Genomic DNA, 274,833 nt, shown 5'->3' on the forward strand with positions numbered 1-274,833 from the left:
TTCTAGCTCCACCCAGAATTCCGAAGCTCGGGTCACAGGTGACACACATCACCTGGCCACCCCTCTCCTTTGTTTTTGGGTCCTATCAAGGTTAATACTGATTCAGACATTCTTCTGATTCTGGCTCTCCTCTCCCATCCAGCATGCTCAAGAGTCACCAAAGCTGCCTCTGAACCTTCCTTCAGTGGGGGGCTACCTTAGGGGATCTTATGGTTCAGGGAGATAACCGAGGCATTTGAAGTTTAGGATCCCTGGGGAACAAGTCTCTCAGCTGGCCAGAAAGGATGAGATTAGAAGAGAATGGGGTCTGGATTATTGTTGGGCCAAACTGGGATCCACCATCTTCCAGTCATGAACTTTCATGTTTTCTGACAGGAAGTCCCTGGATGGGGACAGATCCTCCTTTGTGATGTTTTGTCAGTTCCTCAAAAACTTGAAAGTAGAGGACTGGAGAAATTGCTCAGTGGCTGAAGACCACTGACATAACTCCATTCCTAAGATAATTCCAAGATAGGCAGGCAGTGTTTTCCCACAATTTGATCCCAGCACTCAGGAGGCAGAGGCAGGCAGACCTCTGAGTTCCAGGACAGCCTGGTCTACAGAGTGAGTTCCAGGGCAGCCAGGGCTGTACAGAGAAACCCCATCTTGAAAAGCAAAAACAGGCTGGAGAGGTGACTCAGTGGTTAAGAGTACTGCTTGCTCTTCCAGAGGTCCTGAGTTCAAATCTCAGCAACCAAATGGTGGCTCACAACCATCTGTTGATGAGATCTTAATCAGATCTCTTCTGGTGTGGCTGAAGACAGCTACAGTGTACTTAATATATAATGAATAAAGTAAAATAAAGAAATCTCTTTAAAAAACAAACAAATCTCCCCAAGGTAAATGAAAACATGTATGCAAACAAATGCTTGTACGCAAACCTTTAGAGCAACATTATTTGACGATGGCTGGAAAGAAGGAAATGACTCAGATGTCTGTCATCAGTGAACAAGTAAAATGAGGTCCATGCATACAACAGGATACTGTTTAGCCATGGGAGGGAATAACATAGTGACCCACAGTAAGGAATGGCACTGAATGACCCTTGAAAACACAACACTGAGTAGAGAAACAAGATACAGAAGGCTGTAAATTTGTGATTCCATTGATATAAATGCCCAGCAGAGGCCAGTACACAGAGGCTGGAAGATTAATGGCTTCTATGATATGGGCTGGGGAAGGAGGCTGGGGAATATCTGCCTGGTCTCTTGGGAAGGCTGGAAACATCTGGTAGCTACATGGAGGTAGTAGTTGCACGGTGTTGGTGCACTAAGGGTTGCTTTGCCAGTGAATTGATTTGTTTTAAAAATACTAGATCCCATTATGAAGCCAAGTAATGCTGGCCTTGAACTCCTAATTCTCCTGATTCAGCTTCCCAAGTGCCATGATTACAAATGTGACATATTGAATACAATTTTTACTCTGTTTTTATTTGTATTTCTGAACTGGCCCAGAATGTCTCAGTCAGGTTCTGTACTACTGATTTGTATCTCTGTACTGACCTGTTCAATTTGAATGGCCAGTTTGGGGACTGAAGGGATGGCTCATCAGTTATGAGCAAATCCTGATTTTGTAGAGGACCTGAGTTCAGTTCCCAGCACCCGTATCAGGAAGCTCAGAAGCATCTGTAATGCCCAGCAGTAGGGAATCATATACCATTTCCTGGCTCTGAAAGTACTTTCATGCATGTATACATGCTAACATGGACACACACATACCTGTAAATAAAAACAAACCTTTAGTAAAGGGGTAATCTTATGCTGTGTTGAGTTTTTCATATGAAACAGTGCAGAGTCCCACAAAGAACACATTCGTAAAATCAAATGAAAGATGCTAAAAGCCAAGAGCCAGGTAGAAGAAGAGATGGAGGGAGGAACATTCTAAGCACACGCTTAGATCTAAGTATGGCCATGGTTGGGCTGGAGAGATGGCTCAGTGGTTAAGAGCCCTGACTGCTCTTCCAGAGGTCCTGAGTTCAAATCCCAGCAACCACATGGTGGCTCACAACTATCTGTAATGGGATCTGATACCCTCTTCTGGTGTGTCTGAAGACAGCGACAGTGTACTCATGTGCATAAAATAGATAAATAAATAAATCTTAAAAAAAAAAAAGTATGGCCGTGGTGAGGTGAGAGACCTCTGCTGAGCCAGTGACTTGTTGGCAGTCAGGCAGAGGCAAGGGCTAGACCCGGAAGGTTTCTGGGATCCCTGAAGGCTCTTGTGTGTTTATAAGGCCAGAGTTTCGTTTGTAAAAGGCCATACAAGCACATCTGTGATTCCAGCACTTGAGAGGAGAGGGTCAAGGTCATTTTAGCTTATGGAGCAAGTTCCAACCAGCCTAGATGAAGTTATGTGAAGAAGAGGAGAGGAAGGGGAGTGTGGCAAGTGGGTTGACTTGAGCAGGACTGAAAAAGGAAGCCAGACATAGTGGCACAGGAGGGAGAGGCAGATGGTCTGGGTTTGAGACCAGCCTGGTCTGCAAATTCAGTCCAGAACAGCAAGAGTTCTACAAAGAAACCTTGTCTTGAAAAACCAACCAACCAAACAAACAAACAAACAAAAAAAAAAAAACCACATGAAGAGGTGGGGGGTGAAATTGGGAAATTGGTGGTTGAGAAGGACAAGGACGAGGGACATCCATGATTATAGCTATAACCTATAGTCAGGCACTGCTCACAGAGAGGCAACTGGTCATGGCGGAGTTATGGTAGGCATGGAAGGTGGTGTCCTCTTTGTGACATTTGTGTAACAAATGTAACAGAAGGCTGGATGTGCTTTTGTGAGCCCGGGAGCTGGAGATGAGGATGGCAGGACACCAGGGTAAAGATGACACAGGAAGCCACAGAGCCTCTAGGGCAAGGTCAAGAAAAAAAAAGAGGCAGAGTGTCTAGAGGGGGATGGGGAGAGGAAGAGAGACTACTGAGGTAGATCCTGTGCCAGGGCACATGGGGGAGATTTTCTGTGAATCACAGAACACAAAAGGTCAAGAGGTAGAAAGAAAGTATCAACCAAGTTTGACAGATTAAGCTGCACAGTAGCCTTGAGGAATTTCCCCAGAGTGTTGAGGGGGAGGTGGGGAGTGAAGCCATCTGAAGGAGAGTTTTAGTTGTAAGGAGAGTATTGAAATTGTTGTGTGTGTGTGTGTGTGTGTGTGTGTGTGTGTGTGTGGTGTTTAAAACACTGTGGGGGAAGCTGGAGCTAGCACTGAAACTTGGATGGTAGAAATACATGTGTAAAACCCTCTGTTAGATCCTCAACACTGTATAAAACTGGGTGTGGTGACAGCCACTTGTAATCTCCGTCCTGGGGAGATAGAGAGGGAACCTGAAGTTCAAGGTCATTCTTGGCTACATTGTAAATCTGAAGTCACTGTAGGTTACCAGTGAAATCCCGAATTGGGGGGGGGGGGCAAACAAAAACACTCCAAGGAGGGAGGTAGTGCCCATGACTTTAATTCTAGTACTTGGGAAATAGAGGTAGCCAGGTCTCCGAGTTCAAGGTCAGCCTGGTCTACAGAGCAAGCAAACCAAAGATCCATTCTAAAAACACACTAAGGAGGTAAAAGAGGAACTAGGAGAAGGTATAGGAAGAGAAGCGTCTATGACCAGGAACCTGGGTGCATGAAGAGGGGAACTGGCCTTGGACAAGGAGCTGGACTCACCCTCTCTGGGGCTAGAGGAAAGGAGGTTGCAGCCCCATCTATAGGTGCAGTGGGAAGAGATCATGGGAAAGCATGTTCAGAGTCAGGTAATAAAAATGGAGGCATGATAGCAGAATCACCACCAAGAGACCAGAGAGACTTTACCCAGCAGCTGATGGGAGCAGATGCAGAGTCCCACAGCCAAACATTAGGCGGAGCCCGGAGGCCTGCAGAGGAAGTGGAGAAAGGATTAGAAGAACCAGAGAGGTCAGGGACACCCCAAAAACAGAGCCCACTGACAGGGACTCAGGGGGGCTCGTAGATCAGGGAGCTTATAGAGGTCTGACCTAGGTCCTCGGTATATAAGGTACAGCTGAGTAGCTTGCTGCTCTTCTGGGATCCTAACAGTGAAGGCAGGGGCTTGCAGCTTTGACGTGATAGTGTGTGCCTGGTCTTACTGTAGTTTGTTGTTCTGTCTTTGGTTGATGTCCCTGGGAGGCCTGCTCTTTCATGACGGGAGGTGGATGGGAGGGGGTGTGAATCTGGGAGAGAGAGGAGATGGGAGGAAAGACTTGGGGGAGGGAAGGGGGGAACTTGTTGGGAGGTAATATGTGAGAGAATAATATTTCACAGGAATAGATGTGCCCATGGGTCAAATAGTGGCAGGGATGGTACAGAAGTAGCCAACTGCCTTCTGATTGTATTTAAGGCTAGAGGAAATACATGCTTGGTATTGTTAAACCAGCCAAGAACCCATGGTAGGGGAGCCCATAGGCTCCAGGGGCTAACTTGCTAATGTTTTTCTACTAAATGGATAGAGTATCAAGCCAATACCCATAAACTAGCTAGACTCTCAGACTCCTCAGAGAAGTTTCTTTGTGTAGTGGATGATGATTGACAGAAACTCAGGACTGGTCCAAGTGAAGAGACTTGGGTGCTCAGCCACAAGGGGCCCATCTATACCACAACACACCTCAAGACTCCTGGACCTCCACAGAGGAGGCTGCAGAAGGGCTACAAGGAGATTAGGAAGTGGGAGGTAACCTGGAAGGAGCTGGGGGGTGGGGTGAAGTATGAACGCATATGATCAAAACATGTTATATAAAATTCTCAGTTAGGGCCTAGAGAGATGGTTAAGAGCCCTGGTTGTTCTTTCAAAGGACCCGGGTTCAATTCCCAGGGACCCGGGTTCAATTCCCAGCACCCGCATGACAGCTCACAACTGCTTGTAACTCCAGTTCCAGGGGATCTGACACCCTCACACTAATGCTCATAAAATAAAATGAATTATATAAAAAAATTACCAATTGATAAAAAATGTTTAAAAATCATTAGACTGTATAAGATCAAATACATTAGTGTTGTCTTTTAAGACACAAAGCAAACTTATAATCCACTGATACAATGAAATATAATCTGCTGTTCTTGAATCCAATGTTCTACACCTGCTCTGGTCAATCTGTTATTCAGTTGACACATAGTGGTTGAGTGCTTGCAGTGTATCTAGTTAAATTGAAACTTCTCACAAGAACATGATGCATGTTATATTTCAAAGTTGAAAATAAAAAAAAAGCACAAAATATTTAGGTTGAATGTGTTAAAATATTTTTTGTATATTGGGTTAAATAAAAAGTATTATTAAAAAAAATAAAAAAAATTAAAAATAGAGGCATGAGAGTTTGCAGTTTTGAATGGATTTCTGGGCTGACTTGTGTGCCCTAAGGATCAGGCTGGAGCTGGACAGGTCTAAAAGGGCCTAAACTAGGTTACTAGATAAAGCATATAGAAGTACAGAATGCCCAGTTGCATTTGAACGTCTTGTAAGAAAGTAATTCTTTTAGTACAATGTTAGAGATATGCTTATAGTAAAAAAAATAAAAATAAAAAAAAGAGGAGGAAGAAAGAAAAAAAAGAAATAAAATGAAAAATGTTTTTCATCTGAAAGTTTGCATTCACCAGAAATTCTACCTTGGTTGGTAAGGGTAGGGGATTGTGTATGTCTGCGGGGGGGGGGGTGGAGGGACAACGACAGTGTAATTCCTTCTGGGAGCCAAGCCTGGAAAATAGGCAGCAGCCCCATGGCTGTAATTCCCAGTGAGTTCAAGGCTGGGGTCGCGGCTGATGGCCACTCCGCGCAGGATCACTTCTGGAGTTCTTCATCTCCGAACTCTGCTATCCCAGTCAACTCCCCCACTCCCTGGACCCATGGTCTCTCCCGGAGTTACTATCGATAACTCTACACTCAGCCCGGCTCCTATCGACTCGCTCCTTCTCGCCTCGCCGTCCTGGACTAAGGCAGAGTGCAGAGCGTGTGTTAAGGTACGGGGCCCGCGGGACGAGGGCTGCGTACCGACGGCTGGGTGGCTAGGAGAGTGCGGTCGGGGTAATCAGGCCGGTAAGACAGAGCCTGGGCGGTGTGCAGAGCACTGGGGAGCGCGGGGGTCCTGCCAGACAGCGCCCCCACCCTTCCGATCCCAATGCCGGTCGGCTACGCATGCTCAGCAGCAGCAGTGCCCGGCTTTTCCTAGTCGCCCTGCGCATGCGTTGCCTAACCTTGCGGCAGACGGCGCCCCGGTGATTGCCCTCTGCGTGTGACTGCCTCCTGCTGGCTGCTGGCGAGGCGGCGTCTGCAAGTATGCGGGGAGCAAAGGAGTCTCATCTCTTGTGACTGTCAGCGTTCAGTGACCCTGAACACTCATTTTTCTTATCTTTAAAGTGATGATACCGGTATACTGTAGTGTGCAGATCGTTATACATACATCTTTTCTCTCCAGATGTTTTGACCTTTGGACTTTATCAGCTTTTGGCCCAGTGCAGGACTCATCCCCCCCACCCCCCCAGCCATCAAACAATGAATACCACCCCAGGCACAGTGGGCAGTGACCCTGTCATCTTAGCAACTGCAGGCTATGACCACACGGTGCGCTTTTGGCAGGCTCACAGTGGAATCTGCACACGAACGGTGCAGCATCAGGACTCTGTATCCTCCACTGGGGAGCAGGGTGGTGCTGGCCAGGTTTAAGTATGAACGACGTGCTTGGGGAAACTCAGACCAGGCTGTGGAGGTCTTGATGGCTTTGTGACTCCAAGGCTTCCCTCTCTGGGGTTCCCTTCCTATTATCCTTAACAAGCTCAGCAGGTGAATGCGTTGGAGATCACTCCAGACCGGAGCATGATTGCTGCTGCAGGTACCTGAGATTCTTGACCTCTGACCCTTTACTGGCGGCAGCTCTGCCTGGCGCGCATGCTTCAATTCACCCTGTGTCCCTAGGTTACCAACATATCCGCATGTATGATCTCAACTCCAATAACCCCAACCCCATCATCAGCTATGACGGAGTCAATAAGAATATTGCATCGGTGGGCTTTCATGAGGATGGTCGCTGGATGTATACAGGCGGAGAGGACTGCACGGCGCGCATCTGGGACCTCAGGTGGTGTTGTGTGCTGGGCCGGCCGGAGAGCATGGCTGCCTGGAGAGGGGGCAAGCCAGGGGATTGTCTTTGGGCAGGTTATTCTACAAACAGACTTAAGCAAGGGGGATTTGAGTGGGTGAATTAGATCAAAGAGCCAGTCTTGGACAGCGCACTAAACTTCACAAGCTTTTCTCCTAAGGTAGCAGCAACCCTGATGAGCAGAGAATGGGGGCTTTTGATGGGGGCACAGATAGCATCCATTAGAAACCATGTGTAAACTTAACTCCCCACAGGTCCAGGAACCTGCAGTGTCAGCGTATCTTCCAGGTGAATGCACCCATTAATTGTGTGTGTCTGCATCCCAACCAGGTGAGGAGCACTCGGGGCCAAGTACCGGGGTACCGAGGGCTGTGAAGGGCAGGGGCACTGCTACATCTGACCTCCACTAACTACATCCCAGGCAGAACTCATTGTGGGTGACCAGAGCGGTGCTATCCACATCTGGGACCTGAAGACGGACCACAACGAGCAGCTGATTCCCGAGCCTGAGTTTTCCATTACGTCCGCCCACATCGACCCGGATGCCAGTTACATGGCAGCAGTCAATAGCGCCGTGAGTGTTGGGGGTGGCTACAGGGCCATTTCAGCACCTAGCCCCTCATCTTCTACAGACGAGTTGATTCTCTGCTTCTCTCTCAGGTCTTGCTGAGCTTCACTTAGCTCCCAAAGTCAGGCACCTGGGTACCACTCCTGTTGGTCATCAGACTAGGCCATTATTTCTCACGGCCAGCTATTTCTCCTTTCATGTTCCAGTTGCTTTGATCTCCTTTGACACTGATAAGCTCTGTGGCTTTTCCAGGATGCCTGACCTGTTCCCCTTCAACCATAGAACTATCCTTTAGTCCTCCTGCACTGTTCTGAGACCTTAAGAAGCTCCTCCTCATGGCCTGCAGATGCTTCAGTTTGGTCCCTGCTCTAAGCTCCTGTCTCTTACTCTCCTTTTAAATCCCAGAATATCACTTGTTTCACATACCTGGTACATCTGTTGGCCAGCAGTACCTCTGACTTGGCTAGTGTGGGTGGTCTCCTGCTTTTGGCTGGCTGGGCACGGTTCCTTGTTGGGGCTACATTTCCTATAAACATGACCCAGGATACCATTGGCCTTTTTGCCTTGGCCCAGGTGTCCCAAATCCATTATCTGAGGGTCTGGGTTTTGAATGACTGTCCTCCTATCCTATAGGGAAACTGCTTTGTCTGGAACCTGACGGGGGGCATTGGTGACGAGGTGACTCAGCTCATCCCCAAGACCAAGATCCCAGCCCACACACGCTATGCCCTGCAATGCCGCTTCAGCCCTGACTCTACGTGCGTGTAGGGCCCTGGGGGAAGGGAATCTACAAGCTGGGGGCGTGACCTGGTGCATGGTAAGTAGACAGGGCGGTAGTAGCTACTGAGATACCCCATGTTCAACTCCAGGCTTCTTGCCACCTGTTCAGCTGACCAGACATGTAAAATCTGGAGGACATCCAACTTTTCCCTGATGACGGAGCTCAGCATCAAGAGCAGTAACCCTGGAGAGTCATCCCGTGGCTGGATGTGGGGCTGTGCCTTCTCAGGGGATTCCCAGTACATCGTCACAGGTGAGCCCTGCCCTCTTCTTTCCCCCATATTGCCAAGGCTGCTAGAGAGGCCACTATCTCACTTCTGCCTTATCTCGCCTTGCAGCCTCTTCTGACAACCTGGCCCGGCTCTGGTGTGTAGAGACTGGAGAAATCAAGAGAGAGTATGGTGGCCATCAGAAAGCTGTTGTCTGCTTGGCCTTCAATGACAGTGTGCTGGGCTAGCCTCTGCCCCTTGAGGCTGCATTGGGCAGTCAGGACTGCCTGGTATAGTGGCTCAAAGAGGATATACCTGAACAATACCCTGGTCCAAGTGAGACTCTCAGGTCAGCCTCTGCATGTCAGGCCCTTTGGACCTGACCAGACTACCCTTGCCCCTCTTGGCCAACCTAGATTTTTTGGCTACTCTACCCTGGGACTCTCTTCATGCCCAATTTGTTGTGAGAAAGCTCACTAAGCCAGGCTACAGTGTCTGGATTGGGAGTCTTTTCTCCCTTTAGGGAGACTAGACCTAGAGGGCTTAGAACTGTTGAGGAGGTTGATGCCTATGTCCCAGGTACCCCAACTTCAGAAATTACCATTACGGCCAGGCTATCTGGGTTTATTCATTCCTACTGTCAGCTGCCTTCCATAGGTACTGGTGACCTGGCCAGCTTGCTGACCTGTGGAGACAGGACTGGCCTGTGGGACCATAGGCCGGGAGAGCTTGGTAGGGAGGGTCTTAGTCTGGGAGGTAATAAAAGCAGACAGACACACAGATGTTGCTCGGGAAGCAGATGTCAATGCAGAGGTAGATCAGCCGCTGTCTCTGGGGCCCTGGGGAAAAGGGAACTTTATGAATCCCAAGGGTCCCCTACCCAGCACTGTTCTGCAGGAGCCATAGGCCTCTTCACCCAACCTACTCCAACTTACCCTCTGCCCACCGGGCCCAGTAGATGGGAGTATCTGCACAAAGGTGTTGTACTGAAGCTCCCACTTGGGTAGGGTCCACAGTATGGCCCCCCAAAACTGCCAGCAGTTCCTGGGCATAGTGGGTGTCCTGGCCAGGTACATGTGACTCTTGGGCCTGCAGAGAGACTCTGGTGGGCCACTGTATAGCACTTCCTTGCTCCTGGCTGGGTAGGTCATTCGTACCCACCCCAGCCTGATGGCCCTTCCACCTGCCCTTGTCAACAGCCTTAGTCGGGAAGATAGAGCTTTCTGTTCCGCTGAAACCAGAGCCCTGGCTGGCCCAGCTGGACTGTACAGAGGACCTTTTGTTTATCCCCTGGCCTTGGGGGTTTGTGGGTGGCAAGCCAAGTAGAACTGCTCACCCTGGAAGTGTTCAGCAGCAGCTGCAGGGTCTCCCAATCCCGGGCTTCCATCAGACGGAGGAAGCAGGCCTGGTGCTCTGCAGGGCGGTAACAGATGTAGCCCTGGGGGAGCAGATAGGTAAGTCGAGGCCACTCCTAACACCTTCACTCCCCCCCCCCCCCCAGCCCACTCACACTTTCCCCGTCGAACAGCACGGCCCAGCTGTGGTTGCTCTGAAACGGAGTCACCATGATGGTCGCCATGTTCTGAGCCACATCCACTAGAGTGGTTTGGTTGGGCCAGGGTACCCTGGAGCTCGGGGAGGTCTTTCGGAGCATCTGCAGCAATGGCTAAGAGGTATTTGGGATTCAGCCTTAACCAATGTTTCCATATCCTTCTGGTTCTCTCACTATCTGCTCAAGGCTGGTGTTCATACTGGCCTCACCCTCTTCCCACTCTATACTCTGAGGCTTGAAGAGGTGCTTACCTTGGGAGGACTGTACATGAAGCCAAGAAGTCCTCCAGCCATGGCCCCTGCAGTGAGCAGAGTCAGCAGCAGCAGCAAGCCTGCTGCTTTCCAGCCCCTATGGCAGGGTTTGGTCTTCACCTGAGGGCACAGTACTGGCTATGGGGCTTCCGTCTTTGAGACTCGGAGCCGACTTGCACAGGGAAGGGGCTGAGGATGGTACATGGGGACATTCCTGTCTCCTGACATCCCTGAGTTCTTGTCTTGGGGGTAGTAGAGACACTTACCTCAACAGGCTTGGACCTGAGGCTCTCAGTGTGGATGTGCCCTTGCTTCATGCTGCAGCCCCTGCTGACAATGCACTGATTGTCTGCAGCCCCTTGGAGGAGTCAGCCAGGGAAACCTCAGGATGCCTTTGATGAATCAAACTGTATCCTCCCCTCCCAACCCCACTGTTTCCTTCCCAGCCAGTATCTGATATCCTGCCTCAGAGCCAGGACAATCCTCTCCCCCACTTGTGATTCCTGGTCACCCCGTTTGTCTGTGGACTCTTGGCCTGTGCAGAACATGGGGTCTTGGAGTGAGAGCCAGCTTCAAAGTCAGAATTGGCTAGGTGTTGGCCAGGATTTTTGTCTGGTTAGGCAGATCTTTTCCTTGATGTCTGTTACCTACAGACTCCTGAGCTAAGACACAGGAACCGTCAATAAATGTATATGAACCACCAGTATGAGGCTAATTGCTTTCTTACCTTCCCTCACAAACTTCTTCCAAGACCCCATTAGCATCAGATGGGGCTGTTGATAAATTTCCTGTGCATGACTGTGTGCTTCAGGCTGAACCACGGACAAGTAGCTTGGCTCCACATTAAGTATGGTTAAGCCAGACTCTGTTCCTAACATGTTTTTTTCTAACCTAGCTGTACATACAGTACTTTACCCAGTAGCTTTATTCTACTTTGGCTTCATGCCATGTACTTCCTGTTTCTTAGGACCTATTCCTTACAGGCAGGGTGGGGCTGCAGTGGTCATGCCCACTGTGAATGATTTTGGAGTTGGAATCCCAGCCTGCCTTAAAACCTTCTGCCTTGTTCCCACCCATAGCTAGACAGCTGCTACTCAAAGAAATTAGAGGAAGGCAGACCTAATCATTGTGGGTTGAGAGTTTAATGTGCATTTGAGATCACACAGTGAGACAAGCTGGAAATATAACAGACTCTCCAGCATCTGCGCAGGAGGGCATCCCTGGCTGTACATCTGCCAAGCTTGGTAATTATTCAGACTCACAGGATCAGCACCACCAATGTCACAGGCACTACTGCTGTCTTGTTCATCCATGACACCACTTCACTGTCGCGGCTGACCTGTGAGCAGCTTCAGGCATGGGATACCTTTTACTGCTCTGAGAACTTGAACAGGTGAAGTGCTGTGACCATGAGTAGCCACTTGGTACAGGGCAAGGTGCCAGAAAGGAGTCAGCCAAAAGGAACAACCTCCCGGGTGTGCCCCATGAATGCTTCCCAGTCTGCTCAGCAGATTGCTAAAGGTCAGGGACTTGAAGAACAGAGGAAAAGGCCAGAGATGGTGAGAAGCCAACTGGTTGATAGGCCTTATGGCTGGCCACCAACAAGGAAGTCCAAGATAGAGATAGGTGGTTTCAAGGAGCACCGACTCAACCCATCCACAACCAAAAGTCACCTGGACAAGGGGGTTGGATGCTTTCTTATAAGACTCAACTATCCTCAGGACTCATTTCTTCCTACCCAGAGGGCATTCTGGGAATCCTTGGCTTGCACACTGGCTATGCTGCTGACTTTTCTTCAGCAGGGTTTACCCTTGAGACAGAGCACAGACATTCATTCACACACTTAAGATCCAACTCCTCACTAGTGACAATGTCATTCACTAGTTTGAAAAAAAAAAAAAAGGAACACTGTTCAGAGCCCCCTGTAAAGCAGCACAGAGTTCAGGGTAGGCATCCCATACCCACTTGGCTGCTGAGCAGGCCACACTTAAGACACCTGGGTTTAAATTCACACAAGACAACCAAAGTTTAGCTGACTGTGCATGAGGGTCTCAGTGCTGGGCATCTGAAACAGAACAGACAATTGTGATGTCAGAGAGGTTTTCAAAGAAGCAAAGTGAGTGGAGGCTGTTAAAAGGCAGCATCCGAACCCCAATGATGGAGCGCTCCCACCTGGCAGGTGAGATACTGGGATACAGTAGCAGGCACCTCTACTGCATGATCACATTAGAGGAAGTCCCAGTTTTTGGTCTGCATGTCACTTTTTACTCTCTGCCCACCGTAGGGCCTGATTCCTGATTACATTTCAGTAAAAAGCACGACATACAACCCTTGATCCATTTCAGTCTCTCAGCAACTGAGCCTGAGGTTACCTGAATGATGGGCATGTGCTATGCCCACCCCATAATGCCTTCCAAGTTTAAAAGTGCATCTTAAAATAGAATTCTCTGTAAATAACACCCCCACCCCACGTTTACTTACAAGATTAACTACTGCCTTTGCTTACTTAACTTCAGTTAACCGGCAGCCACCTAACAGCAATTCCTAAGCCCCACCTATTAATTTAGGTAGCTGATTTTCTTTTTCTTTTTTTTTTATTCCAGAGATTAAAGACACTAGATCTTTAACCTTGAAGGGCAGGCAAGAGGTCGGCTATGCTGTCAACATAGAAGTCAGGGACCATTTTCTTCTTGAACATGCAGTCACTTTCCTGATTGCTCTTCACATCCTCAAGACTGGAGACTCCGGTGAGGGTCAGGATAGTCTTCAGACTACAGGTGGAGCCCAGGAGGATGTCTGTGTCCAGGCGGTCTCCCACCATGACGGTACGCTCCGGGTTGATACCATACTCCTGGGACACGCAGTCGAAGATGAATCGGCTAGGCTTCCCGATGATGTCCGCCTGGCGCTGGGCGGCCATCTCCACGGCCCGCACCAGACAACCGGTACCTGCAGAGCGAGGGAGGGAAGGGGACGCTGGGGTCAGAGGACACGGAAGGGCTGGGCCCGCCCTCCAACCTCCAGCCCCTGGGCGCACGGACCCGCAATGAAACGGCCGTTCTCTAGCGGGAGCCTGTTGTCCATGTTGGTGCCCACCAGCAGACAGTCGGGCTGCTGCAGGTACCGCACGGCCTTGGTGAGCTTCATGTAGCTGAAGTGTGGGTCGAAGCCCACCACTACCGCGCGCACGTCGGGTTCGAGCGGCACGGCTAGCCAGTCGCTTGGACCATCGCCGTGAAGCACGTCCGGGCCCACGCCCACGCTAGTGACACCCACGGCCTCCAGCTCGGCCGCTAAGGCCGGGCTGCCCAGCACGTAGGCCTTGGGGTCCGGCACGCCGGCCAGGCGTTGGCGCAGATAGAGCGCGCTGCAGTAGGCCGTGCCGAAGACCTCGAGGCCCGCTTCGGGCCCCACCGGGCCACCGAAACCCAAGCGCCTTAGCTTCTCCGCGTAGGCCGTGCGAGTCTTGCTGCTGTTGTTGGTGATGAAGCCCAGTCGCTTGCCGCGGGCCCGCAGCGCCCGCAGAGTCTCCGGCGCGCCCGGCACGGCCGTCTCGCCGCGCCACAGCACGCCATCGCAGTCGAACAGCAGCGTGTCCACGTCGGCCAGCAGCAACTTGGCACGCTCGGCGCTCAGCCGCACGCAGCGGGCTTCGTCGCCGCCGGCCTCCGCCTCCGCCATGGCCGACCGCTGACCGTCGCCGCGACCCGCCGCGGCCGCCACCACCGGCCTCTCCTCGCAGCCGCCCGCCGCGGCGCCCGCCCCGCCTCCGGGACGCTCATTGGCCCCGCTCCCCATGCGCACCGCCCATTGGCCCCTGCTTGCGCCAATCCACCTTCGTTTCCCGCGAGCAGCGAGGCGCACAGCGGCAACCGACGCGGGCAGGCGCACGAAGGCGAGCAGCCATTGGCTGCTTGGTCCAGCGCCACCAATCATTGGCTGGCAGAGCGCCAACCCGCAAGGGTAAAGCATAAGCCGCGGAAAAGCTGCGGGGCGCGAATGGCACTGGACGTAAGGCGGCTGATCGTGTATGGCCGCGGGACAGCTCGCTCATTGGAAACTGGTAGTCAGCTTAGGTGACGGAGACTCCAGGTCAGTGACCCCGGGCCTGGCCGGCTGGTGATTGGCTACTTCTTCAGGAGGTCTTGGTTGGGCGGGGCAATCTCGGGAAGAAGGCGGAAGGGGATGCCTACACCGCGGTCACGTAAGCGCCTTAGACTTGCAGTCGGTTGACTAACTTTCCGTCCTGCAGCCAGCCTAGAACTTCCTTTCCCTGGGCTACTCGGATCCTCACCTTCGGTTCTTCGGTTCCTAGTATCTCGAAATGACGGGAACCGGTGATGGCAAAGCAGTGGGATTGGGATCCAGGGGGACATTGCCCACTGTATGATATTATTCATCAATCGGTCACTATTATCGTCCTCATCAACTCTTAATACTTTTGTTGAGGCATATTATACAATGACGCGTACAGATCAATGCGATTTCATATGAATATGTTCATTTATATTCAAGTACCAGATATAGAATAATTACATTTCGCAAAAGTCTCTTATATTACTCTCCGGTCAATAACATATTCCTCTCCAACCACATTTCTGACTTGGGATATACATAAAAAGATGTTCTAGTGTATCTTTTTAAAAGTCTCACTTTTGGACTAGAGGAGTGACAATTAAAGATGCCCTCTTCTGGTGTGTCTGAAAACAGTGTACTCACATACATTAAATAAATAAATAAGATAATACTTTGTTAATCCCATAGATGAGAGGAGAAAGACCACTGACCCAAATCATCTTTGCCAAACTAATTAAAGCAAGCGTTTAGTTAAAGCAAGCTATTTTATTATTGGTGTACAAGGGCTGCCTTCCTCTAAGATGGGGCGGGGTGGGGTGGGGGTTGAGAGGTCAGCATTGAATGTGAGGAAAACAAGGGTTTTTATAAAGCTCAGGAGTAGGGGGTTTGCAAATGGGGAGGGGGATGGTAGGCAAAATAGGCGGGGTTACAGGAGCAGAACATGAGCATGCTTGTTTTGTCTTCAAGACCCCCCTGCAACAAAGACATGGTTGCAAGGTAAGCATAATAAGGTGACAGTAATGACAAGGTAGTTATAAGTCGTCCTATAACCCCTTGTCACTCTTGGAACCATTGTATGGTACAGTACGGAATCCTTTGTAATGAAGGTTATAGGTCGGGCATAAGCTAGTTCTTGAGAAACAAGTTTAATCAGTAACAGGAGAATCACCTAGTTTTTCTTTACTATAAGATGGTTTTTAAGGCTACGATGGAGGCAGAGTGGTTCTTCACTCCTTGCAGACCACCCTGAGTTCAGAGTTCAAGCACCCTGAACAACTTAACAACTGCCTGTAACTCCAGCTGCAAAGATTGTGAATGGTGACCTCTGCCCTCTGTGGACACTTTTGTACACATACACATACCCACACATAATTAAAGACATTTTGAGGAATTTTAAAAAATTTTTATGCATTTGAGTGTTTGCCTGTATGTGTGGTGACCTCAGAGGCTAGGAGACAGATCGCCTGAAACTGTTACAGGTTACTGTTGGAGCTCCCGTGCAAGTGCTATGAACTGAATGGCCAGGCACGGTGGTGCACATCCTTAATCCCAGGTCTCAGAGGCAGGTGGATCTCTGTGGGTTTGAGACCCTCCTGGTCTACAACGCAAGTTTCGGAACAGCCAGGGCTATTACACAGAGAAACCCTGTTTCAAAAACCAACGATGATAGTTTGCGTAATACATTCTCGGTTTCTTATTTTTACTGTTTTGATTTTTATTGAATTGTCACCTGGACCATGGTAGAAACATAGGTTTTCCTGTCGACGAACACTGGGTTATTTCTAGTTTAAAACTGTCGTAATGTCCCTGTGAACATTCTTGTCCTTATGTATGAATGTGAGGCTATATGTTCCCGTGTCCGGGTGTACCATTCGGAGCCATGTATTTATCAGCGTCACTTTGACTAGAGCCAGGGGTCAGAGTAACAATAGATCCCATTGTCTTGTAGACTCCCAATCCCCAATATGTCAACCTCCTGCTTTGTTCTTGAACCCCAGTTTTTTCCATAAGGTTTTTTTTTTTTTTCTTTTAAATCACTTCTACCTTTAAACTCATCAGATAAACCCAGTGACCTCAATACTCCTAAGGGCCCTATTTATGGAACATCCTATTTCTGCTGGCCTGGAAAACCTGAAGGAAAGGACCAGAGCCTTGGAGGGCAGGGACTTCAGGGTTCCTTCATGGGGTATAGACGCCCAGAAGAACTCCTTCATCCCCCTCTTCATGCTTAGTCTGGGGAGCTGAGCTGTCCCTGGGAAGAGCTGGATTTGACAGAACACTACAAAAACTGATTTTATCACTTAGAAACCCCAAGTTGAGGGCTGGAGAGATGGCTCAGTGGTTAAGAACACTGACTGTTCTTCCAGAGGTCCTGAGTTCAATTCCCAGCAACCACATGGTGGCTCACAACCATCTGTGATGGGAGCTGATGTTCTCTTCTGGTGTGTCTGAAGACAGCTACAGTGTACTCATAAAAATGAATTTAAAAAGAAAGAAACTCCAAGTTGGTTTGGTGTACAGTCCACAGTGGAGAATGGCAATTGTGTATAGAGGTGACTGGATTCTGAAACTTACCTGACTGCCTTGATTTATACTTGGACACCCAGTAAGTTTGCAGACAAAAAAAAAAAAAAAAAAAAAAAATACCACTCCTGCTGCACATCTGTACATCTCTCTTACAGTGAGGAGACTGAGCCACAGGAGCCATCAGCTAGACCACGTACATGGGGATGAAACTCACTTGGGTCCAACCTCGTCTGCTCAGTGCAGGCGTGTCTGTCGGCAGAAGGGCCTGAGCCTGCATAGTGGAAAAAATGCAACAGAGAGAAGAAGGTGGCTGTGGAGAGGTCCTGGCAGAGTCTGGAGGAGACGGTGGCCTTCATGGTGGAGTGGCCCTGTGGATGGTCAGAAGCCCATCTCGATGGGTTCCTCACACACAGTTGGTACTCAGTACAAATCTTATAGTAGATGGCACCAGTGTCATGGCCTCCCAAGTGAGGAACATGCCACAGGTAAACTACACAGTGGTGCAGGGTAGACCGTGGTGCAGGGTAGACCATGGTGCAAGGTAGACTGTAGTACAGGGTAGACCGTGGTGCAGGGTAGACCGTGGTGCAGGGTAGACCGTGGTACAGGGTAGACTGTAGTACAGGGTAGACTGTGGTGCAGGGTAGACCATGGTGCAGGGTAGACCATAGTACAGGGTAGACTGTGGTGCAGGGTAGACCGTGGTGCAGGGTAGACTGTAGTACAGGGTAGACCGTGGTGCAGGGTAGACCATAGTACAGGGTAGACTGTGGTGCACGGTAGAAGTGGTACAGGATAGACCGTGGGATACTGACTGAGATATTTGCTCTTCATTGTTTCTGAGACAGAATCTCCTGTATCCTCAGCTGTCTTAGAGCTGGCTATATGACTGAGTATAATCTTCAGTTTCTGATCCTCTTCCCCTCCTGCCTCCATGTCCCCAAGGCTGAGATTACAGGTCTGTGACATCATACCTGGTTCATGCAATGATGTACATTGAACCCAGGGCTTCCGGCATTCTAGCACAGCACTCTACCAACTGAGCTACGCCACCAACCATTTCTGCTGCTATTATGGTGTGTTCCTTCAAATTAGGAGCCATAGGAGACCCTCCCTTTTATTAGTTAATTAATTAATTAATTAAATGTGTGTGGGTACACTGTCGCTGTCTTCACACACACCAGGAGAAGGCATCAGATCTCATTACAGATGGCTGTGAGCCACCATGTGGTTGCTGGGAATTGAACTCAGGACCCCTGGAAGAGCAGTCAGTGCTCTTAACGGCTGAGTCATCTCTCCAGCCCCATGAGGACAACTTTTTACACCTGTACCCATACACATAAACACTCATACCATGAATTCTAGGGCTCAAACTCAGGTCAAGTTTGTGTGGCAAGGGCTTTTACCTGCTTAGCCATCTTGCTGAGGGAAGGATTTCTATGAACTCCAGGCCAGAATTCAGCTACAAAGTAAAACCTTGTCTCAAAATGCCATCAGAGGCTAAGGAGATCTCAGTGCCAGAGCTCTTATCTAGCACCACAGGACTCTGTGTTCCATCCCAGCTGAATTCTGGGCAGATACTACATACCTGTAATACCTGAGCTCGCAGAAAGGAGGAAGGAAGCTCAGAAGGGCTGATAAGGTGGCTGAGTTGTTAAAAGCAGTTAGCTGCTGCTCTTCTGGAGGACTAAAGTTCAGTTCCCAGCAACTACATGGTGGTTCATAGCTGTAAATCCAGTTCCAGGGGAGTTAATGCCTTCTGCCCTCTGAGGGCATGCACTAGGCACACAAATGGTGCATTCACACATACATGCAGCAGAACATGCATACACATAAAGAAATCTAAAAAAAAAAAGCCTAAAAATTCATGGTCATCATTGACTACATAGGGAGATCAAAACCAACTTTAGATACATAAGACCTTCAGAGAGCGAGAAGGGGTGGGGGATGGTGGGCAACCTCATTTTGTTCTGAAGCCAGGCCAAATCTTAGGGTGTTGAGGACAGCCAGAGCAGTTTATCAAAATTTAAAGATCATGTACGCCTTTTTTGTAAGCCCCGCCCACTCTTAGTTTCCTTAATTTTTTTTCCTTAACAAATTTATGTACTCTCTGGAAAGAAAAAAAACTTTCAATTTAAAAAATTAAAAAGGAGTTCCTGTCCACGATGACTATGGGACATTAACACTTGGTGTCCAGCTAGAGTCCAGGGAAGGAGGCCATCTTCCTTCCAGACTTCATGAGGGAGTCTGTTTCGCTGCCTGCAGTGATCTGCCCCTGTGCTTGGTGATCTCCACGGACCCAGGGCATTCTAGTCACCCCCCTTCTGACCTCTAGGGGGTGACTGGGCAGGAGTCCCGACCTGACCCTGACAATTGTACCCCTCAGGTTCTGTCTATCTTGGGCTAGCTTCTCTCTTTTTTTACTTTAGTGCCCTTCCCCCTACCCCCAGTTGCTCCTTTTGCAAGATAGTGGCTTCCTGTACTTGAGTAACTCTCCCCACCCCACCCCTTTGAAAACTGAACAAAATGGAGATAAGGGATTACCTTTTGAACAAAAACTTCCTTAGCTGATAGGATAATTTATCTAATTTATTTGTAATTCATTTTTAGCCAGGGTCTCACTAGGAAGTCTTGACTGGCCTGAAACTCTCTGTGTAGCCCAGGCTTGGTGCTAGAGAGATGGTTTAGTGGTTAAGAACACTGCTGGTTCTTCCAGAGGAAGGGGTGATGGTTGAATTCCAGAGCCCACGTGGCAGCTGATAACCTTCTGTAACTCCAGTTCCGTGAGGTTGGACACCATCTTGTGGTCATTGTGGGAACTGCATAAATGTATAAACATACATGTATGCAAAACGCCATACACATAAAATAAAACCTTTCGGGGCTGGAGAGTTGGCTCAGTGGTTAAAAGCTCTTGTGCTTGCAAAGGTCCATGTTTGGTTCCCAGTACTCCCATGGAAGCTCACTACCTTCTTGGACATCGGGCATGCATGTCGTGTGGAATACTACACACAAAATAATAATAAAATAAATCTAAATAAATAAATGCTTCTGAAACTTTAGTTACATTTGTTTACTTTCTTATTTGTGTGTGTGTGTGTGTGTGTGTGTGTGTGTGTGTGTGTGTGTGTGTGGCTTGTGAGCGCCATGGCATGTGTGTGCAGGTTGGAGTACAATTTGTGCAAGTTGGTTCTCTCCTTCCATCACGTGGATCTTAGGTCGTCAAGCCCAGGAGGGAAGTGCTGAGCCGTCTGATGCCTGGTGTCTTCAAACAAAAGACTTACATTTTAATGTGTGTGTGTGTGTGTGTGTGTGTTTGCATGCACACACGTACTTACATATATGCAAGTGAGTGTTTCAATTGTGTATGGATGCTTGTCACAGGGTGCATGTGAAGTTTAGAGGCCATCTTCCTCTTTGTGGGTCCTGGAGATCAAACTTAGGTTGTTAGGCTTGGTGGCAGGTGACAGGCAGCAGACAGCTCATGAACCCCCATGATTGCTATCTAAAGAGATTAATCCAGCAAAGTAGTTTCAAGAAACTTCTTAAAAATAAGGACTGGAGAGATGGCTCAGCAGTTAAGAGCACTGATTGCTCTTCCAGAGGTCCTGAGTTCAATTCCCAGCAACCACATGGTGGCTCACAACCATCTGTAATGGGATCTGATGCCCTCTTCTGGTGTGTCTGAAGACAGGGACAGTGTGCTCACATGCATAAAATAAATAAATGATTCTTTAAAAAAAAAAATAAAAGGGAGTTGGAAATGATACAAAATTACAAACGCAGATTATACAAGGATGTTCAGAGCAGCACTTCATAATAGCCAAAATGATAGATGCAAGTTGGATGTGAATGGAATGTAAATGTGTTGTTTATACAATGTAATATTCAATAATTCTTTGTTTCTTTCTCCACGGCTCCCCCCCCCCCACTTCTCCTTCTCGATGATCTTGAACTTCTGATCCCCTTGCCTCTACTTTCCCCAAATGCTGGAATTATAGACTTGAGATACTCTGTTCATTTTTTTAAAAAAAGTTATTCATTTTGTGCTTGGTAGATGAACCATCTACCAGACAGCTACAATGTTTACAGGTTTTGAAGATGAAAACTAAACTAAATCAGGCATATTCCCAACCACTGGGAGCTACAAAGCGAGACAGACCCTGTCTCAAATCAACCAACAAACCAATCGATTAACCAGTTTTGGAACTAAATTTTGTTGATGGGCACTCAACACTGACAGTGTACTAAATGTCAGAAATGGCTATTTTTATGTATACTTTTCAAAAACTTAAAAACTGTATGAAAAATAAGTGTTTGGAAAGGGGCATGCAAACTGTCTCCAACTGGAGGGTTTTTTCTCATGTCCAGGGAATTCTGACATTGCAATCCTGCCTGAATCTAGGATTCTGTATTGGGTAGCGGCACTAAAGAGTTCAGATTCTCCGGGCGGCTAAGAACACACTGGCTGTTATTCCAGTATCTAGGTTCAACTCCCAACACCTACATGTAACTTCACCTGTAATTCCAGTTTCAGATCAGATAGCTTTTTCTGGGCCCCGCAGGCGCCAGGCATACACATGGTGCACAGACATGTATGCAGACAAAATATCCATACACATTTTTTAAAAAGCGTAAGTGTTCAGATCTTCACTAAAGAGTTCAACCCCAGCCAAGTCCCGCCAGTTTAAGACGACAACCCACGCCCACTTCCGCTCTGGAGGCTCTCGAGGAGCCAAGCTCCACCTCTGACGCTCAGACCACAACCCGTCGCCCCGCCCCCTGCCTGTCTGTCAAACTCGTCCTTGTCCCGCCCCCTGCCTGTCGGACACGCAGACCTCGGTGCGGCCCGTTGTTATGACGACACGGTCGTAAATCCGCCATCTTCCTGTGGCGCGTTGCGACATGGAGGGCGCGATGGCAGTGCGGGTGACGGCCGCTCATACGGCAGAAGCCCGGGCCGAAGCCGGGCGTGAAGCGGGCGAGGGCGGGGTTGCGGCGGCGGCGGCCTTGTCCTCTGGCGGCTTTCTTGGGCTCCCAGCGCCCTTCAGCGAGGAAGGTAAAGAGGCTACAGAAGCCTGGTGTGGCTAGGGTGCGGGCGGCTCTGCCCGGGCTGCGGTGTACAGTCTCGCCCGGATCCAGGCTCCTCGAGTGTCTGCAAACCTTCACAACTCTCACAGGTTTCTCTCAGACCACCTCCAACTCGCTGGGCCAGATGCAGAGGCTCACAGGGAGCCCATTTCTCCAGCCCCTTGGGGTAGATCTGGCCAAACAAACATCGCTCCCCCACTTGAACGCTCACCCGCCCTAGCTCCTGTGTCCCCTCTGCCACTGGGGCCTTAGTCCGGGCGGAGCTGGAGGCGGGGCCGCCCTGCCAGAAAGGGATTAGGGACCTGACCTGGGGACACAACACCGCCCCACTGACGACCTGGGTCTTCCCTGTGGGGTGGAGCAACGACTCCAGCAATGTGCGGAACAGCCCCGCTCAATCCGACTTTTACCATTCCTTAAACCAACCTCGAAAGGTGAACTATTATTACTAGTCTTCACTTCGGAGATGGAGTTAATTGAGGTTCAAGGGTTGTAAAGTTGTTAGGTTGTCCATCTGGTTCCTTTCAAGAATCAGATTGGAGCCGGGGCTGTAACTCTTCTCCTAAACCCTTTAATTTTTCCTAGGAGGATGGGAAAGAGTTAAAATCGTGTCTGTATGCCGAGGGCTGTGTTGGCCACACTAAGGATTACTTCTCTAGGTACTCCTGTGCATTAGTTCCACGGAGCTGTAGATTTGATCAGACAGGAAGTGGTTTTAAACTCACAGAGATCCTCCTGTCTCAGTAGGAGGGATAAAGGCATGTGCTTGTAGATTCCTGGGTTTACTTATGACAGTGGTTCTCAACCTCCCAAACTCTTCCATCCCTTAACTCCCAAACATGTAACTCCCAAACAGGAAAATTGTTTCGTTGCTACTTTATAACTGCAAGTTTGCCGCTGTTATGAGTTGGAATCTCATAGTGACCCTAAGGGGTAGGGACCTAAGGGGTAGGGACCCACTTGTTAAGAACCACTGGTTTAGTCTTTACTCCGCGTGAAATGGATAGGTGTGTCCTTTTCTGGGTCAGGGGCTCTTTCAGTATCTTGGTGCTGAGTCAGACTCTAAATGGGTGGGGTGGGAGGGGTAAGGCTCTTCAGTGATTGGTTTGTGGAGCCTCATGGGGGGCACCACCCTCTTTCAGGTGGCCTGTGGGCCAGCCATAGCTTGGGTTTGGCCTTTTATTTGATCATTAATTTGTCATTGACTCCTCCTTGTTGCAGGCTGGGTTTGACTTTGATGTGGGACTGAGTGTAAGACAATGGAGGCTGGCAGACTGTGTTAGAAGCTGAGTCTGGCTGGCTCAGCTTAGTGACCTTGAACCTTAGTTGTTTTTTTTTTTTTTTTTTTTTTCACTAGGATGAACTAAGTCATCCCTTTCCCTAAGGTGCTGGCATGATTTGGTTAAATTCTTAGGTGCTGAGCTGGAAGAATGGCTCAGTGGTTAAGAGTACTCATGGCAGCTGGGCCATGGTGACACAAGCCTTTAATCCCATGGCTCGGGAGGCAGAGGCAGGCAGAGGCAGGCAGATCTCTGAGTTCTAGGCCAGCCTGGTCTACAGAGTGAGTTCCAGGACAGTCAGGGCTACGTAGAGAAACCCTGTCTTGGGAAGAAAAAAAGGACTTGTTGCTCTTGTGGAGGACCTGGGTTCGATTCCTACTTACACAGTAGCTAATAAACGTTTGAAACTCCAATTCCATGTGATCTGATACCATCTTCTGGTCTCTGTGGGCACCAGCCACACATATAGGGCACCGACATAGATGTAGGCAAGACACCTACACAAGAAGTAAAAATAGACAAATGTTAAAGCAGGAAGGGGGAGGGGCAGGAGTGGTGGCACACAACAGCACTGGGGAGGCAGAGGCAGGTGATTCTCTTGAGTTCAAAGGGATGGTTCTAAATAGTTTCAGGACATCTGCGGCTATGTAGAAAGACCCTGTCTTTTTTTTTTTTTAATTAATTAATTAATTTATTTATTTATTTTTTTGACCCTGTCTTAAAGCAAAACAAAAATCAGAGAAAATTTTATTCCATGTGCATTGGTGTTAGACCCCCTGGAACAGGAGTTACAGAGATGAGCCACCATGTGGGTGCTGGGGATTGAACCTGGGTCCTCTGGGAGGGCGGTCAGCACTCTTAACCACTGAGCCATCTCTCCAGCTCCCCAAAACCAAATCTTATGTGGTCATTATACATTAGGGCCTACCCTGTGGGGACAGTGTAGCATCAGGAGAGAAAGGAGTGGGCAGGGTTTGGGTGTATCCCAGTGGTAGAATGCTTGCTTAGCATGTTCAAAGCTCATTTTCAGCACCCGTACGCACACATATCCACAATAGTAAGATTGGTTGGTCAGAGAGGAGGGCTCCTGCTGTTCTGTGTTTTTAAAAGGCTGGCCTTTCAGCTAGAGCTTTGTGGATATCAACCTTCTAAGTCCCTGTTGTGCACCAGATATACTAAGTACCCCACTTCATTCTTCTTAAGATGTGGAAATAATTTCAGGATGGCAAGTGAGAGGCTTACACATTCAGTCACCAGCAGTCCTAAATTTTTTTAAATTTCGGGGATCCAAACTCAAAGGTTTTATGCATACTAGGCAGGAGCTCTACCATTGAGCTACATTCCCAACTCCCTAATAATTTTAAATTTGGGTCCTTGGCTATTTCCAGACTTGCTTGGGTGAGTTCCTCTGTCTCCCTGGGCTGGAGGATGGGGACTTTGGACACGACAGCTTCAGTATGCCCTTGCAGGATAAATGTCTGGTCAGAGTAACCCTGTACAGAATGCTGGTCTCTCTGGGAGGCCTTGCTTCTATACACCTGTAAAGGATGGGGTTAGACCCTACAGTTCCCCAGCCTTGGATGTACTCCTCCAGTGTGTTCCCAACAGCTCCTGGGTGAGCAGGCATACCAGCTCTGGTTTGAGGCCATCCTTGGGTATCTCTTGTCTCTGCCTTGAAGGGAAGCTGGATGAGGCCCTGATTGCCCCCAGTCCCCTTGACATCAGGCTTATTGCAGATGAGGATGATGTGCACAGATGTGGCCGCTGCCAAGTGGAATTCACTGCCTTGGAGGACTTTGTCCAGCACAAGATTCAGAAGACCTGCCATCGGGCCCCTCAAGAGACCCTGCCCACCACCCCTGCTGCCACTGCATTGCTGGGCCAAGAGGTGAGCCTGTGCTAGCTGCTACCATCCTCACTCTTCTGGTTTGGCTCATCTGTGAGACAGGGTGTTTTGACCAGCCTGTACAGCTGGTTTATGATGTGGCAGATATGCATGGCCATGAGTGAAGGAAGACCAGGCTGTACTAGTAAGAGGGTTGTGGTGCTTGGAATGGCGTGGGGTCACTCAACGTCTCTGCAGCCTACATAGTTGTGTGTGTGTGTGTGTGTTTCCTTTCTTGTGTGTAGGTCTCTTAGCTTAAGAGATCATGGGAACTTTTGTCTTTTTCCTTATCTCCTGTCCTCTACATATGGTTCCCAGGGATCTCTTGAAGTAGGTCCTATTGGGTCCTGGTACCTACAGAAAGATGAGCCACTTGATTGGATCCCAGTGATGTGTTTGGGAATGTACTCACTGTCTCACTAAATTAGACAGCATCCCTTTAAGATGGATGCTCTCTCATCAGTCTTATTGGGTGGAATTAAAAAGAGGCTTTGGCCAGGCCTGGTGGTATAGGTCTGTGATCCCAGCTACAGAGGAGACTAGGCAAAAGGATTTCAAGTTTAAGGCCAACTTAGGCTACAATGTAAATTTGAGGCTTAGATAGCTTAGATTCAAAATAACAATTTAAAGGAGGTTTGAGAAATGACTCAGTGGTTAAGAGCACTGTTGCTGTGGTAGAGAACTCGGGTTCAGTCCCAGCACTTGTGTGGTAGCTCACAACTGTTACTCCAATTCTATGGATTCTGATCCCTTTCTGGCCTTTGTAGGTACTAGGTACACATGTGATATACATACGTACAAGCAAAATACTTATATATGTAAAATAAAAATAAATACGTCTTTTTTATTTTTATAAGTGAAAAGAGGCCTAGCATATAGCTCTGTGATGAATGTTTATCAACCTGCACAAGCCTACAGGCTCAGTCTCTAGTACCCTTGCTCCAAGAGAAGGAGCCTTTAGGACCCTGGTTCTCAAGCTATGCGTTGTGACCCTTTTGGAGTTGTCAAACAACCTTTTCACAGGGTCACCCAAGGCCATCAGAAAACAAATATTTCATTACGATTCATGACAGTAGTAAGATTACAGTTATAAAGTAGCAACAAAAATAATTTTATGGTTGGGGGTCACCATGGGGTGAGGAACTGTATTATAGGGTGTGGCATTAGGAAGGTTGAAGACCTTTGCTAGGAAATGCCAGTGGCCTCAGGCTATGAGTTCTGACTGCATTAGAAAAGGAGTAACTCTCCAATTCTGCCCTTATTACTTGCTCCCTCACTGTGTGCCTTCCTAGATGGTCTGTCCCACAGCCATGGGTCCTTTCTTCTGACCGGCTGGGGCAGTGGGGCGGGGCACTGCACTGCTGCGGCTCGGTGCCCATCTTGGTGCCCGTTATGAGCCCCTCACTATTTATGCTCTCTGGTCTGTCCAGGCCATGGTCAGAGGCGTTAGACTGATGGGCTGGCCCTGACTCTGGGGCCAGGCTGTGAGTCAGGCTTGGAGCCGTGCTCCTTCAAGAGCCCACCCTACAGCCTTCCTGTAGGACATGGACTGGACTAGAAGGAGTCCCCTTCCTCCACAGAGGGAGCCGAGGTTCTTCTCTGACTTCTGGACCCCACAGGTGCAGCTTATCTGTTTGTGACCGAATTGACAGGTGGTTCCAACAGCAGCAGAGGGCGGTCCAGAGGAACCTATCACTGTGGCCCACATCGTGGTGGAGGCCACTTCTCTGGCAGAAGATATCAGCCATGCTCCTGACCTTGTTGGTAAGCCAGCCAGCTGTCCATGGGTCCCCCTTAATTCTGAGGGATTGAATGATGGCTGATTAATTATAGTCAGGGCTGGAGGATCTCCACTGCTCATATCCTTCGCTCTCCCAAGAGCCAGGCTTGTCCACAGAGGGGCCCAGTGTGAGCCTTCCCTGGAGCAGTCCCTTCAGGAGGAGGATCAGTAACCACTGTGCTCTTTTAGGAAGGGAGCCCAGGACATTTCTTACTGCCCAGAGTACTTGTAGGCACTGGGAATCTTGCATCAGCATGAACTTGTTTCTCTCCTGTGTTTTTGTAGGTCACCTCTGTCCTGGTCCTCCTTAGCATTTTCTGCACTTCTCTAGCACCCCTATCCTTCCTTCTGGTCCCTAGGCAGTGTCATCATTGTCCCCTAACAGGGTCCTGTGCCCCTGCATTTGCCTTTGTCAAGTCAGTGGAGTGCACAGGGTGTTGCTGCTGCTTTAGCTGGCCCGGACTTGCTGCTTGACCTTGGTTTTCATCCCTTTGCTTGTTTACCCCGAGGACTGGTGCCCTGGTTCTTGTTGGGCTTTTATGAGCATATAACGCTGAGCCACTTTGATGGCTAATGCTTTCAACTGAAGTGCCGACTGACTGCAGTGGAAAGGGGCTCCTGAGAGGCCTGGCTGGGTCAGTGCTCTCTAATTGGAGACTATGCTGAGGAGGTAGGGAGCATTCAAAGGGCATTCTGGGCTTGGACAGGTGAAGGGAGTCAGAGACTAAGTTCAGGAAAGGAATGAGTGTTAAAAGCCATCGAAGGATAATGGGGTTGGATGTTGGGAAGACAGTGATCAGTGCTCTGCTGGGACCAACGCAGGTGGATGAACGGACAGGTGGGCAGGAAGCGATCGAGACAGGATAGAACTTGACCTTGAGAAGCTCTGAGAGTCAGCTGGGGCAGGAAGTGGAAGGCTCTACCAAGGAAGCCAACCTTGGAAAGGGGGCCTCTGAGCACATTACCTTTCCCAAGGAGGCACCTGCTCACCTGTGAGTTTCCACTGCCTTTCTCAATGTTCCTGCAACCGGGACACTCACCCCTTGCCACTCAGACTTAGGAATGTTGTCACATGGGGGGTGGGGCCCTGGTACAGGTTAGTTTCTGTGGTGGGTGGTGGTGTTTGGGAAAACAAGTTCACTGGGTTCTGATGTATAACCAGGCTTTCCCAGCTGGGTCCTTTCCCACCCACTCCCAACCTCTAGTAGTTTCAAGCTTTGGCATAGTACAGCATTCCTGAGGGACCCTCTGCTTCTGTACTTTGCAGGTGTCCCCAGGGGAGGGGAGCCAGGGACCACCAGCCTTTCTGATGGCTCGGGTAAAGCAAAATCAGTGAGAGGGTGGGCCGGCCAGCAGGGGCTTCGTGGGGTGGCTGAGTATCAGCTCTCGGTTCTCTGAGTCCTGTCTAGTGCAAAGGAATTTCCTATTGGGCTGGTGCACCTGTGTACCTCACCCATCAGGTCTCTCCTTTGGGAAGGGACTTTTGGAGTACTGGGCTGGAGCATGGGCGGGAGATGCCCTTAATTGTTCTGAGTCATGGTGCTCACTCATTCTGTTTTGAGAGAATGGCTTGTTCAAAACACAGCCAGCGGATGAACATGGCTTCTAAGAAGCAGTCACGCAGCTTCTGCACTCGTCTCCTTTGAGTAGAGAACGTGAATATGTTTATGGTCCAGCTCCTCAGCAACCTGACATTCTTTTCTAAAGATTTATTTATTTATGTATGTGAGCACACTGTCTGCTGTCCTCAGACACACCAGAAAAGGGCATCGGATCCCATTACAGATGGCTGTGAGCCTCCATGTGGTTGCTGGGAATTGAACTCAGGACCTCTGGAAGAGCAGTCAGTGCTCATAACCACTGAGACATCACTCCAGCCTCCTGACATTCTTTTCTCTTGTCATCTCAGTGTCCAGTTTCTCAGTTCTGCACATGGACCTGGCTAGGCCTGCCTGTCTACCCTCTGGTAGCCAAGGCCAACAGACAGCCCTCAGAACTCTCTCCAGCAGAAAAAAACCGCAGGAACTGAACTAGAATGTCCACTGCCTACTTACCTGGGTGTCCTGTTGTAGGACCAACCATATCTCCATGGAGAATGGCCATATTGAGCAGTCAGGGGGGTCTGAGCTTCTCTGCTGAGTTGGAGGTGGTCTCTCGATTGTGTTAGGTTGCCTGTAATTGCTGCTGCATGGATTTCCCTCAGTGAAGATTGGATCTAGGTTCTGAACCCAGGGCTGGGGTGGTGTATGATGGAGATGGTGCTTCTGGTGGTCTCCTGTGGAGGGACCCTATGGGCAGGGCTGTGATAGGTCTTGAGGCTTATGTTAACTTGCCTCTCCCTCAGGAAATGGGCACATCAAAGAGGTCATTGTGGCTGCTGAGGCAGAGCCAGGGGATGGCGAGATGGCAGAGGCTCCAGGCAGTCCTAACCATCAGGAACTTGGGCTTATTGGGGAGGGCGAGCAGGCCCAAGTCAAGCTGCTGGTGAACAAGGAAGGCCGCTACGTGTGCGTGCTATGTCACAAGACCTTCAAAACGGTGAGCCCCTGGGGCCAAGGGCCCACTGGCTCCCCTGCCTGTTCCTATCCAGTGAAGTGCTTTGAGCCTTACTGCCCCTCCCCACAGGGCAGCATCCTCAAGGCCCACATGGTAACACACAGCAGCCGCAAGGACCACGAGTGCAAGCTCTGTGGGGCCTCCTTTCGGACCAAGGGCTCTCTCATCCGGCACCACCGACGGCACACTGGTATGTGAAGTCGGGGTTAGAGCTACACTAAGTTACCTACTGGTTGGTTCTAGGGGACCCTACAGCTTGCCTGTGTCCTAGATGAAAAGACCTGGTGTCCCCTCAACACAGGACATTGCCCATCTCCCACTGGGGGCTGACTGTTCTCTCCACAGATGAGCGCCCCTACAAATGTGCCAAGTGTGGAAAGAGTTTCCGAGAGTCAGGCGCACTGACTCGGCACCTCAAATCTCTTACTCCATGCACAGAAAAGATCCGTTTCAGCATAAGCAAGGACGCAGCTCTGGGCAAAGAGGAAGTACCTGCAGGTCAGCCTGGCGGGGAGGCTCCTGCCTGCCTGGGGCTGGGGTTCCCCAAATTGTCTGTCAGGCTCTTCAAGGACTTCAAGGACTCATTGAACTCTGCTTTAAAGGGTCCAGTGCCTCCACTGTGGGGACAGTGACATCATCAGGGGCAGGAGAGCCCATGGAGACATCTCCTGTGATTCACCTGGTGACAGATGCCAAGGGCACTGTCATTCATGAAGTCCATGTCCAGATGCAGGAGCTTCCCCTGGGCATGAACGCCCTGACCCCAGAGGTAGGTGCTGCTTCTGTGCTTTGATCACAGTACCACGTTGTGTTCAGGTACTGCTTTCGGCAGGAACAGGACAGGGTTATCTCCCACCCCTACCCCCACCCCCACCCCAAGAAAGCAGTCAGGTTGCGGGGAGAATTTAGTAGATGGCATGTCACGGCAGGGAAGCGGCGAGGGAGTGTGAGTTCAAGTGTAGGGAGAACGGGATGGGGTTATAAATGAGAACAGAGGCAGCCGGCTGTGCAGCAGGGGACTCCAGAGATTGGCCTGTCATCAGTCTGCCACGTGGGGTGCAGAGGGATGGCTGCCCTATGCTGGGCTGCCTGGCAGGTTTCCCTCCTTCTTTCCCTCTACCTCCCTTACAGTCCCCAGACTCTGAGGAGCTTCCCTGTTCCAGTGAGAACAGCCGTGAGAACCTGCTGCATCAGGCTATGCAGAATTCTGGCATCGTCCTTGAGAGGGTTGCTGGGGAGGAGAGTACTCTGGAGCCAGCCCCTCCCTCTGGGTCCAGTCCCCAGTCCCTGGGAGATGGACCCCCAGAACTACCACTGCTGGAGGTGGAGCAGATAGAGACAGTAGGTTTCTGTTCCTGGCATGCTCCTGACGGGGCTGACCCAATGTCTGCTTCTCATGCTGGGTGGGGGGTGAGGGGAAGGTGGGGGACTAAGTGGGCTTCTAGCTGCCTCATTCATTTTTATTTAGTTTTTTTATGTCTTTTGAGAAATAGACTAGTGTAATCTGGGTAGCCTCAAATTTATGGTGTAGCCAGTGTTGGCCACAATTCTTGATTCTCCTGCTTCTACTGGGTACTGGAATTACAGGCATGCACCACTGTGCTTGGCTTGAAAAGTAGCATTGCTTTATGCTTAACTGTTCTCTAAACTTTAACTTCCTTACCTAAGGCTAGAAGGGAAGAGGGCTGGCTCTTGTTTTTGGTGCCATTGAAACATAGCTTATAGTAGGTACTAGAGGTTGGTGTGTGGTCTCCCAGCAGGTAGCTAGCGAGGCCGCCACTGTGCCCAGGACCCACCCGTGCTCTCAGTGCAGTGAGACTTTCCCATCAGCAGCCACCTTGGAGGCCCACCAGAGAGGTCATATAGGTGGGTAGCAGTGAGGTCAGGGGTCCATGGGTGGATGGTCTGTGGGCTGGCAGCTGGTGGGCTTGTGGGTGGTGAAAATACCCTGACATTGGGTATGGCTTCAGGGCCGAGGCCATTCACCTGCACACAGTGTGGCAAGGCCTTCCCCAAAGCCTACCTGCTCAAGAAGCACCAGGAGGTGCATGTGCACGAGCGCCGCTTCCGTTGTGGAGACTGTGGGAAGCTTTATAAGACCATTGCTCATGTGCGGGGCCACCGACGTGTCCACTCAGATGAGAGGCCTTTCCCTTGTCCCCAGTGTGGCAAGCGTTACAAAACCAAGGTAGGCCTTTGGTCCTGAGATCCTATGCCTGAACCCACCCTCCATTGTCTTACTGGACACATTGTCTGGTTGTGTCCCCAGTCCCCCACACCCTCTTCCTAGCCTAGTCTGTTCACTCTTAGCCTCTCAGACCTGGGGGTAGGGAATACAGTGAACAGGATGTCACAGAAAGGTCTCCCTAGAATGCCCAGCAAGTGCACTTCCGGACACACCTGGAAGAAAAGCCCCACGTGTGCCAGTTCTGCAGCCGAGGCTTCCGGGAGAAGGGCTCTCTAGTGCGGCATGTGAGGCACCACACAGGCGAGAAACCCTTCAAGTGCTACAAGTGTGGCCGTGGCTTCGCTGAGCACGGCACGCTCAACCGGCACCTGCGCACTAAAGGTTCGGGTCACACATGGCAGGAGAGGGTGAGGGTTGGGGTCAACCGGCCCAGACTGAGCTGAGCGTTCCTGTTGGCAGGGGGCTGCCTGCTGGAAGTGGAGGAGCTGCTGGTATCTGAGGAGAGCCCCTCTGCAGCTGCCACTGTGCTTGCAGAAGACCCCCACACTGTGCTGGTGGAGTTCTCATCAGTGGTAGCTGATACTCAAGAGTACATTATTGAGGTAGGTATGGAGCTGGTGGGGCAGGTTTGGACTCGGGACAGCCCATAATGACCTCCAGTCAACTGTCCAGGCTACTGCAGATGACACAGAGACCAGTGAAGCCACCGAGATCATTGAGGGCACGCAGACAGAGGTAGGGGCCGGGTGAAGGATGGGAGGATCATCAGGCTGCTGAGCAGCCTCTCAGGCTGAACCATGGTCTCTGCAGGTGGACAGTCACATCATGAAGGTGGTACAGCAGATCGTACACCAGGCCGGTGCTGGGCACCAGATCATTGTGCAAAATGTGACCATGGACCAGGAGGCAGCACTGGGCTCAGAGGCAGCTGCTGCGGACACGATCACCATTGCCACTCCTGAGAGTCTGACTGAGCAGGTGGCCATGACGCTGGCTTCAGCGATCAGTGAAGGCACCATGCTCACAGCCCGGGCAGGGCCAAACAGTACTGAACAGGCCACTGTGACAATGGTGTCATCAGAAGACATAGAGATCCTTGAGCACGGAGGAGAGCTGGTCATTGCTTCACCAGAGGGCCAGCTTGAGGTGCAGACAGTCATCGTATAGTCTGAGGGCCTCTGCTGTGGAAGAGAGAGGACCCGAGTGTCTCCTGACACCTGCCCTGTCAGAAGACATCCGAGTTCAGGCAGCCAAAGGAGAGAGTAGACACGCAGTTTTGTTTTTTGTTTGTTTGTTTTCTGCTTTACAATAAAACACAAAAAAACCTGCAGCTTGTTGTGTTGGGGTAGAGGCAGCCTCTGGGGCTGGCACAACTGCCTTCATAGGTACCCTCTGGACACACTTGCCTGCTTAGGCCACCCTCTAGCCACACACTTGGCTTCCAGCCCTGGTGGCGCCTGAAGGCGCGTGGGTGTCTCTGGCATGTTGATAGACAGCCTCCTACCCTACCTAGCTGGATCTGTGACTGCAGTGTTCCCAGGCCTGCTAGGGTGTGAGGCGTTCCTTCTCAGCTTCCAAATCTGCCAGGGGTTATGTATGGGGTTGGTCTAGAGACCTAGGACCTTGGGTCAGTCTGAGCAGCCAGTGCCGTTTTCCTCTGTGACGGGCAGGTGTTCGAGAAGCAGCAGGAGATGGCAGGCTAGGGCTGGTCTTGATCTCAGCCTGTTTCCCTGAGGGAATGCAGCTCACGGAAGAATGAGAAATTGGCCATGGGCATGGCTGTCCCTTTCATTGTAATGTTGAGGTGGCTAGGGGCTTTTGCCCCGAGTCTCACAGAAGTGGCTTAGTGTGTGCTCTGTCCCTTGCCCTCTTGGGTCTCTGGAATGGGAACCAGTTCTGGAATCCACTCCTTGGAAGGGGTGGTTCCCATTGTAGCCCAGCCCCTTCCTGGTCCAGGGCCTCAAATACCTGTGTGCTTTGAAATTAGAGCTATTGTAGGTCCCAGACTGCAGTCTGGACTGACTTGGGAACTTTGAATTTTTAACACCACTTTATTCACGACCCAGGTAAGTCCAAGGGGCTGGGCTGGGCTAGAGGCTACACAGGAATAGACTCTTTCCATCCTTGCAATGACCTCACTGCCTCCGTACACACCGGAGAAGGATGGAGTGTGTCGGGATGACAAGCCAATCCTGGGTGCCAGGTCTAGTTGGCTCTAGACATGCTGTGACCTGGTATGTGTTGGCGTTACTCTGGGACATTCCTGTCTCCAGGTTTTCTGCTTTGTCATGGGTTGGCCCTGGGCCCCGCTGGCAGCAGTTTGGGCTCTGGGGATCGTGGGGGCCTCAGCACTGCGCATCGGAGCCTTCAATGTTCAGAGCTTTGGCGACAACAAAGTGTCAGATCCAGACTGTGTCAGTGTCATAGCACAGGTGAGGCCCAGCAGGGGTAGGGATGGGCTGGGGACAGTGGAGGGTGAGTGGAAGAGGGAGGGCTTGGGAAACTGGGAGCAGATGGGGACCAGGAACTAGGCTCTGGGCAATTAGGCTGATTGGGACAGTGGGTTCTTCTTCCAGATCCTGGCTGGCTATGACATCGCTCTGGTGCAAGAAGTGCGAGACCCAGACCTAAGCGCAGTGTCCTTGCTCATGGAGCAAATTAACAGGTGTGGCAGGGCCGGGCACAACCCCAGCCAAGATCACAAGCTTGGTTCAGTGTCCTGACGCAGGGACTGACGTCTCTCCACAGGGTGTCCAAGCACGAGTACGGTTTTGTGAGCAGCGAGCCACTTGGACGTGAACAGTATAAGGAAATGTATCTGTTTGTCTACAGGTGAGAGGTGGGCTGCAGGGAGGGGACACAGGCAGAGGCGACCAGCTGCACAGACACCTTGTTCTCTGCTGTTCCCAGGAAAGACGCAGTGTCAGTGGTGGGCACGTACCAGTATCCAGACAGGGAGGATGTTTTCAGCCGGGAGCCCTTTGTGGTCAGATTCTCAGCTCCTAGCTGTGGTGAGCAGATACTGCCCCTCCCAGACAGACCTACCTCTTCCAGGCTTTCCTTGACTCTCACATCCCCACCTTCCACAGCCGCCAAGGAGCTAGTGCTGGTCCCCCTCCACGCAGCGCCACACCAGGCGGTGGCAGAGATTGATGCGCTCTACGATGTGTACCTTGATGTGATTGACAAGTGGAACACCGATGTAGGCAACCCTCCCCTTGCCCTCCAACCTCCCGTCCCAGACTACCACAAGTGTCCTCAGAGGTCTGGACACCGCTAAGATGTTCCCGCTGTGTTTGCCCACAGAACATGCTATTTCTGGGTGACTTTAATGCTGACTGCAAGTACGTCAAGGCTCATGACTGGCCATCAATCCGCCTTCGCAGCAGTGAGGTGTTTAAGTGGCTCATCCCAGACAGTGCGGACACCACAGTGGGCAACTCAGACTGTGCCTATGACCGGATTGTAGTGAGCGGCACCCACCTGCGCAGGAGCCTGAAGCCCCAGTCGGCCTCAGTTCACAATTTTCAGGAGGAGTTTGACCTAGATCAGACCCAGGTGAGTGTGGCTAGGGCTTCAGTAGACACACTAGCCAGCTCCCTCAGGAGAGGGCTCACAGAAATGCTCATGTGCTGTGAGTTTACACTGGTGTTTGCTCTAGCAAAAACAATGGTAGCCAAGGATCCTTGGAGTGCCAAGCCCCCAGGGAAGGGACTGTTGGCACAATTCTGTTCTCTGCCACATGGGGGCAGTATGAGGCCCAAGGTTGGCTACCAGGTTTTCACTGCCTTCTTGGGGTCTGGGGGCAGCTAGAGGACATCCTGCCCTGCTGAATTGCTGAGGCTCTCCCTCTCTTCTTCCAGGCTCTTGCCATCAGCGACCATTTTCCTGTGGAAGTGACTTTCAAGCCTCACTGACAGCCAAGGAAGGCCTCATCAGGACATGCCACCTGCAGATTGTTGCCACAAGGAATGGCACCATAGTGAATCATTCAGGGTGGCAGGCCATCCACCCACTGAGGATACAGGATAGGACCAGCTAGTGTGGACAATGGCTAAGAACACACTACAGGATTCCTTAAAGCTCCCGTTTCCTCATCTGCAAGGTGGACTAACATCACCTATCTCATCAGGCTGCTACGAGAACCCAGGAAAGGCACCAGAGCAGAGCTGAGCACATAGCCACCTGCTTAATAAACACACCGTTCTTGGCCAGGACTACGCGCAGGTCAGATGAGGCCTCTGTGCTTTCTGAGACCTCTGTGCCGAGGCTGCAGAGCTTGGTCTTAATGCCCATTAGTTGTGTTTCTGTTGCTCTCAGGGAAGTGGACGGCTTAGCTTGTTCACTTTCCAGCCTGGAGGACACTGGCTCCTCTACCCCATGGCTCCCTAGCCTTATTTCCTTGTGCAAACTTCAAATGCTTCCATGGGCCATCACCCCAGTGGCAGCTCAGGTGGTTATGTCTTTCTGGACCCTGGATTTGAGAGCAGGCCCATGATCTCTCTGCCCCCAGGGATCCTAAGACCTTCCGCTGAGGCAGAGGCAGATTCTCACGTAGCACTGTCGGAGGTGAGGGAGGCTGCACCCACCCCGTAGGTAACTCTTCTGGTACCTTCTGAAAAGGAACCAACAGCAAAGCCAACTGCTCGGCACTGAGTCCTGCCCAGTGCATTCTGCTTAGGCTGCTTCATTCAAAGGTATCTTATGGAGTATCTTCCTTAAAATCCTGGGCTGGGCAAGGCCTGGGAGGATGGAGGCTTTATGTTCAGGTGGGCCATCACTTTAGGAGCAGGAAATAGCTCTGTAGACAAAGGCTCTCATGAGGTTTCTAGTTGTTAAAACTTGTGTGTGTGTGTTCACGCGTGCATGCACGCTCACTACTATGGAGGCCCAAGGTCATAAACCTCTTCAGTGAGATTGGAGAACAGGCATAAAGGCATGAATTACAGGAAGAAAAAAAAACCTTGGGATGGATTAGAAAAGTTTCATTGTTTTGGCATTTCTGGGAATTGAACCAAGGATTTAGTGCAAACCTATCTGGGTTCTGCAGACTCTAATGTAAGGTTCAGAACCGTAAGCAGTACTGGGCTGGGACAGGAAGGTGCTTGCAGTGGCAGCCACAGGGCCCCGGGCTTCGAGGAACAGCTTCTCTGTATGGATGTGTATAAGCCAGGGGTGAGCAAGTTTCTACCTTGTTTTGAGATTCCCATCCACCACACGACTTGCTTTGTATCAAGCTTTCATAATAGCATGGTAAGCACCGTACTGCCAGACCTACCCCCACCCAGCTAATAGGTCTCTCACACACATCACTCACTCACACACACACACACACACACACACACACACACACACACACACGGGTGTTTTGCCTGCATGTATGTATGTACCCTACATGCTTCTTATGAAGTGCCTTTGGAGGTGGGGAGGGGGGCATTGGATCCCCTGGAACTGTAGTTGCAAAGGGCTCTGAGCCACCGTGTGGTTGCTGGGAATTGAACCTGCATCCTCTGCAACAGCAGCCAGTGCTCTTAACCACTGAGCCACCTCTCCCGGATATTTTAAGGTCAGGAACACAAAAGCTAAGAGAGTTTTTAAGTTGAAAAATACCTTGTTTATAATCCTGGGGACCAGTGGGTCCCTAGAAGGCACATGTAACATGAACACGTGTGGCAACCTTAGGTCAGCCCTTCCTTTGCTTGAGCTTCTCCAAGTACATGTGCAGGGACTTCTGGATGGAGTCCTTGGAGATGAAACTGGTGAAGTGCTGGATGTCAGCCTCTCGCTGCTTGATGAGGTTGTCTGCTGTGGCCTTGCGCATCATGTTCTTCGTCAGCTGCCGAGAATGGTCTGAAGAAAACGGGGTTCTTATGAGGCTCACCTGTGCAGTGTGGGGGGGCCCTTCCTGGCTCTTCTACACTTCAAGTATCGAAACATGGTCTCTCCTAGAGAGTTCAGAAAACCAGAGAAAGCTAGGTGTTCAGAAAGCATTTGGGCAGCTAAGGTGAGCCAGGGAGTCCAGGGTCAGCCTAAAAGAACATGAATATCCCATCTAAACAAACCAACATAAATAAAAGGAACAGAATACGGCAAGAGAGCTTTTATCATTGGGGCCAAGACAGTCTCTGTGGCTCAGAGTGGCCTTGAGCATGGGGCACGACTCTTAGTCTCCTGAGTCTTTGGATCAGAGGCACATGCCTCTATACCTGGCTCTTAAAATTCGCTTTTTATATGTCACATTTTTAGGGCTTGGCACACAAGTCATTATTAGAGCACACGCATGGGGCCCTGAGTTCCATCTCCAGCCCCACAAATAAGTCCTTTTCATTGGATTCTATTATTAACCACATTTTCTAAATCACATTTTCTAAATCAGTAAATACTTGCTAGTGCATGGAAGAACCAGCAACTGGCCCCACAGGAGAAGAGGGCTCCAAGGACGCCCACCCAGACACTTTATGATTTGGGAAATATATGACATTAAAAGCTCAGTGTCTGAGCTGGTGGCACATGCCTGTATTCCAACACTAAGATTCCAAATCTGAAGACACAGGGTTAAGTAGGTTGCTTCAGGAAAGCCTCAGCTACACAGTGAGACCCTGTCTCAAAAAAGTCAAACAGCAAAACGTCTTGGTGTTCTAGCGGTGTGGCCAACTGTCGTGTTTCTTCTTCTGTAAGGCTTCCCTCCTTCCGTGAGGGTCCTACCCAACAGCAGTCTCATGACAAAGCTCACTCCTGTGCCGCAGCGTCACAGAAACAGACCAATAGCACAGCCTGCTTTCCCAGAACCCAACTTGTGAGGACTTGAGGTTTCACCAGAGTGGGTCACCAGAATGAGAAACGGCTTCCCTTTAACCACCTGCCCCAAAGCTGCCCACTGCTTGCTCCTCACCTGGAATAGCCAACCACTTGGCCATCACTGAGAGAGCCTTGCTGTATACTTGATCCTCAGGTACCACTTCATCCACCAAACCCACCTTGAGGGCCTCTGCTGGGGTGAAAAGTGTCCCCAGCTGAAGAGCACGTTCTGCCGCTCGGTGCCCGATGGTGTTCACATAGTTGTCTTTGAACCTGCAAAGAAGATAATCCTTCACCTCTGAGCTAAGGAGGGGATATCCTACCAGAATGCAAATATAAGGTATGGGTGTAGTCCCCTGTATTACCAGAAGGGGGCAACAATGCCCAGCAGGCTCTCATTCAATCCTATGGTATACTTGGGGTTGTCAGCCATAATCCTGTAGTCAGAGGTGATAGCTATGAGGCAGCCTCCAGCTGGAGAGGCTCCCTGCAGAGAGAAGCAAGAGAGCCAGTCAAGAGGTGTTCGAGTTCCCAGTAATATTCTCTGAACAGTGCAGAGGGTGCCCACGCTTCTGAGGGCTGAGGATAGGTCAGAGCTCTTGGCACTAAACTGGCATCTGGGTCAATTATGTCTGATAGGTATGTAAACTGTGACTGGCATTTCAGGGATGAGCAGCTGAGTTCTGAAGAGGCTCAAAGGCTTTGGCGTATGACTCTTTAGCTTTTGGGGCCAAAAAAACCTACTCTTAGAACAGCAAGTTGCTTCTCCTTTTGCAGCTTTTACCTGATGATGCTAAGTATTTACTCAGCTGTCAGGCTGTGGAATGGGTATCAATGCGACCAGGATGCTTGGGAACCCCAAAATGGCAGTGTCCTCCTTGTGATGCCCCATCAGTGTCTTCTTCAGGCCCTTACATTCTCTAAGACCTGACTTTATCTCTTCAGTCTTTCCTTTCTGCTCCCATGGCTCTGGTCCTAAGAGCTATAGCACTCAGAGAACCCTGGGTTGCTTGTTTGTCTTTTCTTGGTTGTTATTTTTTATCTTTGGGTTTGTTTTCAAGACTAGGTTTCTCCGTGTATCCCTGTCTGTCTGTCTGTCCTGGAACTTGCTCTGTAGACTAAGCTACCTCTGCTGCTAGAACTAAAGGTGTGTGTCGCCCCCACCTGGCAAGAAGTTTCCTTTCTGAAGTTGAGCCCCAATTCTTTCTCTACTGCTCTACTTTCCCAAGGTCAAATAGAATATCATTTGCTCAGTGTAGATCTGCTTAGGGCTCATCCCAGCTCTCCAGGCCCTGGTCCCCACCAGTGGTCTTTTCTCTGCTGTCTGTCTGACCCAGGAAGGTCAGAGTATCCTCTGCTCCTGGGCAGGCCCCTGAGAACTGTGGGGGTGTGCATGGGGGAGGGGCACTCACATTGATGGCTGACACTAAGTTCAGGTTGGACAAGTAGAGCCTCAGCCAGAGCTCCTGCACAGCCTTCCAGAACTCAGCGTAGTGGGCTGGGTTCCGGCCACACATCTCCATCAAGTCCAGGCCAGCTGAGAAGATACCGGGGCGTTCCTGCAGGGAAAAGCGGGGTTGGGGCATGGGGTGGAGGTCATGTTTGGCTGGTAAGATGGTACTTCCAAGGAGTCCAGACTTGAGGGTGTCAAGGACATATCCTGGGCTGCTTTCTGGAATGTTTGCCCTTTCCTAGTTTCAGAGTGGAGCAGGTGACAGTGGGCACTGCTCAGACACAGTTACCAAGCTGTTTGACACCCCAGCTCACCTGTGCTCACTTCTGCCAGCCCTCATGTTTAGGGACACAAGTTCTGATCTAACTCCCAAGGTCAAGCAAGGGCAGAAACAAAGTGCTAGGGCAGAAGAAAGCTCTAGAATGACATAGCGACACGTATGGGCCCTCAGTTGGATGTTTCAGGGCGGACACAGCTACCAAAGCAGGTGTGGGGGAACACAGCAGGAGAAAGCGCAGCAGGCTGCAGGAATGTGGCCAGGGCAGAGCCATGTGTCGGGGTCAGCACAAATCCTGGGACATGGCTCGGGGGCTTCCAGGTAAAAATCCTGCCCTGGGATCTCCCCTCTGCATGGTTTCTTAGCCAGGGCTTGAGTTCACTGGCAGATCTGTTAAAGGGAAGTACCAGTGTAGCAACTAGATGTTTGCACCTTCTGTCTGGTGAAGGAGTGGACAGACAGACGGACGTCCTCTGTGACTCTGGAGTCAAAAGTACAGTTGAGTTTATTTTTCGTGGGCATGAACTGACACACAATACTTGTGGGCTGATCTCAGTGTTTTCATGAAATGCTTTCCTGTTCTGTCTCTCTGTGTAGCCCCGGCTGTTCTGGAATTCATTATGTAGACCAGGCTGGCCGTGAACTCAGAGATCTGCATGAGTCTGCCTCCTAAGTGCTGGGATTAAAGGTGTTTCTAATGAGACTGGGCACAATGGACCTGTGGGTCATCTCTACCGATGGCAGAAGGGACAAAAGGGCCAAGGCTGACAGGAATATGACCACAAAAAATAGCAAAAAATTGGTCTTGGTAGCAATATCTGTAATCTCAGCACTTGGAAGGCAGCAACAGATTTAGGTTTTATTTATTTTTAATCTACTTATTACTTATCTTATGTATGTGATACACTGTAGCCGTCTTCAGACACCAGAAGAGGGCATCAGATCCCATTACAGATGGCTGTGAGCCACCATGTGGTTGCTGGGAATTGAACTCAGGACCTCTGGAAGAGCAGTCAGTGCTCTAACCACTGAGCCATCTCTCCAGCCCTAAGTTTTTTAATTTTTAATTTATGTGTATGAGTGTTTTGTCTGCATGTGCCTGGTGCCTGCAGAAGCCAGAAGATAGTGTCCGATCCCCTGGGGCTGGAGTTCTAAATGGTTGTGAGTCACCTTGTGGGTTCTGGGAAGTGGACCTAGGTCTTCCAAAGCAGCCAGTGCTGTAACCACTGAGCCATGTCTCCATACCCCAGAGGCAGATTTCATGAGAAGAAAAATAAAGCACTACAGGTTACGCCCAAAGATTCGAAGGGCTCTGAGTCTTCTAAGTCACATTCAAATTCTTACCTCTGCTGTCTATCAATAGAGCCTATGCAGAAAGCCTGGTGCTTATTCCCACCAACAGTATAAACTGTTCATTTCCTCCTGGCATTGGTGATAGTAGACGCAGGAGCAGGAACTGGCTGAACTGTTCCCATTAGCTGGAAATCTAGCTTGCCCAGGAGCATCCGTAGATTAATTATTTTCTCCCTTCAATTAGCAGATGCTGTCTCCTCTATCCTGGGGCAATTACCTTTATTGCTACCATCATTCCTATGAAACCAGCAGTCATAACACAAACACCAAACCCCATTATTCCTGTGATCTGTCCTAATTACAGCACCTTTTTCCTTTCCCTCTGCTTGGTTTTTGTTTTTGTTTTGAGGCAAGGTTTCCTCATATAGTCCTGAACTCGATCTGTAGGCCAGGCTGGCCTCAAACTCAGAGATCTTCCTGCCTCTGTCCTTCCTGTACTCTTCCTAAATCTGAGTGTCAGGATTTAAGACACGAGGCACAGCCACTGGATATATAGAAATAGTCCTGGTATTAGTTTCCAAGGATTTATCACATGGGCTCGTTACATCTCCACAGTAGGCCCTGACGTAGACACTCAGCTCACTTCCCGCCCACTACAGTAATTATTGCTGTTCCGACTGCTCAAGTCCCCAGCTGAGAAAACATTACTGCCACCCAGGGAGCCCGAGACGCTGTGTCCTGCTTACGTGGGAGCCTGCCTGGAACTGCTCTGTCCAGCTCTCACTAGAGCTTGCCCATCATGGCACCTAGCAGCTCACTTCTCCTGTGCCTTCTTTGCAGCAACTACTTCTGTCCACCAATTCCCACTTTCCTCAGAGTATGTTCTACATGACACATAAGCAAAAGCTCATTTTAAAATTACATTTGTCAGAGTAGACACGATATTTTCTTTTCCTCAATGTTTTCTAGGGCTCTCAGGAATATTCACACCACTCTGATTGTCTAGACCCCTACACCACATCAAGTACAGCATCCTCCCCAGGACCGTTCACCTCACTGATGGTTCTCGTTATAAGCTCTACAATATGAATCCCCTCCAAATAAGACATCCTCTCAGTAGAATATTCATCAATGCTTCATGGGAACGCCCTATCCGGTGCTCCAGTTACTCATGGGACTAACCAATTCCCAAAGTCTCCAACTGTTATAGAAAGAAAACGCATGGGCGGTAAGGACAGGAGATGTTTCCAAATGTTCTGAGGCTTGGAGAATGGTTAAGTATAAACTTAATGCACTTGTAACTAGTAAGGCTTGGCTTATGTGATTTTACTTCCCTTCTATTAGCTGTGGTGAGCTCATGACTGAAAGCCCTGATGCTAAAATGACTGATGTATTAAGAACTGACGTATTGGAGCTGGAGAGGTGGCTCAGTGGTAAAGAGCACTGACTGCTCTTCCAGAGGTCCTGAGTTCAATTCCCAGCAACCACATGGTGGCTCACAACCATCTGTAATGGGATCGGATGCCCTCTTTTGGTGTGTCTGAAGACAGCTACAGTGGACTTATATATAATAAATAACTCTTTAAATTAAAAAAAAGAAAAGAGAGAAAAACCCAGAACTGCTGCATCCTGCAGGGGCTTCAAGTGAGTTACGTGAACAGTTCCTGAAGGTGGCAACATCTCCACCTAGTTCATGTGTAGGGACAATGCTGGGTGATAGAAAGCTCAGAAAAAGACCAGATACAGTAAGACAACACAGGCCTTTCTGTTCTGTAGGATGTGATTGCCTTGGGATGCTCACTCCTGAATAATGTCACATCATCATTGTCACATGCTGTACTCGCTGGTTTCTCGTCAACTAGACACAGCTTATCACAGAGAAAGAAGCCTCAGCTGAGGAAATGCCTCCACGAGATCCAGCTGTAAGGCATTTTCTCAACTAGTGATCAAGGGGGGAGGGCCCAGCCCATTGTGGGTGGTGCCATCCCTGGGCTGGTAGACCTGGTTCTATAAGCAAGCAAGCTGAGCAAGCCAGGGGAGCAAGTCAGTGTATGACATCCCTCCATGGCCTCTGCATCAGCTCCTGCTTGGGTTCCAGTCCTGACTTCCTCTGGTGATGAACAGCGATATGGAAGTGTAAGCTGAATAAACCCTTTCCTCCCCAACTTGTTTCTTTGTCTTGACGTTTGTGCAGAAATAGAAACCCTGACTAAGACACATGCTAAGATAAGAGTATTTGGTATAAGGCCCGAGGACGGTGAGATAAAAGAGCTGAAATGAAATCACATTCCTAGGCTGATTTGAATATTTTTGGCCCAAGAATGTATGGCACTATTAGGAGGTGTGGCTGACTTGGAGGAAGTATGTCACCATAGGGGTGGGACTTTGAGACCCTCCTCCTGGCTGCCTGTCTTTTCCTGTTTGCCTTTGGAACGAGATATAAAACTCCCAGTTTCTGCAGTGTCATGCCTGCCTAGATGCTGCCCTGCTCCAGCCTTGATGATAATGGACTGAAGCTCTGAACCTGTGAGCCAGCCCCAATTAAATGTTGTCCTTGGAAGAGTTGCCTTGGTCATGGCGCCTCTTCTCAGCAAAGGAAACCATGAGACACTAGATCAGAGGTCAGAAGGCTCAAGAGGACTCCAGTTAGTGGTACTGGGCTTGGGTTACATGCTCACATTTGGTGAAGACGGTAAAAACACAGAAGGGCCACAGCAAATTCTGGGACAGTTAATGGGATAAGAATAATTAATGTAATCGTGGCAGTTTTCGGACTAATACTTACTAATACTAATGCAGCCCCACCAATTAGATGCATCAAAGGTGGTCTGCAGTGATTTCAGCTGTGAGATGAACTGCTAAGGATCAATAAATAAACCAATATTTCCAGGGTAATAAGCGCAGGAATGAATGGTCCAGGGTAGTGATTGCTCCTCTGCTAGGGGTGTCATGATGTTAGCTTCAGACTCATTAGTCTGGTCTCTGTATTACTGTAGCACACAGCACCCGGAGACACCTGTGCTTTGAGCCTCCTTTGAGAGGTGGTGGCACTGTCCCCCCACCTTTGTAGGGGCCAAGGAAAGCGCTATAGCGGTGGACACTTGCCCAGGATTCAGAGGGCCCTGGCTTCAGTCTCTGCATCATTCCAAAAAGACAGTAAACCCAGAAAGAGATGTAGCTCCGTGGGCAGAGCACTTGCCTAGCAACCACGCAGACCCAGGTTGGGTTCTCAGCACCTCACACACTGGCACAGTGGCATTCTGGCCTTGACCACATAACAAGTTGGGAGGCTAGTTTGGGATACAAGAACCTGACTCCAAACAATGACAAGACCAAAGGGACTGAAATAATCTGGCTCCACATCTGATTTCGTGTCTTCACACTCAGAAGAGAGGGGATGGGATGCCCAGTTTGTCCAGAGACCAAAACTCTGAGGATTTCCTTATCCATTGCACAACCTCGCCTTGGTGGGGACATCAGCTCTGCTTTCATCAGCACTGTGGGAAATGCCAGGCTCCCCTCAAGCATTCAGATGGCAGAATTTGCCCTCTGACACCTCTCTTAGGATACCCCAAAGAGCAGACTCATGCTCTTGAGGCATATGTCCTGCTGAGACTGGCTCAGACACCTGCAGCCACTGGGGGAAGGTAGTCTGGGACCTCAGGTGGCTCCTGGGAAGACTTTGCTCCCAGCGAAGTTGCCATGGAGATTGTCCAGCAGGTTCCAGAGGATAGCCCAGGCCTGGTAAATGGGGCAGAATATCTGGTCATGTAGTGAACCCCAAGATATGTTATTTACTGTAAAAAATTTGTTTCTAGTTGTGGTGTGGCTCACTTAGCACACAACCTTAACACACACCTTTAATCCCAACGACGGTAACAACTACTGTAGAAGGAAGCGTTCATATTTAAAAGTGATGTCTAATTGAGTGGCAGGCGAAGTGACAAATCAGAGAACGATTTGACAGAATAGGATACGCCCAACTCTCACCAGAGAGAGGAAAGGGAGGTCATTTGATGGGCAATGCAAAGACTGAGAGGCAGTTTTCCTGGGACAGCTATAGAGAGCGGGTGGGGGAGGGGGAGAGGGAGGGGGGGAGAGAGAGGCAGTTTTACAAGAAGTGTTTTACAGACGCAGGTTGAAGAAAGAATAAGGTAGACACAGGTGAAAACAGAACAAGCCAGAGAATGAGAAGGAGCCAGATTAGGACAGATTGCCAGAGTTAGTCTGAGGCCAAGCAGAGCAGTCCAGAAGCTGAGAGAAGCCAGATTTGAAATTTCAGAGACAACAATTACAACAGGAGAATAAAAATTACTTTTACAGGTAAATGCTCGGAAAATGCTCAGAAACCTGTTTCCAGGAAACTGCTCTAGAGGTCCCTAGTGATGATTAGGGTTTCCTGGGGACCCAGTCCCGTATGAGAGAGGGCTCCAGATCTTCCACAGCCAAGGCTAAGGGTGTGTGTGGCTTAAACGGGCACCACGTACCGAAGTGAGGATGACACCTCGGATACTCTTGTCGTTTTCCAGCTTCTCCAGGCTGATGACGAACTCTGTCAGAAACTCCAAGCTGAGGGAATTCACTGGAGGGTTCCTGAACTTCATCACTGCAATCCCTAGTTTAGAAAAGAGGGGATCCTCGAAAAGGGTTTACTCCAAGCCACACCTGCCCAACCCCCGGTCCTCAGTCTGGCTACAGGAACTGCAGAATTTGGAGTTTAGGCAGGGGCTGGTGGGATGGCTCAGTGGTTAAGAGCACTGACTGCTCTTCCAGAGGTCCTGAGTTCAATTCCCAGCAACCATATGATGGCTCACAACCATCTATAATAGAACCTGATGCCCTCTTCTGGTGTCTCTAAGGACAATGTACTCATATAAATAAAATCCTAATTAAAAAAAAAAAAGTCTAGGTAGGCCAGGTGTGGCGGTGATGGCACACGCCTTTAATCACGCCATTCAGCAGGCAGAGACAGGTAGAGCTCTGAGCTTGAGGCCAGCTTGGTCTTCAGGGCTAGTTCTAGAATAGTCAGGACTACACAAAGGAACCCTGTCTTACACCCCCCCCCCAAAAAAAACCCAAAAAACTCAGACAGGAGCTGGGTATGGAGGTGCACACCTTTGACCCCAGCATTTGCACAGATCTCTGAGTGGGGGCTGGACTCACATTCATTTTGCCAGTGCAGCTGAAAACGCCAGAGTCAGGTGGTCTACCACTGTCCTGGGCTCCTCTTGCAAAAAGCAAGGGCCAATCACCAGGGGTACTGGCAGCCACTGAGCACCACTGAAAGGGCTCCCTAAAATCACGAGGGGCATGTCCAGTTGAGTGCGTAGGTGCCAAGTGGGTTCTTTTAAGACCTTTGATTTAAGTGAAGAGGTAACTGTGGCCCAGTTACAGGCCTGCACAGGACTAACACCTTAAGTTTAGCTGGAAGGAAAATATCAGAAAAGTCTGGCAGGGCAGTAGAAACTAGGGGAAAGGTAATGAGGCAAAAGGTGAACATGAGCTAACAGAAGAGAGCAGAGATGAACTTGGTCATGGTTGGAGAGGTAACCAACCTTCTGGAGCAAGGTGCACAGCAGACAAAATCTTCTTGAATGGTAAGTTGAGCAGAATCTAAAACCAAACAGAAACGCCCCTGGCATTTGGCACAACTGATCTGAGGAGTATGCCAACTGGAAGGCCCTGCTAAACTACACTGGAGAAACGGTGAACAGGCCAAAAAGCCTGTCTTCAGAAACAAGATGAACCCCTGCCAAAAAGACCGTGTATCGACTGGGAAAAAGACTATTTCTGTGCTAGCAATGTCCAGTCTTTGGGGCATTTATGGGCTGGGGATTTCTAGGTGTGAGCTAGAGGGAGCTGGAGAGATGGCTTGGTGGTTAAGAATACCGGTTGCTTTTCCAGAGGACCCAGGTTCAATTCCCAGCACTTACAAGACAGCTTTTAACTGTCTGTAGCTCCAGCTCAAGGGGATTTGACACCCTCTTTTTGGCCTCAACAGGCAGAAACATACAGGCAGGCAAAACAAATAAACAACCCCCCCCAAACCTATGTATATAAATAAAATAAATTTTAAAAAAAAACAGTTGCCAAACACTTGGGAGGTAGACGCAGGCGGGTTAAGTTCAAAAGTCAATTACAATAAAATAAAATCCTGCCTCAAACAAACAAGGCCAACAAAAACCCCATAAGCTAAAGGGACATATGGACCTTTTCATTTTGCCTTTGAAATATAGGTACCATTGGATCTACAAAACCAAAATAAATAAAACCAGTTCCTTTGCTTTTTTACTGGAGACACACACACACACACACACACACACGTGCTATTTATTACTTAAAATTATATATAAAACATATAGGTAAATATATACACATATAAGTATGTCACTTATTACACTAAATTGTGATGACATGGTCACCTTTAATCCACTGTCTTTCTTTCCCATGGTAGGTTATTACCTCTACCCATTCTAGTATTTTTATTTATTTACGTTTGTGGTACTGGGCTCAAACCCAGGGCCTGGCACATACTAGACAAAGTTTCCACTATTAAGGGGCCTCTCTCCAGCGCACTAAGAGTCCAGCGGTGCTAGTACACTGGGCATCCAGACTTTGACCTCCAAGTCTAGGTGGGATGGGTGCCAAGACTTATTGTTGAGAGAACAGGGTTAGGGTCAGAATGTGATTCTAAGCTCTAGGCCCAGATGTGTTCTCTCCCAAGTTTTTCTTCTATAAGTGCATTATCATTTGTCCTGGAAAATTCCACTCTCCTCCCCCAAGCCCCCAGTATGGCCACTTTAAACAACAAAACAGAGCACAGGAAAAACAGGTTCAGTATGTAGTCTAGGCTGGCTTCAACTTCACCATCTCTCTGCCTCTGCCTTGTGAGGGGAGGTGCTTCCTGTGCGTTCTGTTGGGGGCAGGAAGCGTCCCTACTTACAGCTCCCAACATTAACTAGGAAAATAGTTTGTGGGGTCCGTGCCACACCCTCGCATTAGGAAAATATTCAAAAGTTTTTTCAATGATTTTCGTGTTGGATTTTTGAGACACTGTCCTAGGTGTCTGTACCCCCGCAGCAAGCCATTATCATTCTTAATGGTTTAGGTGACACACCGTAACTTTAGAAACTTTAACCAAAGTGTTAAAAAAAACTCAGTCGCTGAAACCACCCGGTATGAACTGAAGTTTTAAACAGAATCGGAGTTTATGCTCACTGCTTTTGGAAATTCAAAGCGCTCACTGTCGGCCGGACCTCACCCCCGAACTCGTGAGCTCGGAGCTTGGGGACCTTAGTCAAACCTTCCCACTCACCTGCCGCACCCTCCTTCTCCACCAGCACCAGCTTGTTAGCAAAGCGCCGTGCGCCGTCCGTGGCCTCCCTGCGCCCGAGGCGGGATCCTACGGACGGCCCGGAACACGTTAGCAACACGCCCAAACTCTCGCCACAGCCACCCGCCGACCCAGCCCCGTGAGGCCGTGCACCAGCTCTCCCGCCCTGGCCACGCACCCGCGTGCAGCAGTACGCGTCTCGCAGCAGCCAGCGCCATCTTGGATATCGGTGGGGACTGCAGAGCCGCGGAGGCTGGGCTTTCAGACTCCTCCTCCCAGGCTGGCCCCGCCCCCAAGGTCAAGGTCAGCCGGCCCGGGCAGGCAGCCTCCAGAGGACGGGGCTGACCCACTGAGCCAGTTATTTGGGCTTGAGACCTCCCAACTCCGAGCTGTGGGTATCTGACTGGGAATCAATGAGCTGTGCGGGTGTGTGTGTGTCACAGAGCTTTCATTAGTTCCTGCAGGCAGTGGCAGAGCTGGGATTAGGAACACACACTGGGCGAGCCCGGGAGGCCTTCTACCTGGGTCACTTGCCCTTAACTGTATTTTTATTTGTTTCAATACCGAAGGGGCACAGTACAAGCATCGGCCTGTGTGGCATAGGTACTGCAGTGAGGGGCAGTTAAATGTTTCCAAGTCTTCCTTCTTGAAGACTTTTCTTCTCCGGTGCACCAGCAGGAAATCAGAAACCCGACATCACCAACGCAGAACCGGTATGAGACAGAAGCAAGAATTGTCCCTCCCATCTTCCCAGCAGTGGCAGTCTCAGTCAGCTTCTCAGCTACCAGGACGCAGGCACTGATCCTTTCGGAGAGCTTTCAGAAATGCCGCTCTGGGAGTTAAACTCAAAGTGAGTTTAGCACAGTGGTCGCAAGAGTGTTTGGACTTAAGACAGTGAAAACAGTACTCAGTTTGCATTCTAACCCTAAGTTTATTCAACAGTCCTCTCACGCTACACAAGTACAAACACAACCTTGTCTAAAATGCTACAAAGTTATAAAACTCAAAACAAATTTTATAAGTACTGACTGTACAATAAAAGCAAAAAGAGGCAATGTGCACACATTGCCAAGGTTAACCTGCAACATCCCCATGAATGGCAGGCGACAATGGGGTTTCACGAGGACCCTGGAGAACTGGCTCACCAATTTTAAAGTAACTGAGACGCAGGACAGAAAAGACAACCATTTATGGAGGAATCCTTCAAAAGTTTTAACCCTAGAAGTTGAAGGGCACTCAGCAGGGGGCGTGGTCAGGCCTAACAGAACAGCAGCTTGGTCCTTTCCACAGGTGTGACACAGAGACAGAGGGCTTGACCAGGTTGTCTGACTGGTCCTAGGTCACCTGTGGAAAACGGTGTGCTGCCATGTTCCAGTTGGTTCTGCTACCAAACAGACATCAAGAAACTGAAGGGGTGAACTTTCTAGCCAGAAAACTACAGGGTACCTCTCTGGGCACCATCCTTAATCAACAGTATCTCTACAAGCCAGAACCCTCCTGCAGAGGAAATCTCTCAACTGCTGTCTCCAAAGCCTACCCTGGGGTAGGGGATCCTTCCTTACAGATCCTCACTTGGCTAGAGAAAAGGACAAAACTGAGTCTGGGGAACATAAGTTACAGAGGTACAAATTGATGTTCCTGTTTATCGGGAGGAGTTGGAGCTGGATCGGCTCCTGTGGCGGCGGCGGCCGGGAGATCGAGACCTCCTACGTACAGGAGACCTTCGTCTTGGGGATCGAGACCTGTGTGTGGGAAGAGAAGCCCAGTCAGCCAAAAGTGCAATCTTTCAAGCAGCATAGCTATGGGACAGACTGGCCTAAGACAATCCTGTTTCTGTTCACAACCCTAAACTGTGGCTCTGCTATGTGTGACCCCAAAAATCTTCCCAGTTCCCCCGTTTGGTTTTGAGATACGGATCTCTCTGTATACAGCAGGCTATTCTGGAACTAGATCCACAGACCAGACTGGCCTCAAACTCCCAAAGATCTGCCTGTCTCTGCCTCCTGGGTGCAAGGTCCCTTATTATGAAGGACAGAGGGTCTCTTGGGACCCACAAAAGCCCAGACTCTAGAGGTGGTTCCTTTGAAGGGACTCGTTTGCCTGTCGATAACATAAAGACCATTCCAAGTTGACTCACCTTCTCCTCATCCGTGGGGGTGACCTACGCCACATGGGAGGTGGTGGAAGCATTCTCCTGGGGGGGCTGAATCGCCGAGGCGGTGGCCGAGGCCAGGGTGCCAACACAGCAGTAGCCGTGATCTCTTGGCCATCAATTTGTCCTGTAGAAAACAGGAACAAAACCATAAAATTTATAATTAACATATCATACCTGCATGGCAGTACCTGCTTGAAACCCCAGCATTCAGCAGGTAGAAGTAGGGGCTCACCCTTAATTAGTTCAGGCAACATATACTATCTCAAAGTGGAACAGGATGGGGTGGTTGCCCACACCTTTAATCTCAGCATCTAAGAAGCAGAAACAGAACAGATGGATCCCTGAGACTTAGTAGCCAGTTTGGTCTACAAATTAAGGTCAGACCAGCTAGGAGTATGTAGTTTTGAGACCCCGTTTCAAAATCAAGAACTCATCTACCCCAGGGAAGTACCAAGCCAGGTGCTCAGCACACTAAGGTAAACAATCTCAGGAACACACAGGAAAGGGACCTGAGATCTAAGAGACACTAATTGAGGCATTGGAACAACTTCCCAGAAGAGAGAAACCCCACAGAATTCTGAAGAATGTGTTGAAACCTGCTAGACAGAAGGCACAGAACACCAGCCAACAGTAACAAATTAGCAAAGGGTTGTTTTGCAGAGTGAGGGCTCTTAAGGGTTAGGAAGGTGCCACTAGAAGCTGAGCTTCCTTCTGTTTTTGGAAACAGGGTTTCCCACATAGCTCTGGCTGATCTGGAACTCATTATGCAGACCAGACCAACCTGCAACTCAACAAATCCATCTGCCCCTGCTTCTGAACTGCTGGATCAAAGATGTGTGCTACCAAACCTGGCCTTGAATTTCCTTAAAGACAGTGGGAAGCTCAGGCAGAGCTAAAGAAAAGGAACACCCGCTTGAAAACTTCTGCAGTGTTCTACATAAACTAATTTCTACACAGAGGGAAGGAAACGCTTAGAAATGATCTTAAAGGTAGAGGGAAAAGAACTGCAGGACACAAATCCCAGGAACTTAAAGAGTGTCAGAGAGAAATAAAAGCAAACACCAAGGTACAGGAACACCTAATAGCTACAGTCTATAGGTTGGTCCTGAGAGCCCAAACCAAGCTCAGTGTCAACAAAGGGCACAGCTCCTACCTTTCCCGTAACCAGAGGCTCATTCAAGTACACTCATTTACACTCCAAAGGCTTAACAGAACCAATCCAAGCCTAAGATAGCCATGGCTCTCAGCCAAACCAGCTCCAACTGAACAAGACACTGAATCTAGCCAGTTGCCAGTGAAGACCACTCAAGCTGTCTCTAGTTTCCTGAATTTTTAACTCATTAGTAAATGCTCACTAGGCCAATACCAGATAGGCATATTAGAAAAGTGATTCACCAGACATGAGTAGATAAGAATGGAGTAAATAGCTTAAGCTGAGCTCCTCAAACACTTGAGGGAGCCTGAAGTAGTAGCCAAGTATCAAAGAAAACCCATACTCAAAGGCAATCATTAAAAAACAAAACCCCCTGAAGCTGTTAAGCTATTCGTAAAGCTTAGCAGGCACCTGAGGATTCTTCATTTCCCCAACATACTGATGGTCCAGACTGTAAGCTGCCAGTTCTCAGCCCCAGCAGCCTACTTCCTAGAGCTAGAAACATCTGCATTCCCTAAGATGCTGGTTTGTAGAAAACGTGGAAATTGGCCAACAAACATTATTCCTAAGTGCTTGTGCTTTAAAAAGCACTCCACTAACACAAACTTATGAATATGTCTGAAGACACAGACACACTGTATGAAGCCAGTACATGCATCATGCAGCAAAGCAATCCTAAAAATGCTGAAATGTTGGCAAAATAAAAAAAGAATATTTGAAAATACTCCCATGTTAAAGCCAAATATATTCTTTGTGAGAAAAGCTTCATTCAATCCACAGGCTTTTAACAGATTGAAGATTCCTTAAAATGCTAATATATTCATATTTGCTGGGTTTTTCAAGAATAGCAAGTGCTTCATAAAACATGTTTTGGTACATACACCCCTACTAAGTAAGATCCACCTGGTTTGGAAATCTACTTCAGGGTCCCATAAGCAATGAGGTGATAGGGCTGAAGGCAGACACAGAATCACTGACTGACCTCCATCCATGTGTTTCAGTGCCTTCTCTGCTTCATCTGGATTCTCAAATTCCACATATGCATAGCCTTTGGAGAGATGAGGATGCATCCTTTCTACAGGCATGTCAATCATTTTAATTTTCCCGTAAGTAGAAAATATTTCCATGATATGATCCTAGAGAGAGAAAGGTTATATCTCTGTTTATCAATCCATTACTCAATGGTCAAAGGGAATCAATCCACTAAATGCTGAGTAAGTAAATCTCCAGTAGTGTAAATTCTGCCACTTGATATGTCACCAGGGCTAAAATCTCTTGGGCATAAGCTTAATAAGACCATTTATTTAGTAAATAATAAATGTAACAGAGTCTAATCAAGTCATGGACTGCACATTCTCCAAAAGGACTACATTCTAAGTACACCTGCTGCCAACACCAGCTTGTCCAGCCACGCCCCCACCAATCCTTGTAGATCTTTGGTTCTTACCTTGGTCACATTCCTAGTGAGCCTCCCAATGTGAACTTTGGTGGGTTTAGGTGACGGGCTTCGCCTTTTCCTCTCTTTTTCATCTCTTTTAGGTGGTTTGGATCTAGAGAAAAACAAAAAACCAGAAAATTTCAACATACCCCAAAAGTACAGTGGGTTTGGGGGGATAGAGTTCAGGGTAAACTCCCAGATTTGCCCTCAGCACTAAAAAAGAAAAAAGATCTGCTGTGTGTTGGTATATACCTAACATCCCATTACCCAGGAGGCCAGGGCAGGAGGAATACTAGAGTTTAAGCCAGCCCGCACTGCCCATGAGACCCTTCCTCAGCAACAAACACAGTGAGGTTTCTTCTTAGCTTCAACTGCTTCTAGAAGAGCTTCTTACCAATTCAACCATATTATCTATGGTTTGAATGAAAATAGCCCCAGAAGCATATATTTGCTTAGGTATCATGGGAGTGGCACTATTTGAAAAACATTAAGAGGTATGGTCTTGTTGGAGAAACTGTGTCACTGGAAGTGAACTTAGAGTTAAAAAACCCAGGACAGGCCATTTCTCAAGTTCCCTGCCACCTTTGGATCTGGATATACAACTCTCAGTTACCATGTTTGCCTCTGTGCTACCATGCTCTCAGCCATAAGGACAACGGACTAAACTCAACTGTAAGCCACCCCCAATTAAATGCCTGCCTTTATGAGAAGTGCCTTGGCCATGATGTCTCTTCACAGCAACAGAACACTAAGACTATCCCTGATTCAGAAACCAAACTAAGAACCCTTCAAATTTGTGTGTCTAATTTACTTTTACTCTGTGTGGGTATGTACCAGGGCAACACACATGAAGTTAGAGAATCAGCTTCTACCTTGTATATTCCGGGACGGCTGATAGGCTTGGCAGTGAGCACGCTCACTGATTCGCACACAACCTGCCCACTCTCTGCTTCTATTCACTTTCTTTCATGTCTTTTGAGACAGGCTCACATGCAGCCCACCATGAACTCAAACTTTGGACCATCCTGCTACAAATACTGCATGTACCACCACACTTCACCCTGATATTTATCTACATACATCCCTGTGTGTTATGTGCATATGTGGTGGTCAGAGGATTAAACTCAGGCTACTAAGCTCGGCAGAAGACCTTCACCTGCTGAGCCATCTTGTCAGCCCAAACTACTTTTGTGGAAACTATAGCGGGCTAGCCATTCTGGACTCACTTGGAGCGGGAACGCCGCCTGTTGTCATGCCTGCGCCGCGAAGGGCTTGGGGAGCCGGAAGAGCTGCTAGAACTGGAACTTCGGGATGTGCTGGAGCTTCCTGAGCGGCTGGATGCAGAGGAAGAGCTAGAGCCACTGCTTGAGCCTGTGCTGGTGCTGGAGCCCGAGCTGGAGGTTGAGCTGGACCTAGATCTAAGGACAAGGTGGGGAGTGTCACACAGTGAGCAAGAGTCATATATCTGCACAGAAGACTGACTGCTCAGTAGAGGATCTATTTCTCCTGGTTCTCTAATAGAATCTCTTTCTTAACCAACGAGGAAAAAGTAGCAGTCTAGCAAAAGTAAGATCAACAGAGCTGAAGACCAACTCAGGCAGGTGGTTCAGCACCATCTACTCTTCCAGAGGTCCTGAGTTCAATTCCCAGCAACTACATGGTGGCTCACAACCATCTGTAATAAGAGCTGATGCCCGCTTCTGGAGTCTGAAGACAGTGTACATATAAAAATAAATACATCTTTTAAAAAAGAGCTCTAGGGACTGAAGAAACGGCTCAGTAGGTAAGAGGTTTAATTTCCAGTACCCACATGGCAGCTCACAACTGCCCGTGACTCCAGTTTCAGGGGGACCCAACACACCCTTCTAGCCTCTGTGGGAACCACCCACATAAATGGTACACATGCATACCAAAACTCATTAAAAAAACCAAAACAAACAAACAAAAAACCCCCAAAATAACAACAACAAAACCAACTCTAGACTGAAGCCACTCAATCTCAATTCAGGATGAATGCATACTTGCAAGAGAAACAATTCATAATTACCCAAACATCACACTTCTTAGTGTCATAGAAGAGTTCATATCTATAAACATAATTTACACAGCAAGACCATGTAACATATACAATGAAACAAAACTCACAATCAGCATGCTATATTAAGGTCTTTGAAAACCCTAGGGTCTGACTGTTTTCAAAGTAGTTAAGACAAGGTAATCTTCCTTGGTTGACCAGCTCAATTCCATTGGCAAGCTGCAGGTACCAATGAAACCCTGTATCAAAAAGCAAGGGCTCCTGGGGGCCACACCTGTTGTACAGGACTATCTTCCCAGCAAAGTTGCTGTCATTCTCAGTTCAGCTGGGCTTGCTCACCACAGATCATCACAACTGGGCTTGTTGTCTCTTAGAAGGGTTCAAGGGACCCTCACGGAATATCCAGCTACCCCTCCAAACCAGTTGCAATTCTGCTCTAACTGCACAGGTCCTCAGGTTTTAAGTAGGGGACTATAAGAAGGAACACAACCACAGGGTACTGGAAGCTTAACAAACGCTCACTGGCTCCGTAGAATGAACGTTGGTGAACTGGACCTAGGCTTGTTTTGAGGAAACATAGGAAGGGCAGATGTTCTTTACATCTCCCCAAAGGAAGGAATCAGTCCAAGGCTGATCCTGGCCTACACACACACACACACACACACACACACACACACACACACACACACACACACGTCACCCTCCTTCCCCAAAGAAAAGTCCTTGGAGGGCTTCACAGTGAAGGAAGACATGGTCCCCTCTGCCCCACCTGGTGCTGCTGCTTCCGCTTGAAGCACTTCGTCTCTTCCGAGTCTTATCTCTGCCACGATCCTTCTCACTTGACTCTTTAGTGGCCCCTTTATCTTTAGATCGATCCTTGGACTTCTCATCAGAGCGGTCCTTGCGCTTGGTAGGAGAAGGAGCCCTGCATGGTAAGAGAGGATATGAGGCTGCAAGCTCCCCTGACCAAACCCTGAGACAGCACAACCCATTAGTGGGATCCATTAGCACTACTAAGATCCCAGGTGATCACAGAGCAAAATCATCTGTGAATTAGGATACTCACTGTAGAACAAAATCTCCCCTTTCCAAGGGTCCTTAACCAGCAAGCACCCCCAAAATAGCACTAGAAAAATCTTACAGAGGATTACCTAGTGCTGGACTTTTTATTATTCTCTTTGACTCCTAGCAAGCTCTTCTTTTTCACTCCTGATAAATCCATTCTCCCCTTCTTCAAGGCAGCAATGTCGGCCTCACTTATCTGAACTCACGTCTAACTTGAGTCTGAGCAACGATCCCTAATCGACTGCAATTTACGCCAAAGAGCAGCCTAGTAACAAGATAAAAGGATTTAAGTAGAGTAAACGAATTGACAAAGCATCAAATCTACTTTGCATCAAAAGTTGAGCACACAGAAGGAAGCACAGCAAACAGCAAGTGTCCACACAGCCAGAACACTCATTTCTTCATGGAGGCCCTTTCTACCCCCACAAGGGTCCACCTTAGCTTTTTTTTTTTATTGGAAAAAAATGTGTAACATGTCTAAGGCACAGCCCTATTAAGATTGTTTTCCTTAATGAGATGGGAGAGGAAGTGGTATCCATCATTGGTCTTTTTAGGGCCTGTCCCACACTAGAGCTCACTAGTGCTGAGCCACCTGTAGATGGCTTTCAAAATACTAGACATCACAATGGCCTCAGAGGGATAAGCCCAGATTTGTCTCATTGGCATAGTTTTCTTTAGAGATACAATCAGCATATGTTACTTTGAGTGACAAGCACCAAAACATTGCTCAACACAATGCACAAAACACCACAGAAGAGCATTAAAATGGGACCGGAAGCAGGCGGGAGTATCAGTGCACACCTTTAATCACAGCACTTGGGAGGCAGAGGCAGGCTGATTCAGACCTAGTTCAGCTAAAGCAACACAAACAAACCCTGTCTGGAAGAAAAAAAAAGTAAGAAAAAGAAAGACTGTCAGGTAAATAAGGGGAAAATGTGACTTGTTGGATCTAGGCAGCAGCCAGGTAGGCACAGCTGTTTAAACTTTTGGAATGGGTTAAGATCTTATAGGCAGTGTTAAGGGCTTACCAATAATAATGCTAAGTATCAATAAGTACTCAAATAGAGACCTCTAACTCTCCCTGTGCCTTCTTCGCAGAGAGCAAAGTACAAAAAGAGATCTCAGGATATATCTTAATGCTTCTTTCTCACCTTCCTCAACTGTAAGGAGAGAACACTCCATTTCAGAGACAGGGCACTACTAAATGCTGCTGAATAAGTCTAGCCCAAAAGAACAGTTCCCCTCTCCTGCTTTGACAAATAAAGATGGCAAATGATTACCTATTCAGCCTCTTTCCAGGGCTATAACACCTTTTAAGCTGTCTTTTTGTGGTCTGGAGTAAGCCTGTGTTTCAGGCTCCACTAGCGCCATCTTGGCTGTGGCAATAATTAAAGACAATAATTGTGTAGCTCTGGCTGTCCCAGAACTCAGGAGATTCCCCTCTTACTTCCCAAGTGCTGGAATTTAAGTTGTGTGCTACAGCACTCTGCTGGGACTCTTCATATTAAACTTTTCCTTTTTCTGAAACAGGCTCTATTATGTAGCTCTGGCTGTCCTGGAACAGAGTCCTGTCTCCTGTCTCCCGAGTACAGGAACCAAAGACTTATCCTATTAAAGACAAGTCTCTAGTCCAGGCTGGCTTCAAATGTTCTTTGTAGGACAACCTGAATCTCCTGCCTCCACCAGGGATTATATAGGCTTTCTACATGGGGCTGGAGACAGAAACCTGGGCTTCGTGAATAATGGGCCTACCAAGCATTTCCAGTGCCTCAAAGCTTTGCTTGGCTAAATCAATCTATCAGTCTGCCAAGGTAGCCAGCTAAAACCTCCATGATAAATGATACTTAATTTCTGAATGCTTAATAAACTATGTCACAGTTCAGCTTACTTTTGGGTGAGATCACTTACAGCAGCAGTGTCCATGAGTGTGAACCATGAACATCCTTAAATTTCCTTTCAGCCAAATCACAAAAATTAGTGAAACCCTTTTTTCAACAACTGGGGAATGAGGCTTCCAGCCTGGTCTATAGAGCTAGTTCCAGGACAGGCAAGGCTACACAAAGTAACCCTGAGCCCAGTGCACTCAACAATGTCTCTACCATTGACATAGACTGACAGTCCAAAATCAAACTTTCCCCCCCCTCGAGACATAGTCTCTTTAGGTAGCCCAGTCAAGCTAGTCTCAAACCCAGACTTGCTGGGATTAAAGGCAGTGAATTAGTTTTTTACAAGACAATGAGCATTCCCTTTCTAACATATAACCAATATAAAACTACTAAATTTTTTTGTGGGTTTTTCTATACTAAGTCATTTAAATATGGTATCTACTTTTACATTTCAGTTTGGGTTGCTATCCAAGTTCTTCACACCAGCGGCAAAGAGTAGAGATTACGCTTGAGCACCCCACCCCAACCTGCCAGAATGCACTTTATAAAACAAGCAGAATCCATTTTTAAGTAGTCTACAAATTATGAACCATGGAGTAAGCGAACACTTCGCTGGGTGTGGCCGAGTGCTAGAAAGCAAAGGTGAGGGTTCTCTGTTCACACAAGCTCAGGACCTTGGTCACCTCTCCCATCCTCCGGAAAGATGTGCGTCCAACAGCCAGAGAGAGGAGAAAACAAATAGTTAAATCTCGAACAGAGGACGTTTTAGCAATCTTCAAAGCACTCTCTACATATAAAAGCACATTTGAGACACAGTGCGTACGAAGTAACACAAGGTAGAGAAAGCAAGCCTACACTCTACCTCCCTACCATCAACCATAACCTTCCCACTCTCTCCCTCTGAGCTCCGTAACCGTGCTCAGTTCATCCTAGGACGGATCCTCAAGGCCCAGAACTGAGAACTGCACATTGGAATCCGACAAACACTCGTGGAAAGAGATCTAAAAGGAAACCAACCTTTTAGGCCGGCTCGTAATCAGCACCGTCCGCTCCGGCCACATACATCGACCTCGCCTCCCACCCTTTCTCCACTCACTACTCAGGTCGGGCCCGGCGCGGCGAGCCTAGGTCTCCAGCCTGACAAGAAAACAAGAGAAGCGGCGGCGCTCGCGGCTGCTGGAGTCCTGCAGGCTAAACTGGTCGCCGCCGAGCAAACGGTGCGGGATCACCCTTCCGTCGGCGACCGCCTCGACCACTTCCGGGCCGCGGCCTCGACGCCTCCCACTCCGCCCGACCTGACCCACACTCTCTCTTCGGGCTCTGCGCCTTGCCGCCGGGCCTCTGCCGCACTGCGGAGCTACGGAACACAACCGGCCCCACGATGCGCCCCGCCAAGCCTGGCAGAAGGTCCCCAAAGGTCGGATGCGGCCGGATTCCTACCACGACTTACATCTTCCCAAGGCCGCCACTTCCTCCCGCTCTTCTCAGGCCCGGACGCCGGCGCAACTCTGTCGTCAGAGTTGAGAAGCGGGAAGGAGCAGTCGTAGTCGCGCGGCGATGGCGTAAGCACGCTCAAGCAATGCCCGCTAGCGGCGGAGGACTAAAGGACCGCAACTGTTTGTGGGCGGAGCGTCGCAGCGCTTACGTCTTTTCTGCTTGCAGGAACTTGTATTGCGCCTCCAGGGGCGCGCGGGTGATTGGCTGATCCGTACTGAACGCTTCTCTTCCTTGGCTCTACCGGATCTATGTGGTTGGAGCTACTCTAGTAATAACTCGGGTTATTACCTCTGATGTCCTTAGGGTCTAAGTCTAATGGCCGGGCTGAGGCCGCGCTGTTGTAAAGGGACAGGCTGGTACGGATGGTGAGTTCGTACTGTCCACGCTTTCTGGTAGTGGTGATTGCATAGACATGGTGTCTGTGCTGGTGGAATGCTGCAGGAGGCCGGTGGGGCCAGAAACAAAAAAAAAAAAAAAAAAAAAAAAAGGAGTTGAAGAAATGTTGAAGACACGGTGCAGTAGAGGAGGTTTCTCCAAGGTGACATTTCTGACAAGTATACTTGGAGCAGAAGGAACAACAAAGGCTTTTAGGCACGCTGGGAGAAGGTAGTCACCGTCAGAACCTTCATTGCAAGGATATGGGGGGCCTGATCTTTGCACAGGGCTAAAGAGTATCGCCCACCTTTGTGCCCCAACTTTGTCTAACACATTTCTTGCTCTGTGATTATTTGCGGAAAAAATGGACATGCACACAGTCCCTGCGGTTATCTAAGTAGGTTTGAGGCAGGAACAAAGGAAGAGGAACAGATCTAAGGTAGGCTTCGGAGGAAGGAATAAAAGTGACTTTCCAAGGAGCTGGGGACAGGACAGCCAGGAAGAGGCACCTGCTTCTGAAGTGTGTTTTCCTGAGGCACCAGTTTATTTTTGTGAGTGGGGTTAGCAGATCTAGACAGTTTGGCCTTGTAGCCTTGTTGGGTTTAAGGTTATTTGATGTGTATATTTAGAATAAGCTGATTTTCCTGCATTGCTGTTGTGCCTGCTGTGGTAAGTGGCTGTTCTTGGGAGGAACATAACTCATAGAATGAAAACAAACAAACAATGATGCCCTCTGGCTTAGATCATTCAGTCTGGGTTATCCACACTAGAAAAGTTGAGAAACAGTAGCTTTCTAAGAACCCTTGTAGTCTTTATATTTTTATGAGTACGCTGTAGCTGTTTTCAGACATGCCATCGGATCTCATCACAAATGGTCGTGAGCCACCATGTGGTTGCTGGGAATTGAACTCAGGACCTCTGGAAGAGCAGTCAGTGCTCATAACCACCGAGTCATCTCTCCAGCCCACCTTTGTAGTCATAATCTGGTGCCGAAATCATGGAGGATTCCTGGTCTTCAGTACTAGTCAGAGATCTGAAGAAGCTGGGTTCTGATGTCAGTCAGTAAAAGATGGCAGCAAAAAGAGAAGTAACAAAAGCAAATCTTGGACCAACGAAGATGCTGGCAAGTGCTGCTCAGGTTTAGGGTGGGTCTTCCCACTGAACATAATCACAAAAATCCCTCTCCGATGATCCAGAGGCATGGCCCTTGAGTACTTATATATTCAATCAAAGTTGACAACCAAGATTAACCATCTCTGTTTCAGAAGAGCAGTGTCTCCGGGGCTTCAGCTGGCTCTTGTACAGTAAGGGCCCTTGAGGCTCTGTGATGAGGTGGTAATGGTCATACAGGCAGTGTGTGCAGTTCTCTGAAGATTTAGTGGAGTCTGATTAAAAAGGTTAATAGAGCAGCATGGACACCCTAGAAACCTAGTGACCCCACATGGCTGGTAGGGTGAGGACAAAAGAAGCTGGGCTAACAGCCCTCCCCTGCTTTCCCCCTAATGTTCAAAGTGATTTAATTTAGCATGTATGTAAGCTTGAACACATTAAATCTAAAAGCATGGTTTACTCAGATGTACTGATAAAATTTGTTACTATTATGGGCTTTATAATCAAGTGTACAGTCACGCTATGGAGCGCTGCAAGCTGAGCATCCTGGCTTTCACCATTTTGAGGATTAGCAGAAAGATTGTGAGAACTGGATCTCTGGACCCTTTTTTCTTCCCAAGAGTCTGAGCATTGTTTTTCCCAACCTGTTAACCTACTGAGGCCAAGATGGCCAAGAGCCACCGAGCTAGGATTTCCAGGGACCCAGAACATCTGTAGCCCTGGTTTGCTGCAAGAAACATGAGTAGCTGGGCACCACTGAGGGGTGATGTGAGCCTTGGCAAGGATTCTAAGCTCCCTTCCTTTCGTTTTCAAGGTTGAAAGCCAACCTGATCCACAGAGTGAGTTCCAGACAGCCAGGGCTGCTATACAGAGAAACCCTGTCCTATAAAACAGAATAGGGATTGGAGAGATGGCTCAGTGTTAAGAGCACTGACTGCTTTTCCAGAGATCCTGAGTTCAATTCTCAGCAACCACATGGTAGCTCACAACCATCTGTAATGGGATCTGATGCCCTCTTCTGGCATGAAGATGTACATACAAATAGAACACTCATATACATAAAATAAGTAAGTCTTTTTTTTAAAATGCCATGACACATAATAGAGAGACCAAGTTTCAAACAATACAAAACAAAAAAATACGAAAACAAACAAAACCAAAAAAACCAAGCAAGGGCTTAGTGGCGGCTCACACCTTTAATCCCAGCACAGTTCGAGCACTTGGGAAGCAGGAGCAGGTGGATCTGCTTGTTTTTGAGATAGGGTGTTCAGGTATCCCTGGGTGTTCCTGTAGCTCACATAGAGCTTCACCTGGCTCTGCTTCCTGAGTGCACCACCACATCTAGGTTTAAGACTTTTTAAAGGGATGAGTGCTGTGATAACTCTTTGAAGTTCCTATAACTGTTTCAGAGACTGGCTAAAAACATGGTTGCTTAGTGTGGTAGCCCATGCCTTTAATTCCAGTATTTGGGAGGCAGAAACGGAGATCTCTGAGTTTGAAAGTAGCCTAGTCTCCAGAGTTCCAGGCTAATCAGGGCTACATAGTAAGGGTCTTCTCTCAAAACAACAGAGGAACTGGAGCGGTGACTGGTTAAGAATGCTTAGGCACACAATGAGATTCATAGACATCCATGTGGGCAAAAAGCATGCACATAAATAAATACTGAAAAAATTAAAACAAGAAAACCGTCTCAAAGCAATGGGACAGCATGGTTAATCTCAATTGTCAACTTGATGAGATTTAATCACCTAGGAGATGAGTCTCTGGGCACATCTAGGGAGGGTTATCTTAATTAGGTTAACAGGTGGGAAGGCCTACCCACTATAGGTGGCCCCATTCCCTAAGGTTGTGTTGACACCTGCCCCCTAGCATAGTGTATTCTAGAGAACTGAGTTCTCTAGAGTCAGAGCTTATGGAATGTCTCTATGTATTAAAGGAATTTATTGTAATCACAGTTTGCAGTTTGACTAACCTAACAATGGGCAGCTGTGAATAGGAAGTCCAAAAATCTAGTAGTTGCTCAGTCCCATGAGGCTAGTTGCTTCAGCTGAATTCTGTATTAGCTGGAATCCTGAAGTGGGTTCCAACAGATGTGCTGGCAAGTAAGTGTGAGCAGGGAAAGGTGAGTGTGTGGCCCAGGATCTGGAACTTGCTTTGTCCCAGGCTGACCTTCACCCCAGAGATCTGCTTGCCTCAGTCTCTGGGGATTAAAGGTGTGTACTACCTTGCCTGGGCCTAAGCTTTTCATGGCCACTATGCCTCAAGATCTCCAGGTCAGGATCTAAGTCAGAAGCCTGTGGCCTCAAGATCTGGATCACAGGTATGCCCTACATTTTTGGATTGTAGTTCATTCCAGATACAGTCAAGCTGACTACCAGGAAGAGCCATCACACATAGCTGTAGCCATTTTGTTCATGCCCGCCAGCTACTTCATATTGTTGCTGTAACATGCCTGCCAGTCACTGATGTAGAAAAATAACTTGACTCAGAGCAGGGTCATGATGACCACATCCCCTGTTATGTTCTGAGCTTGTTAATTCCACAACTTAAGCTTCACTTAGGACTCATCAAATTAAAGGTCAATTTGAACCATTATGTCTAAAACATTGAGTCAGGGCCCACCACCAGGTGGCGCTTTCTACACCTGTGTATGAGCTCATTGTGGTTTTTGCCTTTAAAAGCTGGCCCTGAGAAATGCACAGACCCACCCACAGCTTTCAGCTGGTAGATCAGTCTTTAAGTGTGTGTCCAATAAACCATTCCTGTCTGACTGAGATTGGTGTTGGTGTGGTTTGTGGGGTGACTCCTGCACGCCAACAGTTGGATCCTGGACTGATTTTCTAAAAAGAAGACAAAGGTGAGCTGAGCACAAGCCCAGTTGCTCTCCACTTTTACTTCAGTGATGATTCACCATGACCAACTCCTCCAAACTGCTGTGCCTTCCTTGAGTCGAAAGATAACCTGAGCTGAAGTGAATGGTTTCTCCTTTAACACATTGTCATCAGGGGTTTATACCAGCAATAAGAAAACTCACTAAGACAGGCAGTGACCAAACCCTGTAACTCCCTGTTGCCTGTGTCACTGACTGATCATGTCCTTCAGCTTTTTTCTGGATAACTAAGAGATGGCCATTCGGCTTTACGGAGGTTCCTGACTGTCCTGTGGCCATGACTTCTGAAAAGCAGTTTTTCTGGAACTAACCAATTCTAGAAGGATGTAAAATGCAGACATGTTGACCCACTTTTCATTTGCCCTTGGGTGTTGTGATGATTCCCAACTTGATGGGATTTAGAATCACCACGGTAACAGATGTTTGGGCGTGTGAGAAGTCTGACCTACAATCTAACCTTCTCTTCTAGTCCCGGTGTCTGCCTTGGCAGACTGAGCCACAAGAAATGTGGGAGACAGCATTCCACAGTCGAGGTTCCTCAACTGAAAAGGGAGCAAATGGCGAGGCCCAGCATCCTTGCCTGCAGATGCAGTAAGCACCAGGACTTTGTACCCTTGAATCAGGAGCCAAAACACAGCCTTCCTTAAGTTGCTTTGGTCAAGTATTTTGTCACAAGGAAAATAATCCATGCCTAATTCTTCATTCCATAGCAGTGAATCCTATAAGCTTCCTCTCTTACAAAAAGCCAAGTGCTTTTGAAATTTGGTATGAAAGCCATATTTGGGTATGGGATTTGTGGGGTAGTGATCTAGTCCCATGACGCTTCCTCATATAGATATGACTCAAAGACTGGTCATGTCCCCTTAGCTTTTATTTTCTATAGAATCACAATATGTTTAAGTGCATCCTCAAGAGATGACACTACTCAGCCCTGTAGTGGTCCCTGACTGCCTGTGGCCATAACTTGAAGGCACAGAGCTGGGAACATAGGACTGTGCTTCAAGTCTGGCCACATCTCTCTTGTGCTGCCGATGCTCTGAGGGATGACATCTGGCTCAGGATCAGATCAGCCCGGTGCAGTGTCCATACCGGAAGAACACTGACATCCAAGGATGCCTCTGTAGTTGCATTGGGAGCCAAAGGTCTCAGCACCTAGTCATAGCCAGTTATCTTCCCTTCATGAAGTTATTTGCAACTTTGCTGCTCATCCCTGGCAGCCTGGAAGTCCTTGTTGCTGCTCAACCCTGCTGGCTTTTCTTTTTTCCCCCCTAGGGGAGCTTAGTGTCATATGTAAACACAGACAGGTCCCTGGGGGATCTCTGGATAAGCACTGGAAAGAAACTCAGCCCCCAGGTCAGCTGCAGTACCAGCTGGGACAGTTCCCCATCCAAAGACCAAGGCCTGTCTGCATGCACAGCGGAATGGGGTCTGGGACTGGTGGTCCCAGAGACCTGACTTAAGGAGTGGAAACCTGCATGCTGACTCCTGCCTGCAGGCACTGACAGACACACGTGGTCCACTTTGTGCATATCACCTTGATTTTTTTTCATGTCCATCGTAGAAAAGTGATTAAAAATGAAAGAGGAACTGGGAGGGGGAGGATGCATGGCTAAGCACTGACTCGCCCCTTCCACACCTGGCGCTCTGGAGGCAGCAGAGCACCTCATCGGCCATCCTCAGTAGTGGGGGGCTGCAGGTGGGCAAAGCTCAGAAAGACCTGCTCCAGCGAGATCTGGCTCACAGAGTAATCATCCACTCCATACTTCTCCTTGGCCTTCTCCAGGATACCAAATACCTTTTTGAAACAGAAAAGCTGTTGGTAAGAGAACCCAGGTCCCAGAGGGCGAGTCCTGATAACAGGAGGCTGGGCCTCACCCTACCATTGCCCCTGTTGTCCTAGAGCCCCTGGGTGAGGTCAGCTATGCTGCTGGCTTGCAGGGGCAGCAAGGTGGAAGCCAAGGCTTTACCTTTATCTTGAAAGCATGACCGTGAGTAAACTGTGTCCCATCTCTGGGCCAGTTTCCTTGCATGCAAACTTTTAGTTTCTTCCACCTCAGACATACAAAAACTCAAACCCAGCCAATATTAGGGTGAGTGGCAGAGGAAAATTAGAATGTGATTCTAGCCTGAAAAGAACCTGGAGTCACCATAGAAGGGTGAATCCTAGAAGTTCCTTCTTGGTCCCTGTTAGCACCCTGTGGGATTCTGGGGCCTGCACTCACCTTGGCCCAGCTGAGGTCACAGCCAGGAAGATGATAATGGACCATGTCTTGGTGCTCATCTTCCAGGACGCTGCCTGCAGAGAAGAGACCAGGTGGGTCAAGCTGGGGAGGACGACACAGGGTCCTTGTGGGGTCAGGAGTGTGGGATAAGTTCTGTACAGCAGCTAACAGACCCAGACAGCACCGTCACACACCTGGAAAGGTCAGGTCCACAAATGCCTTGAACTCCTCTAGTACTTCTTGCTTCCCCTCACTCCGGACCTTGGCCTGCAGGGAGTAGCCGCTGCCAAACTTGCTCTTGAGGTGCTGTGGGCTGCCCAGGCACTTGAACTGGCCCTGTACCATGATGGCCAGCCGGGTGCATAAGGCTTCACACTCCTCCATACTGGGGAAAGGGTGGAGGCCTGAGACAGTGCCGGAGGAGGCTGATGCCCGCCCCCAGTCAAAGCCTTGTGCAGACAGGAGGGGCTTTGTACCCAGACCAGGACATTCCAGACTGCCCACACTGAGAGTATCACATGCAGAGCCTGAGAAATGTCCTACCTTTAATAGCTGTTGCCGTATCTTCTGCTCTCCTGGTCCCACCCCAGCCCCCATTCTGGCACTCCCACTGACCCACAGATGCCCAAGCTCTCTACCTGTGGGAGGTGATGACAATGGCTTTGCCAGACTCTCGGGCCCGGGCTACAGTGTCCCAGAGCAGACGCCGGGCCACGGGGTCCATGCCGGTGGATGGCTCATCCAGGAAGATGACAGCTGGCTCTCCAATGAGGGCAATGCCAGTGCTTAGCTTGCGTTTGTTACCACCACTGGGGTGGGTGGGTGACAGGTGGGAGGCAAGGTCAGTAATTAACACGAATACCCTCATTCCCAGCCAAATCCCACACCCAAGGACTCTAGAGTACCCCAGCTGAGAGAAAAGAGGTGAATAGTACTGGAAAGCCCACTGAATGGGGAGGCCCTAGAGAGAACTGTGCCCAGGGGTCCTTGCCATGGCCAGTCAGCTTGTCTTAGCCCAAAATGATAGGAAAGTCCTCTCATATGGTAAGGTCTGAGACATGCTCTCACATCTAGGCTGGTTCTGGAGCCACTGACCTTGAGCTCTATGATAAGGGGACCCTAAACTATTTTGAGAAGGCCAGGGCTCATCTCAGGAACAGAGGGTGAGTATAGGTTGCACCTGTAAGTCTTGACTAGTTTGTTGGCATGTGGCTCCAGGAGCAGACCCCGCAGAGTATTCTCCACACAGGCATCGATGAGACGCTCTGGGATGCCTCGGAGCCGTGCATACATGACCAGCATCTCCCTGCCAGTCATGTGATCAAGCAGTGCATCAAACTGGGGGCAGTAGCCCATCCGCTGCCGTACCTAGATTAGAATATGGTATGGGAGGGAATGGGTTAGAGAGGTCATCTGTCAGGACCATAGCAACCCCCTGGCCATTGTGCCTGCCCACAGAGGCAGTCCTCAATGCGTCTCTTCAATCTGCACCCCATGAGTCTGTCCAGGGTTGTCTAAAGGGTTAGTAATTAGGTCTGGTGGTTGACCACAGCTGAAACTCTCTAAGTAATACCCAAGTAGGGACACAGGAAGGACTTGGCTGCCAAAGGGACAGATGGGCCAGCAAGAGGTCTAGCTGGGAGCCTATGACAGACAGCTGTGAGGTTAGCCAGCATAAGAATGGTTTCATTAGGTTCGGAGGTGCATGCTTTTAAACCAAGCACTCTGGAGGCAAGGGCAGACAGGGACCTATGTGTCTTCAAGGCCAGCCTGGCCTACAAAGTGAGTTCCAAGACAGCCTGGGCTGAAATATAGAGAAAACCTGTCTTGAAAAGCCAACCAACCAAAACAAACCTAAACAAAAAACCCCCACCACTACCACCAAAAACCAAAACACCAAAAAGAACAAGACCAATAACCCAAAAAAAAAAAAAAAAAATGTTTCCTTATTATACAAGTGGTCACCACATGAAACTTTACAGCTGACATGTGATCACACGCTCCATTATGTATTTAACAACCATCTGGTCGGGCTAGAGAGATGGCTCAGTGGTTAAGAGCACTGACTGCTCTTCCAGAGGTCCTGAGTTCAACTCCCAGCAACCACATGGTGGCTCACACCCATCTGTAATGGGATCTGATGCCCTCTTCTGGTGTGTCTGAAGAGTGACAGTGTACTCATACATAAAATAAATAAATCTCTTAAAAAAAAAAAAACAACCATCTAATGTACAAGGGCCTTTCTTCTCCTAATAAGAGGTGCTCATTGGTAATAGCCTTGTAGTGGGCATCACTATTCAGAGATGTCTCAGCAAGTGTCTATGTGCAGTAAAGCCAAGATGCACCAAAGCAGGATTCTTCTGGTTCTGGTGTGAGTTGTGGATCATTTGCCCTATACCTTCTGCTGGCTGGGGCAGGTATGCCTAGGTTCTAAAGATTCCAGAGACTCTCCTCCTTGGAGATCTAGAGTCTGCTTTTAATTGATTTGGGACAATTCTTAGCTTTGGCTTGGCTCCCCCACAACATCTCCTTTCCTTCTGGACCTCAGATTAAGTGTGCTTAGTACCACCTGTTCCCTTCCTGCACTTTCATATCAGGTATGGGTCACTGCAAGATCACCTGTGCATACACTTCTAATGCTTCTTAAATTCTTTTTCGTTTATTGGAGACGGTTTCTCTCTACAGTTGTGGCTGTCTTGGATCTTGCTATGTAGACCGTGCTGGCCTTAAAGCTGTGTGTCGCCATGCCCATCAATCTCTGAGCCTTAAAATATTAAGTTATTTTTATAATCTTAGCCAGACACTCTTCAATTTGAGCTTGTGAGCTGGAGAGATAGCCCAGTGGTTATAAGAGCCCTCACTGCCCATGTAGAGGACTGGGTTTGATTCCCAGCACTAACATAGTGGTGCATAATCATCTGTATCTCCAATTCCGGGAACCTAACATCCCCTGCTGACCTCCATGGGGCCAGGCATGCACAGACACAGGCAAAACCACTCATCTACATAAAATAAATAAACCTAGGAAAAAACCCGAGTTTGCTCATCACTTGAGAGCTGTGTCTGCAGATCCTGGTGATGGTACTTCCTTCGTTGCTTGTGATGCTCATACATCTGGACATGGTATTCCCATCTCAGAGCCGAGCATCAGAGCATCGAGCCCTTCCTCCAGAGGACTTCCTGGCACTCTGGCATGTGGGGATGCCTCAGTCCAGCGCTCCCTGTCACCAGCTCAGGGGAGGTGTCCACTCCAGGCTTACATTCCTTCCCTTTCCTTTCTCAGCTCTGCCTGGCACACAGGAGCCTCCTCTACTGTTCTCGGCCATTGGGGAACACGTGGGCTGTGCTTGGTCCACCACTGTGGTTTCAGCCTAGTGTGTGAGAACCTGTGGATGGGCTATGCGCCTTCCTTTCCCTCCTTTTATCTTTCTAGGTCTTCAAATCCATATTTATTTATTTTCATCTATATTTAGATACAGAACAGTCTTGGGTGGACAGAGACAGCTGAGTTATGTTTCTTTGTCTAGCATTTCTTTCCTTTCTACCACACGCTTACCACATGTCCCCGTCCTGTCCTGATGTCCACAAATACCTACCTGTGCCTAAGGTGAACCAGAAACAAGTCTGTCTTGCCTCCATGGTAGCCCTTCACACCAATAAGGAATCTCTGTTGCACCCACCTTCCCGATATCAGAACTGATGCTGTAACCGCCGACAAAGGCATCCCCTGAGGTGATTGTCTCCTCCCCAGTCAGCATTTTAAACGTTGTGGTTTTCCCAGCTCCATTGAAACCCAATAGGCCGAAGCACTCCCCTTTCTGGACCGCAAGGGAGATCCTGTCCACAGCAAGGAGCGGTGCTCGCTGGTCATACACCTGTAAAATGCCAGCCAGAAAGCCCCAGGTGAGGAGGTCCGGAGACAATCCAGGCCCTCTGGCCTGTAGCCCTCTGGGGCACTAGGGCCAGCAGGGTGGCCAGTGGAAGGCAGAACTTGCCTTCTTACCTTGGAGAGTTCATTGATGATCAGCGGTGTGTCAAGCATGGAGTCCAAGCTAGGGACCAGGATTCGGCCCCTCTCATCAGCTACATCCTGGTCTTCGGGAAGCACTGATGTCCGGTTCTGCAATTCTGCCTGATTAGTTAAGATAAAGACTACACATGTGAATTCCAGTCTCATGGAAGTAGGACAGGAGCCCATGTTGACATGGAAAATTTGATGGGCCTTCTTATCCCTCTCAAACACCCCCAGTCTTTTACAAGGGGTAGGTGGGCTTAGGGGCTGAACTCAGCAGGAAGAGAGGAAGTAGCAAGAGAACGGTGTGGAAATCAAGCTGAAAATCATAATCACTGAGCGATGTGAAGAAAGAGGTTTTTAAATTTATTTTTATATGTATGGTTGTTTTGTTTACATATATGTCTGTACCATGTACATGCCTTATGTCTGTGGAGAAGAGGGCATGGAATTGAGTTACAGGCAATTTTTTAAAAAGATTTACTTAGATTTGAACTCAGGACCTCTGGAAGAGCAGTCAGTGCTCTAACCACTGAGCCATCTCTCCAGCCCCTACAGGCAAATTTTTTTTTGAAAATAGTTTTTTTAAATGTATTTTATATGCATGGGTTTTGTTTTGCTTGCCTGTGTATCCATACATGAGCGCATTGTCTGTGAAGGCCAAAGTAGGGTGATGAGTCCCTTTGAAAGGAAGTTACAGTCAGTTGTGAGCTACTGTATACATGCTGATAGTGCTGGGACTAAAAGTGTGCACCACCACTGCTCAGCTTTTTTGTGTGTTTGTTTTTAAGATTTATTTATTTTATGCATCAGCACAGTGTCGCTGTCTTTGGACTCACCAGAAAAGGGCATCGGATCCCATTACAGATGGTTTTGAGCCACCGTGTGGTTGCTGGGATTTGAACTCAGGACCTCTGGAAAAGCAGCCAGTGTTCTTAACCACTGAGCCATCTCTCCAGCCCTCTGCTTCTTTTCTTTAAGTTAAAATTTTATTGTGTGTGCCCACACATGAGTGAAGAGCCCACAGAGGTCTGAGGTGTCAGATCCCCCGCCCGCCCCCCCGCAGCTAACATTATGGGTAGTTAGTTGTTAGACATCTAAGGTGGGGGCAGAAATTGAGCAGGGGGTTCGTTGCAAAAGCAGTAAGCTTTCTTAACTGCCGAGTCATTTTCCAAGCTCTTAGGACTTGGCTCCGTCTTTCAGCATGAGTTCAGGGATCAGGTTCAGGTTGTCAGGCTTCTGCGGCAGGCGCCTTAGCCTCCGAGACATTAGCCCACTCCTTATTTCATTCTCGTTAAAGAGATGTGCTGCTGTGACCCCAGCAGTCTCACTGCTGAGCACGAATAGCCCCCCTGCTTTGTCTTCCTGACTAGCCGAGACTAGAGATACATATACCCCTGTCTGTCTGGGAAGACTGACATGTGGAGAGAACTTGTTTGGGAGAAGGTGAAATGTCTCTGAGGAGTTCGTTCAATTCAGATTAATCTGGATACCCAGGATGATTCTAACAGCCTTTGCTCTTGTTTATGTGAGGGAGGAAATGAAGCCATGGAGTACGTATGAGAAGATGAACGTGTGTGGTAATGAGGTGGCTCGGTGAAGACCGCTGCTGCCAAGCCTATCAACCAGGTCCATTTCTGGGGGCTACATGGTGGAACAGAGTCAGTTCCCACAAACTGCCTTCTGGCCTCCACATTCACGCATGTACACGCTAATTAAGTAAAAATGGATACATGTGTATATGTGGAGCCGACGCCTGTCCAGACTCAGGAACTGCCTCTGCACACGGCCTCAGGCTGCCACGGCACCGGATCGCAGGCTTTATGGAAGGCCTTGAAAATAATGAATGTCGCGACTCCTCCCGTGCCGTGGCAGTGTACCTGGCTCTGGCCATGCTGGAGCAACACTTTGTGTCAGCCATGAGGCAGTGTGACAAATGGAAGGGGTGGCCGAGCTTCAAGGCTGGGCTCACAGGGAGGCGGTCCCTCACTGTCTCTGGCCCCTGGAGGATATGGGGTGCACCTTCCAGCATTTCTGAGCTTCCAGAAGCCACTCACCAGGGTCCATCTCCTCCGGAAGGCACAGACGAAGGTTCTCAGTCTCCACAGCAGGTTGGTCTCAATGAGGAAGAGCAGGGTGAGGTAGATGCCCCCTGAGGCAGCCATGGAAGTCACAAACTTGCCAACTCCTGGGGTGCTCCAGGAATAGAAGTTCTCCTGGTACTGGATGTCTGTGCAGGGCAAGGATCAAGGCTGGGCCTCTAGCTGAGGACCATTTCCCTTCCCAGACCCCAGTTCTGTCTTAACTCCCTAGGCTACACAAATACCCAGGCCCTGCACTAAGGCCACGTGTCCTAATTCTTTAACCGTGCCTGTGTTAGGCGACGTCAAGTGTCTAGGTGTTTCCCAGCTCTGGAAGAATTTTTGCCATGTAAGGTGTCTCTTGCACACCTGTGACAAGGAACTGCTCACAAGTTACACCCTTGTCTGCTACCTTGAGTTGGGACTGTGTATTAATGTGAAGATGCCCAAATCACATCCCCAATTCCAGGCACTCAAATTTAGAGCTGGAACAGGCATTCACAAGCTCCATCCTAATAAAATGCTCAGCAACAATGGGGAGACTCACTTTTGCCTGAGGGTGTGCAGGGCTCTGTAGAAATGACTGCCTAGCTCCCTTCCGATGCACAGAAGAGACCATTCCAGGTACAAAAAGCTCCCCACACCCAATAAATCTAACTCTTCATCTACGGATGTGAGTTTAAGACATGAGACATTTGATGATGTCACTGCTTAAAAACCTAAGGAGAGGGAGTACCCTTCTAGAAGCTGCAGGGCACCAGGACAGGTGGGAAAGCCAGATGCCCAGGTGCAGGTCCAGAACGTGTAAGCAGGAGTAAGGGGCATGAGTGGAACTGGATGATGTGGACCAAGCGTCTGATGACTCGGAACACTGGAGCCCTGACATGGAGTTAAAATGCCATCCCTATTGTGGGGTATTAAAAAGATGGAAATCCAGGGCTGGAGGGAAGGTAGAGCAGTTAAGACAACTAACTGGCTTCTCTTCCAGAGGAGGAGTCAATTCCCAGCACCCACACAGTGCCTCACAAGCACCTGTGACTGGTTTCAGAGGCTCTGAGTACCAAGCATGAAAGTGGTTCGTCTTGGCAACACACCCATACACAGGCATTATTTAAAAGCGGAAGTTTGATCCAACTGTGGCATTCAAAGGTGGGGCCTCTGAAAGGTTATTAATTACGTTCTACAGGGCAACGCCTCTTGACTGAACCCTGGTGGCTTTATAGGAGGCTCAACATGTCTCAGGTCACAGGAAGCCTTGCACATCTTTGGGATTTGCTGAGCAAGATGACCATTGCCAGAAGTCAGCCTTTGCCCTCTTTGGTCTATAACTTACTCAGCCACTGATATTGTGTTCTAGGGAACAGGGCACAGATTAATATAAGCCCCTTGGCTGGGGAGCCCTGGGGAGAGCTGAAGAAGACCCCATGTGGACACTCACTGTACTTCTTGCAGTAGTGGGCAGCAACCTCTGAGGACGTGCAGTACCGCCGAGTCTCATAGTTCTCATAGAAGCTGCTGACCGCCATCCCCAGGCAGTGGTTTGGCAGCACCAAGAACACATGATCTAAGGTTCTGGACAGTTCTTCTAGCTTCACAGCTGTGAAGAGGTACGGACTAGTTAGCGCCGGCTGACACACTACACTCGCCCGACGACAGATCCAGGCAGGGAAGATCAGATCCCTCCCCTGGGAGAACGCTGTGGATACCCTCCCACCTTGTGACTGGCTGAGCAGGGTCCCCTTGGACAAAACGGTTAAGTGAGTGGCCAGTGACTAAGGGTGGTGGCCAGCCTCCCACCTGGGATGCGCAGGATAGTGACCATGATGAAGGTGGCAATGCCCGACAGGATGTTGAATATGGTCAGCCTGGTATAAGCCGTGGACGCAGACGAGAAGAAGAAGCTCATGAGGTACATGAGGGGGATGATGGCCCAGCCGTACAACATGAGCAGCAGCAGCAGGTCAGCCATGTGGCCGTCCATCGTGAAGGCGTGCACATCGAAGGCTCGGAACACCACCTGCAGCACATGTGAGGCAGGTCAGTGCACAGGCCCGTGGGAGGCTCCCCAGGTCAGGAAAAGGACGGTCCTTAGGCTCCACGTTAGCTGTCACCCTGGGTCCTCTCTGAGAAGCAGTCTCTTGGTCATGAGACTTATCGAAGGGCAGGAAAGAAAACACCTAGTGTTTCCGAAGGGCCTTCTGGGTCAGACTCGGCTGCTAGATGGTCTTCCCTGCTGGTCCAGGTTTCGTAAGGGGACCCCAGGTGTGCCCCCTGGGTGTGCAGAGCAGGGTCCAGCACACACAGCACTCACCAGAAGTAGCAGACTGGGAACGAGGAAAGAGATGAGGTCCCACAGCAGAGCGGAGAGCCAGAAAGTAGCCACATGGACACCGCTCACAAACTGAACGTGCTTGGCCTGGACGGCCCTCTCACTGACTGCCACGATGGAAAACGTGCTGGCCAGAAATGCCATGGCGATGAGCAAATTGAGGGCAATGTCAAATCCCTTCCGGCCCCTGGGGAGGGCAGAGCACAGTGCGTCTGGGTAGTGGGAAAGATTGAGCCCTTGGTCATGACCATCCAAATCCATGGACAGTAGCCAAAGCACTCAAGGGGGAGAGAGAAGAACCACAGGATGGTAAAATCCCCACTCCCTGAGGACGGCTCCCCATAGCATCCTGCACGAACAAGGGCAGCATTCTCTCCTAGGCTTCTAGATGATTCTAAGCCACCTGTCCCTGAGCATTCAGCTGGACAGTTGCACTTCTGTTTGTCACAGTGACCTCTGGGAACTTCTGCACTGCACTCTGGTCATCTCCAGTCACACCTCACTGTTAAGTTCCTGGACCTTTGGGGTAGATAAATCCTCTTCTGTCATATCCTGTGTTCTACAAGTAGTTGACAGAAACAGCCTCTAGAAACAGGCCACGAAGGCTTTATGTACTCTGGGGCTTAAAAATCTTCATTTTTTAACAAATGGTACTGAGGTAAAGAGTAGTATTAAGCTGGGCATGGTGGAGCACACTTTTAATCCCAGCACTGGGGAGGCAGAAACAGGTGGATCTCTGAGTTCTAGGCCAGCCTGGTTCACACAGTGATCTTCAGGACAGCCAGACCCACACAGTAAGATGCTGTCTCAAAGCCAAACCAAAGTATTTGGCAAGGGAAAGAAAGGAGAGTCAGGGGAAGGAGGGAGAAGTGAGGACATGGGCCTGGGAACACCTCACTGAAAGGTCATGTGCTCGATAACAGGAAATTCCCCACAGAGGCAGAATGGGTGAGCAGTTTTGAGGCCTAAGAGTTCTGTAACCATTAGAGGATTCAGAACTGTTTGGGCGGGGGGACGGGAAAGGGGCCATGTCTGGCTGCACAAGCATCTGACTGTATGTTTTCTCTGTGAGTGACATTTTCATGAATGACGGGTGTCTGTCAGATCAGCACCCTGCCTGGATGACTGTCCTCACGGTACCCTGCCTGCTCTGAGAGCCTTCCAGTCTGCAGCCTGCAGGGTAGGATTGCCTTTCCTGAGTTCTAAGCCCAGCCCTGCCCTACTGCTGAGGACTCTGCTGGGAAGAGAAGGCAAAGATGGCCACCAGATCCTCAGGCCACAGCCACCCTGGGATTGGGGTTTCAGTTCTGATTTGTAGACACAGAATGGTTGACTGGAAAGGCCTAAAGTGACCTTGGCTAAGAAGCAGCAGCACCTAAGAGAGATTACCTCACTGCCATCTACAAAGCCTTACTTAAGATGCTGTCTCAGTGGCAGTCCTGCTGAGGGACACCCGAGTTGGTGTGTGGGCTGTATACGTACTCGTTGAACTGGTCCTTGGCGACTTGCAGAGTGTTTCGGGGCTGGGGATAGTTGGAGATCTCAATGGAGGCCTGAGGGCCACACAGTAGCTTGAACAAAAGATTGTCCACAATGGCCAGGGCAGTGGCTGGGGAGTGGTATGCCTGGTTGTTGAACAGGGCAGTGACCACTGTCCGCTCTCCTCTGTCTTTGAAGGATGTTGCTACCAGGCACCGCTCATTAAAGCCGCCCCCTTCCACCGAGGCCCTGAAAACCAGGAACTCCTCTAGGTCACCTGTGGAGTAACTCGGTGTCAGGGTGCCAGGTGGGACAGACAGGAGCACCATCACCACCCCATTGACTCTCGTCAGGGACTCAGTACAGACACAGCTGTGATGGGACGTCTGCCAGGCCAGCAGTGTCCATCATGGTGTGGACGGCCTCACGGCCTCACGGCCTCACCACTGCTCATAGGATCACCCATTTGCCAAAGAAGGAACTCGGTTATTTTGTCATTGATCTTTAGAGCCTCAGGGTTGCTGGTCACAATGTGGGAGGGAGCAGTACACTTTATTTAACCAGAACGTGGCAGTTCTAAGCCAGAGGTAATGTTGATCAATGGCTACTAGAGACTTGAGGCAGTTTTAAGCTCAAGGTGTTGGATGATCAAGGGACTATAAGCACCTCGCCTGTAAACAAAGACAAGACACTGGGCTTCTGCTTCTGTTTAGCAAAGGTCCGGGAGAATGGGTATGTCCGAGTCCTAATAGTGAGCCTGCGTCTCTGGTGTCCCAGGAACATTTCCTCTGACTCAGTACCATTAAGTCTGGCCCAAAGGACATTGGTGCTGTCCAAAGGCAAAGTTGATTGCCATGATATGAAGAGGACCGAGCCAGGGATGCTAAGTATATGATGAAGGCAAAGGACAGCACTGACAGTCAGTGTGAGCACCTGGGCCCCAAGCCCCAGCTACCCCTTACCTAGCACTTCTCGGGGCTCCTGCCTCTCAGCCTGCAGCATGTCTTTCAGATGCTCAGACAACTGCTGACCCAGCCTGGATGTGCCTGGGACCGAGAAGGGCACAACCGTTCTACCGTACTCGCTCAGGCTTAGCTTCAGGAGAGGGTCATCAAAGATCTCCGAGGTGTAGTTGATAGCCAGCAGGGCCAGGGTGAGGCAGGTCAGGGGGACCAGGACCTGAGCCGCCACCATCTTCCATTCCCGCCAGCTGTATGCAGCCTTCTTCAGGAACATGGCCCAGAACTGCTGGCAGTGGAGGGCAAACTGCAGGAGACAGGAGGCAGGTGACATGGCTGTACACGGGGCATGCACACATACGACCTCAGCAGCGCCAACTTTAGCTGACATTCTCCCTAGGCTTCTGGCTATAAAATGGTCCTTCCTGCCCTCCTTACTTCATTAGGTGGCTATCACGGCAGATTAGGACAGAGCTCGGCATAAGGCAGGCTCCCCAACAAGGCCATTTCATAAGTAAACATACAGTTCTCTGTGACTGCCCAAAACACTTCAGCTGGGTGTGGCAGAGCACAGGTATTCTTCCATCACCTGGAAAGAGCCAGGATGGTCACAAATTTGAGACCAGCCTGGTTTACATGCTGAGTTCTAGGCCAACCTGGGTAACAGAGTGAGCTCTTTTAGAAAAAAAGAAAGAAAGAAAGAAAAGAAAGAAAGAAAGAAAGAAAGAAAGAGAAAGAAAAAGAAAGGAAGGAGGGAGGGAAGGAAGGAAGAAAGAAACCATCTGAATGCTTCCTCTCCCTGCTGGCCCCTGCAGCATAGCTCTGATCTGCCCTCTGTTTCCTACTGAGACACCAGGGAAGCTCAGAGAACGGCAACTTTCCCCAGCAGCCCTCGTGTGGTCCCAGCTTGAGGTGCTCACCCCGGTGTTGAGCTTGACCAAAACATCTTCTTCCTCTATGAGGGCTCCAATGCCGTTGGTTGGGTCCATCACCCCACATAAGTTACTATCCAACGCCCAGTCGCTTGCCCGCCTCTCGTGCTGGTACTGCAGAGCAGGAAGCTGGATGGCTTGGATGTCCATGCTGGTGTCCACCAGCTTACCAACCCTGCACCCGAACACAGGCACCAGTCATGATCCAGCTTGTGGGGCGGGAACAGACCCAGAAAGAGGACAAAGCCGTCAGCTTCCACCCTCTCTTCTCATTCATTCATCAACACATATCTCCAGAACATCATCTCTAGGTAGCCAGACATAACATCCGTGGGAGAGAAAGCACCAGTTGGGGCTCCAGTGCACAGAGCCCTGTTCCCCAAGGGAACTGCCCAGAGTCATCATTTATAACCAGGGTGCTCTCGGGAGAAAGAAGAGATGTACAGCACCATGGCTTCCCTGTGTATAAAAAGGGCCCATCACACAACCTGTGCTGTGCCCCAAGAAGACAAAGGTCGGGGTACTGCCTGCCGAGGTAAGACTAGGAGGCACACAGCTTTAGGAAGGTCTGACAGGGACAGACACAGTAGAGGGAGGGTGGGGGTGGGGTGGCAAGTCCTGCAGGTGGTGCTCGGGGTCAGAATGTGCTGTGGTGGCACTGCAGCCTGCTCTAGGCTGTCAGGATCCAAGGAGTTAATATCATTCTCTTCAGGCTCTGGTTATGAATAGGAGCTTTAGTCAGCCTCCCTGTGCACCTAGAGAGCTCTCAAAGGCAGCGCCCTGTTTGCTTCTTTCTCTCCCATGATGTCCCTGGCGAATTACCGAGACACAATAGGATCAATCAATGGCTTAGTAAACGTGAGCAAAAGTGAGCAAGAGACCAGATGGACAAGAAGGAAGCTAATGACAACCTTATCTACGCTAGTGCTTCTTCTGACAAAAGCCTCTAAATGAAGGAAGGGCATTTGTCACAGATGGAGTGGCAAAAGCTGTATGACCCACCCGAGGCATTCATCCAATAGGACTAAATGCAGGTAGTCACACAAAAACTTGTTACACAACGTTCACAGCAACACAATCCATAGAAGATAAAAAGAAAAGTGTAAAAGGAGAAACAGCACACATGTCCTTCAACTGAAACAAGCAGACCACGAGAGGGCTCCCCAGACGATGCATGTGGTCGGGCATGACAAGGAAGGATACTCTCCCAGCATGCTCTGCAGCATGAATGAACCGAAGGCCTTGTGCTAAGCTGAGGATGAGACGTAAACGCCATTTGTCGTATGATTCATTTTCTGTCAAATGTTCATGACAGGCGAAGCTTTGGTCACAGAAGCAGACACACAGTTGGAACGGTGACTGCCAGTGAGAGGGTTCTTTTCAGGGTGGGGTGGAGAACGGTTAAAACACTGTACATTTAGTATGGTGAGGACCGAAAAACAGCAAGATCCCCAAAGCCACCTAACTGTACACATCACAAAGGCCCTGGGTGTGATCCTCAGCCCTGCAGAAACCAAACTCTCAAGCAGCTCCTTGATCAGGGTGACAGCTGAAGCCACTGAGCAGCTGAGGGGCTTTCTGATCTGGCCCAAACAAGCTCATCTCTGCCTGGTTGGAAGACTGCCCACCTGCCTCAAGCTTGCTTCAGGCCTAGCTCTGCTGGCCCTTGACCAACCCCACCCCCTCTTTTTAAACTGATTTTTCTTTCAATACCATTTTTTCCTTTTGAGACAAGAACTTACTATCTAGTTCTAGCTGGCCTGGTGCTCACTTTGTAGACATGGCTGACCTTGAATTCACAGAGATTTGCCTACCTCTGCCTCTTGGGTGCTGGAATTATAGATGTGTACCACCACGCCTGACTTGCCTAAAAAAAATTGTGTGTGTGTGTGTGTGTGTGTGTGTGTTATGTGTATGTGAGGGAGGAGGGGAAAGGAGAGAGGGGAGGGGGAAGAAGGAATGGAGGGAGGGAGGGAGGGAGAGACTGTGAGAGGGAGAGGGAGAGAGGGAGAGCAAGAGAGAGGGAGAGAGAAAGGAAGACAGAGGGAGAGAGAGAGTGAGAGAGAGAGAGGGAGAGAGAGGGAGAGATAGAGAGAGGGAGAGAGAGGGAGAGAGGGAGAGATAGAGAGAGGGAGAGATAGAGAGAGGGAGAAAGAGGGAGAGATAGAGAGAGGGAGAGAGAGGGAGAGATAGAGAGAGGGAGAGAGAGGGAGAAATAGAGAGAGGGAGAGAGAGGGAGAACGAGAGAGAGGGAGGGAGAGGGGGGTGGAGAGAGAGAATGGAATGTGTGTGGAAGCCAGAGGACAACTTTGGAGAGGTGTTTCTTTCCTTCCACCTTTCTGTGGACCGAGCAGATCAAGCTCAGGTTGATAGACCTGTGCTGAGCCATCACTGGCTCCAGACTCACCGAGTTTTCAGAGTCAAATCACAGATTCAAGTCAGAGACACCGAGGGTCACCATCTCTCCAATATTTTCTTTGAATTGACAACAGGCCAGCCACCATCTGAGTGTCTGCAGGTGCTGCCTGCCTTTATCACTGAGGACCCTCGGCAGCCTGGCAGAGAGACTGAGGCACACCATTGTTGGGCACCAGCCTGGAGCTGGGTGGGGCCATGGCTGGATGTAAATGGGGAAACCAAGTGGGCTGGGGGGTCATCCATGCACTGAATCCCAGGAAATACAGAGGTGCAGAGGCCATACAGCCAGCCTCTGAGAGCAAGCTGGAATTGAGCCCTCAGGTACCTTTGTCAGGAGGTTGGGACCGTTCGGATTCACTCTGTGCTGGCTGCAGGTGAGCAAACAACTATTTCCTTCATCCCTTCCTCCCTCCCTCTTGGCTGTTCTGTTTCCTTCTGTGCTCATCTCTGCCCACCAGTCTCCCTCGAGAAGAAAACAATTACTTCTCAAGTACATTAGCACTGAATCAGCTAAACAATCATTCTAGTAATTTCCAGTAACCACGGCAACGGTTTGACACTCTGAGGATCTGAGAGCTAGCCCTCACACTTCCAGCATAGAAGCATAAATCCTGTGGGGGCGATCCACATCCACGCCTTGGAGAACTTACTAGCTCTGTGTGACCTGAGTGTGGATGGTCATCTCAAAGGACCCTGGGTAGTCTAGGCACATCCCCCACACCGAGGCATGGCTTCCTGAGGACACAGGTGTCTGTAAAACTCACATCTGAATTCTGGCTCCCAGCTCCTGCCCTCTGCCCAAATCTCTACCCTCTGACAGTGCTCCAGGGCAGAACCCTCTAATAAATCATCTCCCATAAAGGTCTGAGACAGACGGACGCCCACACCTACTGACCGAAGGAAGACCTCCTCCATGGTGGTGACAGAGGCCCCGAAGCTTGCGATGCCAAGTTCCTTCTGCTTCCTTTCCAGTTTAGCAAACAGACTTTCAAACCTGAAAGAAGACCAGACCGATAAAGCTTTTCAGACCCCTTCTAAACTATTGCCTCTGTGTGCAAGGAGAAAAAGGCCGGCTGGGATGATCTCTTGCAATGACATTTTTTTCCTGCTTTAAAAATGAATCATAAATGTACTTGTTGATTAAACCTGAGGCCTCCCTTTGTTCTCCTAGTGAGCTATAGCCACACTTCCATCCCAAGTTCTTATTTTTCTTAGAGAAGGTTTAGTTCATGGGAACCCCTAGAGGAGGGGACAGAGGTTAATATTCTGTCACCCTCTCAGTGTTCTGCCTCTGAGCAGAAGACTTGGACTTGGGCTCAGAGACTCGACAAGAACTACAAACAACCTCAGAAGCAAGCACACAACTAACCTTCTGGTGACTGCTAGTGAGTTGGGTAGGGCAGGGGACCGCTGAGGATAAAAATGTAAGAAATTACAGTGGAACAGAGGTGACACAGGAAGCATGAGGCGGCAAAGGACAGCATGAGGTGACATGCACATGCAGTCACACGCAAGCCATGGAGCCGTGTAGACGTTTCAATGAGACAGTTGCTATAATGACATGCTTGCTAGTCATGAACGTCTAAAATCGACAAATAACAGAGCCAAGGATGCCACCCAGAGGTAGCACCCCAAGTCAACCGCTGTGAAACCATTCTGCCCCTGGCTGGCAGAATGCAGGAAGGTGGCAATCAAGTATTTGTCCATCTATTCAATAAACACTGAAGACAGGCTGTGGGGACGCACACCTTTAATCCCAGCACTCAGGAGGCAGAGACAGGCCGATCTCTGAGTTCGAGGACAGGTGGGTCTACAGAGTGAGTCCCAGGACAGTCAGGGCTACACAGAGAAACCTTGCTTTGAAAAACTAACTAGCTAGCTAGCTAACTAACTAACTAACCAACTAACTAACTATTAAACAATAACAACAAAAACTTACTCAAAGCAAGCAACCATGATAAAGGTAGATGTTCTCTGCTGGGTTTGGAAGTGCACACTTTTGACCCCAGCACTAGGAGGCAGAGGCAGGCAGATCTCTGAGTTTGAGGCCAACCTGGTCTATAGATGGAGTTCTAGGACAGCCAGAGATACATAATGAGACCCTGTCTTGTCCTCCCCTCCACCCCGAGACAAAAAAAAAGTTGCACGGTCTTATCCTGATGACAGGAAGGTAAGCAAGCTCCTTCTTCCAGAAAGAGCTCTGGCAGTGACGGCTTTGCTCTTGGGGACCATCTCTGATGACAGAGACGTTGGTTTCCTAAAAGGAATGATTGACACGACTTTTTGGAAAATGTGAAGTGAGTGTGTAATACTGGAGTTTTAACCATTCTGCACCCAAGTTATGGGGCAGTATGTTACTATACAACAGGGCTAGAGAGATGGATGGCTCAGAAGGGCAACTGCTGCTCTTGCATAAGACCTTAATACAGCTCCAATCGCCCTCTTCTGGCCTTTGGGAGCACTGCAGATATCTAAAGCTTAGACACAGGCAAACCACTCACACACGAGGGGAAAAATACTACATGGGCTGGAGGGTGTAGCTTAGGGGTAGAGTATTTGTCTAGTATGCATGAGGCCCTGGGTTTGAGCCTCTGTGTTACAAAAAAAACTATTAGAAACCTCTTCCAAACATTACGTAATCATATTTGATGTGCTGGCTAGTTTTAAGTCAACTTCTAAGAGGAGGGAACCTCCGTTAAGAAAATTCCTTTCATAAGATCAGGCAAACCTGTAAAGCATTTTCTTAATTAGTGATTGATTTGAGATGGCCCAGTCATTGTGGGTGGGGCCACCTCAGCTGGTGGTCCTGGGTTCTGTAAGAAAGCAGGCTGAGCAAGCCACTAAGCAGCACCCCTCTGCCTCTGCATCAGCTCCTGCCTCCAGGTTCCTGCCTCCAGGTTCCTGCCCCAACTTCCTTCAGTGAGGAACAGCCCTATGGTAGTGTAAGCAAAACAAACCCTTTCCTCTCTAACTTGCTTTTGGTCATGGTGGTTTCTTTCATCAAAGCAATAGTAACCCCAAGACAGACAGACATTGGTACAAGGATTGTGGGGTATTGCTGAGAGGGAGCTGACCGTGTGCTTTTGAGAGAATTGTGGAATTTGCAACTTTGGGTTAGAAAAGCTATTATATGTTCAAATTTTGGTGAGCTGTTCTGAGGGAACCAGAAATGTGTTAATGGAAGTGCAGATGGAGGCCTTGGTTGTGTGTTCCAGAGGAAGTCTGGGTCACTCTATTGAGGTTGTTACATATTTTTAGGTTAATTTTCAGTCCTAGTTACTGGGTATGGGAATCAGCTGTGCTTGACACAATACTAGAGTTGCTAATGTGAAACCTTTGCTTCGCTGGGAGATAATCAATGGTATTCAGCTGGAGTTGAGAAATTAACTGAGTTAAGACCAGCATCATTAAGGTGGAATCTTCTGGGAAGTGTTTCCTCAGAGTCAGAGGTGGCCTCATCAAGTACCTCATTCTGGGAGCCAAACTTGGTCACGTGTAAGAGTCTCCACAGGTGGTGCTGGTACTGAAGGCATGGCAGAGTCATGAAGAGCAGCTGAGGCTTGGCAGAACTAGAATTCTTGAAGAGACTCGCCTATCGGTCAAAGTGCGGCTTGCAGCAGAGACCCCAGCATTTTGGAGATGCCAGTATCATGAAATGACCACCAAGGACAACAGCAGCTGTGGAGTGGAGACAAACTGGGACCAGGAGACAATCTGTGTGTGCTGTAGAGGGTGCCCAAGACTGAGGATCCCAGGAAACCATCAGGGAGTCAGACAGTCTTATTTACACAGATGGAGTCTGCTTTTGCTTTGATTTCATTGTGACTTTGTCCTGGTTCATCCTTCTTGAAATAAGAAAGTATTTAACCTATTTTTTATTTTACAGGAGTCCACAGTTGAGAGACTCCAATTTATGGTTGAAAGGCCCGTGATTGGACAGTAAACAGTTAGGCAGGAACAGAGTTTTGGAAAGGGGAGAGAAACCAGGAGAGGGGGAGACAAGATGGAGGACAAAGATGACCCCTAAGTTATGAATATCTTAAAATGGACGGATTAGTATAGGACGATTTGTCTTGTCTAGCAGGCAGATTGTATCATATCAATTAGTTCTGAGTTTATTGTGTGGACTTTTTGTGGAGTGATAATTTACTGAGACAAACTACCAGATAAATATGATTGTTAAACTACAAGTTTCTGGAGTTTTAAATTTGTCAGGCTGGTGGGAGCTGTGATCGTGACCACAGGGGGTGGTTGCAGGGAATGTGAGCTGAGTTCCCAGCTGGCAGAGAGACAGCCGGGAGAGGGCAGCTAACAATGGGGGCAGAGAGACCGCTGGGGCCACAGAGTAGTTGGGGATAGCGTGGCATGGTGCCTCGCTGAAGCCGGTCACTGCTATTTTTAATATTTAACGCAACACCAATTTTTAGAGATTCTGGGGTTTTTATAGATTTTAAGGCTTTCTGTTTGAGACAGGGTTTCTCTGTGAAGTCTTGGCTGTCCTGGAACTTGCTCTGTTGACCAAGCTGGCCTTGAACTCTGTCTTGATGGCTGGGACTAAAGGAGTGTGGTGCCGCCACTGCCTGAAACTGAAATTTGAAACATAGGAGTTTTTTAAAGATCGTGGGACTTTTTAAGTTTGTAAAATGTTTTATATTGTTGAATAAATAAATGGATGAAAAGGAATACGACTGGTTCTGGTTTTCAGTACCAGATGAATGAAAACAAAAACAAAAGGGAAGAAGATGACAGCTCCTGGGTGTGGTAGAGAGTTTATTGTAGATGTGGGAGAGCACAGCCAGGGGTGGGGACATCGGGGAGAGTCCAGAGTGGACGTGACCAGTCGGAGCTGGGCCACGGGAGGGGGGAATGAACAGATGTGGCAGCCGGGAGGCCCAAAGGTACAGAAGAGAGGGGGTGACCTAAATGGCAGATTATATAAGAAGAGCAGTTCAGACCCCTGGGCTGAAGGGGGAGGGGAGCGACAGCCAGGAGGGCCAGGTAACAGGGACCGAGGGATGCAGGTAGAACCAGGTGGCCGTGTCCACTTTGATACGTTAAATAGGCACCTCAGCCATTTGTCCTAGGTTTGAAATCTAACAACTGTCTGCATTAATGTGTGATCTTGGGAATGAACAAGAAAGGAGAGGTTATGGCTTATGTGTTCGTGTGTGTCAAGCTGACCAGGGGTCGATTGTTATGGCTAGTTTTAAGTCAGCTTGACACAAGTTCTAGTCATCTGGGAGGAGGGAACTTCAGTGAGAAAATGCCTCCATAAGGTCAGGCTGCAGGAAAGCTAGCAGGGCATTTTCTTAATTAGTGTTTGATAAGGAAGGGACAAGTCCACTGTTGGTGGGGTTATCCCTGGGCTAGTGGTCCTGGGTTCCATAAGGAGGCTGAGCAAGCCAGTAAGCAGCACTCCTCCAGGGCCGCAGAACCAGCTCCTTCCTCTCCAGGTTCCTGCCCCATCTTCCTTCAATGTGGAAGTGCAAACCAAATAAACCCTTTCCTTCCCATCGTGGTTCGGTCATGGTGCTTCATCACAGCAATGGCAACCCCAAGACACAAGGAGACGGTTCTCTACCGTGCGGGTTTCAGGTCATCAGCCTTGGTAAGAAAGTGCCAAAGGGGTCCGGAAGGGCAGCTAGTGCTCTTAAACTCTCCATCCCTCAAAAGTCTATCATTTGATATAAACTGCAGGCAGGTTGGATGGCTCAGCAGTTAGGGCACATAGTGCTCTTGCAGAGGACTAAAATTCAGTTCTTAGCACCCAGGTCTGGTGGCTCACAGCTGCCTGTGACTCCAGCTCTAAAGTGATATGACACCTTTGGCCTCTACCGGCACTTGAATGTGCACACACACACACACACACACACACACACACACACACACAGAGACACACACACACACACACACACACACAGAGAGAGAGAGAGAGAGAGAGAGAGAGAGAGAGAGAGAGAGAGAGAGAGAGAGAGAGAGAGAGAGAGAGAGAGAGCTGGGAAATGGGTGAATTGACTGTTTCTGAGATGGGGAAGTTATGAACACTCACAATTTGCCTGCAAATGCATGGTAGCTCCGCAAATAACTGTTTGTACCTCTACATATGTTTTTCTATTTATCTTTTTTACTTATTTTTGGAGGGAGGTTGAAATAGGGTCTCCTGGAGCCTGGGCTGACTTTGAACTCACTATGTAGTTGAGGATGACCTTGAAGTGATCCTCTCGCCTCTGTCTCCCAAGTGCTAGGATTACAGGCATGCATCGAAACACTTGGCAACAGATTTTATACATTCAAGCTGGTGTTAGAAGGGAGACCCTGTGTGGGTATGATTGCAGATGTGAAGTGAATACTTTTTTAGCCTTTTATGCCTCTCCTCCTCAGGTACCAGAAATCTCTCTCTCTGCAGTAATAAGTAACAAGCAATAAATAAGTAGTAAGCAATTTCAGCCCAGTAGATGCTTCAGCCCCTTCCCCACCCGGCACATCCCTGACCTAAAGATTGAGGGGTGTCCTCTTAACAGAGGGTATAGAGCCCTCACAGCCACAGGATCTTCCTGGATCTGGGTCTGTGCACGCTCTAGGACACAAACATACCTGTGTGTGCTTTCCTTGGGAAGAATAAAGGACAGCTCAGCTCCAGCATGGCTCTCCAGCATGGCATTGGGGACATGGTGGTGCACTAGCTGAGAGATACCTTCAGGGTTGCAGTGTGGTTCTTTTACCAGCGTCATGTGGTAGCCAGCTCCTGGAACATGTGGACCAAGTGTTAGGCCCTTCGGAGGCCCTACTTCTTCTGCCATGCCACACCTCTGTGGCTCTGATCAGGCAGGAACATAATCTGCCTAACTGGGAACCAATGGGTCAGAGCTGATGCTCCTCGGGCTCTTCCATGCAGCGTGGAGTGTTCCCTCCCACAACCTACTTGGAGGAAAGCACTGGAGACTATTCCCTGAATGTAGCCAGGTACACGTATTATAAGCCAGAGACTTCCTGAGGATAAAACCACAGGAATCATATGAGCTCACGAGTGTGTCTGCACTGTAGGATTCATGCTGAATGGCTGCAAGGAAGGGAAAGAGCAGGAGCTGTGGGACTATGCTGTACATACTAAGCTCTATCTGGCTTCTTGTCCCATAATGCTTTGCAGGAAATGGACCTTTTCTATTCCATTGAGAGACAGGGTGCTGAACCCAGGGCAATCAATGGCTTAGCTAACTGGGGAGACTTCTAACAGGCAAGAAGTAGAACTCTGGAGGCTCTAGTAGAGATGGATACCACTCCTTCTGGATGAAGGTACCCCAGTATCTTCACTAGGCACATCGCCACTCAGGACGATGGGGACCATCTCTAACAGGCTCTGAATGTGGGGATCTCTAGGGGTATGTGCTTGGCACAGGAGAGAGGCAAGATGTAAACCATGGGGCATTTTGTGGGGATGAGTATTCTTGCATGAGGGTAGGAGCCAGGTATGAAATGTTAGACAAGGAAGTGACGCCCAGCCAGGCACTCTGCACAGGAGGTGGTTGAGTCCTGGCTTATGGCTACACCTGCTGGACTGGGTTATACAGTGAACACCGCTCTTAGAGCTCCATGTAGGAAAGCAGTGATGACCACTCACAGGGCTCCTGTCCATTCCCACAGCTTCCTGCTCTTGGTAGTCCTGTTGTGGCTTAATAAGAGCCCTACCGCTCACGACACTCTGCTGAACTATCCCCACAAGCCCCTGTGTGGGACAAGAGAGGAGTTAAAGGTTTCCTTGCTCAGTTACTGCCTGGACCCGTGGCTGAGCTGGACTCTGCCTCCACACTGCTCACCGTATTTCTGCTTGAGAAACAGTGAAGACCCACAGCACTGGAGCTCCCCCTTGGCCAAGATGGCGATGCGGTCTCCCAGCAGGTCAGCTTCATCCATGAAGTGAGTGGTCAGCAGGACGGTGCGGTCACTCTTCTGCTGCTGAAGAAGGTCCCAGATGGCCCTCCTGGACACTGCATCCATGCCTGAGGTGGGCTCATCTAACATCAGCACCTGGAGGACAGATGAAACCGTGTGACAACGACAGAGTCATATCTCGCGCTCAGGACGGCTGTACTATGTGGCCTTCTGCAGCTTGATTTTGGGGTTGGACAAGCTGTCGTCAGCTCCCTGGGTCTGTCCTTGTGTGGGAACCTGACTTTGCTGCATGAGAGGCCAGACCCCTGCCCTCTACCTTAGAGCCCGCTATGAGGGCGATGCCGATGGAGAGCTTGCGCTTCATCCCCCCACTCAGGAACTTGGACCTCGAGTCCCGCTTGTCCTCCAGACCGAGGATGTGCAGCATCTGCTTGACTTCTTCAGGACACTTCTGGAGAGAGAGGCCTTTCAGCTGGAAGGCAGGGATGAGAGGAGATGAGGCAGGTGGTATTGGTAGGAGCTAAACATTCCAGCATGTTCTCTGGCTCAAGAGATGTCTTCCCTTGGCATTTCTGGACTCTGCTTAGCCCTCCATGGCTACCCTGCTTTTATGGAATAGCTTCTCAGAACAAACTCCTGGGAGGCTAATGTATACTGGGGCAGCTACGGAATCCCTAGGTATATCAGCAAGGGTATTTCACCACCCACATGTCCCTGTCACCCTCAGACTTACCTGTGCATAGAAGTAAAGATGTTCTGCAACAGTCAGGTTGTCAAACAGGACATCATGCTGGGGACACAGGCCCAAACTCTTGCGGATCTGAACCATGTCTTGGGAAATTTCGTAGCCATGAATATAAGCGTGCCCACTGGTAGGGGGGATGAGACCTGTAGCCGAACCAAAGACCCCAAAGTTCATTACGAAAACCTTGTTCACCTGTGCAAGGTACACGATCTCCTTGGCTCATGGAAGCTACGTCCCCCATTTTACTGAGGATCCTGTCCATGAGAGGAACCCTGCATTCTTCCACATTGGGTTGGGTCCAGTTGAGCAGTGGGAGACAGGAAGATGGGGCTCCAGCTCTGCTACAGGGCACACTGCTTTGTCATACGGAAGAACCTCATTCTCTCTGGCTCTGTGTCTCTCTCACACAAGCGTGTAGGTACTGAATCCTTTACAATCACAAGCTCCACTCTGTATCATGATGTGTGCTCTCACAAGCACCTCAGTGTTTCAGGAAGACACCGGGAATGGCAGGTTCCCGCCTTCCCTCTCTGTACCCCTACTGTTCCCCATGGGTACTAGGACTGAACCCAGGGCTCAATCAATGCTGGTCATTTACTCCACCACTCAGTCACCTCCCTAGCTCAGTGCAGAGGAACTAGAACCAATCAGTACGGGGCAGATCTGTTCTTCTGTGGCTGCTTCCAGCAGGTTTGGGCACTCACAGAGGCTGAGGTAGGGTGGAAACCATTCAAAGGCTCCTCAGATGTTCCCCTGGGCCACGGGGCTAAAACAGTACCTATCTCCCTTCTCACGGGGAAGGGCTGAGGCCATATGGGAGAACAAGTCTGTGGCTAACAGAAAGCAGACAGAGGGGAAGGGCCTGCCAGGCAGGGATGGCGTGGGTTATAGCCTCTCACCTGTCAGCATAGACATGGTCGTGGTCTTCCCAGCACCGTTGTGGCCCAGGAGGACTGTTATCTGTCCTTCATACAGGTTCAGGGTCAGGTCTCTGATGCCCATCTTGTCCTTATTACCCACTTGGAACACCTGTAGGTAAGTCAGAGGCTGCTTTGACTTCCTTTTCCTTTGGAACGTGACCCCAACATCCCAGGAATCAACACGGGACAGAACTGTGGGGCAGAGGTTATATCCCCCTGTTATTCCCTACATGACTTTCTTCTTGTCATTGTGCACCCAGTGAGAGGTGCACCCAGGACTATATGGTCACAGTGCCAGAACAACATAATGCCTGCCAGCATGTGACCAGATGTGGAGAGAGAGCCTGTGCTCTGGAGAGTGGGTGGAAAGCGACTGCCAGGAGGGAATCCTACCCTCCTCCTTCAGATGCCCAGGGCAGCTGGAGGAGCGTCTGCAGGAGGAAGCACCCGCAGCCCATGGCCAGCCTGCCTTCAAGGCCTCACCTTGGACAGATGCTTGATCTTGATCCCAGCTACCAAGTCCTCCGGCTCAGCTTCAAAGTACTCGGTTCTGAGAGCCTTTTCTGGATCGCTGTCTTCCTCCTCCTTCCCGACCACAGTTCTTGGGTTCCCACACCAGTAGGAGGGCTGGGATGGAGGCACATGGGTGCCACAGTCAGAAGTGTCTGTCCGTTTTGTTTGTGACCAACAAAGTATCATTGACACACTAACCATGCAAAACAGGGCCTGAGTCCCTGAGTCTTAACCACAGGGCATCCGATTGAAGAGACAACACCCTCCGAGACTCCAGCACGTTTCTTGATTTGATTATACCCGGGGAAGCTCTTAACTCTTGCCTTCCTAATCTGGTAAATGGGCACAAGTGTATGAAGAGACATTAAGCATCCCAGGCTAGAGAGCACTGTCAGCCGGAGGAAAGGGGCTGTGTCTCAGGCCTCTGCTCACCACTGTGCCAGGCTCCTCGTGGACAGAGACACTAGAGAGTAAGCTGCCTGTGAGGACCTGTTAGCTCTGTTCCAAGTACAGAGGAATACTGCACTGGTCGTAAGGGACCGTGAAGGCAAATGGATTTCACATAATAAGAGGCCATTTTCCATCCACAGCTATAGACGAGGCCCGACAATAGGTTTCGTCATGCATTTGATAAAATACAACAGCTGACACTTGACAAATACTTGCTGAATCAAAACAATAATAAAAAAAATTAGTGGACCTAGATATCAACTGGGAACTGTTAGTGTGTAATGGTAAAGCCTTATATGGGGATGCTACATGGACATTACAATGACGTTCATTCATCAAAAAGTATCTATTTAGGTAGAAATAAATTGCTAAATTAACAATACATTTACAAGTATGGCTACATAAAAGTCTAAAGAACTGTATTTATAAATAGATAGACAGGTACATGTGTGTGCTTAGGATAACTGAAACACTGTTAGGATTAAAAAAAAAAGTTTCCGGCCTGGTTTATAACATGGCCCATTTTTATCAAACAAAAGATCTGCAGGGGCCAGGTAGAAAGTACACAGGACAAGTCTGAAAAGGCCACAAAGATCAGTACTGTCAACTTGAGAGCATCTAGAATCTCCTAAGGGACAAACTTTTGAGTGTGTCTTGGAGGGAGTTTTTGGATTGGGTTGTGGGTGGGGTGGGAAGACCCACATTAAATATCGATTGCACCATCCATCCCAGGACTGAGGAAAAGGGGGAAGCAGGCTGAGTACCAGCAATCAGGGTCTGAAGACAGACGCTATGCAGCACCGTGCTCCTGTCCCCATGACTCCTCTCGAGCCACAACAAAACCTTCCCTTAAGATGCTTTTGTTAGTTGTTTTGTCAATGAGAAAAGGTATCACAGAGGCACAACCAGGTGTCATCACTGTTTTTCTCCTAGCAGTGGGAAATGCTGTCTATTTTAAAGTGTACCCCTCTCTCCACCAAAAAATACTGCTTCATTATTTTGTAGGCAGAAAAATCAGCAAGATCTTTGTTATGCTGGGGATATACCTCACTATTAGAGGGCTTGCCTAGTATGTACAAGGCCTGGGATTAAACCTCAACATTATTAAAACATGTTAAAGATTTTAAAGAATAAAGAAGTGAGCTTGGGGGCAGCGGAGGCCATGTGCGTCAATTAGTCACCATGTCCCTTCGTCTCAGACCCTGGGGGTGAGTCAGGTCTTCATCTCTTTGGACAAATCTTAAGGGCCCTCAGGACACATGCACAGGTCAGAGTTTCCTATCCCAGGCCTATGCATGTGTCATGCTTTGGGACTCAAAGGGATCCCAAGTGAGTGCCGGGGACACCTTTGTCCCCCAAAGGAGTGGCCTGCTTGAAGAACAGGGGCATCAGCACTCACCATAAGGAAGAAGTACCAGGGCTGGGGCACGCCAAACTGGCCTGGGAAGACAGCCTCCACGTACCAGGTCACCAGGCCATAGAATACTGAGTCCAGCAGCAGCATCCCCAGCACTTGTCCAAAGCAGAAGTCGTCGTCTACGTTGACAGGGTTCAGGAGGTCACGCCACTGGATGCCAGTGCCTGGAGGATGTATCGGAAAAGAGTCCTGAACTATTGCTGGCTAGGAGGGATGAGGCCCTGGGGCACGTGATGACACTTTTATTCATGCTTGTATGCAAATGTCTCTGTGCCATCGCCTTGACTGTCTCTTTACAGACTTTTTAAAAATATTTATGTTTATGTATATGAGTACACTATAGCTATCTTCAGACACACCAGAAGAGGGCATCGGATCCCATTACAGATGGTTGTGAGCCACCATGTGGTTGCTGGGATTTGAACTCAGGACCTCTGGAAGAGCCGTCAGGGCTCTTAACCACTGAGCCATCTCTCCAGCCTCCATCTCTAAATTTTTTAAAAAAGTCCATGAACTGACTAGATGGGTTTACATTTCACTGGTTACATGTGTGCACACATATGCATATATCCATATACATGCTTACACATGTACACAAATACACACACACATTGGTGTCTGGTCAGAGCAACCAAATGAAACTGGGAGAACTCAAAATTAATGTGAAGCTCTGCAAAAGTCATGACACTCTAGAGTGTCACAGCCCACGAAAGCTTAGACTAAGTGTTTAACAGTCTGATGCTGGTCAGAGTGCCCTGGATAGAAATGTTTGCTCTACAGCCTTGCTGAATACTCACCACCAAACAGTTGGAGATTGATCTGTCTTAAGAAAAGTCACTATGCAACTTAAAAAAAAAAAAAAGGTGTCATGTGTAAAGATTCCTCTTTGGAAATGGCCTTTTAGGCTTTAATACTTTTAAAAAGATTGCATTTTTATTATTTTTAATTATATGTAGGTAGCTTTGTATGTCTGCATGTGATTATGTGCATGTGAGTTCAGGTTCCCGAGAAGCCTGAAGGTGTCGGATCCCCTGTAGTTGGAGTTACAGACGTTGTGGGCTGCCTGATGGGAGTGCTGGGAACTGAACTGGGGTCCTCTGAAAGAGCAGCAAGTGCTCTTAAATATGGAGCCATCTCTCCAGCCTTGGAAAAAGAATTTTTTGGAAGTTTCTGCTAGTTTACAAAGTCTATACTTTATCAGGAGGCTACTAACGCTAGGAACACATAAACTTCATTTCTCTTTTTTTTTTTTTTTTTTTTTCAACCTAAAGAAAACACTTTGTAGTCCGGGTCCTTTATTTCTCTTTGTACATTAGGCCATGAATTCATAGGGAATGGGCTCCAGCAGCTCAGGCTCTTTTCCGTTAGTCCTCACAAAGTGCGCTTCTCTGGGTGGCACAGGCTGGCGCTTCAGCTGAACCCAGGTGCCCTTCTCCTTGGCTCCTTTTTCTTCTGATCGTTCTCCTTCACCCGCTTCAGGAAGCCGTCTCTGCTCTTTGAGTGCTTGCTGTGCTCAGTCCGCACATTGATCCTCTTAGCCAGAATCTTGCCCTTAACTTGCTTGTTTACAATGATGCCCACAGCATGCTGGGTGACATTGTAGACTCTTCCGGTTTTTCCATGGTAACACTTATGGGGCATTCCTTTTTGAACAGTGCCCATTCCCTTGATGTCTACAATATCACCCTTCTTGTAGATTCGCATGTATGTAGCCAAAGGAACAACTCCATGTTTCCTAAAAGGCCTAGAGAACATATAGTGAGTGCCTCTCCTCTTTCCCTTTGTGTTCGTCATGTTGGCGAGTTAACTGGAAGATGGCTGCCGGGGCCGAAAGCATAAACCACATTTCTTGACCTCTTGATCTTCCTGCCCTATCTCCTTGGTGCTGGGATTACAGACACACCACCACGTCTTGTTTATGCAGCTAAGGAACTGACTCATGAACTGACTGGATAGGTTTGCAGTTCAGAGGCCCCATGTGTGCACACACATACATATAGCCCATACATTCATCGGTTCCCTGTGTACACACACGTGCTTATGGCCCACATGCTCTAGCTGTCTAGTCAATGTTGTTTGCTTGCTTTTGTTTTATAAGACAGGGTTCCACTCTAGCCCAGGTTCGCTCTAGCTCATCTCGTAGTCCAGGATGGCCTTAAACTCACAGCAGTCCTGCTGCTACATCCTTAGTGCTACGATTATCTTGCTCATTGGTATGGTTTGAATACATGGCGTTAAATTCACTGGACAGGAGTTTAGTTCCCAGGTTGACAGTGTGGAAGATAGCCCTCATAAAAGGACAAAGCTGTCATATAAAAGGTCCTATAGGAACGTTTTTTTTGTCTCTTTCAGTGTTCTGCTCCGTGGGCACCACATTCATGGTGCCACCTTAGAGTCGCATCTTAGGACTTCCTGACTTCCAGAACTGAGAAATAAATTCCCATTCTTCACAAATTTCCCAGTCTCAGGTATTTTGTGATAGCAGCACAAACAGACAAAGGCATATGACTGGAAGAAATGTGAACATTTTGCCTAAGAGAACATTTTGGTGGAGAAGAGCCAAGACCATCTTAAATGATCTCAGGTGAGTCCTTAAGAAGGTAGATTATGGGTTAGAGAGATGGCTCAGCAGTTAAGATCCCTGACTGCTCTTCCAGAGGTCCTGAGTTCAATTCCCAGCAACCACATAGTGGCTTACAAACAATCCACAATGGGATCCAATGCCCATTTCTGGTGTGTCTGAAGACAGCTACAGTGTACTCATATACATAAAATTAAAAATTATTTAAGAAGAAGGTAGATTACAAGATGGGCAGTAGTGGTGTATGCATATAATCTCAGCATTCAAGAAGCAGAGGCAGGTGGAGCTCTGAGTTTGAAGCCAGCCTGGTTTACAGAGTGAGTTCCAGGACAGCCAGGGCTACACAGAGCACAGAGAAACCCTGTCTTGAAAAAAAAAAAAAAAGAAGAAGAAGGTAGATTACATACACTACACTACAGCATGCAAAACCCCTGAGAGTGGGTGTCAGGGTCATGTGTAGTGGCCAGAAATGGCTACTCATCTCTCCTCATCTGCCCTGCAAACAAGAGAAGGGAGGCCATGTCCCAATCTGTGGTCCACTCTCCGGTGTTCTCCTGTGAGAGGGGTTAGCCCCATCCATAAGTCACAGTGGCCTTGCCATAAGAGGAGCTGATCTTCAGAGGTTCCGAGCCTCTGAGCGCTGAGTATCAACCATGGGCTTCACAGAACAAGGAGTGCACTAGTGAGTTCCAGCAAGGGTTTCATTTGGCCTCTGTGATGTTTCAAGAACACGCTTTCCCAGGGCTCTCACTGGTTTCTCTCTCGGGATTCCCTGCCTCCATGGTCAGTTGTTGCAGGGGGTACTGGAGTGAAGAACATGCCAATCAACCCTACACTCACCAAAAGCTGGGACTGACTCAAAGACCTCAACATCCACTGGCTCTGAGGTCTTGTGCAACCACTCTGAAGGTGTCAAGAATAGAGCTGGCCAGACAACCCGGGGGCAAAGGCGCACACTGCCAATCCCGATGCCTTGAGTTCTGTTGCCAGGCTTGTGTGGTGGAAGGAAGTCACATGGTCAAAGGAGAGTACGACTCGGAGTTGTCTGTTCACACATGCTGTGGCAAATGCACACTCTTGTGTGCATATAAACATTCACAATAACATATGTAACACAAACGTTTTTAAGGGAGATGGCAAGATGGCTTAACAGTATTTGTGGCTCTTCCCAGAGGACTGGAGTTGTTGAGTTCTCAGCACCCACATCAGATGGCGTATAATTCTTTGTAAGTCTAGGTCTGGGGGATCTGATACCTTCTTTTTAACCTTCTCTTACCCCCATGTATGCTTGTTCCCACACACAAACACACACACGCACACACACACACACAAATTGAAAAATACATTTTAAAAAAGCTTTAAAACGAAAGTAGGAAGTGATTCAAAACCAATTGGTAAAATTCAGTCATTGGGCAGAGCAGCTGGGTGACATCACCTCCGGGCATTTTAGCCCTTAGTTGTTGTATTTGGCTCTTATTGGCCTTAACTGAGCGATTTCCCCATCAGACTAGGGCCAAGCTAGCTCTCAGCAGACACTCAGGTCTTGTTTTCTGATGATGTGTGTAGCTCAGGTGTCCCAATCAGATTGCCTTCCACCAGAGGTGAGTCTAACTGCTCAGAACACTTTTGGGGGAGATGCTACCCTAGCTGCAAGAATCAGGAAATGGTGATCTGAGGACTTAACAGAGGACAAGACTCACCTTTGGCTTCAAATTTTCCTATGAGCTGGGCCCCCATTGCCATGGCAACATTAGAGAGAAGACAGGACAAGAGCTTTTGACTCAGGGTCATCCAGTTGTACCGAGGAGCCACGAAAAAGTAGGGGGTGTAGGTGAAGAAGTACAGGAAGCCACCCACGGCTGCTGCTATGTTGGCTGTGGGGACAAAGGGCATGAGGTTCTACAGGCTTGCCAGGAGACTTGCAGAAGCGGCAGCGGCCAGAGCCCCACCCCACCCAAATCCCAGCGCTGGGGACTGCAGCTTCTTCTGGCGTTGTTAGGCCCCTCGTGCAAGGTCTTCTGCCTACCTAAAGCAGTACACACGCAAATGTACACACCCAAGTGTATATACACAAAGCAGGCTGGGAACAGCTTGAAGGCAAAATAGCAACTGAAGTACTATTTTGCAAGTTAAAAAAAAAATAGGGAACTTGGGGATCCACAGTATGGTATGAATTGACCCGAGACATACTAATTCTTATGAAAAATTAAGAAGCATTTCAAACTAAGGGTAATCACTAAGATAAACAATATAGTTCGTATATCCGAAGCCAGCAGAGCGTTCTGTCCAACAGAAGGCAGCCAGGGAGAAGACAGAAGCACAAAACAGCAATAAGCTGAACCCCAAATTCAAAGAGCAGGGTCACCCTTGAATGTACCAGTGACCATGGGGTCATGCAAATCGAGCTTTATACCTAGTGTTCTTAGCAGTCCAGGGGACACGCTTCGCTGGTGCCAAGTCCCCTTTGTCCTAACCCCTCCTGTGTCTCTTCCTTGGCCCACAGCAGGTGCTCTCTGCCCTGATCCATTGCCTCATTTCTTCCTTAGGGGGGTGGAGACTCTAGGAGGATCATGAGCTTTACTGTGCTCCTGTCTGCCTTTCCCTCAAACCACTTAAATTAAAGCCCCAGCCTTTGAGGAGTTCTCTCTGCAGTTCGGCCTCTGGGTCGTCAAAAATATGTAACTCCTTATGTTGTTTTGACTCCTTAACTGCATAAATCCCTTTAGTTTCCCTAGACTTGGATTACTCGTGTCCTCTGGCCATAAGGGGAACAACAGGACTCACCTTTACTGAAGAAGGTGCTGACCATGAAGCTGAAGGAAATGGAGGAGATTGCAAAACACAGCAGGAAGACCAGAACCAGGGAGGGGTCGCTGTTCGAAAGGACTGCTATGTCCTTCTTCACCTGCAGGACAGGCATGAGTGGCAAGGCGAGTCAAGGAAGGCAGAAATGAATTAGGCAGGTCTAAAGGTGCAGGTCAGGAGCCATGAATGCTCTTCCCAGTGCCCTCACAGAAGCCACACTTACTTTGACACAGAACAGGAGGGTCATAAAGGAGACCACGACGAGGAAGAACAGGAAGAACATGAGGAACCACGCGCTCCAGTGTAGCCAGCTGCTGAGCCCCATCATGCGCATGTACTCCTGTGGAGGGGAGACAGCATCACACAGCCAGCCTGTCTGCATGCTGCTAGCTTCTCCCCATAATCCCACGTGTGCCAGCCTGCTTACATACACATGGTGCCATGTAAGGAGCAGGAAGGTGAACCAGGACACCCATCTGTACAGCACAGGCAGGAATTATCCAGTATACATGAGGGGAAAGAGAAGGCTGTGGTCTAGCATGCTAGCTTTTTGCCCAACAGCTCTTAGCCCTGTGGTATTCAGATCTAGCTCTTTTCTCTTTTATCCATGGCACATGCTACCCTATCTGGGACGCTATCCTTCATAGTCAATTAATTGGCCTTTCTTCCTAAGTCATGATGGCCTGCCCTAACCCCCCCCCCAGCCCACTTCTCAGCACGGTCTGGCTCTGCTCTATTTCCTGAGAGCGAAGTCACCTCCCAACTGGGCCCACTAAACTCTGTCATGCGGGGAAACCCTCTTCTCTGCTTGTGCCTCATTCAGGTCTGCCACAGGTACACAACAGATGTTAAGTTGATGAATTCTCTGAATCCTAAAGGAAAGCCTTGTATGCTGTGGAGCAATTCCAAACTCTCAAGGGATGCTCCCAAGTCTTCACTTTGCTTGAGCTGATTCCCAAAAGCCAGGGGTGTGGCAGCTGGCATTAAAGTCAAGAGTCATGAAGCCTGGCCCCTCCCACAGTTGGCAGGAAGACTCTGCAGGCCACATGGACCACACTGACAACAGCCTCCTGGGCTGTGAGCCTTGACAAGTTTGTGGCTGAGGACATGCGTTAAGAGACCTGGGCATCCATGGGTTTTTGTTCCCACTTTGAAGGAGAAGACCAGAACCCTTTTAGGGAAGGGTGCTTCCTGTCTCTGTGGAAGCACAGAGCAAGGGGATGCGGAGCAGCTCTGACCACACCTTCCCCTCGCTCCTGTTTATCAGGTTGTCAAGAAGTGCCTCAAGGAGACCCAGCTCCTCACGAACCAGTGCTACCTATGGGTTCTGAGGCCTAAAGCTGGTCTGCCAGTGGCAAGGGATGTACACACTCAGCTCTGCTGGCTGTGTGGTTCACTAGTGTTCCATAGCACTGAAACCAAAACCAAACCAAACAAACAAACAAAAAACAAAACCTAGGGGGATCTTGAAGGGGAAAAACATCAGTCAAGACACATTATATGAAAAAAAAGTAGAATAAAAAAATTATAATGATAATATAAAACAGAAACAAACCCAGACAACAACAAACTCGGAGAAGCAAACCAGAGCTTGGTGGTGGCACACGCCTTTAATCCCAGCACTCAGGAAGGGCTGAACTCTCTGAATTCAAGGCCAAGCATGCTGTCCGAGTGAGTTACTGGATAGGCAGGGCTACACAGAGAAGCCCTGTCTTGACAAAATCAAACAAACAAAAAAATCAAACAAACAAACAAAAAAAAAAAAAACCAAAATAAGCAGAAACCACCAAACAAACAAAAAAAACAAACTAAACCAAAATCCACCTCCCCAGGAGCCACTCAGAGACTGCAGGTTGAGGGTACGCCTACTATCAGATCTAAGCGGAGTAGCCTGACTTCAAAGACCCTGTGCCACAGTGGGCGGGCATCTACACTTGCATCCTGGCTCTTAGAGTTCCAGCCTGGCTCTTAGAGTTCCAGCGTACAGGAAGCAACCCCGGGCTCGTGGCCAATTCTTTCGAGGGAGTCCCAGGACCCGGCAATCTCAAACTGACTTGTCAGTATACCGCGAAGCCATGCACAGAGGGTTTACCTTTAGTTTTTTCTCTTTCTCCTGCACCACAGCCCGGATGATGGTGAGGGAGGTATAGGTGAAGCTCAGCATGAGCAGCAGAGGAAGCTGGTACTGGATGGCAATGAGAAATGGATCTGAGATGTATGGTGGGAACGGGAACCTTTTGGTGATCACCATGAGCTTCTGGAACAGCTGGTGTGCAGAGGCGTTGGCATGGTAATGCATGACAGCTTTGTCCACAGCATGTTGCACCGCCAGGAAGCCTTCACGGATGTACCCTGAGTCCAGGAACAGAGGACAGATATGTCATGGTGCTGCTCATGAGAGGGATATGCTTTGAACAGACAGACTTCCCTGGGTCCGAAGAGGTAGGGCCAGAGGAGGCAATGGGTAACTTTACCTGACACCCTACTCTGTGCACCGCTAATAGCATCTGACCACATTCGGTGGTCCCAAAGAGAAGAGAAAGCATGTCACATATGGCCAAGTGACAATTCTACTTCATAATTAACATAGTCCACACAAAATCCTTACCGTGATCATATTCTAAAAATGGCTTGATTCAGGACTAGGGGGAAGGCTCAGTGGGGTGAGAGCACTTGGGACATATGCACAGAAAACTGGCTTTGAATCTTCATCACGCTCATAAGATCCTACCATGTACATGCTTGTAAACCCCAGCATTTCAGGGTAGAGCCAGGCCAGGCAGATCCTGGGAACTTACTAGCCAGATAGCTTAGCCCAAAAAGGTGCCAAATGATAAAGGACATTCAACACTGGCCTACCTATGAACATGGTCATACTCACACACACACACACACACACACACACACACACACACACACTACACTTACACCAAACACATTATAACACTATACACACATACATAACTTTAATTTAAAAATTATTTATTTATTATATATGAGTACACTGTAGCTGTCTTCAGACACCCCAGAAGAGGCCATCTGATCCCATTACAGATGGTTGTGAGCCACCATGTGGTTGCTGGAATTTGAATTCAGGACCTCTGGGAGAGCAGTCAGTGCTCTGAACCACTGAGCCATCTCTCCAGCCCCACTTTAATTTTTTTTTACAGCTTACTTTTAATGATTATTTTAAAAAAATTTTAACTTCCTTTGTAACCCATCACCTACCAGAAGTAGTGGGACAGAAAGGATATGGGGAGTGGACCTGTTTAGAAAGTGTCTTTGGAGCAACTTTTGTCTGTGTTTGTTGTAAGACCCCAAGGAGTCTTAGCTCAGGAGCGCAACCCACAGAACACAATTAGAAGACAGACTGCTGTAATAACAAGAGGTTTTTATTCCATGTACATGGGGTCGCTCATCCTCATAGGGACAGTCAACTTAGAACTCAAAAATCATACATATTTTATACTTTTTTGTGAGGGGGGTGAACTACTATTTTACTATTGGTCAGCAGTATAATTTTCAGAAAGAGGAGAGGAAGGTTGTTGACAATTTGCATTCTCCTTGGAGTTCAGTACAGGGACGGGTAAGGGAGCTGTTCTTAAAGCAGTTATTTTTGTTTTGTCTTAGCTTTGTTTTTACATTTTCAGAACCTTGTTTATATAGTTCAAAACTTTGAAGGGTTTTGTCCTTGTTTTGTTTCTCAGAATTGGGTGATTAGAGCATGAGCTAACTATGACATGCGTCAGGACCCTGTCTAGGGCTTTCTAGAGGTCAGGTGTCTATCAGTCAGTATATTCTGTGTTTTTTCTGAGAATTACTCTGGGCCATTGTTTTTATTTGTCAGTCAAGGTGGGATCTCATAGCCTTGGGATGACTGCAAAGTCTCTTAGTCCGACTTTAACTATTTCTGTGTCTTTGGGGTCTCACATTCTAAGAATGGGGTGTTTTGGAAAAGTCTCAGAGCCCCTAAAAACCTTGTTTTTTTACATCATGTTGTCTGGAAACCGGCAGTTCAGTTCACAGGTCAGGAGCAGCTCAATCTACTTGCAAACACCTCACGGATACACCATTAGTCTAGTTTGGTAGGGTCCGGACAGCAAACACGCATGCTTTCTCCTGTGTCTGCTTCAGTTAAATGTTCCCCCACAAGACTGCCTTAGCCTTTCCCTCCTGTCCACTTCAGCTCAATTTTCCTTCACGTGTCTGCCCCAGCAGAACGCCATCCAACCGACTTTCCAAAGAACGCTGGATTTCCACTTCACCCACACACTACACACATGCCAGCACCAGATACATTACATACACGGTACACACATAACATGATGTGAACTTGGTGGGACAGAGACTCTGTATTCCTCAAACTGGTGAACTGAAAATTCTCAACAGATAAAACTTAGGCTGAGTAGGTACCAGGAAAGAAACCACTAAGAGTGAAAACAGGAGACATAGCTGTTACGGTCTAGGTAAATTATTAAGGCCTAGATGTAATGGTAAGGCCTAGGTAACTATTAGCTGGCTAGCCTGCCATTTTGTGCTGCTACCATTATAAGAAAACCTTCTCACATGTTGTTTCTGCTGTTACTAGGCAACTCTCTCTCATGCCTAGGTTGATTACATATTCAGTAGAATTGCCTTCTATAGTTATCTACAATAAGCTTGGACCCAAACCAACCACCTGGCAGCACTTCCTGCACCTGTGTATGAGATTTTATAGTATGAATGCTAGACAAGGCCCATCCTGGTTCACAAGTTAAGACAGGAATGTTAGACAAGGTAAGTCCCCTGCCACCGTTGACTCCAATGGTAACAGGATAACTGCACAACAAAGACACGTTCCTAAGGATGTCCCCTATCCCTAAATTCTGATTGGTGGGATAACTTAATACAGATGTTTGTGGATTTTAGGCTAAAAACCCACCCCTGTAGGATCTTAATTCAGGGTCATGGTTCAATTCTTAAATCTGGACTATGGCCCTGATAGATGAGTCCTGGGGCGTATGCTCAATAAACTGTCCACATCTGATTAAAATTGGTGTTTCTGTGGTTTGTGAGGCGATTCCTGAATCCCAACACAAGGATAATGAAGAAGGTGGAAGACCAGAAAAGCACTTGCCATATTTGTTGAGAGGCCTGGAGTGCCATCCCAGCAGTAAAAGAGTCAAAAGAAAGAAGCTAATGGCCTTGGTGTCTAACTGTGACTCTAGGTAGAAGGTGGCCAAGAGGACATAGAAGCTGAGACCTTTGCCCAAGTGGAACCAGAGGCGATTCGGTGAGAGGCAGCTTGAAACAACAGTTTTGTTTTGTTGTTTTAGAAGCTCAGGTGGCTGGGAATCTGACACAGGGTTAACTAACCGAATTAGTGTCTACTGACTGTGTTCCCTCCTAGGGGTCAGGGAAAATCTGCTCCTTCCCTCTTCAAGTTTGTAGTGATATCTACATTCCTGGGCTCATGGTCCCTTCCTTTACTTTTAAGACCAAGGTGGTTCCTCAAGTTTGGCTCACACTTTCTTTTGCAGCCTTTGTCTACTTTTATGTTTATTTTTCTTTTTAAAAATGTTTATTATTTTATTTTATTTTTACATTCCAGATTTTATTCCCCTCCTGGTCCATCCTCTTACTGTTCCACATCCCAACCCCCCCCAGCCCCCAAGTTTTCAAGGGAGGGTCTCTCTGTGCAACCCTGCTGTCCTGAGACTAGCTCTGTAGACCAGACTGACCTCAAACCCACAGAGATCTACCTGCCTCTCCCTCCCGAGTGCCACCGCCACCTGGATGCTTTTGTCTGATTTATGGATCCTGCAATTACATTGGCTCCTAGAGGGTAACTGAAAATATTGCTATCTTGAGCTAGGTAACTATCAGACTTAATTTCCTTCTGCCTCAAATAGGCCACGGTTCTGAATGATTGGGATGGGGTCAATTTAGGGATCATAATTTGACCTAACTTAGTTGCCTCCTCTAGACTCCCCAAAGGGTCTGAAATAAAAATCTCAAAGGGAAAGGCCAGTAACAGTAGCAAGCACAGTGCTCTAAGGCATACGATGCCCACGATAAACCCAAGGAAGAAGTGGGTTTAGGATTAGAAGATAAAAGGCAGCCTGAGATCCCAGGCTCCTAGCCTCAGGACAAACTAGGGAATAGGCCACAGACCAGAGTGGTTAGATACAAATATCCTGAGACACAAAACTGTCTGGTCACCTGGGTTCCAGTCTATAGAAAAGCAAAATACTCAATTGCTGACATTCTTCTGTCTCGGTCTGGTTTTATAATCACAGTGCCACGGGTGTGTGCCAAGGCCAGTGCTGGTGGAGCAAGAATTCTCACTGGACACTTCACAGCAGTGAATGCTAGCCTCACTGGACAGACAGGGATACTTAGGCCCAGGGAAGCACACAGCTGGTGAGGGGTTCAGGTGAGCATTAGGACCCCAGAAACTTTGTCTTCTAAGTCATGCCTTCTCATGACTGTTTTCTCTACAAATAACTGCCTGCTACTTGTCCAGTTTCCTCAGAAGACTATCTGTTGCTCAGTGGTTTCCATCCTTGTAAGTGAGGCAACTTGATATCTAAGGCAGAGGTTCTCTACCTACACATCAGAAATTTGCATTACAGTTCCTAACAGCAGCAAATTTACACTTATTAAGTGTAAATTTTATGGTTGAGGGTCACTGCAACATGGGGAGAAGGTTGAGAACTGGTTTGTACTGGCTGGTTTTGTGCGTCAACTTGACATACAAGTTGGAGTTATCACACAGAAAGGAACCTCCCTTGAGAAAATGCCTCCACGAGATCCAGCTGTAAGACATTTTCTCAACTAGTGATCAAGGGGGGAGGGCCCAGCCCACTGTGGGTGGAGCCATCCCCTGGCCCAGTCCATTGTGGGTGGAGCCATCCCTGGGCTGGTAGACCTGGGTTCTATAAGAAAGCAGGCTGGGCAAGCCAGGGGAAGCAAGCCAGTAAGCAACATCCCTCCATGGCCTCTGCATCAGCTCCTGCTTCCTGACCTGCTTGGGTTCCAGTCCTGACTTCCTTTGGTGATGAACAGCAATGTGGACGTGTAAGTTGAATGAACCCTTTCCTCCCCAGCTTTCTTCTTGGTCATGATGTTTTGTGCAGATATAGAAACCCTAAGACAAATTGGTACCATCATAGTGTGGTATTCCTGTGACAACTTGACTATATTTTAGGGAGGTTTGTGAAAGAACTTTTGAATTTTGTGCTAGAAGAGCCATTGGGATGTTAAGAGCTCTGTGGGATGGTCTGTAGGAGCTTGGAAGAACAGTGCAGAAGATGGAGGCCTGGCTTGTGAAATTTCAGAGGGAAGATTACAAACTCTTATCAGGGCTGTTGCTGTCTGATTATGAAGATTCTGTGGTTTTGGTTGGCTGGAGCTGAAGAATCAGCTGTGATTAACAAGATACCAGAACTACGAAAGCAAAAACCTTTGCATTACTGGGACTGTTGATGCTGGTCAGCTGAAGTTAAGAAATTAGTGGTGATTAAGAAGAGACCAGCATCACTGAGGTGAAATCTGGAAAGTGTTTTCTGAGAGCACAAAGAGGCTGTGTTCCAGAGATAGCCAAGGTTGTACTGTAGTGTACTCATGCTGTGGCTCAACTTGGTAATGGGTAAGAGTCACCCAGTTGATACTATTTTTTTGTTTGTTTGTTTTTTGTTTGTTTGTTTTGTTTTTTAAAAGCATTTAAGTTTTTTTTAAGATTTATTTACTTTTAAAAGAGATTGGATATTTTAAAAGAAATATGTAAGAATGTGTAAAGACTGTTAGACCTTTAAGGTTATTTAGATCTTGGGGATGAATAAGAAAGTAAGGGTTGAGGCTTAATAGTGATGTGTTTGTGTGTCAAGTTGACAAGGGGTCAGTTGTATTGGCTGGTTTTGTGTCAACTTGACACATGCTGGAGTTATCACAAAGAGCCTCAGTTGAGGAAATGAGATCCAGCTGTATGGCATTTTCTCTACTAGTGATCAAGGGGGAGGACCCAGCCCATTGTGGGTGGCACCATCCCTGGGCTGGTAGACCTGGGTTCTATAAGAAAGCAGGCTGAGCAAGCCAGGGGGGGCAAACCAGTAAGTGACATCCCTCCATGGCTTCTGCATCAGCTCCTGCTTCCTGACCTGCTTGAGTTCCAGTCCTGACTTCCTCTGGTGATGAACAGCAATGTGGAAGTGTGAGCTGAATAAACCCTTTCCTCCCCAATTTTTTTGTTGGTCGTGATGTTTGTGCAGTAGAAACTCTGACTAAGACAGTCTCAGGCATGAAGCTATCACTTTGTAATCCACTAGGTTTCCACTGGGGAAATGTTTGTGACCATAAGTTAAACTATGAAAAAAACTGTATTGTGGGTTTTTGTTCTGTTAGACTGGTGGACTCTTCTTTCCTTTTTTTTTTTTTTTTTTTTTTGGTTTTTCAAGGTAAGGTTATGTGTCAGTCACCACTGCCCAGCAAGGACATCCTTTTTTTTTTTTTTTAAAAAAAAAAAACTAAATACATTTTAAAAATGCTTTACATGAATAGGTGTTTTGCAGCATATACGTCTGTGTACCATGTACAAGCCTGGCCAACTGAAACAGGCATTGCACAGAGTTGTGAGCTGCCATGTGGGTACTGGGAATCAAATGTGAGTCTTCTGGAAGAGCAGTCAGTGATGCCTTCACAGCCCTCTCTTTCTCCCTGAGGCGGGGCCACATACTTATCAGGATGCTGTTAGTGGCTCCAGGACAATAGTGGGATTAGACCTGGCCTGCCGTATACCAATGTAGTTTTCCTTCCCACGTACCCCTGTGGGCTTTCACGAACTTCTAAACAATGTGGGAAAGTCTTTCACAGGCCTGGCTACCATTTCTGGCTCATGACATTTTCCCTTTGTCAGCTGCTGCAAATGTTTCAGTGATTTTTTTTTTTTTTTTTTTTTTTTTTTTTTTCTTTTGGGAGCAAGTTTGTACATACTGAAATCTCTCGGCCTTTTTAAGACTTACTTTTTTTTTCTTTAAAATTTATATGTCTAGGTGTTTTACCTGCATGTACGTCTGTGTACCGCATGAGTGCCTGCTTGGTGTCTGTAGAAGCCAAAGGACACTGGTCCCCTGGACTAGAGCTACAGACACCATGTGGTCCCCGGGGATTCACCTCAGTCCTCTGGAAGAGCAGCCAGTGCTCTTTACCTCTGAGCCATCTCTCCAGCCCCAGATTTCCTTTTTTGAGATAGGATCTCTTAGCTGTTTTGGAACTTACTGTATAAGACAGGCTGATCTCTAAGGCATAGAAATCTGCCTGTGTATGCTTCCTGTGTACTGAGATTCAAGGTGTGTGCCACTGTGTCTGGCTTAAGAGATACTTTGCTGCTGCTTTCAAGAAACAGCACAGGCTGGGGAACTACATCCCAGCATAGTCAGTGAGCACCAGCTGGTTGACATGGCAACTGGTGTGACAGCCATCACTTCTCCTGACATGTCTGCTGACCAGTGTAAGGCCTTGCCCAGCCCATACCTCTCCTGCTCAGCTTAGTTCATGTTCCAGATTTAAAACCCATCCTACAGCATTGGCCTTGTGTTTCTCACCCGGTTCACCGCCATCCGGTGATGAAGGTTCCCTTGGTCCTGGACTCGGGAAAAGCGGAAACAGAGAAGTGGTGTGCCAGCCTTCAGTCTCTTTGAGGAAAATATTTCCTGTTTGGGTCCACATGTAGTTCCGTCGTGTGTAACTGAAGCGTAGGTGGTATTTTACCTGTGGGAACAGAATTGACATCCAGCCGTTCTGAAGGAACCAGACTACAGAACTCAGGCCCGAGTACCACAAAGAGGTTTCCTCGCTAGGTGGTGTCACCGGGAACTCACCATGCCCACCCTGAAATTACCCCAGTTGTCTCAAAACAGAAGTCACATTTTTTTTCTTATAAATTTTTAATGTGCATTGGTGTTTTGTCTGCAAGTACGTCTGTATGAGGGTGTTGGCTTCTCTGGAACTGGAGTTACAGACAACTGTGAGCTGCCATGTGGATGCTTGGAATTCAACCTGGGTCCTTTGGAAGAGCAGCCAATGCTTTTAACTGCTGAGACATCTCTCTAGCCCCAGATGGAGTCACTCTCCCCAACATGGATGGGGAGGGGGGCACACAGAGGTAAGTAACTTTTAGGATGTATGTAGTTATTTCTCTTTTGTTACCTAGCAACATACTTTTTTTTTTTTTTTGAGACAGGGTCTGACTGGATATCTGTGGTCGTATCCCAAGCGATGGGAGTAAAGGGCCGTAACACCATCCCTAGCAAGATCATATTTTCAACACCACATGTGCAGGATCAATGGAGGGCTACCACCACATGGGAGATGGTTGCTCAGTTTTACCATCCAGAAAGCTTCTTGTGTTTTTTTTTTTTTTTTTTTTTTAAGACATACTTAAGTCCAAACAGCTGCTATTTTCTTCCCTCTCCTGGGTGGCTCTATCTAAAGGCTCAAAAGACCTCTGTAAAACCCCCATAAGAAAGGGACCAGAAGTGATTGTCCAAGGGTGGGTAGATTTTTTTTAAAAAACTGCTCTAGACTGATAGGTTAACAGCACCATGCTCCCTCAGTAGGGACTGGATATTCATATTGGTCCCAAGGGACAGTTTAGTCTTTACTCTCAGGCAGGTGGGGGTTAAGGAAAAGTGTCTGTAGTTGCTGGTAGTAGATTGTGAGGGGATATTGAAGCTCAGCACAGTGTGTATAGAGGGAGGTCAGAATCTCACCGCCAGTGGCAGGGGGTCCTTGCTGTGCTTGAAGGTGTGCTCAAACACCACGGCTGCAAGCACGTTGGAGGATTGGTTGTCATACCGAATGTAGTCCTCGAAGTCCTTCTCGGAGGGAAAGCCGTGCACTGTGGACAAAGCACCAAGCCACACATTGCCCAACCATCCCTGCCCCTCGAAAAGCCTGGGAACGTCAGAACACTTCAGATAAGAGACAGCATTCTGACAAGATCGGCAAGAGCTCTGGAAACCCTCAGAAATAAGTGGCTTTTGTCTTGGCAGAGACTTAGGCTGCTGCGGACGGACTTGCTCAGTCAGAGCTAAGGGCTGGACAGCAGCTAGTCTGCTGCTGTGTGGATCAGGCTGGCGTAGGAGGCCTGCAGCAGGGTCACAGACAACTGTCACAAAGCAGGCGAGGGGCTGCAGGCTAAAGCAGCAACAGTGCTCTCCTATTCACCCCACCCTGATTCTCTCATGTCCAACCATGGCAAGCTTCATTTTTTTTTTTTTTAATTGTTACTTTTAGACAGGGTCTTTCTATATAGCCCTGGCTATCCTGGAGCGCATTATGTAGATCGGTTGGCCTCGAAATCACAGAGAGCCACCTGTCTGTTTCCCAAGTACTAGGATTAAAGATGTGAGCCACTGAGCTTTAAAAATTGGAGTTGCTCAAGTGACTTCTGTCCTCTGGCTTCCTTTTATATACAGGGCTTTCCTGTAATCATTTGTTGGGTAAAACAAGTTATAAGAAGTATGTGCCAACAGGAAGAGGGAAAAGGGACTCTAGTTTTATCTTGAAAGCAAAGATGTAGAGGAGGCAGTTCCCTCCACAGGCCTCCAGTGATATCGGAGCGTTGCCTAAAACTGCATCCCAGGAAGGTTGTACTTTGTATGCTAACTATGCTCTGCTCTCAGAATAAAGAGCTTTCCCCGACTGAGTCTACCTGTCTGTCCCTGTTCTCACAAGATGTGGCTGTGAAGACTGCTATGACCAACACTGCCACACGCTTCTTCCTTGGGCCCCACAGCTCTGGACAGATGGGAGACCAGGCCTCTTGAATCTCATTTTATATTGAGACAAGGTATCCCAGGGATTAACAAAGGTATATGGCCAAAAAACAATGCATCACAGAGTGTGGTCTCAGCTTTCCCTGTGTCCCGGGGACAATACTGTCACACAGCACCAAAGTATGAGAGCCTCCCAAGTCCCTGGTCTTACCTCTCATCTTGATCATGAGGTCCCTTTTCACGGTCTCTGTAATGGTCCTGGCAGCATCGCTGTGGGAAGGGACATAGGCCAGCTCCCAGCTTCCCCCAGGTGGAGGAAATGAGAAAAACAGGGGCAGCTCCTGGATGGACTGGTCCGGGTAAACAGTGGCATTGGGTACATTCTCCGACTGGATCTTCAAGCGAAGCCAAATCAGGATCCCAGAAAACAGCAGGGGCAGGAAGAGCTCCAAGACTGTCACTAGAACCTTCCGCTTCTACAAGAGAATGGTGGCATCCACAACCACTCTCTTCTTTAGGGCTTTCCCTGGGGACTGGCTGGACAATGGCCACCCTCCCTTGGGCCTGCACTCACCTTCAGAGTATAGTTCTTCCAGAGTAGGAGCATCAGCTGCCGCAGCACCGCCATCTTCCTGCAGGCGCAGTGCCAACACCAATCAGAGATCAAGACTTAAAGACAAAAAACTGGAGTGCCGTGGAAACACAGACTGTGGTTATCTGGGGAATCGCTTACAGGTCCTTTCCTTCACATTCCCCCACCTTCCTCTCTGCCACCTCAAACCTGAACATGCGCTTAGAGGAAGGCAAGCCGTCCTGATGCTCCAAACACACCATTCTAGATGTCCAGAGAGCACACACACTTTGGGGCAACTGATGTGTTTCTTTTCTCAACACGCTTTATTACATTTAATTCTTGTGTGTATGCATGTGTGCACGTACAAGTGCCATGGCGTACCTGTGGAGGGCAGAGGACAAACCTGTCTGTCCTGTCAGGGTTTGTTCTCTCCTTCCCACCACATGGGTTTGGTCATGAGGCTGGGAGGCAAACGCCTTTACCCACTGAGCTCCCTCACCCGGCCAGCGACACGCTTTGTATGTGTTCTCCACTGCTCCTGTGGTATTATTTGACCAACACTATTCAGATGCCTTAGTTATTATGCATGTCCCATTAAATAGCAAAATATTCTGACTTACAGAACTCCCAGCCTTGATTGGCTTTATTCTTAAGCACTATAGAACCAGTAAAAGAAACTCAAGGCTAGGTAAGAGGCTCAGCAGGTAAAAGTGCTTGTGGCCAAGTTTGACAACCAGTTTGAATTCCTGGGACACAGGTAAAGGTAAGAGAACTAGAAGTTATCCTCTGACTTCCACACCTGTACCATGATGTGCACACATGCATTAAATTAACCAACTAGAACCAAGAAACGTTAGTGTCTTGGCTACAGGTGGTTTTCAAGACTTGAGGCGCTATGTGGAGGGATAGAGAAGCAGAGGCCTAGGGTTGAGACTTTCAGTGGCCTTGCTGACCCAGGAGCCCAGCGGGTCAGGCAGTTGTGCAAGTGAGCCTATGAGTCCTCCATGAGCCAATTTCTCCTCCCAATTTACAAATTTTGGAGCCCAAATCTTCACTACACATGACCAGACCCTCTCTTTCTCACACGACCCTTATTGAGATGGGGTCTTGGCATGTAGCCCAGGCTGGCCTGAAACTCACGAGGTAGCCCAGGCTGCTCTTGCCCTCAGTGATCCTTGGCCTCCTGACAGAATTATAGGTACATCTGGCATAAGAAAATGCAACCTAAAAGTATCTTTTCTATATAGTACAGATAAATGCAAACATTTAATTCTGGCACCCAAAACTGTAGGGGAAATCTAAGAGTTTATCAAACATAATTGATACCAAACACAGAATTTGCGTTTTCATATTTAGACAAGTTTTACTGCATTTCAAGTATAAGAAGCAGACTCATTGAGCTGCTAACCCACTGGAGAAGTAGGTGGTCTGAATAAACTCAGGTGAACCTGGCAAGGGCCAGCCAGAAGGGTTCACACTTCACTTCAAAGTGTGAAGACTGGGTGAGCCGGACAGCAAAGGAAGCGCTCAGGGTCCTGAGAGCTGCTAGCGGAGAAAGTACTTCCCAGCTCAGCTTCTCCAAGTGGGGAAATGCCTGCCCGACTCACAGCGACAGTTTAAGTTCAGTTAATCAGCAATATTTTCATGGCTAATTACTAACCAAACACTAACTCTCAGATGAAGGCAAAACAGGGTACTCAGATAATTCATCATTCACACATTAATGCACAAAAGTTAATTACCAGGCTACACAGAGAAACCCCATCTCAAAAATATCAAAAAAAACAAACAAACAAACAAACAAACAAACAAAAAAAAAAACGCAAAACAACCCAATAAACCCAACAAAAGCAAAACCTCCACTAGGCCAGAAGCAGTGATACACACCTTTAATTTCAGCATTTGAGAGGTGGAGACAGAGGCAGGTGGATCACTATGAATTTCAGGCCATCCAGGGCTACATAGTGAGACCTTGTCTGGGTTTAAAAAATAAAAAAATAAAACAATAAAAACCACCAACCACCAAAACCCAAAAAATAGCAATAAACCTATCAATAAAGGCAATTATAGAAAGCAATGATTTAATGACTTGGTAAGACTTGTGGTTATTTTAATTTTTTTTAAGATTATGACCTTTTTATTTATTCTATGTGTATACGTTTGTAGGTGTAGGCCAGAAGACAACTTAGGGGGTCAGTTCTTTCTATGTGGCTTCCAGAGGTCAAACTCAGGTCCTCAGGTTTAACTCCAGTGCCTTTGCCCACCAAGCAATCTCATGAAAGGTTTACACAAACAGTTCAGCTCAAAAGGGGATCAGGAGGCTCCGGTTAAAGACAATCCAGACCCGTGGCTCATCTGATTGAGATGAACTTTCTCCCTCCACTGGAAAGGGATGTAAAAAGGTTCTGGGGATGTTCAAAAGGCTCTGGGGCTCAGGATGTAGCTCGGTAAGAGTGTTTGGGAAGCAGGACACTCTGGGCTCAACGGGATGAATGTACTGTAGAAACAGGGCATGGTGGCAGAAGCCTATAATCTTAGCACCTAGCAGGCAGGATGATGGAGAACTCAAAGTCTTCCTCTTTTACCACACAGTTCGAGGCCAACCTGAGCTACATGAGACCTTGTCTCAAAAAGGAAATAAAAATCTTCTGGTTGAAGTCGACAGCTCCCCTTCTTGGCTCTCATCCCAGAATATAAACACTCTCCCGCTTACTACCATTCCTTTTAGGCCCAGGGCAGCCAAGGACACACGGTTCACCACCCGCTAGGCTTTTGCAGAGGCAGGCCCAGAAACTGACCTTAGTTCCAGGAAAGGTTGGCTGAAGGTGTTCTTGCAAGGCTACTGGTGAAGAGGTCCGGCAGCAGCAGGTCTACACAGATGACCCTGGGGTGGAGCCAGTGAGCCTCCGGACAGAAACAGCAGCCTTAGGGAGCAGGAACTCTGAGACCTCGAGGGACATCTGGAGGGACCTGGGGCTCACAGGCATGACGCTCCGGCACCATTGGTAGATGAAGGGTGCTTCAGCATAATTTGAAAAATAACCATGGAACACTTTTTACTACGTTAGAAGCTAAGAGAGCCACATGAGTTTCTTAGGGCTTAGGGAGTGTAGATCAGCAGTAGGGCACTTACCTAACATTCACAAGAGCCTGGTACAAGGCCCCCAGCAACACTCAAGAAAGGATACCACTAAAACAGAACAGCTCTGGTAATAGAGAGGTGCAGACCTACAGTGGTGCCTGGCACTGATACGCTCATGGTCTCCTAATGTGGCTCTGGCTCCTAGTGTTACCACCCTTGACAGATGGAGAGACCAAAAGGAAGTGCTGGCTAAGACCAAACTGCAAGTAAGCTGTGTCAACGCTTGAACCTCAGCCTGTCTTAGCTTCTATCTTTTATATATGACATTATATATTTGTAAAGTATATTTCATATTTTAGACACAGTGAATATCCCTGGGACACTTTTATGTATCCCTCCTGGAATGTGACCCTATCACCTCTTCACTGCTTTAATTTGCTCCCATTCCCTCCCAACACTCTGCTCACTGCCTTGCTGTTAAGCCTCCTCAGAAATCTCACTGAACGCGTATTTGCACTTGTGTATGTTCTGTTTGAGCAAAGGCATTTAAAGGAGGAGATCCTAGAATTACAAAATCCAGAACACTTCCTGGTTACGAAAGCCAGTGTAAGCAAGGGAAGGAAGTTAAAGCTTCTTAACACACTCAACACTTGAGTGGCACAGAGAGTCCTCAGAAGTGGCAGAGGCTGAGATCTGAGGCTGACCCCGGGAAGGGAACAAGAGCCAGTTACTCTAAGGCAAGCACCAAGACTTACTGGGTCACTTTAACCCTCCACCCCCTGCAAGAATCCTCTGAGAATGTACTACTGAAGAGGGTTCAGCTTGCTCCTAAGGAAATAATCAGAAAGAGAAGGCAGCCCCACCCCCTACTCCCAAAGGTCTGTTTGCTCCCGGTTAAGATATTAAACATTACACAAGGCAATGAGTATTTCAGTGTTTGTGTTTGGAGTGGGCAATCAAATGGGTATAGGGCAAGGGCAGGTTTCTGAAAACTGTTGGCAGGTTGTAGGAGTCCTGTCAAGATGGCCTTTCTCACAATTGCTCTTAGCTTGGTTGTGCCAGCCCATGAGCATGGTATCTATGATAGCCAACATCTATCTGCTTATCAGTGAGCTGGAAGAACCCCAACCAGTGCCCAGATTGAATCCAGGGCCCCATGTACACCAGGCAAGAACTCTACCACTTACCCACCATGGCAGCTTCCCTGACCCCTGTCATCTGATTTCTTAGTGCCATATAAATGTTTGCAAGCATGGAGCTCAGTGCTGAGGGTACCGAGGGGCCTTCAAAACCAGAGAGTAAAATTGGACAGGGAGACGGTGCCAGGCCATGTGTTTGTGCCCAGCACTGGTGCATTTCCTTCCATAAAGTCACAGGCACTGAGAAGAAAGGAACCTTAATAAAGCCATGAGTAGGCCTGTTGACATTGCGTAGAGACTAATGGTCATGGTGCTTCACATAGGTGTGTGACACAGGGGTGTCCTAGTGGGTGGGACTGCCCATTCTCAGTGCCCTTCCTTCAGCATGAGAAACTGCTTTGCCCTACTTAAGATGCTCTTAGGAAAGGATTTGATTATCAGTTTGGAGAGTTCCCAGCAGCCAGCCAGGACCAAAGGTCTGTGTGCATGCACTGAATATACTTAATTAATATTTGCTGACAGAATCTGTGGCCTTTTAGGATACACAAAACCAAGCATTTATTCATTCAATGAACATTTGCCAAATGCTCCCTGTGATGGGTATAACACGCTGAGTAAGGATTTGCCAACGGACACAAGAATGCTCTCAATCCAAGGAGTTTATAGTCCATAAATGCTTGTCTCTCTTATAACTGCTAGATATTGAGTCAAGAAGTTTAGTCAGGGTTTCCATTGCTTTGGAGAGACACCGTGGCTACGCTAACTCTTACAAAGGAAACTGGGGCTGGCTTACAGGTTCAGTCTATTATCATTATGGTGGGAAGCATGGCGACACACAGAAACACATGGTGCTGGAGAATGAGCCAAGAGTTGAACTTCTTAATCCTCGAAGCTCACCCCCAGTGACACACTTCCTCCAACAAAGTCACACCCACTCCAACAAGAGCACATGTCCGAATGCTTCTAAATAAAATCCTGGAGTAGACAGGAATTAGCTGTATGTATACAGGACAGCAAGTTAGAAAGGCAGAGGGCTGGCTGACCATGGTGCTCAAGTTGCTTTATTACTGAAGGGTCACAGGAGGGTCATGGAGAAATGAAGGGACGTTTGTGACACATCCTTTACCCACGATGCCTGTAGCTTTCATCTGCTCCATGTTCCTCACCATGTTACCTCACTAGAGGCTTCAAAGCTATGGCCCAATTGATCATAGGCTGAGACCTTTAAAACTATGAGCGTAAATAAGCCTTTTAAGTAAAAACTGCCTCAAGTATTCATAATGGCAACAGGAAACTGATAAGCACCACCACAGAATCAACCAACCTGGTCCACAGGGGCTCACTGAGACTGAACCAACCAGGGAGCCTGCATGGAACTGACCTAGGCCACTTGTCACAGTTGTGTTGCTTGGCCTTTCTTAACAGCAGGAGCAGGGGCTGACTCTGACTCTGTTGCCTGTCTTTGGATCCCTTTCCCCTCACTGGGCTGCCTTGTCTAGCCTCAGTAGGAGAAGACACATCTAGTCTTACGGCAACTTGATATGCCATGACTGATATCCAAGCATGGCTTCCCCTGTTTTGAAGAGAAAGGGAGGGGGAGTGGACGGGGAAGAGCAGTTGGGGGAGCGGGAGGAGGACTGGGAGAAGAGAGAGGGGAAACCAGTTGGGTGTAAAGTTAATCCATCTTAAAAAGCTGATAAGCGCAAGATAGTTAATAATTACATTATACTGCCCCAAATGCTATACGGGTGTCACATAAGCAGATCTATGTCAAAAAACATTCGAGACCGGAATTTGCACCTTTCCTTTCTACCTGCCAGACACACACCAGCCCGAATTCATCCAGAGTATTTGCATGGCAGGTAAATGAGCTCAGACCCAGAAGCTCAGATATGTGCCCACGCAGGTGTGTCCTGTTTGTCTGTATGTTTGACGGTAGCTGGTATCTGAAACACACACTTTGAACCAGGTTTCAAATGCTAGGACTTAGGCTCTCTCTCTGTCTCAGTGGTGTGAGCCTGACCTCCAGTTTACAAGGCATGTTTATACTGTAATTCTCTGTTCTATTAATAATGTTGGAAGATTTTAATAATGTTAACTTTACCTCTTATCTCTTTTGTTTGTTTGTTTGGTTTTTTAGACAGGGCTTCTCTGTGTAGCCCTAGCTGTCCTGGAACCCAATCTGCAGAGCAGGCTGGCCTCAAATTCAGAGATCCACCTGCCTCTGCCTCCTGAGTGCTGGGATTAAAGGTGTGTGTCACCACCACCCGGCCTCACCTCATGTCTCTTTAAAAGGTCCATATTCATCTATTTCTAGATTCATTTGTCAGGCTTCATTATCAGACTACACACACACACACACACACACACACACACACACACACACACACACGCACACACGAAGGGCACTCTCAAACTTTACTATATAACAGTACACAAGAAAAGGCATGAGGATGACTTGTTTACACAGTGGTACTTATATGGATCAGGTGACCATGGCCTGCAAACCAGAACTTCTGCTCTAGAGCCTGAGGAAGTCAGGTCTGAAACTGGGTGATTCGTTCTGCAGGCCCCGGTAGAGAACTGCAGTTTCTGGAACATACACTCATCACTGTCTGCTTTATCCAGGGCTGAAGCAGTGGGGTCTCCTTAGAATTAGAAGCTCTTGGTAAGGATCAGCAAGGTATATTTTAGGCCAAAGCAGGCTCTATGAAAAGAATTCCACAAAATGGATGCTGTTGCTTGCTTTCCTGCCTAATTCCCAGGCCACAGCCTCGGTCCCATTCCCTGGATAGCCAGCTTTTCTGTCTTCCTAGGCATGGGAAATGAGGTAATGAAGCAACAGGAGTCCCCAGAGAGGTAACCATGGGTGTTCAGAAACAAGCAACAAGAAGCTCATTATGGTTTCTGCAAAGGTGACCACTGACCTGTTAACTCCAGGCCTTGTGCTGTTCCAGGGGAATGACACCGACGCAGGGATGGGCCCACGGGCCTTTCTCCCCACACAGAGTGTGGGCCTTCAGTCAGCCGAGAGTATCACCTAACACACTGCACTCCCTGATGAGACCCTATCATTACCTTGCCTACTTCAATGCTAGGCCCTCTGTGAGGCTGTCTCTGATAAGCCTCATCTTAGTTCTTCATCTTAACTGCAAAGCAGAACCTTCTAGGGGTGTTTTCAGATCGAAACCGATGTCTGAAGCCTAACCATGAAGACTGTGGGCTCTGGTCTGGGCACAGGAACAATTCACAGGGAGATTCTAATGTGCAGTCTCAGTTCAGAGCTCCCGCTCCTTTACACGCCTGTGGCATCAAGTCTGGATGTGTCCTGTCCCTCTTAGCTCATGCTTTAATAAAAAAACCAAACACACCATTTACTTATCTGTGCTATGGAGGGGGCATGCTTATGCCATGGTGTCTAGAAGGAGGTCAAGGACCATGTACAGGAGTTGGCTCTCTCCTATCCCGAAAGTCACTGGGATCTAACTCAACCTCTCAGGTTTGGCTAGGCACCTTTACTCGATGACCCATTTTGCCAGGCCTGTTTCTGTTCCAAGCCACTTTCTTGTGAGTAAGTTAGTGCCTGGTTCTAAGATCTCTAAGAGCAGGGACCATCTAGTGACTCAGATCATGCCTGGAGCCTTGCCCATGAGCAGAGTGACAGACCTAAGAGTTCTAGAATGTAGCTCTAGACAGATTCAGTGTAGCGAAGGAACCTCCTGCCAATCGCCAGGAGTGGGGCTGAAGGAGAAACGATAAACTCTACCAAGGCCAAACTAAGGCCTTCCCAGTTAACACTAAGTCAAAATAGTTTCTATTTCATTAGTTTCCATGGCAGCCTGGTCAATATAACCAGTTAGTGGCTTGTTAAAAGAACTCCAGCTACCTTGCCGCTCCACAAAGCTGTTCTATCAGAATGGTGGAACTTCACCTTAGAGGAAGATGTTATGTTTGCAAGGGCTCAGTTCAAACCGATGTGGGTGAGGGGGATTCCCATGACACTTTTTTTTTTTTTTTTAAATCAACTTTTCCTCTCCCCACCCCCTCTCTCACTTCCCATGAGGTAAGCTTTCTAAAATGGTTTCAATCTTTTCAAGCTTACTAAGGGCAACAGCGAAACTTTGTGAAAGAAATAAGGTTTCTTAGGAGACAAGGGTGGAATTCTTTTCCCTAAGCCTTGCCTGGTTCTCCACATTGTTACTACAAAGCTTCAGACACTCATTCTGCAAGCAATTCCTGAGGGCTAACCGCATGTGCAAACACCAAGTCCCCATTTATGATACAAGAACTGTTCAGGCCTAGAGGCAAAGGGACAGACAGAAATACCCTTTAAGACAAGGCCCAAATGGGCCACACGCATGGGAAGCTCAATCATGCAGCACCAGAACACCTCCTGTCCTAGACCCAGGCTCGGGTCCTAACCCCCAGGCTCAGTGTGCATGCACAGAGAGTACCAATTGCCAACACCCAACACCGAGATGCCTAACCCTGGGCACAGTAGCTGCAGAACCATAGTCTATACCAGTGGTTCTCCCTTCCCAGTCCTGTCCTGCACACTGAGGGCTTCGCCAACTTCAACCCCTTGTCAAATCACCCCTTGAACCCCATGTTAAAGTTCGTGAAAATGAAGGTGGCAAAGCTTGAAGGATCGGGAGGAATTCCATCCAGGACCAGCACTGGCCGGTTGAGCCAGGAGCACTCCGCTGGCCTGCTGTGTCGCAGCCCGCAAAGCGCCCGAGGGCGGCGGCTGTCTATCCACCTGCCGGGCCCGCACAATAGACCCCCCCGTAACGACCCAGCCCTCAGTTCGGGTTCCTGCGCGCCCAGCGACCCCGTCGTGGCGGGGACACACCCAGCACCGAGGACGCCGCAACAGCAACACCTGCAGCAACACGAAGGGACAGTCCGAGAGCCGGTAGGCAGGGGCTCGGAGGCCCCTGGTTGGGGCGCTGCCCACTGGCAGAGTGGAGACTCGGGCAAGGACGGGAAATCTCAGAGCCCTGAGCTAGCGCGCGAGTGACAAGTCCTAGTGACACTCACCGACCCTCAGCGCCAGGCTGGCGGCGGTCGGCGCAGCTCTCTCGCCAGGTCCCCTCCCTTAGATTCCCGGTTCCACTCCAGCCTCGCAGGAGAGGCTGCGGCCAAAACTGACAGCTGAGGCCGCCGGGCAGAGAGGAGGCGCCTGCGACAGGCGCGGGTGGAAGAACGCACCAGGAAGCTCCGGCTCCTGGAGGGGGCGCGTCGGATCGCGCGTGCGCACTGAGCCGCCCCTGCAGGTGCCCCGGGTTTGCTCCCGGCCGGCTCGGCCTCGCCTAGGCTCTGGATTCGGCGCCTGCGCAGTGCCTGGCACGTGCTGCCCAGCTCCGACAGGGGGCGCTCCACCGTCGCGCGTGCACCCCCCTCCGCAGTACTCCACGCAGGTCGTACCTCCGGTGGGCGCGCGCGTGCGGGGCGGGGTGGCGTGGCGTGGGGCTGCTTTGAGCGTGCGTGATGGGTTACCCCTGCGGGTTTCCTCCGCTCGTCCGCGGCTGGTCCTGCAGCACGCGGTTATGAGCACTGACTGCACTTCCTGAGTTCAATTCCCAGCAACCACACGGTGGCTCACATCCATCTGTAATGGAATCTGATGCCCTCTTCTGGTGTGTCTGAAGACAACTCCAGTGTACTTAATAAATAAAGCAATTTAAAAAAAAAAAATCACTTTCGCAGTGAGATTTATTATTTCAAGTTCCTGTTTTTGTTCAGGGCCCTCTTCCCATCTCCTGTCACCAAGAGAAGGTGCCACACTTTCTGCTCTCGCCTCAGCCGGAGGAACCCAAGCCCTAGTGAGGTTAAGTGTAACCTTCCAGGGGCGACAGTTAAGTGAGAGTCACGATCCACCCAGCAGCACCACTAGGAGAATACAGTCGGGGCGAGAGTGCGAATAGGTTATCAGGGATCTGGGTCCCCTTAGGCAGAAGCAGGGCGTCGGGGTCCCTTCCTCCAGGAGACTGGGGGCGATGGAGTCCCCTCAGACGGGAGACTGGGGCGTTGGGATCTCCCGAGGCAGTAGACAGGCGTGGAGGCACTCTCAGGAGGAAGACGGGAGGGGGTTGTGGTTCCTTCAGACAGTGGGGTGCGAGCATCCGCGTGCCCTCGGACAACCCTCGACTCGGGCAGGGGGGAATGGCAGTGGAATCACAGGTTCCTGAAGCCTGTGCAGCCGCGCGGCCGGCCCGGGAGAAGCGGGTCACCGGGTTGAGCGTGGGCGTGACCGTGTCGCGGGGCCAACAGTCGTCGCGGGCGATCCAGAGGGTCCCTGAGGCGCATCCCTCCCGGGCTTCCAGGCTGCGGACCAGACCGGCTGAGCCTTAAGGTAACCCCGGATCGTGACTTCCGAATCGATGCCAGTTACGTGTGGTCATGACCTCTCGCTCGCTCTCTAGGGTCCAGTATGGCTAACCCAGAAGATGGTTAGCCTGAGGAAAGAGCCCTTGCCTGGCACATGGTCAGTTCCCAGGGGTCCTAGAACACCTCGTCCAGACACAGCCCTAGTCAAGTTTGCCGAAGAAAGGAGTCACAGAGACCTGGCTTCAGGTCTTGGGTCCTTCACTAGTGTATTCGAGTCATTTTACTTTCCAGAAGCTTAATTTCTTATTCCTAAAATTGAAATAGTAGTAACAGCAAATTCAAAGCTGGCCGTTCCCTCCCCCACCACCGCTTTTTTTTCACCCCCCCAAGGTGAAATGAGAAAAATGCATGTTTAAGCGATTGTCATCATGGTACTTAAATGGCAGCGCAGGCTTGTCTACAACAAACATACAGGGATGTGGTGTGTGTTGGTGGGGTGGGGGGCAGTTAAAACAAGGTGGGGATTTGGATTATTAGTGTGCTATAAACATCTCCAAAAGACTCGGTCCCAAAAGACTTTCTCCCCATCATCCTTCCAAACCAAAGTGTCTTTTCCATTCTCTACTTGATGCCTGGAAGTGTGTGAATCTGGCTGACTGGATCTTATGTTAAACGTAATCGCTTTTCTTTCAGAACAGCACCTGCCATTTTCAACTTAAACTGACCTGAGCTTGCGATTCTTCAGTCCTTTCCAAACCTAATCCTGCTTCTGCAGAACTAAATCTAGGAACCGGGTGACCTAGAATTCCCTGAGGTAAAGACGAGACAGGGAACACAGAATCTCACAAAGGAGGTGTCTTGTGTTAAATTACACCCACCTAACCGACTTCAGAGTCCTCCACAAACGTATTGTTAGAAGTGGAGGCGGTGTCGTTTGAAACTGATCTAAACGCAACCTCGTGGAATGTGTGTATGCATCCATTGACTATGTCAGTGAATTAAATACCCGAGCAGATCAGAAACTGTAGCAACCTTGTCATAGGTGCGCTTGTGCGAATCACAAAATATCTTACTTCAAACGGAATTCGCATAGGTTTTATTTATTTATTTATTTTTATTGACTTTCCTCACCTATTTTCGGGACGTGACTCAGCAGGTTAAGGGAGGCAGAAAATTCCATCATATTGTTAAAGTGGATTGTGTATTATGCTTGCAAGATAGTGGCTATGTTCGTTTTCTTTATATTAAAACACTGTTCTTGATGTTCGGTTGACATAAACCCCATGAGCTGTACAGTCTATGGAATATCCTAACAGCCCATGACAAATACCTAACCCTGTTATTTTTATTTATTTGTTTATTTATTTTAGAAATTTTAGAGATGATTCATACAGATGACCCAGTATATTCCCATATTTAAAAGTTAACAACTATTATATAAATATATTCTTGTTCAAAATTTAAAACAAGAGGCCAGTTTTTTTTAAATAACTGCCATCTTTCTGTGCCATTTGTCTATAGATGTAAATCTGACACATGACATTTGCATCTCTCTCTTGTGCTCGGGAAATTCTTCACCATGTGTTATCTTGCTTTAAAGTAGATTCTTTTCTTCTTAGGGGGAGGGGGCAGGAGGCGGGGGTTACATGAGGTCCCCCTACATAGCTCAGGCTGACTTCAAACTCATGGTCTTGAGTATTTGTGTGTGGTGTGTGTGCTGTGTGTGTGTGTGCATGTGTGTTTTATTTCCTATATATAAAATCATGTGGTTTGAAGGTAGAAATGTATTCATTTCTTTTTCACTTGGTATATGTATGTATTCTGAGACAGTCTTACTACGTAGCTTAGGCTAGACTGAAAACCACAATGCAGTTCAGTCTAGCCTCAGACTTTCAATCCTCATGCTGAGATTACCTGTATGGGTCACTAAAGGCCGGCCTCATTCTTCACTCCCTTTTCTCTTTTGAGACAAGGTCTCACTATATAGCTCTGGCTGGTTGGCCTGGAATTCTCTATGTTGACCAGGCTGGCTTCAAACTCACAGAGATCCACCTGCCTCTGACTCCCAGTTTCTGGAATTAAGAGTGTGTGTACAATTCCTGCACCCATCCCCCTTTGGTCTCATGTAGCCCAGGCTAGTCTTGAACTCATTCTACTGAAGGATGACCTTGACCTCTGACCCTCATGAGTACTAAGGAGAGTGTTGAATTTGTCAGTTACCTTTTCTACAGCCTTTGAGATAATCATGTGAGACTTTTGTTGTTATTGTTCTATTAATGTGAGATATTGTGTTGGTTTTCTTATGTTATACCACCTTCTAGATCCTAGGATAAATCTTCTTTTGTTGTGGCGTGTGACATCCTAACACATGCTATTGCTTGAATGGTGTAATTTGTCTCCCAAAGTGTGGTGAACTTGAGTTGATGGTACCTTTAAAAGATTCAGCCTTGTGATAAATCCTCTGGTCATTGGGAGGGTCTTGGGAAAGAGAACACATTCTGTAGTAAATCCATTAATAAACTTGTGTTTTTCTACCCAGACTCTTTGTTCCCTGAAACAATGACTCTGAGACTTCTTATATATGAATAAATGCCTAGGCCAATAAGCCTGGGCCTGTTCCCAGAGTAGTTCATAACTTAATTATCCACTTATTCTATTCTAAGTCTTGCTAAGTGGCTGGTCCTGGTCTTCAGCTTCATGCAAAGTCTTCCTGTACATCTGTTCAAGTCTTCCCTTGCCCGACTCTCTCTCTTTAGATCTCCCAGATCATTGGCTAATTCTAATTCCAATTCTGCCTCAGCTCATTGGATGATCAGCATTTTACAGACAGGGGAGTGCTTTCACACAGAGATTCTCTCTGCACAGTTCTTGTGGGACCTCAGTGCACAGCCAAATTTAGGATACAAGTTCCATGTGTTTTCTTACCGTTGCAGTACAACCTGCCTGTGCTGATGAAACCACAGGGACCCCTGACGGCTTGGCACAGCCAGAGCTTGGTGCTATGTGGGCTTTCAGCCTACCAAGTTGTAAACCTCTTGTTTTCAAAAATACTTATTTTCACATATTTCATTATGGTAAGACAAAACCAATATGATGATTTGAAGAAATTTTTGTTTTTTTGTTTTGTTTTGCTTTTTTGAGACAGGGTTCTCTGTGTAACCTTGGCTGTCCTGGAACTTACTTTGTAGACCAGGCTGGCCTTGAACCCAGAGACCTATGTACCTCTGCCCTCTGAGTGCTGAGATTAAAAGCCTGCGCCACCACCACCCAACTGTTTTTGTTTGTTTTTAATGTAAATATAGTTGGTTATGGTGATACTTCCTAAGTATTGTATCTCATTTTTAATATTTACTTTATTGTTTATTTATGTATCTGGATGATTTTTTCTCACCCTCTCTCTCCCTCTGTGGTGTGTGTGTATTTGTGTGTGGTTTGGGTATATATATGCACGTTTGTGTATGTGTGTGTGTGTGGTTTGTGTGTGTATGTGTGTGTGTGTTTTGTGTGTATTTGTGTGTGTTTTGTGTGTATTTGTGCATGTGTGTGGCTTGTGTGTATTTGTGCATGTGTGTGGTTTGTGTGTGTATGTGTGTGTGCATGTGTGTGGTTTGTGTGTATTTGTGCATGTGTGTGGTTTGTGTGTGTATGTGTGTGTGCATGTGTGTGGTTTGTGTGTATTTGTGCATGTGTGTGATTTGTGCATGTATGTGTGTGTGCGTGTGTGTGCATGTGTGTGGTTTATGTGTGTATGTATGTGTGTATGTATGTATGTGTGTATATATATGCACATGCATGTTTGAGTACCTGCAGAGGCCAGAAAAGCATGTCAGATCTTACAGAGCTGTAGTTGCAGGCAGTTGTCAGCTGCTGCATGTGGATGTTGGGAACTGAACTTGGGTCCTCTGTAAAGTAGGGAGGACTCTTAATGCTAAGCCAACCCTCCAGTCTGAGCATCTTATTTTTTTAAGGTAGGATCTATCTCTGAAATTGGTCCCAATTCTCATATATTTCATTCTATTTGCCTACCTCTGCTTAGCTAGTACCGGGATGACAGGCATGTGCTGCCGTGCCTGACTTTTACACGGACATTGAGGACTGCACTCAGGTCCTGCAAGCATTCTGTGCAGCAAATTTTACCCACTAAGCCATTTCTTGAGCCATCTCTCCAGTCCTGAGATAAAGAATATTTCTTTGCTTAAGTATGCTAAGAAGAAAAACGGACATATAAAGCAGATACAGGACATTTTAAAAGACTGAAATTTTATTTAATGGTCAATTAAAAAATCTCATTGAGAAAGTAACTTATGAATAAATATCCAGAAAAAAAAAGGCAGAGTTGTTCATGTAAAGACACAGAGAAACTGTGCACTTGGCAAAAGAAATCCAATTGTTGATACAGTAGTTTTGGCCTTTTGGAACAGGCCTGCGATGTCGTAGGTGGGAACAGTCAAGTAGATGGGCGAAGGGTGAAAACATGGACAGAAACTGTATACTGTAGAACTTTGTAGGCCATCAGAAGGCAAGGCCTTTTCTTTTTCTCCGTCCCTCTTTCTTTCTCTCTCTCTTTCTTTCTTTCTTGGCAAGGCCTTTCCTTGGGGAGAGACAAGAGCCGTTAGAGTTTGTGGTGGGAGAGTGGATCTGACTTGAACTTTGTCGTTTTTTATCCTTGCATAGAAAATGAGTTGCAAGATCAGATCCCGGGTTTGTACCCCCACAGCTGTTGCAAAAAGCCAGGCAGGGCAAGGGATGTAAGAATCTAGGGGTGAAAGGCATCAAATTCTGGAAGTATTTCAAAGGACAAATAGGTTTGTGACAATCTGCACCTAAGCTTCAAAAGAGAAGGCCACAGTAACCTTGCACTGGAAGACTGGAGCTGAGGTGAACAGAGAGTGGGATGGTTTGTTTTTGGAGGGCCATGAATAGGCCAGGTCAGTTTGGAGATCAAACACAGTGAGGGGTCAGGGCAGATATCCTGCAGTTGAATCTTTGGGAAAAGAGCTTGAGTTGAAGTCCAAACTAGAGAAATGAAAGTAGACATTTTTTCCACACGTATGTGGATCCTATCAAGGTGAAGTGAGGTCACCTGTGGAGGGACTTTTGTTGGCATGAAAAAGAGTCCAGAGATCAAGCCCTATTAGCACGTTAATGTTTACAGGCTGAGGAGAGGAAGAAGGGTCAACCCTAAAAGACTAAGAAGGAACAATAGGAAAGAAGAAAAGTAATTTGACAGAGTTTCAAAGGCCACAAGAAGAAAGTTAATAAAGAGTGAAAATAATATGTCTTTTTTTTAGACTTGTTCTTAAGGTAGCGTCTCACTATGTGGCTCTTGTCCTGGAACTCACTCTCTAGACCAGGCTGGCCTCCAACTCACAGTGATCCACCTGCCTGTGCCTCCCAAGTGCTGGGGTTAACGGTGCGCACCACTGAGTCGAGCTGAAAGAATTCTTCTTAACGTTTTCTCAGTCTGTTTCCTGACTAGTATTGAGCCCCTTGTTCAGCTGGGAAAAGAAAAATGGCAGTGTTCAAGAAGTTAAAACTTCTTCTCTGGAAGAATTTCATCTTAAAGGTAAGGAAATGCTTACCTGTGGGGAAGATGTAGGTCCGCAGGAATAGCTGCATATTTACGTTAAATAAGTTTCTCTTCCTGTTGCTGTGTCCTGACAAACATAACTTAAGGGAGAAAGAGTTTATTGTGGTACTGAGTTTAGAGTTAGAGGTATTGTGTGGGGAAGGTGGTTGTGGGAGGAGCTTAAATCGGCTAATGCTGTCATACCCACAGTCAGGAAGCAAGGGACAGGGAATTCATACAGTTCAGTCCCCTTTAACCACTTACACAGTCTGAGATCCTGCCTAGGGGATGGCTCTGCTCACAGTAGGCAAGTCTTTCCATCTCAGTTCACAGAAGGTAATCCCCACGCAGGCACACCCAGAGGCCTGTCTCCAAAGTGAGTTTAGGTTCTGTCAAATTGACATCATAGTCACAAATGAGTCGAAGAACAAGAATGAACTTTGTGAAAATTGCTCCCAAAGGAATTCGATGAACTCCTGTTGTCATGTGCAACCCTTGTTGTTGATTTCTAGCCACTGATGGTCTGGAAGAGCTAAATGGAAATGCTTGCTCTCTTTCCGTCCTTTCTTCTGTTCTGGATTTTGTGTAGGGAGGCAAGAGGAAAGGAAAGTGGGGACTCATTTATCAATGGATGGGCTCAAATTTCCTAAGTAGACAAAGGATGACCTTGAATTTCTGACCTTTCTGTCTTCAAAACTCTTGGTTTATTTAACACTGGGATCATGCTTCATGCGTGCTAAGAAAGTACTAAGAAGGTCTCTCCGGTCCCAGGATTTGAAGCAGAAAAACACTTGCCAGATAGACATTTACACTTGGGTTTTGTCTGCGGTTAACACACGGCTGCCGGTTCTGTTTTAGAAGCGGAAGACTCTGATAACTCTCCTGGAAATGTTGATGCCGTTACTGTTTTCTGCAATTGTATTGTATCTTCGTTTGAACAGCATGCCAAGAAAAAAGTCATCTATCAGCTACCCGGCAACTGATGTCAGTTTACTGCCAGTATATTTCTATAACTATCCTCTGAAAAGTAAATATCAGTTGGCTTATATCCCTTCCCAAAGCGAAACCTTGAAAGCTGTCACGGAAGCGGTGGAGCAAACCTTTGCTGTTGACTTTGAAGGTCAGCTATCAGATGGGATAGGGAGGGTATTTCAATCTTTTTTTTTGGGGGGGGCGGTCTCCCTAACATGTCTTACTGCATTTATTTCTTGTCAGTGTGAGTATCGATGTGTGTATGTGTGCATGCTATGGCTCATGAGTGACTGCAAGTTGGAGGCCATTTTCCAGCATCATTTCTCTCCTACCTGGGGGTCCCGGGAATTGAACTCAGAGGTTGTCAGGTTTGCTGGGCCTCCTGCCATCCTGGGAGGGTATTTTCATTGTGTGGCTTGAAGTTGTTCTCCTGAGAATTCTTGCAAAAGCGCTTTCAAATCTGGGGTCACCACACCCTAAAGACTGTGTGAGGTGGTGGTTGAAGGAGAGCTACCCATGCAGTGTTTTTGTTATTTTCCAGAAGCCTGTTTAAATGCTAATTAAAATGGTAAATGCTATTTATATTTAACTTACTCGCACGACACTGTTATTTTCTACTTAGTAGCTCAGATTGGCTGATTCTTTTTAAAAAATATTTATTTATTTAATATAAGTACACTGTAGCTGTCTCCAGACATGCCAGAAGAAGGCATCTGATCTCAATACAGATGTTTGTGAGCCACCATGTGGTTGCTGGGATTTGAACTCAGGACCTCTGGAAGAACAGTCAGTGCTCTTAACCACTGAGCCATCTCTCCAGCCCAGATTAGCTAATTCTTACATGTATGAGTTAGGGTTTCTCTTGCTGTGATGAGACACCATTAACAAAAAGCAAGTGGTGGAGGAAAGGGTTTATTGGGCTTACACTTCCAGATCATAGTTCTTAATAGGGGAAGTTGGGACAGTAACTCAAGCAGGGCTGGAACTTAGAGGAGGAGCTGAGGCAGAGGATGGCAGTTTAACCAAATGAGTAAAAATTTTCCAAATGTAGAGCTCACAAAAGAGGTTTTTCAAAATTACTGTGATTGTTATAAATGCTGTTGTAAAGATATTCTAATGAAAACATAGAATATTGTAAAGATATTTTAATGAAATATAGAAAACAAATTTTTAAAAGGGTGCATTATTCCCAGCTCTGTTGCCAGTCAATGTAGACAGTTCTTTTTTCTTCTGTTATTAAAATTATTTTTTTTAATTCCCACATAATATATCCTAATTCTGGTTTCCACTCCCTCTACTCCTCCCAGTTTCTCCCCATCTCCCTTCCATCTAGATCCACCCCCTTTCTGAATCTCCATAGAAAACAGCCAGGCAGGCATTGACTGCTCTTCCAAAGGTCCTGAGTTCAAATCCCAGCACCCACATGGTGGCTCACAACCATCTGTAATGAGATCTTGTGTGTCTGAAGACAGCTACAGCATATTCATATACATAAAATAAATAAATAAATCTAAAAAAAGTTTTAAAAAAGAAAACAACCAGGCTTCTATAATAAATATAATATGATAAAACAAAAGCTAACACATTGAAATAGGACAAAACAAGCAAACAGAAGGAAAAGAGCCCTAGAAAATGCACAAGAAACTGATATAGATACTGAGAACCAAACATTTGCACAATCTGGAATCCTATAGACACTAAGCCAGAAGTCACAATATATAAGCAAGGACCTAATGGTAAAAAGAGAGAGAGAGAAAAAAACTATATATAAATAAAATAAAATAAAATAAACGCAACACAACTTTAAAAACCAAAAAAAAAAAAAAAAAAATCCCTGATTCAACATTATGAAAGAAGTACCCTCCAAAGATGCTATTGATTTTTTTTTTCTGCTGGCCATCTACTGCTGGGCATGTGGCCTACTCTTAAGAGAAGTTTGTTTCCCCAAGTGAGACCCCCTTGAAGAAAATCAAATTTGCATTTGGAAGTGGTTTCCAACTGGAGATAGCTTCCGGGTTAAAGATGAGGGCATGTGTCCACATCCCCTTTCAGCGCTGGGACAGCATCAGTGCAGATGTCAGTAGGCTCTGTACACAGTGCCTCCATCTTTGTCTATCCTGTAGACTTAGAGGGCCTTGTCACCTTGGTGCTCTCTATCCCCTCTGGCTCTTCTATTCTTTATGTCTTCCCTTCCTCAAGGTTCCCTGGGCCCCCAGGGGAAGGGTTGATGGAGACATCTGTTTAGGACTGAGTGTTCCAATAGTGTCTGGCTGTGGGTCTTTGTTCCATTCTGCCTTAGGAAGAAGCTTTTCTAATGATGGCCAAGTAATGTGTTGATCTATGAATATAGCATATATATATATATATACCATTAGGAATGATTTTATTGCTAATCCTTTTAGGAGAATGGTATTGTTTAGTTTTACCCCAGGTCCCTAGGCTGTCTAGTCTCAGGTTCTTGGTGACCCCGAGCAGTGTCAGGTATAGGTTCCATCTCATGACGTGGATATTGAGTCAAATCAGATACTGATTAGTCACTTCCACAAGCCTGAGGCCACCATTGATTGTACTAGCACATCTTGAAGTCAGGACACCATTCCAGATCAAAGGTTTTGTGGCTGAACTCTTGTTTACATTTCTTCTTTAGTATCATGGAGAGTGCCTTCCTATACCAAAGACACTAGTGTATGGGGTGAAGGCCCTTTATAGGTGCCAGCTTGACCTCTCCATGTTCTATAAGAAAGCAAGCTGAGCAAGCCAGGGGAAGCAAGCCAGTAAGTAACATCCCTCCATGGCCTCTGCATCAACTCCTGCTTCCTGACCTGCTTGAGTTCCAGTCCTGACTTCCTGTGGTGATGAACAGCAATGTAGAAGTGTAAGCTGAATAAACCCTTTCCTCCCCAACTTGCTTCTTGGTCATGATGTTTGTGCAGGAATAGAAACCCTGACTAAGACAGGCACTGAAAGGGTCCACAGGAAGGAGGAAACAGGGAGTTTTACTAGGGTCTGGTTAGTCCCCAGGGAATGAGGCAGAGAGTGAGGAGAAACCACAACAGGTAGCCTGTTATAGAACTGGGGATGAGACTAGGGGATTGGATTTGAAGGAGAGGAAGGTGACAATCTGAAGTTAGCCTACCTGCTTCCTTAAGCAGAGGACACTTCTTAGGCTGTTTGAGTAGCACTGTTCTGAAAGTATTGTTTTACAGTTCCCAGTAACTTAAATACATTTCTAATTTAACTCATTCATAATTATGACATTATGAATTAAAGGCAGCTCTTCCTTGGGGAAGTCAGTTGGCTAAGACAAATGAGAAGGAGCAAGCCATTTGAAATAGCAGGGAGAGCCTCCAGCCATAAGAGGCTCTGCAGGCAGGAAGTGAATAGTAGGACCCAGAGTCAACAAGCACTTAGATATCTGGATATCTGAAAGTCAGAAAGTCAGCTTAAAGGAGAGGAATAGAGAGAGTTGGGGTGAGAGGGAGGCAAAGGCTGGTTTGAGAAGTTCATGTAATTCAGAACATAGCCAAACATGCTAAGGTGTTCTAAGTTTTCTTCTACATTCAAAAAGGCAACTATAGAAATGATTTAAGAAAAGAGGTCATGGGATACAATATGTTTTAAAAGGGATTTCTTTAAAGCCAGGGGTTTGAGAGGTGGGGGGGGCATGAGGGGTGACAATGAGCACCTTTCGTCCCAGCACTTGGGAGTTAGGAGCCAGCCTGGTCTACAGAGTAAATTTCAGGGCAGCCAGAGAGCTACAGGGAGAAACCCTGTCTTGAAAAAACAAACAAACAAAAGGGAGCTATTGTCTGGAAAGACGACTGGGAAGAAATCAGGAGGGAAAGGATGGCATAAATGAAGAAGATAGCGGCTAAAGACATGGCTCAGTAGTTCAGAACACTGGCTGTACTTACAGTGGACCTGGGTTCAATTCCCACCCCACGCAGTGGCTCGCGACCATCTGTAACTCCCATGCTCAGGGCGTCAATATCTTCTTCTGGCCTTTGAGGGCACCAGGCACACATGTGGTGGTGTACATTAATATATGCAGACAAAACACTCATACACATAAAATAATAATTAAAAAATAATGTCAGCAGTTGGGAGGCAGAGGTAGGTGGGTATCTGAGTTCAAGGGCAGCCTGGTCTACAAAATGAGTTCCAGGATAGCCAGAGCTACAGAGAGAAATCCTATCTGGGGGATAGGGAGAAAGAAGAAAGGAAAGAAAAGAAATGGTTATAATCTCAAATTTATAATAAATACAGGAAATACAAAAAACAATTATTTTATTTTATGTGTAAGTGTTTTCTTATGTGTACCAAATATGTGCCTGGTACCTGTGGTGGTCATATGAGGGTATAAGATCCTCTGGGGCTGGAGTTACATTTGGTTGTAAGCCACCATATGGATGCTGGAACCTAAACCTGGGTCCTTTGCAGGACCAGCAAGTGCTCTGAACCACTGAGACATCTCTCCGGCCTCAGGAATTAGAGAGGAGTCCCAGTGAGGTTCCAGTATTGATAGAGTAGCAAAAGTCAGAGGCCTTGTATCAGACCAACAAATCATCACAACAAACAAAGAGGTGTGGAAGAAAATACTGTGGGACACACTGTAACACACTACAGCTTTCACATTGAGCTTTCCACCCCCCTCTGTTACAAGGATGGAGGTCAGGTATAGGGGTCAGGAGAGATGGGTGGGATTGGGGTGCATAATGTGAAATTCACAAAGAACCAATAAAAACTTAAAAAAAAAAAACCCACCTCATTCCATATCTCAAAGAAAACCCACCACGAATGTGCCATAGTCAATAAGCAAACATTTTTGAACCAAAAACCCAACAGTAAATCTTGGTCCACGTCTCAAGTTATGTAACCAAGGGTTATGGCCAGCATCATGGCTCCGTGCATAAAAGTGCTTGCCGAATAAATCTGACAGCTGAGTTTAATCTCTGTAATCCATATCGAAGTGGAAGAAGAGATCTGTCTTAGAGTTTTATTACCGTGAAGAGATACCATGGCCTTCTTAAAAAAAGAAACCATGTAATTGGGGCTGGCTTACAGTTTCAGAGGTTGAGTTCATTCTCATCATGGTGGGAAGCATGGTGGCAGGCAGGCAGACATGGTGCTGGAGGAGCGAGTTCCACGTCTTGATCTGAAGGCAGCTGAAGGAGACTGTGTGCCACACTGGGCGTAGCTTGAGCATAGGAGACTTTAAAGCACCTTCTTCAACAAGGCCACACCTCCTAAGAGTGCCACTCCTTATAGGCCACTCAATCACATAAGTCTATGGGGGCCATAACTATTCCAACCACACCAAGAACCAACCCCACAAATTATACTGTGACCTCCATGTGCTCTTGCACTCGCATAGCATACACAATAATTAATAAATAAGAACTACTCTCTCAGCCAGGAGTGGTGGAAAACGCCTCTAATCCCAGCACTCAGGAGGCAGAGGCAGGAAGATCTCTGTGTTTGAGGCCAGCCTGGACTAGAAAGTGAGTTCCAGGACAATTAGGGCTATACTGGGAAACTGTCTTGAAAACAAAACAAAACTATTCCCTGTAACTTTAATTTTTTTTTCAAAGCCTACTTTCTTTTTTGGTTACACACCCCCACCCCATTTTTTGGAAATTTTCTTTATTTTCATTTCAAATCCCCTTTCCTGGTTTCCCCTCTGGAATCTCCATATCCTTTCCTCTCTCCCCCTGCCTCTATGAGAGTGTTTCCCCCATCCACCCACCCACTCCCTCCAATCTCCCGGCCCTGGTATTCCCCTACAGTGGGGCATTGAGCCTTCATAGGGCTAAGGACCTCTTTTCTCGATGATGCCCAATACAGACATCCTCTGCGACATATGTGGTTGGAGCCATGGGTCCCTCCCTCCATGTGTACTCTTTGTTTGGTGGAGTTGTCTCTGACAGCTCTGAGGGGTCTGGTTGGTTTATATTGTTGTTCTTCCTATGGGGTTGAAAACCCCTTCAGTTCCTTCAATTCATTTTCTAACACTTCCATTGGAGACCCCATTTTCAATCCAATGGTTGGCTGAGAGCATCTGACTGTATTTCTCAGGCTCTGGCAAAGCCTCTCAGGAGACAGCTATATCAAGCTCCTGTCAGCATGAACTTCTTGGCATCTACAATGCTGTCTGGGTTTGGTGACTGTATATGGGATGGATCCCCATGTGGGGCAGTCTCTGCATGATCTTTCCTTCAGTCTCTGCTCCACACTTTGTCTCTGTATTTCCTCCTACGAATATTTTGTTCCCCCTTCTAAGAAGGGCTGTCTCTGGATGACCTTTCCTTCAGTCTCTGCTCCACACTTTATCTCTGTATTTCCTCCTACGAATATTTTGTTCCCCCTTCTAAGAAGGGCTGTCTCTGGATGACCTTTCCTTCAGTCTCTGCTCCACATTTTATTTCTGTATTTCCTCCTGTGAATATTTTGTTCCTCCTTCTAAGAAGGGCTGTCTCTGGATGACCTTTCCTTCAGTCTCAGCTCCACATTTTATTTCTGTATTTCCTCCTGTGAATATTTTGTTCCCCCTTCTAAGAAGAACTGAAGCATCCACTCCAACTTCTTGAGCTTCATATGATCTGTGGACTGTATCTTGGATATTATGAACTTTTGGGCTAATATCCACTTATCAGTGAATGCATACCTTGTTTGTCCCTTTGTGATTGGGTTACCTCACTTAGGATGATAGCTTCTAGTTCCATCCATTTGCCTAAGAATTTCATGAAGTCATTGTTTTTAATAGCTAAATAGTACTACATTGTGTAAATGTACTATAATTTCTATATCCATCCCTCTGTTGAAGGACATCTGGGTTCTTTCCAGCTTCTGGCTATTATAAATAAGGATTCTATGAACATAGTAGAGCATATGTCCTTGTTATATTTTGGAGCATCTTTTGGGTATATGCCCAGGAGTGGTATAGCTGGGTCCTCAGGTAGTATTATGTCCAATTTTCTGAGGAACTGCCAGACTAATTTCCAGAGAGGTTGTACCAGCTTGCAGTCCCACCAACAATGGAGGAGTGTTCCTTTTTCTTCACATCCTCACCAGCATCTGCTGTCACCTAAGTTTTTGATCTTAGTTATTCTGACTGGTGTGAATCTCAGGGTTGTTTTGATTTGCATTTCCCTGATGACTAAGGATGTTGAACATTTCTTTAGGTGTTTCTCGGCCATCCGATATTCTTCAGTTGAGAATTCTTTGTTTAGCTCTGTTCCCCATTTTTTAATAGGGGTATTTGATCTTCTGAAATCTAACCTCTTGAGTTCTTGGTATATATTGAATATTAGCCCTCTATTGGATGTAGGATTGGTAAAGGTCTCTTCGAATCAGTTGGTTGCCGTTTTTGTTCTATTGACAATATCCTTTGCCTTACAGAAGCTTTGCAATTCTATGAGATCCCATCTGTGGATTCTTGATCTTAGAGCATATGATTGTTTTTTTCCTGTTATTTTTGTTATTAGAGGTAAAATTATGTTTGTGTGGCTATCTTCTTCTTGGTCTGTTCCAAGAATATTACTTTCTTGCTTTTCCTAGGGTATAGTTTCTCTCCTTGTGTTGGAGAGTTCTATCTATTATCCTTCATGCAGCTGGATTTGTGGAAAGATATTGTGTAAATTAATTTTTGTCATGGAATATCTTGGTTTCTCCATCTGTGGTAATTGAGAGTTTTGCTGGGTATAGTAGTCTGGGCTTGCATTTGTGTTCTTTTAGGGTCTGAATGACATCTGTCCAGGATCTTCTAGCTTTCATAGTCTCTGTTGAAAAGTCTGGTGTAATTCTGATAGGTCTGCCTTTATAGGTTACTTGACCTTTTCCCCTTACTGCTTTTAATATTCTTGTTGTTGTTGTTGTTTCATGCATTTAGTGTTTTGACTATTATGTGATGGGAGAAATTTATTTTCTGGTCCAGTCTATTTGGAGTTCTGTAGGCTTCTTGTATGTTCATGGGCATCTCTTTCTTTAGGTTAGGGAGGTTTTCTTCTATAATTTTATTGAAGATATTTACTGGTCCTTTAAGTTGGGAATCTTTGTTCTCTTCTTTTTTTTTTTTTTTTTTTTTTTTTTTTGTAGTCCGGGTCCTTTATTTCTCTTTGTACATTAGGCCATGAATTCATAGGGAATGGGCTCCAGCAGCTCAGGCTCTTTTCCATTAGTCCTCACAAAGTGGGCTTCTCTAGGTGGTGCAGGCTGGCGCTTCAGCTGAACCCAGGTGCCCTTCTCCTTGGCTTCCTTTTTCTTCTGATCGTTCTCCTTCACCCGCTTCAGGAAGCTGTCTCTGCTCTTTGAGTGCTTGATGTGCTCAGTCCGCACATTGATCCTCTTAGCCAGAATCTTGCCCTTAACTTGCTTGTTTACAATGATGCCCACAGCATGCTGGGTGACATTGTAGACTCTTCCAGTTTTTCCATGGTAACACTTATGGGGCATTCCTTTTTGAACAGTGCCCATTCCCTTGATGTCTACAATATCACCCTTCTTGTAGATTCGCATGTATGTAGCCAAAGGAACAACTCCATGTTTCCTAAAAGGCCTAGAGAACATATAGCGAGTGCCTCTCCTCTTTCCTTTTGTGTTCGTCATGTTGGCGAGTTAACTGGAAGATGGCTGCCGGGGCCGAAAGCCTTTGTTCTCTTCTATACCTATTATTCTTAGGCTTGGTCTTCTCGTTGTGTCCTGGATTTCCTGGATGTTTTGGGTTAGGATATTTTTGCATTTTGCATTTTCTTTGACTGTTGTGTCAATGTTTTCTATGGTGTTATCTATTCTCTCTTCTATCTCTTGTATTCTGTTGGTGATGCTTGCATCTATGATTCCTGATCTCTTTCAAAGGTTTTCTTTTCAGGGTTGTTTCCTTTTGTGATTTCTTTATTTTTTTTCTATTTCTATTTTTAGATCCTAGATGGTTTTGTTCAATTCCTTCACCTGTTTAGTTGTGTATTTCTTTAAGGGAGTTATTCATGTCCTTCTTAAAGCCTTCTATCATCACCATGAGATATAATTTTAATCTGAATTTTGCTTTTCAGGTGTGATGAGGTATCCAGGACTTGCTGTAGTGCCAAGTAGCCTTGGTTTCTGTTGCTCAATTTTTTGCACTTGCCTCTTGCCATCTGGTTATCTCTAGTGCTACCTGCCCTTGCTGTCTCTGATTGTAGCCTGTCTTTTTGATCTTGCTTGTGTCAGAACTCCTCAGAGTCCAAGTGTCTTTGTGATCCTGTGATTCTGGAATCCTGGTATCCCGAGTATGTCAGAGCTTCTGGGAGTCAAGCTGCCTCTGAGATACTGAAGTCCTGATGTGACCAAGCTTCAGAGGTCCTGTTGTGTCAAAGCTCCTGGGAATCAAGCTTTCTCTGGGTGTTGCTGGAGTGGGCGGGGGAAGGCCAGAGCCCTGAATTTGCTCTGGGCACAGATACAAGCTGGAAGAAAGCCCTGCATTTGGGTGGGTGGGGTTTTCATTTCCCTGGTTCCTGTGTGGGTCCCAGTTATGCTGGGTGTTGGAAAAGATGTTGTGGCCTCAACTATGACCTCAAGTGTGTCAGAGCTCCAGTGCTCCTGGATGTGTCCGATCTCCTGGGAGTTGAGCTTCCTCTGTGATCCTGTGGTCCTGAGCATGTTAGAGCACCTGGGTGATGAGCTTCCTCTGGGTGTGGTAGGAATGGGTTTGGAGCTAGTGCTTAAGGCCTGCTCTGGGCACAAGTTCAGACCAGAAGGGACCCATACCACTGGCTGTCAAAGTCTAGTTTTAATGATGGATCTTAAACGATTTAAGCTTCCTTTTAGTCCACCACCTCACCAAAGATAGTGAAAAATAAAAGACTGTGTGTGTGTATATGTGTGTGTAGGAACAGAGTGGACCTATTTAGAAAGGTTCTTTGGAGCAACTTCCATCTGTGTTGTCTGGATACTTGCGGTTCAGTTCACAAGAGTCAGCAGCAGCAGCCCAAGCCACCCACAAACACTTCACAGATATACCAGCAACCCAGTTAGGTAGAGTCAGGATAGCAAGCATGAATTAACAGTGGTGATGCTACCTAGCAGAGACAGCCAGGCCTCAGCCTCAGCTCGAGTCAGCAGGAGGGACCACGGCCAACAGGATCATCAGGAGAAGTTCTTGGCTGTGCCTCTCTCAACAAAGCAAAAATCAGCCAAGACTTGAGACCAACACCCTTTGCACAGCTAGCTCTATAAGCAAGCCTAGCTCAGCCTCCATCATTGTCCGTTGAGTCCTATTTATACTCCCTTCAAACATCATGTGTCTTGCCCCAGCGTGTGCGTCTGTCTCAGCTGACATCACTCTGCCAATCAGCCCAAGAAACTGCTGCATGCCACCAGAAGTTTTTTGATGCATTTCTTTCTATGGAGTCCTGACGAATGCAGCTCAACTATGCAATGGAAGGCGGACCAATGCATGCATATCTTTGGCAAAGACTCTTTCATCCAATGTCCTTTCATGTGCCTGCTTTAGCAGAACATCCTTTCTCCTGTGTCTGCTTCAGTAACAGGTTCCTTCACAAGTCTGCCTTAGTCTTTTGCCTGTGTCCACTTCAGCTAAAAATCTTTCATGTGTTTGCCCCAGCAAAACACCATCCAACACAACCGAGTTTCCAAAGGACCATTAAGTTTCCACTTCATTCCCCCTCCTCAGCATTCCTTCCTGGATGTCCCAAGAGAGTTGCTGGCAGGTTTTGGAAGTACAGTCCTCCCAGTATAAGCTCTGAACTGAATAACAATTCCAACAACAAAAGGCAGGGTTTCTCTGTGTAGCCCTGGCTGTCCTGGAACTCACTCTGTAGTCCAGGCTGGCCTCAAACGGAGAGATCCACCAGTCTCTGCCTCTTGAGTTCTGGGATTAAATACACACACCATCACTGCCTGGCTAAAAACCATGCCTTTTAACTTGCCTTACTTCTTGTGTTTCTCTCTCTTGCTCACATGTTTGCAGACTGACTGAGTGATTGGAGAAATGAGCTGGAATCTTACATCTCCTTGGGTGGGATGGGTGATACCAACACTTGCTTTCATGTTCAGCTATTGCTCACTGACTGCATTTTTTTTCTTTGTAGTTCTAGGCTTTCCTTCAGTGCCTTCATTTGAAAACTATATAATTAAGGATCCCAAGTCTTTCTACGTACTGGTGGGAATTGTTTTTCACCATGACTTCAATAGCAGCAATGAACCTTTGCCACTTGTGGTAAGAGAGCCCTCCCTATGACCATGTTACTATGTCATATGATTAACCCACGAGTATGGGTTAATCAAGCCAATTTCCCCTCAGCTTTTTTCTATGGTAATGTTGTCATTTTGTATGGGGGGGGGAATGAATGAATAATCCGGGTTTATGTTTTACAACCCACTCCGTTATTATTTCCAGGCGGTTTAAAAGATACGTGTTCTGAGTGTCTGTCCTCAGTATAGCACGGAGTGTGTTCAACTGTTCAATTCCATCACTTGGCCACAGAAAATCTTGGATCCCAGCTCTGCAATTTTAGTGGCTGTATAACCTAGGGACAGTTGTTAGCATTTCTGAATCGAATCTCTTTTTCATTACCCGTGTAGTCAGGTTTTAATTAGCGCCTGACGTATGAGTTAGATTTCAGGTTTACCGTTGGGCTAGTTGTCATGACTACCCATCTATCGGATTTTAGGTACAGTGACGCTGCCTGTGTGTTTAAAGAAAAAGCAAGATGTTAGGCGAGGGTATTTGATTTATGCTTTGCAGCGGGTCAAACACTCGTGTGTAGCTTTGGTGCTTTGCAGGTTCTTTAGTGACCTTTAAAAGTTGCACTGTGGTTAGTAGAAAACAAACAATTTTTGCAAGCATGTGCTAATGTCATTCACACATCACATAGCATGTTGTATAACCCTACAGGCTCTTATCACCCCTCCCCCTCACCGTGAGGAAACTGAAGCGTAGTACTTGAGATTAAGTACCCTTCCCAGGGTGACAGCACTTCAGCAAGAAATTTGGGGCTGAGGTCTAGGTGGCTATGGTTCCAGAATATTCCATAGTCCAGTGCCATTTTCCCATGTTGGTCACAGGGATAACTTCCAGAGAAATACAGGAAAGACCACTGTGTGGTTCTAGGAGGGACTCCCACCTCTGTGGGCTTTTCTCTCGTTAGAGTTAAAGCCTAACAGTGTTGCTCTGTCCTGTACCATTGCTGGGTTCCAGGAGCTCACGGCCAAATGCCTTCTCCTTATTTCTCCTAGGTGAAGTATGACTTGCGTTTTAGTTATATCCAAAGGAACTTTGTGTCACCTCCGAGGCATTTATTTTTTCAAGAGGAGATAGAAGGCTGGTGTACAGCCTTTCTTTACCCTCCTAATCTAAGCCAAGCACCCCGGGAATTTTCCTACGCTGATGGAGGAAACCCTGGTGAGGAAACTCTGAAGCCTGTAACATTACTGTGCGCGCAGCCTCTTTGCCCTGTACCACGAATTTGTGATACTGTTTTGATAACTGAATCCTTGCTAAGATTAGCCTTGCAGTAGAGGTCCAAAGAGAATGAGGACATTCGATAAAATGCTTATATTTCGGTGTAAGTAAAACAGAGCAGGTATGTATTTTGATTGTTTATAATGACGTTGAATTGCTTGAAAGAGTGAAAACACCACAAGGAATATGGGGTTTTGTATTTCTGACGTTTTGCTTCTTAAAGTGTTCTCTACAAACGACAGCTTAAGTGGCTTTCTTTAATTTGTCAAAATCCATATAAAAGAACGACTCCTTCTCCTTTCCCTTTTCATGTCATGAAAGTTCCTACCGGGCTGGGGGTGTACCTCGGGGGTGCTTGCCTACCACGCACAAACCCCCAAAGTCTCTAGCACTGAACGTGTTCTGCCTACTGCTAGGGATGCTGTGTGGGAATTCATCTTGGTAGAACGGTATCTTCCAAGGTCACTGCCAGAAAAGGCATCCCAGACACCGGAGAACGCAGCACTGGCACATTCTGCTTTCTGCTACTCTAGCCTCTGCCTGATGGGTGTGGTTAGGGCACAGTCACCAGGTCCCCACAGCGCTCGGGTAGCCTGTTGAGAGCCTGTGGGCATCGTGGATGCTTCTTGGGCAGCACACAGGTAGCACCAGAGCGGAGCCATAGTGGAGTATACTAAGAGCGGCCAATTGTTTAGGGAAGACGCAGCCACTGTCGTGAAGAAAACATTGCCTTACACTTCACGAATATGTAATGCTTATGTGACCTCCCCTCTCCACCTGCGACTAGCACTCTAATGTTCCTGCCGTCTCCCCAAACCTGCAGTAGTGGGGACCTAGCCCAGGACTTTCAACATGACGGGCCAACACTCTGCTACTGGGCTATTCCTCTAGCCCTGTTTTGTTGTTCATTTGCTTTTTACAATACTGGGGACAGAGCTTAGTGTCTCACATATACTAGCCAAGTGCTCTTCCTCTCTCTCCCCGCCCCCCCCCCCGGGGTCTCATGGAGACCAAGCTGACCACAAACTCACTGTGAAGCCAAGGATCACCTTGAGTGCTCCTGCCTACCCCTTTCCAGGTTGCTGGTGTACAAGCCCGTGTCACTGCTCACCTGTGTCTGCACACCCAGTCTTTTCTGTTGTTTTGAGCGTACAGATGTTTGTACTTGTTCGACAAATGTTCCATTTTGTTTGGGTCCAGGAGTAGCCTCACAAACCACGTGAACGCACGGATCTCAGACAGACAGCCATAGTTTATTGAGCATATGCACGGGACCGATCCATCAGGGTCGTAGTCCAGACTGAATTGGATGTCCAGCTAGAGTCCTGTAGAGCTGTAAACCTAAAATCTACAAACATGTGTGCCAAGTTATTTCACCAGGCAGGATTTAGGGGTAAGGGAATTCCTTAGGAACATGTTTTTGTTGTACGTTTATCCTGCTCCCATTGGCTAGAGTATTCGCCTGTGGCAGGAGACTTGCCTTTTCTAACATTCATGTCTTAACTTACCAACCAGGATGTCAGTTACACACGTACATGTCTCTTTCTGCCAAGAAGGACGTCAGTTCCCAGGGAGGTCTTGGGAACTTAAACTTTACTCGACCCCTACTCAGAATGGAAGTCTTATTCCAAATAGGTGCAGGTGTCTCTCTTATGTTGGGGTCCATCCCAGAGGCAGCCTATAAAAGCAAATGCCATAAAGGATTATACACAGGTGCAGGAAATGCTGCTCTGTGGTTGGTTCAGGTCCAAGCTTATTGTGGTCCAAAGCAGTCCTGACCTCTGTTGTATTTGGTTTCCAAGAGTGCCGAGCATAACAGAATATACGGTCAACTTGAGCATAAAACAGCAGGAGTAAAAGCATTTGAGAAAGTTTCCTTATAATATTAATCACAGTACAAAATGGCAGGCTGGACAGGTAACAGCTACCTAGGCTTTAACATTCTACCTAGACCTTAACACATGTATATGTGTTTAACATGCTTCATTCACTGTCCACTAAATAGGCTTCTTGTAGTTTCTACTTGCCCTTTAATTCGATGGCGGAACAGCAGCTATGCGCGTTGCTACAGGGCTCCCTCTCTGCCTGCCTGCCTACCTGCCTGAATCATTTTATAGATTCCGCTCCTGCTTTGAAGGATAGCTCCAGGCTCTGCCTCCAGAATTCCTGAACTTGGGGCTTGGGAGATGGTCTGGTTGGTAGGGTGCTGTTGTACAAGTTGGGAACCTGAGTTCGGTCTCCAGGACTTGTGTGAAAAGCGGGGTGTGATATCACATGTTTATAATCTCAGCAATGGCGGGGGGGGGGGGGGGAGACTGGCTGATTGCTGGAGCTCCCTGGTCAGCCTAGCCTGATCATCAATCCCCAGACCCTGTCTGAAAAAGCAAGGTTGGTGGCTCTTCAGGGACAACACTAAGGGTTGGCCTCTATCTTCCACACACATGGGGGCAGTGGCAGCAGTGGGGAGGTGGGGGTTCTGAACACATGGCCCCTGCATGACCCCTGCCTGACCCCTGCATTGGCTAAGGCTTCATTTGATTTTGCTCTTTCGGAATCTTTAGGCCTCTCTTTGATTCTAATTCCATCTACCATGTCCACCCACAGCTGTCGAGAGAATACTGATGCCTTCTTTCTTGAGGTCTCATGGTCTTAGCTGGCTATGCCAATCCCCAGTCTTTGGGGTCCCTCTCTGGAATCACACCCTGAGGAAGGACGCTTCCCCTCCCTATTTTTTCTAAGGATAAGCAGGTAGCATTAAAATCAGAAGGTGAGGCTTTTCTAAGAGCCCCCCCCCCATGTCCTACGGGATAACATAGAGCCCGGAGCTGGGTTGTCACTCAGCTTTCTCTGCAGGAAGCCCTGTTGACTTTCTGAAACTTCCCAGCGTGAATGAAGGAGAGTTTTTCTTAGTGACTGCTCTCTGTCATCTGGCTGTCTGCTGTGGAAAGGAACATAACCGTATCTAACAGTGTAGACATCCTCACTTGGCACCCAGTTTTTCTGGATCTGCCCACTCCATTGACAGCCCCCAGCCCCTCCCTGACAACTCCAGACTTGTGAAGTAAGGCTCTTTGCTTCACACGAAGCAAACTATTCCTGAGGGTCCAGGAGCCAGTTCTCACACGAAGGACACACGCTCTCCAAGTCACTTTAGGTTTCTTGGTTTCCCTATTTTCGAGAGCTCCAACCAAGCAAGTAACTATTCTCTGAAGTGTCAAAGAATGGAGCAATGATCAGGAAAGGAACTGTGGCAGAAAAGACAAGGTATGTTTTATATAAGGATCCTCCAAGTTACAGAGGCATCTTTTCCCTTCACACTCTGCCTCTGTGGACAGGGCACCTACTGTATGGTATTCATTTAGAGGATGGTTAAGCCCTTTAAAGACAACACCTCATTATAGGATGACCACTCAATTGTCTGGAAGCCTTGGGCCAAACTTGAATCCAAGTCTAGGGACTTAACCTGGTTCCAGGAAATGTCCTGTAACTGTTTGGTGAAAACATGCCATCCAGTTATTATTAGTACAGTTTGTGCATCTCCTTTTCCAGTCTGGCAGATCTGGACGTCTGCCTATGTCTAGACAACGGGACACGGGGGTCATCACCGCCACAGGGCTAATAGCCCCCTCCCTGAAGGCTGCTTGCCCTTGCTTGGAACCAGAGCAGATATCATTCAGGGGATCCTGGCCATGCAATCTTTTTGAGTGACAGCTGGAATACCACTACCCTGTTGAAGAGAAGGCTGCTTATCATAAGGGCAGTGTTTGTAGCTTTGCCAACAAAACACAGGAACTCGGTCCTTTCGTCATGCAGCATTTAGCACAATCAGGAGTCTGTGTCTTTCAAGGCTTTGAGTTTAAGCAGCCTGTATTCTGGATAATAAACACCAGAGAACAGGCGCTCCGTCCACGGAGCCAGAGAGCGGCAGGCGATGATGTCTCTAACCTGGAAGATCCCTGTAGAGAAGGTGCCTTGTCTTTTCTGCCAGAATTCACTTTCTGGTCATTGCTTCATTCCCACGCCCCGCCCCCCAGAGGGGCTCCACTCTGTCCTCCATGTTGTATGATGAAGGCCTCTGGGAACACCTTCCAGCTGTTGTCTGTCTTAATGACTAGCCAGGATCCACCCAAATTCTCAGTCACTTTAATCTTCAGTCTTTACTTTCTTACACTTGATATTCTTGTGTCTTGTAGGATACAACAAAGAGGGCTTCCTGGCAATACAGCACGCCGTCGACAAAGCCATTATGCAGCACCACGCTCCCAAAGCCGCCCTCAACATGTTCAAGAACCTCCACGTCTTGGTGAAGAGATTCCCATTTGGACCCCATATCCAGGACCCTTTCTTAGTGATCCTTCAGAACGAGTTCCCCCTGCTCCTCATGCTCAGCTTCATCTGCGTTGAGCTCATAATCACCAAGTCCATTTTGTCAGAGAAGGAGAGGAAACAGAAGGTAACTCTGTCTGCAAGTGCAGAGGTACGGGGAGGCTGCTATGTCTCAAATAGGACCGAGGCCCATGTTTATGGGAGGAGTCTCTACCTCTAAGGTACAATGAGAAGGGCTTTCACATTTGCAGCCCATTTGCAGAGCAGGCAGTACCATCTTTTGGTACCACGCATATGTTTACTTTTAGATTGCCCGTCCTAGTTGGTCCCACTAGGTTAGCACACTGCCACTAGCAGGGCAGGTGTGAAGAAAATGTTCATACAGAGGGAGTTTTTATCCATAATTAACTCACTCCCATTTTGTGGGGAGACGATTGGGGAACATCTTCTGGGAAAACACATCCTAAGACAGGCTTTGTTACCTGAGTTGGTCCTAAGGCTGTCTGTGCTGCCCACTGTCTTCTGGTCGCACAACCTCTAGTCCTTCTTTTTCTTGCTTAGATTTTCAGTTCTCAGATATGGTGTCACTATGTGAACAGTAGTGAACGGCCTGGAACCCATAGTGTATGACCTTTCTCTTTGCCTCCCAAGAGCTAGAAGTACAGCTGGCTAAAACTCTCTCACTTCGCACTTTCTTCTCTTTTTAAAACAATTTTTAAAATTCATGTATTTTGTGTACATGGATGTTTTCATCTGAGCACCCAAAGGTGGCATCCGTTCCCGTGGGACTACAGTTACAGATGTTTGTGAGCCACTGTGTGGGTGCTGGGAATTGAACTCAGGACCTCTGGAAGAGCAGCCAATGGTCTTAACTGATGAGCCATCTCTACAGCTCCAATTTTCTTCTTCTTTTATTCATTCTTATGATGGAGAATTAAAGTAGCCTGGTAGTTTCTCCTTGGGCTTTTCACGGCTTCATTGGTGACGTCTGTAGCTAGAGAGCTGTTTCCCTGACCTGCTTCATGTTATTGTAAGAAGCAGACTGGGCTGCATCTTGACACTGCCTATAGCATGCATTGATTCTGCTCTGATGCTGTGAGATGGCAGATGCCTCCTTTCTGTTGGGATGGATAACAGTGGGACAATGGCTAGCTAGTAGATGCTCTATCCAACTTTATATTCATGGAAAACACTCCAGGAGCTGCATCGTCTCCTTCTTTCTTCTTCTTCTTCTTCTTCTTCTTCTTCTTCTTCTTCTTCTTCTTCTTCTTCTTCTTCTTCTTCTTCTTCTTCTTCTTCTTCTTCTTCTTCTTCTTCTTCTTCTTCTTCTCCTCCTTCTCCTTCTCCTTCTTCTTCTTCTTCCTCTTCTTCTTCCTCTTCCTCCAAACCCCCCTCCTTCTCCCCCCTCCTCCCCCTCCCCTTCTTTTCCTCCTTTTCTCCTTCTCCTTCTCCTCCTTCCTCCTCCTCCTCTTCTAAGAAGCTCTCTTACAGGAGCTTCTGATATATGACTAGAACACTCATATAGCTTCTATTGTGTGATGAAATCTGACCTTCCCTATTTGTTACTTCAACAACAAACTTGTGTACAAAGCTGGTGGGAATAGTGTCTACACTTTGGTCATATTTTTTTCTTTTCTACTCAAATCTTTTCATGTGAATGTTAACACTGTAGAAGTCAGGTATATGCCTAAAACTCCAATGGTTAATATACTCTTAGGTCATCCACTTATCAAATCTCTCCTGTAAGTAAGTGGCCCTAAGAATAAAGTCTAAACTGTTCTTTGGTTTGTTTTTTTTTTTTTTTTTTTTTTTTTTTGGGACAAGGTCTCAATATAGAACCTCTGATTGGCCTACCGCAGGCTATATAGACCAGACGGGCCTTGTGCTCCTGACAACTTTTCTACCTCTGTCTCCCAAATGCATGGATTATAGGCATGGACGACTATGCTCTGCCTTAAAGTCTAAACTCCTCATGTGTCCTACTTTTAAATTCTCTTAGCAGTTGTTTTTAAATCTAAAGAAGACTCATACAGTGCCAGCTCCTCCATTGTTAAGCCAAGTATTTGTCCCTCTTTTAGTCCCTCACTGTTTAGCCAGATCAGTCTCCATCAGCCCTAGGAGCTGATGGGGTACAACACACACGACCTGTCACCCTAATCTGCAGGAATTCGGTAACAGATTCCCAAACTAGAATACCTAAGACATGCAGCTAGACTGGTAACTAGTCTCATGACTCTAACCCGAGGCTCTCTTGCTTTTCTAGGAATATATGGGTATAATGGGATTGAAGAGCTGGCTGCACTGGGTTGCTTGGTTCATCACGTTCTTCGTTTCTGTCTTGGTTACCGTTTCTGTTATGACCGCTCTTTTTTGCATAGAGGTATGCTTTGTTCTGTAGAGTACGGTGAGCCATGAATGATGGAAAAGAATCGGGTATTGGGTCGGGGGGTACAGTTACTGATGAATACGCAGAGGTGTTTGCTGAAACTGGGAAATTAAGCATTCTTCACCCTCTTCTGGTTTCTCCTCCCCCTACCTCCTTTCTTTCTTTCTTTCTTTCTTTCTTCCTTCCTTCCTTCCTTCCTTCCTTCCTTTCTTTCTTTCTTTCTTTCTTTCTTTCTTTCTTTCTTTCTTTCTTTCTTTCTTTCTTTTTCTGTTTGAGACAGACTGTGGAGCCCTGGCTGGCCTGGAATTTACTATACAAACCAGGCTGATCTTAAATTTCTGTTAACCCTCAACTTGACTTCCAAAAGGCTGGGGTTACTGTCTTTGCTGTCTGACCTAATTTACTATTTAGGAACTCGAGGCTTACAAAATGCATCTCTACAGGCTTGAAAACATCAATTTCATATTGGACAATGGTTGGAAATACTTCCTAACACATTATCTTACTCCCACTTCGCCATGGTTTTCTTTTATGGTGTCAATGGGGTCTGATACTAAAGCTTGCCTGGGTACATTTACTAACCCACTACTTGGATATATAAAAGTGTATCTCCTAAATTGTTAACATTGTGTCAGTGTGGTGAAAGGAAGGCAAGAAAACCAAGACTAAACTGGAAAATATTTCAGACAGAAGAAATAACCAGAGAGCATCTAAGCAGAAGACACAAGGTAGCAACAGGAACACTCAAGCTATCTGTCTACTGATAATACCACAAACAAATCAACATCCTGCTAGCTGTGTAGCTCAGTGGTAGAACACATGCCAAGGGTTTATAAGGCCTTTAGTGCAGTACCCAAGATAAGCCACCCAAGAGAAAAAATACTCACCTTAGGTCAAAAACTAAATCCAAGCTTATTTTCCCTGAAAAAATATTCATAATGTAATTTATAAATGATAACAGATGGTAGATCAGATGTCTAAAAAAAACCATGTATAATTCTAAATTAAAAACAATCTTTTCTACAGTGTTTTATGGGCACCTCACGCTTTCTTCACACGTGTGGTTGTTTTGTAGATAAATGGCGTGGCTGTGTTCAGGAACAGTAACCCTACCCTGATATTTATTTTTCTAATGTGTTTTGCCATCTCCACAATTTTCTTTGCCTTCATGATGAGCACATTCTTCCAAAGAGGTAAGTACTGACGTCACTTTCTCCAAGTACTGACGTCACTTTCTCCAAGTACTGACGTCACTTTCTCCAAGTACTGACGTCATTTTCTGTTGATGGATGTTAACGACTTTTCTCTGAAAGCTCAGTCATTCTCGTGACTTACAGAACAAGGTACCTATCACTCCTCCACTTCCTCCACTGCCATGTTTTCCCTTTTATGGTCACCTCAGCAGTGGGGGGTTTCTATTCCCTACTAGAGCCTTGTTAAAGCGCATATATATAATAATCTCAAACTGAGGTAGATAGTGTCTCGGCTTATTTAGTTTCATTTTTATTTATGTAATTCTATGTGTGTATGTCATATGGGTACTGGTATTTTGGAGCCGAGAAGAGACCCTTGGATCCCCTGAAGCTGAAGTTATAGGTGGCTGTGAGCCACCCAAGCTGGGAACCAAACTCAGGTCCTTTGGACAAGCAGCATCCACTCTTCCCTCCCGGGCCATCTTTCCAGCCCCAATAAGTGTCCGTTTAGAAGAGTCGAGAAGCCGAAGGCATTTCAGATGGAACGTCCTTGAGATCATGCTCGTGAAGTTAGGCCATGACAGTAAAGGGTGTTTCTAAGACACCACAAAGGACTTGCTGTGCACGTGGTTCTGTTGGAGGTCTTGCATGGAAAAACGTCCATGCGTAAGTTTATGCATAGAGGAAGGAACTGACAGGAAGCAGAGTCCAGTCAGAGTGCAGAAGAATTGGGAGCGTGAGTTACCCCCCAAAAAGGTAAAGGTGAGAGACATGAGCTCAGCAGCTCATCAAAAGGAAGAGGTGTGACGCGGACGAGGTCCGGCAGCTCATCGCCCACATTTGCGCATGTTTGATACCAAATAGCTCGCTCAAATGTGTGACTCCTGGAAAACAGCGACTCTGCCGAGATGGAGAAGGAATCTGTGGAAGCTGTGTGGGTCTATATGCTACTGCCTCATTCAGACTTTGAATCCCACCAGCCCTCCGTGGCTACAAAGCAAGCGATAGAGGGCGCTAGTCAAGTCAGGGGACTTAGAACATTCTCGAATGTTCTAATGGACTGATACCTGCCGCTGGGACTCCAGTCCTCAGAGTTGAAGCCTTTAACTTAAACACATGGTCAAGTACAGTAGCAAGCAGACATTTAGAAACCAAAGGTGACCAATGATGTCAGAAACACAAATCATAACCAGAGGGGGACTAATGGAAGCAGAAATAGACCATGTAGCCTAACACTGGTAATCAACTGGTTTTGACAGTTGTTTTGACAATGGGGTCTTTTCAACAAAGGATGCTGGGATAACCAGAAGTCTACCTTCAAAAGAAGTCACCTGGAAAGCTACACACATCATGCACGCAAATTGACTCATACTGATTATAAATCTGAATCTAAGTGATAAACCATATTAAAAGAATAAACAAGGAGCTGGCTCAGTCAGGAAAATGATTGCCACGTGAACATAAGGACCCGAGTTCGATCCCTCAGGACCTACATGAAAAAAACCTGGGTACCTTACATTCCTAATCCCGTCTGGGAGGAGGTAAACAGAAGCAGTACTGGGGCTTGCTCCGTATTGAATGAGAGACCCAATGTCAACCTCTGGACTCATGCATGTGAATATAAATCCACACGAACACATACACATATGTATAAGAACACAAAAAAGATAAAGATGACATGAAGTCAGGAGGAAGGTGGGCTGAGTGTGTCCACATGGGAGCCAAGAGGATGGAGTAGGGAAACATGGGTATGATTAAAATGCATTAAATACACAGATGGATGTTTCAAAGAATAAATAAAAGTATTTTTAAACAATAAGAGAAAACATGATTTCATACTACACAATGACTTCTTAGGACACCAAAAGGGCAGCAGTTAAAAGATACAACTGATAGTTGAATTTCAGAAATATTTAAAACTTTTGAACAGCAAGGAAGTGCTGGAGCCTGGGGGTGGTTCACCTTTAATCCAAACACTCGGGAGGCAGAGGCAGGCAGATCTCTGTGAGTTCGAGGCTTGACTGGTCTACAGAGTGAGTTCCAGGACAGCCAGGGCTACACAGAGAAACCATCTCTTGAGAAAAAAAAAGAAAGAAAACAAAAAAGATTTCCGTCTTTCTACGCTAGCATGTCTGTTGGGTCATCTTTATTTATTTAGTCAGTGATGTTGATGAGACTTCATGGGTATAGCTTTCCTGACATTTCTAGAAGATGCGATCTCACAGAAGACTTCCTTTCCCTTTGGCTCTGTTTTTTCTGCCCCCTTTTCCACTGAGATCCTTGAGCCTCAGGCACAGGAGCTGTGTTGTAGATGCATCAGTTGTGTCTGGCATCACATGACCTATTGTTCTCTTCATTTTGATTGGTTGCTGTGTTGTAGATGTATCAGGTGTGTCTAGCATCACATGACCTATTCTCTTCATTTTGATTGGCTGTGGGTTTCCGTTAATGGTCTTCATTTTGATGTTTCCTTTGATGAAGGGTGAGACTTACCTGTACATGTATAAAATCCGTATATATACATACGCGCGTGCGTGTGTGTGTGTGTGTGTGTGTGTGTGTGTGTGTGAAAATAAACATTTAGAATGAAGTTAGGAATTATCCTAGTTTAGCAAAGTGGCTGTTGCAAGTTCTTCATGATCTGTGACTTCACTAGCCCTAGGGAGTTGGCTAGGTTTCTGGTGCCAGGCACAATTTTCCTCTTGTTGAATGGGCCTTAAACCCAATTTAGGAAGCTGTTGGTTACCGTCAAGGTGTGTGTGCCACCGCTGCACCTTTAGGGATAGTTGGCGTGTCATGCTGGTTAGTGTTGTAGCTCACGGGCATTCTAGTTGTGTGGGAATATTGGTTGTTTTCTGCCTTTGGAAACTTTCAGAGCAGCTTCTGTGATGAGAAAAGCGAATCAGTCCCCACGTCAGACCCAGCTTGGATCCTCTGAGACTTACGTCCAAAGTACTTGATGTCTTCAGGAATAGAGACGTGGCTTTTAGTCTCAGGGAGGCAACCAAGGGTAACACCCAAGACCTGTTTTGGGAGTCTCTTGGACCATCCTGACCAACAATTCAAAATGGGGGGCTACTCATGCCCCATGGTGGGCTTCTGTTAGTCAGTCTATAGCTCTTGGGAGGAACATTGTCAGCGCAGATGGGAAGTTTTCATTTAAGCAAAATATGTATATGTGGACTTTTATTATATTGTTATATGCAATATTAGGTAAATGGGTAATAATATATGACTCTTTTTAGAAATCCTTACTATGATTTTATCCTCTTTTTCCTACTTCTGTATTTATCTCTTCTCCTTGACTACTATCTCCCCTCCCACATTTCTTCCATTCCCCCTTTAGATTGCTTGTATCCTGCCCCCCCCCCATGCTGTCCTTACTATGGAAAATCTTTACTTTCCTATTTCCCGCAGTTATCCAGGTTGTATGGTCACATCTGAAGACTTGGAGCTAGGAACCACAGACGAGAAAGAGCACATGATGTCTGTCTTTCTGGGTCTGGGTTTACCTCACTCAATGTGATCTTTTCTAGTTCCATCCACTTCATATGTCTATGGCTTCTGGGCTGGAGAGATGGCTCAGTGGTTAGGTGCCCTGCCTGCTCTTCCTAAGGCCCAGGGTTCAATTTCCAGCACCGACAAGGCAGCTCACAACTGACTGTAACTCCTGTTCCATGGGATCCAACGGCCCTCACACAGACAGACACACATGAAGTAAAAAAATACCAATGTACTTAAAAAGTAAAAATAAGTAAATTTTTTTAAAAAAGAAAATTCTATGGCTTCATTTCCTTCACAGTTGAGCGGTGTTCCCTAACACATTTTCATTACCTGCTCATTAGTTGAAGGATATTTAGTTTGTTTCCATTTCCAGCTACTGTGAATGGAATGGCAGTGAACAAGGCCAAGGAAGAAGCTGGGGAGTAGGAGTGGGTGAGCTAGGTCTCCGTAGATTTATCTGTAGCTATTTGGTAGTTCTCCACACAGATTGCCAGAAGAGCTGGATAAGTTTGCAACTGGGCAAACAGTAAATGGGGCTTCCCTTTACCCCAGGTCTTTGGTACCCGTGTGTTGGAGGCTGTTGCTCTTTGCCACTCTGACCGGTTTGTTTTGATTTCCGTTTCCCTAATTTGTAGAAACAGTGAGCATTAGCTTTAGGATATTTTTTTAGTAGTTTTTATCTTCTTCTTTTTTTGAGAACTCTCTGGATCTTAAGTCCATTATTTGAGTGGCTCCTCTGTTTGTTTTTGCTTTGCCTGTTTTTGATAACTTTAGATGTTCTGGGTATTAATCCTTGGTCAGAGTTCTACAGTGGGCAAGGACTCTCAGTCCTTCTGTGGGGGCACTTGCTCCTCATGCAGATGACCTGGTTAGGTGCCCAGCTCCCACAGTGGCTCACAGCCTTCTGTAAATCCGGTTCCAGGGACTCCAATGCCTTCTTTAGTACAAGTGCAAGAATAAAAAGAGATTGCTTCCTCTCTGAAAAGCCGAATCAATCACAGAGATACTTTTCTCTTGTGGCAGAAAACAGGGTTTCTGTCACAGTACCTTACTGACAAACTTCCTTTCCCTCTGAATCTGCAGCCCATGTAGGAACTGTGATAGGTGGCATCGTCTTCTTCTTCACTTACCTTCCCTACATGTACATCACTTTCAGTTACCACCAGAGGACTTACTCCCAAAAGATACTCTCTTGCCTCTTCTCCAATGTTGCCATGGCAACAGGAGTCCGGTTCATCTCTCTGTTTGAAGCAGAAGGTAAGAGTTATCCCTTCTCAAACCCTACCCAGGCTGCCTACTTGTTTTGCAACGGACAAGGCTGACCTCCATTTCCAAATACACATAATTGACATGTTTGTTTCATTTAGTGTTCTGAGCACCTTACATCACAATGTGGGATGCTAAAGAGATACGGAGTGTGCTTTACAAACCTTATAGCATAACCCGGGCGTTGGTGTCACATGACTTTAATCTTAGTGCTTAGGAGGCTGATCTCTGAGTTTGAGGCCAGTCTGCTCCAGTGAATTCTAGGATAGCCAGGGCTACACAGAGAAACCCTGTCTTGAAAAAGAAAAAAAAAAAAAAAAAGCAAGCAAACAAACAAAACCTTACAGTATAGATGTGGATGTGGGGAGACTAAGGCACATTAAAGAAAGGAAAGTGGCCCCGATCATGTCGGCATGGGCCTGTAGTCCCAGCTATTTGGAAGGCTTAAGCAGGAAGATTACTGGAGCCCAGGAATTCCATCTAGGCTGGCTTGAGCAACAAAGTAACTTTGGAAAAAAATGACTAGGAAATTATATACTGGTACAAATTTATAGCTATAAAACGTATAACTTTATGATTAGGAGCTCAGAAAACATTTTGAACTATACTGATAGTGTAGCTTCCATATGAATTCGTCTTATTGCTTGTGGTGTCCCCTCTTCTCTGGGTTTCTCTAGGGAACGGTAGTGATCAGCCTTATGCTATTATGATGAAATGCATGAAATAATTAACTTGTAAAGAGAAAGACTTATTTTGATTTACAAATCTCTAAGTTCTAGTCAAAGATTAGGTGGCCTCCTTATGTTGGAACGCTGGGTATCCAGTATTTCATGAAAGAAGTACACAGCAAAGCAAACTACCAGAAAAGTGAACAAGAAAACAGAATGATTCAAGTCTCATAGTCTCTTAGAATACTCCCCCAATAACCTAAAGACCTTCTGCTAGGCCCCACCCCCTGCTAAGCTCTGCCCCTACTAAGCCCACCTCCTTAAAAACCCCACCTCCTACTAAGCCCCACCCCCTTAAAGGCCCCACCTCCTCCTAAGCTCCAAACCCGGCTAAGCCCCACCTCCTTAAAAAACCCCATCTTCTGCTAAGCTCCACCTGCTAAAGTTTCTACCAGCTCCCAATAGCATCCCCCTGAAGACCAGGCCTTTAACACACTGTTAGTCAGCTTTCCATAACTGTAGCAAATACCTGAGAAGATCAGCCTTGATAATGCACGGCTTTGACTGTTTTAAAAGCTTTTAAGGTTTCAGTTTGTTCTTTGTTAGTCCCACTGAGAAAAATAACAATATATCAACACTGGAATGCCTAAGAAAAAGGGAAAGACAGGCTAGAGTGAGAGAAAACACATATATCACATTGAGCTGGCAAGCTGTTCATGTTCAGAATGTTTAAGGAAACTCACTCTCATCATTAGAAACTTGCTCTTATAATTTAGGATAACGAAGCAAAAACACTGTTGCTTTAGGGGAAAAGGGATCTACAGAAGATTAATACACAAACAGGTGGTAGGAATCAAACCTCTGACCTCTGGAAGTGCAGCCAGTGCTCTTAACCGCTGAGCCATCTCTCCAGCCCCACTATGTTCCTTTATAAAAGATACCAATGAGTCAATAGTGGAGACAGAATGAAACCTTGAAAGGGTGGTGAGATTGCTCAGTGGTTAAAGCTGCTTACCTTCACATCTGAGGCCCAGAGTCTGATCTTCACAACATGTATTGTAGAAGGAAGGAGAGATCTGACCTCCCCACTGTCTCCTGACCCCCCCCCCCATCATGGTACACATGTACACATGCGCGCACACACACACTACATCCATACACATGAGTAAAAGGGTAATAATGGAAATTTTAAAAAATCTCCATTAATTGGGCATGGTGGCATATGCCAGCAATCCCAGCTCCTAGGGAGGCTGAGGCAGGAGGAATAAGAGTTCATGGCCATCCTCAGAAGTTTACAGAGCCCTTGTCTATTAAACAGAAGGAGGGAAGGACTGAGGATATAGTTCAGTGGCAAAGTAATTGCCTATTGTGTGCAAGGCCATAGTTATAATCCCTGGTACTACTACAATAGATATTTTTAAAAACCTGTTATTATTGCTTATAAAACATCAACTAAGAGACATTGTCTTGGATATATTTGTGGGGGTGTTTTTTTGTGAGGATTAGCTGCAGGAGGAAGAACCTCTACCCTCAGAGTGGGGAGCACACTCTAGCAGTGGCCTCGGTTTAATGCCATTTGAGAAAAATGGTAGTGCCTTGTCCACTCACCTTCCCACCCTGTTGGTAAGTGCATTGCTGCTGCTGCTGCTGCTGCCACCATCTGTTGCTAACATCAGAACCAAACTTCATTGCCTTTCCCGTATGGAATGAAGACTTCAGCTCTCCAGGACTCCCCTTGGCCCTTTTCTCTATTTTGGGACTGCTGAGTCTTGTAGACTGAGCAGAGTTGTCAACACACAGACAGTCACTGTCCCCCTTCTTTGGAACAGGCACAGGCATCCAATGGAGGAACATAGGCCGTGTCTGGGGAGAATTCAGCTTTGCTCAGGTGCTGGTGATGCTCTTGCTGGATTCCTTCTTGTACTGTCTGATAGCCTTCATGGTGGAGTCTCTCTTCCCAAAGAAGTTTGGAATACCTAAGTCTTGGTACATCTTTGCCAAGGTAAGTTCTGATCCCGCTATTTTAGAGACAGATGCTAAATGTTTATATCTGCCACCCACGTTCCTCCATCTTGCAATGATGTACTAATTAAGATCTTAGACACCAGTAAGTCTCTATCCTGAGTTCACCTCATGACTATTGCCCTGTGGTTGGCAGGGAGCATGATTACCAGTGAGTCTCGGTTTCTCAAGACTTACCCCACTGTTGACAGCTGAACTAGAGGATGAGACGGGGAGGGTCATCTCATCCAGTATAGGCCTGTTGAATCCCAGGCCCTGCATTATCCCACAGAATTCACCCCCTTGCTAACATCAGAACCCAACGTGCTAGAGTTCTCACCCCCTTTCTCCATTGAGCTGTATTTGCAGAGGCCTTCTGAGGCCTCTGATCACCTGGTGTATGACAGGCAATGCCACAGATTCTCTGGACAATCCCAGAAACGCACAGACTACATTTTTCTTACAAATATGAGCTTTCTGTGCTTAGCTCTGCCTCCCACAGTGGCCTGTGATGGTTTAACCCATGGACACAGTGAGGACCTGCGGCACCTGCTCTGCTTTCTTTCTTGGGGTATGAAGAAATAGGTAAATATAACACCAGCATCCCCCAAGAACCTGACTCCTGGTGAGATGGCTCTCCACGTGCAGTCAAGAGCCTGGAAATACGTCACGTCAGTTTTACTTAGATCCTTTCTGAGTGCCAGGGATTATAGGTTGACACGCAGGTAACCTGTAGTGAATCCATTAGTGAGCTGGTTAAATTCTGCAGGTACCATGAAATATTTGATTCAGCAAGTAAGCTGCCTGTGGGGGTAGGGGTCTGTACCACCAATATGTGTCTCCCATAAGAGAAAGATCACATAAACAGTTAGTGTGTAAGTTAACTTCTTGTGCAGTGCCCCTTCTGGCCCAAGAAACCGGCTCGAGCAATACCGCCACTTTTGAATATTGGGGATCCTGAGAAAACTTCAAAAGAGGAGTTCATGCAGGACGAGCCAGCTGATGAGATGAACACAATTAAGATCCAGCATCTGTATAAGGTATTAGTTCAAACCTCCTTTCCGGGACGGCCCTTCTAAGCTTTTATTCTGATAGTGCTTACAAGCTGCTCTTTGGAATTCAGAGTTTTGGGGTTTTGTTTTTTGTTTGTTTGTTATTATTCTTTAATCTTTCTTTCAGCTCTTCATGCAGGTTTATATATTATAATCTCAATCCACAAACCCTCTATATCATAAGACTACATTAAATAGACAAAGATATAAACTGTCCTTCTATATGATATAAAAGACCTATAAAATTCCTTAAACTATTCCTGTCTACCTATTGCGAATTACAGCCACCAGGATCCAGGTCTGCTTTCCTCTGGTTCCATCTCAATTTCCTCTCCTCAATCTCTGCTCCTCTTCCATTTTCCTACCTTTACTTCTCCACTGTCCAATCATATATCACCTTAACATAAATCTACATATCAGCCTTTTGTTTACTTTTAAAAAAACAACAAAAAACTTTACCTTTAAATGTAAGCCGTGTACAACTATTACCGCTAGAAAATATTCTAAATGATGATATTTTTTCAAAGTTAATTAGCTTGGGTAGGCTATAAAACTAAATTAGACTTCAACTCTGTCAGAAATCTGAGGATGACCAAATATCTACAAGCATAGGAAGCCTAACATGGCCTCCAGAGCTGAGACAGGTTGTAGAGACAAATCTCCACTAGCACAGTCCCCTGTTAGCAACATGTGAGAGCAAGTCTTCAGCCTTCTGGCCCAGGATCACTGACAGACCTAGAAATGCAGAAATCTTGAAGGACTGATCATTTTGGCTCAGCAAAGATTATCAGTCGACTATTCAGCACAAAGTGTCCCTTTCTGGACAGTATTTGTCTGTAGATGAAATCGGCAGTTTCTGCCCAGTGGCTGCCTAGCCACAAAGTATACCTCACCTCGAGGAAGAGATGCTCAGTTTCTTGGTTAGTTCCACCAAAGAGGAACTGTAAGGAGCAGATATGTCTTAACAAAAGGTAAATAATATTAAATGTCATGATTTATGGATTTCTGACATTTTTGAAAACCATCTAACTACAAAAAGCATTTCTGAACTGTTAAGCCTTAAATACTCTTGGCCATTTTTAATTGAAATATCTCAGAAATACCCTTTTATTGACTCAAAACCGTGAGTTTGTTAGCTAGCCCTTAACTAGTATTGTTTAATCAACTAAAAACAGTGTATAAACCTTGAATCTGTATCAAATCAATTTTATAGCACTGCAAAGATTATAACTTTAACTTTGTATCAATTAGAAAAATTTCTACCAGTAAAGATAGGACTTTAGCTTAGTTACCAAAAGAAGATCATAGCTGTACAATCAAATCTGGCTAATTCCTCCCTGTAAGATTATGACCATTTCTAAATTCTTCATAAAAACAACCTTACAACAACCACTTTCATCTCCAAAGTCCAAGGAATCGAGCGACGACTCTTCATAGCTTCTTCAAGTTGAATATATAGGCATTGAGAATTTAGAAGTGGGGAGGGGAATGAGGAAGCTGGCCAGGCCTCAAGAAGGAAAGCCACACTGACGATTGTTGTAGTCTCTGATGTCTGGAATCAGGCCAGTTTAACACTCTGATGACAAGCTTCACTGTGGCTGCACATTCTGTAATATATATATAAAACTATTGTCAATTACGGCCACCAGGATCCAGGTCTGCTTTCTCCAGCTCCATCTTGATTTCCCCTCTCAATCTTCTTTTATATATATATATATATATATATATATATATATATTAACAGTCCAGTCGTTATTCCCCCTCCAGGTCCACCTTCCGACAGTTTCTCATCCCATCCCCCCATCTCCAAGAGGATGCCCCACCCCCTCCCCACTTGTCATCCCCCCTCCCTGGGACCTTAAGTCTCTCAAGGGTTAGGTGCATCTTTCACTGAGGACAGACCAAGCAGTTCTCTGCTGTATATGTGCCAGGACCTCAAACCAGCTGGTGTGTGCTGCCTGGTTGGTGGCTGAGTGTCTGAGAGATCTCTGGGGAACAGATTAGTTGAGACTGCTGGTCTTCCTATGGGGTTGCCCTCCTCTCCAGATTCTCCTAGCCTTTCCCTAATTCATCCACAGGAGGCCCTGGCTTCTGTCCATTGGTTGGGTGTTAAGTATCTGCATCTGGCTCTCCTTATGATCGTATTTTCAAAACTTAGAAACAGCTTGAAATGCCCTGTTTCCTGTCGTGAAGTTAAATTGTTGATTTTTTTTTTTTCTGAAAAAGCATCTTCTCAACCTCCAGTACCAAGCATCTCCATTGGAGATAGGCCAGAAGTGCGCCCATTTGGTGGATGACTTGTATCCACCAAATCAAATGTAAACCAGATCTCACTGTTAGCTTCCAAACACAGGAGCAGGCAGCTGCTTATCCACAGGTGCTTGCAGAGGCTTGCTTCACACAGAGCCCTGTTAACTAAGGATTTCTGCCACAGGTAGAGTCTCGGTGCTCCTGGTGTCTACAGATTGTGGCTGTCTGAGATCTCTCTTCTGCAGCTATAATAAGAAAGTGGGACACTCTGCTCTTTGTGACCTTAAAATTCTAACTTGGTTAGACATGGTGGCACAAGCCTTCGATCCCAGCACTCAGTAGGCAGAGGCACGTGGATCTCTCTCAAGTTTGCAGTCTGCCTGATCTACACTGGGAGTTCCAGGGCAGTCAGAGATGTGTAGTTAAAACTGTCTTCAAACAAACGAACACAGGGCTGGAGAGATGGCTCAGTGGTTAAGAGCACTGACTGCTCCTCCAGAGGTCCTGAGTTCAAATCCCAGCAACCACATGGTGGCTCACAACCATCTGTAGGGGGATCTGATGGCCTCTTCAGGCAGGTGTGTGTGTGCATGTGTGTGTGTGTGTGTGTGTGTGTGTGTGTGTGTAGCAGAGCACTCATACATTGAATAAAATAAAAATATTAAAAACAAACAAACAGACTACTCAGCCTTGGTTGCCTTCTACATGGGGGATCCAGTGGGTCACGTCCTAGCCCAGGACACACATGAAATGGGTCCAGGTCCTCTACAAAGGTAGTAGTTAGAAGTGGGGAGGGGAATGAGGGAGCTGGCCAGGCCTCAAGAAGGAAAGCCACACTGACGATTGTTATTAGACTTTGATATCTGTGGGTGTTCTCTCTTGTTCTCTCACTCCAATCTCCTAGCTCTGGCTCTCTCTTCATAATACCCAGTCTTGGGGCAGATGGGTCTGCATGATCTCAGCCAATCAGCAGAGCCAGCTCTCCGCTCTAACTGTGACGGATGTAATCGTTGTTTCTCCCTGGACCATCCCTACCATGAGCCTTTAAGACTTCAAGATGGCTGGGGCCTCTCCTTGGTGGTGGAAGGCCAGGGTTCAAATTGCCTCTGTTCTCTTTGCCCTCCTTTCCTCCACTTGCTTGGCTGCCTGCCTTCCTTGTTCACAGTTGGGCCACATAACACCCCTGCTGAGAAGGAGGCTGGCGTCAAAAAGCGAGACTGTCCCTCGCTTCAAAACTGAAAAACCCAAATAGGTATAAGGTCAGGGGGAGTGAGCAAACTCCTTCTGTAATATCCTGTTCCGGGCATCACTGAATGACCTGTAACAAGTGGCATCTAAGGACCAATGACCCATGGTGAATCCCACACCCAAAGTCCAGCCCAATCCCAATGACCAACAGTGTCTGAATCCCAAACCCAAAGTTCAGCCCAAATGCCATTAGATGTGACAGAAATGATATAAATCAGACACTGAAATGCAATCCGTCTCTGGAGTGGCATTAGCGAGGGTTTTTTGTTTGTTTGTTTGTTTGTTTTCTTCCTTAGTCTTGTTTTGAAGGTTTATTGACTTATGTATGTTCTGTATAGGAATGCTGCAGGACCTGAGGAAGGCATTGGATCCCATTATGGATGGTTGTAAGCCACTGTCTTAGTCAGGGTTATATTATTGTGAAGAGACACCATGACCAAGGCAACTCTTATAAAGGACATTTAGTTGGGGCTGGCTAACAGGTTCAGAGGCTCAGTCCACTATCATCACAGCAGGAAGCATGGCGGCATGCAGGCAGACATGGTGCTGGAGGAGAAGAGTTCTGCTCCTTGGTTCTCAGGCAGCAGAACGAGACTGTGTTACGCTGGCCAGACTTGAACATATATGAACCCTCAAAGCCTGCCCCATAGTAACATGCTTCCCCCACCAAGGCCACACTTCACTGTCTCTCCAGCCCTTCTTCCTTACTCGTAAATCATGGATTTCTTTAATAATAAAAATGGTACTTAAAGTTCTGGAGCCATCTGACCTGGCAAACAGAAGGGTGAAGCTGAAGACGCAGGGTGCCCTTTCTCAGAGGCTTCTGGGTAAGAAGGTAAATCTACTTCTGAATGGAGAGAATTCCATTCGGGCCACAAGCCTTCCAACCTTGCACTCCTAGGCCTTTGGTTCAGGTTTCCTATTGCCATGTTTCAGGACTGAAAAGAGGTTCCCAGGCAGGCTCCCCAGAACCTCAAGGCTGTGGAATTATGGGAAGACGGACTCCCCTAACAAGGCTTTTAGTTTGGATACCCGTTAATGACCTGCATTTTAAAACCTTTTTATTTTTAATTAGGAGCACGTACAATTGAGAAGGTGGGGATGGGGTGTGTGCACATGAGCCAGAGCCTCGGATATCTTGGGAGCTGGAGTCACAGGAGGCTAGGGCGGGCCAACGGAGACTTGGGTCCTCTACAAGAGCTACATGAACTCTTAGCCACAGTGCTAAGTCTCTCCGGCTCCCTCCCTGCTTGGTGAACTTGCAAAGAAAATTTTCAACTGATCTGGATATGAGACTCGCTGTACCTTTCAGAACTGCCTCCGTGTGTGGTATGACCCTGCCAGTCACACGCTGCCTTTCCTACAGGTGTTCTATGTGGGAAGTAGAAAACGGATCGCAGTCAAAGATCTGAGCATGAACCTGTACAAGGGGCAGATCACGGTTCTTCTGGGACACAACGGAGCAGGGAAAACCACCGTCTGCTCCGTTCTGACAGGTACCTGCACGGGGTCGGCTCTGCTGAGAAAGCCCTTAATAAATGGCTGCACAGATCTAGGTGTTTTCGACTTCTCTGCTAAATTTCATCGACATTTTAATATTAAACACGATTATTGTTAATTGCACCTTTACAGTTCAGTAACCACACCCAGGAAATCTTTGCCTCTTTCAGTCAGCCTACAGAGCTACATTCTCTGTGGCAAGACATGGATGACGCTAAGTTTCTTTCTGGGTAGGATTTTCCTGTCTGATGTAAGACACTGCTAATCTCTCAACAACTCAAACCTCCATCGACAACATCTTTGCATTGATTGCTACAGGGACTTCCGGGTGGCATCTGTGAGTTGTCCTGAAACACCCATTTCAGAGTTAACTTTTATGTTGAACTAATTTTTTCACATCCTGTCAACTGTAATGATATCCTATGAAATCTGAAAACTCATTCAAGAAACATTTATCGGAGGTTTAAGACGTATAAAGCTCTGCACAAAACCAAAGGGGTGAATATCCAGGTTTGAAGGAGCTCCAGAAATCAACAGGTTCTTATACACAGAATGTCACAGGGCTACAAAGCTGTCAGCTATCAGGCAGCTGTGAGTCCCTCCATATATAAATGCAAAGACACTAGAAGAACAGCAGGATTTAGTGACACAGGACTGAAGGCCAAGTATCAACTTCATACTCTATCTATCTACCTACCTACCTACCTATCTACCTACCTACCTACAGACCTACCTACCTATATACCTACCTACCTATCTATCTATCTATCTATCTATCTATCTATCTATCTATCTACCTACCTACCTACCTACCTACCTACATACCTACCTTCCTATCTATCTATCTATCTATCTATCTATCTATCTATCTATCTATCTATCTACCTACCTACCTACCTACCTTCCTATCTATCTATCTATCCATCTACTATCTATCTATCTATCTATCTATCTATCCATCCATCTATCTATCTATCTACCTACCTACACACACACACACACACACACACACACACACATACACACATATATATATATAGTTAGTTAGAAAAAAGTCGCAAACTTTATGTATTATTATTCTGTATTATTTTTCTACTTCATGAAGTTTTAGTTTTTCTCTGAAGTTCTTTACTTCTTCTGTTGTCATGAATTTACATTAAAACTGTTTCTTTGTTTTGTTGTTTTGTTTTTGTTTTGTTTGAGACAGGTTCTCTGTGTAGCCCTGGCTATCCTGGAACTCACACTGTTGACCAAGATGACCTCGAACTCAGAAATCTGCCTGCCTCTGCCTCTGCCTCCCAAGTGCTGGGATTAAAGGTGTGCAACACCACCATTACTCTGTACAAACGCTCTCTATAATTACTCTAGAGTAGTGTTATCTTTTATCCCTGGGTGTGAATGTGTGTGCATGCAAGTGTGGGTGGGTGGATGGAAACCAAGGTCAGCTTCAAGTGTCATTCCTCGGAGCTGTCTACCTTGCTTTTCAAGACAGGCTCACCCATAGGGACCTGAGGCTCACTGATTGGCCTAGGGTGCCTGGCCAAGGAGCCTTGGGTATCTGCCTGCCTCTGCCTCCCCAGCGTTGGGGCTACATGAGAGCTGAGGGTCTACAGGGCAAGCCCTTTACCAGGTATCTCTCCCAGCTCCTATACCTTTTTACCTTCAAAAGGTGGATTATTTAATTATACGTATGACTGTGTATAGGTTTGTACACGTGAGTTCAGTTGCCTGCAGGGGCCAGAGAGGACATCGGATCTGCTAGAGCTGGAGATACAGGAGGTTGTGAGCTAGAACCTGCATCTGGGTGATCTATAAGAAAAGAACGTGTTCTTAACCTCTAACCATCTCTCCAGCCTCTGGACGTGGTCTTCATATTGCGGTTCCACTGTGGTTGTCCTGGATGTGGAAGCCTTGGGGAAAGCAGCAGTGATTGCTCTCCTAACACACCCACCTCATCCACACTGAGGCCAGTTTTGTGGATTTTCCTGTAACGGGAGAAGTTTATTCTTTTCTAAAGAGCCAGCCATGCAAATGAATGAGTACTTTCCTAGCACTGGGTTTAATCCCTGGGATGCAGCTCTCCCACAGGGAAAGGGGCTGTAGAGGGGAACTGTCATTTGAATCATTGGTGCATATGTGTGTGTGTGTGTGTGTGTGAGAGAGAGAGAGAGAGAGAGAGAGAGAGAGAGAGCATGTGTGGGCATGTGTATGTGAGCATGTGTGGACAAATGTGTGTGCATGAGTATATGCATGCATGTATGTGTGAGTGTGTCTGCACATGTGTGTGGGGGCATGTATGTGTACTTGAGTATGTGGGGGCATGTATGTGTGCATGAGCGTGTGTGTCTCTCTGTGTGTGTCTGTGTGCTGCAACTTTCACGGCATTCCAGGGTGCCATGCTCCAGAAGGCATGCTGACCTTTAAAGGCAGCTTAGCATTCTTGAGTTCCGGATCCACTCTCTTGTTAGCTGAAGAGACCAGCTGCATAGCTGTGGTCTCAATTCCCCATGTTAGGATGACTTAGTTCAGTCCCTAACACCCATTGCAATCCTAGTGCCGGGGAGGAAGCGACAGGTGAATCCCTGGGGCTGTCTGGCCAGCCAGCCTAACCTAATCAGCGAAGCCTTGAGTCCCTGTGAGTAAGCCTGCCTCACAATACAAGGCAGCTCCAAGGAATGACACTTGAGGTTAACCTCTGGCTTCAGCATTCATGTACTCAAGACATGCGTTAACACTTCCCACAGTGTCCAGGGAAGGGGTTGGGTCTCTTGGAGCTGAATTCACAGCTAGTTGTGAACCATCTTATGTGTGTACTAGAGGTGTTATGGTTGTCTGGGTGGAAGTGTCCCCAGTGTAAGTGTGGCAGCCCTGAGGGGAAAGGTTGCCTGGAAGTTGGGAGCCAAGGAAAACCACAAAGTCTCACTGTACAACAAACCTCACACAAGAGATTTACTGGAAAAGGCACAAGTGGGTTGGATAACCAAACAGACCACACAATTTGTTGTGGCCTGTTGTGACAATGAGATCTTTTTAGCTCTTCAGTTACACAAGTCTGAGCTGAGGACATGGCTTTGTGAATAAAGGCACTTATCACTAAACTGAAGAGTTAAATTCAACCCCCAGAACCTCTCTGGTGTTGGGAGAGAACTGGCTCCCTCAAGTTGTTCTCTGGCCTCCACATGTATCATGCACACATACACACACACATACACACACACACACACACACACACACACACAACTGAGGTAACACATAAATAAATGTATGTGTTTTAAAACGATGGATGTGTTTCTAGCCACACATAGTGGTACATGCCTGTAAAGTTAGCAGTCAAAAGTTTGGCCTACACAAACCTCATCTCAAAATCAATCAATCAATCAATACATAAATAAACAAATGGGATATAGTTTTTCTGTAGACAAATAGCCTGAACACACCGTTATACTAAAAGCAAACACAGCACCAATGAAAGGCTAACGGTAAAGTGGAGCATTTTATCTTAGTGCATGCCTAGAAGGGCCAGCCTGCTCTGTACCAGAATGTTCGTGCCAGGCTGTGTTGTATGGCAAAGCTGAGGGCAGCCTGGCATTCACAGAGACCTCTTAAACAAACAACTAGAAACCCACAAAACAGAAAAGAAAATGTTATTTAAGAAAAAAGAACTTGTATTTTTTGTTTTAGTATAAAGACAGTATGTGGGGTTAGGGGCCTAGCTCTTACCTGGCCTGTGGGAAACCCTAGATTCAATCTATCTCTACCACAACGAGCATAAATAACAAATAACATGTGTATAAAACTAGGTAAGGCTGTCCTAGAACTTGCTCTGTAGACCAGGCTGGCCTTGAACTCACAAAGATCCTCCTGCCTCTGCCTCCTGACTGCTGGTATTAGAGGCGTGCGTCATTACCACCTAGTTTAAGATTTATTTTGTTTTATTCTATGCATATGAATGTTTTGCCTTCGTGCATGTGTGTGCCTGATGCAGGAGGAGGCCAGAAGAGGGTTCAGGATCCCCTGAAAGTGGAGTTACTGACATTGTAAACCACCATGTGGGTTCTGGGGACCAAACCCTAGTTCCCAAGAACAAATGCTCTTAACCTCTGGCTCATCTCTCCAACCTCTGTTTCTTTGGTTACACCTTCTCTTCCTTTTTATGAACTGTTTGTGATAAAAATGTATTGTCATTCTAACTAGAATAAAGAGGCAAAAAAAACAGTGTAGGCAGCTGGGCCGTCAAGGCACATACTGGTATACATTTACTTATTTATTCAGAAAACAAATATTTATTGTCCATCAGGATAAAGTCAGACTTTGCCTTTGAGGATCACATTTCAAAACCCTTAGATTCCCAAAATGCTCTCCCCACCACCACCACCACCATATTTCCAAGTCATGCAGATTCACTGTAATCATTGCAGCTACGTGATTTACTTTGTAAACACCCACGTAATTGAATTCATTTAGCCAGACTGGAGTTGCTCAAATGCAGGAAGCATTTTTCCTGTCTCCAATCTTTCCTGTGTATTCTCAAGCTTAGCCACACACAGGTCAAGTATCCCTTAGGAGCAGCTGATTGAGTGACAGTGACAAAATGGATAAGGCTGATCTGTGGGAGAAGAGATGGAGCCAGGGTGATGGATAGGCCTCGGAACGAAACTGACTTTAAGATGTCTTCTCTGCTTGGTTCTAGGTCTTCTTACTCCCTCAAAAGGGCATGTATATATCCATGGATGTGAAATTTCAAAAGACATGGTTCAGATTAGGAAGAGCCTGGGCTGGTGCCCACAACATGACATTTTATTTGATAACTTAACAGTAACTGACCATCTTTATTTCTACGGCCAGGTGAGTTGGTGAACAATGGGTCTGTGTTCGTTCTTAGGAATGGTAAGATAAGTGCTTGGCTTCGCCTGCTTCATTCTGCGATGGGGGTGGGGTCTCTCGGTACGCTGACATTAGACGTGGGGAGGCAGTTTTCCGTCTGATCCAGCTCTGTATACACTGACCAGGCGTCTTGTAATTCAGTTCTCCCTGGAGCTGGCTAACTCTCCATCAACTCAAGCATCCACTCCCATAAGGCTACCCACCTCCCACTTCAGCTGTAACTTGCAAAGCTCAAGTTGTTTTCATAGCTCATATCTCGGGTTCAGTATTTTTCTGTGACTGCTTACGAAACTCAGGGAAACATTTACTTATAGTGACTAATTTGTTAAATAAATAAATAATAAATAAATAAGGCTACAGTGAGTACTCAGATGGAGCAGATAGAGCAAGGCCTTTGGAAGGGGTGAGTCCTGCTCCTTAGGGGGGCAAAACCTTCCAGCTCTTTGATGCATTTGTCAACCTAGGAAGGAACCCCAAACTTAAAAGCTTGGAAAATTTTTACATAACATGTATTATGTAAGCATGATGAATTGGTCATCGTTTCCCCGGAGGAGGGGGAGTAGAGGTTCAGATTCTGGCTTAGTCTTTCTGATGACCAGCCTCAACTCCTAAAGCTACCCAACGGTGTGCTGGGAGTCACCTCATTAAAACAAAAGACATAGCATTTGTTCAGATAATTCTACAAAATTAAGGGTCTCTCTGTAGCAAAGAAAAGTCAAGTATCAAGTACAGACCAAATATTAGGACAAAAGAGACTTCTAGAATCTTTATAAATTTTTTTTGCATTTAAGTTTTTAGTTTTTAGTGAGATAAAATTTACATCACACAAAGTTTGCATTCTCATTCTTGTCTGGTCTGTTTCGAGACAGAGTCTCATTAGGTAGAACTTGGCTGGCCTGGAGTTTGCTTATGTATACCAGGCTAGACCCAAGTCCTAGAGATTGACCTACCTCTGCCTCCTGAGTGCTGAGGTGAACGGTGTACACTACCATGCCCAGAAATATCTTTGAGAACTTTGTACAATGCCATTTGGTCATACTCACTACCCAACTCCCTCCTCTCATTCCCACCCTCAACTCCCTACCTACCCAACTCCTAGTTTTGGTCATGTTTCCTGTCCCCGCTCCCCTACAGGGTCCAGTTTGTGTTGTTCTACTTTCTTGGAAGTAGGACCTGCCCCGGAGCAGGACAGTTACACATATAGATTCGTAGTGATTCTGACAGCATGTGCCAGACCAGCACAAGCTCAATCCTCCCTAGTTAGGTCTGCTTGAAGTTCTGTGAACCTCTTGTGGTTAGACGTGTACTTCTGTGTTCGTAAAGTCTGCTGCTGTGATTTCATTAAATAGCCTGTTTTACTGCATCTGTTTTTTTTTTTTAATCTCTGTTCTTTCTTCTATGTCAGGGATTATTATGTTTGACCTTTTGAAAGTGTTCCAGGTTGCTTAGAAGTTTCACTGGTGCTCCTTGATTCCTTGATTCCTTATCTGTCTGCTGGTATTATTGTCTCTGCTTGACGCTCCACCACAGAAATCCATCCTTCTAGAGAACATGAATATATAGGATATATGGTCTGATGATAGTATCTGTTGGGATATTTTTATTTGATTGAGTCCTTCATTTCAAATATCTCTATTTGGTTCTTTCTTCCTTTCTTTCCTTCCTTCCTTCTTTCCTTCTCTCCTTCCTTCCTTTCCTTCTTTTTTCCTTTCATTTTATTTTATTGTTAATAGATTGGCCTCAAACTCAGAGAGACCCACTTGCCTCTGCCTCCCCAGTGTTGGTACTAAAGGCGTGCACCGTCACCACCATCTGGCTCTTTGCTTTTTTTAATGTTTCAACCTCTTTACTGAATTTTTTCTCGACACTTTGAACTTTTCCTCCAGTTTACGGACTAGTGCATTCACTTTGGAGACTGTATTGTCCAGATCTTGGATAAATCTTCTTAGTTCATGCATTTAGTTGAATCTTCTGCTTGATCACTAATTCTTTTCAAAAGTAAAACTATGAATTTTTTTCTCAGACATTTCAGCCATGTCTGTTTTTTTGGGTTCCCTTACAGGGGAGCTGGTTGATTGGGAATGGCTGGTGGTTGTATTATATTTTTTGTTTTGTCTTATACATCTGTTTGGCCCTAGTTGTCCCTAAGTGTTTTTGACTTTCTCTTCTTCCAGATTAGTCTGGATGTTTTATTTATTTATTTATTTATTTATTTATTTATTTATTTATTTATTTATGTGACTCTTCCAAATGGGTTACCCATATGGGCTTGGTGTTGATTGTTGAATGGAGTTGCCAGGCAACTACATGTTGGCTGTATGCCAACAGGACTAAGGACAGGCTATACACCAAGCCACAGACAACCAGATGGAGATAAAACCCAGGTTATCCCTTGAAAACCGGTATTTCTGGGAAAAGGACATCAAACACCAGGCTCACTGAAGTCTGTGTACTCTCTGAAAGCCAAGGTTAGAGCCTGAAGTAACCTAGGACTCCAGTATTACAGACTCCCCAGTCCTCCAGTGGACCCCAGAAGTCAAACTCACACATTCACACTGACCACAGGATCACTGGAATCAGAACCCCAATATCTCAGAGGATCCTGTGCATCCTGGAGCTGAAGCTCAGACACTGCACTGGCCTCTAAGGCCACTGGGACTGGAGTCCTGTCCTGATACTGCTCCCAGATCCCCCCAGATGCCCCTGCCAGAGCTGAGAACCTAGTTCCAAGGTGCTCTCTGGAGCAGAAGGCCTGTTGCTTTAATGCCCTTGAGTCTCACCGAAACTGGAGGCCTGAGTACTTCCTGGTCTCACAGAAACCAGAGGTCTGGTCCCCTGGAGCTTAGAGGCTATTTGTGTGCTTTGAAAAAAAAATCTCTCTCCATATCCTTTGTCATTTTTTAGTTGAGTTGTTTATCCTTTAGTACTTTAGTTGTGAGACATTTTTAATTAGATGCTGTTCCTAAGCCCCTGATAAAAAATATGATCTACAGAAATATTCTCCAATACTACTCCCTGCCTTTATTTCCCATTTATTGATGGTAAATTTTGATACAGAAAAGTTTATTTCCTTTGCTTACCATACCACTGTACACACACGTGTACACACACACACACACACACACACACACACACACACACACACACTGAAATAACTCTTTAAGAGCCTGAGAGAGGGCTCAATGATTAAGAGCACTTGTTCTTGCAGAAGACCCAGGTTGGGTTCCCAGCACTCTCACAGTGGTTCACAACCATCGGTAGCTCCAGTTCTGGGGATCGCACTCCCTCGTCTGACCTCTGTGGGCACCAAACATGCATGTGGTCTACATACACACGTGTAGGCAAAACACTCACCCACACATAAACTATATAAATCTAACTTTTAAAAAGGAGAGAAATGACGCTCTTTAGCTGAGCATGGTGGCACATACCTGTCATCCTGAGAGTGGGGTGGGCAGAAGGAATCACTGCAAGTTCAAGACCAGCATTAGTCTATACAGCAAGTTCCAGACTACCCAGAGCTACACAGAAAGGATTTATCTAAAAGCAAAGATTCTGCCTTAGTTAGGGTTTTACTGCTGTGAACAGACACCATGACCAAGACAAGTCTTATAAAGGACAACATACATTTGGGGCTGGCTTACCTGCTCAGAGGTTCAGTCCATTATCATCAAGATGGGAACATGGCAGCATCTAGGCAGGCATGGCATAGGAGCTGTAAGTTCTACATCTTCATCAGAAGGAAGCCAGAAAGACTGGGCATCCTCAGGCAACTAAGAGGAAAGTCTCCAAGCCCACCCCCACAGTGACACACTTCCTCCTACAAGGCCACACCTTTTAATAGTGCCACTCCTTTGGCGGACCACAGGCAAACCATCATGGATGTGTCTCTCTTCTGTCCTTAGGAGGGAATCACTGTTGTTAGAATCTCAGCTCTATTTCCGTCTTTCTGTACGCCTGTCATAGAACTACCTCAGTGCTATAAGACTGCAGGTTTATAGTAAGTGCTGGGTTCAGAAGTGCGACACCCCCACCCTGTTCTTGTCTGCAAAGCTGTTTTGATCATTTTGACCTGATTGTACTTCCAGTTGAGTTTAGGAATACGAGTTTTATCCATACCTACAAAAAAATTTTTTAAGGGGTATCATAATTTGCAGGGCTCTTTGAATAGCAATGGCATCTTAACATTATTAATAATGTTCAAGTTTCCAGTCCTTGAACATGAAATGTGTTTCTATTTATTTGAATGTCTTTCAATAATGCTTTATAGGTATTTTAAAATATCTTTTAATTTCTTGATAATCTTTTTATTTATATGAGTACACTGTAGCTGTCTTCAGACACACCAGAAGAGGGTATCAGAACCCATTACAAATGGTTGTGAGCTATGATGTGATTGCTGGGAATTGAACTCATAACCTCTCGAAGAGCAGTCAGTGTTCTTAGCTGCTGAGCCATCTCTCCAGCCCACTCTATAATTTTCAGTGTGAAAATTTTGCATTTATGTTGTGATGCTAAAGTAAACAATGTTTTTAGACTGTTCATTGCCAATATAAAAAGATACAAACTTGTGGTTGGGGGGTGTGGTGTAGCACTTGCCTAATATGAATGAGGCCCTGGGTTCGATCCCTACCACCATATAAAGTGGAGCATAGCAGCATAAGCATGTAATCTCAGTTCTCTAAGGAGTTGAGGCAGGAGGATCAGTAGTTCAATGTTATTCTTAGCTACAGAATATACTCAAGGTCAGCCTGAATTCTACCCTCAAATAAAACAAAACATGGCTGGAGATTTAGCTCAACTGGAAAAGTACCTGTGGTCCAAGCCACCCACATAAAAGCAAAGCATGGTCTCTTACCCCAGGGCTGAAGGGAGGTGGGAATGGGGGACAGGGGGGATGAGAGGATGGGGGATGGGGTGATTTTGTAAGTGACATGGGATAGGCTGATCCATGGAGCCATTGGTTTGCCAGTTTAGTCAATTGGTGCCCTCTAGGTTTAGTGAGAGACTGTCTCAAAAGGTATTATGGGAAAACAGGCACATAGAGAGAAAACAAGACACACACACAAACACACACACACATGCACATTCACACACAAAAAATAATGCAGAGAGCAATTGGTGGAAGACACCAGTATCAAGCTCTAGCCTACATGCAATGTGTAAACATTGTGTAAACACATGTGCATGAATGTGCATACACACACAGAGACACAAGTACACACACACACTCCAAAACAAAGAGAGAAATACAAACTTGCACAAGGCTGGCCTTGCAGAGATGATCACTTTGTGTGACCTCTAATATGACTTGAAGACTTGGTGGTAACAAAGATGCTCTTATCATTGGGGAAGTCCCAAAAGAGAGTCCTTGCCAGGAACCGGGGACAAAGGCCATATACATTCTTCACTACGAAACATTAGTCTTAAAAAGCATATGCTGAGAAATCCCACTTCGTCTTAATATGCTTTTTAATGTGCTGATGTATGAGTTTTTAAGTTGTTTATTGTTAGAAATGGGTCTGAGAGCCCAAGACCGGTGACCGCACAACCCAAAATATTCCAACGGGGCAAAAGTTCTAATTCTGCAGAAGGGCGAATAGCCAAGCCAGGTCAAGCAATCAAATGTGCACAGCAGGGATTCTCTACCACTGGCCTCCCAATTCTCCCGTATCTGGCTAATTCAGAGTGACGTCACTCATAAGCAAAGTTCAGCTTTGATAACAGAATACAACGTTGAGCAAATACTTTGAGCCTAGAAAAGTGTTGATTTGCCAGGCAGCAGTGGGGCACAGCTTTGGTCCCAGCACTAAGGATCCAGATGCAGGCAGGTCTCTGTGAGTCTGAGGCCAGCCTGGTCTACATGGCCAGCCAGAGCCACACAGTGAGATCCTGTCTGAAAATAAACCAGAGGAGAAGGGGAAGAGAGACTGGTGTTGTTGTGGAGGAGGAATTTTTGCCAGATGGTCTCTTGACATCTTTGCAGATCTCTTTAAAGCTGTGGCTTCCCTCATCTCACTTAACCTTTGATGGGATGTATTTCATTTCCATTCCCCACACTTGTTTATTCACTTACAGACTTCATATCTCCCCCTGCCCCTTGCCCTAAGGAATGTTTCTGGCACACTTTTCTTGTCTGTGTTTTACGTGTATATAACCAAACCTTGATCAGATCGCTCAGCTCCTGTCCATATCCCTAGCTTCATAGCTCCCCCCCACACACCCATTTCTTGCCTTTCAGTTGAAAGGCCTGTCTCACCAGGACTGTGGTGAGAAAATAGAGGAGATGCTGCACATCCTCGGTCTGGAGAACAAGAGGAACTCAAGGTCCAAGTTCCTGAGTTGGGGGATGAAGCGCAAGCTCTCCATCGGCATCGCCCTCATAGCGGGCTCTAAGGTAGAGGGCAGGGGTCTGGCCTCTCATGCAGCAAAGTCAGGTTCCCACACAAGGACAGACCCAGGGTGCTGATGACAGCTTGTCTAACTCCCAACTGGGGCCACACGGGGTCCCACAGCCTGGACCTCTGCCCTCCAGGTATTGATTCTGGACGAGCCCACCTCAGGCATGGACTCCACTTCCAGGAGGGCCATCTGGGACCTTCTTCAGCAGCAGAAGAGTGACCGAACCATCCTGCTGACCACTCACTTCATGGATGAAGCTGACCTTCTGGGAGACCGCATCGCCATCTTGGCCAAGGGGGAGCTCCAATGTTGCGGGTCACCATCTTTTCTCAAGCAGAAATACGGTGAGCAGTGGGCAGCAGGAGCCCAGGTCAGCCTCCAGCCTGGGACAGAAATGGCGCCTTTGGGAAGGGTCCTGAACCTTGCTGGGCACAGTCTTCTCTACATTTCTTGTTCTCTTGGTCCAGTGGAAGGTCTTGGGTGAATGAGGCAGAAATAATGTAAAAGTTATCTTTGAGACTTAGGATCAGAAGACCCACGCTTATATTCCAGTTTGTCGGTTTCTTGCCTCTTCATCCTGGCACCAAATTAGTTTATCCTTTCTTGGGGTTTAAAAAAAAATCTGTGAAATAGAAACAAACAACCCTCAAACAAAACTCAAGGCCCCTATCTCTCTCATCACCCAAGTCTGACCTGTCTGCAAAACATAACCGGCCTCCATTTCAAAATATTTCTATCCATCTCTCTCAATTTGTGACCACATTCTAGCATTCTAGTCAGCCAGCTCCTCCTACGTGGACTATTACAGATGCCCCCTGACCCATCTCTGTCTTTAATCACACCTTTGGACTCTGCACCCAACCCACTAGTTCCAGTGAGTACCTACCTGACAATGTATAGCATTCTGTTCAGAATCCCAAAGGACCCACCCATGCAGACCCCTGATCGCCACCCTTACTGAAGCCCCTTGTTCACTGTCTAGCATTGTTAGATTTGCTACCAGCTCATTTCCTGATTCTTAAACATGAGTGGAGCCAGGTCATTACGGTCTAAACCGACCTCACAAGGTTCCCTTCTCTTTGCCCTAATTCTCTCCACTTTGAAGTACGGAAAGCAATGACCCAAGATGAATAGCAAAAAGAGTAAGATGGTTTCATCGTCTCTTACACGGTATTTCAGATGCAGGATATTATATGACTATAATAATAACGCCTCTCTGTGACACTGAAAAGCTCGCCAACGTTATTTATCGCCACATACCAGATGCCATTTTGGAGTCCAGAATTGGAGAAGAAATGATATTCACACTCCCTAAGAAGACCATGCCCAGGTATGAACTGGGTCCTTAGCACAGGCCCACCATGGCCACAAAAATCCATATTCTTTAAACATGCCCATGTGCAGAATACAGTCTCTCCTGTTACAGAATCGGTAAAGGTTTCAGGACCTCAGTATCTGAATTATGCAGGGTATGGTACTTGAGTTCAACTCATTGGCTATGGCTCTTCTTGAAGACTTGTGAATCAGAGAGGGATGTTTTCTGGTCCACATACACCCAATGAACTGATCACATAATGGCAGTCATAAGAGACAGGATCATTCAGAAACAGAAGTAAAGGAAAATACTACATATTAGTCTTCAGCAATTCCAAATCCTAGGTTGACATGAGCCTCACGTTTCTGCCTTCTCAGGATCAGGGAAGGCATATTGATGGTTTTGCTTCCTAAGAGTGTTGTTGATCAGCCTTTCACTTCATCCACCGGCCGTTGACTCTGTCTTTTGAATAACTATTTCTTTTCCATACAAACTGGCTGATCCAACTGGATAGGTAGCTTCCTTTGTCTGCGCCTTGACAACAGACGAATACCCAAGCTGGTATAGTATTTTGTAGGTATACTGTGTATCAGATTATGAAAAGCACGTCCTTTTAAAACTAAAGTCATACCCACAGTCTCCGTAACATGTCCTGCCACGCCACGGTTATTATTTTAGTCTTTCCGGTTAACACAACCAAAGGTGTTGCCGAACCTTCTGCCATGAAATAATCTCTTCACTATTCTCCGGCCTCCACCTCAGCTTCACTTGAAGCCTCTCTTGCCTTCACCTCACCGTCCTTGCCCCCAAAACATGACACTTTTTTTTAAAAGTAGTGCCAGAGTGCCTTCTGGATCACTCGGACATCACTAGATTACTGAATTGCTCAAGTTAAAAAGAAAATTCTGGCTTAAATTGGCAACAATTTTAGTGTTTCTTGTGTTTTTCTCCCCCTATCTTGGAAATTCAGCCCAAGGCCTTGCACATAAAAGGCAGGGCCTCTAACTCTTGCCTACCTCTGCCCCCAGAAGATTCCGTATGTTGGCCGCACCAAGCTAAATAGCTCTTCTGCTCCCCATTCATGGTTTCCCTGGGGCTAGAATGATTTAGAATTTCCAAGATGGCTCCTTCTCACACCTGGGAAAACAGTGCTGGCTAACAATTGGGCGTTTACAAGACCTGCTAACTGTAGCCTCCAATGCGCCTCTGGGTAGACTCTTAGGTGCTTTTAGCTTCTTGTAGTATCACTGAGAAAGGAGCCTCCATTGAGGAAAGACCTCCATGAGATCCAGCTGTAAGCCATTTTCTCAACTAGTGATCAAGGGGGGAGGGCCCAGCCCATTGTGGGTGGTGCCATCCCTAGGCTGGTAGACCTGGGTTCTATAAGAAAGCAAGACAGAGAAAAAAAAAACAAAACAGTCACTTCTTTTTATGCCTGGGCTCAGAAATATCAAAACCTCACCTCAGTACTAGATTTATTTTACATTTCTCCCTATAACAGCATTCCAAAATAAACGCTACTACAAGTTTACTGAGATCTGAACAGATATCTTGACAGTAAACCCATGTATTCTCTGCTCTAGAAAGCTAGGGGTGGTAAAGGATTCACCTCCCCTTTTTCAGAAATAAAGCCTTCTTTCCCCTTCTAGGTTTGAGGCTCTATTCACTGACCTGGAGCTGAGACAGTCGGAGCTGGGAATCTCTACTTTTGCAACCTCTGTCACCACTATGGAAGAAGTGTTCATACGGTAATAAGCAAAAATTAAAAAACAAACAAAAAACCAAAACAAAACAGAGATTGTCAGGTTCAGAGAGAGAGAGAGAGAGAGAGAGACCCTGTCTCAAGGTATAAGATGGAAATCAATAGAGGAAAACACAGGTCATCAAAAGTATCTGTGCACATATATACATAAACACACACACACATTCACACACACAAAATAATGCAGAGAGCAATTAGTGGAAGACACCAATATCAAGCTCTAGACTACATGTAATGTACTTGTGTGCACACATGTGCATAAATGTGCATGCACACACAAAGACACAGGTACACACACACACACACACACCTGACAGCTCCAATGATCCTAGTTTTTGAGGGGGTCTTGAACATGATCCATTTAAACATTACTCAATGTTTAACTCTTTTTTCTAATTGTCCTGCTGAATCACTATCAAGCCTCTGGATAGTACTTTTGATCTAATGGGATATTAGATATATGTTCAAGGTATAATATTCAACAAACTGATATTTTTCGAGAGTTGGTGAGACAGTATCTGTATGTATGACTGTCTTGGACCTCACTATTTAGATCAGACTGGCCTCAAATTCCATTCTATTTTAAAAAATATTTTCTTTAGGGGATCACAAAAATTTCCCCTGCCTTTTCTTCTGGGAACTTTATTATTTTAGCTTTAGATTAATAATATAATTCAAGAAACTAGTTCTCACAGGAGCTTGGGGAAGGAAGTCTCTCTGTGGAGGTCTGAGGGAAGAACTTGCACCAGGTAGACACCATGCCGTCATCATGGGCAAGGGTGACCCCAAAAAACCACGGGGCAAAATGTCCTCGTTTGCCTTCTTCGTGCAGACCTACCGGGAGGAGCACAAGAAGCATCCCAACTCGTCAATCAACTTTGAGGAGTTCTCCAAGAAATGTTCCGAGAGATGGAAGACCATGTCTGCAAAGAAGTCAAAGTTTGAAGATTTGGCCAAAAGAGACAAAGCTCATTATGACAGGGAGTTGAAGAACTATGTTCCTCCCAAAGGTGATAAGAAAGGAAAGAAAAAAGATCCAAATGCTCCAAAGAGACCACCATCTGCCTTGTTCCTGTTTTGCTCTGAACATCATCCAAAGATCAAAAGCAAACACCTCGGCGTGTCTATTGGAGATACTGCAAAGAAACTGGAAGAGATGTGGTCTAAGCAATCTGCCAAAGATAAGCAACCGTATGAGCAGAAGGCAGCTAAACTAAAGAAGTACCAAAAGGATATTGCTGTACACCATGTACTGTGCCAAGGGCAAAGGTGAAGTAGGAAAGAAGGGTCCTGGTAGGTTAACAGGCTCAAAGAAGAATGAACCAGAAGATGAGGAAGAAGAGGAAGAAGATGACAAAGGTGAAGAGGGGTATCTTAGTCAGGGTTTCTATTCCTGCACAAACATCACAACCAAGAAGCAAGTTGGGGAGGAGAGGATTTATTCAGCTTACACTTCCACAATGCTGTTCATCACCAGAGGAAGTCAGGACTGGAACCCAAGCAGGTCAGGAAGCAGGAGCTGATGCAGTGGCCATGGAGGGATGTCACTTACTGGATTGCTTCCCCTGGCTTGCTCAGCCTGCTCTCTTATAGAACCCAGGTCTACCAGCCCAGGGATGGCACCACCCACAGTGGGCTGGGCCCTCCCCCCTTGATCACTAGTTGAGAAAATGCCTTACAGCTGGATCTCATGGAGGCATTTCCTCAACTGAGGCTCCTTTCTCTGTGATGACTCCAGCTTGTGTCAAGTTGACACAAAACCAGCCAGTACAAGGAGAAAGATGAGTAATATAAGCCACTGTCTTAAAGGGTGGAGTATGTGTGCTCAGGCAATTTTGATAAGAATGTGAAATTCAAGTGCAGCTCAACATTAGCTTCAGTATAAAAAACCTTACAGATTTTTGTATAGCTGATGAGATTCTTTGTAGAGAAAATACTTTTTAGAAACTTTGTGGCCTTTTCAGGAGCTACAACGTACCATTAGATTTAAAGCTTTTGATGTTGAATGTTTCTAAATATTTAATGGTTCTTTAATTTCTTATGGTAGCAAAAATAAAGCTTCATAGGAATTTGTATTACCAGTAAAAATAATTTTTTAGGATGTTGCATTTTTTGTTTTTTCTTTATAAAAAATTGTAATAAAATAATGTATATTGAAAAAGAATATGATTCAACTAGCGATTCTTTTGGGGCATGACTTAAGGGGGGGGTCAGTATTCATTTTCTCCTACATGGCTACCCAGTTGGAACACAGTTATTTGTTGAGAAGATTGTTCTTTCCACGTTAAATTGATTACCAAAAGTCAATTGACTTTAAATCTTTTCGATTCCCAATTCTGCTTCATGGATCTGTTATGTCCTCAATGCCAGTGGCACGCTGTTGGGATCACTGTAGCTTTGTCCTCTGTTTTGGAGGCGGACAGAGTATAGTTTCTCCAGCCTTGTACTATTTTTAAGATTGTTTTAGTTGTTCTGGGTACTTTGATATGAACTTGTCAGTTTTTACCCCCTTTGTTTTTGAAGAAAGGACCTGCTGGGATGCTAGTCCACATTTTTTTTAACGTGCACTACAAGGCGTTATCCTAGGAGACAGACGGGGTGTAGAAAAAGCTTTCTTTACTTCCTGCTCTGAGAAGTGGATCTAACAGTCCCAGTCCAACCTGCAGACACCCGGAGCCTTTACCAGTTTACAGCCTCATATGAAGGCTTGAGGCAAAAATCGGGGTTCATTCACGCTCCACTTCCATGGAAACTGTGAGAGATAGTGCGTGTTTACGGTTGTTTTAAGCTGATGATACTCTGTGCTGCAATAATAAATAACAAACATATCGCCTTTTATAAAACTGGGCTGGAAGAAGAATTAGCCACAACTAATTACGTCTTTTGGTAAAACAACCTCCCAGGAATAGAAAAATGACTCAACAGAAATACATCACCTGCCACTGAATACTTTTCTCCGTGAATGGAGTCTGCTTCAAGCAGGGGATCAGCAAACTATTCTTAAAGAATACCTTATCGGCACAATCAAGGATATGACGTAGGCACTTAAATAACTTCCCAACATGTAACCATTTCAAAATGCAAAATCATTCTAAGTTCAGGGCCAGGAAAAAAGTAGGCCTTAGCTGCTTCTGAACCACTAACTACAACTTAACTAAGTTCCTAGTCTATAATCTTAATGGTGCTATGTTTTAGAAGTTATAGTTTGGGGCTGGAGAGACGGCTCAGTGATTAAGAGCGCTGGCTGTCACAGGCACGATGGGGCCTCCCAGCCCTGGATCTGCTCCCAGAACTGACCAATCCTGATGAACTACTCTCCTACCTGGGTCCACCTGACCTCCCCACAAACAGCAGTGATGATCTGCTCTCGCTCTTTGAGAACAACTGATCCTGTGGGAACCCCTGGCCTGGCGAACACACTCAGAGATATCACCACAGCCTTCCCTTCTCACCCGGCCCCACAGGATGCCTGCCGGTTCTCCCTGAATCTCCCGATGCACACACCCTGAGCTGGGGCCCACCACTGCCAGCCCCTGATAAACTGGAAGCAGCCCTGTGCTCCAAGGGGCCCCAGGCCAGTGGTCCTCACACCCTCCCTCCGTCAAACTCACTGCTACAGAATGGTTCTTGTGAGGAGCCCTGCAGGCCCCAGCAGTTCCGTGTGCACAACCCTCTGCCCCAGACTCATGGCGTTGCACCTGTCCTTCCACCCTGCCTGCTCCTCCCCAGCCATCTTGTCCAACACCGATCCTTCTGTTTCTGCTCCTCCTCAGGAGAGCTGGCTGGTGAGGCTGGCTCTGAACCCCTGGTCTGCAGCTCCAGTGGCCTGAGCCTGGCAGCCTTTGAGAGCCTGGTGCTCCCACCCAGTTCCTCCCTCCACCCTGAGCTTCAGGCAGCGCTGGGGTGGGAGCAATAAAACACAAGAATGTTCGTAGTGTAGAAATGCTAACAGCTGGGAAAGGGAGGGGCAGCTATTTAAGTTGGCATCTTCCTCTGTGGACTGGCCTGTGCTTTCCACATGGTGTCTGCCCCTTACTGAGCAGACAGTTCAGGGGGAGGTTCAACTTCCTCGGGGTGGACTTTCAGACTCAGCTCTATGTAAATTCTCCGGTGAGCTGCCCCCACCAAGTTTCTCTTTTCTGTGAAAGTGAAGAATTAGTACAGCTGTGTTTTTTTTTTTAAACCACCTTGTCACCCTGCGGCCCACACCCAGGAGAGGCCATTGCATCTGCTGGCAAAGCACCTGGGCCTGCAAGCAGGGTACTGGCCTGTCCTGTCTCCTGTCTGTGCAATCTACTAAAGGACTCCCTCTTGGTGGGCCTAGCTGAGTCCTTCCTTTATGCTGAGGGGCTGTGGCCTTCCTGTTCTTAGCACCCCAAATAAAAATGTACACTTTTTTTTAAATGCACTGGCTGCTCTTTCAGAGGTCCTGAGTTCAATTCCCAGAAACCACATGGTGGTTCACAACCATCTGTAATGGGAGTTGATGCCCCCTTCTGGTGTGTCTGAAGACAGTGACAGTGTACTCATTAAATAAATAAATAAATAAATAAATAAATAAATAAATAAACAAATAAACAAATAAATAAATCTTTATGGTTTTACTCATAAGATTAACTAGTACATTATTTTGCTTTAATTTTCATTTAGTAGTTTTCAAAACAAGGTAACAAAATGTAATCATGATAATGTTGCAAAGATCTTGGGAAAAGTCCTGGGTGAGTTGACACAATGCTTTGTGCTCATGGACGATCATGTGACCAGTTACACAACTTAGACACAGCTTCTGACACCATTGCTATTCTTATTCCGCGTTACCATTTTTCCAAACCCATGAACGAACCTGAAGAGAATGAACTGTCTTGTGACTTTGTATTTGCTTGTGTTTTTGGTTCGGTTTAGAGTCTGTAAGTTGGCTGATCCCGACACAAATGTTTTAACTAAGAAGCGACCGGCTCTTCATCCTCATCTCGGGAACTGCAGAGTTCCTGTTGACAAAATTAAATGTCTTCACTCCAGGATCTTCTCAGTGCAAGCTGGCCAGCCAATGAAACTAAACACAGGTGTAAGCAGCACATTTCAAATATACAAATATGGTTTAATTGGTGGGATCATGCTATCACTCTATCAAGAGCTGTGTTTAGGCTGGACATAATGGGGCACACCTCTAATCCCAGAGATAGAGGCAGAGAGACAGAGAGATGTCTATGAGTTCAAGGCCAGCCTGGTCTACACAGTGTATTCTAGGACTATGGATCTAACCAAGGATACACAGTGAGACCCTATCTCAAAAAATAAAAACAAAAAGAAGAGCTGGGCTTAGTAATACATGCCTGTAATCCCAGTGTTTGTGAGACTAAATCAGGCAGATTGTGAGTTCATGGCCAGCCTAGGCTACCTATATAGATCTTGTGTCAATAAAATAAGAATAAAGAGTGGGTCCATCAGGCTACACAGCCTGCTCTAGTTTAGAGGCAAACATGTCTTAGTTGGGGTTACTATTGCTGTAACGAAACACCATGACCAAGGCAATTCCTATGAAAGAAAGCATTTAACTGGAAGCTTCAGAGGATTAGTCCATTTCCATTGTGGCAGGAAGCTCAGAGGCAGACAAGCAATCAGGTGTGGCCCTAGAGTAGTAGCTGAGAGCTTACATCCTGATCTGTAGGCAGGCAGGAGGCAAAGAGAGGAACAGGGACAGGGAGAAGGAGGGGGGATGGGGAGGGTTAGAGGGAGAGGGAGAGACAGAAAGACAAACTGACTGACTAAGCCTGATGTGGGCTTTTGACACACATCCCTCTGACAAGGCCACACCTCCTAATCCTTCCTAAACAGTTCCACCAACTGAAAGCTAAACATTCAAATATATGAACCTATGGAGGCCATTCTCATTCAGATCACCACAAATGGTAATTAACCCAATAGAAAAACAATATCCAAAAGCATCCTAGTGGGGATCTGGCCATTCTTCATCAGATAAGAACTATTTGGACCAGCCAGAATACCTAATCTTTGTACTGTGAAGTAGGTCGTGTGTTATACCACCTGATATTTAAATCTTTAGAAAATGTATTTATAATCCCAACTTGTGGAAGGGCGACAAAAAATGGATCCTAAATTTGAAACTAGCCTGGGCTTTCTAGAGAGAACTTGTGTAAAAAAGAGTACGTGTGTATGTGTGTGTGTGTGTGTGTGTGTGTGTAATTTTTTTTTTTTTTTTTTTTTTTTTTTTTTTTTAGTTTTTCAGACAGGGTTTCTCTGTGTGTCCCTGGCTGTTTTGGGACTCACTTTGTAGACCAGGCTGGCCTCAAACTTAGAGATCAGTCTGCCACTGCCTCCTGAGTGCTGGGATTAAAGGAGTGTACCATCACAGCCTGGCTAGATATACACTTTATAAAGTATTTTTAACTTAGTTATCAATAATATTGGTGTAAGAAAATTATTGTGGGGGGCTGGAGAGATGGCTCAGAGGTTAAGAACACTGACTGCTCTTCCAGAGGTCCTGAGTTCAATTCCCAGCAACCACGTGGTGGCTCACAACCATCCGTAATGGGATCCCATGCCCTCTTCCGCTGTGTCTGAAGATAGCTACAGTGTACTCGTATACATAAAATAAACAGATAATTAAAAAAAAAGAAAATTATTGTGGGTTAGAGATTGATTTTCTTGTTTCATAATCTTTAGCCATATGGGAAAGGGAAGAGGTGATATTTTCCATAAAGCTAGGACATGTCTGGGTTTTGCGGGGGGTGGGGGGGAGGACGCATTATCTTGTCCACATGGCCATGGTATGCTTTTGAAAGCACCTCCCTGAGCTTCTTATAAAGTACTTCTGTGCCTGCCCTCAGATGAGTTAAAACAGACCTCTGGAAAACACTGAAAGTGTCCATCACATCAAAAGTAGAAAACTCAAATAACGCTTGGTGGAGCCCTCCAATGGCCTCTTGATAATCGGCCAGGAATCCGAATGCCTGATTTAAACCTGACCACGAGGCCTCCTTCCACAGGGGCTCCTAGGCAGAGGACAGTGTCTATATGGGACCCGGCCCTTTTCCGTGTCCTCCCAGAGAGGTCGAGCTGCCTCCCAGAGAGGTCGAGCGAGCTTGCACAGTGCTAACCCAGATGGCCCCTCCAGGACCACTGTCAGCTCCTTGGACCTTTGGTGTATATTTGGATTTTGATGATCATTACCACGAAGTCATGCTTCTGGGTACCCCCCCTACTTATACAAATTATCTGAGTAGAACATGTTAAGTTACAGATTACTTTGAAATTAAGTTATATTCATCTAGAGGTGGCTTTGTTTTGCTTTGCTTTTGTTTTCTTGTCTTTTGAGCTAAGGTTTCACTATGAAGCTCTGGCTGCCCTGGAACTCACTATGCAGACCAGGACGGCCTCTAACTCACAGGGTTCTCCTGCCTCTGCCTCCTGAATGCAGGAACTAAATTTGTGTGTCACCCTGAAAGAATTTTTCAAAGATTTATTTATCGTATGTGTGAAAGTCTTTTGCCTGCATATATGTCTGTGGATTGAGTGTGCTTGATGCCCATGGAAGTCAGAAGGCATCAGATCCTCTGGAATTGGAGTTAACATGGCTGTGACCCACTATGTGGGTGCTGGAAACTGAACCTGGCTCCCCTCTCCTGGAAGAGCAGTCAGTGCTCTTAACTTCCGAGCCATCTCTCCAGTCCCTAAGACTTTTTTTTTAAGTGGTAACAAGTAAAATATCCATCCTTTCTCTGTGGTACCTGGAGTTCCTTAGATTCTACCTCTAGAGGTATTCCCATTGGTACACCCTCTGAGTGCCTAAGGCAGATTCTGGGACAGTTGAGGAGTGAGGTGAGGGACTGGGAGTGGCCATGGGCAGAAGCCGCCTCAGTGGTCCCCAGCTCTTGTCACTGCATTGACACTACACCTACCTACCTTCTTCTTCAACCACAGTTCTGGCTCCTCTGCCAACAATTCTACGCCATGCTCCTGAAAAAAGTCAAGTATTCTCTTCGCAACTGGCTGCTGGTGCTGTCTGTGCAGGCGCTGCTGCCTCTGGCGATCATCACGCTAAGCCTCACCTTTTTCAACTTCAAATTAAGGAAACTGGATAACGTGCCCCTGGAGCTGACATTACAAACGTATGGACAGACCATTGTTCCATTTTTCGTCGATGAGAATTCCCACCTGGATCCTCAACTTTCAGACAGTTTTGAAAAAATGCTTGTGGCTGCTGGACAGGTCCCTTTGCGTGTTCAAGGTAAGAACCAGGACACTGGGCCCGAGCAGGAAGCGGGCTTGCTTTTTCTTTGCAGGGAGGCTGTGGCTTTCTGAACCACACAGTGCTCTCTGACATCAGACTGAATCTCTGGAAGGCTCCAGAAAACGTCATTTAGACTCTGGCTAACGGGGAATTGGAGGGCTTCTAGAGGTGAGAGCCTATGTGTGTCTCTAGAGGTTGTGGAGTCTAGTAAGAAATTGAGCATAGAGGAAAGTCACTGACAGCATGTCCTTGAAAGAGACAGTTGGATCCCAGTCCCTTCCAGGGCCTTCGCCATTTCCTGCCCATGAGAAGACTAGTTCGCACATCTACACTCCTCTGTTCTGATATTCTTCCACAGGCCCCAATGCAACAGGCTCAGTTGACCACGAGTTGAGCTATTGGCTAGAACAAACCTTGTTACGGGAAGTGGGCTTAGTATATTACGTTTAGCAAAGGTTCGGTTTCTTTGGGTATCAGATTAAGATAACTCTGTTTGCTGTGTCCGTAGGACGATTTTACAGAGACCATTCTGTATAGTTGGTTAAAGTCATCGTTGTTTTTCTTAGATCACTAAAGGGTTTTTTTTTTTTTTCAGCTTTAAAGTTTGTAAAAATATAGTTTTTTAAATATCAGATATGGCATCATGTCCTGGGAATATGGTATTGAACAGATTTAGTAGCAGCCCTCAGGGAAGCTCGAAGGAAGAAGCCCTGTCACGGCTGATAGATAGTTACAGAACGATAGCAAAGATTCTAAGCTTTGGAGCATCCCACATGCCGTCTGAGTAGGAACTGGCTACTCCGTGCTCAGTGGACTGGAAAAATAACCAAAGGCGTAGGAGCAGAAAGCTTAAGGGACTCTTAAGATCATAGATGAGGGACGCTTTAAGGACATGAGGCCAAGAATCTAGATAGTGACTAACTAGTTTTACCCCGTCAACATGCAACAGAGGAGAAAGCAGAGGTTTGCTCTGGCAGGTGGCTTCTGAGTGGAGCTTCATGCTCTGTGTTGTAGCAGGAGAAAGGGAATTCATGGAAGAGAAAACTGAATCCGCTGCCATTGGAGAAAAGTCACCACTTCCAAAGAGAAGTAACCAGCTCCTGCAACAGCAAATAATAACCCTTAAGGCTGAAGCATCCCAGCCCACAGCAAAGCTCTCACTGTCTTTCAGCGCCGTTACCCTGGAGACCACCTTTTTATATAGCTTTTGTAGGGAACAAACTACATCCAAACTGAAACACAGAAAGTGAGTTCTAAGCCAGGCAAGTGGCACATGCTTTAAATCGTAGCTCTCAAGAGGCAGAAGTAGGCCAATCTGCCTCTGTGAGTTTGAGGCCAGCCTGGGCTACAGAATGAGTTCCGGGATAGCCTGGGCTACGTATTGAGACTCTGTCTCGATACCAAAATGACAACAAAAGCAAAGCAGAAGGTGCTTTTTTTTGTACCATATGGATGTATGGCTTTACCTAGGGGGCAGAGTCACTGCAAGGTATGTCCTTCCGCACCAAGGATGCAGATACTATACAGCCATTGCAGAGTTTTTGTTTGGGACCACATGGTCCCAGAAGCCATGATGGGGCTAGACCCGGTTGAGGTGTGAGGCAGGCAGAAAGTAGTTGGGGTTCAAAGGGAGACAGAGATCTGGATTTAGCTGGAACTCAATGGGGAGGAGGCCAGCCTTTGGGTGTGTGAAGTTGGCAATGGGGTACCCGGAAGGAGGCTCACAGTGTGCTGCTGGGCCTGGGGTGATGTTTCCTCAGCAACTCTCTCTGCCCAGTGTGCCTTTGGTTTCCTCCCAGGTTCTGTAGAGGACTTCCTACTGAAGAAGGCGAAGGAGGCCCCTGAGAACTTCGATAAGCTCTACGTGGTGGCAGCTTCGTTTGAAGCCGTGGATAACCGCACCACAGTGAAAGCGCTGTTCAACAACCAGGCCTACCACTCCCCTGGCCTGGCTCTGGCGCTGGTGGACAATTTTCTCTTCAAGCTGCTTTCTGGTGTCAACGCTTCCATTACCACAACCAACTTCCCTCAGCCTCAGACCGCCCTCGAGCTCTCAGAGAGTATCCTGTACCAGTGCGTGAGACTCCCCTTCTCCCTGCCTCAAGCTCCCAACCATTTAGGACTTCTCAATTCCCTGCCCCCCTCTTCGTCTCGTTTTTTTTTTTTTTTTTCATTTCCACTGCCGATTTTGCTAGTCATGGTTGCTTTCTGTCATTCACAGGGGCCCTAAAGGACACTACCTCGTTGTCAACTTTCTTTTCGGAATAGCTTTTCTGTCGAGTTCTTTCTCTATCCTGACAGTCATGGAGAAGAACATTAAGTCGAAGAACCTCCAGTTTGTAAGCGGGGTCAGCGCGGTGGCCTTCTGGCTCTCCGCCCTGCTGTGGGACCTCATCTCCTTCCTTGTTCCCACTCTGCTGCTGGTGGTGAGTACCTGGAGGAGCTGGTGGCATGTCCTGCAGGCCAGGGGTTTCCCTGAAAGAACCACCTGCCGAACCAGAACTGGCTGAGAAGTTCAACCGGTAGCTCAGCCCTGACTGGAATGGCAAGTTGACTTAGCTCTGACATCTTCAGGCATGGAGTGCCTAGTGCAGTGGTGTCTGTGTGGTCCTCGAGTCAGTGAGAGACAGTGTCTTGGAGACATGTGTGTATTATTCAGAAGTAGATAGTCCAAGAACCAGGGTTGAAGTGTTTGGATGTGGTGGGATCAACCTGATTATTCTGTGCAGAGTGGCTCACTTCCTGTTTTGTTCTGCGTGTTTTATAAGCATCTCCTCGTCCTTTGCTATGCCGCCCTGTGTTACTGATAAATCAGGACAACTCCCTGCTCGCTCTTTAGCAAATGCTCGTGAAGGTTTGTTAGCTCCTTGCTTTAAAACAGAAGCTTATAGGCCTGGGAGATAGTTCTGCGAGTAAAGGCACTTGTTCACAGGCCTTATGACCTGAGTTTAATCCCTGGATTATAAAAGGTGTTAGGGGACTGGAGAGATGGCTCAGTGGTTAAGAGCACTGACTGTTCTTCCAGAGGTCCTGAGTTCAATTCCCAGCACCCACATGGTGGCTCACAACCATCTGTAATAATATCTGATGCCCTCTTCTGGTGTGTCTGAAGACAGCTACAGTGTACTTGTATATAATAAATAAATAAATCTTTAAAAAATAAAAATAAAAGGTGTCGGGAAGAAGCAGCCCTAGAGAATGAATCACATGAACAGAGCCTCCAACGCCCCCCCCCCCCAGTACGTAAAGTAATTAAAACTGAAATTGCTATAGTCTTAGCACTTGGGATGAACCCTTACTGACTTTTCCAAATTCTTCCTTCTCCCCCTCCCTTAAGTTGGTGTTTCTATGGTATAAGGAAGAGGCTTTTGCGCACCATGAGAGCATCCCAGCGGTGGTCCTGATAATGATGCTCTACGGCTGGGCTATCATCCCTTTGGTCTACACAGTCAGCTTCTCCTTTAAAACTCCTGGCAGTGCGTGCGTGAAGCTTGTGGTCATGCTCACCTTCCTGAGCATCAGCCCCCTGGTCCTCGTCACTGTCACAAGTGAGAAAGGTAAGAGGTCACATTCACTCTGTAGGTCACTGATCAGCTGTGAGAGGGGACAGCACTGAGCACACTGGGGAGCTTTGGGGGATGAAGAGATGTTCTCCAAGTTAAACTGGGCACTAGCTTATGTGGATTTACACACTCACAAGTCATTTTTCACCTGTGATCCATGCATTTCACTAAAATGTAATGTTCCTTACTTGAGAGAGAGAGAGAGAGAGAGAGAGAGAGACAGACAGAGAGAGAGAGAGAGACAGAGAGAGAGAGAGAGAGAGAGAGAGAGAGAGAGAGAGAGAGAATAAGCAAATGAATTACTCAACATGGGATGAAGGGCTCTTGCAAAAAGAAACTAAGATTTGGTCATTGTTTACAACACACGCCCAAAACTGAAATCTTCATGCCTATGCTAGCAACTCTGGGTCAGGACAAAAGAGCCAATGTGTTACCTCTGCTTTCTGTTAGGATTTATTGTATCATTGTGTGTATGTGTCTGCGTTTTTGTGTGTCTGTGAGCATATGTAGGCTTTCACATGCAGGGCTGAAGAGGGTATCAGATCCTCGGGAGCTGTAAGGACAAGTGGTTTGTGAGCTGTCTGACATGGTTGCTGGGAACCAATCTCCGGTCCTCAGTAAGATGCTTAGCATCTGTCCTGACCCACAATGCTCTTTTCCATTTGCATTTACGCTTCGCGACTCCATCGGATGGACTTTTCTTTCCTTCCACTTTCTTCTTCATTTTTAAAAGTAATTTTTATTGGGGGGGGGGGCGGAGCTTGATAAAGATGGCTCCGGCTGCTCTTTAAGAGGACCCAGTTTTATTCCCAGCACCCACATGGTAGCTCACAGATGTCTGTAACTTCAGTCCCAGGGCCCAATGTCCTCTTCTCCCTTCAGGGTGTACAAACATACATGCAGGCAAAACATTCACACACATAAGATTAGGAAACATCATTTTATGCGTGTGTTTGCACAGCGCTTACATGCCTGGTAGCCACAGAGGCCAGAAAGGGGTGTCAGGTTCCCTGGAACCAGAGTCAGACTGCTGTGACCTGCCACATGGGTGCTGAGAATCAAACCCAGGTCCTCCGGAAGAACAACCAGTGTTCTTAACCACTGAGCCATCCCTCCAGATGGCCTCCTTACTTTTATTTAAAATCTGATTTACAGTTTCCCCTTTCTTTTATTTGGGGTATTGTCCTCTTTCCTAAGGAATCCTTTTTGACAGTTTAGTCATAAACCATGGAGGAAGGGACCTTATACTCCTTGTCTGACTTCAAGATGACACTCTGGAGCTGCAGCTATGCTGGAATGCTTGCCTAGTATGTGTGAGTCCCTAGGTTCGATCGTCAGTACAGGGAAAGTAAAACACCCCAGTAAGTCCAGAGCTGGCTCCTACCCCTGTTCTGTCTGGCTAGGCTCACCTCCAACCCAAACTACCTTTCTGCTCTGCCCATACAGCCCTGCGGGAGACATACTGTCTCTGACTTTCTCAGACACAGTGTGCTCTCTGGATAACGCAAGTGGCAGATCCAAGGACCTGAGCAAAGAAATGTACTGATGGCTTAGAGTTGAATGAATGGCGGGAGGGAGAGTCAACACCAGGTGTCGGGGAAGCCACGGCTGGTGTGGAGGCCTGAGAATGTGACTCCCCGAAGTAGCTGAGGAGAGGGTGACAGGGGCACTTTCCCTCGTGCTAGTAAAAGTGGTGCTTTCTGTTCTCCTGGCAGACCTCGGCTACACGGAACTCTCAGACACCTTGGATCACATTTTCCTGATACTTCCTGGACATTGCCTGGGAATGGCCTACTCTAACTTGTACTACAACTTTGAGCTGAAAAAGTTTTGCAACGCTAAGAACTTGAGTGACATTGACTGCAGCGATGTTTGTGAGTACTGAGAGCCAAGTTTGCTGGTAACGCTTTTATCCTTATATGGTTGTACACTGTGATTTGGCCTTTCTTTCTTTCTCTTTTTTTCCTATTTTTTTTTTTTAGACATGATTTCTCTATATAGCCCTGGCTGGCCTGGAACCTGCTGTGTAGACCACTCTCGCTATATATCCCTGGCTGTTCAGGAACTCACTATTTAAACCAGGCTAGCTTTGAACTTGGGAAGATTTACCTAGTTACAGGCATCTGCCACCCCAGCAGCCTAGAATTCGCACAGCATCCACCCTTTGATGTGCAAAGACATGGCATTTGCATATAAGCTATGTAGTCTGCAAGGACTCTCTGTCTGTGTGTGTGTGTGGGAGGGGGGGTGTGAGTGAGTGACTCAGGATGTAATACAGAGCCTTGTGCATTTTACACAACTGTCCTACCACTGAGCTATAACCTAGTTAGCTCACACATAATTTAATTATACTCTAGATTTCTTAAAACACTTAATATAAATGCTATGTAAATAGTAGTTACACTATATTTAAGAATAATGACAAGGGGCTGGAGGGATGGCTCAGTGGTTAAGAGCACTGACTGCTCTTCCAGAGGTCCTGAGTTCAATTCCCAACATCTATATGGTAGCTCACAACCATCTGTAATGGTTGGTCTTTTCTGATGGGTCTGAAGACAACTATGGTGTGCTATTATAAATAAAATAAATAAATCTTTAAAAAAGAATATTGACAAGGAGAAATTGGCAGATATTTAGTACAAATACAGTTTTTATTGTCTGAATTGTTTTTACATCTCCACCTTCCTATTGGTTGAACCCATGGTTACAGAATCTATGAATACAGAGAGATAACTGTGCTGTGTGGTTTTTGTATGGGACTCAAGAAGACATGTATACCAAAAGGAGACTAGTTAACAAATGGTTGTCCACCTCTACAGTAGAAAATGATACAAGTATCCAAAAGTTATTTTATCTGTATATGGGTATGCACCCAATGTCTATTGTGTGTTGTTAGAGAGGATGATACATGGTATTATTATTTAATTTTCATTTTAAAAGGTTGTATCTGGGCCAGTGAGATGGTTCAGTGGGTAAAGGTGCTTGCTGCCAAGCCTGCCGACCTGCTTTGATCCCTGGGGCTCACCTGGTGGAAGGAAAAGACAGACTCCCACAAGTTGTCTAATAGCTAAACATGCTGCAGCATGTGTGTGTGCCTCCTGCCCTATGCATACACACACACACACACACACACACACACACACACACACACGAGCGCAAGAAAGTAAACCAATGCAATTTTAAAAATTAAGGACTAGAGAGATAGCTCAGCTGTGAAGAACATTGGCTGCTCTTCCAGAAGCCCTGAGTTCAATTCCCAGCAGCCATTTGGTGACTTAACAGCTGTCTATAAGGGACCTAACACTTTTGTCAGGCCTCTGTGGGCACGAAGCACACACATTATACAGACATACTTGCAGGCAAAACACCCAAACACGTAAAATATTTTTTTTGTTGTTGTTGTTTTTCAAGACAAGGTTTCTCTGTGTAGCCCTGGCTATCCTGAAACTTGCTCTGTAGACCAAGCTGGCCTCTAACTCAAAGATCTGCCTGCCCTTGTCTCCCAAGTGCTGGGATCGAGGTCAAAGGCATGTGCCACCATGCCAGCTAATAAAATAATTCTTAGCAAGATAATAGGTAGGCGTTGTACCTCCGTAGCAATTTGACCAGCATGTATGATGCCCTGGGTTGAAGCAGCAAAACCGCATAATAAAAATAAGTTTAAAAAATATGAAAAACTATGCACAAAGCTAAGCCCTGTTTAAGGAAACAGAAAAGAACGTTTGTTGCCTGCGACATTTCTGTTGCTTCCTCGGTGAACATAATTGTATCGTATAATTTCTAAATACGCACCTTTACAAACGCTCGAGGCAGATCAGATTTTAAAGGAGAATAGAGCTGTTGAGAGTTGGATTTGTTTGGTTTGATTGCAGCGCTGGATGAAACCCCTGGGGTCCCCTGCATGCTAAGCTCATCCTTTGCCACTGAGCTAACCTCCAAGTCTCCTGAAATGTTTTCACATGAGCATCCAGTTCAGTTATAAGGGGACTGGTGGTTGGAAGGACAATCAAACATGGAAATATTTTGTGCTTTAGATAGATGCCCTATAAACGAGGAAATGTCTTTTATTAATATTAATGGGTTTTTTTGCCTCAAACATGCTAAGCATGCTCTACCACTGAGCTACGTGTTCAAGCTCTCTCATTTTAAATTGATGAAAATTGTATGTATAATACAGAATGACAAAGGCCTTTGATCACATTCTCCTTTTTCATTTATTTTATTTTATGTGTATGGGTGTGTAAGTTTGAGGTTTTAAACCCCTACTTTTAATGATGGTTCTTAACTGCTTTAGTCTCTCTTCTAGCCCACCACCCACCGGAGGTACTGGAAAAGAAAGGTTATTAGGATGTAGGAGAAGTGGACCTGCTTAGAAATTGTTTTTTGGAGCAAATACCCTTTGTGTTGTCAGGAAACCAGAAGTCCAGTTTATAGGACTCGGCGGCGGCAGCTGGATCTACTTGTAAATTTGTCATGAATATACCAGCAGTCCAGTCTGGTAGCATAGGGGTAGCAAACACAAGGCAGCAGCAGAGGCACAACCTAGGAGAGACAGCTAGGCCTCAGCCGAATCGGCATGAGTTGGCAGGAGGAACCAGGACCACCAGGGACACCAGGAGAAGTTCTCAGCTGAGCCTCTCCCAGCAAAGATGTGAGACCAAGAAGGACAGCGAAGACAAGTCCCTGTCCCTGTCCCTGTCCCTGTCCGCTGAGCCCTATTTAAACTCCCTGCAAACATCACATGTCTTCCACGGGTCTTGCCTCAGCATGTGTCTTGCCTCAGTATGTGAGTCTGTCTTACAAAACCTCACATGTCTGCATCGGCTGACATCGCTCTGCCAAACAGCCAGAGTCCTCGGAAAGAAGCCACAGGAACCTCTCGTACAACAACACATGTAGAGCAAACCGGCACATGCAGTGTCGTTAGCAAAGAACCTTTTATTACTCATCCTTTTATGTGCTTGCTTTAGCAAGCCATCTTTTCACTTGTGTCTCGTTTCAGCAAAATGTCTCTTTACAAGTCTGCCTTAGTGAAACATCTTTTCACCAGTGCCCACTTTAGCAAAATGTTCCTTTACGTGTCTGCTTTAGTAAAACAGCTTTTTACTTGTGTCCACTTCAGGAAAACACCCCTTTGCATGTTTGCTCCAGCAAAACACGACTCGACACAACTGACTTTCTTTTTTTTTTTAAGATTTATTTATTCTTTATGTATGTGAGTACACTGTAGCTATCCTCAGACACACCAGAGGAGGGCATCAGATCCCATTACAGATGGTTGTGAGCCACCATGTGGTGGCTGGGAATTGAACTCAGGACCTCTGGAAGAGCAGTCAGTGCTCTTAAGTGCTGGGCCGTCTCTCCAGTCCCTACAACTGACTTTCTAAAGAACCTACAAGTTTCCACTTCATGGGTGTTTTGCATGTATGTCTGTGCAGCATGTGCATGCAGTACTTGCAAAATCCAGAAGAGGGCATCAGATCCTCTGGAACTGGAGTTCTGGGCAGTTTTGGAAACGGGAAACCAAACCAGGGTCCTATGGAAGAGCTACCAGTGCTCTTATCCACTGAGCCATCTGTCCAGCCCTCTTGTTGTCGATTTAAATAATGTTTTTGCTTATACTTTGAGAATTTCATAAAACATTTTAATCTTACTCTTTCCCTTCCCCTACCTCCTTCCAGATCCTCCTGGTTCCTACCCACAGAACTTCAGGCTCCTCCTCTCTTAAGGAAACAAACAAACAAACAAAGAAGCAAGAATCTGGTTTGTGTTGTCTGATCCCTTCTGAGCACGGAGCCTGCCCTGGAGTATAGTTGATATACAGTGTTACTCCGTTGAAGAAAACTCATTTTCCTTCTCCCAACAGTTACCAACAGCATAGAGCCTCTGGCTCGAATGTGCGGAGGTCTTGTGCAAACTGTCACAGTCCTGTTGTGTCTGGAAAATGCAGTTCCTTTGAAGTTATGCGCCAACCACCTCTAATTCTTACAACTTTCCTGCCCCTTCTTTGGCTTAGATCATTGAGCCTGGAGGAGAAAAGGTATCAGTCACACAGACGTCCCATTTAGGGCTGAGCATTCCAAAGTTTCTCTTTGCAAACATGCAGAGCGTGGAATTTGGTGCTAATTTTCATCTGCTGCAAAAAGAACTTCCTCCTCTCACAGAGGGTTGAGCAATGCATTGATCTGTGGGTAGAGAAGTCATTTGATTGCTACATTCATTTAGCAGAAAAATAGTAAGTCCCCCCACCCCACCCCACCCCCGGCAGGGCTCATGATCCTATTTAGTCTTAAGGTTTTGAATGTCTTGTTGGTTTGTTTCTGCTGTCTCTCATACATCACAGGATGCCCTAGAACTGCTGTGTAATCCACACTACTCTCATATTTATGGAATTTCTCCTTCTCTTCCTAAGACCTGCAATTACAGGTGTGGGCCACCACCACCCCCCCCCCAGCTCACTGCATCCATCATCTTTACAGAGCATTGGAGGCAGCAAGCAAAAGCGTCCTTCTCCACCCTCTGCTGGGGTGTGGTGGAAGCACTGGTAACAATGATGGGTCCCTGGTAATATTTGTTATTATGTGACTTTACCTGCTGTATTTAAGATGAGGAGTGCCTTTGAAAATCCTCCCAAACAGTGTGCTAACATCTACTTATTTCATATTAGTAGAAGGATATGTGGTCCAAGAGAACATCTATGCCTGGGAATCTCTGGGGATAGGAAAGTACCTGACAGCCCTGGCCATCTTGGGACCTGTGTACATCACCCTGCTTTTTCTCACCGAAGCCAATGCATTCTGTGTGCTGAAATCCAGGCTTTTTGGTTTCTCTTGGAAGCAAAAATCGGTGAGTTAATTGGGGTTAAGTCAAGGTCTGGCTCTAAGCTTCCTTCCCGTATTCTTTAGCTGTCTTTATTTTCCATCTCAGAGGGGTCCCTGAGACCACCCAGCATCTGTTTATAATCTCAGGGCAAAGAAGATATCTCATGGGTATATACCATGCCCAGGGACCACAGAGAAGAAGAATCTGACTTGGCCCTTGAGGCCCTGGTCCACATACTGGTCACCTGGGGTGTATTTAAGTCCAGTTCATCAGCTGATTAGGGATGAGACCCTAGCTTTCTAGAATAGCTCACCTTATGAAACACCTCTGCAGTTAACTATGCACAGTCTAGAGGAAGCTCTGTTCTGTTAGCTGAGGGTATGATTATCTTCTAAAGGACAAGTCTCTAGAAGAAACTAAAGGAGGTAAGCTTTTGCTTTATCTTGACATTCCTGGATTTTAAACTTGTGTTACTAAAAAGCTGACACTTTGTGGTTTGACCACCTACCCCATCATGGTCAAGCCACTATAAATGTAGACAGCTACTGTGAGAAAAAAGATGATGTCCCAGGTTTCAGCACCAATGTTAGGACAAAGATGAAGGGGGTGGGGGATACACTCCATGGAGGTGGGATGAGGCACTGGGGTAAGGGGCATGCCTCTGGGGAGCCCATGTTGGTAATGTCTTCCCGAAAGGACCAGCCACATGACAGTATATAGTACACAATAGAGTTTACTCAGGGCATGGGGAAGGGAGTTAAGTGGGTAACAGAGGCAGGGAGAGAGAAGACGAGGAGGAGAGAAATAGAGGCCGGCCATGAGCATGTGGAGAGAGGTGGGAAGAGAATGGGGGGAAGCCAAGGGGGGGAGCAGGAACACAAGAGAACAAGAGAGAGAGGAGGAGGACAAGCAGCCCCTTTTATAGTGTCAGGTAACTGTGGGGCTGAGCATACCTGGCTGTTGCCAGGTAACTGTGGGGTGGGGTTTACAGAATCCCAACACCTACATGTTCCTGAGGTTGTGGTGGCGGTGTGTACATGGGTACTGTCACAGGACTTTCAGGGGCCCATCCCTTCTGACCCTAGTCAAACTCTATCCTCTAACCTCAGAAACACGTACATTTCTACCCTTGTCTTGGGAACATAGGAAATGATCTTTGATGTAACAGGGCCTGAAGATGAAGATGTTCTAGAAGAGGCAGAAGCCATCAAGCATCATTTGGAAACATTAATAAAGGAAAACCCACTTGTTGTTAAAGAAGTGTCAAAGGTAAAGTTAGACTCAGCTTTGCTCGTTTATCTGCTTGTCTCATAAAGGAAAACATTTCACTGGGGCTGGCTCACAGTTTCAGAGGTTCAGTCCATTCTCATGGTAGGAATCATGCCAGCATGCAGGCAGACATGGAGCTGGAGGGGACAAGAGCGCCACATCTTTATCCAAAGGCAGCAGAAGGAGACTGTGTGCCACACCAGGTGTCGCTTGAGCATAGCAGGCCTCAAAGCCCACCCCCACAGTGACACACTTCCCCCAACAAGGCCACACCTCCTAATAGTGCAGTCTCAATGGGCCAGACATTCAAACACATGAGTCTATGGGGGCCATACCTATTCAAACCAACACACTGTGCCTTGGCTTTTCACACACAGAATCTCCCTTCTGATGAGACTGTGGCCTGTGCACAGTGGCAGATGGGCTTCTGGGAAGACAGACTTAATGAGGTCTCTCTGGTAGAGGGAGGGTCTGAGAGCCATGCTTGCTTTAAAAGAGAGAGAGAGAGGCATACTAAGATTAACCTCTCCTGTACCCAGACAACAATTATGGCGGGGCCAAATGGGATAAGGACTCTGGAAACTAAATGGAGCCTCCTAAGTTTCTCTGGGATTCCTAGGAAGAATTTTAAATGGTCTCTCAAACATCCCGGTATCTTATGGCATCCCCTCCCACCCCCCCACCCCCCCCGCAAGTTTGTCAGTCATGTTTCCCTTAAGTTTCTGGTGGTTAACAAAATACAAAACCCTTCAGCAATATCAGTGAGGTTTACTGACTCAGGGACAAAGAGAAATAAATGGCTTACCTCCAAGAACAATGCAGACAATGTGCAAGGACTGTGGGAAGGAACTGAGCTTGTGTCATGAGAGGCAGCTGGGTGGGGTGTGTGGTGGCTGCTGGCTGCTAGCCTCCTCTCTGCACCTCTGTCCTGTGTCTCTCAGGTCTATAAAGAGAAGGTGCCCCTGTTGGCTGTGAACAAGGTGTCCTTTGTTGTTAAAGAAAAAGAGTGCTTTGGCCTTCTTGGCCTCAACGGAGCTGGGAAGACTTCCATTTTCAACATGCTGACCAGGGAGCAGCCCATCACCTCAGGGGATGCCTTTGTCAAGGGTTTCAGCGTCAACTCTGACATAGTGAAGGTGGGTGTGGCCTGGAACCAAATTTGGGGATACGGGATTTGGGGTTATAAAGCTGGGACTTGATGTCTCAAAGGCCCATGCATCTATTTGATGTGTAAGCTCAAATCTAAATATGCATCTGAGATGGTTCTCTGTGCTCTCCACCACAGGTCTGGCTGTTCACACAGCACAGTCTCTCAAGTGCTTACAGAGCCAGAAACATAGCAAACCCCACAGTAGTGTCTCCACTACCTTGTCCTCCTTCCTCCTCTTCCTCCACCTCCTCCTCTCCTTTCTCTTCCTTCTCCTCTGTCCTTCCTAAGAACTAGAGGAACACTCATCCACCTGCTATTGAAGGGTCTATTCTAGTTATCTGGTTGGCAGCCATGGTGCATAGATGCTCAACACCTCACCCACAAGAAAAACGAAACAAAAACAACCAACCAAATAACAACAACAACCCTCAGCTCCGTTCTCTTGAACACACTTCTATATAGTCACCCTTCTATACAGTCTACATCTTCCTTATTTCTCTGTACCACCTGGAGCTGCTAGCCTCTTCCAGCTTATTCCACAGCTTCCCTCTCCTCTTGTGCTTCTTCATGGCTAATGGCTCTCTCAGAGTTTTAGTAAATCTTTTGTTTTGTTTTGAGGCAAGGTCTGATGATGTAGCCCAGGCCGACCTCAAACTCGTGGTCCTAAGGGCTGGGATTATAGGCTCGTGCCACCATACCTGGCTCCTTTGGTAGATCTGTATCTGTTTCCGAAGGTTGTGGTTTTCCTGAGTGATCTGCGCACATCTCACTGCCCTTGTGTTCGATCCCTGCATGGTCCTTTTTGGTTCTCTGGCTCCCACTACTGCCCACCTGCTGATGTGTCCCAAGTAGCCATATAGCCAACACTAATCCTATATGTTGAATTATAGAACTCAGATTCTATAACTGTACAAGAGCTAAAATTTGTTCAACATCGCAAAAGACATCCATTTATATAATCATAAATGAATGAAGCCCTGCTGTCTTAGGTTGAGTTTTACTGCTCTGAAGAGACACCAAGACCAAGGCAACTCTTCTAAAAGAAAACATTTAACTGGGGGCTGGTTTACAGCACTGTGCAGTTTATTAACCATTCAAGCACAGTAGCATCTGGTGAGATTGGGACAGAATTGGGATGGCAAAATGAATAGATATTCAGCATCTAATGGGTTGGAAGAAGCCACTACATACCTTCACAGTCGTCTTCTACGGTCAGTACAGTACTAGCCGTTAACCCAACACACCGAGCGTGCTCAAGTGGAAAAGATCCAGAGAGAGAAATAGCCACGTTAGAAAGACCAACACTTTAAAAAGAGAGTAAAACACTTTCAGTTTCCCCCCTTGAGCCCCTAAAACATCTCATGGTCTGGATCTACCTATACGGTCCTACATCAGCTTCTAGAATATTTGTCAGGAGGGAAAAGTAAACGGCACTGGCCTGTGCAGTCTTTGGATATTCAGGAAGGGGTCGGGGAGAAAGTCAGTTCTCAGGACAACTTAGCCTCCGTCTCGTCTGCCAGTCTTTGGATTCTTTGTTCTTCCGCACCTCTTCTGCGTGCATGTCCCTCTCTCGCAAACGCTCCAGCTTGGCAGCCATTTGCGCCTCCTGGTTCTCTTTGTTAGCCTCCATTTTGTGGGTCAGTTTTGCTAAAGTCGTTCACCTCGGTGGCTTTCTGGAGCACTTCTTTCATGCTCCCACCTCTCAGCAAGCTGCTTCAAGACTTCCACGTCATGAGACTTGCGTCTCTCTTCTGCAGCTTCTAATTTCTTCTGAATTCCCTCCAGTTTAAGATCCTTCTTCTTGGGGGTGGGGGAATCGGAGACAGATTCTTTTGACCAAGGGCTGAGAATCAGCTCAAAAGCCTGGCCTGAAGCACGCTTCTCCAGCTCTGTCACCCGCATGGCAGAAGATACCATGTTGAAGAGAAGACAAGAGACGGGCTGTACACTCTACACAGTCCACTGGCAAGGAAAGCCCTGCTTGGTCCGAGCCACCTGGCCACACTGTGCTTTTTGTTTTTTTTAAACAGGCTTTCTCTGTGTAGCCCTGGCTATTCTGGAATTCACTTTGTAAAACCAGGCTGGCCTTGACTTCCACCTCCACCTGCCTCTGCCTGCCTCCCAAGGGCTGGGCTTAGAGGTTTGCGCCACCACTGCCTGGCCTGAATTTGTTTTCCATTCCCATAAGGTAAGTTTTATGTTCAGTAATCTCATGAACAACTTTCTACAACACCCCGAGGCAAACCAGGGAAATCTTGAACCTGTCTGCTAGGGGCTTCCCTTTCAGCCATCTCCAGAAGCTCCATTGGTATGGAGTAACTGGGTTTACAGTGTAGCTTGTGGCTCAAGTCTACCCTGTAGGTGGAACTTCCCTCACATTATGAGGGAGTCCTGGAGCTGACAGGGTAGTGTGAGGGAATCCTCCAGTCTAGGTTTTAGGAAAATTCACTGCCTGTGCTGACCTGTGGTCTCTAGTGGACAGACTGTTCTTCTGCATGGAATGTCCATTTCCTTCTGTTTGACTGTATTTGGCTGTCCATTCCCACCATCATTTGACCTAGCTGCTGTCTTTTCATATCCCACTGACCCTCGCTTTGACCCTGTGCCTCTTGTGTTCCCACTTGAGTTGCTACAGCAAAAGACCATGAAGAAAAAAAAATTTTTTTGCTGCTGTTGTTGCTTTGAGGCAGGATCTCTCTCTGTATCCCTGGCTGTTCGAGAACTCTAGAACTCAGGCTTGTCAAACTCTGAGAGATCTGCCTGCCTCTGCCTTCTGAGCACTGGGATTAAAGATGTGTGTCACTATGCCTGGCCAGACATTTTTCTATAAAACACTTGTGGTGCTTTGAGTACACCTAGCCCAGAGAGTGGCACTATTTGGAGGTGTGGCCTTGCTCAAGTAGGTGTATCACTGTGGGCACAGGATTGAAGACCCTCATCCTAACTGATTGGAAATGAGTCTCCTCATAGCAGCCTTCAGATAAAGATGTAGAGCTCTCAACTGCACCTGCCTTGATGCTGCCATGCTCCCACCTTGATGATAATGGACTGAACCTCTGAACCTATAACCCAACCCCAATTAAATGTTGTCCTTATAAGAGTTGTCTTGGTCATGGTGCCTGTTCACAGCAGTAAAACCCTAACTAAGACAACACTTTCAAGGGATTGGTAAGATGGTTCAGTGGGCAAAATGTCTGCTGCACAGTCCGGAGATAAATTTGGATTCCCAGAAGCCACACAAAGGCATGTTCTGCGGTGAAATTTTCAATCACTGTTTCTATCTAACTGGATGTCGTGGGCTTATTTAAAATGTTTACTACACTTTGATTTAACTTTGGTTGGTTATATATGTGTGTAGAATTTTTTTCAGTGTGATAGAATACAGATTTTTAAAGTATGATCTTAAGACTCTGAATTTTCTCAGCATCTGTTGCAATGCCTCTCTTTCTCTCTCTCTCTCTCTCTCTCTCTCTCTCTCTCTTGTCTCTAATTTTATTGATTTGTAAATTCTTCCCCTTTTGATTATTTTGGTGAAAGCTTTGCCAGTCTTGTGAACATTTTCAAGAACCAATTCTCTTTTTCACTGATTCTTTGTTTTTTTTTTTTTGTTTGTTTGTTTTTTTTTTTTTGTTTTTTTTTTTTTGTTTTTTTCTGTTTCAGCCCTGAGTTTGGTTATTTCTTCCAATCTACTCTTTGTGGGTGCTGTTTGTTCTAGTTTTTCTGAAGTGTGGCGTTAAGCTGTCAGTGTGAGAGCACTCAGTTCTAGACGTAAGCCCTTAGTGCTCCAAATGTTCAGCACTGCACCGTCCTGTGGAGTTTGGTCTGTTGTGTTTTTTCCCTTTCATTCGATTCTAAAATGTTTTAAATTCATTTCTTGGCTTCCCCCACTGACCCAGTTCTCACCCGTATGTGCTGTGTAGTTTCAGAACTGTGTACTTTTGCCGTTTCTGGTGGTGGTGGTGTCCAGCTTCCTTCCTTCGTGGTCAGGTGAAATGCAAGATATCATTTCAATTTTCCTATATTTGTTGACTATTACTTTGTGTCCAATTTCAGAGAGAGACTCATGGACTTCTAAAAACAAAGTCTTTTCCTTAGTGTGTGGGTGGAATGATCTGTAATTCGGCAGGTTCTTTTGATTTAGGATATAATTTAACTCTGGAGTTTTCTCTACTTAGTTTGTCCTGATGACCTGTCTGCTGGTGAGCGTGCAGTAGTGATGTTATCCGCTATCACCATCTTGGGGTCTATATATGATTTTAGATGTTATGGTGTTTCTTTTACAAAATTCGGTGTCCCTGTGTTTTGCACCTACATGTTTAGAGTTACAATATCCTTTTGGTGTATCTTCCCTTTTATCTATATTTAACCATGAAGCATAATTTTCCTTCTTCAACTACGACTGAAGTACAGTTGTCTGGTCTGGCATCTGGAGTAATCCAGAACTTGTAGAACATCAGTCCAGTTGCTCTTGGCTTCCAAAGTCTCCATCAGATGCTACTCTGACAGGAGTGTACTTATATGCCACTTCTTTTTTCTAGCCTGCAGCTTTTAATACCACTCTCTACATTTAGTGTTTTGATTATTATGTGTCTTGGAAAGTTTCTTTTCTGTTTCCTTTGTTGCTGTGGCTGCTTTGAGACAGGGCTTCTCCATGTAGTCCTGGCTGCCCTAGAACTTGCTCTGTAGACCAGGCTGGCCTCAGACTTAAAGATCTGTCTGTCTCTGTCTCCTGAGTGCTGGGATTAAAGGCGTCACCACCCTCTGTCCAGAGAGTTTCTTTTCTTGTCTTGTCTATTTGGTGCTCTGTATACCTCTTCCCACTTGATGGGTATTTCTCTACTTAGGCTTGGGAAATTTTCTTTCTTAATTTTGTTGAAATCCTTTTTTCTGTACCCAAGGATCATTTTTATCTGAGAACTTTAAAAACTTCATCAGACATTTTGCCTGTTTCTGTATCTGTGCTGGTTTGAATGAGAAATCTCCAATGGGCTCAGGTATTAGAAAGCCAAGTCCTCAGTTAGAGGTGCTGTTTAGGGACATTTTACAGTCTTGCTGAAAGAAATGCATCATGGGAACAGGCTCTGAGAGTTTATAGCCTCCACTTTTAGTTCACCCTCTTGCTTGTGTTTGTGGCTCATGTGCTTGCTCTGCCTCTTGCCCTGTCTGTCTGACGCCAGGTCTCAGGACACTCCCTCTGTAATCATAAGCTAAAATAAATGCTTTCTTCCATAAGTCACTTTTGGTCTTGGTGTTCTATCACAGTGACAAAAAGGATCTTTGGGTTACAATAGTTGAGTTGTCATCTTTTAAAAAGCTAATTAATATTTATCTTTATGCATGGGCGTTTTGCTCCATATATGTTTGTGTACCTCATGCATGATTGGTGCCCAAAGAGGTCAGAAGACGGCACTGGGTCCCCTAGGATAAGAGTTACAGACAGGTATGAGCTGTCACATGTTGCTGGGGGTTGAAGTCTGGTCCTCTGGAAGAGCAGCCTTTTCCCCACCGGTTATGACCCTTTTGAGGAGTCAAGCTGTCTTGCTTTTTCACCTCTCTTGCATTTCAATGTTACACATTGTGGTTTGGATATCTCTCCTGGATTTTGGAGGAGACAGAGATCTTATTGAACAGCCCATACTACTTAATCCCAAGTAACAGTAGCAAAGAGGAAATGAAACTTTAGAAGGAGCTTTGAGTACTCCCCACCCCCCCACCTCTACACACACCCTTACCAACCTCCCCACCCCCAACACTAACCCCCACCCCTGAAACAAGGAAATTGCTGCTGAGGCTGCGTTGATTTGCTCTCTTCTGCCCAACACATCTTTCCCAGTATCCTTTTTGTTTCTTTCAGGGATTGCCGAAACATTTCCTTTATTTCTCTCTCTTTTTCTTTCTTGAGAGTGATGACTCTCGATAATAAGAAGATGCTTAGCCAAAGATGCTTTTAAAAAAGTGTTTATCAAAAACTTAGCATTCATGATTTTAAAACAATTCTAAGCATAGCCTTAGCCTGGTATAACGTGCCTTTAACCCACCTCTCAGGACATGGAAATTTGGGTTTAAGGCTAATTTGGGTCAAGTAGTAAATTCCAACTCAGCCTAGAATACACAGTGAAATCTGTCTCTAAAACAAAACAAAACAAACAAGAACTTAACAAGTCAGACATAAAAGAAACATTAAGATAAGTGGGTAGAGATGGCCTACCAGAAATCTCTGTATTTAATTGAGAGACACCAGAATTATCCACATGGCTTTTTTCTTGGCTGTCATCTTGGATCTGGAGGCATCTCTCTTCCAGGTCACCTGGAACTCAATTCCTCATTCTATCTCTTGCTGACCTCTGACCCTTTCTTCCCTAAGCTGATAACCCTGGTGGCTTTGTGTTGGTCTTGTCCCCATCCCCAGGTGGCACAGCCTTGCATTATCGAGGAAGAAAAGCAAAACTTGTGTCACTTTATCTTAATGGCTATGACAGGAAAGCACTAGAACATGGACATAAAATGGCATCTTAGTTAGGGTTATACTGCTGTGAACAGACACCATGACCAAGGGAACTCTCATAAGGACAACATTTAATTGGGGCTGACTTACAAGTTCAGAGCTTCTCCAGTGTCATGCCTGGGAGCATGGCAGCATCCAGGCAGGTGTGGTGCAGGAGGAGCTGAGAGTTCTACATCTTCATCTGAAAGCTGCTAGCAGAAGACTGGCTTCCAAGAAGCTAGGATGAGGGTCTTAAAGCCCACAAGCACAGAGACACATCTACTTCAAAAAGGCCACACCTCCAAATAGTGCCACTTCCTAGGCCAAGCATATTCAAACCATGACACCAGGGTGGCCAGCTCTATATCTATAACAACAAAAGACAGGAGTAATTAAAATGTGTCTAAAGATCCCAAGTTAATTACTTTCTAAATGAAATCTGAGAAACATCCCTGGCTATCCCTGGCTTTACCCATCCCTGCTGAACTATTTCCTGTTGAAAGATTCTAGCAGGGAGTCATTGTCTTCCCTTAGTGAGCCCACCAAACTCTAAGGGATCCATCATTCTAAATCCACGGTTACACAGACAGCCCTGATTAAACCCAGCATCACGAAACAAAGCAATGAGAAGTGCATGTAGAAAGGGTGTTTGTGGGAAGGCAGAGTTGTAACATTCTGAGGGAGATGAGGAAAGTTAAGGGTGAGAGTAATTGGGATGCATTGTATCATCCTGATGTGATGATATTATCAAAGAACACGTTTAGTCAATTTCAAAAGGGTCTTTTTCAAACCTGTTCTGGGTGTATAGTTGGGAGTCGGGGGGTATGCGGTGACGCAGGAAGAGCTATAGACGGTAATGTTCTGTTAGAAGAGCACTTTGCACAGCAGTAAACACGGGCTGATGCCAACATGCAAACAGTTGTTCTAGGAGACGTCTGTCCGAGACCCGGCATTAACCCCGAAGTCTGAGGACACACACCAACCAGACCACAAGCCCCTGGCTGAGACTCCAGTGGCCTTTGTGTAAATGTCTTCTGCGTATAGAAAAATAGACTGCATGTGAAATCTATTCATAGATTGCATGTCTAACAAAACATAAAAAGGAAACGCTAGGCCATTGAGGTGGTTCAGTGGGTGAAGGCACTTGCTGCTAAGAGGCAGAGTTCCATCTATGAGACCCATCTCAAGGTGTAAGGAGACAACAAAGTTGTATAAGATCCACAGAGTTGTCCTCTGGTCTCCGGTTATAAACCATGGCATATGTATACCCATCCCCCCCACACACATTCACACATCATATAGTAATAATAACAATAATGACAGTAGTAATAATAATAATAATAATAATAATAATAATAATAGCAATAGTCATAATAATGAGAAGTAATTTTTAAAAAATAGGATGGCCTCTCTTGACTACTGAAATAGGGGACACTGAGTACCTTTGTTTTCAGGGCATGTAGTCAAGAGGAATGTGGCTAAGCCACACCCTTCCTCATCCTCCTCCCCTTCTTCCTCCATCCTTTAGAAGCCTGTACACCAACAATACTCGCAGCAAAGGCTACAACCTAAGACTTCCCAGCACACCGTCACCCCACGCATGGCTCCTTCACGCTGCATGACTGTTCCCATAGTAGACACGGGTATTTACAGGAGCTAAACTGAAGCACCAGGCCAAGGAAGGGTCTGGGAGCCTCTGAGCTGGAGGTGTGGGGACACTGCGGAAGAAGCTTCACCCTGATGCGTCTCCCTCTTGGGCTGTTGTAACTCAGGTGCGGCAGTGGATTGGTTACTGTCCTGAGTTTGATGCCCTGCTAAACTTCATGACAGGAAGAGAGATGCTTGTCATGTATGCCCGTATCCGGGGCATCCCGGAGAGCTACATCAAAACCTGTGTCGACCTGATCCTTGAGAACTTACTCATGTGTGTGTATGCAGACAAGCTGGTGAAGACCTATAGGTGAGATTTGGGGGTTCCCTTACCCTTCCCACCTCCATCGGCAAGACAATCCCAGTTCTTCTCAGGTAGGAAAGAACTGTGCCCGTCTGTGCCACTGAGGATGGGGGTGGAAGGAAGCTGGTCTCTATCCCGACCCAGAGGCAGTGTTTGCAGCTGAGAACAAGTCTGTCTTGTGTGTGATCATAACAACAGGGAAGGTAGATCTCTGTGCCTGTTCCTTCACGTCTAACTTCCTTTTTTGGACAGGGTAGGTTTTCGTATCAAACCCATAGTCAGTTCACCATGATGTCACCAGGGAGTCTGAGGTAGGTTATCCCTGTTGCCAGTGACAGAACCGTAGCTCAGATTAGCTTAGTCAAAGCTTAGAACTGACTGCCCAAATTCACAGACTCTCCTCCCCTTGGGGGAGGTGTCTGCTTCATGCTTGGAACTGGGAAGTGAAGAGATGCCTCTGGCCCCGGACAAATGATTTCAGGTGTCAGAGTCCTTGCCTCTCCCCCAATTCGTCAGCTTGAGTCTTGGGCAGCTTCTCACGTCTCCTTGAATATTTTGAGGATCAAACGTATTTACATTTAAAAAACCATAGGGTGAAGCTTTGCACACAGTGAACGCTGTGTGAGTTTATGAGGGAGCTGGAGCAATGGCTCGGCGGTTATGAGCACTTACTGCTCTTGCGGAGCAGTCGGATTTCGTTCCCAGCACCCACAAGGCAGCTCACGACCGCGTGCAACCCCAGTTCTAGATGATCTCATCCCCTCTGGCCTTCCCAAGTACCTGCATGCAGGCATACACAAATACACAAACATTTTTTTTTATTATTAAGAAAAATAAATAAATAAAACCAGTATGGTAGTGCACACTTCTCGAGAAGCTAAGTCGGGAGGATGGAGACTTCAATGCTTGGACGACACAGTGAATTTCTTAAGAAAAACTGTTAAAACAGTCCTATACCCTTCCTCTCAAATGGGTCATGCCCTACCTCCAGCGCTCACAGAGACCCTTGAAGAAGGTCACGACCACGTGCTCCACCCGGACATGTAGGGCCATTCAGACGCTCAGTGAACAGACCAAGTCACCGTTAAACCCGAGTGAAGTGGGTGGGGCTATTTTTGAAAGCCCCACCAGAGTGTGAAGTGCACTCAGTTAGGTGCTGAACACGCAGGCGTCACTCCTGCAGACCCCCATTACATTCTCCGCGTTCCCACCTTTCTCTCCCCGGCACCCAGCGGGGGCAACAGGCGCATGCTGAGCACGGGCATCGCCTTCATTGGAGAGCCTGCAGTCATCCTGCTAGACGAGCCTTCCACGGGCATGGACCCTGTGGCTCGGCGCCTGCTGTGGGACACCGTGGGACGGGTCCGTGAGTCTGGCAAGACCATCATCATCACCTCCCACAGGTAGAGCCAGGTCTTTGTGGGTCAAAGGAAGAGCCGGGATACCCTGGGGCGGGCGCAGGTGAGCAGCGCAGAAGCTGTGGCAGCACCTAACACAGTCCATCAGGACATTTCTCAGGCTCTGCATATGGGTACACTCAGCATGGGGAATCGGGAAAAGCCCAGTCTGAGCATAGATCCCCTCCTGTCTACACAAGGCTTTGACTGGGGGCGGGCATCAGCCTCCTCCGGCACTGTCTCAGGCCTCCACCCTTTCCCCAGTATGGAGGAGTGTGAAGCCTTATGCACCCGGCTGGCCATCATGGTACGGGGCCAGTTCAAGTGCCTGGGCAGCCCACAGCACCTCAAGAGCAAGTTTGGCAGCGGCTACTCCCTGCAGGCCAAGGTCAAGAGGGAATGGCTGCAGCAGATGCTAGAGGAGTTCAAGGCATTTGTGGACGTGACCTTCCCAGGTATGTGACATTGCGGGACAGGCCACGTGCTCCTGCCTGGACCTATTAGCTGCTGCGCAGTCTGTTCCCTATGGATTCTGGGTACCCAGGCTGCCCTCCCTACCGCTCCAGTCCAGTCTTCCCAGACAACAGTCTCTGTGTTTGTACAGGCAGCAAGTTGGAAGACGAGCACCAGACCATGGTTCAGTACCACCTGCCTGGCCAGAACCTCAGCTGGGCGAAGGTGAGCCCACCTCTTGTTCCACCCACACTCCGAGAGCAGAGCGCATTGTATGAGCTGCGTGGAGCTTGGGAAGTCAGCTCTCCCCCACCCCAGATTTCAGAGAACAGGGGACAGGCCTAGAGAAGAGCCAGCCACAAGAGCAGTCAGCTGAGCGCATAGTGGGCATTCTGTATCAGCTGAGCTGTGTGCCTTGTCACAAGGTCTCAGAGGGTGGCCTCTTCTGCACTTTCCCACATCACCTCTCCCTGCGTTGCATATGCCACATCACCTATGGGCAGACTTAAGTGCGGCTTCCCTTTTTTACAGGTGTTTGGCATTATGGAACAAGCCAAGAAGGATTACATGTTGGAAGACTACTCCATCAGCCAGCTGTCCCTGGAGGACATCTTCCTGAGCTTCACCAGACCTATGTCTGTCACCAGAGAAAGAAGCCAACTAGAGCAAGCTGTCCTATCCGGCCCCTTAGCACCCTCTTACTCTAGTTCTGTCTCCAGTCCTCCCTCACCACTTCCCTCAGAGCCTGTCCTTCTGTAATAAAGAGCTTAGGGTACCTTCTGTAATAAAGGCAAGGGTATCCTGGGTGCGCATAGCCTGCTACGTTAGTTACCCTGTCTGTTGCTGTGGTAAATTCCCTAACAAAAGCAACTTAATGGAGAAGGGTTTATTTTGGCCCATAATTCAGTGATACAGGCCATCGGGATAAGGAGGTGGAGATGGCAGCTCTTGAAGCACCTCCCTGAAGAATATCCACAGTCAGGAAGCACAAAGCGATGAATGCCTGTGCTTGGCTCACTTTCCCCTTTGTATACAGTCCAGGATCCCCGACTAGGGAATGAAACCGCCCACAGTAGGTGAATCTTCCCACCTCAAGCCAAAGGCCTGTCTGTCAAGTGATGCTAGACCTCACCCAGTTGACAACTGAAGCTAACCATCAAAATCCCACCCCTTGTCAACTTGACACCAAAGTATGTCATTTAAATTGTGGCCTTCCACTCTCTGTCTTCAAATCTCATGCTCGTAATACAAGATGCAAAGTCACTTCCATCGCTCCATAGTCTTCAACACTTTCAATGACTGGGAAGGTCAAAGTTCACATCTCACCCAAGACTCATAGTGAGGAATGACCAGGCTAAAGCAACACCAAATCCATAGGTGAAAAACCAAATCCACAGCTAGCTCCATGCCTGGCATCTGGAGCTTACGGTATAATTTTCTGGGCACCAAAGGATTTAGGTAGCTCCACCCCTCTAGATCTGCAGGTTGTATCACACATAGCCTGTTTTGTTCTGGTGTTTTTTTTTTTGGGGGGGGGGTTCATTTCTTTGTTTAGACATGGTATGTGTGTGTAGCCCTGGCTGTCCAGAACTTACTATGTAGACCAGGATGGCATTGAACTCCTGACTAAAAGGCAAGTGCTCTCTGAACAACACTGTGAAGCTCTGCTGTGGGCTCAATATGTGGCCAGGCCCCCGGGACCACAGCTGTATCAATTCTCCATGCTGGCTCTGGGGAGCCAGGAACCCCTTCACATCATCTACCTTCAAATAAATTTGGATTTTGACAAGACAGGTGGGGTGTGATCCCAAACAACTTTTTTACTGTCTCAGTAAAGTACAGGAGGTTTCTCTCCTGTGGTGCTGACCTCTTTAACAATTATATCTGTGTTCTCTGAGCCAGCCTGAAAGCTCTCCTGTCTTGAAAGTCTCCCTGCCTAAGAAATTAGTCCATTACCTTTAAATTGGAATTCACCCCAGTTCTCAGGATGTGGGCAGAATGGAATTAGATTCTTAGTGTGTGTAATGGTTTGTATATGCTTGGTCCAGGGAGTGACACTATTAGAAGGTGTGGCCCTGTTAGAGTAGGTGTGTCACTGTGGGAGTGGGATTTAAGACCCCCCCATCCTAGCTGCCTGGAAATTATCATTCTGCTAGCAGCCTCCAGATGAAGATGTAGAACTCTCAACTTCTCCTGCACCAAGCCTGCCTGGATGCTCCCATGCTCCTGCCTCCTAATCCTTCCTAAACAGTTCCATCAACTGGAGACCAAGCATTCAAATATATCAGACTGTGAAGACCAACCTCATTCAAACCACCACAGGAGGAATAATTATGTCTTTAGTGGGATAATACACCTTTTTTTTCCCTCAGAATTATCTGCCCTCTTTGAACTGCTTAGAAAATCACAGCCACACAGCTTTGTAAGCCTGCCTGATGTTCTCAATTATTCAGAAAAACATGCCTCTGTCTCTTCTCTAAGCATGCTTCCCCTAACACTTGGACCATCCTCACTTTATCTGTAAAGCCTCACAACCACTTTTTACCCTGTGGCTGCTTCCTGTGATGTGGTGGGCTGCTGGCCAAACTTCCCATGCCTAACTTTTTGCCCTCTCTGTCTTCTTCCTCTGGACAACTGGAGATATTCACAGTTTGCCTGCTCTGCGGTTTTCCTAATAAAATTGTTTATGAGCTTCAAAACCAAAAGGAGACTTTAAGGGAAGTGCTGTTCCTCCTCACATAACCCTGGGCCTACAGGGACAGAACAGACCCAAAGGGAGTTCAGGGGTCAGGGAAACTGCCAGGACCCAGAACAGAGGCTGCAGAGCTCACACCCGTCCCTATAAGACACTAAGTGGCGCCTGCCAGAGCCAGAGCATCTGAGAGGCTCATTCGTGACTCAGTGGACATGTCTCAGCAATCATTTCCTAAGTATGCTTTTTATTTCTATTATTTTTTCTGGTTTGAGCTCCTTCCCTGCGTCCCCTTCATGATGAACTGTAACCTGTAAGCCGGGCAGACAAACCCCTTCTGTCACACGCTGCTTTGGGTCATTATATATTATCTGTGGCAGTAGGAAGCTAAGACAATTATACACCCCCAGAGAAGCTCTGGGAAAACTCTCACAATGGACCAGATCAAAGGGAGGGCAAAATATCTAAACTTGAAAACAACATCAGATCCAATAAGATCAAAGAAAAATTAATAAGAAAGTATACGTTGAATTCCAAGATACACAAGACACTATGGGGAAAAGCCAAACAAGAGGAGGAGGAGAATGAGAACATGAAAAACATTTTCAAAAGAATTGTGACAAAATTTCTCAGAAAGAGACAGACAGACAGACAGACAGACAGACAGACTCCAAGCCAAATATAGAAGGCATTTAGGACACCAAACCAACAAGACCCCCTCGAAAAACAAGAACTTCCCTGCCATCATCATATTAAAACAAATAGACAGTATGAAGTATCTTGAAAGCAGCAAGAGGGCTGGAGAGGTGGCTCAGTGGTTAAGAGCACTGACTGCTCTTCCAGAGGTTCTGAGTTCAAATCCCAGCAACCACATGGTGGCTCACAACCATCTGTAATGGGATCTGATGCCCTCTTCTGGTGTATCTGAAGACAGCTATAGTGTACTCATATATAATCTTTTTTTTAAAATAAATCTTCAAAAAAAGAAAGAAGAAAGCAAGCTAGAAATACCAAACCACACATAAAGGCACGCCCATCATTGTTTTCATAATTAACAGTAGACTTTCAGCCAGAGATACTGGTGTCCAGTCCACAAAGTAAGACTGAGTCTGCAATGTAAATTTTCAGCAGAGGCAGCTGGGGACACAAAGTGTGCAGGAAGCTCTAAGCATCCAGAGTGCCTCTTACACTTTTTTATTAGGAGCTTTAGTTAGGAAGAACTACATGCAGAGATAATCATAATGTAAAAAAAAAAAAAAAAAAAGAATTATCAAACTATGTTTATAAGAAACAGAATGTTTTGCTTAAAAGATCACCAGGAGAACAAAGGCAAAAGACAAGGAAGTACGGATTAAAAAAAAAAAAATCATGGGAACTTGCAGGTCCACAAATCTTAAGAAACAGCACATTCCCAGATTCCTGAGGCAGAAACTCCTGCTGTGCAGAGCCTTTCCTCTGACTTGGTGTGTCAGGGGTTACAGTGCCCTTAGACACAGAATGTTTTCCTTTCTCCGTCAAGGCTGTTGTCAATAACTTACAACTAAGACTTTAAAACACAAGAAGGCCTGGAAGGATGGATTTCAAGTTCTGAAAGACTAGAACACACGATCCAGACCATACCCAGCTATACTCGGCAAAGCAATCTATCATAACTGAGGGAGAAACAAAAACTTCCCTTGATTTAAAAAAAAAAAAAAAAATAGGCTACAGGACTTTGTGATCGCTAAGCCACTACAAAGATAGTTGAAAGAATTCTTAGGCTTCAGAGAAAAAAAAAAAAAATCCTCCAGAAAGTTTCAAGAAAGAATGAACTGGGGCTGGAGAGATGACTTAGCAGTTAAGAGCGTTTGTTCTTGCAAAGAACCTGGTCTTGGTTTCTAGCAGCCGGCTTGTAGCCCACATTTACCCATAAGTCCAGATCTAGGGATCTGACTCCCTCCTGATCTCTGAGGGCACCATCATAAATCTGGTGCATGTACATAAATGTAAGCAAATCACTCATACACATGAAAATAAAAATAAATAAATTGCCGGTTGTAGTAGGATTTGCTGAGGAAGGCAGAGACAGGAGGATCACGAGTTTGAGGCCAGCCTGGGCTAAACATTTTGGGCTGGAGAGATGGATGGCTCAGTGGTTAAGAGCACTGCCTGCTCTCCCTAAAGGTCCTGAGTTCAAATCCCAGCAACCACATGGTGACTCACAATCATCTGTAATGAGATCTGATGACTTTTTCTGGTGTGTCTGAAGACAGCTACAGTGTGTGTATTCATATACATAAAATAAACAAATCTTTTTTAAAAAGAAATACATCATGGTAGAGTGATAACTAAAAGCAAGAGGAGGAGAAACCACACATTACAAAATCAGAAAGATGACAGAAACCAACACACACCTTTTAATAGCAACTAAGTATCCACACAGACCAGTAGATTGGATTTGAAAATAGGAAACATTTATTTGTTGCCTGAGAAACCCATCTCACTGTAGAAGACAGACAGTACCTCACAGGGCAAGGACTGGAACAGACAATCCGAACAGATGGACCAAGGAAACCAGGAGGCGTGGCTGGTCTAACACCTGACAAAACAAACTTCAAGCCAAAACTAGTGGAAAAAAAAACAAAACAATTAAGACCACTCCATACTGATTAGGGGCCCTCAAAAACAAAAAAAAAACAAAATAAAACCTCTACAGTTCTAAACATATGCCCCAAACACAGGTTCACCTAATTTCATAAAACAAATACTATTAAATGTAAAGTCACAGATTAACCGTAGGATAATATTAGTGGGTGAATTCTCGGCTCTTCTCACCCCAATAAAAAGATCATCTTGACAGAAAAATAAAGAAGCATCTGGCCTAAATGACATCATAAGTAAAACAAACTTGGCGGACATCTATAGGACATCCAAGACTGCAGATGGTCTTCTCAGCAATCTCTCTCTGCTTGCCGTGTCTCTGCTTGCTGTGGGTTTCTTCATCTTTTTTTTTTTTTTTTTTTTTTTTTTTTTTTTTTTTTTTTAGGTGACTGTTCTGCAGAATTCCACAGTATTTCTTAATCTCTCATCATGGAAACCTTCCTGGGCTTCGCCACATCTCATGCTCCCTTCAGCCTCTTTCAAATCGGTGAGGTGCCTCAGGATCCCATAATACTTAACTTTTACACACTTTGCCTCCTATCCCGGTCTTTCCTCATCCACCTCCAGTCTGTCAAGTCAAATTCCATTAAGCCAAGTGTGATCCTGGAAGGGTGCTAGCAGGCTCAAGCGTGGCAAACATGGCGCCCACAGGCTTTGCCCTCTCCCTCCCCTCTCCCTGGCTAAACTGTTAGATCACATTCCTAAAGTCACTCCCCAAAGTCCATTTGCATATTTGGCCACCTTGTTCTGCCTGTCTCATTCCTGAGACTGATCACCAAGCTTCAACCATCAAATTCATTATTTTGACTAACCTAGTTAAAATACCCAATCAGAACTTACCAACATGTCCTAGCTCATTCTAATGCAGAATCCCTCTGTTTCCTCTTAAAATGAACACTTGCAAAACTATTTGTTGCAGTTTCTGTCCAATTCAGACTCAGCTACCTTGTCTCTTTGCCTTGCTTAATAACCAGTCTTTTTGCCTTTGATTTGTGCTTGGAAATTGATGTTTGGGTGTGGTCTGTGCCTAACCCAGAGTCCAGAGGGGAGCACCCCCGAAAAACATGGGTCCCATCAATCCTCAGCTCCTAAGTGCTGATTTTCCTCAGGTCTCTCATCCGTTGAAGCCCAATGGGAATGGAAATTTTATATATATATATATATACCTTACACTCTGGAGGAGTAGCTCTTAGCCGTAGGGGTTCAAACAACAGTAGGACCAGGAGAAAAGCTACAGCATCAGCAGATCTACAGCCAAGAGAACACCCGGTTCCTAAAATATAAAAATATTTTGGCCAAGTGACGTGGTACCGAACTGTAATCCAACAGTCAGGAAGCCGAAGAAGGACAGACCTCAAGTTGTAGGTCAGCGTGGGGTTTTCTAGCTTGCTTTCTCTTGTAACAAACAACGTGACCAAAAGTGATCTGTCTTACACTTCCAGGTCACAACCCATCATTGAAGGAAGTCAGAGCAGGAATTAAAGGCAGGATCATAGCTCCATGTTTCCTGGCTCTTGCTCAGCTATCTTTCTTATACAGCCTAGGCACACCTAGGGATGGCACCACCACAGGTAGTGAGAGGTGAACCCTCACAGTCATCAATCAGACCAGTCCCTCACAAACATGGCCACAGTGCAGTCTGATCTAGGTAATCACACAACTGAGTCTGCCTCCCTCAGGTGATTGTAAAGTGTCAGGTTGTTAGCTTCAGCTAACTAGGACATTGAGAGACCCTTTATCAAAACCCACAAAACCTGCCTCCAAATAAATAAATAAGAGAAACTGAGCGGGATACAAAACAAGGTAGAGCTTTTAAAAAAAAAAAAAAAAGCAACTAACTTTGTAACTATTTGATATTAACCAGGGGACCAGAGATATTGTTATGGATTCTGAAATATGATTGACATCGGGTTTGCTCATTGTTGAATTTCGTTTTTTAGCCCTTCCAAGGGGCTACCAAAAGCAGATTCTGAAAATAACGCTGCTGCCCAGGGAGAGGTAACAAAGTAACAAAGTTCAAAAGAGGAAGAGAAAAAAGTAACAAGGTGGGAAACCCTGTACTGTCTCCTGGAAAAAGAGAAAGTGTGGGGACCCTGCCTCGGGATCAGCAGCAATGGGGAGCAAGCCCCAGGGCTTGCTCTAGGGTTCTCTCATAGTCTGTGGTGTCAACAGCCATCCCCTATTAACTGTCTCAGACCGACAAGAGGTCTGATCCAGTGAGCATGCAGGCTTCGGGGTGGGGATGAAGGCTGAGCCAAGCTGTGGGGAGAAGCCTGGGCCTATTCCTTGCTCTCCACCCTCAAGAGGTTGTCTTCTCTAAGCAGATCATCTCATGAGAAGACAGAACGTGTACACGAGTGAATAGATCTCTGAGCCGACTGACAGGGCTGCCCCGCATCGGAGCCCAGCTTCAGCAATCTCCACATCAGTGTTTGAGTAGGCGTCTCCAAACACGGTCTCCTTGGCCGGAAGCTCGCGTGGAAGGGACAAGTAGTACCCACGACCAACTCCCCAAGCGCAGGACAAGTCTTGAAGGGAGAAGACCAGTCTCCTCTGCCTCCGGGCGGGCTTTTTGGGATAGCCCGCCGGCGCCAGCTGAGTTCCTCCGTGCCCCGCCCAGCGGAGGAGGCGGGCCAATCACGAGCGATAAGCCAATAGACAGCCAGCATTTGAATTCGCGTCCTGGTGTAGCCAATCACAAGTGCCCAGAACCTGCGGGGCAGGAGAGGCTGGTGATCTGGGGGGCGTAACTCTGCGGTCCTACCAGTAGGAGCTCCCGGCGCGTTTGAAAACGGGGCGGGGGTGGGGTCGGCGCCTGCGTGAGGCGCTCCGTGCACTTGCCCCGGGCGCGGGCGCGCTTGAGAGCGGTCTAAAGCGGCGGCGGTGGTGGGAGCTCGGAGATGGGGAGCGGCGGTGGTGAGTGCTGGCAGGAGCCGGGCAAGCGATGGGTCATACGGAACAGAGGCCTGAGGAGGACGGTCTCGGGCCCCCTATGACCGGGGAGGGCGTATTGCATCCCCCCAAAGCACGGGGTAGGCGCGGATCCCGGACTGCGAGCCCGCCCGCGCGGTTTAAATGCCCGTCCGGCGCCCGTGCCTTATGCCTCTCCTGTTACCCGGGCCATTTAGGTTCTCTGCCTAGCAAACTAGGATTTCACTTCTCTGTGAAGTCATGGGCGACCCGCATGATACAGATCGATCACAGGTCCTGTCCGGACTCTCGCGGGCAGCTTGATCACCTGAGGCAGCAGGATATACCCCGTGGGAAAAAGTCTCACGACCTGGGAGTGCGATTTAGAGTGGTTAAACACGTCCAGTTGTCTGCTCTAGAGCACATGAATCAAGAAAGTGTTATGATAATATTCTTAGGATGTTTGGGCATTATAGCTCTCTGGGTATGCATTTGGCTTTTGCTGTTTCCAATATGTCTCAGGTGAAGATTTTGGGAGTGGACAGTCTCTTAGAGACCTCCTGATGAAAGGCTTTACCAAGGTCCGGGGAACAGCCACTTTGCCTCAGTGTGAGGAGGAAAAATAGGTAGAAAGTTGGGTGCAGTTATAGAATGCAGGACCTTAGGGATCATGAGAGGGGTGGCGTGGGGGCCTTTTAAGAAATAAAGGAAAATCCATCGGCAATGAAGAATGGATTGCTGGAGTAAATATTGGAACAACCCTCTGTGGGAGAGGGAAGAATGCTTCATGTGGAGAGCATGACTGGGCCCAGTTGCTGTGCACCTCAGTTCTCAACCTGTGGGGTGCGACCCCTTTGGGGGATCAAACGACCTTTTCACAGGAGTCGAATATCAGAGATCCTGCGTATCTGCTATCTGTATTAGGATTTATAAGCGTAGCAAAAACTACTTTTATGAGTAGCAATGAAGTTGCTTTATGGTTGGGGGGTCCCCGAAGTGTAAGGAGCTAACAGCAATAGGAAGGTTCAGAACCACCTGTCTTGCGTACGTTGTGAATTTCACTGTGAGCTGAGTGTGGCAGGCCGCTGGCTTTGGGGATTGGGCAGCTCTGACCATCTGCAAGGCTGAGACCTCCATGTTCCACAGAACTATTTGCTAATTCGAGTTCCCAGCCTGTGCTATGAAAGTCCCTTGATCCATACTCAACAGTATTGTTTCAGTAGCATGTGCAAATGTAAGTGGCCATAATGGCTAACACTTAAAATTTAGTACTTGGCAGGTAGAAGTAGGGAGGATCAGAAGTTCAAGGGCATCCTGAGCTATTTTAGCGAATTTAAGGCTAGCCTGGGCTACAGAGGATCCCATCTTAAACAAAATATACAGCAAAATCCAAGGGATCTTACTACTGATGGTGTCTTAGTCGGGGTTTCAATTCCTGCACAAACATGACCAAGAAGCAAGTTGGGGAAGAAAGGGTTTATTCAGGTCTACCAGCCCAGGAATGGCTCCACCCACAATGGGCTCCCCCACCCCCCAACGTGATCAATAGTTGAGAAAATGCCTTACAGCTGGATCTCATGATGGCATTTCCTCAAGGGGGGGCTCCTTTCTCTGTGATAACTCCAGCTTGTGTCAAGTTAACACAAAACCAGCCACTACAACTGACCCCTTGTCAACTTGACATACTGTACGAACACATCACTATTAAGCCTCAAACTTTACTTTCTTATTCATCCCCAAGATCTAAATAACCTTAAAAGTCCCACAGTTATTACAAATTCTTACATATTAAAATTGCAATCCATTTAAAATATCCAATCCCTTTTTTAAAATCAGAGTATTTTTACAATTCAAAGTCTCTTAACTGTGGGCTCCTTCCTTCAAGAGGGAAAAGTATCAGGGCACAGGGCATAGTCAAAAGCAAAATCAAATTCTAACCATCCAATGTCTGGGATTCACTCTCAAACCTCCTGGCTCCTCCAAGGGCTTGGGTCACTTCTCCAGCTGTGCCCTTTGTAGCACACACTTTGTCTTCTAAGCTCCAGCTGCCTGTTCTCCTCTGCCGCTGCTGTTCTTGGTGGTCATCTCACGGTACTGACATCTCCAAAACACTGCTGTCTTCTGCAGCAACTAGGTTTCACCCTTAGCCTCTCATAGGCTCTCTTCATGGTGCCAAGCCTCAGCTCCTCTGCATGACCCCTTCAGTCCTGGGGCATTAATTGCAACTGAGGCTGCACCTTCACCAGTGGCCTTCCATGGCCTCTCACATTGCCGAGCTTCAGCTGCTCTCCATGACCCCTTTATGCCTTCAAAACCAGTACCACCTGGGTGACTCTTATACATCACCAAGTCCAGCCACAGCACGAGGTAAAACCTTGGCTGTCTCTGGAACACAGCCTCTTTGTGCTCTCAGAAAAAACTTCCCAGAAGATTTTACCTCAGTGATGCTGGTCTCTTCTTAATCACCACTAATTTCTTAGCTCCAGCTGACCAGCATCAATAGTCCCAGTAATGCAAAGGTTTTGCTTTAGTAGTTCTGGTATTATCTTGTAATCACAACCCCAGCTAACCAAAACCACAGAATCTTCACAATCAAAACAGCAACAGCCCTGATAAGAGTCTTTAATCTTCCCTCTGAAATTTCACAATCCAGGCCTCCATCTTCTACACCGTTCTCAACATTATCTTCCAAGCTTCTACAGAACATCCCAAAGAGCTCTTAACATCCCAATGGCTTTCTAGCTCAAAGTTTTAAAGTCCATCCACAGTCTCTCCAAACATGGTCAGGTTGTCACAGGAATACCCCACTTCTGGTACCAAATTGTCTTAGTCAGGGTTTCTATTCCTGCACAAACATCATGACCAAGAAGCAAGTTGGGGAGGAAAGGGTTTATTCAGCTTACACTTCCACACTGCTGTTCATCATAAACAGAAGTCAGGATTGGAAGTCACACAGGTCAGAAAGAAGGAGCTGATGCAGAGGCCATGGAGGGATGTCATTTACTGGCTTGCTTCCCCTGGCTTGCTCAGCCTGCTTTCTTATAGAACCCAGGTCTACCAGCCCAGGGATGGCACCACCCACAATGGGCTGGGCCCTCCCCCCCTTGATCACTAGTTGAGAAAATGCCTTATAGCTGGATCTCATGGAGGCATTTCCTCAAGGGAGGCTCCTTTCTCTGTGATAACTTCAGCTGTACTGGCTATAAAAGGAATGGTGATATCTTAAACAGTTCATATGGTACACTTGAATTTTAAGGCTGGTCTCCTGTGTGAATAAAGGACGGTAACTATTAAATCATCTTTAGATATAATTTTTATCTCACCAAGGCTTGTGTTTTTTTTTTTTTTTAACCCTTAAGTGATTCACTGTAGGTGTGCCAAGTGTTTCTGTTATCCTACTAAGCGAAGAATCAAAAGAAGACCCAGAAACTTAACCATCTTGAGTCTCCCAGAAGATGTACTGTTTCATATCCTGAAATGGCTTTCTGTCGGGGACATCCTTGCTGTCCGAGCTGTAAGTTACCATATGGAAACAATACCCATGCTAGTGTTGGTTATACTGTAAAGGTCTGTGTGTGTGTGCGTGTGTGTGCGTGTGTGTGTGTGTGTGTGTGTGTGTGTGTGTGTGTGTGTGTGTCTGTCTGTCGCACGCGCGTGTGGTTTTAAATTTTTCATGTGCATTGGTATTTTGCCTGCATGTATGATTTTTTTTTGTGACAAACTGGAATTACAGGTAATTAGAAGTTGCCATATGAGTGCTGGGAATTGAACCCAGGTCCTCTGGAAGAGCTCTTGAGTCATCTCTCCAGCTTCAGATCTTGTGTTTTTAAATGTCAGCACTAAACTTTGATGCAAAAGAATTGGGTGGGTTATTTTTAAGATTTAAAAAATTTTTATGTATGAGTGTTTTGCCTGCGTGTCTGCACACTATGTGCATGCAGTACCTGCAGAGGCCAGAAGAGGGTGCCTGATCCCTGGGGACTGGAGTTATGGAAGGTTATCAGCTGTTTGGTAGGATGCTGGGAATTAAACCTGGGTCCTCAGAACAACCCTAGCCAGCGGTTTTAATTAGTTGATTTATTGATTGAAATCCAGTCTCAAGTTCATGACTGATCTTGAACTCCTAATCCTTTTACCTCTGGAATGCTGGGATTACCAGCATGGACCACTTTACCTGGCTCTTACTTAGCTCAGCATGGTCCAAAAGTGCCTTTTTAGCCAAGGATGACCTTGAATTCCTAAGCTCCCTGTTTTCATTTCTCATGTGCTGGGATTATAGGCCTTCAGCATCATGCCTGCCAAACACGGTAATGTTGTTAGTAAGTGAAGATGTTTCCGTAATAGGGACTGAGTACTGACATTTGACACAACTCACTGCAATGTTTACTTCAAGAGAAAAGACCCTTGACAGCCGTAAAATTTGCATCTCAAGAAGTCAGTGGGACTGGAAAGATGCTCAGCGGGTACAAGTACTGGCCACTTCCAGACGACCAGGGTTAAACCCCAGCACCCACATGGAGGCTCACAACCATCTGTAACTCCAGTCCTGGGGATCTAATAGCTCTTCTGGTCTCTTCAGGCTCCGGGCACACATGTGCCGCACACACATTCAAGCGAACAAAATACCCACATAAGACTTTAAAAAGAAAAGAAGGTCATGAACTGGACATGGGAATTCAGGCCTGTCATCCCAGCAAAAGGAAGAACCAACCCAGGAACATTGGTCCCCGACTTCCACACACATGCTGTGATGTCTGTACATCCGTAACTCATACACACATATACCATGTACACAATAAAATTAAAGAGGAGTAAGTGTTAATAAGAATTCATAAATGGCAAAAAAGAGTGGGTGTGGTGGTGCAGGCCCTTAATCCTAGCACTTGGAGACAGTCATGAGGATCTCTTGGTTTGAGGCTAGCCTGGTCTGCATAGCAAGTTCTAGAACAAATCAAACTACAGAGAGAGACCTGTCTCCAAGATATATATATATATGTATGTATATATGTGTGTGTGTGTGTGTGTGTGTGTGTATGTTTAAGACCATTTCAGGGATGTCTGTTTTATTTTGTGTTAAGACAAATTTGTTTAAGCAAGGTAATTTATTCAGCAACTTAAACAGCACTTAAGATATATATATAATTTTATTTTATGTATCTGGGTGTTTTGCCTGCATATGTGTAACACATGTGTGCCTCCTGCCTTCCTCTGGAAGCTGAGTTAGGGATGATGCTGAACCACCCTGTAGGTGCCGGAGAACTGAACCCAGGTCCTCTGTAAAAGCAGCCAGGGCCCTGAATGGAGCCATCTCTCCTGTCCCTTCACTTAATCACTTTTCTCTTATGAAACTGGAGTCAGCGACTCCAAGAGCAACGTTAAGAACCAAATATTCTCAGACTACAGTCTAAAGACATACCAAGGAGTGGCACTGGGCAAACATGGAAAGAAACGTGTGTTGCAGAATTCAGTGACTGTTTCTGTTTGAGCAGAAAACTGCATAGTCTGCTGAGGTATTCCAAGCAGTGTGTACTGGGGCTGCGTGGCACATGTTTATGTGTTGTGTGTTCAGAACCGGTCCTGCGGGGAAGTGGGACACAGTGTGTCAGAAGCGCCTCGTCCCATCACATTTGGGTTTTTCCACATTCAGAAATCTTTCACGGTTGCCAAGTTATCTGCAGCTCTTTTCAGTTATGTGACCCATAGTTTCAGTTGTGCCGTAGGCAACATACTGAGGCCATCTTTAAAACAACAACAAAACCCATAATAATACAAACCAAGAACCTTTGTTATTTGATTCTTGAGATGGGGGGGTCTCTGCAGCCCTGTAGAAAAATCTACACATAAATGTGTAGATTTATGTTAAGGCAATACATGATTAGACGGGGAGAGGAGCACTGCCCAGCAAGTGTTTTCTATGTAGAAATTCGAGGCCGTGTTCGGATGGTTGTATAGTTTTTTGGAGCCCTGGGTTTAGGTTGGAAACTCAGAATGTTCGGTGCTACTTCCCCATCTCCCAGGATAGTTTTCTTATAGCACAGCAGGGCTTCAAACTCATAGCCATTCTCCTGCCTCGGCCTCTAGAGCTGGGATGCTAAGGCACCCATACCCAGCTTGTTGTTTTGTTTGTTTTTTTTTTAAGATTTATTTATTTTATTTATATGAGTACACTGTAGCTGTCCTCAGACACACCAGAAGAGGACATCAGATCCCATTACAGATGGTTGTGAGCCACCATATGGTTGCTGGGAATTGAACTCAGGATCTCTGGAAGAGGAGTCAGTGCTCTTAGCCGCTGAGCCATCTAACCCAGCCTGTTATATGGCATTTCTATGTTTTAAAAGTGTGTTGTAGATTAGGTCAGACTGATGCACCTCGTCTGTAAAAAAGGTGTTGTCAAGGCTGTCTATGGCCCTGAGAGTGTCAGAGCTGTCAGCTTAGTGGATGGCCAGAGCTGGAGTGGTTAGGCTTAAATGCCTTTGGAAAGTTGGTGTCTACTCTGAAAGTTTGGTGCACAGTGTCACGCTTGGCTTTAAAAGGATAAGCCAAACTCACTTCTGTTGGGTTATGCAAGAGCCCTGTCTCTCACCCTTTATTTCTTGAGATGTCCCTCTAGGCTTTGCTGACATTAGCTTGCAGTATAGACCACCACTGCCCAGCACAAAACAGATTTCTGTTCCGCTTGACACCAGCCCATTTCTCCGGTTCGAGCCTCCAGGGACGAGGCTCTGGGAAGTCCCTCAGTGATTCACACATGGCTTTCATTGCTGTGCAGGTTCACTCTCACCTCAAGTACCTGGTGGACAACCACGCCAGTGTGTGGGCATCTGCCAGCTTCCAAGAGCTGTGGCCCTCTCCGCAGAACCTGAAGCTCTTTGAAAGGTACGCCTGTGTTCTGCCTGTGATGGCGTCGGTGTGCTGGCTAATGTCCCAGGACCTGACTCAGGACCTGCTTTCCTGTTGTTCTCATCCCGTGAAAGAGACCCAAACCTGGAGAGCTCACCCACTGATCCCACCCCCACCCTGCTTCCAACCACGCTGTTGCCTGTCCTCTGCCTGCCCTACTTCCAGAAGGTCCCACTTGGTTTGTGAAGACTATTCCTGATTGACTCAGATGTGAGTCACCTCCTCATGGAAGCTTTATTCAGCTTTCTTCTGAGTAATTTCAGTTCTGATATATTGGTCACAGGATGACTCACGCCCCCTACTGAAGTCGTGATTGAAAGAGAAGGCCAGATGGAGCAGACCTAGAATCTGTGACCACTAGTGGCCCCAGAGTGTGTCCTTGGGACAGGGGGCTATGCTTGAGTACCTTCTGGACAAAATTTATATATTTCTTTTTTAAGATTTATTTTTATGCATGCATGTGTGAGTGCTCCTGTATGTGTATTTGCACTTTCTGTGTGCAGTACCCGCAGATGCCAGAAGAGGGCATTGGATCCCCCTGGAACTGGAGTTTCAAGTGGAACTTGTTGGGTTTTAGCGTATTCACAGTGGTACAAAGTTAACACTGTTCAACTTACATCATTTTTATCATCCTAAAAAGAAATCCTTTACTGCTTAGCAGGCATGGCCATGTCTCCCTGAAACCCACAGGCCCTTGGCAATCCATTAACTGTCTCTTGTCTCTGGAATTGGCAATCGTAGACATCTCATGTAAACAGACCATAAAACACTTGACCTTTCGTGATTGGCAAAGGGTTGTCAGGGTTCATCCACATTGTAGCGTACAATCAATAAACAATATTCGATTACATTTCATGAAAAAAAATTTAATCAGGAAATAAGTATTTCAGCATCAAGCGCTGCTGTGTCATATGACTTTATTACCTAATGTAATGTGGTTTATGCTCTTACTGCCTTAGGGCTGCCGAAAAGGGAAACTTTGAAGCTGCTGTGAAGTTGGGGATTGCCTACCTCTACAATGAAGGCTGTAAGTCCTGGGGCCCTGTGTGTACTGAGTTAAGCAGAGCCTTCAGCCCTTCTGAGACTTTGCAGCTCTTGGCACTTGGACATAGGATCTAAGAAGTCACCCCCTTCCCTAATTCAGATCAGCAAAGGATGGCTGAGCAGAGCCCCCAGAATGGGAGCTGCTCAGGCAAATCAACTTAAGCCCTCCTACCTTCGGTCCAGATAACACCAAGGCTTCTGCACAGACACAGAATGCCTCTTTCCTTGGCCATCCTGTGGAGCTTGGGAAGAAATCAGCATGCCTCAGTCTTCAGGGATGGGGTCACAGGCAGCCATGGTTCCATATGGCAAACAGCTTGCCTAGAGCCTGAATCCAGTGAGCTTCCGCTGCGCTGACGTGGACTTGAAGATATATAATATTTACAGTATAGAATACAAGTTTCCTACATCTTAAAGATTGGTGGCTCACTTACAGTGCCTGTCCTCGGCAGGCCTCTTCCAGACTGAGGATAACTGACCCCCCCCCCCAGTTGAAAATACACACTATGCAAGTTTGTGGTTGTTGGTTTGTTTCTGTGTTTTCCTAGGGTTGTGCAACCATTGCTGTTCTTATTTAGAATATTCTCATCCTTAAGAGTACCCTTCCTTCCAACCATTGCCAGGGTCATTTCCCTCGAGGAGGAAGGTGCAGGATTTGGGAGCCACCATCCCCTTGAGGGTCAGAATCCAGGCTTCCTGAAGGACTCCAGAAGAGGGCCCTGTCTTAGAGATTATATGAACAAACTCAGGAGCCCCATCCCACAGAGCTCTTCTGTCTGTCCAAAGCTTTGCCATGTGGCAGGCTTGTGTTTTTAAACTTTGGCAAAAGACTAGAGACCTTTGCTCTTTCCGTCCCCTAGAGACATCATGGACTTGTGCTGTTTCTCCCACAGTGTCTGTGTCAGATGAGGCCTGCGCGGAAGTGAACGGCCTAAAGGCCTCTCGTTTCTTCAGTATGGCTGAGAAATTGAATACGGGTTCTGAGCCCTTCATCTGGCTCTTCATCCGCCCTCCATGGTCAGTGTCTGGAAGCTGCTGCAAGGCCGTGGTCCACGACAGCCTCAGGGCAGAGTGTCAGTTACAAAGAGTAAGTCCTGGCAAGGCCTGTAAGACGTAGCATCTGTGAGTGCAGTTAGAGTCCAGACGGTGGGCCGACCTGAAGTACATTCTGTGGGTTGTGTAAAGTCAAGACGTGGGGTGAGAGGAGAACTTGAGTATGGGGCTTTAGCTCAGTGTAGAGCTTTCACCTAGCATGCCAGAAGCCCCGGAGTCTATCTGTAGTACTCCTGAAACGGGGGGTGGGGTGGGGGGGGGAGTTATAGTAGAAACATCTTGAACTGTGTCTTAGTCAAGGTTTCTATTCCTGCACAAAACATCATGACCAAGAAGCAAGTTGGGGAGGAAAGGGTTTACTCAGCTTACACTTCCATATCGCTGTTCATCACCAGTGGAAGTCAGGACTGGAACCCAAGCAGGTCAGGAAGCAGGAGCTGATGCAGAGGCCATGGAGGGATGTCACTCACTGGCTTACTTCTAGCTTACTCAGCCTGCTTTCTTATAGAACCCTGGTCTACCAGCTCAGGGATGGCACCACCCACACTGGGCTGGGCCCTCCCCCCCTGATCACTAGTTGAGAAAATGCCTTACAGCTGGATCTCATGATGGCATTTTCTCAACTAAGGCTCTTTCTCTGTGATAACTCCAGCTTGTGTCAAGTTGTCAGAAACCCAGCCAGTACAAACTGATTTGGTAGAAGGTCTTAGGCCCTGGGATGAGGACAGATATCTTGGTGAACATGTTGGTGGCTGGAAACTAAAGCTTTAGGCTGAATAAAACAGCCATAGCTGGAAACCGAAATTGGGGGATGGTGGGGTAGAGATCTGGACAGGGCTGGGGAGAACGCTCTCTGCCAAAGATCAAGCTTGTCTTTTTTTTTTTTTTTTTTTTTTTTAGAGTCATAAAGCTTCTATACTACACTGTTTGGGAAGAGTGCTAAATCTCTTTGAGGTAAGTTGAGTTTTATCTGAAGTGAATACAAAGCCATGTCCTGCCCTGAGGCCTTTGAGGGAGGTTGTTGCATGTTAGTGGTGACAGGCCCATCACATAGCTCTCCTGCTGGTGGGCCTTGCAGAATTCTCGCCTCCCTGTAGGTTTGTAGCAGACTCTGTGATCCATGACTCCCTTTGCAGGTTCAGGGTAGGTAGTAGCTTCCAGTGAGTGCAGCAAAAGATGTGGAAGACGGGGGGGAGGGGGGGGGCAGATGAGGAGTGAGAGCCACCAGCACCACCGTCCTTGCTGTTTGAGGAGCTTCCTATGACACCAAGGGTTGATGCAGGCCTTGCGTGTCCCAGAGCTGCCCCCACATTCATGTGGAGGTGCAGAGCCCTGAGGCCTTCCTGTTGGTCAGTTACTGAGCACTGGCTGCTTGGTTACATCATCTCTGCCGTGACACAGTTAACCCCATCAGTCAGCACTCTGCGTCTGGCTGCTTAGAGGGCTAGAAAGGGAAGAGGGTGGCTGTCGGGCGGTGAGAAAGAACCACCTGCGCTTGGTCTCACTACAGGATGAAGAGAAAAGGAAGCAAGCTCATAGCCTTTTTGAAGAGTCTGCTCATCAGGGGTGCTTGGCCAGCTCATACCTCCTCTGGGAAAGCGACAGAAAGGTGGATGTAAGTGGAGCCTCGTCTGGTGTGGGATAGACCACATAGGCAGTTTCATGTGGCCATAGGCTAGACCACATAGACACAGTTTCATATAGGGGATGACTCTTCTTCAGGTTCTCAGAGGTTTTAATGCTTATGTTTAGTGAGCTACTATTACCCCCCCCAAAGACTACCATTATTTGGGGATAAAGCTTGGGGGAGGCCAGTGCAGTTGAAGAGTGTGGGAGAAGATATTTAGAGACCTGTCAGGACCCAGCGGTGGAAGGATAACATTCTCTTGTTGACAGATGTCTGATCCCGGACGATACCTCCACAGCTTCCGGAAACTCAGGGACTATGCTGCCAAAGGCTGCTGGGAAGCACAGGTGACTTTTGGGGAATGTTTTACTTATTTACGTGTGTGTCTTGGGTGTGCAATGCCTGTGGTGACCAGAAGAGGGCACTGGATCTCCTGGAACTAGAGTTGTGAGCCACCTGATGTGGGTGCTGGGAATTGAACCTGGGTCATCTGTGAGGTCAGTAAGCGTTCCTGAAGCTCTGAGCCATCTCCGGCCCCTAGAGCTGGTGTCTTAAAGAAGTTTAGTAGTTCTGAATGTTTAAGACCCCAGAAATGCCTTGTTTGTCTCAAGCCATTTCTACCCTTGCCGGTTTAACGATAGCCTCTTATTTCTAAATGCTGCTGTTAGAATCCATACCTCTGACTTTAGAGAGCCGTTCTATAGATCTTGCTCATGTGAGAACAAATGTCAGGCTGCCTGGGAGTACAGGGGCTTTTGGAGTTCCCATTAGTTAGTTAGTTAGTTAGTTAGTTAGTTAGTTAGTTAGTTAGTTCTGGCCTTACTCATTCAGCCAAGAAATGAAGAATTTATAACTGGCTTTCAGCAGACCCTACCCAACCAACTGTAGAGAACTTCAGGCTAGGCCCTTGGTTCCACCCTAAGCAGGAGGAGGGGGCTGCTTCAGAGCAAATCCGAGACATCTTTACAGCGTGCCGCAAAGGAGGAGGCTTGTTCTTATTGTCCCATCACATGGACGGTAGATAATCCAACAACTCAAATAATAGGAAAGAAATGAAAAGTCAACAGATGGTCCAGGCCGATCTCTGTCACAGAACATTCTGTTCGTGTCTAAGAAGATTGTCAGAGGTTTACAAAAATTTTAATAGTAAGATGGTTCATCATTTGTCACCAAGCCTGAAAACCAGATCTAGATCTCCAAGAGTCATATGGCTGTCCCTAAAGTTGTCCTCTGACTGACTACCAGATGCATACCATGGCACATGCATTAGCACATGCATGCACACACGCACACGCACATGCACACACACAGTCTTAGTTAGGGTAACCATTGCTGCATGAAGCACCATGACAAAAATCAGGTTGGGGACGAAAGGTTTATTTGGCTACCCTCCATGTTATGGTACTTCATTAAAGGAAGCCAGGAACTCAAACAGGGCAGGAACCTGGAGGCAGGAGCTGATGCAGGGGCCATGGAGGGGTGCTGCTCATTGGCTTACTCATGGCTTGCTCAGCCTGTTTCTTACAGATCCCAGGACCGCCAGCCCAGGGATGGCCCCGCCCACAATGGGATGGGCTCTCCCATATCAATCACTGATTAAGACAGTACCTAGAGTATCAGTTTTTTAGCCTGTGGATCTTCACCTCTTTGACAGATCTCTATCCAAAAATATTTACATTGCAATTCACAACAGATTCTCAGAAAAGAGGAAATAAATACAACAGGTTAAAAACTTTCCAAATATAGAGGCTTCTTCTAAATATAAAATATAAATATCTTTATATAATATAAAAACTGTCTTCAAGAGGCTGAGGGTTTATGAATTTGTAGCTACTGTTTTAAATGAGCTATTGGGGACTTGTCTCATTAATACGTTGTATTTAATTTTTTCTCTGTTTTTGAGTCAATAATGAGCAACATCTGTTTTGTTTTTTAATGTATATGGGTGTTTGCCTGCATGTACATTTTGTGTGCCTTCTTGGTATCAGATCTCCTAGAACTAGAGTTATAGTCTGAGCTACCATGTGGGTGCTGGTTTGAATCCCGGCCTACTGAGCCACCTCTAACCCAATTTTTAGTTATGGTAGATGTTTGTTACGAGTGACATGTGAACATGGGCCTCCTTGGGCAGGTGTCGACAAAAGTCCACAGCTGTTCTGTGGGCTCAGCAAGGAGGGAACTGAGCGGTCACAAAATACCCAACAGACAGAAACACTCCTAGGGGAAACACTAGTGACATTGCTCGGTAGAGAAAGAAAAATGCTGCAGATAAACTGTGATCGTAAATACACACATACACCAAGCAGCAGTTACCTAGGAAAACACAGATGGAGTGACCAGCTGACATCTCCGTGGGTGCCCGGCAATGTCTCCTAAGTCCTGACACATCTCAGTCCACCCTTCTGACTCCAGAGCCATCAACGAGCCATTTTATAACAGAGGAAACTTGGGGCTAAAGAGATGCTCCGTGGATAAGAGCTCCAGCTGCTCTCCAAGAGGACCTGTGGTCATTTCCCATCAGCCACATGGTTACTCAGATTCATCTGTAACTCCAGTTCTAGAAACCTGGTACCTTATTCTTCCCAACTTGGGCATCAGGCGCGCCCATGATACAGACATACACGTAGGCAAAACACTCATATACATATGTTTTTTTAAAGATTTGTTTATTTTATGACTACACTGTAGCTGTCTTCACACACACCAGAAGATGGCACCAGATCCCATTACAGATGATTGTGAGCCACCGTGTGGTTGATGGGAATTGAACTCAGGACCCCTGAAAGAGCAGCCAGTGCTCTTAACTGCTGAGCCACCTCTCCAGCCCAGGATTTTTATTTTTATTTATTTCTTTAGTTTAGTTTAAAAGTAAGTCCTAGAGGTCTCAGCCATGCTGCTCTGGAGGCCCAGGCAGGCTGAGGTGTGCCCCGGTCAGGCCTTAGACTGCGCTTGTCTCTCCCCGCAGCTGGCTTTGGCCAAAGCCTGTGCAGGTGGAAACCAGCTTGGACTAGAAGGAAAGGCCTGCAGTGAGTCCGTCTGCCAGCTCTTCCAGGCCTCCCAGGCCGTCAACAAGCAGCAGATATTCTCTGTGCAGAAGGGACTCAGTGACACCATGAGGTGAGTGAGGCCTTCAAGAGCTTGCATTTGATCTGGTGGCGGAGCAGAACCTATGTCTGTCCCTGTCCCCGAGCAATATGCCATCCCCTTTCCAACTTAACATATTCTGTGAGCGTATGAGCTATTTCGGACTTTGTTTGTTGAAGACAATAAGTCTGCTCCACGTTTAATGATGTGTGTGTGTGTGTGTGTGTGTGTGTGTGTGTGTGTGTTTTTACTTTCCCCCCATTCCCATGTGTTTATGTATGTAGGGTACATGTGAGACCCAAACTTGATGTCTCAAATCTTCCATTGTGTTTCTGCCGTATTCAGAAAGGCAAGGTCTCTCCGGCAAACCGTGAGCTCTAGCGAACTGTATTATTGCTCTGGGACTCCCAACTTCAGCTTCAGAAGCTGGAATTGACAGGTGGTCACCACACACACCTGGCATTTTCATGGGTTCTGGACCCAAATGCCAATGCTCATACTTACTCAGCAAACACTTAACCATCTTCCCGGTATTGCTGTAGCCCAGGCTGGCCCTGAATTTCTGGTTATTCTACTTTGGCCTCCTGTGTTGTTCTGGAAGTATAGGCGTAAGCCACCTAGGTCTTTAAAGCCAAAGAGCATGCTGAATTGTTCTAAACATCATTCTGAAGTGATGAGACTCATACCTCCAGTTTCTGAAGCTAAAATACAACCTTTTCTTAGATAGAGGGGAACCCAGATTTTGAGCCCAACACCTCACCCACATCCTTCCTTATAACCTTTTCTTTACAGCTCTCTTTATAATCAGTATATTTTGTGCCACTTAGTGACTGGAGTCAGACATAGGGAGCTGGCAAGCCCCTCCGTACCCCTATCCTGGCCATCCCATCCTTTGGGGGTAGCTACTGTGATACCCAGCACAACTGTCTTTCTTCCAGGCTGCAAACATAGTGGTAACACAGTGAATTGTAGAGCTCGTTTGAGGGGAACTAGGGAGGTGCTAGTGCAGGCACTGAGCAGCTCTTGCTGTGAGTGGGGTTTCCGGCTCTTTGATCCTCTGCAGAACATTGTTCCAAGTTCCTGATGGTGCAGACCAGCCCTGAAACCTTCTGTCTGGTTCTGAGAGCTGTGATCTGCCCCAGCCCTTGTGCTGCCTGTTTGGTACCCGCTGCCTGTTAGCAACTAAGGATTGAGCTCACCCCCAGTGCTTTGGTGGCTGAGGGCTGACTCAGATTTTTGAACACTGGGCATGTGCAGGCATTGGGGCCTAGGGACAGGCTGCAGAGATGTGTGAACCCACCAAGCAGCCCCCCAGGAGTTGCAGCAGGTTACGTGGAATTGGCAAATCAGTGGTTTCAAAATGACGGGGCCATTTGCTTAGGCTGAACAGACTTGGCAGAAATGGTAGGTATGATGCTTGTCCTAGTTTTCACGGGTGGCCCTCTCCGCAGATACATTCTAATCGACTGGTTGGTGGAAGTTGCCACAATGAAGGACTTTACAAGCCTGTGTCTTCACCTGACAGTGGAGTGTGTAGACCGGTACTTGCGGAGGAGGCTGGTCCCCAGATACAAGCTCCAGCTTCTGGGCATTGCCTGCATGGTCATCTGTACCCGGTGAGAAACCCCTTGGCCAAACTGGCAGGGCTGAAGGGCTTATGTGCTAGTCCCTCTTAGATGCTGATTTTTTTATTATTAGATAATCTCTGTATTTACATTTGAAATGTTATGCCTTCCCCCCACTCCCATCCCCCTCCCCCACTCCCATTCCCCTCCCCTGCTCCCATCCCCCTCCCCTGCTCCCATCCCCCTCCCCTGCTCCCATCCCCCTCCCCACTCCAGCCCCCCATTCCCACCCCCTCCCCCTCCACTTCGAGAAGGTGAACTCGCTCCTAATCACCCTCTCAACCCCAGTGCCTTGGCATTCCCCTACATTGGAAAGACATGCCCTCCCTGAACCAAAGACCTCTTCTTACATTGATGCCAGACACTGCTATCTTTAGCTACATATGCAACTGGAGTCATGGGTCTCTCAATGTGTGCTCAATGGTTGGTGTTTTTAGTCCATGGGACTTGTGGAGGGATTGAGCTGCTGATTTTTAAGGGAAGTGCCTTAACCTGGTTCACTTGTGTTAATGCAGTCGTTTCAATCCCAGTGTCCTTTTCAAGGGAGGGACGACAGAGTTGGCCCTTTGTATGTCAACTGTGCCTCTTCTGGGGTTCTGTATCCCCACACAGGCTCAGGACCCAGAACATGGATTTGGTAATGCCTAAGCTGGACCACACTTTCCCCTGATCCAAAGTATGACAGTTGTCAAGAAGGGTTGTAGCTGCCTTTGTACCTTTCTCCTCAATCATCAGAGATAAACTGTCACTGAGATTGAATCCTCAAGTTTGCCACCAAAGCCCCCACCCATCAGAGCCTGCCACAGAGACATCACCCAGATGGAACGTGTCACACCATAGCCTGTTCCCTGGCAGCTCTGACTTTTCAAATAGTTTCGGTTTATGTTTTTCCCCTCAAGCTGCCTTCCTTTGGCCAGTGCCTTCTTTTTATGCTAGTTTTGCCTCTGGAAGTGATGTGGATGGCGCTTTTCAAAATGTAGTTCGCACTTTCTTAACTCTTCTAAACTAGATGGCCCCAGCGTGGTCTGCCGTTTGCTAGGACACACATTCCAGACCTTGTCTTGTCTGTCAGGCCAGGCCGGGTATAAGGAGTAGCTTTGGGTGTAAGGAGTAGCTTTGGGTGTAAGGGGTAGCTTTGGGTGTAAGGGGTAGCTTTGGGTGTGAGGAGTAGCTTTGGGTGTGAGGAGTAGCTTCGGTTGTACTTCGAGTCCCTGCTAACTCCTTTCTAGGCTCGATTGCATACTGTCTTAGGGTTCCTATTGCTGTGATTAATTAAAACACCACAATCAAAAGCAACTTGGTGGGGAAAGGGTTATTCTGGCTTATGCTTCCGGGTCACAGTTCATCACTGAGGAAAGTCAGGACAGGAACTTGAGCAGAGAGAGAGCCTGGAGGTAAGAACTCAATCATTGGCCACAGAGATGCTTAGTGGCTTTCTCCTCGTGTCTTGATGGGCCTTCTTTCTTATAGCACCTGGGGTCATGAGCCCAGGGGCCGAACCCCCCACAGTGAGCTGGGCCCTCCTCTAGTAGTCATCAGTCAAGAAAATGCCCATATTCAGCAAGTACCCATCTACACAGTCCACTTCGGGCATAAAACAGTCTTAAGGAAGATTTCTTTCCAGATGACTATCTTGGGTCAAGTTGACGCAAGTAGGAACCTGAGGGCAGAACATCCAGGCCACTGGATGTTCTATGAAGGTTTGTTTTATGGAGCCCTGGTCACATTAGCTCTCTTCTAAGCTCCATGGGTTAATCCTGTTCCTGTGACCAGCAAAGCTGCCAAGCCCACCTTCCATACTAGGTTAGCCACCTGGGCATATATCCAGCCACAGAGGACACTGTAGTACCTTCGAGTGTCCATGAGTGTCCAGCTAGAAGAAGCATGGTCATATGACCCACAGGAGGAAGACGTGTGGACTTCAGGGGGAGCAGGCTGACCTTACCACATCCCAGGTCTTCTGACCAGTCAGCAGGCTAGTGGGGCTGTGGAGGGTGCTTGTGGGACCACTGGAGCAGCGTGTTTCTGATCATTAGTTAATACTTGTGCACAGCAGAGAACAGGGCGTCCACTTGCCTCAGGGACAGTCAGGATCTTCGTGGTCAAACACTGTGCGGGCTGTGTGTGAGGACCATCTACCACGCTCTAGGCCCCTTGCTTTCACCCGCCCCTCCCAGTAGCTCACATACTTCTTTTTTTGCGTTTGCATTCTTTATACTCAGACGCTGTCAAAAGATGGGGCAGGCGCTGAAGGGGTTGTTTAGAAGTAGAGTGCCTGCGTGTCGGGTCTGCATCTGGCTTTGGAACCACAGCACAACCGAATAAAACCAAAAGCCCTCATCCGTAAGGCCAGAAAGGGAGAGAGAGCTGATTTACACTGTCACTTGTGGGTCTCTTTTGGATGAAAATCAGGACATGACAGCTCCTAGGTGGTTGTGAGGAAGGGAACAGCCGGAGGTACCTACCTAGAAGAGTCCAGATTGAAAATGACCAGCAGAGTAGACCACGCCATGAGCGGGGAGGGGAAAGGGGAGACAAAGAGAGGGAGAGGGGAGCTGGACAGAGCAGGTGAGGGACCAAGAGAACAGATTCCAAATTGGCTAGGGATGTAGGGATCAGAGGCTACTGGAAGGGAAGGCCAGCCCCTTTAGGGTAGGGGTGGGACGAGAGTGGGGGAGGAGCTGCAGGCACTCAGTGAGACTGGTTCCACTTCCTTGGGACCTGACATGTGTATATTCTTGTCTGTGCTCTGTAGCTACACCTTTCCTATTCGGTCTGTGGGTCACCCCTGAGCTCATGACTCCAGGTGCTGTAAGAAAGAAGGCCCATCAGGACACAAGGCGAAAGCCACTAAGCAGCACTTCCGTGGCCAATGATTGAGTTCTAAGACAGTACTTTGTCGCACCTGAAATGCTATTCGATAGTCAGAAGCAACTGGGTCCTTTTGCCACCTAAGTCCGGTGCAATCCCATCATATCTCCACCTTGGGGCTCCCCAGAGGCTCTCTGAGCCATCGCCCCGCAGCTCAGGCCTGAGAGCCCACCTCTGTTGTTCCAGGTTCATCAGCAAAGAGATTCTGACCATTAGAGAGGCTGTGTGGCTCACAGACAACACCTATAAATACGAAGACTTGGTACGAGTGATGGGGGAGATCATCTCTGCCCTGGAAGGGAAGATTCGGGTACGCAGGGGTTAACCTTCTCCTTTTGAGGTCACAGGGGAGGTGTGGGGAGAAGCTGCTGTGGAGAAAACACCAAGAAACCAAGGCTGTGGTGTGTCATTAGGTACCCTGAAACCCTGAGCTTGGGTCCCAGCATGAACATCTAGGCCAGACCCCTGCTTAGCACCTAAGTTTAAAACACGGATGGATGAGACATATTTACCTTTTCTCTAGATCCCTACGGTGGTTGACTATAAAGAGGTCCTGCTGACACTGGTCCCTGTCGCACCCAGAACCCAGCACCTGTGCAGCTTCCTCTGTGAGCTCACCCTGCTGCACACCAGCCTGTCTATCTATGCCCCAGCCCGCCTGGCCTCCGCAGCCCTGCTCCTGGCCAGACTGATGCATGGGCAGAGTAAGGAGAGGCCCGCATGGGGAGGCGGGGGCTGTCCTGGTGTCTCAGGGAAGTTCTTGGATAAGAGAAGTTGGAAAGGAGGAAATAAACATCCTGGAGAAGAAAGAACAGCAGTATGAGGGTGTGGCGGGGTTCGGGGTGATGTTTCGAGCTGAGGCAGGACACAGTTTTTCAGAAGTGTGTATACTTTATATGGAGTCGTCAAAGATAGTTTAATTTTTTTTTTTTTTGGGTTTGGACTTTACATTTCTTTTCATACATGCTTCTGTGTGCACACTCAGTGCCATGCAAGAGTTGGTTCTCTCCTTCATGTGGCTTCCAGGAATCAGTTCTAAGGTGTTAGGTTTAATCACAAATACCTTTGCCCACGGAGCCATCTTACTGACCCTTAAGAGTATTTTAAAGAGACTGAAAGCCTGGGTCTGGGTAAATGTTAGAAAACTGGGGAATTGTGGGGCGCTGTCACAATCCTGGCCTGCTTTTTCCCCCCAGCACAGCCCTGGACCACTCAGCTGTGGGACCTCACTGGGTTCTCCTACAGTGACCTCACGCCCTGCGTCCTGAGCCTTCATAAGAAGTGGTGAGTCTCTCAGCACTAGAGAGAGCTAAGTGGGACAGTCCTGGTCATTCTGAGCTACCTGTCACAGCTCCACGACACCTAGACTGCGGACCAAGACCCTGTCTTCAGAAAGGAAGGCAGTGGGGTGGGCCTGTAAGATGCACCTCCCTGAGGAGACTTAGCGCCTACCATCAGACCTTCACTTATCACATGGGAGCTGTCACATGATGCCAAAATAATGGCAATATACTAAAGCTAGAATGTTTTAATATTGCTATTTTTGATGGTTATTGTTATTATTATAGCATGTGTGGACACATGTGCATGTGGAGATCAACTCACAGAGCTCAGTTCTCTCTTTCCACCCTTTTGTGGGTTCTAGGACTTGAACTCAGATCATCAGGCTTGGCAGCAAGCATCTTTACCTCCCGAGCTGTGTTTTGTCAGCCCCAGGTTGGCATTTCCAAGTCCCAGAGTTCTTTCTCTGTCCACATAGAACCAGTCTTGAGAACGAGGAAGCCAGCAGGCAAGGCGCCCCCACCACCAGCCTGTGCAGCCACACAGCTCGGCTCTGACAATGTATCACCTCCTGTTCTTCAGACCCCACTGCTGTGCAGCTTCCCATGTGCCCCCTCACCTGTGTGGTCCTCACAGGACCCTTTCTGGGCACTTGGAAAAAGGCCAGAATAGGAAAAGCCAGTTTTCTCTAATGGGCTCTCACAGGGTATACAAACCACACTTAACCTTAGGCCCTGTGCCCAGCGGATACCAACACAAATGAACTTCGTGGGGTTTTTTTGTTTGTTTTTTGTCTCATTGCTTAGAGCAGCTTTTGTCTTATGGGTCTTTTGTGTATATTATGATTCCCGATTTTATGTTTTTATAGCGTGTGTGTGTGTATGTGTGTGTGTGTGATGTGTTTTTTAACATTCTGGTTTGCTTGCTTTTTTTAATATGCCTATTTGTTTCCTAGAGAGAAAGAAGGCTTGAAGTTGGGTGGGTGGGGAGTGGGAAGGATGGGGGGGAGTAGTGGAGGGGGAAACCATAGTTTAAATGTACATTATGGATTTCTTTTTAAAGTTTTATTTATTTTATATAAGTACACTGTAGCTGCCCTCAGACACACCAGAAGAGAACATCAGATCCCATTACAGATGGTTGTGAGCCACCATGTGGTTGCTGGGAATCAAACTCAGGACCTCTGGAAGAGCAGCCAGTGCTCTTAACCACTGAGCCATCTCTCCAGCCTCCATGAATTTTTAAAAAGAAACAAAAGGTCCGAAATAACGTAGTCCCGATAGCTTGTCTGGTAGTGATAGACTTAGAAAGGAGAGTTGGGGCGGGTGGAGCTGGAGGGATGGCTGTCAGTAAGATGCTGCTCCACACGACCTGGGTTCAGTTCCTCGCACCCATATGGAGCCCCATAACCACCTGTGACTCCATTTCCACAGGTTCCTGTGCCGTCTTCTGGCCCCCGTGGACCCCAGTTGTACTTAGACATACCTGCTGGCAAACACCAGTACACATGACATAAAAATAAACACATCTTTTTAAAGAAATAAACTGGGTGGGGAAGATGGGCGGGGATGCAGAAGCGATACCCGGGTAAGGCGAGGGTCCCCTGAAGAAAGCGTGCCCATGGCCCACGTTGGGGACATTGGTACAAGGGAAGGTGCAGACAGATACTGGGCTGCTGGCTCTAAGGGGAGTGTCATGAACACAGGGCTGGGTTTGTGTCTGCCTACGGATGCCTCTGCCTTTTCTCAGCTTGGTTTGCAGTCTGGCTTCACTCCAGAGCACTGGCTGGCTGGTTCTCTGTCCTCAGGAGCCCTTCCCTGACTTTTCCCCAGGAAGCTAACCACTCCCAGTATTCACAGCTACCCTAGGACTCCTCATCCCAGCTCAGATGACCTTGAGTGTCCTCGATGCCGGTCCAGTGGTGTTAAGTGCTTCTCCTTCACCTCTGCAACCTGCTGGTGGCTGGGTTCTGTGTCCTCTCCCTGCCTTGAGATCTCTGTGGTGACCTCGATAATGCCATGGGCTGTCTTTTTATAGCACGTGCTTTCTGTTCAGCCCAGAGCCTCCTCTTGGCTTTCAGGATGAAGTATGAGCTCTCTAGAATAATCCACCAGCACCTTCTCTGCCCTCCTGCCTCCCCACTGGGCTCCAATGACGGGAACCTGTCAGCATTATGCTTTTGCCTGCCCTGTCCCCCCCCCCCCCCCCCGTGGTGCCCAGGCCATGGCTGTGAGGAAGCAGGGTGACTGTCACAGGCTCAGTGTCCTGGTCCTCCACATTTACTTGTACTGATTGTGAACTGCTGCTGGCAACCGGAAGTTGTTGCTTAGCATTGTTTATCTGCAAAGAAGGTGTGTGTGTGGTTTTTAGTGAGAGTTTTGTGTGTGTGTGTGTGTGTGTGTGTGTGTGTTCTGGTGCTAGGGCTTTATGTATGCTAAAGATAATACTCTATCCACTCTAGTCATTTAAGTTTTCTGACTTGCTGGGCAGTGGTGCATGCATGCCTTTAAGCCCAGCAGGCACATTCCTCTGAGTATGAGGCCAGCCTGGTCTATAGAACAAGTTCCAGGACAGCCAGGGCTACACAGAAATCTTGTCTCGAAAAACAAAGGGTGGGGGGTTGATAATTTAGAAGTCTTCTAGCATAGTCAGAATCGTACAACCAATTTTAGACATTTCTGTCATCCCCACCGCCCCCAAGGAAACCCCATTCTTTAGCTGTTGCTTAGCAATAGCTGTTGCTTAGCAATCTCCCAACTTCTTTGGCCCCAGTATCCATTCATTGCTTCGCATCTGTGGCTTTGCCCATTCCGGACATCACCGAATGAAGCATGAGTCTGGCTTCTCCACTGAGTGTCCCATCTTAGGGTCGTATCGCACTGTGTGTCGGTGCTTGAGTAAAGCTCACTGTTTGAACTTCATCCGTCTGAGTTGTCTCAACCTCTGACAGCTCCCAAGCGGGGTAGACACTCTTGTGCCCGTTCTCTGGGTGTTTGTTTCTGTCTCTTGGGAAGCCAACCCCCCACTCCCCTGAGGAGCTGCCAGTCTTCCTGTGTGTCCTCAGCAAGGGGACCGGTTTTGAAAGCTTGCTGTCCTCTCTGGGGGGGGAGGGTCACATGTCAGCGCCCGTGTCTATTTCCAGTTTCCATGATGATGCGCCCAAAGACTACAGACAAGTCTCTCTGACGGCCGTGAAGCAGCGGTTTGAAGATAAGTGTTATGAGGAGATCAGCCAGGAAGAGGTATGTACCTTTCTTTGTAACTCAGGTTCCGGCTGGGGTGCCTGGATGGCTCTGCGGTTCTTCACTCTGGCCTTCCTACAGGTACTGAGCTATGCCGAATTATGCAGTGCATTAGGAGTGAAACAGGAGAGCCCAGAGCCCCCATCTTTCCCTAGCTCAGGGGAGATCCACACCTTCCTCAGCTCACCCTCCGGGAGGAGAAGCAAACGGTGAGTCTACCCTCCCCGTCTACAGCCATACCGCGGCACACTCTGTCCCGGATGCCAGGTCTGAGTTTACTTCTTGACACAGTAACCATTTGTACAAGCTTCCTAAGGCGGCTTCTTCAACAGGTCCCAGGTTTAACCCAGCCTTGCCCTGTTCCCAGTACATCCTGTTTAGGTCTCCCCTGCCTACACCATTATTCACCTGGTCCTCTCTACTCCATGATATGGCACAGATGGTAGTTGGGTTGCGGCCTGTAATGTCTTTGTTAGCTGCCTTCCTGGTCGCTGCCCTTTGCTGTATGTAGTACAGTCTGTCCTTATCTCACACGCACCGCCTAGAACAACTACCTCGCCCATAGAACCATGCATCCTGCAAGGCTCAGGCTCCCCCTGTGCCAGCCCTGCCTGTGACTCCTCAGTGCCCTGTGTGCTCCCGAGCAACCTTGGGCTGGGCACTGGGTGGGTGGTACCTGGCATATGAGCCACGAGTGTTCTGTGGTAGGTGAGTCCTTGGTTTCAGTTGCTGGTGCCTTGAGACATGAGAAGGCAGCAGTGTCAGGTTCACCACTTCAGACCTGCTACAAAAGGAGCAACACCATATCTTCCTCTCTGTGGGGTGTGAGGGTGGAGGGGTGGGGGGGATCTGGGTCCTCCCGAAGGGGGACATTGTGCTCTGGATTTGGTCCTCTTGACTGACAACTTGGGACAGTTTCCCATAGGGACATCCCAGACAAACAGGCCTACTCACTAGAGGTGGATCACTCACCCTCTTGATACCTACTCTCCAGAAGGGGCTTCCAGAGAGACCTCCAGAGTAATATGGGACAGCCACATTCACTCTGGAGACAGCAAGCAGAAAGGCCTGGCGAGTGTGGCAGGCTCTCCCAGAGGCAGACTGCACTGTAGTTCTCTAGCCCTGACCCCAGGTAGACAGGTTTGCTGACCTTCGCCAAAGACACTGTGCAGTCAGACCCAGCACTGTCCATATCTGATGCCTCTAGTACCCTGTGGGTGGTAGAATCTTTCTGCCAGTTATGAGAAGGGCCCAGGGCCCAAAGCTGGCCTAGACGGAGGCCTGGCCTTGCTCCAGTTGATCCCCGGCCCTGGAGGGCTCGCATCTGCTCTAGGTACACGGGTATTTTCTAGAACACAAGGGGAGAGCCAGGGGCATCCAGGCGTTAAGGCACATGTAGAGCCATGTTGGCTCTTCAGATGGTGCCATCTCCGACTGGGGCTTCATGGTCCCTCTCTACCTTGCAGGAAGCGAGAGAACAGCCTTCAGGAAGACAGGGGCAGTTTTGTTACCACGCCTACCGCGGAGCTGTCGAACCAGGAGGAGACACTGCTTGGCAGCCTTCTGGACTGGAGCCTGGACTGCTGCTCGGGCTATGAGGGAGACCAGGAGAGCGAGGGCGAGAAGGAGGGTGATGGTGAGTGCTGCTGGTGAAGGGATGTGACATGCAGGTGACATGTGATCCCAGGACTATCTGTGCCCTGGAGAGAAGCAGTTGAGCTTGACACACTCAGGTCAAGGGTCCAACAGGGAGAGAGGATGTAGTCTATCTAAACCTGTGTCCATTTCTAGCTGGGTCTTTGATAGTTGAAGGCCCTTACTCAGGCAGACCCTTTCTGTAGTTGTACATAGAACGATGAGTGTGCGTGCGTGCATGCATGTGTGCACATTCTCCATCTTCTGGCAAGGAAGACCAATTTAGGAAGGTTTTACCTGCTTTTCCTATTTTTTTTTTTTTAAAGAAAGATTTATTTGTTTATTTAAGGTATATGAGTACACTGTAGCTGTCTTCAGACACACCAGAAGAGGGCATCAGATCTCATTACAGATGGTTGTGAGCCACCATGTGCTTGCTGGGAATTGAACTCAGGACCTTGGGAAGAGCAGTCAGTGCCCTAACCACTGAGCCATCTCTCCAGCCCTCACCTGCTTTTCCAATTACTTGCTTTTGTGTCCACTCAGATAAAGGGAGTTAGGTGACCAGTTTGACACTTTTTGCTGCCCTGTGAGTTATCAAGGGGAACCTTTTCAGCATGAAAGAGTAGCTCACAGACAAGGTTCTTACCTAAGCAAACCCCGGGCCACCCGATCCCGAGCAGCTGTCACTCTAATATACCCCAAAATTTTCACAGTCACAGCGCCCAGTGGACTCCTTGATGTCACGGTGGTTTACCTGAACCCAGAAGAACACTGCTGCCAAGAGTCCAGCGATGAGGAGGCCTGGCCAGAGGACAAGATCCACCCAGCACTAGGTACCCAGGCTCCTCCAGCCTCAGCTCCCAGGCCTCTTCTGTGCAACAGGGGGGGCAAGGACATCACGACCTCAGGATACTCCTCCGTCAGCAGCTCAAGTCCCATAAGCTCCCTGGATGGTGGCATGGGAGGCTCTCCCCAATCTACCTCAGTGCTCTCTGTGGACAGCCACTCAGGCACAAAGCCTTGCCACCATCAGGCCAAGAAGTCATGTTTACAGTGTCGTCCCCCAAATGCCCCAGAGAGTGGTGTTTACCAGCAACCGGTAAAGCGCCAAAACCTATCGGTGCTCAGTGACGAAGACACGAACCTGGGCTTCCTGAAGCTCTGAGCGTGTTGGCCTTCGGCACGGTGAATGTTTACTAAGGGAGGGCTGCGGTTTCGCTAGGACACGGACGATGGCTGCTATGTAGATCCCGGAAGGGCCACGGATTCCTCGGGAGTTCGGTGCACTCTGTGAGAACATCAAGCCTGGTGAAGAACTCAGCCTCTTCCGCGCTGGGCTGCAGCCTCCCAGCAGTCATGGCTGAGAAACCCAGCCCTCTCTACCCTTCTGTGTCCTGCTGTCTCCGGGAGCCATGAACCTCTGTGTTGGCATTCACAACCCGAGGCCAGGAGCTGACAGCTTCCTTAGAATACTAGTGGCCTGGGTAGTCTAACAGTTCAAACCCCTGCTGGCAAGTTTAGACCAGTGGGAGCTCTCAACTGAACCCAGCACTGTCCCCCTAACCCATCAGCCTAGGGAGCCTGTTGTCCCCTCATATCAGTGTTGATTATAGCCTAATGGTCAGGTGTGAGGCCCTTGAAGCTGGAATTGCAGGGCAGGTGTCCCTTTTCCTCCCTCTGGCACTTTGAGCTCATTTTCAAAATCTGTCCTCCCAGCGTGGTTTGTCTATGTCCCTTTGTATCCATGTGACCGTGTTTCTGCACTGAATTTCTAGGCCATTCTTTTCTCATCTTTATTTCTACGTTTCTTCTAATGGGGGGGGGGGAGAAGCGTTTGAAATAGAGGGTATTAAATAAAAAGATAACAGATCCCCAGTATTCCTGAGCTTCAACTGAAAAAAGAAAATTTAGTCCTGCACAGTGATCAACACTGCGATCCCAGCAGCCGGAAGTATGGCAAGAGGACGGAAGCTCCAGGTCAGCTCGAGCTGGGTCATCTGACCTTGGGAAAAGGAGACTGGTACCCACCACTTGGTTCTAGCCTTACGTTCTTTCCATAACGAGAAATGAATATTTCTAGAGGATAACCATAAAAAATTTTCATTCTCAAATCCATGAAGGTGCAGGAGAGACGGTCGGAGAGTTGCTGATTTTGTGGCTGGACTTGATGGGAAGAACCCAGAAAGGGCTGGTCCCTTTGAGCTTGTCAGAGAATGCTTTGCCTCACGTGGAAGGCCTTGGGTTTCTGAGGCAGCTGTCAACACTTGGCGAGTCTGCTGAAGCCTGAGCAGATTCACTACTTCTGTCTCTTGGAGAGCATACCAGACGTGCCCAGATGCCCTTGAAGCACAAGTACAGATGGGACTCATCTCTCTGCTCCTTTTCTGCCCTGTCCCTGGCAGCGCTTTTTACTGTTAACAATTCTGACCACTCTACCAAGGTATACTGGGGCAAAAAGTCCAGGCACTTGGATTGTAGTCCTCCACCACTGAGTGTTCACCTGGGCATGTGTCAGCCTGTTTCCTCCTCTGTGAGAGGGGACAGTAATACCTACCTCACAGGAATGTCGTGAGGATTAAATGTGAAGAGTCTTAATGCATGACTGGTAATTATCCCTCCTCTTCCTCCCAACTTGTCCATGGTTTCCTCCTCCGAGTCCCAACTCACGGCGGCTGTAGAGATGGCTCCCTGTAAGAGTGCTTGTTGCCTGTGGAGAAGACCTGGGTTTGGTTCCTAGCATCCACATGAAGGTTCACAACCAACCCTAAATTCCAGTCTGAAGATATCTTGACCTCTGTGGCCACCGGGTCTACATGTGGCACACATGCATACCGGCTATACACATACAATAAAATAAGTGACTTTAACATCTAAATCCACTATCAGTGTGCACCTGTAGGAAGCATTACTCCAGGCACGTCCTGGGTCCCCCTGATTTCTATCGGAGGCCCACTGTAGGTAGGAGTGCCTAGATAACAGTCCTCCTTCACCTGAAATGGGGCTCACAGCTTTCTTGCTCTTTTCGTATCTAAACAACTAGGGTTACTTTACTTCTTGGGCCCTGGAATTAATAATTTACTATCTCCAGTTCTACTGAGCACTGACCTTATTTCTTCCAGTGGCCAACCACATTTTTCAAGTTAGAAATAAGATCAGAGATGGAGGCAGGAAAGATGGCTCAGTGGTTTGGAGCATAATGCTTCTCTGCCAGAAGACTGGATTCAGATCCCCACATCCACAAAGTGGCTTTCAAGGGCACTAGGCATGTAAGCTGTAGAAGCTTTAAAAAAAGATTCTGTATGAGTACACTGTAGCTGTCTTCAGACACACCAGAAGAGGGCACCAGATTTCACATAGAAGCTTTTTAATTGAGAAATTTTAAGATGGAGGCAGGAAGGTTATGAGTTCAAGGTCATCCTCAGCTTGACTAGTGGATTCAAAGTCAGCTGAGAGTACATGAGATCCAGCTGCATATAAATCTGACTTGATTGAGAAGATAGACTTGGACTGGAGAGATGACTCAGGGGTTAAGAGCACTGACTGCTCTTCCAGAGGTCCTGAGTTCAAATCCCAGCAACCACATGGTGGCTCACAATCATCTGTAATGAGATCTGATGCTCTCTTCTGGTGTGTCTGAGGACAGCTACAGTGTACTTTATATATATATATATATATATTTTTTTTTTTTTAAAGAAGATAGGATAATGTACTGATATGTCATTTATTGTTTCAAAAATGAGCAGATTTGGGAGGCAGGTAGGCAGATCTCTAAGTTCAAGACCAGTGTGGTCTACATAGTTCAGACCAATTAAGAGTAACAATGAGACCCCATTTAAAAAAAAAAAAAAAAAGCTCACTTCAGCAGCACATCTAAACTAGACAGCAGTTTAGCATGGCCCCTGCTCAAGAATGACACTCAAATTCATAAAGGATTCCATATGTTAAGAACAAAACATTTTCTTAGAGCGTTAGCATACAATGCTGTGCTGTGCTAATGAGTCGGGGTGTTGGTGGGGTACTTGCCCAGCGTGCACCAGGCCCGGGATTCTGACAAGTTAGAAGCCATTCTGGGCTTCTTGAGACTGCCTTGATAAAAATAAAAGTGAGATATATTAATGGTAAATAAGTAGCTTTCAATATGAGTCTGAGCGGTGGTGGGACATGCCTTTGATCCCCGAACCCAGGAGGCAGAGGCAGGTGGGTTTATGTGAGTTCGAGGCCAGCGTGATCTACAGAGCGAGTTCCAGGGCAAACAAGGCCTGTCTCAAGTCGATATGAACCATGAAGTGAAAAGCTGACCTTACTTGGCAAAGGCCCTTGCTGAGTCTAAGCTACAGTGCTTGCATGTGGTCTATCTACTGCCTCCTGGCCACTCTGGGCTTCAGCCTCCCCTCCTCCTTCCAGCCATCACTCATCTGTCCCTTGCACAACCTGCCATGACGTAGGCCAGCCCGGCAGACCTAAGTGCCACATGCTCCAGATTCCCTGGACTTCGCTGATCTCTCCTGGCTCCTATCTGACTTTCATCCTATGCTTCTGTTCTTTGGCCCAGTTACATCATCTTCGGTCCGTCCGTATGCTTGGTTGTTCAGTGACCCTGGAGTCAGCAAGACCGCTTATCTCTGCTTTCAAAGTAGGTTCGGCAAAACCTGGATAAGCCATAAAACCAAACATTAGAGGGTCACGGGTGCCCTGCCAGAAGAGCATTATCTGGCTACCCAAATCGGAAATGAGCGAGTCTTATCTACCCTGGCATCATCAAGGTTCAAATAGAACCTCTGCAGCTGCCCTGGGGGCGGGGTTAGGGCGGAGTCTGGGGTGATGGGGTGGAGCTTGAAGCGGATTGGCACTTTGGAGCAGGTCTTGAACGTCTTGCTCGAGATTGGATAGCCTAGCCGGAAGTGGGCGGCCTTCTGCCCGGAAGGCGGGGGACTCTGTGGTGGCGGCAAAAAATGTTTGGTGTTAAAGCAAACTATGTCCTACCCGCAGACTGCGCGCACCGGTGGGTCTCGTGCGACAGAAGGAAATGGGTCAGACGGGCGCGGGGTATCGAGACTCACATAATATTTGTCCTCAGGCTGGTAGCGGAGCTGCAGGGAGCCCTGAACTCCTGCGCCGATCATCAGCGGCAGTTGGAGCGAAGCCTGCGCGTTTCCAGGAGGCTGCTGCAGGTCTGGTACGCCAAACCAGGGACCTCCTGACCAGTCCCTCCTCGGACCATCAGAATTATGCAGAGCTCCAGGGCCTAGAAGGCCAAATGCAAGTGCACACTTTTAGAGTCCGGTTGCCATTGCTATCCCTCCCCCTTATCCTACAGGATCTGAGGTTGGAGAATATGCTTAGGGATAGGATCTGTTTGGACCATGTCATGGCTGCCATTTCTTTACAGGGAACCAACCAAAACCCCATCTCCAGTTCCAGAAACCAAGGAAGAGGACTCGAGCCCAGGTAAACATCAGCTGCTTTTTACGGGTGCTGTCCCTGTACTTTCCCTGGCTTGCTTTCATGGGACAGTGAGGAGCAATTCTTGCATGGTTCTTGACGTTCATAGCATGTACACCGAGTTCTCAAGACCTCGAGGAGCTGGAACTTTTGACCCAGGCACTGGAGAAGGCTGTACGTGTGAGGAAAGGCGTATCCAAGGCTGGACAAAGAGACAGAACCCCCAGTCTGACATCTAAAGCAGCAACTACTACTGGTGCCTCTGCCTCTGCCCATCCTCGGGTTCCCAGCCAGGCTGGGAGCCGTGTATCAGGTGCAAGATCCAGGAAGGGCTTACAACGGGCCACAGCCCCTGCCAAGGATTACCATGAGTGCAGACTTCAGACAAGGGGAGATAAGACCCATGTAAAAACACAAGACCAAACTACTGGGTATGGACCAGGCCTCAGGGACCAACAGATGGCCCCATCATCTGTTCGTCATGCTGTAGAACTCTTCACATTAAAAGAAAAGGGGTAAGCTTCCCAGAAACCACCTTCTCTATCTGTTCCGATCCTGACAGGGCATTGAGCCGGGTGAGGAAACCCCAGATGCCACCCCATAAGGGTCATGACTCAAGCAGGCAGGGTAGAACAGCTGGTTGGGGTGGTACCAGGTTTGTCCTTCTGGGGCCGGACCAGCCCATGGGCTCTAGAGAGGCTGGCTCTGCAGGATTTTCTCTATGGACTGGGCTAGCACCCACATTACTCCAGAAGCCCTTTTTAAAAAGTTTGTCAGAATCAGACTATGCAAGCAGAGGAGTTCTGACTGCCAGAAAAACCGTGTAGTCCAGCTGGACCTGGACATTGTTCACAGGCGTGGTGGTCGCTGGTACAAAGACCAAAACAACCAAACGGCACCGCTGCCCTGTGGGTAGCATCTGTTTCTCTCAACTTTGCCTTCTTGCTTCCTTTTTCATATCTATAAAGAAGAAAATTACATATCAGTTTCCTTTAATGAAAATTGAAATAATGTGGAGGAAAAAAAAAAAGCAGAGGAGGTAAGAAGGTTCACCCCTAATGGGGTCTGGGCCAGGCGTAAGAACGACAGCCCTAGGCTGTGAGGAGACTGCTTCTAGTGTTGTGTTCTCTCACAGGACTCTCCTGCAGCTACCTGCGGCTTTCAGGAAGGCAGCGGCTCAGAATTCCCGGTAAGGCTGAGTGGAGGCAGACAGGAAAACATCACCAACACTGGGCTGAGCAAATGAAACTCTCCAACGGGTCTTTCTGCTTGTGCTGTGTCCCTGTGCACGCTGAGGCTCTGTTTCATGTGAGCTGGTACAGTCAGCTCAGGCCCAGGAGCTTTGCCGTTCCCAGTTCAACCAGACGAGCTTTTGTTTGTTATTTTTTGTTTGGATGGAGCATGCACGTGTGTTTGGGTGAGTGTGCCACAGGGAGAGGAAGTCAGATGTTTGCACTGTGCCCCTAGTATCTATCCTGCCCCCTCGTTTTGGTCAGTATCTCCAAGTTCCCTGAGGCTTTGATTGTCCCCTCCTGCCATCTAGCAAAGCCATACACCTGGGAGGGGATAGACCCCTGCCTGTCATTTTCCCTGCCTTTGGAGGAGTATACTCTGGTTAGTTAAAATAACCTTGTCCTTTGTCCGGTGCCTTTGGTTCTGTTCCAGGCTATGGGCCCAGCTCAGCTCAACACGAACCAACGATGCCACAAATGCCACTAGAGCCGCCAAAACTCAGTTCCTCCACAAGCTCCAAACGGCTGTATCCTTACTGTCATGGGAGAGCTGAGGGTCTTGGAACAGGCTCTAAACCTGGCGGGTTTGGGAAAGGACTAATATGACCTATGATATGGAAATGGTGTCTCTCCAAACTCATCTTTGGTGGGAGGGTTGGGTGTGGCCACAGACCAACTTCCTTAACTAATGAACAGTCGGGCTGTTCCAGCCACAGGCCCAGTGCCACAGAAGTGGAGGCGCACATCCAGAGCCTAAGGAAGGCCTGTACGTTGCTAAGACTTCATATGCAAAAGGAACTTGCAACAGGTCAGTGGTCCTGACTGGACTTGGGTGGAGGGCAGAAGGCAAGAGGGCCCGGCAAGTGGGGCCATCATGGACCCTGCTTGACCTCCTTAACTTGTGTAGACCCCATTGACTGGATGCAGGAGTACCGATGCCTGCTCACCCTGGAAGGCCTGCACACCATTGTTGGACAGTGTCTCCACAGGATACAGGTGCTGCAAGCAGGTGGGTTCTAGCCCAGCCCTACTGTGCTAAGTTCTGAACTGGGGTCTAGTAAAGCAAGACATTATTTTTCTTGGGGAGGAGGGTTGTTAGGCCCCTTTTGATTCCTAAATAAATATTGGGGGTTTCTATCCCATGACTGGTTGTCTAGATCCGGAGTAAACAACACAGAAACACTGCAGTTTATTAATAAGCTGTAGGTACCATGTTGGGAGGTTTTGAGCTTTTCTAACCCTTCCGCCTGTTAAAACCACACAAATGTCAGTCCCCTGCCAATCTGGTGTCTCACGGGCTGTTTCTGCTACTCCAGCCTGTCCTCAGGGTGCACTTCCCTTGGCCACCTGCTCCTGGTCCATTCCATTGATGGTGACCTCATCCTCTCTCTGTTTTCTTCCTCTCCCCTTCCATCCAACTCCTCACTCCATCCCTAGTCCTGCCTCCTAATCCTCTTTTACCCAGTCATAAGCTCCAGCCATTTATTGACCAATCATGAATTAATGGGGATCATTCTTCACATTACATTGGCTATACAGCACCCCAATATCAGGTTACAGTGTAGTCAAGAGAACAGTATTCAGCTTCTGAATATACAACGCACAAGACAAACCTCAGGCGCTTTAACCTGCCTTGCTGGTGACTAGAGGAAGGGCTACTGTGTCTAGGGCCTAGACACAGACAAACCCATTACACTAAGTATGCCACAGGCTGCTACACCCCAGGCTGGGGTTTTTTGTTTGCCTCTTTGTTTTGTTTTAGTTTTTGAGGGTTTCTCTGTGTAGTCCTGGCTGTCTTGGAACTCGCTCTGTAGACCAGGGTAGCCTTGAACTCAGATCTGCGCCTGCCTCTGTCTTCCAAGCGCTGGGATTTAAGGTATGCAACACCGCTTGACTTATGCTTGGGCTGTTTTAAAAGCTCGGCTTTGTATCCCTTAGAGCCAAGCATAGGATTGAGATTAGGGAAGAGGTGCCTGGAAAGCTAAGTACTGGCCTTTAAGAAGAGAAACCTTGGTGATGGCTGCCACCCCATGAGACAACAAATGTCTCCTCTCATAGCTGTGACGGAACAACTTCCAGGAGTATGCCTTGCTGAGAAGCCCGCTCAGGCCTTGTCAGTTTGTGGAGGAGAGGTGGACTCTTCCTGGAACCCTGAGCTCCTCCTCTACTCTAGCACCAAGGAGCTCCAGACCTTGGCAACCTTGAAGCTTCGAGTGGCCATGCTAGACCAACAGACCCATCTAGAAAAGGTACTTCCAGAGCAGGAGGTGGTGATGTGACCTTACCCCACCCCCACCCCCAGGGTCCGTCTCAAGAGAAGGACCTGGGATAGGTTGTGACTGACCTCTGGACCTACATGTGAGCTGGGACACCCTCGTGGCCAGGATGTTTAGAATCTGAGGAGGGAAAAAGGGTGGAAGCGTATCTCAGGGTTGCCCACTGAGGCCTTTTCTCTGCACTGTTCCTCAGGTTCTGATGGCTGAACTCCTCCCTCTGATAAACACCCAGGAGCCAGGAAAAGGGCCTTGGCTGGCACTGTGTCGGGCTACATACAGTCTGCTGTGTGAGGGAGGCGAACGGTTCCTCACAGTCCTCCGAGATGACCCTGCTGACTAAGAAGTCTGGGCAGACAAGCCTCTCAGCTGGAGTGTCATGAACAGGGATTGGGGGAGAGTTTCCTGTTTGGGGGAGCTGAGAGCACAGAGCTATAAGCTCACTGGGAAAGCTGGGTGGCCAGGGTGCTTCCCCACCCCCCGACCCCTAGCTCCTCTTAGCACCAAACTTCTTGGTTAGGGCTCAGCTTTCTATGTTCCTGGGGCAGTCCTTGGCTGCCTCTCCCTTCTCTCACTATAGACCTACAGACTACCTATATGACACGGAACTCCTTTAGGAGGTATAAGTATTTAAATTATATCATGCTAGGGTTTGGTAAGGAACTTTTTGGATTCTTGTTTCTTTGTGGTTTTAAGAATTGTATTGATCACCTGGGTGGTGGTGACATATGCCTTTAATCCCAGCACTCAGGGCGTAGAAGCAGGTGACTCTTTTGAGTTCAAAGCCAGTATGGTCTACAGAGCAAATTCTGGGACAGCCACAACTACACAGAGAAGCCCTGTCTCAAAAAAACACAAAATGAAAGGAAAAGAATTGTATCCAGGCAAGCATGCCTGTGATTGCACTGGGGAGGCTGAAGGGAGAGGATCCTGAGTTTAAGGCTGGCTGAACTCTATTTAAATAAAAGTAATAAAGGAAAGGTACATCAAATAAAAATTCAAAAATATGTCTGTCTCTTCTGCCTAAGGGAAGGCAAATATGGCATTTGTCTCCTGGCATCCCTGAAAGCCATAAGCCACATCAGAACAGGTTTGACTCTGCCCATGGCTACCCAGCCACCCCACCTACTCCATCCCTGTTGTCACCCGGGACCAGCATGTGGGGTCTCTGCTTCCTGCTGAGTATCCCTCACTTATGGCACTGGCCCCTCCTAGGCTTTACCCCTAAGTAAGAAATTGTTATTCCTCCAGGAAAAGAAAGGGCAGGGGTCAGGGCTGTGGCCTCTGCAGTCCTGTACTCTGGTTTACATCATGGATCGCTTCCTGCTCGGGACTTCCTACAAGAAGCTCAAAGACTGCTAGCTTGTTCCCCAGAGTTTTGTTTTACTTTGGGTGCTGGAGAGAGAGCTCAATGGCTAAGAGTACCCACATGGTGACTCAGCTGCCTGTAGCTCCAGTCCCAAGGGATCCAATGCCCTCTTCCAGGGTCTCAAAGCACTGCACACATAAGATGAACATACAACATGCAGACAGAATACCTATATGTTTAAAATAGATTTAAATGTGTGACTATGGGCACCTATATGGAAATGTGCACCTCCTGTGTACCTGATTCCTGCAGAAGCCAGACGCCTCAGATACCCTGGAATGAAGTTACAGTTGGTTGTGGGCTACCACATGGATGTTGGGGACCAAACTTGGGTCCTCTTTAAAGACCATTTTTAGCTGGCTGTTGTGTCCAATACCTTTAATTCCAGTACTTGAGAAACTGAGGCAGGTATATCTCAATAAGTTTAAGGCCAACCTGGTCTATATATTAAGACCCTTTCTCAATAAAAGAAGAATTTGTCTTTAATTGTGGGTGGATGGTGCCTGTGGACAGTTCCCTGTAGACTCAAAAGAGGACATCTGATCCCCTGTAGCTAGTGTTAAAGGCGGCCGGATGTATATGCTGGAAGCAGAGCTAGGGTCCTCTCAAAGATTAGCAAGTGCTCTTTTTGTTTGTGTGTTTCTTAGACAGGGTCTTTCTATGTAGCCTTCACTGTCCTGGAACTCAACATATAGACCAGACTGGACTCACTGAGATCCACCTGTCTCCCTCCTGAGCACTGGGATAAGATGCCACCATGCCCCTAAGCAAGCATTCTTAACCACTAAGGCCCAGGTCCCTAGACTTGTTTTGTCTTGAGACAGGGTCTTACTGTGTAGCTCAGCCTGGTCTCCAGCCCCTAGCCCTCCTGTCTTACAAGAGCTGGGTTCTTAGTGTGTTTTCAGAGCACTTAACCATATTCCAAGCATTTCTTCCAGCTGGCTAATAGAATCTTCTGAATACGGCTCTGGAGCCTCACCAAACTGGGTAAAGGACAGGGACCTTTTTACAAAGGACAATAAATAGCCTCTATCACAAGGGTCCCTTCAGGGAGCCTGCTGGGAAGTATCCGTAGGAGTAAAACCTAGCCTTAGAAGAGTCAAGTGAAGGATGTAGGTGAAGGAAATGAGCTGGGGAATGGTTAAGCACCTTGCTCTGGTTACCAGCAGGAGGTCCTTCTTACAAAGAAAAGTCTTTAGAGAGGTCAGTCTCCTGGTGACCAAAATCGGTCAAAATACAGCCAGGGTTGAGGACTTGGAGCGACTTAGAGACTGAAGTAGAACATGAAAAACCATGGACAGCCTTGGACTCCCGGAACAGAACCCTGGAATCTTTGAGCCAAGAGAGGAGCTACGGCACCCAGCTCCAGGAAAATGCTCCTGACTAGAACCATCCAAGCTACTTGGAAAGCGTGCTCTCCGGAGCTCTGATCTAGAGGAGGCCTTAACCCTACCGACCATTCATTCCCACCCAGGATCTCTTTCTGCAACGGCTACCTAGAATTATTCCCTTGGTTGGTTCACTTGCTGTAGTTCTGCTCCTACTGTCTCAGTGTGCCAGTGCTAGATCCAAAGAATGGCGAGGCATTGTCCACCTCGGCCCCTGGCCAAGCTTTGGGAGCTCAGCGTGTCTTGACTACATGACCCTACCCGGTAGTGTCCAGCCCCGACTGTTCTAAGTGCTCAACACCTGAGAGGTACCCTGGGTGGAGTCAGAAGCGGTATTTGTGGTGACCGGTTCCATGAAAATCGTGGAAGCACTTTAGGTATTATCCACTACCCTGCTCACCCAATTCCTTGCCAAAGCCAGGAGGCGGCAGTGGAACTCCCAGGCATCCTGGTGTCGTCACCATGTCCGGGACCAATTGGCTCCTACGTGGCAGACCAGGATGTGACCTAAGGCTGTGGTGGGCATCCTTACCATTGCCACCCCATCCCTACCCCAGAGCACGGCCACCTAGTCGGAAACATGAGAACACCAGAGTCCTTGCCTGAGCCCACCCTGCCAGCTCTGGCGTCCCCAGAACCCCCTGGAGCCGTACATGCCCTGTTCTTGGCCACCGGCGGTGCAGGGGGCTCCTGGCCGCGCTGCATCCTGCCCTTCGGCGCCCTGGCGATGCTGGCCGGAGCAGCTGGCACGGGCATCACCTTCTCGCTGTGCGGGCCCTGCCTGGATCTGGCCCAGAGCATGTCTCTGGCTGCTCTTGGCGTCGGCCTTGGACTCCTGACCGCCACCTTTCTGTGCTGGCGAGCTCGGCGGCGGCGGAGGGCTGGGCTTGTGGAGCGGCGGGAGCCGGGGAACCCTGAGCCTGTGTGAAGGGCCACCTCCCAGCAAGGTCTGGGCGAGAAAGTGCGCTGCATTTCACTGTTGGCAAGACACAGAAGACCCCTCCCTAAACTGTTTATTTCTAAATCCTCATGAAGTAGAGAGGGCTACCAGCCTTTACCCTTCCTCCTCCCTCTCCGCCCTTCCCTCTCACACCCTCCAGCCACCAACCAGTGCTTTTCTGCACGGAGGGCTGATTGCTGCCGCCCAGCTGGCCTGACAGTCTGGAAAGGGAGGGGGTCCGCAAAAAGTCTGCGCACAGTGTAGAGAACACGGGAGCGTGTAAGGGACAGGGTGAGGCGGAGAGAGTAGACCTGCCGGCCTTCCTCGCTACGAGTGGGCTCCTTGAGGCATAATAGACACTCAATAAATGTTTGTACAAAGCAAGAACTGATGGCAAGGGTCTGGAGGGGACAGTTGGTCCCGGGCTGGCCAGGGCGTTATTTGAAAGGCCAGCAGCTTCCTCCGGCCTGAAACTGTCAAACACTATCATCCTCTGCCCCCCTCAAACCAACTGCTGTTACTGAACGGGGTGTGTGTGTACGGAGCTGGAGCAGTCGCAGGTGTGAGGCAGGAGGCAGAACCTCTTTGTTACAGAAAGTGCCTGGAGGGGGTAGGGAATGGTGAGATGAGAGGCCTAAGAGGCCTCAATCAGGGGCTGAGGCAGGTGGCTGGGTCCACAGAGAGTTATAAGCGGCTCTTGGAGACTAGAGAAAGCTCTCCCAACGCCCAGTCCACCATCTGCAAGAGTAGCCCTGGGGCTAGACAGTGTGTGTGCAGAGGACAATTCTAGGACAGAGATCTGACGCCCACAGCCTCCTCCTTGAAGAGCTGGTAATGCAATGGCCATTTGAGCCCCTGTCCCCTCTCCACCCCCCCAGGACCTGATCAATGCTGAGATCACCAGGCACCAACTCCCACCCACATCAGAATCCAGCACATACTCTGCAGACCCCAGCAGCCACTGTTTGCAGGGAACTGAGCTGGAGATAAAGCTTACTTCGCTGTTAGAGTGAAAGGCTGTGCCCCTGTCCCCCCTCCCATAGTTGTCTGACAATTTGGGGGCTCTAGGAGGGGTCTTGAAGTTCAGAGGACAGCCTGGGCTTCCCCCGAGGCTTTTCTCGAGCATAAGCTACTTCTCATGTCTTCCATCCTGATCAGGGCTCCTCCCGGCCCTATGAGATATGGAGCCGGTGGCTAGAAAGACCTAGAACATTGGTACTCAACCACAGGGGTCACCTAAGACCATCGGAGAACATGGATGTTTGCACTGAGATTCATAACAGTAGAGCTCCGGTTATGAAGTAGCAATAAAGATAATTTTTATAATGGGGTCACCACAACACGAGGAACTGTTATACCAACTCATGTTGTGGTGACCCCAATCACAAAGGGCTATGACGTGAGGAAGGTTGAGAACCACTGCTCTGGAAGAAGGTCAAAGGGCTAATCCCGAACTTGGCCTACCCAAGAGCAGAGCTTAAGCCCGTGACTACCTGTGAAGGACACACTCCGGTTCACTTTAGGAAGGTGAAAGGTAAGGCGCTGTGCTTGTCCAGATGACGAGGGAGTCCAATTTTCACTCTAGGATGTTTGTTAGTCTATTACCCACTCCAACAACCTACCATACCACTTCTCCCAGGTCCAGCGTTCTTGTTTCACTATTCCTTTCCTGGATGCTTCTGTTTCTCTCCTTTTGTATTGTCAGGAACATTTTCAGTGCAGGAATGGAGCTCTGGGTACACCGGCATCCCCATATGGCCTCTTTTACGAGCCGCAGGGACTGGCCTGTGGTCAGCCTCCATTCTGAAACCAGGTGTTTGGACCTCAGGACTGCTCCCCCCAAGACGGGACAGGATTCCTACCCACTCTTTGAGGAATCCACCCCAGCTTTGCCTGGTCTGTGAAGGACCAAAGGCAAGTGCCTCCTCTTGGCAAGAATCTCTCAGCTATAGTTGCCCAACTCCAACGTGTGCCCAGGCAACTCATCTGGGGCATCTGCCTGTTTTCCTATCCAAGTTTCCCATCCAAATTTACTAGACTATAAACTGTCAGGTTCAGGGATTCTGACTCTGGCTTATTCGTGACAAGACTCTCTCCATTCGTCAAAGCCCACTCCTCACCTTTCCACGGAGGCCTTCAGCAGGTGAACAGACCCTGAACCTCAAGGGGCCATCAAATAGGCTGTACCCTGTGTCCAAGCTTTCAAGTTCTTCTGGATGTTGGGGCTATCGTATGACACAACTATACCCCGATAACCAGGACCGCTTTAGATTAGGAGATTGGCTGGGTCCCACTGAAGAACAGTGACTTAGCCGAAACCAGATGCTCCCCAGCGCACCTAGCTTAGTATGCTATGTTGGCCCATCAAATGCTCCCAGCAACTTGTCAAAGCACGGCGAACAATAGATACTGTGGCTGATGAGGAAACTGAGGAACTCCGGCCACACAGCCAGAAACCCAAACAGCTCGGATTTAAAATAAGACCTGCGTTCTTTCTGCTAGAACAGACTACTGCCTTGGGGATACCCTACAAGAACACCAGCTCCAACTGTCTTCCCCCATTCTGGGTAGCATCCAAGACTTCAAGCTTCAGTCCTAAGGTTGTGCCTGCACGATGGGCCTCTGGGAGGAGTGGCCCAGACCCCAGCCCAGCACGTGGCACCACCCCAGGAGCAGCCAAAGCCTGGCTTCAGGCCGAGGACCCTGCTGGGTGGTCCCTCACCGGCTGCAAGGCTGAGCTGCCCCCTCCCGTCAGCGCATTCCTGGCTCTCCAGCCCCTCCCCCGGATCGCGGGCCTCCCAGCCCCCTCCCGCGCTGGCCCAGCCTGTGTCTGAATCTGCTTCTGATTCTGGCTGTCGGGACAAGGCCCCCTCCCCTCCTTCCTTCCCGGCCCGAGCAGCTCCGCCCCTGGCTAGGACCAGGCTAGCTCCTGCTGAGCCCCCCACCCCCTTCTGGCACAGCTCCTCTGCTCTCGCTGCAGCCAGAAGAAGGCGGCAGCCCCGGCGCCCCAGGCCCCGCCCGCCCAGGGCCCTTCCCGGGAGGCCGGGAGACCTGCTCCTCCTGGCCCTCCGTGGGTGAGTGCTGGCGGCCGGCGGCGGGTGGGGCCTCCGCGGGCGGAGGCACCGGGAGCGGGGGCGACGCCTGTCAACGCTCCAGGCCTAGCAAGAGGACTCGCCAACATCCCTGCTCCTGTGCTCGGCCCCGGGCGTGCCGGTGGCTGCTCCCACTTCTGGGCCTGTGCTGGGGCGGCCCTGGGGTTCTGCTATCTTGGCACGGCAGACCCGGCACGCAGAGTATCGTCGAGGGCAGAAGCTGGCTGGCTGACTCACAGCGGCCACGGCCATGCCCACCTGGTCTTGGGGGCTGCTGCTGACCGCCGGCACGCTCTCCGCTGCACTGAGCCCAGGGCTGCCGGCCTCCTCGGACCCCTGCTATGATGAGGCTGGAGAGCCTCGCTGTTGTATTCCTGGCCTAGTGAACGCTGCTCTGGGCCGAGAGGTGCTGGCGTCCAGCACGTGCGGGAGGCCGGCCAATCGCGTCTGCGATTCCTCGGACCCGCAGCGGGCACATTCTGCAGACCTCCTGACCTCTGCTCCGGGCACTGCAAGTCCTCTCTGTTGGCGCTCCGATTTGCTGCAACGGGCACCTTTCAACGTAACCCTCACGGTGCCCCTGGGGAAGGCTTTTGAGCTGGTCTTCGTGAGCCTGCGCTTTTGCTCAGCTCCCCCAACTTCCGTGGCCCTGCTTAAGTCGCAGGACCATGGCCGCAGCTGGGTCCCCCTGGGCTTCTTCTCTTCCAGCTGTAGCCTGGACTATGGCCGTTCGCCTGCTCCTGCTGATGGCCCTGCTGGTCCAGGGCCAGAAGCCCTCTGCTTCCCAGCCCCCCAGGCTCAGCCTGATGGTGGAGGCCTTCTGGCCTTCAGTGTGCAGGATGGCAGCCCACAGGGCCTGGATCTGGACAACAGCCCCGTGCTCCAAGACTGGGTGACTGCCACAGATATTCGCATAGTACTCACAAGGCCTGCCATTCAGGGAGACACCAGGGACGGTGGGGTCACAGTCCCCTACTCCTACTCAGCCACTGAGCTTCAGGTGGGAGGTCGGTGCAAGTGCAATGGGCATGCCTCGCAGTGTCTGTTGGACACCCATGGCCACCTGGTCTGCAACTGCCAGCATGGTACAGAGGGCCCTGATTGCAGCCGCTGCAAGCCCTTCTACTGCGACAGGCCATGGCAGCGGGCTACAGGGCAGGAAGCCCACGCTTGCCTTGGTGAGGCCTTGGAGGGTAGCCTGGGGACTTCTGACCAGGCAGGGCTGCCCCTGACTGATCCTTCCCTGCAGCTTGCTCCTGCAATGGCCATGCCCGAAGATGCCGCTTCAACATGGAGCTGTACCGACTGTCCGGCCGCCGCAGTGGGGGCGTGTGCCTCAACTGCCGGCACAATACTGCTGGTCGTCACTGCCACTACTGCCGGGAGGGCTTCTATCGTGACCCAGGCCGTGTCCTGAGTGACCGTCATGCTTGCAGAGGTGAGCCTGCCACCTGCATGCGTTCATGATTTACTTCCCAGAACCCAAGCCGCACTTCTGAGCGAGCCCCTCCTTTCTGTCCTCAGCTTGTGACTGCCACCCAGTTGGTGCTGCTGGCAAAACCTGTAACCAGACCACAGGCCAGTGTCCCTGTAAGGATGGTGTTACTGGCCTCACCTGTAACCGCTGTGCCCCAGGTTTCCAGCAGAGCCGTTCTCCTGTGGCACCTTGTGTTAGTGAGTGACCCTCTCCTGTCTCAGTCACATCGTTTACTGACTGCTGATTGTCCCCCAAGCCCTTCCTTCAGATACCCCTGTTATCCCATCACCGTTTGTTCTCCCACACTCCTTAGAGACTCCTGTTCCTGGACCCACCGAAGAAGGAAGTCCTGTGGAGCCACAGGGTGAGTGGACACCAGAACCAAGACTGGTATGACCCTGGAGAGGAGGGCTTTAGCTAAAGCAGACCAGTGTGGGGGAGAGGCATGGGAATCTGATAGTCTCCATCCTCCCCCCCACCCCAGACTGTGAGTCACATTGCAGACCTGTGCGCGGCAGTTACCGAATCAGCCTGAAGAAGTTCTGCAGGAAAGACTACGGTAGGCTGCTTCACCCCAGCCCTTCCATCTCGCCCCCAACTAACTCCTTTGAATACCTTGACCCTGGCTGCACCTCAAGGCTCTTTCTTTCCTCCGGTGTCCCACTGATGCGGGCTTTGGCAGCTAGTCTTCAATGTACCTCCCTCTAGTGGGTGGCCTCTTCAAGTCTTTCCTAAGCCAGTTGGACACTCTAGGTTCTACACAGTCCCCTCCGGCCCTGCCCCCACCTAACCTGATCGCTTTTCCACGCCCCCTCCCCGCAGCGGTGCAGGTGGCAGTGGGTGCGCGCGGCGAGGCCCGCGGCGCGTGGACACGCTTTCCGGTAGCGGTGCTTGCTGTGTTCCGCAGCGGCGAGGAGCGCGCCCGGCGCGGGAGCAGCGCGCTGTGGGTACCAACCCTAGACGCGGCCTGCGGTTGCCCGCGCCTCCTGCCCGGCCGGCGTTACTTGCTGCTGGGAGGTGGGCCCGGGGCTGCAGCTGGGAGCACGGCGGGCCGGGGACCGGGGCTCAGTGCTGCCCGTGGAAGCCTCGTGCTGCCCTGGAGAGACGCCTGGACTCGGCGTCTGCGGAGGCTACAGAGGAGAGAGCGACGGGGGCGCTGCGGGACCGCCTGAACCTGCAAGCTGGGCGTGGACTGGGCGGGCTCAGTTCTCTTATCACTGGGCGCGGCGCGTTCAAGAGAGCATTAGCCTGCTGGAAGTGTCATGTGCATCGCCATCTAATTTCCCCCTACCCCCCTCCCCGCTTGAATTTATCTGGCGATACCCCACTCCCAACTCAGAGGAGTATGAAGGCTCCTAAGAGCGATCTGGCGGCTCTTAGGACAGCCGTCACCCTCTGTGGACCCTAATCTCGTCACCGTGGCTGCCCAGTACAAAGGGTATTCCGATACTGAACTTCTCGTAGAGGTGTGAACCCGCCCACTCCCCGGGGATGCTAGAGTCATCCCTCTAGGGTTTGAGCACATCCCACGGGCCACTGTGATTCATCAACTCTCCAATGCTGTGATACACTAGAGTTCTTCGACCTCTCCAAAGCCACAGCTGCCACCATAAACGGCTGTATACCGCTGCAGGGGCTGCGGCTCAATTGCACAGCCAAGACAGCGACGTCTCTGCCTCCAGCCGGGAATGTACAGAGTTTTGTAGGCTCCTCTGTCCAACATCTTGGATCTTGTCCCCAAATCCATTCTGGCCTGCCTCTGCCGGTCGCATGTCTGTGTCCCCATCCGCAGCTGCATCTCTCTGCCTGTGTCCCATATCTTTCTTGTCCTGTGGTCCCCATCTCTGGGGTCCATCCAGCTGTCGCTTTTTATCGCGACTCCTAATCTTGGTCCTGGCTCCTTGACACAGGTCCTACCCCTAGCTAGGAGCCCTACACTCTCTCCGCTCAAGACTGGACGTCGAGAATGGGCAGTCCAGGTCCACGTGTGATCAGACCAGAGGCGACTTCCACGGGCAACTATCGAGGTTCTAGTTGTCCTTGACTTTGCCTTACACCAGGCGCTGGGTACCCCCACCCCCCACTTCTTTAGGCGAGCCCCCGCCCCTTCGCGCGGGAACCGCTGTTTGGCTAGCGCATGCTCCCGACTTGGCTGCCGCCAGGCGCAAGCGCGCATGCTCAGAGTCGGCAGCGCTGAGACGCGGGGCGCTCGGGGTGGGCAGCCCGCAAGCGCGTGCTTGTGGGGCGGGGCCGCCTACGCGCGTGCGCAGAAAGGTCAGCGCGGTCCAGCGGAGAGCTGAAGGGAGCGGTGCGGTGCGGCGCGCCGAGGTGGGTGCGCGGCGGGGGCGTGGCGGCTGGATGCGAGGTGTGGGGGTGTCGCTGCCAGCGTGCGCTGACCAGCAGCACCGACGTACTGAGGGAGGGGGGCACGGGTTGTGCTTGGTGTCTTGGTCGCTGCAGGTTAGGGGGCTCCCGAGTCTAGTGCTGCGTGCGTGACGTGGGCCCCGGAGTCAGACCCCTTTGGGCAGGCCTGGCCTTTGATCGTCGCTGCCTTTTCTGGGCTCTGTGTCGTGGGAAAGAATTGACTCGGTGTCAACGTTCCCTTGGGGCACTTTCCGTCCCTGCGGAATAGGAAATCCTCTTTCTGTATTCGTTGGAAATTGCACCAGTGCCCATACCTTTGCCCTCAGAGACCTGCAACAAATTGGGTCCTTCACTTGCCAAAGATGACACAGCTGCCCACCTGACGCTTAGGTACTTTCCCGGCCAGAGAGTCCTATCCGGCTAACAGTCCCTAACCTGCCTCTGTCACCTGTGCCTTAGCTTGGCCCTGTGCTTCTGGAGTTTTGAATGACAGCTGGAGGGCAGAGCTAGCACCACACTGGATGGGCCACACATGACCAAAGTCAGTCTGTTGGGCGCTGGCAGCCTGACCACAGATTTTCCTTGACAGTTGGCTCAGTTCAGAAACAGTTGTGCTCTGGCCTTCTTGGATGGGGGCTCACTGGGCTAACTTTAAAGACCAAAGATAATCTAACCCAGCCGGGACATATGCAGGTATAGGCTGGCTTTTTTTTTTTTTTGTCAGTTGTGTTTCTGTCTTTCCAAAGTGGGTAAATGATTTTCCAAAGGTTCAAATGATTTTCCTTATCAGCAGGTGACTCCCAGACAGTTGGTAGGACTGTCCCATTAGGTAGCATGTGTTGCCATTTCTGCTACTTTGGGGGCAATGACTCTATTCTCATTTTTACACACACAGATCCAATAGGCATCTCTTTCGTTGTTCACTGAATTGTTATGGAGATGACTCTATTTCTGCTCTCTCCTGCTCTCTCTGGTGTCAGTTCTGCGTAGCATAGGTTGGGTGTCCAAGACCAACCCAGACAAGTGGTCCAGAAATGTCAAATATTTGACGGAATGCTGTGACCTCTTTAAGTGCTTCTTTTATTCTGATGATTAACCCTCTCCTAATCTCCTGTACTCAGATAAAGGGTAGAGACAGCTGTATTTAGAATCTAATCTGTGTGTGAATAGGCCTAGAGCCACTTTGTATTGTCTCTGCTCCCCTGTGGCTTGGCCTTCAGTTGGCGGGGCCACTCTCCTAAGTGCTTGCTGGAAGGATGGAGGGAATAGATGGCATTTCCTGAATGCTGCATGTTAACTATCAACTAGTAAACTAGCAATAGAGTGGCTTTCGGCTGGATTAAGGGTGACATTTTGGGTTGCAGAAGTAATCTAGTAATCTAGGCAGGGTTTTCATAACAACAATTAAACTCACCTCCCTGGGAGTGCAAATTCACCTGCCCATGTTCCCTACGAGTGGCCACACCTGCCAGGACTGTCCAGCAAGTCTCAGTGACCTTGGGCACACAGCGTTGCTCCTAATCCTTATTAGAGACTGAGCCAACCTCAGAAGGCATAGTAAAGTGTTTGCCTCTGGATGGTTTCTAGTTTAAAGTACACAAGAAAATGAAGTGGGTAGTAAAAAAAAAAGCAGCCTGTTCAATGTTCTACCTGTTTGAGCATTCCTTTTCTGTTTTGACAACTCTTAGGTGGAAGAAAGAAGCCCTTTACAAACAGCCATCTCAGGGGCTGTTTGTAGCCATCACCTTCTAAATGGCGATAATTTTTTTTTCTTAAAGCCCTCAGGCCTTTTACTGAGAACAAGCTTGAATTCATTATCTGGGAATTTTCACTGTCCCTTTAATACGTGTTTACTGCATTCAGACTTCAGCAGTGCTTACCTGAACATACAAGGCTCTGTGTTCAGTGCCCATGACCAGGGGAGCCCCGTGTGCTGGCACACCATTATAATCTCTGTAGAGAGGCTGAGGCAGAAGGACCCAAGATTTAGGCCACCCTGGTCTACACAGCAAAACTCTCCTTCAAAACAACAGAAAGGGCTGATGAGCATAGTTCTATAATAAAATTCTTATCTGTTGTATACAAGGCCCAACCCTCAGTACTAAAGGGAGAAAAAGAAAGAAAGATGAATTTGTATGAGGAGGTGCTGGGCATGGACGCAGTGTTGATTTGGAAGCAGCTGCTTCTGTGTACACTGAGGGTGGGGCCAACTGAAGTACCTTCAGACGACCATAAGAAGAGCAAGACTGAGATAAGTCAGGACGGTAAGGGCCAGGGCGGAAGGAGGATATGGGGTGACTGGCAGCCCAGGGCTACAATGTTAGAATACAGAGAGAGACAGGCGTGGGGAGGAATAAGGTGCTGAGTTTGGAGAGGTGCCATTCAGACAGTGGGTAAGCATCTCCTAGTCTGGAGCCAATGAGTATACACGGGGCTCAAGAGTGGAGAACATTCCTATGTGGCATGTAAGCTGGGCTTCCATGCAGACTCCTGATACCCTGTCCTGAAGACACTAAGTACCTTTGCTAGCCTGCTGCTTTGTAGGCAGAGTGGGTCATAGAGACCCAGGTTGCCTGCTGAGTAAAAGGGGGCGATTCTGAGCATCAGAGGTCCAACCTTCCCTGGCTCCATTGCCTTCTAGGGGCTTTTCCTGTCTGCCTTAGGGAGCCTCTAGACTGGGTGCTACTTATCTCAAAAGACCCCATTTTTTTCCGCACCACCGGTTGGACCTCTCTGTATATACTCACAGGACTCTAGGGAAAAACCCACCTCGGCACTTGCCTTGCCTTCCATCCTCCCAGGCTGCCGGCTTCTGTGGAGTCAGCCTTAGCAAAAGGCAGCTCTTTGGTAAGAAGTAAAGGAGACCAAGCATGTGGAATGCAGTCCAGTCTTCTGCATTGTGAGGGAAAACTGACGGGTGTCACGGGAGCCCCTGCCTGCCCACAGCCTCAGAGCACTTGTCCATGGACTGTGTTAGCTACAGTGTTTCAGCCTGGGATGGTTTCCCTTGCAGGACACAGACTATGCATAGTAAAAGCACACCAAGCTGTTTCTGAAAGTCTGTTTTGCATGATTTGTCATTTATCTGTTTGGTGGTCCTGGGAGTTGAATTGTCTAACGCTACCCAAGGATTCTACCACTGAGCTCTAGCTCCAAACTAGGTTTTGGGTTTTTTTTTTTTGGAGCAGGCTCTCACTGTGTAGCCTAGGCTGTCCTCAAACTCGTGATCCTTCTGCGTCGGTCTCCTGCATGCTGGGATGTACAGGTATGTGAGTTGTCTTCTAGCTTGTTACCCAGTTTTTTAACTGGGTTCTACACATTGTCAGAGACTCTGGATGTTGACTGATAGGCAAATCTATTACAAATAAAAACTGGTTTCCTGTTCTAAGTGTCACTCATTGTCTAGGTCTCACCAAAGGCTACCATTACCTTCATCCCATTAGCCTCGTCTTGAGTCACTTTGCTCCTGTTTGCTAGTTACCGACCATGCCTCCCAGCAGGGCTGCCTTGGAAGCTAGTGGACCCTTAGAAGGACTAGGGTATGGGCCATACTCCTACCCTGGAGTCTTTTGCTTTTTTCCTGCGCTCTTCCAGCCTTGCTCCCAGCACAGCACACAAAGGTCACTGTCCTTTGTCAGCAGCTCAGTAAATCCCAGATCTTTCGGCTTCTTGGAGCCTGGAAGCTGGCCTATAAATGTTTGTGCTTTCTTTCCCCTAAGATCTGTGGGTGTATATATGTGTATGTGAGTCCCTGTGTGTGGAGGCCAGAGGTCGACATCTGCTGTCTTGCTCAATTGCTCTCCACCTTATCTTTTGAGATAGTCTCTCTCATGGGGACCTGGGTCTTGCCAATTCAGCTAGGTTAGCCAGTGAGGACCACTGCTCCTCCCGTCTGTCCCTCCCCAGTGGTGGTATTATAGGTATGTACTGCCACATCCAGCCCTTTATGTAGATTCTGGGGGATTGGATACTTACATCCTCATGCTTCTCTAACAAGCCCTTTACTGGCTGAGTCATCTCTCCACCCTTAGACTGTCTTTTGATCTGAACCATAAAGATACTCACTGGCCTATGCCCTCATTGTGCACAGTACCTAGACACAGAAGGAGCTCTGTGCTTGGTGCCTTTGTCCTTTGGTCATGCTTTCTGTACCACTGCCTGGGGCTAACGTAGACACAGACCCTAGGAAGCTTTTTCTGAGTATTGTTTTGGCTCTCACGCCCTTGCCTTCCAGTCGTAGTGCCAGTACCTAGGAATGGCTTGGTCAGTATCCTGTCCTGATCAGGAGCCGAGGCAGTGCCTCACGGCTTTGAACGCCAGTACTTGGTACCTCGGCATGCAGGAAGCATGTCTTGAATGCTTATTAAAATGATTAAGCCTCCATGACTCCTGGCTGGCTGTCTCCCCTGGTCTGAAGATGTTTGCGGACAACCTGCCGTGTACCTAGCCTTGCAAGGCACACCTGTCTCAGACCCATAACTTAAAACTTGGGTCTGTGTCGAAATTCTAGTGCTGCTGACATGTTGACTGAATTCTTTTCCTCAGATGCTCATTCTGTATGTATTGGGGAGCTCTTTTCCTGACCTACTGTGGGAAGGAAAATACCCCATGCCGCTCTAGCTCCTGCCTGTGGGCGTGAAAGGGGTGTCTGGAGTGGTTAGGTAATCTTGGGTCTCAGAAGACCTACCTCTGAGCTTCCAGCCAGCAAGCAGTCCAGCTGGCCCATGGTGCTGTGACTCACACTTTGTTACCGGTTACATCTCTTTTGTACCTGGCACGTGCCTGCTGCTATTGTGTACCACCTGCAAGAGGCCCACTATCAAGTTCCCTGTACCCAGCTTCTCAGGGAGTCAACTGTTAACACTTGAGAAATTCCTATGCTGTGCTTCAGGGTTGAGGGCGGCAAACACCCTGCCTTCTGGGGTCACTGCATAGGACAAGTTTGTTAAGGCTTCCTACTGTTACTCAGCCTTCAAAATTAACTTGGGCCCAAGTCTACCTATTTCCTTCTCTGGTTTCTTCCTTCCCAGGCACACAGGGTGTAATGTGACATTTGGGTACGAAAGTTACAGTCTAGAAGAGTGGGACATACAAACAGGTGGCTACCATCACCTCCGTGTGCCGAAGGGGGTGAAGACAGAAGTGGATAAGAAGCACTGGCCTGGAAGTTCACTGGAGTGACTTGGGAGGAGGTTTGATTGGAAATGAGCTGAGAAGGAAAGAGGGGACAACTATGTCCTGCCTCTCCTCCTTCATGTTCTTTTAGAGGGGACTTGCCTTCTGAGTATACCTGGGGACTGCAGTTTGCACTGTGTGGCCAGTGTTCCTGAAGCTGCTGTGGGAGGGGCAGGAAGGGCGGAGGACAGGAAGGATCTCCTGTAAGAGGTGTGACAGGACAAGCCCCGGGCTTGGCAAGAGTGCTGGGATTTGAGCTGCGTTGCAGTGGCTCTGTGGAGCATGAAGGTCATGAGATGCGCTGGGATGCCTAGGAAACAGCTGGAGGTAAGGACTAGAGCGCACAGGCCAGACATCTGCAGCAGTGACACCGAGGGACTGGAGCAGGGGGAAGAGCTGGAGCAGGAAGCAGCGTCAGCGAGGAGTGCTTTAGAGAGATAAGGGCCTGAGGTACGTTATGTATATATGTATAGCATCGGGGAGTGATGTCCTAAAGGACCAAGTCAGGTGCCGCCTGCTGTGGCCAGCTGTGTGTCTCTGAAGGAATTTAAAAGAAGAGGCAGGGCTGGTCCATGGCACCAAGTGGGGATAAAGATAAAGGGTTGGGCTGGAGAGGAAAGGATGCTTCTGCCTGATAGCCAGCCTTTCTCAGAGGAGGCGGGAGTTGGGGACAGCTTAGAGCCAACGCCTGGGAACAGGAGAGGTGCTGGAGGCAAGCTGAGGAGGCCTGCCAGGCCTAGCATGCTCAAGACCCATGAGCAGATGGTTTGATACCCCCCCCCCCTTCAGCTCTGATGTGGGTGTAGAGAAGCGTGCCTCAGCTTGGCCTCCTCCTGCCTGGCTCTGAGACAGGAGGACAAGCAGGTGGGAGCTGAGGTTTGATGTGACTGGTTTGAGGTGTAGGTTAGCTGCAAGGTGAAGGTGTTGGCAAATGGGGACCAGTGCTCCTGGGTGGCATCTTTAGTCCCTAGAGCGGCAGAGACAAGCCTGAGGCTAGCTGGTCTACATGTGAGTTGTAGGCCTACATGGTGAGAAGCTGGGCGCAGGAGAGGAGAGAGACAGACACTGTGAGTATCTGGCCTCTGGGTAGGATGGGGTTGAAAGACCTAAGTATATATGTAAAGGTTTTTAATGTTTGGGGGAGAGGGAATTGGAGCCTGAGGTAGGGCTGCTCACCCCAGCCTTCTAGTGTTAGCCATGGAGGCAGGTGGTCAGAGAGCCTAATGAAGGGAGGTGGGAGGGATACCTACAGAGAGTAGAGGGTGTGCGGTGGTGATTGGGGTGCCATAGGCTAGTTCAGGAACAAGAAGAGAGTGAAAGAGGGTCCTATGGGAGGAGAGTAAGAAAAGAGGGTGAGACTGAAAAGCCAGAAGACCAGCGTCTTTAGGCAGTGGGACCGAGAGGAGGCTAGGTCTCCAAGGGAATATTCTGGAAGTATGTCCATATAGGACCCCTCCCACCATGACATTCTGCATGCGAAGGCCCAGGGTGGCCCATTCCCTAAATGCGATACACCCTAGGTGGTCAAGCTGCCCTTTGACACTGATTCTGATTGGTTTCTGCTTCTGTATCTAGTTTCCTGTCAAAAAGTAAATCTCTTGAGAATGAAAGCCCATGCTTTCCCATCCCAGTGCCATGGTGGCACCTGCTCCTATAGGACGAGGACAGACCCTCATCCTCAGTAGACAAGGCCCTCCTTTACATTCTCCTGAACACAGCAAGTCTCCTGCAGCTGTGTGTTCTCATCCTGTCCATGGGACACCATGTCTAAGTGTGTCCTGACTATCAATGTGTCTACAATCCACTTTCTGCCAGTACTTCAGGCGTCTCGTTTCTGTATCTGCTATACTCAGTCAGGTACCAGAGACCTGAGAGGCGTTTGAGAGAAAGTTCTGGATGTGGGATGGATGGATTAGCTAGTGGCTCCTTTCTTTCTATTTCTTCTGTGCTGTCTTGTGCCAGGGCTGAGGTCTAAGGATAGGATAAGCATCCAACACCCCCGGCATCCAGGATCTCTGACAACATCCTGAGGTTGTGTAGTACCTGTGTAGTATACAGCAGGTTCTTGGAGGACATCCTTGAATGTCCCTGGTGGAGTATGCGGAAAGTTCATGTACCAAGAGGCTGTGATTGTCACTTGCTCTCGAGTGATACTCGTTACCTCTGTTCTTGTCTCTGCCATTCACCTCCTGGTCCAGGTCTGCTGCCAGGCTCAGCACCCCTGCCCTGGCTCCTATACCTGCCTATTTGTTCTTTCCTTCCTCCCTGCCTCAGAAGTATGCCTTTAGATTACCTCTCACACACTTCTCCCAGCACCTGCCCCTACACACTTGCCACCCCAGATGCCCTTTCAGGATTCCTACCTGCTGGCATCTCTGTTCTCAGCCACTGAATCCTCCTACACCATTCACAACTGGGCCAGCTGCTCAGCATGTTGGCACTCTGAGTATCTTACCAGACAGCAAACCGTCACCATCACAATGGTCATGGCTGTGTCTTCCCCATCCCCAGACAACATACCCATGGCCTCCCCGGCCCTGGAGGCATGGTCAGTGCCAAGCAGATGTCTAGGTCTGGCTGTGATCTCTAGTGGTTTGCATACTGCACCTCCCCAGCGTGGACATGCTTTGAATTATGCCTGGGTGACCGGCATGAGAGGAATGTGTGCTTGTCTATCACATGGAAATGCCCACAGTGCCTCACTTCACCCTTTGGTGCTTGCTGGACTTCAGGTTTCCCATCTGCTCAGGCTGGGGGCCCAGCCTCAAGTCTCCATTCTTTATTCCTGTCTGATGTTCCATCTGCTTCTGGTCTCCAGGAAAGCATGTGGGGATTGCTAAGACTCGAGAGGAAAAGCTGAGCCCTGTCTAGCGTATGACACGGTGACTAAGGTTCAGTCACACAGGGTCCTGGGTCATAGCTTGTTCCTGTGGATGGAGGAAGCATCGTAGGCTAATGGTGGACGGGGTGGACAGGGGTGTAGTACTCCCTTAGGACAGTCTGTCTTTTTGTTTGTTTGTTTTTTAAACATCTGCTGCTCTCTGGGAGATATCTTTATTTTTTAAAGATTTATTTATTTTATTTATATGAGTACACTGCAGCTGTCAGACACACTAGAAGAGGACATCAGATCCCAGATGGTTGTGAGCCACCATGTGGTTGCTGGGAATTGAACTGAGGACCTCTGGAAGAGCAGTCAGTACTCTTAACCACCGAGCCATCGCTCCAGCCCTCATCTTTGTTTTTGATGGTTCTATGTGGGGGTGGGTGCCTTCCATGCACCACTGATGCTGTAGAAAACTCACGAGTCTGCTGAACTCTGCCCAAAGCTGTTTCTGGGGACCAACCGCCAATGGCCTACTGACAGCCCTTCTCCCCATCCCCTCAGCTGGACCAGACCCTCCTTTCTCCCCGACTCCTCCAACCTCTCAGGGTGGTTTTCTAACTGCAGGTCTGGGTGTCACATGTTTAACCTCTCCTGCTTCTCATTCACACCAGTTCCCCCGACTCACCAAAGACTCCCCAACTTGGTGGTGCCCCCTTTCTTCCTGCCATGCTGTTCCTCGGCACTTTGTCTTCACCTACTCCACCCTATTCTTTAGACTTCAGCCATCTTTATAGATTTGAGCTATGGTTGTGGGTCTCTGGGGCAGGCAGGGAGTCTAAAGGTTTGTGGAATGAATAAAAGTTTGGAGCAAAGGGAGCTCTTACTGTTGCTCACTCCTCCATTGCTTGTGACAGACACTTAGGAAGGGGGGGCCAGCAATGCAGGTGTGTTACAGTGTAATCCTCAAGGCAAGGTCTGTATGTCACATGATAAGGAGTTTGTTTTCAAATCTACCTGTTTAGAAAAAGAGGTGAGAAGTGCAGTCTCATGACTAAAGCCATGTTTGGGGACAACCTGGTGGTGTTGGAAAGGGACCTGACCTTGCTGAGAAAGGAGCTAGGACAGAGCTGACTGTGAAGAGGCCTGGGTCTCAGGAGGGCAGTGACAGTGTGGAAGGCTCACAGGCCTTAGGATTTCAGCAGATTGGCCATTCCTCCTGCAAGGGGACTCTCCAGTCTCTCTCCTGTCCCATTCATCTGAAGTGGAGCAAATCCTGTGCCTTCAGGCTGTCCTCCTGACTGGACAGGATAAACTGTGAAGTCATATCTTTGGCCAGCAGACTCTGTGGCTGGAGATGGGGTGAGGTGAGGCTTCTAGTGTGAAGGCACCAACCACTTGGTCACTATCCAGGATGGGGCTCATTTTTTCCCATGCTCCTTTTTTTCCCTTTCCACCTGCCTTCGTTACTTTTCTACTGTCGTGGTAAGACATCAAGACCAAGGCAACTTATAGGAGAAAGAATCTATTGGGGTTTACAGTTCCAGGTAAATTCATGACCATCATGGTGGGGAGCGTGGTAGTAGGTATGGCACTGGGGCAGTAGCAGAGAACTTACATGTGATCCACAATCATAAAAGATAGAGAGAGAGAAACAGAGAGAACACCAGCAAGAGAGCCAACTGGGAATGGTGAGGACCTGTGCCCAGTGACACACCTCCTTCAATGAAGCCACATCTCCTAATCCTTCCCAAACTGTTCTACCAACTGAGGAACAAGTACTCAAACATGAGCCTATGGACTGACTGTTTTTATTCAAACTACCATCCAACTCTACCTCCTGGCCAGAGAGCTGCCAGAATGCCACTTAAGATGTAACAGTGAGGCCAATCCTGATGAACATGGTTTCCTTTCAGCCTGCTCATGGCCACCTTCCTCTTCTGTGGGCGAAGGGCAAAACAAAGAGTCTACTATGGATGAATGATGTTGAGTTTTGAGTTTCCCTGTGACATCTACAGCTTCCCAGAGCTTTGGTCTTACCCTTGGCAAACTCGGCAGTGCACTGTGGTCAGAGAACACATTCTATGACAGGTTGCAGGCATCTCCTGAGCAGTGTCATCTGATGAGCAGCATAAATTTTGGCGAACTAAAAAGAATTACTTTCCACGTGTTTTTGTTTTCTTTAAAATGCACTCTCCCCATCTTCAGTTACCGCAAACTTTATTCAAATAGTCACTGTGCTTGTAAAGAACAGGCTGGAAACGTTAGGAGAGGCGTGTGAAGTAGGGGAAGAAGCAGCTCTGGCAGGAAGGGGAAGTAAAGCTGTTTAAAGAGGCAGTGTGTATGTGTGTTTGTCTGTGTGTGTGTGTCTGTCTGTCTGTCTGTGTGTGTCTTGTGTGTTGGGGGTACCACCAGAACACAAGCTCTGCTCTCATTGCCTGTGGGCGAACCATAGCTCTCTTCAGGCATGGCTACTGGGATGTCCCTCCTAGAGGCCCCTGCGTATCTGAGTGCCAGGCCTAAGACTCTGAGTGTAGCCTCAAAAGAAAAATGCAGGCTGACATCTGAGCCATCCTGGCCTGTTTGCTGAGGGAGTGCTGTCTTTAAACAGTTTCAGTTCAACCGTCACAGCAGGAACCCGTATTAGACCATGCCCTTCCCCATCCCCCAATTCTTAGCATAAAACCCAGGAACCTTCTGTGTGTGTATGCCCTGCTCATGCTGGGGCACTGCCCCTGGTGTTGACGGTACATTCTAGCCACACGTTTTCTCCTTGGAGTGTGCCCTCCTCGGCTCTTGGCCCAGCTGCTGGAGTTTCGTCACTCCAGTTCAGATACCATGTCTTGGGAGACGCTCACACTGTGGACCCTCAGTAAAGAAGCCATTACCCTACACACCCACTATATGGAGACCCTACTGTCTGAAACTGTCACCAGCTGTCACTCCGTACATCTAACAGGTGTCAAGTAACATTTTTCCTGCTCTCTAGGAATTACCGCTGAAACCCAGAGCTGATCCTCCAACCCCCATCCAAAACACATGGAACTGGAGGAGAGGGAGCCAGCCAAAGGTGCCACCGGAGAACCTGCTCTTCTCTGAGAACTTGAGGGTGCAGAGAGGGACTTTGAGACAATGCAGTGCAGTGTCTGTGATGACAAATCACACTCCCCAGCCCTCAGCCTGAGGGAACGTGACTTCTCAAGAGCACCTCTCACAGCGACGGTGCCTATGCAGGGTCTGTGCTACTGTGTGTGCTGTGTCACCCTAATGTGACCCCACCCAGCAAGCCCGGAGACAGTGCTCATCTCAGAGGTGTTACTGAGAATCAGTGTCTCTGGGGTGGGTGTTAGTTACTGTTGCAGTAACTAACCACTGCACAAAGCCACTGCCTGGTGGAGATGTGAGGCTCTGCTCAAGAAGCTAAATCTGGACTTGAAAGACAAGTCTGCCTGATTTCTTACTGGGCTCGCTAGCCTCATTTGTACCTTCTTCCCTTCTCTCGCCTTGACCACGCCACACCATGTCTGAGGAGTGTGGTTTGTAAGTCTGTATGGTAGCAGCCAACCAGCAGATAGACTAACCGAGAAAGAGTCAGGTTAGCTAGAAAACTCAATCTCCTCAGACAATACGAACTTAACATGCAACAGATTGCTTGGATCTTAGCATTGAAAAGGGAAAAGGAGCCTGGTGTGGTAACGTCGAGTAATCTCAGCTCTCCTGACACAGAAGCAGTTCAAGGTCACCCTTAGCAAAGTACAGTTCCAGGCCAGCTGTTTAGGGGATAACCTATCTCAAAAAAGGAAAGAACGAGGCCAGGTGTGGTGGTGTTCACTTTAACCTCAGTACTCAGGAGGCAGAGGCAGGCAGGTCTGAGTGTGAAGCCAGCCCTCTGGCTTCCTCTGGTGGTGTGTTTAGGCCCTCCAGGGTTACATATAGAGGCCTGTCTCAAAGCACACACACAAAAAAAAAAAGCCTGGTTTATTTTGTTTTTGATGAATTTTCTGCCTTCGTCACTTCCCCATTTTAATGACCAATCTATAAAATCTCTGACTCAGTTGTAATATGTGAGTAAGTACAAGAGAGGGTTTTAGAGGCCACTTGGCACTGCAGTAGTGGTAAGCAGCTCTCTGGAGCTGAGGCTTGGCTCTGTAATCTTATCTGGCCTTTTGTGATTATGCATTCTTTTCTTTTTTCCCCCAGAGACAGGGTTTCTCTGTGTATCCCTGACTGTCCTAGTACTGGCTCTGTTACTAGGCTGGCCTGGAACTCAGAGATCGGCCTACCTCTTGATGGCAACACCCACTGCCACCCCCTTGTACCCCCCTTTTTTTTAATTGATGTAGTTTTGATTTTATTTTATGCGTGTGAGTGTTCTGCCTGCACGTTTATCTGTGCACCACCTGTGTGCTTATGGCTTCATCTCCTCCGTATCTAGAGTGTAATGTAGATGCTGGGAATCAAACTCAGGCCTCTAGAAGAGCAGCCAGTGTTCCCAACCTCTGAGCCATCCGTCCAGCCTGTCTGTGCATTTTTTTTTTAATCACTTGATAAAAGCATCCTGAACCCATCTTTAAAGATGTTTAACTTTTATTTTATGTGTTCTGTATGAGTGTTTTGTCTGTATGTATATACATGCACCATATGTATGCCTCTTGCCCAGGGAGTCAGAAGAGGGTGTCAGATCCTCTGGAATTCCAAGGCGGCTGAGCCCATATCATAGATGCCTGGAGAAACGCCTCATGTGCCTAGCACTAGTAACATCTGGACCCCTTTGAGAGGGATATGAGGAGAGATTGTTGGGTCTCCTTGCCTCCATGTTCCTCTGGTTCCAGCACATTCCTGGACCTCTTGCTACAGCTCACAGCACTGTGTCTGTTTCCTCCTAAAGGAGCTCCCTGAGCAGTATCCCAGTACCTCCGTGACTTCTGCAGGTCTCAGTTTAGTGTTCAACTGGAGCAGGCTGGCCTGTTCTGAACTCCTGTTCTAGTTATAAATGTTTTTATTCTGCTCAGAGGGAGCAGGTCCTTGTCACCCAGAGTGGGCCTGTGGCGACTCTGTAGGTTTTTAGTCCCAGAACCAAACTCTAGTGATGAAACTGCGCAGTGTGGGCGTGGCTGAGGGGAGACGGGCAGGTGGGCCTGATGATTTCAGAGCACTGTAAGGGGACCCCCATACCTGCCCTGGAAGGGGATGCCGACCAGGCAACAGGACTGCTCCTGCTGTACGAAAGGCTTTCCCACTGGGACACACAATGAAAATCAATTTAATAAGATTATAATGCTTGCATCCGTTTTGGGTTTTGTTTGTAGTGCCAAATACTAAACACAAGGCTTTAAGTCATGATATTAAAGTCATTGCTAAAGTACTATAGCACTTAGCTGCACTCTCAGCCCCAGAAAACCTTGTCTTAATTAGGGATGAATATGAAAAACCCTGTAAAGACTTATCAGTGGGGGCTGAAGAGCACTTGCTGCTCTTGCAGAGGATGTGGCTTCCTTCCCCAGTACCCAGATGATTGCTCAAGGCTGGCTGTAACTCTAGTTCCAGGAGATCCAATGTCTTTCTGGCCTCCAGTGGCACTACAAATGCAGACAAACACTCATATGCATAAAATTAAAAAGTCCTTTTCTTTTTTTCTTTTTCTTTCTTTCTTTCTTTCTTTCTTTCTTTCTTTCTTTCTTTCTTTTTTTTTTTTTTTTTTTGAGCCAGTGTGTCTCTATCTCTTGCTGTCCTGGAACTCTCTATGTAGACCAGGCTGGCCTTGAACTCACAGAAATCCACCTGCCTCTGCTTCCCAAATGCTGGGATTAAAGGCATGAACCACCACACCCAGCCTTTTTTAAGCAGAAGGAAATTCTGTACCAGAGTATGGTGGTACACAGCTGTAATTTCACAGCTCTGTGGCAAGATGATCACAGCCTTGAAGCCAGGATGTGCTACAAAATAAGACTGTCACTTAACAACAACAAAGGCAGCAACAGGAGAGATGGGTCAGTGTTTAGAGCATTGGCTGCCTCTGGAGAAGAACCAGGTAATTAAAGACAGAAGGCAGAGAGGTCATGCTACAGAGAGGGGGAGATCGGGGAGTGTTCCGCTGTGGGAGATGGAGCAGTTTTGGAGGCATCGGCAGTGGTACAGCAATATGAAGGCACCTGACACCACTAAAGCATCTTTCTGTTTGTTTGTGTCCTGTGTGCATCTTCTGCCTGCATATATGTATGTGCACCACATATGTGCCTTGTGCCTATGGAGGCCAGAAGTAGCGATTGGATCCCCTGGAACTGTGAGCCACCATGTGGGTGCTGGGATTTGAACTCAGGTCCTCTGGAAGAGCAGTCAGTGCTCTTAACCGCTGAGACATCACTACAGCCAGCCCTCAAATGCCTTAAATGTGGCTAAAGTGGAAGTTGAGGAGATGGTTCATTGGATAAGGTTCTTATGAGGACAGAGCTGAGATCACCAGAACGTATATAAAGCTGGACTCAGGAGCATGTGTGAGTAATGCCAGCCTGAATGCAGTGTAGGTGGGTTGGCCAGAGACAAGAGAACCCCTTAAGCTCAAGGGTAGCTAGTCTGGTGTGTACAGTAGTAAATAAGAGACCCTGTCTCAATGAAGGTGGAAGGCAGGGACCAACACTCAAATTTGTCTTTGTTGTAAGACCCTGAGGAGTCTTAGCTCAGGAGCGCGACCCACAGAACACAATTAGACGACAGACCACTGTGATAACAAGAGGTTTACTTCCATAGTATGGGGTCACTCATCCTCACAGGGAGAGTCAGCCCCGAACTCAAAAAGCACACATCTTTTATTCTTTACAGCAGGAAGACTTCAGCAACAGGGTAGCTGGCTTACTCTCATTGGTGGATCTTAGGACAAAGGATCAGACATTGGCTAGCCCTACTCAAGGGGCTGTTCTTGGCTCAGTTAGTCATTTTTTCATCTAGCCCTATGCTTGGCCTTGGGAAAGGGCGGGCTTGGAAAGTCCTCAAGGCGGGGAGGAACTGGGTGGCCGAGCAGGGACTGGCTTTTTCTCAGGGTGTTTCTCAGAATTTATCACTGGGAGGGGTAGAGGGTCTTTTTTTCTGTCATTTCTGTTTAACTCAGCTTAGTCAGCATAGCCTGACCTGTTCATTAAAACTTTGTTTTTACATTTTCAGAACCTTGTTTACACATTCTCCAAAACTTTGAGGGGTCTAGGCTGATGGTGACACATATTTGGTCTTTTCTATGAGACCTTGTGGCTTTTAGCCAGTAAATCCTTCCTTGTTTACTTTCTCAA

General features: G+C 47.7%; 13 protein-coding genes and 3 pseudogenes across 30 annotated transcripts; 8 read left to right on the top strand and 8 right to left on the bottom strand.

The window, feature by feature from the left end:
• The first annotated feature begins 6,017 nt into the window (after positions 1 to 6,017).
• On the top strand, positions 6,018 to 10,550 carry MLST8 (MTOR associated protein, LST8 homolog). Of its 2 annotated transcripts, none has more exons than XM_080942166.1 (9): positions 6,018 to 6,074; positions 6,454 to 6,659; positions 6,816 to 6,867; positions 6,951 to 7,113; positions 7,389 to 7,464; positions 7,556 to 7,708; positions 8,336 to 8,460; positions 8,572 to 8,735; positions 8,821 to 9,424. In XM_080942166.1, the coding sequence occupies exons 2-9, from the start codon at positions 6,531 to 6,533 to the stop codon at positions 8,937 to 8,939; spliced, it is 981 nt and encodes a 326-aa protein (XP_080798292.1). In that variant the 5' UTR covers positions 6,018 to 6,074; positions 6,454 to 6,530; the 3' UTR covers positions 8,940 to 9,424. The 2 variants fall into 2 exon arrangements, 1 of the variants encoding a protein (XP_080798292.1); XR_013975645.1 differs by lacking the exon at positions 6,018 to 6,074 and adding an exon at positions 9,891 to 10,550 and having other exon boundaries at positions 6,531 to 6,659; positions 8,821 to 9,040.
• Positions 9,407 to 10,606, bottom strand: BRICD5 (BRICHOS domain containing 5). The gene is made up of 5 exons (XM_080942168.1): positions 10,495 to 10,606; positions 10,202 to 10,357; positions 10,028 to 10,129; positions 9,627 to 9,780; positions 9,407 to 9,530 (listed from the first exon to the last, which is right to left on the bottom strand). Exons 1-5 carry the CDS (start codon positions 10,534 to 10,536, stop codon positions 9,436 to 9,438), a joined length of 549 nt encoding a protein of 182 aa, XP_080798294.1. The 5' UTR covers positions 10,537 to 10,606; the 3' UTR covers positions 9,407 to 9,435.
• Positions 10,607 to 11,614: 1,008 nt separating this feature from the next.
• On the bottom strand, positions 11,615 to 14,247 carry PGP (phosphoglycolate phosphatase). The gene is made up of 2 exons (XM_080942167.1): positions 13,536 to 14,247; positions 11,615 to 13,443 (listed from the first exon to the last, which is right to left on the bottom strand). Exons 1-2 carry the CDS (start codon positions 14,173 to 14,175, stop codon positions 13,118 to 13,120), a joined length of 966 nt encoding a protein of 321 aa, XP_080798293.1. The 5' UTR covers positions 14,176 to 14,247; the 3' UTR covers positions 11,615 to 13,117.
• Positions 14,248 to 21,950: 7,703 nt separating this feature from the next.
• E4F1 (E4F transcription factor 1) lies at positions 21,951 to 34,100 on the top strand. Of its 2 annotated transcripts, none has more exons than XM_080908062.1 (14): positions 21,951 to 22,156; positions 25,205 to 25,356; positions 27,006 to 27,117; positions 29,478 to 29,671; positions 29,759 to 29,879; positions 30,035 to 30,187; positions 30,292 to 30,458; positions 30,821 to 31,030; positions 31,447 to 31,555; positions 31,660 to 31,877; positions 32,060 to 32,258; positions 32,337 to 32,479; positions 32,550 to 32,612; positions 32,688 to 34,100. In XM_080908062.1, exons 1-14 carry the CDS (start codon positions 22,003 to 22,005, stop codon positions 33,042 to 33,044), a joined length of 2,352 nt encoding a protein of 783 aa, XP_080764188.1. In that variant the 5' UTR covers positions 21,951 to 22,002; the 3' UTR covers positions 33,045 to 34,100. The 2 variants fall into 2 exon arrangements, with proteins under 2 accessions (XP_080764188.1, XP_080764189.1); XM_080908063.1 differs by having other exon boundaries at positions 31,450 to 31,555.
• A 55-nt stretch (positions 34,101 to 34,155) lies between these two features.
• Positions 34,156 to 36,420, top strand: DNASE1L2 (deoxyribonuclease 1 like 2). 2 transcript variants are annotated; one of them, XM_080908066.1, is made up of 7 exons: positions 34,156 to 34,309; positions 34,454 to 34,542; positions 34,626 to 34,709; positions 34,788 to 34,888; positions 34,967 to 35,079; positions 35,184 to 35,435; positions 35,741 to 36,420. In XM_080908066.1, exons 1-7 carry the CDS (start codon positions 34,166 to 34,168, stop codon positions 35,792 to 35,794), a joined length of 837 nt encoding a protein of 278 aa, XP_080764192.1. In that variant the 5' UTR covers positions 34,156 to 34,165; the 3' UTR covers positions 35,795 to 36,420. The 2 variants fall into 2 exon arrangements, with proteins under 2 accessions (XP_080764192.1, XP_080764191.1); XM_080908065.1 differs by having other exon boundaries at positions 34,788 to 35,079.
• Positions 36,421 to 37,468: 1,048 nt separating this feature from the next.
• Positions 37,469 to 49,280, bottom strand: ECI1 (enoyl-CoA delta isomerase 1). Its single transcript, XM_080942122.1, has 7 exons — positions 49,210 to 49,280; positions 49,014 to 49,100; positions 46,186 to 46,313; positions 40,088 to 40,234; positions 39,041 to 39,162; positions 38,770 to 38,948; positions 37,469 to 37,727 (listed from the first exon to the last, which is right to left on the bottom strand). The coding sequence occupies exons 1-7, from the start codon at positions 49,247 to 49,249 to the stop codon at positions 37,561 to 37,563; spliced, it is 870 nt and encodes a 289-aa protein (XP_080798248.1). The 5' UTR covers positions 49,250 to 49,280; the 3' UTR covers positions 37,469 to 37,560.
• Positions 49,281 to 49,949: 669 nt separating this feature from the next.
• RNPS1 (RNA binding protein with serine rich domain 1) lies at positions 49,950 to 60,286 on the bottom strand. Of its 8 annotated transcripts, none has more exons than XM_080942051.1 (9): positions 60,214 to 60,231; positions 59,781 to 59,900; positions 56,964 to 57,142; positions 56,582 to 56,737; positions 55,004 to 55,195; positions 53,787 to 53,889; positions 53,322 to 53,475; positions 51,169 to 51,310; positions 49,950 to 50,773 (listed from the first exon to the last, which is right to left on the bottom strand). In XM_080942051.1, the coding sequence occupies exons 3-9, from the start codon at positions 57,032 to 57,034 to the stop codon at positions 50,674 to 50,676; spliced, it is 918 nt and encodes a 305-aa protein (XP_080798177.1). In that variant the 5' UTR covers positions 57,035 to 57,142; positions 59,781 to 59,900; positions 60,214 to 60,231; the 3' UTR covers positions 49,950 to 50,673. The 8 variants fall into 8 exon arrangements, with proteins under 8 accessions (XP_080798177.1, XP_080798178.1, XP_080798183.1 ...); XM_080942052.1 differs by lacking the exon at positions 60,214 to 60,231 and adding an exon at positions 57,679 to 57,756 and having other exon boundaries at positions 59,781 to 59,893; XM_080942057.1 differs by lacking the exon at positions 56,964 to 57,142 and having other exon boundaries at positions 60,214 to 60,286.
• Positions 60,287 to 65,531: 5,245 nt separating this feature from the next.
• ABCA3 (ATP binding cassette subfamily A member 3) lies at positions 65,532 to 120,122 on the bottom strand. Of its 3 annotated transcripts, none has more exons than XM_080942501.1 (32): positions 119,980 to 120,122; positions 113,517 to 113,737; positions 110,719 to 110,776; positions 110,356 to 110,620; positions 109,137 to 109,264; positions 107,970 to 108,135; positions 100,481 to 100,740; positions 98,612 to 98,728; positions 98,368 to 98,488; positions 97,284 to 97,457; positions 92,985 to 93,166; positions 91,106 to 91,249; positions 90,602 to 90,731; positions 89,691 to 89,845; positions 89,274 to 89,429; positions 88,882 to 89,092; positions 87,662 to 87,812; positions 81,963 to 82,061; positions 78,638 to 78,824; positions 77,721 to 78,024; positions 76,762 to 77,035; positions 75,262 to 75,466; positions 74,748 to 74,967; positions 74,389 to 74,547; positions 72,927 to 73,099; positions 70,861 to 70,989; positions 70,538 to 70,732; positions 68,038 to 68,225; positions 67,496 to 67,666; positions 67,052 to 67,242; positions 66,858 to 66,931; positions 65,532 to 66,430 (listed from the first exon to the last, which is right to left on the bottom strand). In XM_080942501.1, the coding sequence occupies exons 3-32, from the start codon at positions 110,770 to 110,772 to the stop codon at positions 66,299 to 66,301; spliced, it is 5,115 nt and encodes a 1,704-aa protein (XP_080798627.1). In that variant the 5' UTR covers positions 110,773 to 110,776; positions 113,517 to 113,737; positions 119,980 to 120,122; the 3' UTR covers positions 65,532 to 66,298. The 3 variants fall into 3 exon arrangements, with proteins under 3 accessions (XP_080798627.1, XP_080798628.1, XP_080798629.1); XM_080942502.1 differs by having other exon boundaries at positions 110,719 to 110,828; XM_080942503.1 differs by lacking the exons at positions 113,517 to 113,737; positions 119,980 to 120,122 and adding an exon at positions 112,606 to 112,649 and having other exon boundaries at positions 110,719 to 110,828.
• On the bottom strand, positions 94,315 to 94,808 carry LOC308440407 (large ribosomal subunit protein eL21-like; annotated as a pseudogene). Its single transcript has one exon. The product of its transcript is annotated as a large ribosomal subunit protein eL21-like (transcript).
• Positions 120,123 to 126,781: 6,659 nt separating the features above from the next.
• LOC308440278 (ATP-binding cassette sub-family A member 17) lies at positions 126,782 to 208,126 on the top strand (the record flags this gene model as incomplete). The annotated part of the gene is made up of 30 exons (XM_080942296.1): positions 126,782 to 126,835; positions 127,697 to 127,958; positions 138,895 to 139,022; positions 140,042 to 140,207; positions 144,461 to 144,720; positions 146,857 to 146,973; positions 148,055 to 148,172; positions 152,760 to 152,933; positions 155,440 to 155,612; positions 156,526 to 156,651; positions 161,528 to 161,657; positions 166,352 to 166,506; positions 172,787 to 172,942; positions 173,081 to 173,291; positions 174,127 to 174,277; positions 175,912 to 176,010; positions 180,927 to 181,089; positions 183,966 to 184,272; positions 186,075 to 186,348; positions 186,497 to 186,701; positions 187,613 to 187,832; positions 189,554 to 189,712; positions 194,506 to 194,684; positions 195,807 to 195,929; positions 196,871 to 197,065; positions 205,336 to 205,523; positions 206,750 to 206,920; positions 207,179 to 207,373; positions 207,523 to 207,592; positions 207,899 to 208,126. 30 exons carry the CDS (start codon positions 126,782 to 126,784, stop codon positions 208,124 to 208,126), a joined length of 5,157 nt encoding a protein of 1,718 aa, XP_080798422.1.
• Positions 135,932 to 136,444, bottom strand: LOC308440122 (large ribosomal subunit protein eL21-like; the record flags this gene model as incomplete). Its single annotated transcript, XM_080942072.1, has 1 exon — positions 135,932 to 136,444. Exon 1 carries the CDS (start codon positions 136,412 to 136,414, stop codon positions 135,932 to 135,934), a length of 483 nt encoding a protein of 160 aa, XP_080798198.1. The 5' UTR covers positions 136,415 to 136,444.
• On the top strand, positions 176,794 to 179,854 carry LOC308440239 (high mobility group protein B2-like; annotated as a pseudogene). Its single transcript has 2 exons — positions 176,794 to 177,393; positions 179,707 to 179,854. The product of its transcript is annotated as a high mobility group protein B2-like (transcript).
• Positions 198,567 to 198,996, bottom strand: LOC308440240 (stathmin-like; annotated as a pseudogene). The gene has a single exon. The product of its transcript is annotated as a stathmin-like (transcript).
• Positions 208,127 to 215,599: 7,473 nt separating the features above from the next.
• Positions 215,600 to 241,142, top strand: CCNF (cyclin F; the record flags this gene model as incomplete). 3 transcript variants are annotated; one of them, XM_080908129.1, is made up of 17 exons in its annotated part: positions 215,600 to 215,636; positions 218,969 to 219,123; positions 222,382 to 222,488; positions 223,472 to 223,539; positions 224,450 to 224,643; positions 225,510 to 225,563; positions 226,120 to 226,224; positions 226,506 to 226,583; positions 229,202 to 229,353; positions 230,772 to 230,936; positions 234,003 to 234,126; positions 234,340 to 234,520; positions 235,013 to 235,100; positions 238,240 to 238,339; positions 238,421 to 238,548; positions 239,806 to 239,975; positions 240,691 to 241,142. In XM_080908129.1, the coding sequence occupies 17 exons, from the start codon at positions 215,600 to 215,602 to the stop codon at positions 241,140 to 241,142; spliced, it is 2,358 nt and encodes a 785-aa protein (XP_080764255.1). The 3 variants fall into 3 exon arrangements, with proteins under 3 accessions (XP_080764255.1, XP_080764256.1, XP_080764257.1); XM_080908130.1 differs by having other exon boundaries at positions 226,120 to 226,218; XM_080908131.1 differs by lacking the exon at positions 215,600 to 215,636 and having other exon boundaries at positions 218,974 to 219,123; positions 234,003 to 234,078.
• A 3,774-nt stretch (positions 241,143 to 244,916) lies between these two features.
• Positions 244,917 to 249,865, top strand: TEDC2 (tubulin epsilon and delta complex 2). Its single transcript, XM_080942406.1, has 10 exons — positions 244,917 to 244,979; positions 245,055 to 245,153; positions 245,367 to 245,425; positions 245,529 to 245,934; positions 246,555 to 246,608; positions 247,085 to 247,178; positions 247,348 to 247,459; positions 247,559 to 247,660; positions 248,710 to 248,900; positions 249,121 to 249,865. The coding sequence occupies exons 1-10, from the start codon at positions 244,930 to 244,932 to the stop codon at positions 249,265 to 249,267; spliced, it is 1,314 nt and encodes a 437-aa protein (XP_080798532.1). The 5' UTR covers positions 244,917 to 244,929; the 3' UTR covers positions 249,268 to 249,865.
• Positions 249,866 to 255,490: 5,625 nt separating this feature from the next.
• On the top strand, positions 255,491 to 258,362 carry NTN3 (netrin 3; the record flags this gene model as incomplete). Its single annotated transcript, XM_080942391.1, has 7 exons — positions 255,491 to 255,695; positions 255,914 to 256,891; positions 256,963 to 257,151; positions 257,238 to 257,387; positions 257,504 to 257,554; positions 257,675 to 257,749; positions 258,013 to 258,362. The coding sequence occupies exons 2-7, from the start codon at positions 255,964 to 255,966 to the stop codon at positions 258,360 to 258,362; spliced, it is 1,743 nt and encodes a 580-aa protein (XP_080798517.1). The 5' UTR covers positions 255,491 to 255,695; positions 255,914 to 255,963.
• Positions 258,363 to 274,833: the final 16,471 nt, after the last annotated feature.

This window comes from Micromys minutus (assembly GCF_963924665.1).
Source record: "Micromys minutus genome assembly, chromosome: 31".
Classification (NCBI taxonomy): Eukaryota; Metazoa; Chordata; class Mammalia; order Rodentia; family Muridae; genus Micromys; species Micromys minutus.

Bases quoted from the DNA above. Each gene is read 5' to 3' on its own strand.
- PGP (XM_080942167.1), bottom strand. From the start codon at position 14,175: ATGGCGGAGGCGGAGGCCGGCGGCGACGAAGCCCGCTGCGTGCGGCTG. The intron at 13,444-13,535 runs GTCCGTGCGCCC...CTCGCTCTGCAG, and splicing joins GAACGGCCGTTTCATTGCGG to GTACCGGTTGTCTGGTGCGG.
- RNPS1 (XM_080942054.1), bottom strand. From the start codon at position 57,034: ATGGATTTATCAGGAGTGAAAAAGAAGAGCTTGCTAGGAGTCAAAGAG. The intron at 55,196-56,581 runs GTGGGGCAGAGG...CCTTGTCCTTAG, and splicing joins AGCGGAAGCAGCAGCACCAG to ATCTAGGTCCAGCTCAACCT. The intron at 53,476-53,786 runs GTAAGAACCAAA...TTCTCTCTCTAG, and splicing joins TCACTAGGAATGTGACCAAG to GATCATATCATGGAAATATT.
- MLST8 (XM_080942166.1), top strand. From the start codon at position 6,531: ATGAATACCACCCCAGGCACAGTGGGCAGTGACCCTGTCATCTTAGCA. The intron at 6,660-6,815 runs GTATCCTCCACT...TAACAAGCTCAG, and splicing joins CGGTGCAGCATCAGGACTCT to CAGGTGAATGCGTTGGAGAT. The intron at 7,465-7,555 runs GTGAGGAGCACT...ACTACATCCCAG, and splicing joins TGTGTCTGCATCCCAACCAG to GCAGAACTCATTGTGGGTGA.
- ABCA3 (XM_080942501.1), bottom strand. From the start codon at position 110,772: ATGGCGGTGCTGCGGCAGCTGATGCTCCTACTCTGGAAGAACTATACT. The intron at 109,265-110,355 runs GTAAGACCAGGG...CTTTGTCCACAG, and splicing joins CCTCATGATCAAGATGAGAG to TGCACGGCTTTCCCTCCGAG. The intron at 78,025-78,637 runs GTGAGCACCTCA...TGTCTCCTGCAG, and splicing joins TGGTCAAGCTCAACACCGGG to TTTGCCCTCCACTGCCAGCA.
- DNASE1L2 (XM_080908065.1), top strand. From the start codon at position 34,166: ATGGGTTGGCCCTGGGCCCCGCTGGCAGCAGTTTGGGCTCTGGGGATC. The intron at 34,543-34,625 runs GTGTGGCAGGGC...GTCTCTCCACAG, and splicing joins CTCATGGAGCAAATTAACAG to GGTGTCCAAGCACGAGTACG. The intron at 34,710-34,787 runs GTGAGAGGTGGG...TGCTGTTCCCAG, and splicing joins ATGTATCTGTTTGTCTACAG to GAAAGACGCAGTGTCAGTGG.
- BRICD5 (XM_080942168.1), bottom strand. From the start codon at position 10,536: ATGGCTGGAGGACTTCTTGGCTTCATGTACAGTCCTCCCAAG. The intron at 10,130-10,201 runs GTGAGTGGGCTG...CTGCTCCCCCAG, and splicing joins TGCTGTTCGACGGGGAAAGT to GGCTACATCTGTTACCGCCC. The intron at 9,781-10,027 runs GTGAGCAGTTCT...GTCTCTCTGCAG, and splicing joins TGCTGCTGAACACTTCCAGG to GCCCAAGAGTCACATGTACC.
- E4F1 (XM_080908062.1), top strand. From the start codon at position 22,003: ATGGAGGGCGCGATGGCAGTGCGGGTGACGGCCGCTCATACGGCAGAA. The intron at 22,157-25,204 runs GTAAAGAGGCTA...GGCTTATTGCAG, and splicing joins AGCGCCCTTCAGCGAGGAAG to ATGAGGATGATGTGCACAGA. The intron at 25,357-27,005 runs GTGAGCCTGTGC...CCGAATTGACAG, and splicing joins CTGCATTGCTGGGCCAAGAG to GTGGTTCCAACAGCAGCAGA.
- ECI1 (XM_080942122.1), bottom strand. From the start codon at position 49,249: ATGGCGCTGGCTGCTGCGAGACGCGTACTGCTGCACGCGG. The intron at 38,949-39,040 runs GTAATACAGGGG...TCTTCTTTGCAG, and splicing joins GGCATTGTTGCCCCCTTCTG to GTTCAAAGACAACTATGTGA. The intron at 37,728-38,769 runs GTGAGGAGCAAG...CGTTTTCTTCAG, and splicing joins CAAGTGGTTGGCTATTCCAG to ACCATTCTCGGCAGCTGACG.
- TEDC2 (XM_080942406.1), top strand. From the start codon at position 244,930: ATGTTTGGTGTTAAAGCAAACTATGTCCTACCCGCAGACTGCGCGCAC. The intron at 246,609-247,084 runs GTAAGGCTGAGT...GTTCTGTTCCAG, and splicing joins GCAGCGGCTCAGAATTCCCG to GCTATGGGCCCAGCTCAGCT. The intron at 248,901-249,120 runs GTACTTCCAGAG...ACTGTTCCTCAG, and splicing joins AACAGACCCATCTAGAAAAG to GTTCTGATGGCTGAACTCCT.